Source organism: Balearica regulorum, chromosome 4, assembly GCF_011004875.1.
Source record: "Balearica regulorum gibbericeps isolate bBalReg1 chromosome 4, bBalReg1.pri, whole genome shotgun sequence".
In the NCBI taxonomy this organism is placed as follows: domain Eukaryota; kingdom Metazoa; phylum Chordata; class Aves; order Gruiformes; family Gruidae; genus Balearica; species Balearica regulorum.
In genome coordinates this window covers 67,697,301-67,964,668 of record NC_046187.1, presented here as the reverse complement: position 1 = coordinate 67,964,668, position 267,368 = coordinate 67,697,301, and the positions used below count along the sequence as shown (strand labels likewise).

General features: G+C 39.9%; 6 protein-coding genes across 18 annotated transcripts; 4 read left to right on the top strand and 2 right to left on the bottom strand.

The window, feature by feature from the left end:
• Positions 1 to 11,041: 11,041 nt before the first annotated feature.
• On the bottom strand, positions 11,042 to 30,229 carry ZBTB49 (zinc finger and BTB domain containing 49). Of its 5 annotated transcripts, none has more exons than XM_075752493.1 (8): positions 30,141 to 30,229; positions 28,491 to 28,664; positions 25,333 to 26,435; positions 19,318 to 19,364; positions 15,476 to 15,549; positions 14,632 to 14,714; positions 14,389 to 14,550; positions 11,042 to 12,394 (listed from the first exon to the last, which is right to left on the bottom strand). In XM_075752493.1, exons 2-8 carry the CDS (start codon positions 28,640 to 28,642, stop codon positions 11,727 to 11,729), a joined length of 2,289 nt encoding a protein of 762 aa, XP_075608608.1. In that variant the 5' UTR covers positions 28,643 to 28,664; positions 30,141 to 30,229; the 3' UTR covers positions 11,042 to 11,726. The 5 variants fall into 5 exon arrangements, with proteins under 5 accessions (XP_075608608.1, XP_075608610.1, XP_075608607.1 ...); XM_075752495.1 differs by having other exon boundaries at positions 28,491 to 28,603; positions 30,141 to 30,213; XM_075752492.1 differs by lacking the exon at positions 30,141 to 30,229 and adding an exon at positions 29,583 to 29,710.
• A 57-nt stretch (positions 30,230 to 30,286) lies between these two features.
• LYAR (Ly1 antibody reactive) lies at positions 30,287 to 41,704 on the top strand. Of its 4 annotated transcripts, none has more exons than XM_075752501.1 (9): positions 30,287 to 30,379; positions 30,778 to 30,966; positions 31,899 to 32,013; positions 33,999 to 34,106; positions 35,517 to 35,600; positions 37,483 to 37,819; positions 38,097 to 38,201; positions 39,102 to 39,187; positions 41,435 to 41,704. In XM_075752501.1, exons 2-9 carry the CDS (start codon positions 30,845 to 30,847, stop codon positions 41,615 to 41,617), a joined length of 1,140 nt encoding a protein of 379 aa, XP_075608616.1. In that variant the 5' UTR covers positions 30,287 to 30,379; positions 30,778 to 30,844; the 3' UTR covers positions 41,618 to 41,704. The 4 variants fall into 4 exon arrangements, with proteins under 4 accessions (XP_075608616.1, XP_075608618.1, XP_075608615.1 ...); XM_075752503.1 differs by lacking the exon at positions 41,435 to 41,704 and adding an exon at positions 39,558 to 40,786; XM_075752500.1 differs by lacking the exon at positions 30,287 to 30,379 and adding an exon at positions 30,442 to 30,582 and having other exon boundaries at positions 41,435 to 41,703.
• Positions 41,705 to 50,233: 8,529 nt separating this feature from the next.
• On the top strand, positions 50,234 to 58,375 carry TMEM128 (transmembrane protein 128). 2 transcript variants are annotated; one of them, XM_075752488.1, is made up of 5 exons: positions 50,234 to 50,393; positions 51,648 to 51,789; positions 53,737 to 53,898; positions 55,055 to 55,163; positions 56,719 to 58,375. In XM_075752488.1, exons 1-4 carry the CDS (start codon positions 50,273 to 50,275, stop codon positions 55,152 to 55,154), a joined length of 525 nt encoding a protein of 174 aa, XP_075608603.1. In that variant the 5' UTR covers positions 50,234 to 50,272; the 3' UTR covers positions 55,155 to 55,163; positions 56,719 to 58,375. The 2 variants fall into 2 exon arrangements, with proteins under 2 accessions (XP_075608603.1, XP_075608605.1); XM_075752490.1 differs by lacking the exon at positions 55,055 to 55,163 and having other exon boundaries at positions 56,719 to 56,862.
• A 2,598-nt stretch (positions 58,376 to 60,973) lies between these two features.
• OTOP1 (otopetrin 1) lies at positions 60,974 to 77,076 on the top strand. The gene is made up of 6 exons (XM_075750752.1): positions 60,974 to 61,259; positions 67,098 to 67,234; positions 69,713 to 69,771; positions 71,357 to 71,487; positions 75,437 to 76,389; positions 76,777 to 77,076. Exons 1-6 carry the CDS (start codon positions 60,974 to 60,976, stop codon positions 76,945 to 76,947), a joined length of 1,737 nt encoding a protein of 578 aa, XP_075606867.1. The 3' UTR covers positions 76,948 to 77,076.
• Positions 77,077 to 90,437: 13,361 nt separating this feature from the next.
• On the top strand, positions 90,438 to 92,547 carry DRD5 (dopamine receptor D5). Its single transcript, XM_075750750.1, has one exon. The coding sequence runs from the start codon at positions 90,496 to 90,498 to the stop codon at positions 91,951 to 91,953; it is 1,458 nt and encodes a 485-aa protein (XP_075606865.1). The 5' UTR covers positions 90,438 to 90,495; the 3' UTR covers positions 91,954 to 92,547.
• A 35,216-nt stretch (positions 92,548 to 127,763) lies between these two features.
• SLC2A9 (solute carrier family 2 member 9) lies at positions 127,764 to 258,358 on the bottom strand. 5 transcript variants are annotated; one of them, XM_075752484.1, is made up of 14 exons: positions 258,206 to 258,358; positions 243,286 to 243,386; positions 238,613 to 238,698; positions 232,640 to 232,738; positions 223,298 to 223,458; positions 216,958 to 217,082; positions 215,482 to 215,627; positions 197,591 to 197,723; positions 188,481 to 188,668; positions 182,452 to 182,562; positions 171,352 to 171,453; positions 169,513 to 169,588; positions 150,119 to 150,246; positions 127,764 to 129,848 (listed from the first exon to the last, which is right to left on the bottom strand). In XM_075752484.1, exons 3-14 carry the CDS (start codon positions 238,673 to 238,675, stop codon positions 129,591 to 129,593), a joined length of 1,590 nt encoding a protein of 529 aa, XP_075608599.1. In that variant the 5' UTR covers positions 238,676 to 238,698; positions 243,286 to 243,386; positions 258,206 to 258,358; the 3' UTR covers positions 127,764 to 129,590. The 5 variants fall into 5 exon arrangements, with proteins under 5 accessions (XP_075608599.1, XP_075608598.1, XP_075608602.1 ...); XM_075752483.1 differs by lacking the exon at positions 258,206 to 258,358 and having other exon boundaries at positions 243,286 to 243,416; XM_075752487.1 differs by lacking the exons at positions 238,613 to 238,698; positions 243,286 to 243,386; positions 258,206 to 258,358 and adding an exon at positions 236,528 to 236,778.
• Between the last annotated feature and the right edge of the window lie 9,010 nt (positions 258,359 to 267,368).

The window sequence follows — 267,368 nt, the reverse complement described above, 5'->3', positions numbered from 1 at the left end:
CCCAACTGCCTAACTGCATTTTGCCCAGCTGAACTGGATCCAACTGGCTCTTAACGAAAAAAGAATTTGCAGATAGCCCTAAGATTATAAAGGAACAGCTCACCGGACACAGGGAGGAGCAGATGGATATTTTTGTCATTTCCCAGTAGTCTGTTCTTGTTTTCATCTGTCTCCAATTATCATACATAGTTGTCGACTACTAGAAAGTCAAAAAGGAGCGCTGCATAAGGAAATGTTTGGCAAAGACAAGTATCTATCGCTTTTACTAAAGGAGGACATCAGCCGTTCAAGAGCTATCCGGTCTGTTCTGCCAGCCTAGTCCTACTGTGCAGCTATGGATATTATAAAATATTCTAGAAGCAGCAGCAGCAGGGACTGGTTGCCTTCTCCCCACTGCAGGGGAATAACTTTTAATCTGTATAGACATTTTTTCTTAAACTGGATCACATTGAGCTTCACGAAGTCTAAGTGTCTAGTATTTGCTTTTGGGGAAAAGTTGTGATCTTAATTTGTAGAGGCTTTTAATTATTTTCTTACTCAATACATTTTCCTAGAAGATCAGCATATTAATTCTTGGAATTTCAGAGAAAATTTAAGCCTGTTCAAAACATGATTTTTACTCTGGCTACAACTATGTCAGTTTGGGACATGATTTTTTTAAAAAACAGTATCATCATGCCCACAGAACACCATAGTGCAATGGCAGTTCCATTTGTATAAAGACATCTCATCCTGATCAAGGTCATTCTTCCTCTCATCTGGGAAAAATTACACTTGTGTCAAGCATAAATAATGATATTGACTATAAATGGATAGCAAATATGGTTCACGTGTTCCTTCAATGGTCTAACCAACCCAACATACGTTGTATACATAAACTGTAAAGAATGCCGATGTCCAGCTCTGCTGGAAACGGAAGGTCAACTTTTGAAGACATTTTTACGTATGTCTATAGGTACCTGAGTATAGGTAGGTACAGGAGGGTTTCTTTTTGAGACACCTAAGTGCTGTTACAAATCTAACAAAGAGCCTGAATATCCTTAATATCCTCGTCCAATGTACATAGCTCATTGAGATTACTTAAAGAAAGACTAGTTACCAAGATACTACTAGTACCAAAATATTAAAAATATTTGGAAAGTAATTGTTTTCTACAAAATAATCCATTCAAATTGGTTTACAATGTTTTTTGGGAATAGTATTTTAACAGATCTCTATTACAAAACTGCCTGTTAGTAAAGCAATTGATAGTCTGTTCTGGTAGAGCTGAGTACTTAAAATACTTCTGATAAACAAGCGTAGTACTTGTGGTTATCAGCTGCTGTGCACTCAGGAAACATGAAAGCAATATGCTGTCAAAGAGTAACTAACACGTGAATAAACACATTTACATTTAGTTAAAATTCACTTGGAAAAATACTGCTGAACTGAGCTGAAAATGCTACAGCAGTAAAATGCCTGTTGAAGCAAGAGGAAGGTGCACCTCCTGTTTCAGCTTAGGCAATCTGCTGTTTTTCTGGCAGTGACACAGGTAGTTACAACATGGCAATACCAGTTACAGTGGTAACAGCCCTTGCTACAAATGGTAAAGCAATGAAATGTAGTTGAGTAGTAAAGCTAAAGTACTGGAAAAAATTGTACAATTTGACTCATAACACTTTATAGATACCTTTATTGCTGCCAGACCTGTAAGAAGGTTTGAAATCAATCGTAGTGTTTGATCTGCATATATTACTAACCTGTACAGCCAAAATCACAAAGCCAAATATTGCAGCTCCGTATCAAGACATCCTTGGAAATTACATATAAGGACCAAAATCCATACTTACCACTTCAATATTAGATTTTAGGGTTTGTACATTTTTTAAAGAGACTATTTGCTTACTCTTAAAGGAACCACTTTCAGATTCTTTTGTCTTGATTTTTGACCTGTTTTCCTCCTGTGTTGAGGAGAGTACAGCCAAGCAAGTTCAATATTGCAATTTCCAAATTCTTCAGTTGTTCTGAACACAGACAACTTCTCACTGTTTATACTTTGCCTGGTTTCTCTGATCCCTACCCTTTCCATTTGAATACATGCAGCTGTGCAATAGTTTGAGATCCTTGCCAGAAGGAGAAGCCAAGACATTTGTTCTGCAGGGAGAATTAGAGGAGAATAACTTCCTAAGTTAGTAGGTGAGTCGGCAGGTGGGCACCATACAATCAAAGAATGGCAAAAGGTGGTTGGTTACGAGTAAGTTCAAAATAGAGTAATGTTAAAACAACTTAGTGTGCTGAGCATCCTTTCAGGTTAAGCAAAAGAAGTAATTACAGGTTTCTTTAGAAAATAGTATCAGGAAATGATGAGGTCCCCAGAGCCCGCAGACCTCTGCCATGGGGTCAGAGCATTTCCCAAGGGACCGCTGCATGAGGCTGACTGTGTAACAATCTGCAGCGAGAGGAATGGTTGTAAGGATTAAGGCATAGGGTAGGAGCACACGTTCAAAAGCACACAGTGATAAAGCACATTATAAAACTAACAATACTTATATATCCATATATATATCCAATATCCACAAGACTGAAGCACAGACGTATTCTGGCTGTGGTTGGCAGTGCTGTCATCTCCAGCTCTGTTCGGAAGGGATGCCTAGGGTAAGAAATTATTCCCTTACACCTTGTTAAAGATGTAGATAGCAAACCAGTTAACACGTTATCGCTTCCTAACGTAAAGGAATGAGGTTTATCAGTATTGATACAGCCGCAGCCCGATTACCTGGGACGTGCGATGAGCGGGTCTCTAGGCCGAGTATGAGAGTGCGGAGGAGCCGCAGCCCGAGCGCCGGGCGGGCCCGTCCCTCCCCGTTGTATCTCGGGCTTCCACTGCCACCCGCTGGACAGACGGGTGAGCACCGCCGAGCGCTCCGAGTCCCACCTGCGGGTGACTGGCCCGCCGGATTGCTGGGAGAAAGTAAATTGCTTAACCTAAATTCACGGAGGAGTAAGGGAGAGATAAAGAACCTGTTACTTGATACCAACCACACATTCAAAAGTCATGTGGGTAGATCCTAAAGCATCATGAACGTGACTTCTAACAGCTACAGATACTTTGAAATGCTTTTTTGTCTTCTGATTTCTAAGCACTTACAATATGGCAGGCTTTTCTTGCAATACCAAGGGCTAACCCCGTTTAATGGTAGGTTTTACCTAATCACATCTTCAGAGGGAAGAACTACTGAGCGCAGCAAATAGCACAAATCTTTTAATTAAGCTGCTGAATAGTGTTGATATTAATGGTGGTTAACAAAGCTTCCTTGTTAAAAACCAAAACTTTCAGAAGTGGTAACTCTTCGATGATTCCAGCCAGGTCACTAACCAAGACAAATGATATATGCAGGACAGTCAGAGCGCTCAAGATGCTCATCCATATTGCAGTCCACAAATGAGAACACTCCTTCTCAGAAATACGTTACACAGTATCATTTTATGTCCTAGACTTTGATGATTATTTAGTATTTTGTCACACTAGGGCTCTTCTAAGCACTTAAAAAAATACAAAGGGATGTGACATTAAAGGAGTTAAGAAAGAAAAACAGAAGTTCCAGATGCAAACACAAAGCGGAAGTGTGTCGCTTATAAATACTGTTTGTATAACACTTGCATTAGGACTTCAGTCAAAAGCATCCTTTAGGGTTATCACTTCTAAGCTTTGGAAAAATCAAAACTACCTTGGTCTTAGGTATTTAAAAGGTACATTTAATTTGGAAAGAGAAAGTTCTTTCCAGCTGGGCGCAATCAGGATTCCCGTTTTCCCTGTGTGCCAATGTAGTTGGATCCAGAGCTCAACAACTTGTATTCCTGACAAATATTCAAATTACCAGAAAAGTCACTTACTAGCCATCGGGAGAAGAACAACATATATTTTTCTGCCTATTTGGGTTGTTACTGAATGATTCCAAAGGCCTTCCAGGCACCTAGCAAAGATCCTTGGTGCCCTAAGGGCCCAGCAGGCATCCTTCTGCCAAAGAGATGAGAAAAGCAGAAAAGTTTTTAAGATCAAAACCTTTTTTGGTCAATGTCCTTTTTCTGGTAGCTCTGAAACTCATGATGACAAGACAAATCATTTACCAGGCTCCATGATTATGTTTTCCATTTCAGGCTGTAAAATAACTGGTCTGAAGCAAACATGGCGTAATCTAATCTACTTTACCGTAACAGCAGCTGAACTAAGCTTTGACAGTGATTTTCTTTTTGTGTGCTCAATTCCTAAAGCTGAAGTTTGAGCTTGAGAGGGTGCAGACTACAATGAGTGAAACCAAAGGCAACATTCGTATGAATCTTAATGAAGTGAAATTCTCAAGCTTCAGGCAACTTCAAGTCTTCTGCAAGTCAGACAGAAGATCTGCATTACATGAGAACTTGATGTAACATTATGATACTTTCACAAATACAAAAGGTTGTATTTTCCAGTACCTGATTCCCCTGTGACCCAGCTTTTAAAATCACGATTATGAAAGGTTTTGGGAAGTGAAGAGAGTGTATGGAAAACCAGTGCAAATTGTTTGCTTAACAGCATTTGCTTTTAGAGCACGTCCAGAAGTGTTAAAAATATGCTTCAGATGACAGGAGTGATTCATGACTAGACAGCTGCTGAGAGAGACATCACCAACAGGAGAGAGAGAGAGTTGACATGCAAATTACTTGGAGAAAAAGAAATTAAATACCTTTTCTTCTGAGCTTTAGAATTTAGGAATAATTTTAATGACTTTTAAACTGAAACGAAGTAGTTGTGTCTCCTGAAGCTGTCAGAACTTCAGTGCCCCTCAGACCTGTTTCACAGGCTGCAGTCATTACTCAGCTGATGTGATGACTATCTGCCGTCGCTTTCTGGGTAGGAAAAGGCAATATTCTTTTGTCCTTTTGGTGTTTTGCAGGATTAAGAGACTGACTGCTGAATTTCCTGTCAAGGCATAACTCCATACATAATATAGTTCTTACATAGGTGTCAATCTTTAGACAAAACTTTTAATAAAGTTGGTTGGAAGTAAGTCCCAGCTCAACAAGTAGAAGGGATACTCTCCCTATTCTGGATCCATGGAACAAATTCAGGAAGTGATTGACTGAAAGCCAAATCTGAAAGTAATGACTTGAGTCATTTAACACTTGAGTTTGAACTCTGATGTTCTAGTGACCTCTGGCACTCCCAACTAAAAAAAATACTAAGGCTGAAGTGCTCACCTCTGGTCTCTACCTACAGTCCCACTGCTTTCCCCTGTCCCCTTAGCACAGATCTGGCACAGAACAGCCCTCAGCCTGTGGACACAGGACTTTACTGTAACAGCCTACCTCTAAACAGCAATCTTCATTGATTTTCTGCTTTGATATTGCTAATTTCATATACTCTTACAGTGGTATGATGTTCGCTGGAAGCCCAAGCTTAAATTTGGGTGTTTGTCAAAACTAGTCAGCCTTAATCTTGGCCTTTCCCTGACTCCACATATACGTGCCTCCCGGATGATTTAATGCTTATGGTAGTTCTGTATAGTTTTCCCCTGAAATACTGTGCCTTACTTTTTGTGCATGGCAAGTGACAATGCGGAGGGCCTTTATTCTGAAGTGGAAGTAAAAGACAGTAAAATCAGCTAGAACTCTCTGTACCTAAATTTACAAATTTTCATCCACTTCTAAAATAAGCATGTCATACATTCATATATTCACATTGAAAAAGCTAAGCTGATTTTAGAAAACCAGTATGATTAAATCATAGACAAATTTGTGTCGACCACCCCCTTTTTAGAAGGGGCTTTTTCAGCTTTCTTTGTTTCACCAGAATACAGATTATCTATTTGAAATACACAAACTGAATGGACTTCCCATTGAGGTTAGTGTATTCTAGCATTGTAATAAAGGTTATGAAAAGATGTCCGAGCACCAGCTGGCCTTCCTTTGATCCTCTCCATTCTTGTGATGATACATTTTCACACTTAAGATGATTCCCTTCTACCTCAAAGGCTGAGAGCTGCTTTGGTCCTTACAAATATTAACTGCAATCACAATGACCTATCTTTCTGGTTCCAGTCATCTGTTTAATATAGAGTGGAAGGTCAGAACTACACTAAAAGGGCCTGAAAGGCTTTATTTCAGTATACTGTCCCCTGCAGAGCTTCACAAAAAGCTGGCAGACTTGTAGTTCATGCATGCACGCTCCTCAGCACTGCATTGTGTGGTTGTATTAATGGGCTTTTGTAACCTTCCAGGAAAAATTCCCTCACCGAGAGAACAAAACTGTTGTCAGATCTGAACACACATGTGAATATCAACTAAAAAAAAAAATTATATTTAAACAGTAGGGGTACTGTCTTTAGAAGAAACAACGTCTGAGTCACTAGCTTGTGTCTTCACTAGGCTGTGTTTTAAAGGTAATTTTTTTCTATTTGCTAAGATGGAGATTTAATAACAGAGATGGAAACCAACTGTTTAGAGAAAGCAAATTCAATAATAGATGTCAGTAAGGATTAATGAATAAGGCTATGGACCAGAAAGCACAAGCCTGTGTGTATCGATACAAAGAAATCTATTTGCAGCACAGTGGAGCACAGGTCACTTTGAAGCCATTAGCATACTGAATTACAAAATAGCTGCATCTAAGGCCTTCAGTTGTCATTAGAACACATTTCCCAAGCTATCCCGCTTTTCTCCTTCAAATCTGCCTATAAAGCTCACGTTCGCTTGCTTTCTATTAAGTCTGCTGTTCAAGCAGGGCCATCTACATTTCCTGCCATGTTTGTTTTACGTATCACTTCTCAAACAAGCTCTTTAGCAAGAAAGCTAAATATCCAACATCCCAGCACCCATTCCAAAACGCGGAGATATTTGTAGTTTTACCATTATGCAGGACTCTGTTTACCTATATGCATCTACATTTTTCCTCACTGAGCATGAATATGTTAACCTCTGGTCTGGATTATGAGGGGTGGGTAAGTGGCATGAAGTGAGCAGCAAACATTCAATGCAGCTGTCCACGTATGAATGGAGCAACCCACAGTGGGGAAGACAATGAAAGGAAAGAAAAAAGTGGATTCCAGAAGCAAATGGCCTATGGGGCCAGTTCCACTTGCTTCACACCGATTTTGTCTTAAATCTGGCTTGCTCTTGTATATGCTACTTAGATGTTTCGGGAAGACTTCATGTGTAGCAATTACTTCCCTATAAAATTATCAACAGGAGTTTAAGCCTATTTGGACTTGCTGAAGACGCCATGGAAACAAAGCACAAGCGTTCTCTTCTAAAGCCCATTCTCTGAATTCAGGAAGCTGCAAAACATCTAGTAGTCCAGGTTTAAAAAGAGTATAAGAGAATGCAGGTAAATTCTCAGACCACAAAACCACTACACGTGCTCAATGGCAACAGGTAATAAACAAGTGGCAAGTCCTTCCTAGTGAAGTTCTCCTTCCTTAAACAACTTATTTTCAGTTCTAACTAAACTAGATTGTACGTCTCAAGCAGATTTTTTTTTTTTTTGGAGGGGGAGTTATTGAACTTAGACTTAATCATACTATGTATCATTTTCCTATGTACACATGGAAAACATACCCACATAAAAATGGCAGGTTAAATTTTGTTTAATACACTTAAATCATCCAAAAACCAGTGATGCCTTCAAAAGTTTAAACACTACTATAATTTATTTTTTTTTACATTGTGCAGGAATCAAATGACAGAGATATCTCTGCACTGAACAAACCCAAACTAAGCTGTGAGCAGTTACCTGCATCTTCCAGAAACAAAAGTGATTCAAGTTTGCAAGATGAAACGAACAGCAGCTCTGACTTGCAGGACAGCCATTCTAATAAATAACAATTAGCAATCTTTCGATTTTACAATGCCAGGTTGGTTAAGATTATTTTTTTTAAATAGCATGCTATTTACATTGATTATAATAGCACTTCAGCAGTACCTGCTACTAGCCAACTGACTGATGCTTATTCATACCCCTCAGCACGCTGGCTATGGATATTTATGAGCAATAGCTATGGCTGGGTGTCTGCTGCTTGTGAAATACTATTGGCTCCACAATTATGTCACGGTTTCCACCTGTTCTTCAAAGTCACAGAGGCGCTGCTGTTTTCCAACTGTGCCAGCTTTATGGCAGCACTAGGACTGTCAGACCATATTTGCTTCGGCAGGGGGTCGGACTAGATGATCCCCAGAAGTCCCTTCCAACCCCTACCGTCCTGTGATTCTGTGATTCTGCTATTCCCACTCAAACATCCTCTTCACCATGGACCTATGGGTTGGCATAGGAAATTCTTAGGCTACAGAAAAAGATCGTCTTTCAAGGTAATTTTCTACAGAGGTCCCACTGAGAAAAACACTAGACGATACTAGATTTTGTGACATACTACATTTGATTTTGGAAACACAAAAGCAAAATACATCTTCTGGCAGACAGCGATATTCTCGCTGCAAGGTGGCTGCAGGGATGGGGCTTCTTAATCCAAAACTTCTTACTCCATACCTAAAAATTCATTCTCTTCCATCTGACTCCCATCTGACTCATCTTTTGAACTTTCTCTCTTGCTCAGCTTTTCCTTCAAGCCAGGTAGAAATAAGAGCTCTGCAACAGTGCTGCAACTCTTGCTTTTTCTGGTTCTGCTGCGCAAACTCAGATGGACTGCTTTCTCCTACCAGTGTTTTCTCTACTTCCTTCTCAAAGATGACACGTTGCAACATGGTGTTTTATCAAACTCCCCAAACTGCAAACAGTGCTCACAATCCGGTAGCAGGTTTGAGAACCTTCATGTTTTTGGTGTGAAACACTCTCACAGAAAGAAATACTGCCAAGCAAGAAAAATTATCCTTTGTGCAACATGGCTGCCCTCTCGGCACAAAGCACTAGATACCTAACAATCTAACTGATACGCTTACAAACATCTCAAGATGCCATTTTTACTTCTAGGCAGTCTTCAGCAATAAAACAAAGTGTACGGACCTCCAATACTCTGTTAGAAAAGCTCAAAGGTTGCAACATGGTCTGTTTTAAACCTATCCTGTACTGACTCCACCAAAATACAAGAGAAAGCAAAACCATAGCAGAACCAGAGGCAACTAAAAAGTTAGGAGGTTCACAAATGGTAGATTTGTCCTTTACAAGCAATGGAATCCTCGTGGGAACAGAACCAAATTTCTATTTTGTCTTGGAATAAGTAAAACTAAAGCTAGTTTCTGACAAGGGGAAAGCTACAGAGCTGGTGACTGGCAAGACGCCCACATTTTGCCTCAGGCACTAGCGCAAGGAAAGCAGAGCAAGAGCGAGCATGAGCACACAGGGTCGGGACAGAACTGCGACACATGGATTGTTGAATAGCACGTGGATGAGTTCCACAAAGATCTGCAGTGTTCTCTAGCAAATAATGTAAAAGAAAACAAATAAGAGAAGAGCTAAGGGTTCAAATATACAAAGTGTTCCCTGCTTAATTCTATGTGGGACTGTGTTCTCCTAGCCTACACGCAATTTTTAAAATCAGGAACTGCAAAAGATTCTTTGTTGTGACTTCACTGGCTGGAAAAATATAGATGTTATAGAGTTTCCTAGTATATGTGCACTACAAGGAAAGAAAGGTGAAAAACAATCCCAATTTGCTCTCCAGTTCATCTGGATTTTTCTTTTTTTTAACTGGTCTGTTAACGTAGTGAAAAAAAGTTTTTCATAACATTAAATGACGGTTGAGAGAATTTCTATCTGTGAAGACTCACATACCCAGTATAATGTTCTGCCCCTTTTGTTTTAAGGAGTGCTGTGCTCTGGCCAGCAATATTATCTTTCTCATTTCAACTCAGGTTGAAAGCAGTTAAAAACAGGGAGGTACGGGGCCCAAGTAAAGGAACAGAAGCCACAAATTGCAATGCATGGTATTAACACAGTAAGAAACTGAACAGCTAGTTTGAAATTCCTGGGGGGGGGGGGGGGGGGGGGGAAGAGTGATGAGTGCTTTAAAAATATGAAAAAATACCGTATTTTCCAGGCTTTGAACTTCCACAGAATGCAAGTAGTGGGCTATTAAGTCACCTGTGGTCTACATGCCTGTTCTAGCAAAACTAATTCTTGTCCTACCAATAACTAGCCAATTATAATAGATTTGAATTTTTGTGCTTTAGTGGGATACAAGTGACAATGTATTTTCTAATACTAGGAAAATGTGACATTACATATAAATTACTAGACAGTTCCTGCTATTGGTGTTACACAAACACGATTTTTTTCTGCAGAGGAACTGCAGTGTTATTAAAATAGTGGTGACACCAGATCTTGTTAGCTGTTGCAAAACACTGAAATCTACTTCTCAGCCTACAAACTGCTGCTTTTCACAATCAAAATTTTTATATAACCAGATTTTGGGGGGGGGTTATGTGATTTTGTAGTCTCAAATAAATGTTGGACTATTTTTCACGCAAGTGCAACTCTGAAGCCTTGTAGTCTTATATAATACTAGAGCTACCACCACTCACAGCTGTCTTGTTAGTGGTGAACATTCAGACTCCTTATAGGAAATAAGAAGTACTGATTTCAAATGGACTTTGCAGCCTATGAATGAACTTCAGAAAAAAGGCTAGCACAAGGATATTTCCATTTCAGAAACTACAGTATCTAAGGCATGTTTTAGCGTACAGCTTGACAACACACTGTTAAAGCTTTTTGATGGGTTGGAAAGTTAGGCCAGTAAAACTCATGTGACTGTAGTGAGCAGTTTGAAATGCAGCAACAGATCTATACTGAAAATTAATACAACCATTCGAAGCACCAAAGCAGAAAAAGGCCTCTAAGCAAAGTTTCTATCCTGTAAGAGTCTATTCATTCCATTAATTAACCAATGTTTTACACTAATTCACTGAAATGTGAAACAATCTACTGGTGTAGTGATTGCATAGTTTTGGTTTTACAGTGCAGCTCTTCTTGCGGTGGTATCCCCAAGACACCATCACTGTAAAGATACCTGGAATAGATGGAATTGTGTTCTTGAAAATCTTTCATAAAAAGATGAAACACATTGAGCAATTAAGGTACAATGTAAACCAACTTCCCTTTATTCACGTTTCCTGATCTTGGTCTTTGTTGTACAAATAATCTGCTGTGCAAAATAGTTTATAAAATACTAAAAAAAGCTTTTATTGTAAAAAAATAAAATTCTAGATATACAGTTACTTTGCACTATCACAAATATTGTCCAGTATTTAACATTTAAATTTAATATCACAATACTCAAGTCATGTAAACTGATGATCCTACTGGTAAGAAAGCCACTACTGAAACTCAGGTTCACTAGAAATTTGTTAAATATTGTCCTCTTTTCATATCTACACCCTTACACAACTCTGATGACCCATACTTGAACTGCACCCATATCATGAAATTAGACATTGGGCCATCCTTTCCTCCATTATCAGGTAAAAAATACCAAGTTAAATGGTAAATTTAGTAAATGGTAAATTTTAGTAAATCCTGGCAACACATAAGCTACACAGTGTAGTCACAGAACAACAAAAGTCCTTGAAACTAAATTTGAACTTTGCTGAGCAGCAGTGTAAAGGCAGCCTACACTGGGTTCTGGGCATGCATATCTTTATTTCTACCAGTATCCAAGCTAGTTGGCTTAAAACCTAGCTCTGATCTCGCTATGCTGCAGTGCAATCGCAATCACTTTAGCATGAAATGCCTCTAAGAAGTTTTGATACAGTCACCTGAGCCCTCATTGTTCCAATTCGCTTTCATTCTGCAAGGTCTTCATGGCTAAACCCCAGAGGGTCATGCTGGAGAAGAACGGTCCTTCATTATTCTTGTATGCAGCAGATGATGTTCGACTGCCTAGCGGATCATTGCAATGACTGTCCAAGCTAACCATAGAGGAACGAATCATGGGAATGTTATCAGACTGTAAGGGTTCTTCTGCAGAAGATACATCTACATCTGCATAAGCATATGGTGGTGGAGTTTGCTGTGTCTGAGCTTTTGGGAGTTTAGCAGAATCGACATTCAGTTTCTGTTGGTTTGCTGAGTCATGGTGTTGAATCATTGATCGCAGCTTACAGTAAGAATCCGCAGAACTATCAAATTCAGTTGAATTTGAAGCTGGACGAATGGGAAATTTAACGGACACTGGTAATAATGTAACGGACATTTCTTGGCCAAAAGAGTCAGAACTCTGAGATTTGTCAAGGTCAGAAGTTTCAATCCCTTGAGTAAATTCATCTAGCGTATTTGGACCTTCATCAGTGGCTTTACAATGCATTTTCTTGTGCCGCCGTAGAACAGCAGAGCGAGTGAAGCATTTGTTACAAGTTTCACAGGTATAGGGCTTTTCTCCAGTGTGAGTCCTCACATGTCTACGCAGGTCACCAGAGCCTGCAAAACATTTCCCTACAAGACAGAAGTAATAGGTTAAGATTTTGTTCTTAACACAAGTGCATAAACATGTTTTAATTAGAGAAAATATCAAGTGATAAGGTATGGTATGTCTCAATCATGGTACTTGGTTTATCTAGAACAGGTTCATATGAGTTCCATCTACTTTTACGAATCAATGACTCATTTCTTCTTCTTGATCTTCTAACTTGTGTTTCCCAGTGCTTTAGTTTTTGTCTCCAGAGACGGGAATATCCATTAGTATTTGAAAGCTGTGAGTGCTCTCAGTTTATATCAATCTTTGTGGAGGAAAAAAATTTAAAATAATCAATTTAATTTGTCTGTCTGGAAAAACAGTATGCTGATAAGCTTCTAAAAATATTCTTCGAGTGAGAACTGCATCATAGAAAGTAATGGTTTGTTCATTACCACGGTACTATTCTTGAAGTGCTGACAAAGTTAGCTTTTTGTTAACTTTGAGCTAACGTAATGCATCAGTCCATTTTTTTATATTCTAGCCAGAGAATGTGTATTTTTTATTGCTGCAAATATTAGAATACAATAAAATATTCATCTGTTTGCCTATTTTCAGAACCACAGGCTGAAATAAGCTCAATTACCATACTGCAAAGAAAAATGTGTCTGAGGCTGAACCAAGGCAAAGTGTAGAAGAACAAGTAGAACAAGACAGCATTAATTTCCAGCATTGCTACATGATTCAGACACCTCACATTCTTTAGGACAGTAGAAATAAGCTGGTACCTATTTGTGATTTTTCTCTCATTTTACCTAGGTTAAAGATTATTTTATTTTGTGTGGACAGATACCAAATAAAGAATTGTATTATCTGAAAGGCAAGTAAAATTCCAGTCTCAATTTTCAGCATCATACTTTTCATTCTACTGCCTAGATTTCTCTTCAGAAAAGCCATTAAACAGTAAGATTACAAATTACTGGAATAATACATGTCATTTTTTGCACAATGTGAATGATTTCTTAATGCTTGATCAGATCCTCTTTGCACAGTTTTCACTTTCTCAGTACAAGATGACCCGGCTAAAATGAAAAATAATCAAAAGGCCACTACAAGACAAGATGAAAATAAGCCTGTTTTAATGACAGCAACACAACTACTTGTTCATACTTTCATATCTTGCATGTCTGTATTTCCTCCCTCTGATGCAAGACCTCCTAATAACATTAGCTTTTCTTGTGCCTCAAGACATTGTAAATAAAAACATACTGCAGTTGGGCATTATCATATGAGCTACCCTCCTCCAAAGCTGATTCCTCAGAACATGAATGAAATTATACCAAATTAGCACTTAAAGGCAGAAAAGTAAGCAGTATGCAGGATGCTACATGACATATGAGATAAGGATAGACAATGCAATTTCTGAGAACTATGTTGTACAAGGATGAATCATTGATCAAAGAGCCATTTTCACACCACCTGGAAGTATGATCTATCTAGCAGATTTTGAAAATGGGTGTTCTCTGCTATGAAGCATCGATCAAGTTTTGATTTTATTACAGAGGTTGAAGCAAAGTAGCAAAAGATTGTTATTATCGAACTCTATGGTTGAATGCAGTTAAATCCGAATAGTATTCAATTGGAAAAGAAGGAGAAAAAAAAAAGATTCCATCAACAGCCAAGTGATGCCAAACCTACCGTTGCATCAGAAAGGACTATACTGAAAATAAATCAAATTTTGAAGCAGCTAGTATCTGTACTACTCTAGCAAGCATGTATGCATGCAATGTTGGTTCCTCTTATTTCCTTTCCCTATTCTTCAACTGAAATTCACTTCTGAACTTACAACAGCTAAAGAAGTTTAATACACCAAATGAAAGACTATGAAGTGTGCAAGACAAGATTTTGTGAAAAACTTTCACAACATGGTATTTCAATTTAAAATCATTTTGGTTAATTCTTATTCTGCTGACGTAGGAACTTCTACTTATTTAAAAAGCAAAGCCACAACTAAGCTATGCACAGTAAATCTTACCACATGCTGAACAGCTGTATGGTCTCTCTCCAGTATGTCTAATTCTGTGCTTTACTAATTTTCGTTGCATGTTGAATGACTTCCCACATTCATCACAGGTGAATACTTTATCTGCTGTATGGGTCTTTTTGTGCTCCTTTAAATTACTGAAGTTACTAAATCCTAGAAAAATATGAGAGACACTGAGATTAAAATGACACATCGCATTTCAATCAAAAAACCTCAGAACTGGTTCTTACATACCTCTGCCACAGATATCACACAGATGAGGCTTTTCTCCAGAATGAATAATAATATGACGCTGAACATCACCAGAAGCAGCAAATCTGTGACAGAATACGGAAACCCCATTACTGCCTTTATAAACCTTTTATATGCCTAAACTGAGTATTATGTGGAAATCAGCTATAATGAATGCCTGATGTTATGAACAAAGATTAAAATCTAAACCACAGATAAATGGATGCATTTAAGAAAAACATTTCAAAGCTGGCAATGTCCAACTAAATTTATGCTAGAAAATAAAAAAAACCCACACAGCAACTTTTCACCACTAATGTTACTAATTTATTCTGCATTTAACTTAAACTTAAGTACAAATGCTACTCCAAAATTAGTGCATTTTCTGCCACCTGTTAGCAGAAGGCAGAAATATTCAATGCTTTTCTTAAATTCATCAAGTTTTCCATACTTCATAATTTTCATAAAATGTAACAAAAATTATCAGACCAAATAATGAAAAAAAATGTGAGGGAAAGGTACAAAACCGCACGATTTATTGTGACTCACACTGTTCAAAATACACACAACAGTGTATCCTTAACTAAAGATACCAAACCACAAAAAATTAAGACCACAGACTATATATGTGGTGACATGTTTATCTTATTATTGAGATTTGCAACAAGACACTTGCAAACATTTATGTATTTTAATCCCATCAGTACACATTTAAACCCAATGTCTTTTAAACAACATTAAGCAGCATGCTGCCTTAGCTCTTGGCCCTTAGTTTATCATGAAGATTAAAGACAATATGAACAAGTTTCATCATGTTAACTCTACTCAGATGAGCAATTCTACTCACCTTTTCCCACAGATTTCACAAATGTATGGTTTTTCACCAGAATGTCGACGTAAATGTGTCTGGAGATTACCTGCCTGAGGGACAGTAATTTAAACATTTAAAATCAGCTAGCTTGTTGTTGTGTACAGATAAAAAGACAATGGTGGGAACTATGAGACTGGCTTTTTATTCCTAATTCTAAGGCAGTGAAGTCTACAAAGCATGTATGAACTCAAGCATTCTTATCTAGTAAAGACAGACTGCCATGTACTTCAAGACCAAATTGCTTATATATGCAATTATACATTGTCAGGAACAGAGGGGAAAAAAAAAGCCTGGAATCAAATGCTAAGGAAAAAGAAAGACCTATAGTTGAAAACAGATTCAATTATAAATGCAAATTACACTTGCTAGATTGCAACGAAGAAGAAAACTTACTAGTAATATGGTTCATGTTAGCTCATTTTCCCTGTCCTACCAATAAAATATTGTTACATCAGGATGTCTGAATTCACCTACCAGGAGGTTAAAAAGAAAAGAATACGGTAAACATTTTTCAATCTCTAGAATACTCAGAGCCTAGTGCTCCCAACCTATAAATATTTACTCATATCAAAAGAAAACAGAACAGGAAGTACAGAAATGAACACATGTGATTACTGGTAACTAATTTTTATTACTTATCTTTCCTCTCCCAATCCTGTCAAAATCATGCTAGTCTAGCAGGCAAACCAGATAATGACCAGACAAAACCAGCTTACTCATTCCAACTTTTTTTTAATAATTTTTTAAAGCCACTGGTGCTCCTGAGTGGCTAATCTACTGAGAGTCCAGTTGTCAAAGCACAAGATAAAGCTAGGCTGGATAGAAGAGCTGCAGATGTTCCATAAATTGTGCATAATTCCACAGTCAGTTTTTAACCTTTCTGTTCTCTTTGATGGATAACTGCCTGGTTTTACCAAAGTACACTAAAGGAACATTAAGTCCTTTCAGTTGGAAATTGGGGATGCAAAGATTATCATGTCCTCCTTAGTCACAGTAAAACAACAAAAATAAGAGCCGTCAGTAATTTCTTCTGACTCTTTTAGATAATAAATTACCTGTGATGATCAATCACTGTAATCAGAGCTTACAATATACCAGAACTAAAGTATTGCAGACACACAAACAGACAGAGGACAATACTAAATGGATCATCATTTGAACCCTGAGAGAGCTTTCTTTAACCCCTGTAAAGATTTTCAGACAACAGCATGACTGAAACACTGTTCTCTCAGGCCAGTAATACTGAAATACATTCAGAGATAAGCATTAGGCACCTATTTCTGAGGAAGACGACTAAACTGACTTCTCCATGGAGCAATTTATGCTTTGCAAACACAAGGGATTTTATGCAGAGGTACATTTGAGAGAAACATGCAAAAGACAGAATCTTTTCCTCTATCCACATCACAAACCAAACCATATTATAGGCATTTTAAAGCTATTCTGGATAAAGACAGAGGGTGAATTTGAAGTGTAACAATTATTCTGAAATAGTGTGATTACATGCATTTTTAGCCAGAATAAAACATTTTACAAAGAGTAGCAAGTAGATCCATTTCTTTATTACAAGTCTATGACATTTCCTTCTAATGAGGGCAAAAGGTTGTTATTAACTGTGCTGAGAAAAAAAAAAAAAGGTAAAAAAAATCAGTGACTTGTATTCTTCCTAAGCTTTTCAGGTGGTACACAACCTTGGTTAAGGCATAGCATGCCATCCCAATGAAAAAGCGTAAGAGGACTTTTGCTAGCAATTCAGTGAAAGAAAAAAAAATGCTCAGAAGAATCCTCTTACTGATACTGGTTGATACCACTCCTCACAAATTTGGAGACTCGAGAGATGTGTTACACTTAGTTGTTTTGTAACTGGCATGCTTTCAAAATGAACTAATGCATATGGTCCTCCAAAAGAAAGTCCGCAGAGGAGGTAGTCAGGTGTAAACATGATATCCTGGATCACCAGGCAGAGGACGACCACACTGCAACAGGCTGTGTACTAGCAGTAAGGGAAGATGCAGGTTTGGAAGTATAAAAGAAGCCTTTTTCTTCAAAAATCAAAGACATTTATGGTTATTTGTTCCAGACTACGAGTTCCTGTGCCAATTTTTTCTACTTTCTTCATTTTCTGTTTCACATTCCAACACACATAACATCAGTTACATTCAGCAGGAGCAGATATTCTACCAGGCACAACTACTGCACTGTCTCAGAAGTGCAGAACATGAAGGCTTAAATAAGAAAAGCGTTAACTATGGCTGTGCCTGGAGACTGACAAGATCAAGAACAAGATCAGAGATGGTCTAAGCAAAAAGTAGATAGTAATTATCTTTGCATCTGACTTTCTGGTAGGTGGAGTCTTACTTATTTGCACAATTCAAAACCAAGTACCTCAGAAGTATGCAAGTTCCCTTTCATGACCAAAGGACTGCAACACACAAGCTGAATGCTATTGCTCATATTCTGGATGTGTTGGTATTGTCCATCTACCTTCAGGCACATGAGGTAATGGGGAGAGAAGCTGTTAAAGAGTGTTTAATTAAAAAGCAGAATTTTCCAGCTTTGTTGGGGGTTTTGTTAGTTTGTTTTTATTAAAGAGGAGCAATGCATGTTGCATGAGGAGTCTGTCATGCCTGTCATACACTCCGAGCGTGTGAAGCTTTATCCCGCTTCCCCCACAGTAATGATACAGAATACCACTCTATTTGCCAAAAGTACTTTCAATGGAATTTGGAAATATCTGCCTTTTTCTTTTAATAATCAGAAGTTTGGCCATCAAAATGAATGGAAATGCACTTTCTTTGCCTAATAAGCAGGCCCAGATTTGCTCAAATAGCTTGATGAAACTGTATTGTTCACTGGATGTAGTGTTATATTTAGTAACTGAGTGGAGAATGCAACTAAATCAGATTCATGGGTCAAAGAAGTCTCACTGGTAGACTACAAAACTGGAGCAAGAGAAGCTCAAGCACTGGTGGGTGGGTAGACAAAACACACATAATTCTAATCCTGAAACCATAACAAAGACCAAAGTTATTCAATGATAATTATTATTTAATCTTAGTACAAAATTATGCACCTATTGTCTCTTGTACTTAGGTGCACACATTCCAACCAAGACAACAGAAAAGAAATAGACATTTTGGAAACATGAGACAACTAGGCACCACATTTGTAGAAATACAAATGAATTGTTGTACCCAGAACAGTAAGCAAGCACTAGAATGCAAATTAAGACAGTTAAAGCTTAGGTCTTGTGAGTATGGAATTTCACAAGAGTGTTGGGTTTTTTTTAAAATCATATCTGAGTTTGGTCACTTCTGACAGCCCGTGCTGTTTTTCTTCATAGAAGGAAACTGACTCCAAAAAATCTGCTTAATAATTTACGCCATTTAGGAAGATGAAACTGGATTGTGAATACAACATTATATAAACTGCTAACCCGTATTTTTCTCAGACACTGTAAGAATGCTATTCACAACATATCCCTAAGCATAAAGCAAAAGCACAATCTGAGAATGAATGTTCTCTGTATTTCAGATACAGTTGTGGCTCTGTACAGTTAAACATTCATTTGAACATAAAATACATAACACATCTACTGAGAGCAGACAGAATCAAAGGTACAAAACATATCAAAGAAATCTAAACCATTTAACATGTTATTTTCAAATAAGATATTTTAATATTTTATCTGTAAAGTCAAGTGTGTCTTTGAACAAAAATATCTAATCTATAGACTTAAAACCAAGTTTATTTTTAGAATCAACACATAGATGCATTTGATTTTCAAGTGTAAGTACCATAATATAAAATATTCCCACCTGTGAGAAGTGTTTCCCACAAATGTTACATTCAAAAGGTTTCTCACCTAAAAGGAGAAGAAACAGAACATAGAACTTCTAATAGTTGCAATAAAATACGTTTTAAATTGGTATGCTTCCTTTTAAAACATGTAATGTAAGAGTAAAAATATCCCCAAAAGGACACTTACCTATATATAAAGGGTGAATTCAAGAGGGAAGTACAGCATTTACCATTAAGCTTGTAAGACAGACTTGCTCAGAAACAGAATTTATCTTTCAAAACAAGTAGGTAGAAGAGTTTGAATATGAATGGGAGTGTTTTGTAATTTTTTTAAAAATACTTTTTTTCCAAATGACAGGGGTACTATACCTCCAGGAAGAACAGAATAGATGACAAGGTCCTACAACAACAGCAGCAGCTTTGGGAAATGTACCAGTTTTTCCACTTGAACACACAAAGGCCCACTCTTAAAAAGAATAAGGAATGCAGAGAAGCTAATTTGGAAGGACTGTGTTTTTTCTGTTCAATGTGTACCATACATCTCTGATCAGCATGTAGCTATTCACTTCCAGCAAATAAATATTTGCCTTCAAGTTCTCATCCTATATAAGAGTATCTGATAATTAACCCAAGCATTTTGCTCCAACATTCTGAATTTATAAATATAAAACTGGTATTCCTGAATCTCCAAACACTTATGAGCAGCTTTAGTAAAAAACAAGTGCAGCCCACTGTAGCTTTTCAAAATAACTTGACTCTCAACCTAGAATGTGACTGCACAATACTTCAATTCTCTGTCAATTTGAGACAAATATCTTTTTTAATCACTTTTTCTTCTCCACAGTTTTTCATAAAGGTACTTTTTTTTCCCTGCTTGCTTCTTGGTTACATAGTTTTCACACTGTTAATAAAAATCTCTGTGCATCTTCTAGAAATTTAAAAACAATAATAATGCTCAAATACCATTGAATTCAATGACAGTCAGGCTTCTAATCATATTTTCATGAGTCTAACTGTACATTAAAAGGACATATATAATCTGGCCCATGGACACAGGGAAGCAAAATTAGTGTAAATCCTTGTGATTTTGAATGCAGATATTTCCAGAAAGAAAAAGACATCTTACACTGTGTTTCATCTGGGTGCTGATTCAAAATCTGCCTAAAGATTTTTATTTAGTTCTTTAATTGGAATTTTCCGGATTTTACAGAACACCTCTTGGCTATTTATAGCCATCTCTTCCAGCAAGTAGTCTCTATATCAGTATTCTTCCTCCATCTCTGGAACTGTTATGAGCAACATCTACAATATCCAGGTGTAGAGGTTCCATTTCCCTTTCCTGCTGCCAAATACAGGTGATGTTCTTTCAGCATATTTCAGGATCAAGGACTAAATGCAATTCTCTTAGATTTTAAAGCACAGAGTAAATATACACAGTTATGTGGCTTCACAGACAGCAATCTTGCAGTTAGTCTGACAACTTAAGGCTATATCTAATTTTTCTACTTAATGAAGAATGGAAATCTTACATCAGATTCAATAAAGCTTTTATTCAATTAAAGATAAAGAGAAACCAATAACTCAACTATAAAGAACACTGAGGCTTGATTTCATTATGGCTCTAAATTTGCAAAACACTAAAAATTCTGGTACTGACAACAGAAATATAAATGAAACCAACAGGGAGCCAGATCTATGGCAACTTGGAAGGCTTCTGACAACCGAAAAAACATCAAGGTAATTTGAAATGGAGGATAAAAAACACTAGTAGCGATTTCTGCAGAAATTACCTACAGAAAAAAAGTTACTGTTGACAGAAAGACTATTATCTGAACAGAAATCCACCCTGAAATAACTAGCAGGGGAGAGAGGGAACTGGAGGCTCAAATTTCTCAAAACTATTGTTGTAGGCTGCATGCAGCCTCATTATAACTGTGCTGATGTACAGAGAGTTGCATTTTTTCCCCCCATGATAAAGATAAAACAAAAATGTTTTGTTAGAAAAGAAATACAAAATTATTTTTTTGGAGAACAACTCTGCACCTGCATAAAACTCCAAATCACTGGGCATATCACGTAGCTTATTCCAAGAATGAATTCTGAACAGAAATATTAAATTACTCAGTGTTGTAGCATCCCTCAGCAAAGTGGGGCTAATTGCCTCCTAGAGCGTATTAGTAAGAGCACAGCTAGCAAGCTGAAGATGATTCTTCTCTACCTATCACTAGTGAGACCCTATCTGGAACCTTAAGAAAAGAATGCAAACAGGAGATCTTACTGCTGTCTACATGCAGTGGGAAGACAGATGCAACCAGGTTGTTCTTGAAGGTACACAGTGATAGGACAAGAGGTAACAGACACAAGCTAGATCATGAGAAATTCTGATTAGAAATAAGAAAAGAATCTTTTACCCCATGAGGGTGGTCAAACACTGGAACTGGTTGCCTGGAGAGGTCGTGGAATCTCTGTCCTTGGAGATACCCAAAATTTGACTACACAAGGTCATGAGTAAAACAATCTAATCTAATGTGACCTGCCTTGAGCAGAGGCTTGGATTAGATTTCCTTCACAGGTCCATTCTAATCTAAATTATTCTATATTTCTATTACTGTCATTAAATTCCAAACCAAAAACCTTATCCAAGAACACTAATTTTCTCAAAGACCAGAGCTGGATCAACAGCAATAGAGAAAATTTGGGGAAAAGCAGTAACTTAACTACAATTAAGACAATGCTTAAACAAACATCCAGGGGACTTTTTACTTTTGAACCCTTGGACAGGCTGGTGTTTTCTGTTGCATCCTTCTTGTTCAACACTCTGCAAGAAGAGATGAAGATAAAGTATATAGTAATGGGATCAAAGCAGTGATGTGTCAGCTCCAGAGGAGAAAGGCATGAAAGCAGAAGTGGTGTTCCTGAAGAGATCACAAAGGTGAAGAGCAAGACCCACTAAGGCATGGAATGTTGGCAACAAGCTCAGAATAAAAAGATTGAGGATCAACATTGTATTACATGAGGGTGTAACTTTGCTCCTGTTGTTTTCCATCCTGCCAAGAGTTCTTTCCACTGGGTTGGGTTTTCAGGTTTTTTTGAGATGTTTCCTGAAAATGTTTTAAAAAAACAAAACACTGGATGTTCCTGGATAGGTAAGTACTGTATAAGAGAGATACATTTGCATCCTTTTTTTTTTTTTTTCCCCCAGACAGGTCAATCTAACAAAAAACAAATTGTAACATTCAGTCAAGTCAAAAATCAATCTTCAAATCAATGCAATAAGCTCTATTTAGAGATTCCTTTAAATATCCACTAGCAATACAATTAAAACAGATAGATAGCCCAATACAATGACTGGCGTTGAACACAGTATGCCTGTCCTTCACATAAACAACATCATTGTAACCATGTTAATCTGTAAATTTTTTAGCAGTTCCTAGTATTCAGGGACAGAGCATTTCACTTGTGCCTCTTCTCAACAAGCAGGGCACCACAGCACTTATGTTGAAGAGTTGTCATTTGTGGGTTAAAAACTGGTTTGCCATTGTGAAAGGTCCATTTTAGTAACTTGCTTCCTCCATTTCTTCAGCACTGTAATACTTAAATGCTTGCTAACCCTTTTGCTCAGCTCTAAAAAAATCAATGTTTTTAAATAAAATTTATTAGCTAGCAATTTGCTATGCTTTCTGAAGTGGCAAATGAATGGAAATGGCTTTTAGCACACACTTACATTACTTAACTACCAGTATACCTAATATTAATGATACAATGTGCCCTGTACCTTCAGCTACAGATCCTTCCTATCCACTGCAATTTCCAAGTACTCTTTTTGCACTAGTTGTATATGTAAATCCAAATTAGCATGACCCAAAAATAACAGGCAAAACCAGGCATATCTAGTCATATTCTTGCCTCAGTTTGTCCATCCTTCTTTGATGTGCTTATTATTTGTTAAACTTATGCTCTTAAACTTTCTCAGTTTAGCACATCTGTAGAAAAATGTTAATGCCACGATAAGTAGCATTCAAGTCTGGATTTTTTTAAAAACTATTGGAAGAACACAGTGTATGAAAAGCAGCATGGAATTCCTGAATCCAGCCTATACTCAGACTAGTAGAGAAGGACAGCAACAACTAAACCAAGTCTAGGATCACTTCAGGCAGTGCTGTGGAATGTGGAGCAACATCTACCAGAGCTTAAGCGGAACGGAAACGTGTAAATACACAGACCTCAAATAAGAACAAAGAAATGAATTGCAACATACATAAATAACCTTGCAAAACTACTCTCTTCCCATTTCCTATGCTTGTAAGCATTTGCTGGCTATGCTGTGTCTAAAGAAAAAAAATATTTGTAAAACACTTGTATCAGGGGCTATAGTCTCTTCTATAAATCTTAGTACCTAGTACACTCCCCTGACCTTTAAGTTACAATACATTAGAAGAGGTAAACTAAACTTTGAACCTCAGGTTTTAAATGGTTTAGCAGACTCAGAAACATATAGTAATTGACTCTATCACTCAGGCAACACGCTCTTAAAAAAACAAGTCGTTTTCAGGGCGCCAGAATTCACAAAATCCAGATTCCTTCCAATGATTAAGATGCCTAAGGGCAAATTCTATCAGGTTTCTCATAATTGGGCTCTCTCTTTGACATAGATTCTCTAGCACAAACACACATTACTGACTTCAGAGTCTCTCCCTCAGCTGAGACTTCTCTAGGTGCTCTATCTTCTATCTGATCACCTATTTTCCCAAAATTTCCAAGATACTAAAATATACCTGATGATGTCAGCTCAAATCAGATAATAGATGCAAAAAAATACAAGGCAAAGAAAAGATCTAAGTAAGAGACATACGCAACTCTTTCACAGGAGACCAAATTTTAAAAACCCCAGTATTAACAATGTGAACATACAAAAGTAGTACCAATTGAAAACTTCCGGAAGCTATTGCAAAATGTTTGTATTTTCAGGTTCTGGTAAGACTTTTTTAATAATAACGTGGAAAAATAAGTTCTTAATACTAAGGATCAATTAAAAAAAAATTAATGTCTGCTAAGAGGTATTCATATTTACTGTCAAAGTACTGATATACGTATGTTCATTTGCAAAGTGATGTTTATTTGACAAGATTAAGAGACGCACTTGTATATTTAATACAGGGAAAAAGAACGGCAAAAAATATTCAACAGCTTAATCAGGAATAATGCCATCTCAAGGACTTGTAATCAATTGTATTACTTGACTAGCTAAGGTAATTCTTAAAAACCCTTTTAAAAAAACATATCTAAAGTTGTAGAAATATAATAGAACATGCTGGTTAAATTGAACAGACAAATTATCTAATTAAAAGTTAGATAGAGCCTTGTTTTTCACTAGAATAAAAAGATACTTCGATATAAATCTATGCTAGGTTTAAAAATAATATTACCTGAGAGTTTTTAAAACAAAGTAATTCAAAATTGTCATTCACTCTGCCTCTACTTGTCTGCAAGAGCATTGCTCTCTAGGCAAACGCAATGAGAGTTGTTCACACTAGGGAAAAAGCATAAATTAATTATGGAGCATATTTCTACAGGTTAAAAAGAAATTACCACATAGCCCTTATCACTTGTATCTTACAACAAATACATGTTCAGAGAGAACTGAGGTCATCTAGAACATTTGTGGTATCATCGTCTATCCATTTACACTTTTGATTGTTATCTGACAGACTTCTGGGCCATCTGACAAACTGACTAGAAATGCCTTTTCTAAATGCAAGATAAAATTTTCATTGAAATATCACACAATGTTCCCTGAAAAAGAACCCTAAAAAAATATAAAGAAGAAATCTTTAATACATCTAAAACTCTTGGCTAAACTCAGTTTTAAGCATCTTTATTCCTGTATGATTATTAATTAAAAAAAAACCCAAAACAAAAAACCCACAACCTTTTGAAAGTAGATCCTTAACCAGCATCTCTCAAGAGATACCACAAGACATTCTCTTTAATTGAAATATTTCGTTTGCAGACCAAGTTATTGATAACTGTACCTGTATGAGACCTTTTATGGAGCTCCAAATTGCTTGGATGTTTGAAAGCCTTCCCACATAATTCACACGTATATTGCCTCTGCGACTGAAGAGTCTGTGATTGCCCCTCTTGTTCCAAAGGGCCCTGAGATCTTTCAATTTCAACAGTTTGTTCAAAATTCTCAGAATTCACTAAATCTTCAGCTTCTTTTTCTTCAGTAACTCTAACATTTGTCATGTCCATGGTACTTTCATTTACAGATTCAATTACTGCCGTTATTCTACTGTCATCTCTTTTAGGCTCAGGCGGCTGCTCTGCAGATTTCTGCGATCTTAGAAAATTTAACTTTTTGAGGTGTATTGCCTTTTTCAGCCGCATCTGTTTGGTGGGCTGCATAAGCATGCTTTCTGCATCTTGGTCTGGAGCAGCTTCATTCAAGGATTGAACCAGAAAGTTTGATGGTAAATGATCAGAGGTTTCCAGAATACACTCAGAGTGATTGACAGTACAAGAATTATTCTCTGTGTTTATTTCTGTAGACGCGTTGTAAGAAAAGGATTGTTCTGCTCCTCTCTCATGATTAGAGCAAGCATTTTGCTTATAGAACTGTTTACTGTAAAAGTTGCGTAGTTTGTAATAGTAATTTGGTTGTTTAAATGGAAGTTCTGTGCAGTTGCCATCTAAGGAGTCCTGTGGTTGTTTCTGTACATCACCTGAGGATGCATGAAGATTGACAGACTGCGATGCAGGAGAATGGTGGTCAGCCAAGACTTTATTACTTTGTGTGTCAGATGAGCATTCATGCAACAGGTTTGTCCCATAACTGTCATTGGCACAGCTAGTATCTGCAGTGATAGTATTCTGCAGCGAAAATACACTATTACAAGGCATGCTGGCTGTTTGCTCTACAGCTGTAGAAGATTTTAAAAAGGTGTGGCAAATGTTCAGCACATTTTGCACTTGGAGACACTGTGCAATATCCAACATAGCTTGTACGTTGTCCTGGCTAAGATCCAGGTGAGAGGTGTACATGAAGTCCAAGATCTGGCCTATCCCACCTACATTTTTAATGTCCAAGTGAAAGACATCATTCTTCTGGCCTGAAGAATTCTGGAAAAGGGTCCTGATAAAATAAGGCAAATATTCAAACACAAACAATTCACACATATAAAAAAAATACACGTACATCTCAAACAGACCTCCTGGTATGAAACAACAATTTACGCTATATGGTCTTATTTAGAATGCTGTGGTTCTGCAGATGAATGTCTCAAAACTGCACAATTAGTTGTCTTATATATTAGTCCTACACTAGTACATTTAAAGTACAAATCAAAGCAAACAATTCTTTATAGAACTTTAATTTTCTGTTTTTTAATCACACCCTTTACTTGTAGTTTCCTATCAAATGTTTTTACGTATCAGGCGCAGTGGTGTATTTATGGACTATTTGCAAAAGTTGGTTCACTCAGAATGGTGTTTCTCCTTCCATCATAGCAAATAAAACAGGACATGAGAAATTTTCTGGTAAAAAGGAGAAGATAGACCTCAAAGTCAGCTAAATTGTTCTCCTCTGGCAACTGAGCTTGTCCATGAAACTTATTAAAGTTCTCATTATTTCTTTCTCCGCAAGTAGATGAGCGGATTGTAATAGCAAACAAGAGGACGGCATTATTTTCAATCTATTCTCTTATATCCAAAAAAAGGTATTTTTTGTACTGGTACTGAATGAGAACCAAGTAAAAGAATAACGAAGAGTGCAGGTAGATGAGCTAAAACAGCAGTCCAACCAATACCCACAGAGTTGTCATTGAATCCTTACAGTGTCTGAATTCACAAGACTTCTTACTATTTGATGTAAAGTATTCTTAGCATTAGAGCTGTAGCTCTTCACATGCGTAACCAGTCCTAGATCAAGTGGGTTCATGCTCTGCCTCAGTCAGGAACTTCACACCTTTCCATTCAAACCCTAGTCTCTAAGCTGATACTCTCACAGTAAACCACGATGTATAAGCAAGGTCAGGTCACTCCTATGTAGCTATTTTCTTACACTAGGAAATGTCCTGAACTTGATGATTCCTCTCTGGGGGTTAATTCTCAAATTAGGTTTTGTTTAAAGGTGGGCAAAATATCAATGAGCTCTGAATCTTAAGCAAATGAGAGTCTAGGCTTAAACTTTAGAAATGCAGAGTTCTAGATGCATCCCCATACTTAAGTTGTCCTATCCTCACACTTCCATGCTACTCTGAAGTCGGTGCCCACATTCAAATTCTTTCACAAATCCAGCCCATACTATCTAAATTAAAACCAGAACTATAATGAACAGATCTGAGTTGAGAGTCTAAATTAGTCACGTATATCCTATTGAATTTTAGTGAACACTTAGTTCAGTTCTTTAAACTTTAAAAATGCAGTCTTTGAGCATAATTTCACTTCATCATTGCGATTCCACCACTAGAAGAGAAAAAGGAAAAAGAACCTTTCATCTGTTTTTGCTAGTCATAACATTAAAAAAAATTTTCTTACATAAGAATTGGTAGTCAAGCTTTAGAGATGTTTCAAGAACCGAGACCTAAAAACTGCCAGATCTAACAGCTTACTCCTAACTAACATAAAAAACTAAGTTGGAAGATCCAGCATCCCCCAAAATTTGGAGGATCAATGAGGGCTCTACAGAGGAGAAAGATACCAGTGATGTGGCTTCATGGGCCACCTGCATACTTTAAAACACAGATGTTGCCTCTCTTAGAATCTGTTCTAAATAGAGATCCAATAATAACCTAAATACTCAAATTTCATTTTTATCTGGCTCTGGTTATGTATTGTGCTATGCTCCTTGCAAACAGTTATCTTTTCATACTGAAACACTGAATGCAGGTTCATGCCAGAATCCGTTATATGAGGCACTGTAAGCAAGTAAGGATCAAGAAAATGCCAAACACACACAGTGTAGTAGTTAAATACGTATATCTAGAAAATAAATCAGGATTGCCACAGTTTTTAATTAGATTAAATACTTGACACAGATTTATCTCTGGACAAACAATTTAACTTTTCCCCTTATACTCCAACAGTTACTTAGTCTGCAACTACCAGGAAAAAAATACCCTTCTCAGAGAAAACCTCAACCAACAGTATTCAGTTCACTTTTTTAAAAGAAGAATTTTCTATCACATACCTGAAATATTGACTGAAAGCTGCTAATACATTTTTGTGTGCTTTGAAGCAGACACCTTTTACCACCAGCATGCAGTCACAGAGAAGACCCTGAATGCGCTGTTCATGTAGCTGCTGGAGAAGATGACAACTATGGCTAGCAACAGTGTCCATGCTAGAAAATCACTTAAATTACCTACAATGAAATAAAATGCTAAGATGAATTTTAAATATTAAATTGCAAAATGAATTTAGAATACAAAAAACATTTTTACAATTTGTTTTAGCTCCCAAAGCTCACCTGCAATGTGAGCTCTAATGATATTTTTCTGAATAAAGATGAGATGCAGTATTGCTCACCAGTAGAAATACAGCAATATACAAAGGAAATATTGATTTTAATGAAGTTTTGCTTACAACAAACAGCTGCCTCAAGAATGTGCTAATGGCGCTGCCAATAAACTGAACTCCACAACCACAAAAAAAAAAAAGCAATTTAGACAACTTTGACAAGAATTAAATTCTACGGCAAAAACATATCACATCTACAAAATCTATAGGGTTTGTAGAAGAAAACCTGTTTCTTCACCCTCTAAACTGACAAGGGAGAACAGCGTAGTAGCATTACTTATGTCATATTTGTTGCTGTTGTAGCTAAGCACATTTCCCATGTGGATCTGATTAGACAGGCAGCATGGTATTTTTTTTTATTTAATACAATGTAAAGTCTCTTTTAAAAAAATCACTTCCTTGAACAGGCTGAAGGGAAGACAAGTAACATTTCCACATAATACATTTACATTCAATTCTACACTTCCTTTTTTTTTTTTTTTTGGAAGATGTAACTCCTCCCCTGTGCACTCGTAAACATGAAAGAAAAATTCCAACTATTAGGACAATTAGAACTCGTAGTCTTCTAACTAAAGAATGAAGCAGAAAAACCACCTTGGGTTAAACATGAGAAGAAAGCAGTTTGCCCCCATTCTCAATTCTCACGAGTGCTAAAGATTCCACGTTTTAATTTACTGTTACTCTGTGATTTACTCCTCCTGTTGTATTAACGTGGGTTATTACATCGCACTTTTTTTTCCCTATTTATTACGATGTTTTTTACCAGGCTTTAAAATGAAGAAACCGCATCTCTTTGCCAGACACGCTGAGCTGCTCCCGACCAAGAGGAACCCCAGCAGCACAGTCGCTATTTACAAATAAACTGCCACTCCAAGTTCCCCATAGCCTTGCACAGTCGCTATTTACAAATAAACTGCCACTCCAAGTTCCCCTCAGCCTTGCACAGTCGCTATTTACAAATAAACTGCCACTCCAAGTTCCCCTCAGCCTTGCCCAGGCGAAGCCCCGGCTCGAGGCGCAGCACGGAGAAGGGTGATGGAGGAAGGGTCGGGCCCCAGAAGACAAGGCCGGGCACCAAGGGGAGGGCGGGCTCTGTACCGAGAACCGGCGACAAGGCGGCACCGCGGGCAGGCACGGAGGCGGAGCAGGGCGGGCGGGGGGCCGGTAGCGGGGTCCAAGCAGCCGCTGCCGCAGGGGAACGGGGCTGAGGGCGGCCCGAGCGCCAACCACCGCGGCGGGAGGAGGCGGCCGCCACACAGCCTTCACCGGGGAGAACGCGGCGCGAAGGGCAGGAGCCGGCCCTGCTCAGCCCAGCGCTTACCGGCTCCGGCCACCTCCCAGCTCCATCCCCGCGCGGCCACCCGGCGGCAGCCCCGGCCCCACCACCGACCTCAACCCGCCACTTCCGCTGCCGCTCCTTCCGCTTCCTGTGCGCGGCGGGAACTCGGGGCGAGGCGGAGGCCGCGCAGCCGCAGAGCGGCAGTGCCAAGAGGGGCGGAGGGGGCAGAGCGGCGGCCGCACGTGCCGCGCGGGGCGGCGGTTGAGGTGCGGGGGGAGCGGGTAGCGGTGTGGGGAGCGGGGGCGGCGGGCGGGTAAGCCGGCCTTCCCGCCCCGTGTGGCCGGGCCTCCCCTCAGGCGGCTCCCGCACAGCGGCGCCGCTTGTCTGGACCCGGCGGAGACCGGTCTGCAGCGGGGAGCGGGACGGAAGGGCGCGGGGGGGGGAAGAAACGTGAACCGCCGCCTGCGAAGCGTGTCGGCATGAGGTGGGGGCGTAGGGGGGTTACTGCTTTCAGGTATCAGGAGAAAGGAGTTTTTCCTTCGGAACTTTTGCACACGCAAAATCAAACTGCTTAGACTTTCTGTGGGTGGCTGATGCACGGTTGCGCTTCTATTCGGCCACCCAAGTGCTTTTTTCAAGCTGTAAATGTAAACGTAAGATCTTCTCCTTGTATTTCTAGGGCTGTGCTTGTGTGGGGAGGGAAAAAATCGTCCCCGTTTCATAGAAGCTACTGACCACTCGCCAAAATGGTGGTTTTCACATGCAATGCCTGTGGAGAGTCTGTGAAGAAAGCGCAAGTTGAAAAACATGTGAACGTCTGCAGAAACTGTCAGTGCCTTTCTTGCATGGATTGTGGCAAGGATTTCTGGTAGGTGAAGGATGAGAAATAGCCTTGCTTACTCTGCAGGGGTTGTCACAAATACAGGATTTTCCTATACTATATTAGAATTAAATTTGCCAAATTCTAATAATTCATATATGTATTTAAAAAGTACACGCTTTTAGATAATTTAAAGCATAATCATCCAACTTGGAACAGCGGGGACAGCTAAACCACACAGTGAACAGAGTTGCAATTTTTTCTTTTACAGTTTTAAGTGACAGTGCTTTCAGCTTTTGATCATCAACAACTGTTACTTATTTTGCTCCTGTGGAGAGAGTGAGATTGGCAATAATATCAAAAATTCTGAATTTGGTTGTCATTCCTCAGCACTCAGAGGAAAGCAGTGCTGCTATCTGCTTTTGAAATAGAAATATATGAATTTGCATAAGAAAATAAGATTGTCCTAAAATAATGATTATATTTCTCAGTATTTAACTGATAAAAGATTAAGATCTATATTATTCATTCCTTTTTGGGGGCACTTCCACATTGGTCAGAACTACACTACCACATTAGTATATCTATATTTAGGAAATAGGTTTTTGCAAGCATTTTTTTACCTGGTTTTCTAATTTTAAAAGTGTGAGTGTTAAAACACAGATAATAGCTGTGCATACTTTACATGTACAAATATGCATAAGTTATAGAGTCATTAATAAAAGCAGCAGTATACAGAAGACTGATTTTGCAAGTCAGAAAAATTCACTGAAGGCTGTAGCATGACACAAATGTCAGCAGTCTTGCAAGCATGTACTTTAAGCAAGTTGAACTTTACTCATATGAGCATTGACAGTATTAAGGTTTAAATGACAGATGCTATCATCTACTACTTCAGTTTGTTGATTACATAAGTCTTGCATGCTTCGGAAGTCTGAAACACTTCAGTGAACTAAAGTTAAAAATCTCCTGTGTTCAAGGGGTGACGATTATAAGGAACATGTGAAGTGTGTAAGTGAAGACCAGAAGTACGGTGGAAAAGATTTTGAAGCCAAAACTAACAAAGGAGATGCTAAACAACAGGAGTGGATTCAGGTAAAGTTTGTACTATATGCAGATATGATAAATAACATTTTTTTATAATTGTTAAAGACACGAGAGAGGCTAACAAACCAGAGTTCTGTTTTTCCCAATATCCACAGCTTTCTTTTGGCAATTCCTTGGTAGGTCTATTACTTATCCTGGTAAGAAATTGGTTTGAATCTATCTCTTACTAGTTTGATTTACCATTCCCTAATTCTTGCATACAAAGAGGCATTGATCATTGTCTACCCTCTTCATGCTATGTACGCTTTTGTAGACCTCTGTCAGGCATCCCTCCTCATCTCATCATCTCTGTTCCAGGCTGAAAAGTCCTATCCTGCTCAGTTGTTCTTACATATGTAAATTATATCCGTGGTCCTCTGAAGTCTTCCCGGTTCTACTGTATCTTAGTAAAATGAGGTTACAGGAACTACATACACTGTTCAAGATATGGGTGAACCATAGATTTAGTCTGTGTCATAATGATGTTTTCTGTGTCCTTCTTTATTCCTTTCTTACTGATTTTTGTCAGTTGATCTTTTTTTTTTTTTTTTTTTGAATGCTGCTGATCATTGTGCTGGCATTTTCATGGAATTGGTTATTTTAACCCCAAGATCTTGTGTCTAAGCTCCAGTGGTCAACTTTAGGCCTGCCATTTTAGATGTGAAGTTAGGATTGTTTTTCCTATGCATGCTGCTTTACATGAATTTGTGTTGAAATTAATTCACCTTTTTATTACCTAGTCACTCATTCTCTTAAGGTCTTTCTGGAATTATTCACAGTCCTCATGCTGAATAACTTCATATCATCAGGAAAATTTTCCTGCCCTCTTTTTAGATATTTTGTAAATATGTTGAACAGCAGAAACTCCAGCATGAATGGAAATGTCCACTGCCCTTCAGGTAGTTAGTTATCCTATGAAAAAACCTACCCTCTTACATCTGTTAGTTTCCTTTAAAGGTTTTAGGAAGGAACTCTCAAACATGTTTTTAAATCCTCATTAGATATAATTAGTTAGATCACCTTTATTCATGGATTTGTTGATTTCTATCCCGTATAGAACACGATCTAACAAAGTACTAAGCTATGTGGACACTCAAGGAATATGAACAATACTATTGAAGTCAACAGATTACTGCCATTGTTGAGATTGAATGTTGTTTGGTACGTTGTTCAAAGGCAGTATGATGTGAATCCTCTTGCTTATGAAAATTATTAGCCTTCCTCAATAGTAAGTACTTTCTACAGAGAAAGGTGAGGGATTATTACAGAGTGTCCTTTTCTGGTAGTCTTAACATCCTCAAAATCTTTCAGTAAAAAGATTTTCAGAAGTACAGGAAGGCTTCCCGGTGTCTAGTGGTGACATCTTTAAATAATGGGCAGCTCAGAGCCTTTTTGTCCCATGAGCAGCAGTGCTGTTCAAGTAACTGCCATAAGACCCTGTCTAACCTCCTCTGCTGTCTCATGCTGGCACCTGTAGCATAGAAATATTCCGGAGCTGTCTTAGAGGGATTAACTGTTGATGAAGCTCACTCTGCTGCCAAAAGAAATGCGTGTCAAATTGGCCTCAAAGTTACCCAGATTTTTCACATCTCTAGGAGTTTACAAAAACTAATCAGTTGACAATTGCTTTTCTTAATGTAGGTCTTTTTCACACTGCAAGAAGCTCCCATGTGATACAGTTACTTTACTTTTAAATATTTTTATTACAGGTTGTAACTTGAACATCAGAAAGCATTGGTGAGCAGTCCTGCTTGCTTCTGCTTAGTATCTAGGTATAAATATTTGTATAGATAACTTTTACACATCTTCTGATCTATGATAAAACAAAAGGTGAGTGTTCTTCCCATGGGTATTGAACAGTTCTTTCGAGCAGGCTATACAGTCTGTGGGTACTGGGTGATTTCTGTCCAATGTGTTTATAACTTGCATACCTTGCATGTATCATTTTATCATTATGCTTCTTTACTGATTTAATTCTGTTTTTCTTCATTCAGAAAATTCATGAAGTAATGAAGAAGCCAAACATAAGCCCTAAAGTGCGGAACATCCTGGAGCAAATGCGTGTCTTTGATAATATTCCAAGGAAAAAAGTAAAGTTTCAGGTATGTTTTAATAGAGATTTGTAGTAATCCATGCAGTGAGCTTTAAAATAGACCTTCTTAGCGAGTGCCACTCTCTTTTAACAAAGATGGGACAAATTGCTTATTTGGGCATTGGTAAATAGATGGTGTAATAGCTGAACTTAAAATAGGCAATGTTTGTAAAATTTATCTCCTTGCTTAAAAGTGCTATTTTAATTAGGTATTAAGCCAGAGACTCACCTTTCAAGCTTAATCTCCATGTGTAGGCTTGTTCTTTTTTTAATACCTGTCTTTTTCTCTATTTGCAATTTCTGTTGAATGTCCAAATTCTTAGACATACTTTTAAAGGATTCTTATTTCTGTGGCTTGGTTTTTTCCTGGTAAAGGCAAGGTACTGTTTTGAGAGTTTTCCTGTTGCTCAGTATTCTGACAGAATCTCCCACACTGCATGCTTCGCTAAACTTTGCATCACAGACAAAGCAAATTCCAAATGTTTCATGTGGTATCAGTGAAGAATTACTGGCAAGCTGGGCTTTTTTTTTTTTTTTTTGCTCCCCTGTGTTCTGTGCCTCAGATTGTGAGGCTGAGAGATCATGATTGCTTCCAAAGCATTCAAATAGAACCTAATAGAGCTGCGGTGAAATTGGTGCTAGTGAGCTGAAGGTTACAACATTTTTCGAAATTAATGTTCTAAACAGGAAAAGTGATACTGTCAAGAAGCCTGTTTCTTTTTGGCAAGATGTTTTGCACTGGAAGATCAAAAGGTTGTGCAGTTCATTGTTCCAACTTAGTAATGTAACTTTCCTGGGATTTCCATTGCAATGCAAAAATTTTTACATTAGGTTTTACTTAGAATTCCATGTTCCTGAAAGTTGATCTGTTGCTGATAGATGCAAGTAGAAATTTACTGCTTTGTTTTAATTTTCAGCAGGAACTCCTGCAATAGCCCCAACAACTTTCAAATGTTTGCATTGAGTTACTTGCTTAAATTTTACTTTTCTGTAATAATCTAAGGTGTCTATTTAGGAGCATGACCATCTGTCCAGTACACGAATAAATAAATAAATAAGATTGGATCCTTAATGTTTTAACTCATGGAAACAGTCAGAAGGTTTGGTAGGACATTAACATAACCAGCTGTATTCAAAAGGTGGATGGATTATCCCTTCTATATACTTACTTCTTCTGGGTTACAGTTGGTGAGGCAATTGAGAGGAATGGTACATCCTCATAGCAGTATGCAGGCATTATGTGAAACAATTTAGCATGGAGGTTTAAGAGATTCATAGAAAGTAAACATCTAACCAGATCTTAATCAGAAGAAATTATTAGATTCCTAAATGAAAAATAAAACCAAGAACCAAATACATGGTAATCAAGAAAAAAAACAGATGCACCTTTTCAGTTATTGTTGTTTATTTTCCTGCACAGAACTGGATGAAGAACAGTTTAAGAATTACTGACAGCACTTTGCAAGACCAGGTGTGGGATATTTTCTCTGAAGCAACCAGAAACGTAAGTTCAGTACAACATCATACAACAGGAACACAGTGAAATGCTTTGAAAACCTTTCAAAGGGGGAAAACCCTCCCTTTGTAGATGTTAGCAGAAATATCGTCTCCCATTGTTACAGTGGATTATCTTATAATGTAACATTCCTAGGCTAAATTGCTCATTTGTGGAATATTCTGTTGCTAAAGTAGTGATTAAAAATTTGGACACAGTGGCATGATTGTGACATGATAATCAGACTAACTTTATTCTATACTATTAGGACATAAGGAAAGGGAAAAACACTATCTTTGCTTCCAGTCTTTTACCACACACTAAGAAGGAATAAAACAGCATCTTTTCAGAACTTTAATGGCTTCAAATTAATGTTTATTGGGGTGTGAAATTAACAGCACCTATTTTACCTATTTTATTAGCAGAGAGATGAGATCCTCCAGTTTGTGGTGCAAATTCCTCCCATTTCTGTGTCTAAATCGTGGACTCCCACTGACCTTTTTTCTCAGTGCCTAATTCGCTATTTCAGTACTAGCGTAACATGTTTTGGTAGGGTGTTGTTTTGATTGTTTGTTTACATCTATTGCTGCTACTAGAAAGCTGTTACAGAAGCTTACTTCTCTGTTGATGTAAAGATCGCTCTCCCTCTCCTCCCAGCTTCTTTTGAGGAAGAGCACAGGCATAGCTTTGACATCAATCCCTTGTTGATCGTGCTTCATTTTCCTGATTTGATGATTCCAGTTAAATCTATTTGTAGTTTTTCTGAAGCATCCAAATATAAGAGCCAGGAAGGAAGGAAATATTTTTTTTTTAAATTATATGAACATAACATAAACTTTGGGCACTGAATTTCAAGTACATTGTCTTGCTGGGATGTTAATTCTGAGTTGGTACAACTTCACTAAAGCCATAAGCAGTTCCCTCTTGATTTAAACTGATTTTTTTTTAAAAAAAAAATCTTGAATATGAACAACTATTTTATTTAAACCCAAGTCAACAATTTACATTTTCCATAAAATATAGCATTAAAGTAAAATATATAACACAGCTTTCTTGCTCAGATTGTTTCAAGGCACCTTTAAGAGTTCTTAAAAACATCTCAAGATATTCTCTGTAATACATAACTTGAAGTGTACATACTCAAAGAAAGTTCTTAAGTGGAATTCAAATTGAATTGAAATTACTCTTTACAAAAGCATGTTGGTATTAAGTTGCTTGTATAAACATGTATTCTCTTTCTAAATAGCCACATTAACATTTCAGTAATTATATTTCACTTGTACTTATTAAAGTTTAATTTAAAGATAAAAATGTTCATTAATATATTCTTCTAAAAAAATAAATTATAAGCCCAGGAACATTAAAAGGAAACCAAATATACAATATATATAAAGTACAATTAAAACAGCCAGCACTGCCTTTGTTGACATCATGCAATACTAGTTTCTTGTCCCAGACATATCCCAAGACAGGGAACTGGGTGGCAAAGCTAAGATTATTATTCAAGGGATGTATATTTGGGAATAGGTTCTGTATCTTTCTGTAATATGCTGTATTTTTGTCTGTGTAAATCAAAGAGTTGTCTCTCCCTTAACTTAATTACATTTAGCAAATATGTTAAAAATACATAGAAGATTATTTCAAATGGAAATTATATATGTTCTAAGATGACATTTCTTCTGTCATGTTCAGGTAATTAGCATTTAGGCTGTAAAATTAAAAGAAGAATCAGTCACATTATTTAGTGCTATTTCTCGGGTGGCTGGTGTCCCCACAGGTAAGCAATTTAATTGAATTCAGGATATTAGTGTTCTTGAATGACCTAGTAGAGAGAAGTTACAGTGTCAAAAAAGTCATATAAAAATTGTAATAATCTGTTTTTCAACAAAAGATTTCAAGTGAAAAAGAACAAGACAAACCACAACAGAAAGAAGAGCAGCAGTCAGCAGACACTGGTGAAAAAACAATGGCAGAAGAAAATGGGATTACAAATGATAAAACTGAGAGGAAAAAGAATAAGAGAGAACGAAAAGAAGAGAGACAAAAGAACAAAAAGAAGGAGAAAAAAGACTTGAAATTAGAAAACCCGTCAGAAGTAAAAAAGAGTAAAAAGTCCAAAAAAGGAAAGGAGAGCTTGGAGAAGGAATTTGAAATAAATGGAAGTGGCCATGAGAGTGACATAGAAGAAGAAACAAATGTAAAGAAACGCAAACATAAACATGCAGAAGGTATCCATCCTACACCTTATATTCTTGTTTGTTTTCAAGATGCTTTTTCCTCAGTGCCTTAAAGCTCAATAATTACTTTTAGTAGAATTTTTAAAGTAGTAGTTTACATATACAGATTACATTAATTTTAACACTGTGGTTGCACAGTCCTTTTAAAAAATCTGAACCTCGTAGCCAATACAAACTCGTGTTAGAAGAACAGAAACTTTAAGTCACGTCAGAACTTTTCTTCTAGTTTTAAAACTTTTTGTATATGTTTATCCAATTCCATCTCTAGAGGAACCTCATATCACAACAAAGAGAATGAAAACTGAAAACATTTCAGAAGACATGGAGACAGAAAACACTAATGGCAATGAAGAAAATGTGGGAACAGATAAAGGTATTCTTAAAGGGGGAGTTTAGGTAGTTACAAAAATATTCTGAAAAAGACCTAGTGCAGAATATAAATACAGTGCCTTTTGCAGCAAGCCATGAAATAAATTGTGCCTCAGTATATATATGTATATTCAGTATACGGTACCTGTTGCAGAGCCTGTGCTACACTTAACACCTGATGCTGAATTACTGCTCTCATCTGTTGGTTCTGCTGAGCTGGCAACCTTTGGCTACACTTGCTTTTGCTGGGCAGGGAGGAATTTGGCATATTTGTTTCTCCGCAGCAGGTCTCTTCCCTGCTGCCATGCACATGAGCCAACAGAGAGGACAACAGCTCTCTTGCATCACTTTGTATCTCTTATCTCCCAAGTTTTGCTCGGTGAATCGTCAATGGGACTTTAGCTGTGTTTGACCTTGGTTTATGCTTAGATAAACCTACTTATGCCTATCACCCAGCACACTATTACTGTCAGGGAATGTCTGTATTTAACATACAGATTGTTTATTTGGAAACTACATGTTAATGACCTCTGCAGTGGGTACTGTGTGAAATTCACTACCTGTGCTCTAAAGGTGAGGAGACAGGAGCGTCCCAACTATTCCTGTATTATGTAAGAGTTGCTGCTTAATAGCTGAAGCTCAGAACTTAAGTAAAAGCAATCCTGACCCTAGCTGTTCAAGTAGTACGTGTGTTCTTCACCTCTATCTTACTGTAATCTTAAGAAACACCCTACCCGACTTTATGCTTAAGACACCCTCCTGTTGTAGGGTGAGTAAGATAACAATGAACTGTGGTGGTAGCTGAACTGTTTCCAAAATTAGGAAACTGAAGACTGGTTCCTACTAAGATGACGACCTGGAAATACCTGATTTCACTAATGATGTACACCTAATTATTTCCTAGGTAAATTCAACTGGAAGGGAACCATCAAAGCTGTTCTGAAACAGGCTCCAGACAATGAAATTTCCATTAAAAAACTAAGAAAAAAGGTACTGTATAACATAGTTTTTAAATCTCCTTTGTTCTTGTGAATTTCTTTCTGTAATGCTTAAGTTCATAAAATCCTGTCCCACACCAGCAAAAAAATTTGACAAAGCAAATTTTGCTTTGACTTTGCTTGCTTTTTTGATCAATTATCCAAGTAATTGATATTTAACAGACTGTCAGTAGACGGAATATCAACTGAAGGACATGTTCTTTATTGCTTACTGGACTAGAGGAGACATTGAGTGCTAATTCTGAAAAGGAATAAAAGCATAATAAATTCCATGCTACTTTTAATATATTAACATGAATGTAGTATTGCTTACAGTGGAATTATCGTCACTAACTCAAAACTGTTGCTCTGTCTTTGTGCAGGTTATAGCTCAGTATTACGCAGTAGCTGGTGAACATCACAAATCAGAAGAGGATATTCTAGTCATATTTAATAAGAAGGTCAATAACAATCCCAAGTTTAAAGTTTTAAAGGACAAAGTTAAACTCCTGAAATAAGAGTTTGCATATTTTTCATAACCTTTGCATTTTAATCTTGCAGTTAAATTCTTCTCTCAGCTGTACAAATACCACGTATTGGTCTCAATTTAAATTGTGTGTGTGAGAGCAGAATTTAAAGACTGGTTCCTCCTCTTTTTCTAGATTTATCACAGAACATTTTCAGATATTTTATTTTTCGATTTTATGGAAAATGTATATTTTTGGTACAAGTATTAAGAGGCATTGAAAATAATTGTTGCCTACTATATTAAAATTCTACCAGTAATGGCTATAATTTATAGGCATGAATGTTTATCAGGACCTGGGTTGTGCAGATTTTTGTAGAAACTATTCTAAGAGCAAATAAGATTTTCATATTCAGAAACCCACCATGGAATAAATGTTTTGTTACGCTGAAATTCAAAATGGTATGACAGATATCCCCTTTACGCACTGTAGCTAGTATATGCATATATAACCTGTTAATTTTAATAACCTGTTAATTTTGTGTCATAAAATGCATAATTAAAGCGTCTGTCAAATTTGTGTATGTAATATTGCACATTGGGTGAAAAAAAATCTAATGACTTAGTTACCTGTATATGCATAGCTACTCAATGTTTTAATTAGTGATGCAATTGACTTCAATGTAAGTGGTCACATGGACTAGAAATTGACTGATGAAATAAATTTCTTTAAAACACCACCTTAAATATAAAAAAATCTTGCCACTTTATGATTATGTAATAAATTCACAAATTATACAAAATTTGAAGAGGCTGTTATATCGCAGTCACCGAAACAATTTAGGCAGGCCAGAAATCTTACATGTAACGTAAGAGACAGAGTGGCCTGCAGAAAGTTACTAAAAGTTTATCGGGTTTTAATCAAATGCAAAATACTTCCAGAGGGGGAGTTTCCTACCATGAAGTCATCTGTTAAAAACAGAAGTAGAAAGCCAGTGAAAATGTCTTGCAATAGGTGGTATGGTGGTGTGGAAATTGCATAGTGCTTGAAAGCACATACACTTTTACAAAACTCCATAATGAAAATACGTGAATTTATAGAAATACTGAATATATTAAAAGTATAAATACGAAAAGATTAACTGATACACTGGGTCCAGTTTTTCTGAGTACTTATTTGTTTTGTTTATTATAAAAGTTGAAATAAAAATGCCTAATAAATTAAAGATCTCTTCAAAAAGTGTTTGTTGTTAATTCATGAGAATGGCTTTGGAGATAAACAGAATAAAATTTATTTACAGACATGGAGAAACTTCGAGAAGTTGTTCGAACACATTTAAGAAACTTAGACTTCTTTTTTGTTTGTTTTTAATTTAGGAAAGGACATACAAAATAGTAAGTCCTTGTAAATGAAACAAATTAATACAGTGCTGTTAATCTTTTCACCGTATGTATTTTACAACAAATGTTGTTACATTAAGATCCTAAATAGTTTTGTTACAGTAATTGTTACAGGTTTTAAGAATTATTTTTGTTTAGAATTCATTCCAAATTATGCCATTCTCCTACACTTTTCATTTTCCATTGCTGTTGACTACAACATGTGTGAACGTATAGAAACTACGTTTGCTGAACTTTTGCTGATGATATCCTAAGTTCTTGCAATGACAGCAGCAGTTACGGATGCAGTCAGCAGCTGTTGCAGTTGTGGTGGTTAATTCTGTACTGTGCCTCCATCATTTCCTCCCTACCCTCAAATGAGGATCTAACCTCTCTTTCTGTCCTGTGCTTCAGAACACCCGTCCCATGTCCACAAGCCAGGATTGTCCTCCTGCTGCCTGCCCCGTGGCAGCATACCTCGTAGCTCCGCTCAGTCTGTGCCCAGGGTGGCAGGAGCGCGTTCTGCCCCGAGCTGTGCAGTTGCACCGCTGGCCATGCGACTTGCCAACCTGCATTACCCACACATTTTTTCATTAAAGGCCTACTATTTTCTCAACATGCTTATGAACTCATGAGCTGCATCTTTTTTCCTTTTTCAAACTGGTAACAGCAGTTTGGATTGTTTATGCTACACATTTAAAAATAAATACTCACAGCCAATTCGTACTTTGGAGTGTTTTGAGTTACCTTTCACGGCTTGGGAGAATGACAGTTCCTGCTTGTGAAAACAATCAGCATTTTCTAATCTGCAGATGAAAAAGCTGATCTATGTTATATGGAAACAAGAGTCTAAAAGAACCTTTGAAGTTATACAACGGTTCTTTTTATTCGGTCTAATAGATAATTAGATACTTCATTCATGTCATTGTCAGGTTCTGGTGTCTGATGCTCGGGGTTTACTTCAGTGATCACTACAGGCTTCTCTGAAGCAAAGCAACAGACTACATGTGTAGAAACACCTCACGTCAGTTTAAAGCTGAAAATAAGGAATAGCAAATCAACAGCATGCAGATGAGCTGTCTGGGTAGGATTTGACCTTGGTATTTTCATGCAGTAACTGTTGTGATTCTCAATGGTTCAAAGGCCTAACTTGCCCCATGCGTAGCTGTGGTTGTGCATAGGGCCTACGTGGGGTAGGAAACGTGACTTTTGCATCTTGTTCTTCCCCTCTCTTTTTCCTAATGATTTGGCAGACGTGGAGCAAATTAATGCCTCTTCACTGATGGTCACTAGCAGGACTATTGCGAGTAAATCCTATTACAATTACAGTAGTATTACCTAATTATACATCATTATAGTAGTATTACCTTTTCTTAGTCTGTTGGCAGAAGGAAGGAGCGGAGGGAGCAATATATTTTGTAGGTATATTTTCTTTTTGAATGTTCCTGGAAGTACCGTAGTATGGTAGATGAGGCTATGCCTCTAATTATAGATTACTTCAAATGCTGTCGAAGTCTCTGCATAGTCGCTTTATTGACATGCAGCTCTCCAGTAAAAAAAAAACAACCACAACTCTGCTTTTTCATTAGACAATTAATAGAGAACTCAAATTGGCTTTTCCACTTATAACAGATTTAAGCTTTAATTTACTGCTTGCAACAAATGATGTCTCAATTAGATTGAAGTTATCCGGTTCTTTAAAGCTACCAATTTAGTGGTAATCATTTCCGAGGGAGACATAATCCCTTGCAGACCGTTCAGAATATTTCACGAAGACAGAAAAACAGTAAGACCTATCTAATTTCTATTCAGTGATTAATCAGCATATTTACCAGTACTTTTTAAAATCCCAGGGACCTGTTGCAATGAAGTTCTGTACCTTGGATGCTCTTTTGGTTTTAAGTGCAGGGGAGGGAGGGTGTACAACCTTAAGATTTAACAAATGCAAGAGGGCAACAGTATCAACTTTCCAGATTGCATTCAGAGAGCATTTAATGTGTAAAAATTAATATCCAGACAGTATAACAAAACAGCAAGGCACAACCCACAGTGGTAATACATGCCGAGCACCTGCTTGCAGTTTAATTAATATGTTCATTAAGCATTATTATCTGATCCCAGCTTCTAGGTCAGATGACTTTGAATGAACAGCTCTTAAGTCCTCATTTGAGTGATTTTGGGGTCTGTCACCTTCAAGCACAAATGACAGGACTAAGATCCACCCATGCATGCATGTATTTGAAGAAGGCAGGTCTAGCTCACAGTAATTGCAGTCGTCCTGGATGTTGTGCATATGCTGATGACTGCCATCCCTCCCTAAACTGACTACTGCAAGCCGTTGCCATCGATGCCAAGTTTGATGCCCATGGAAATTTAGCTGACATGATCCATAACTGACGTTTTAAATACATTTGACAACAGGCACATGATGAAACAGAAAGTTCGTCATCTTTGATCTGGGTTCTCAGCAGCAAAGTCAATTGATTAGGGTTATCCATGGGCTAGAAAGCTGTGGGTGAATTTATCAAGCACGCTACTGACCTCCTGTTCAAAAATATATATAGTACAGAATATTTAAAAGAATGTCATGACAGTATTAAATAGCCCTTTAACATTTTATCTGACAGAACAGCTGCAGTCTTGGACTTTCTTTTAACAGCATGCCAGTGTATGGGGTTTGCGTTGCCAGAGAGGACTTTATATACTGAACCACTGAGTTCATTTCTTGTAGTATTTGGTCATGACACCATCAAAACCACATCCGAGTAATGAGTTCAGTTGTGTATGTGGGGAGATTCAGCAAAATCTGCCACACATTGCAGTCCTATCATTAAAAAAACCCCACACAAACCCAACAGCAAACCAGAGACCACTGAGCTGTTGCAGACCCTCGAAATCGAAATTGCTGGCTTACATTTCCACTTTCTACTCTGATATCTTTCCAGCTCTAACAGATCCTATCTTTTGGTACACGAATTGCTGTGCAGTTCAGATAATATTAGTATTATGCAGCTCATTAAAATAAGACTTAAGCATTAAGTGTTTGAACATCAAACAAACAAACAAAAAAACCCCAACCCTGAAGGCCAACAGCACCTCTTCAAATTCTTTAGACGAGGTATTTTTAGAGCATCCTCACCTTTTTCACTATTTTTTTTCCCTGTGCTTTCAAGACAAGGGGGCATTGCTTAATGTTGATTCTGCAGGGTGGCAGAATCATGTGGCTGATGGACATGCACCTTTTGTTGTGTTTTTCTCACTTGCAGTCAACAACAGTAATATTCAGAAAGGGACTTTATTATCTTGTAGCTGCCACTCTAGATTCTGAGGAAAAGAAAGGGAACCCTTCCAAACTTTTGCCAAGGCACGAAAAGCTGCTGTAAAATCACGTAACTTTAAGAGAAACATAGCACAAGTGTCAATTCTATTTTGTGCATTTCCTAGTCTATTTGCATAAATTTATACCATTAAAGCTAGCATTGTAATATAGTTTGTACAGACAGATCTCAGTAAATGAGAATGTAAATGAGTTCTGGTTTTACTAGCAAGACCTAGGTATTTAAGTGTTATAGTATGAAAAAAATCATACTATTCAATATTTACTTTGTAACTACATATTTTACACTTGATCTGTTTCAAAGTGAGATGTGAAAACAGACAAAATTAAGGTTATCAATTTACAGTTTTCCGGTATTCACTCAGTAATGTAACCACAGGAAACTTCTTTGTTGTAGCATGGGTCAGGGTACCGAAAAATTAGTACCCTGATATATACAGGAGAATGCTTGTATAAAGCACTTAGCATTTAATACAGATTGACAAAATCATGCAGAATTTTTTTTTACTTTCTTTTCCATAAATTATATGTTTATCAGTCATTGCTAATGTCAACAGTCACAGTAAGTTGATGAGAAATCATTAGATAATAGTAATAGCATTACAAAATGTTCCAGAATGTGTTTGGTTTGTTGATTTTTCTAAACAGCATAACGGATCTCCATAATAAAAGATGCCTTATCACTAAAATTTTCCTTTCTAAAATAACATCTTGGCAATTGAGTGTCTTGGTGATGGGGGGGGAGGAAATAGTATTGTAAATTATAAAATTGTTTAAAGCTAGTGGCTTTTTGGTAAGTCCAGCACAAACATTTAAGCAGGGAGTTTAATCACTGCAAGAAAAACCTTCAAAGGATGACTACTTATTTGTTGTGCTCAGCCCTTCACTGTACTGGTGCATTAGAGTAGTTCATTCTTCTTTCTCCCAGTGAAAACCGATCCTCCCACCTGGTGCCATAATCCGATTCCATCAGTACAATGTAGTCAGACCCCAACATGAGTAGTAGCTTATACCTGATGACCACAGGATACAGAGACCCAACACATGATTTCATTCGGAAACTTTTAAAGCTGTAACACTCACCCTTATTAAGGAAATAAGAGAGCAAATATTAAAGTTTTTGTGCGAGATAAGCAAAAAAAAAGGCATATTGTTCTGTACATTGAGCTGTATTCACAGGTTACAAGATATCTCAGTCAATATATTCAACATCTATCCCCTTCTTCTCCCAATTTAGCCTTTAAGAAAAAACAAGAATAAGTCATCTAAGTTTCTTTTCTGCTCTGTCAGCCAAGACAAGCAGTATATTATGTTTCCCATTAGTACTTTTACAGGAAGTGTTACTTTATATTGGATTCTAAATTTCACTTGGACTAGAGGAAGTTTCAGTAGTAACTTTTCTTTGCACTTGCTGAGATACAATTCCTTTTGCATCTGTAACCTGCTGCTTTTCTTTGCGCTTGTTGAGATAGAATTTTGCACCTGAATCCTTAGGCTTTTACAGCAGTCAAATCACTTGCAGTGGGGATACTAGACCACCTCCAAAGCAATAGTTAATATGCTACCACAGCCTAAAAAAAATGCTAACCTCCGTCAATACAGAAATAAAGTGTCATGCCTAAAAACAGTAATACTCCTGTAGAGCAAATATTTGATAAATAATAAACTTGAATGCCCATTCCCACAATTGACAGTCTTTCCTGTGTGAATTAGATCTGTGATCTTCATTATTGAAAAAAACACAAAACAAACAAAAAAAATTTAGGATGTTCCTAAATGCCCTAGGTATGAAATTCTTGTCATATTGTTACAGATGCATGGTTGCGCAGATTTTTTCCTCAGTGAGGAAATTGGTTTCAGTAATTCCCAAGTGTTCCCTTTCCCACCCTCCCACATCTGGCCATTTATTTTTGCCTCTCCGCCACCCTCTGCATTTTTGCAGGCTTTTAAAAACAGATCAAATCCTCAAACTGGGAGGTATTATATACCACTACTGGGGATTCAGTAGTCAAGAACAATTATAGCTGGAGTATTGCTGCCAAGTGCTTTGTATCATTAAACTGTAGTCTTAGGAAAACATTTGGAGAGCCATTGTACTCCCTAAGAAAGTACGCATAGTTAAGTGAAACTAAACTCAAGAAATTATTTAGAAGAGAGAGTAGGAAGATTTACTTAGCAACTTCTAGGAGAACAGTTTATCCAGATTTATTTCATGGGCTTTGTTTACACGTTTGAAGATCCAGGCTGGAATGAACAGTCTTCTCATTTTATATTCTTAATCACAATTATAGCAAAAAGCAAGAGTCAAATATTGAAGCTGCCTAACATTTTTAATCAGGACAATTGAGCGTGTTGAAATGGTCTTCCAGCAAATAGATCCTTCAGATTAATGTTCTGGACCAGCTACTTTTTTGTAATCTGCAGACAAGTTTCAAGGTGAAGAATAACATACCTAGATAAATCAGATGATGTTATATGGTGTGTTTTCTGTTCTCTTAGATGCCCTCTTCACCTTTTTAACTGCCTTTATCTTTTCTGCTTTCTTTTCCTTCATGAAGTTCAAATGCTTGCATGCTTATATATATAGTGCATTCTTGGTATCAAACAGACTATTATATGTATTGTTTCCTTCCTAAAGGGTCAATTGAGGGCTGCACTGTAATTTAATACTTGCATGAGAATTCAATTTGAGTTCAATAGTTTGTATATGTACCACATTCAGAGTCGATTGAGTTTTAACCTTTAGTTGTTTTTTAGATTTGCATTGTTATTCACACCAAGTACTTCTAAGTCCTTTGCTGATTTTTTCCCATTGTATTGAATTTGAACTAATTAAAAGAATGCTAGATGAAAGCAAGAGAACTGTAGTACTATTCAAAGGCTTTTTTCTTACCTGGATGAGTTAGACAATGTATTTACTTTTTCATCCAGTGTAAGAGAGGATATGCAATGCTTTACTCCAAGAACAATGTTCAGAAAGGACTGAGAATCTCTACCCAACCAATCCTTTTACTCCTGATAGTGGAAGATAATGAGCAGATTACTACTCACTTTATTATTACTTAGTTCATGAGCAGAAAGCAGAGAGTATATTGAACAATCATTCCTCAAAATGAAGAACATGCCTACACTGTATGCAACCTACTTCAGCTAAAAATGAACATATGGAGAGAAGAGCTTAGATAAGAAATGAAGAAAATTCCAATCAGGTCTTTTGTGAACAGATAACATTTGGGCTAATTTAGCTATTGACTTCTTTAATGGGGAAAACCTTACAAATATTTGCTAGAATACTAGAAAACTAATTTAACTTTCTAAAAGTGAGAATTTAACTTGGAAGCCTAATTCTAAAATTTATATGTACCCAGTCAAGGTACATAAAAAGCTACCACTTGTGTGTGTCATTAAGAGTTACCTGTAAATCAACATAAATCCAACTAGTCAGTAAATAGCACATACTCAGCAAGCAACAAGAAAATGAATTTCAAAATATCCAACTAGATTACAAAATTCATCTTTCACTTACAACTGCAAAACCTGAATATTTAAAAACATTCAAATAACTTACAAAGCATTCTTTCCAATTTAAAAGAAAAGAATGCAAAGTTCTTGAAATCAGTTTCAGAAAATGCAGAAACGTTACGCGAGAGACCAGGAATACAATTAACAAAAAAATTGCTGCAAACTCTACCTTTTGTACATTTCCTTCACAGAATCTTCAAATTCACAAATCCCTTACACAGTCTGTTAACTAAATTTATCTGATCAAGTACCACATTTTAAAATACTTCCTAACATTTCTGCAGGGATTCTTAAACTTTAACTTGCAAGAATTAATTATCCATAATAGGGCCGTTGTTTAGATGCTTTGTTAATGATGTTGTTCATTTTGTAACAGTCTCAGCTGAGCTCCTGATCACTATCTACTCTTTAACAGATTAATAATTTCTGAATCAGAGAAGAAAAGATCACAGAAAACATCTCAGCTCTACAAACACTGAACATGAGCGGTCTAGGTTAAGGTCAATAGTGAGTCAGGGAAGGGAAGCTCTTATTTCAGCTCTTTGCACAATACCTACTCTGTAGGTAAACAGGAGTCTTCAGTTCAACAACATTAACAGATCTTAACCTTTTCAAGCATACATATTTATTTAATTGTTACATTTAAATCAAAGATATTTCCTATGAATAGCTTTTGCAAAGAAAGTACATGAAGATTTTCTTTGTTTCTTATTTGAATCACTAGCATGAAAGTGAAGGCTGAGGTAATCATTTCACTCAAAGGAAATAAAACAAAGAAACCTCTATTTCATTGCTCAGAGGCTCCCATGAGCTATTAACTTCAAAATATTCAACCGATCTAAATATAAAATAATCACTGTAGTCACTAAGGACTATGATGTGGTTGGCCTTTATGTGAGACATGTTCCAAGGCTGGGAAAAACAATTCTACTCACTATGGCATGGCTCACGTGAAGTTCAGATGTAAATGAAAGCCTGGCTTTCTGCAGAGAAAAAAAAAATTAAAAATTGTTCCATTCTTGTATCTTCTAGGTTGAATTTATTCAAAATTCAATGCTGAGTAATAAAAAATAATCAGAATCCTTGCCACCCTTGTCCCTGTGACCTCACTCATCTATAAAACAGATGACAGGATATTTAGGAAAATATAGTCATTTTTTTCCTGATAAATATATACACTAAATTATTTTTTTCAATCTACCTTATAATAATCTGAGCTTTATTGACTATTTCTACATTTACTCACACTGTAAAGAAAAACTATCCATAACAGGTGGCATATTGGACAGGTACTTCCATTCTGTAGATAGTGGGATTTTTGCCTTAGCTTTACGCCACGTGATTTTGTCTGAGAAAGCACAGAATTTGTAAGTACCACACATATAATCTAATTAGCTTAATAAATAATATTAGAAACAAATTTCAATTTTAAAAGCCATGTTATTCAATGAACATACCCCAAAAGATACAATGCATATTTTCACAGCATTCTTATAAAACAGGAAAAATTAGACCAGCCCTAAGATTACAATTTAGTAGTTTTGAGTCTGTCCATGTGAATTAACAAGGAGGCAATACTAATCTACTAAGTATCAAGATTTTGTTTGCAGAAACATGCACATGACTTCATACCTAATTGTGCAGAATTCTGCTACAGAGCTGAAACAATCTATTTTACCATTTAATTAGTTTATTTAACTTCTATCTAGTTTGTCTTGTAAATGTAGTTATTATTTTCAATTGCAGTATCCAGTGTTGCAGGATTCCTATGGAAAGCCCTCCAAGCTTTGTTCTTTGACTCCTGCCCTACCTAAACCACTCTGCCACAAAAATTTAAATTTTCCTAACCTCTGTCCTTGAGAGCATCTGTTTTGCAAAATGCAATGATAAAAATATTTCTATGCTGCCCCGTTTCCCCCCCATTTTTCTTTATTACTTTGACAAAACAAGCATCACATCTGCACTTGTATTTGCATCACTGTTCACTGTTTTGAAGCGGAGTAGTGCGATTTATGATACCGTTGATTTATAACTTATTACCGGGCTATTACCGGGGTCATCATCACTTGCTATAGCCGGGCCCGGGCTCGGGCTCGGGCTGCGCCCAGCGCCCTCCCGCCCTGACACCGCCGTGGGGAACGGCCGCTCAGATTTGTTTTCCGACTGGCCATGGACTATGGCAAGACTGTGTGGCCAAGGTGCGTGGCAAGGGTACCCCCAGTTCCAGCAGCGGTGACCTTAAGAAGACCATGCCGGCTGACCCCCTGCCTGCCTGCCTGCCGCCTCCCTCTGTCTGCCCCCACACACGGGGCCACCGCCCCTCACGCCCAACGGCCGTAACGGCCGCCGCGCTTCCCGCCCCCGCCCTGGCGTCACTGCCGGAGCGGCCCAAGATGGAGGCCGGTGCCAGCGGCGGGGAGTCGCTCCCGAGGCTCAGGCGCCCTTTGCGAGGAGGGGCAGAGCCCCGCGACCCGCTGCTGCCGCAGCCGCCTTTCGGGGGCGGCGGGACGGCCGGTGGGTGGTGCACGGGACGCGGGCTTGGGACGCGGAGACCCCGCCGGGAGGGGAGCGGAGCGGAGCGGAGCCAGGCTCTGCTAGGCCGGCGGTGTGACAGAAATGCCCGGGCGGGGAGCGGTGACAAGCAGCGCCTGCCGCAACGCTGCCCCCGCGGCGGGAGCCGGGGAAGGGGACGGACCCTGCTCACGGCAGGAGTGAGGGGCTCCGCGGGTGAACGGGCGCGTTGCCTTGCCGCTGGGATACTGCTTGCTTGCAGCCAGCACATCGTCCCTCAGGTGTGTGGATGGGAAAAGGGAGACGTGAGCTGTGTAAAAGGCTTGCAACTGCGATTTCTTGACGGGGCGAAAGTGCTCCGGACCCAAGCACTAGTAGACGAGGAAGAATCTGAGAAATAAAAAGTAAAAATGCCTGTAAACTCCCGCAGAGGTGTTGGTATGCTCAGCTGGTGATAACGCATGTGGAGGAGCCAGCATATGTTACGCTGCTGGAGGCACACAGGCCAACAATAACTTCTAGTGATAAAAGTATAAAATATCAAAGGCACCCTTGACACTTTTTTTTTAATAGTGTGTATAACTATTGAGTGTGTTACTTGGCTACTGTCATGCATAAAAATACACTTTCACATCTGCTCGCTCTGTTGCCTTGTTTTCTCTAAAACAATATATGGTGATGAGGGAAAAAACAAAAGATACTCCTCTGCATAATGATAGTTTTAGTTTACCTGCTGAAGGCATGCAGTGTGAGTCAAGCTAGCTCCTGAAACAGGTTGAAAATCTCTTGTGACTGCAGTTGAGTACAAGAAAATTATTTATGCCTGAAATTGGTTTGCAAATACTGAAATTAACAAAAAAGGATACAACTAAATTAGTAATCACAAATACCAACCTGACTTTCTATATACTAGATTAATAAAAATGCTTTAATAACACCAGGAGGTTTATAATTGGTTAAATAACCCTTTCATAATCTAGTCAGATGCTAATTTCCTAAAAGGGTACACAAACACCATATGTGCTGATTGTTACTGCTTTATCTTTTTTATCAAAGTTTACCTTGCTTAGTCTGTTTTATTTCAGGAAATGCGGAGAGCTTTTTAGAATACTTCTGTAATACAAAGTGTATTGCACTAAGTATAATAATCTCCAAAGATAAACGAATTAAAAGGATAAAGCATCATGTTTTACGTAACTATAATCATACTCCATTTAATGACTGTCTTTAGTGCTATAATTATGTTCTTATTTGCAGAAGAGTCTTCAGCTGTAGAAAAGAAGAGGAAGCCTCTTGCCAGACTGAATATTCATTCTGCATTCTGGATTTTGGCATCAATTGCTGTGACATACTACTTTGATTTTTTTAAAACTGTTAAAGAAACTATTCAAGCAGATAGGTAAGGTACCTTTTCTTACAAAGAGAGTTGTGTTTTCATCTTACAGTCATATTCAGTTTGTTACATCTGAACACTGTGTTTTAAGTCTTGGATAAACAAGATCTACAATAGGAATAGAGAGAGCTGGTGCATTCAGCCTGGAGAAGAGAAGGCTCAGCGGGATCTTCTCAAGCTATATAAATACCTGAAGGGACAGTGCAGAGAGGACAGAGCCAGGCTCTTTTCTGTGGCACCCAGTGACAGGACCAGAAGCAATGGACACAAACTGATACACAGGAGGTTCCGTCTGAACATCAGGAAACAGTTTTTCACTGTGAGGGTCACCAAGCACCAGCACAGTTTGCTTAGAGAGGTCGTGGAATCTCCATCCTTGGAGATACTCAAAAGCCATCTGGACATGGTCCTGGGCAACCAGCTCTAGGTGACCCTGCTTGAGCAGGGGGGTTGAACCAGATGACCACCTAAGTCATTATTAAACTAATTTTTGAGTAAATACAATGCTTAAAATTCTGCTATAATTATATTTTTTTCTTTAGACTCTACTGAGCCATCTGTGTACACGCAAAATTTGTTGTAATAGCAGGATGTTTTAATACTGTACCTCTGAGTTTACACTTAAGTATAAGAAATCGCTGTCTGTTTTGTTGAAAGTGTTGGGGTTTTGCTTTTAATTTAATCAAAAAAGGTGAAATTAATCTCTAAATGTCAAAATGAAGTTCATTTCTCTAGAAGTTCTCCAGACTTCTTTGAGTAGACCAGTGAAAGATTAGTGAAATAATTTCTATGAAATTATTGCTATTGTATTTCTTTTCTATTAAATTATTTTCAGTGGGATTGATGGATGTTAAAAATTTTTAGATAGCTTCACCTGGAAGTGCTTTTAAAACTCATTGTCATTATTGTATTAGTACATGAAAGCTGAACAGGGCTTCACTCTGTGCTGTGAGGTTCTCTGGAGCTGCTTTTCCAGGCTGGTCTAGATAACACCCTACATCCAGTTGGCTGTGGATACAAACTAGTGACTCCAGGACGTGATCAAAGTCTTGGGTGGCCCCATCTGCTCCCTGCAGGACCCTGTCTTCCTGTGTTGCTTATTTAGGTAGACTATGGCAACTGCCCTCTTAATGCAGATTTCTCAATTGGTAGCACTGAGGTACCAAAATAGCATACGATATTTGCTATACCATACCAGAGCAAATGTTACCCGAGTAGGAAGATCCTTGATTACCCTTTGTCATTTAGTAATCTAAATATGGTAGTAAGAATTCACTTTTTAAAATTTTTATTTGCTAAATACATACTCAGATAAGTATAAGATTTTATCAAAGTGTACTTCCTCCCAAGTTGCCTTTCCCATCTTACTCTTGAAGTATGTCCTCAGAGAGGCTCAAAAGTGCTTCTTCCTAAATAATCACATACCCTGTGTCGTCTTGATTCCGAGTTTGAAATCTTGGATCTCTCTATGGTTTTCTTCAGCTGCTGTAAAGAAAAATCGTCATGCTTCTTGTCTGTTAAATTTGAGAGCTGATAAACTTGAAACCTTATTAAAGCTTTCTGCAACATTTCTGTTGCACAAAAATTGGTGTAATTTATAGTGAGAAGCACAGTTGCAGTGGAGCTTATTTTATTTCATTACTGACCAAGTATTTTTGGTGTGGTAGTATAGTATACCACTGACAAGGTTTGTTGCATTGCATTTTCAAAATATTTGAAAGAAAAATAAATGACAGGAATATTGCACTGCAAAATTAAACTCAATTAGTTATGTATATTAGACAGCTTTAGAAGGACAAAAGTGTTTTGTAAAAGTAATTTAAGAAAAACCCAACAGGATCCCTAGGCCAATCTGTATACTTAGCAGATATTGTCTGTTCTGTCTCTAGACTAGAATGAAGATTAATGTGCAAACTGCAGTATGACTCTGCTTAACATGCTTTCTCCCCATAGTTGGTGGTTCACCTCTGGCAGTTGTTTATTGGCTGCATGTTTATCTGTTGCCTTTTACTGCATACTATATCTTGAGTGGTATTGTGGAATTGAGGACTACGATGCACAGTATCCAGCACTGATACCTATCACAACAGCTACCTTTATTGCAGCAGCAATTTGGTAAGTTCAAACACTGCGTACAAACTTCTGCTAAACCTGTGCAAGTCTAACCGTGTTAATAGACTCATTTTATAAAAAGTGTAATTTCTCTAATTCTACAAAGTGTTTTGGTGACAATACCAGTTCTATGTAGCATAATTTTTTCCACTTTCATCTACAAAGCAAGAGTTGCAACTGTCAAAGCTGTCTTGTAGATATACTGGATCTTTTCTGTCTTGAAAATTTATAGGAAAACTGAAGTCCTTAGCTTTGTTAGTGTAAATTGCTCACCTCTGACAACCATTTGTGAGGTTTACAAATTAAGAAAAAGGTGTAATCTCTAGCTGATAAAAAATTAGGCCTGACCATTTTCTAATACAGAGTTCTTCATTATCAAACAATCTGCTAATAGCAAACTTATACTGAAATTTATACTTCTGTTATATGAGCTTTAAGAGTTTTTATCTTGTCAGAGAATGGTACTTGTAGTAAGAGCTACTTTCTTTATGAGATTATAGGAGTCAGAATTAAGCAAATGTGCATGTGAATGAAAAATTATATACATGTGTGCCAGTATATTTATTTGCTGTCTTCATGAAAGCTGGTTCTCTCTTTAGGTGTGGTATCTGAATAACATCAGTTGGTATTTGTTGCAATGCTGGGAAACAAAGGAAGCCAGAAGAAGATAAAGGTTCCCTATAGTTTAGAATTGATCAAATCGTGTAATTCAGTTGTAAAATAAGTTGGTTTTCCCCCTTTCTCTTCAGTTAACTCAAATCTGCTTGGCTGGAAGCACAAATTAAGGCTTTTCTCAGTTGCCATGTATGCTCATGGAAAAATCAAGAGTAGTTAATTTTCAGGTGCTTCATATACAGAGATTCTGAAAGTAAACGGTATCTGTACCCTGGATGGGACTGAGCAGACTTGCTAAGTGTAAAATCTGCAGCAGCTACTGAAGTTCTATGATAAGTTGTCAGTAAATAAGCAGTAAACTAAACTACCAGTTTAATAAGTAGGTTCTGGGGTCTTTTTGTTTTGTTTTCTTTCAAGTTGTAAAGAAGTATTTTTCCAGGTTGAGTAATTTAAATCTCATATTGTGCCATATTTTCTTTGTGTGGCTGGTATTTCCATAATATGACAACTGAACTTAGAAAAAACTTCCTGCTTTCATTCCCAGTTTCAACATTGCCTTGTGGCCTGTTTGGTCGTTTATGACACCTCTGTTGCTCTTCATTCAGTTTATGGGTGTTGTGATGCTTGTGTCACTCCTGGGATAAGTCCTTCAGGTAAATAATTTAATTATTTAAGCACATAAAAACACTTATCTTGTTGCATGAACTGCTTTATTAGACATTTAAGGACTGTAAAACATTTAAGGATTCCTTCTCTATGTGTACACTTTTAGAATACTGGCATTTTGTGGCATATAGAGTAACCAGAGAACATACAAGTCTCCTAAAGGAAAGCATATCCTTTTTTTTCTTCTCTCTGATTCCATTCTAGATAGTGAAAAGAAGTGATTAGTGAGAATGGATGGTTTTGGCGCATATAGGCCAAATACCTGCAGCTTTTACTCAGACTGGGAAAACTTAGCGAAGTTGCTTGACCTTATAGTAAAGGAGAGAAACTATTTACATCTGTATGCAACTTTTTTTTTTTTTAATTGAAAGGCTTTGTTTTATCTTGGTCTGTAAGTATGCTGTTTTCATTTTCTGTGATGAACAGTCCAGATCAACCTGCTATCTGGAAAACTACCAGATATCAGAAGCTCTTTTTCTTCCTAAAAAAACCCCAAACTTTCAAAGGCAAAACTAGGTATTTTGTTGACTTGAAAAAATCATTCTCAATAACTGCCACATTGGAAAGGGGTTCTGGCATCTTTTGTTAGGATATACTATTCAATTGAATCCTGTGAAACTGAAAAAAGCTTCAGGAAGACATCAAAAACTGCTCAGTAAATAGGGTAAGGGATGTCCCCTGTATCACAGGTGTCTACATCATCCAGTGAAGTGACTCCTTCAGCAGGTCTTGTTTACTGTACTTCTCAAGGGAATGTGGGGAGGCCTGTTTGGTTTTGCTTGCCATCAGAAATCCCTTCCAGTGAGGAAGTCCCCCAGCATTTTTAGGAGTGCAGCAAGAAGAATGAGACAGTGCTGGATTTTGAGTGTAGCCTCTTGTAGCGCCAGAGTTGTAGGCAAAAAATATTCAGTGGCTGGCACAGTGAAACACAGCTTTTGTTTGAATAAATGAACTGAAACTAGTGTTGCATTTTTCCCTATTTTCTAGATATCAAGAAACCTGAGTTTTTTTAAGGAGGTAATTAACTTAGGTCATACTCTGACAACACCTATAGACTTCTGAAATATACAATACTTACTTCAGAACCTCTTTACTGTACTATGGGAGCTTCAGTCACACTGGTTAATGCAGACTTCTTCAAAACAAGTTTGTTCGTTCTGTCATTAGCTATGTTCTGTCTGAGCACTGGAAGGACGTGGGGAAAGGATGCATTTCAGTGTGTTAGAGCTGGTCGTGTTAACAGACTAAAACAACCATTCTGCATTAATTTGTACTTAGGAAGTAAGAAGTACAAGTGAATTACAGGTATCTTGAACAGCGGAACCTTATGAAAACAGCCAAGTAAATTTTGATATACAGAATTTATTAATTCTGTAGTAGGCAAAATAATTATTGGCCTAATAATTAGGACCAGATTATTATTTGGTGATGCAAACCCATTAACTAATCAATATTGAATTAGTACAAAATACAGCTTGTGCAGCATATACAACCTTACAGCATCCTTGTTAAAGTTACATTTTTTTTTTCCTTTTCTTTCAGCGTCATGTGAAGGACTCAACTGTTATCCTGCAAAGTGGATGTCACTTTTGTTACATTCCAGTACTTTTATTATTTCTAATACTCTTTGTTTGCTCTGATACTGTAATTCTTAGACTATCTGATTTATAAATGAAATGGACATAACCATAGGTCAGCCAGTGGCTGGGAAAAAGCAACTGATTAGTGAATAATTGAAAGATAGATAGGGTTTACATTTCTTAGTAGCATAAAGCATTTCATCACTGCTTTGTAAAGCTTTTTTTCTTCTTTCAATATTAAGCAGGTGGCTAATAAGTCAGTTATATAGTCCTAAATCTCATTTGGGGACTCCAGAGGTCACCTAATCCAACTTACTACTCAAAGCAGGTTGTTTAGTTTGAAAGTAATTGATACTTAATTCAGGTGTTGTGGGGTTTTAATACTATATTCTTCCCATTTGAATTGACAGCTAAAGTATTGTTACATGGAATCTGTGTTTATACTTGTAAACTTACTCATAGATGACACAGGAGACATTTGTTGATCTATTCTACTTCTTGTGTAATGCGTGTTATAACGTAGGAAATATTTTATGACCTAATCTCTTGACTTCAGATCTGCTAGTGTTTGAAAAAAGATATGGATCGGGGTAAGGGCCTAGAAAGCTGATTGAGTTTACATCATTGTTAATTTGGCAGTGCCATCAGTGAAATAAATAGATTCTACTTGTGCTGACACAGTTTGTTCACAGCCAAAGATGGATGATGAAGGTGTGAATAACCAGCAGTATAAGGAACCGTATTAACACTACACAAGAAATAAAGAGCACAAAGTAAAGTCTTTTGTTGTATGCACTATTTTTCAGTATGTGGGATGTGTTTCTTCTGTAAATTAACTTTTCATTCTTAGCAGTACCTATTAATGAAGACACCATTTTTCTTCCTCTGAAATAAAAGAGCTCATATTAACTTAAATGCCATTAGTCATACACAGTTAGGAAAACAAAATAACACTGTTCACCTTGGCTGACATACTTCAGTATCTGGAAACCTGGGCACTATCCAGTTGCCAGACAGTTTTATATAGATCATTGTGTTAAATACTTTCACACCCACACCTTTTAGTAGGAAAATGTAGAAGCTGGGTATTGAAACTTGTTAAAATTTACTCTGTGTGACTGTTGCTTGAAGTCTGAGCTGTTAGAGAAGACTGTTCTTCATTCTGACTTTCAAAGTCACACCATTGCTGAATACAAAATACACACAGTTTAGTAATGAAAAAAATAGACATTGTCTTTAGCTGCTTCTGTTTCATTAAGGAAAAAAGTTGCTCTTGCTATGCAATACAAAGCATCAGTCAAACCAAAATAAAATACATTTAGCACTACTGTTAAGTAGCTTGTAGATTAACTGCTTGATTTGTTTAAATGTAATATTTAAGTTTTCCAAAACCAATTGTACTTCCCATCTTTAAAGGGCAAGTTTCTTCCAGTCTTTAACAAATTTTAACATTTTTACATCTGCATACACAGGTACATTTGAGTAACTTTGTTTATGATGATATTTCAAATGCACTGTTGCTCAGGGATGGTAACTATCACTGTATTTTTGTCAACTATATAAGTACTCTAAGTGTTTTAAGTTGCTTTGTACTCTGGAATTAAAATTACTATTTGGTACATAGTTTTTGAGATTTATTCTTCTGGACATCTTAATAAACTTTGTATAAAAGTGATCAATTATTGGTCAGTACTTACTATTTAACAGTCTTAGGGACTGTCAGCCCATTTTTTTGCCTAGATAATAGATGTTCATGTAGATTTTAAATATTGCATTTGCTTTGGAGTATGTTTGTCTTTCATGACCTCTCCGCTGGGTTTACTGAAGGTGTAATACTGCTCTGTATGCCTTCGGAGAGCAATTTGCCCTCTGACTGCTTTGATGTCTTTTTCAGAAAATCCCATGCAGATACACTCACTGTCCAAAAGTCCTGCAAAGTCTTTCAGTAACAGTTATGAGTATCCAATGCAATACTCATTCAGTTACATGCTCAAAAGGAAGTAGTGGCGAATCTGGTAAGGATTTAAAACAACGTTTGCTGTAATTAGCAACCTGACAAAATGCTGCTGCCACTTCCAGTTCTGTGAACTCCTTGGTTTTGTTACTTGCCTGCCACCAAATAAAGAACTTAGGGCAAGAGATTAGAAAGAGGTATCTTAATAGTTTTCTGAAAACAACTGGAAACAATTATCAGACGGTCAAAATCCCTACCTCTACCAAAGCTTGAATATATTAGCTGGCAACAGACCACCAGAGGTATTTTCTGTATCCATTTACAGTAATTTCACATCAGGAGAATGTGTACCAGCTTTTCTTCACAGGTGACAAGGGATCCTCTGTAATAATCTTTAAATAAAGTAGTCCAGACAGTGAAGATCATTTATCACAGTTACCCATAGAAACTCTGTAAAATGAAAGCATCTTCCTTAGTTATTCTTTAAGGGTTATGTTACATAAGGTAACAGTAGGACTTGGCATTTCCATAGGCTTCAGATAGCGATGGATGTAGCTCTGAGCCAGAGGTGGTTGAAGCTGTTATGGACTGGACAGGAACATAGGGCTAGCTTTCAGTTAACTGCACTTTTCAAAAGGAAAATTTGTAGGTGGCTTCAAATATCTGTTTCTTGAGAAGAGGACGAAATTAATAAAGGACATGAGCTACTACTTCCTTATGCTTACCTAAAGAGAGGATTGTACAGAATTCACTCATTCCCCCCTTCTGCTGCTTTGGTCTCCTTCCCTGTTCTTTAAGAGGAATGTGAACTGCAGAAACTTACATGTAAGTTCAGAAATGTCCTTCAGTGCATAAAGAAAAACCCCTCTTTGCTCATTTCTGGCTTCTGAAGTGAGAAAGCTTAAAATCGCTGTAAGTTTTGCCAGTGGAAGCAGAGTAAAATAGATGTCATCTTTTAATTTCTCCCATTTTGTTTTTTTAATGCAATTGAATTAGTGACTTAATTTCATGTGAGACATAGGTCACTCGCTGTAAAAAACAATGCTTTGGATATTCAATATGCCACCAACAGATAGAGGGTAAAAATGTAAGACCTGCCTGGCCAGAACAAGGACCAGTCTATCTTGGTAATTGGCCTCCGAGCTATGGCTAGGTACCTGAATACCTAGAATTAAGAGAATTTGTATTTTACGCAAACAAAATACCATTTAAAATATGTAGTGTTTTACACTAAATTCCTCTCAGCCCCTATAGGCAACCAACTGGTGCTCCAAAACTTGATGTTTGAACACATTAATATTTCATCACCATAGGTCACTGTTACAACTAAGCAGTTTAAATAAAAAAGGTCAATACTTTTATATATTAAAAATAAAAATTTTATTTTATGTATAAAAATTGCTAAAATTAATAAGTGGACTAAATCCTGCAGAAGCCTTTGCTACTTTGAGCTCAGGAGTTACTACTCCAGCTAGCAATTCACTCCAATACTGCTGTCAGAATGGGCCTTACTAAAAATGTAAAGTGCAGCCTTTGAAAGAAGAGGGGTTATTTACTACCAGAGGAAGTGCCAGTTGCCAAAAAAGAAGGTGGACGTGGGGCCTGGAGCATGGAACCACGGCGGGTGATCCCAACCCCGCAGCGGTGCGAAGGAGCTGCGTCCCCAGCTGCTGGCTCCCGGGCAGGCTCCAGCGGCCCGTCGCCGCTGCCTCCGAGCAGCCCCCGCACGCTGGCTGTCCCTCGGCTGTCCAGCCAGCCGTTAACGGCCAGGGGTGTTCCGTTCACCGCTCCCTCTCTTCCCCGACTCCCTGTCTAGGGAACGCGTAAGGCCGCACACGCCTCTGGCAGCACAGACGGGCGGCCGCGGCTCCCAGCCGGGCAGGGAGCCCTCCGCAAAGAGACGTGACCACCCGCCGGCTGATCTTCCGCCGATTCCTTTCTCCCCTACCCCTAATCTCCACCCCAGCTCTTGGCTGAGTCTAAGGCAAGACCCCCCCCTGCCCCGCCAAACCTCAGCAGCCTTCCCCCCGCCCCGAGGCAGCCTACCTTCCCCTTGGGGAGCCCGGGGCTCCCACCCCTCCGCAGCCCGGGACCCCCCGGAGGCCCCCGCCCGGCGGGCAGCGGCTGCGGGCAGGCACGGCGAGGACCGGCGGCCCCGCTCCGCCCCCGGCCGCCGATGGGGGGACGGGCCAGCCGACGGCCTCGGGGCTCCCCGGGGGCAGCGGGGCCGCCTGCTTGCAGCACCTGGCCGGCGGCGGGGGAGATGGAGAAAGCCGCCGGTTCCCCCGCCGTGGGCGGCAGCTACCCGCAGAAAAACGCCGAGATCCTCAGCAGCCAGTACGGCATCAACCTCTTCCTGGCCGGGCTGCTGCTCACCTTCGCCTGGGCTGTGCATGCCGTGGGCATCAGCAAGAGCCACCTGCTCTCCTATCTCATCACGCTGATGCTCATCCAGCTGCTGTGGATGCTGTGGTACCTCTGCAGGAGCTGCACGCAGAGGAGGCTGATCCGGGACAAGGACACGCACGCCGGGGCCCGCTGGCTGAAGTGTAAGTACTGGCCGGTGGCACACAGGGTGGTACCGCGCACGGGATGTCCGTGCCATCGCCTGTTTCTGCTACCGCTTTGTTACCCTCTCCATCCCTACCAGGAGGCATCTGGTATTCAGGATTAACGCGCATGCAGTGCGCTCTAAAGTCAATATATGCATAAGCTGAACATACTAGGAGATTGTATGGGAAAGCTGTTTGCTAAATGTCCTCACTTTCCAACCTGCCATTTACAGTGCTGAAAGCTCCGGTGCCTTTTTTCCCTTACCAGGCTAGTTTGGTGACACTTGAAAAATAACATATAGCTAATGGAGAAGGCGATTTTGTTGGTGTCATGCAAATGTCTTGGAGGAATTATGACCTTTTCCAGACAATATAATGCAACTTGCTTTAGGCTGGTACCAGTCAGAAAGGTCCTCAAGTGCTCTCTATACCCATTTATATATGATGCCTTAGAAACATCTGGAGTTAGACAGAAGATGACAAAATCCCTGGCCAGATTGGTTTGTAGATTTGTACATAAAACATCTAAGCAAGGAAGCTAGAGCTGGCATTAGCTTGTAGGAAAAATACACAAGTTTGCAAGGGTAGTGGTGGGATGTGATGGCCCTTATCTGCCAAGTCGGGTGTGTATTGGAGTAAGGATATAAAGGTTTATGGAGGGGGGGTGGTTGGGGGAGCACGTCACAGAGTCAGAGGGACAGGAATGCTGTGTTTCTGGGTCCCAAGAAAAAGAAACAACCCACATCAGCACTATGTAGAGTAATAGGCAAGCCCAGTTTTACTGATCTTTTTTCCAGTCTCGGCACTGTAAATCACAGGTTGGAAAGTGAGTCTGTTAAATGCAGTGCTATGAGACAGCTTTTCCATAAAATATTTCCTACCTCCTAGCAATGAGACAACAGTTATTTATCACAGCAGCTAATGAAATGCCTAAATGAAAATCCCAAGAACATCTAAACCATGATTATTCTGAAAAGAAAGCTTTACTTTTCAAAAAGTGGATGTGTAGTTTGTTCTCAACCTCAGTGTTTGTGTGTCTTTTATTTTCTTTGCAACTGTTAACAATTGTGCTGTATGAATTGCTCAGGGAAAATCTTTTTTATTAATGTCTAATATCTTACAGCTGTGGTCTGTAGACTCTTTCCTGAAGTGTATGGAGTTCATGTACCAACTCTTGAATTGTTGATTATTTACTGTTTTCCAAACCAATATTCAGGTCTCGGGCATTTTTCAGTTATTAGCTTATGTGGCTTACAACCTCCTGAAATTCATTAATGGAAGGCTTAATTTGATCCTATTTTGGACCAAGCTATGCTTTTGTTACTCCGAGAGTAGCTTTCCCCTCCTAAATATGGAATAAGTACTGCTTAACATGGGTAAGTACAGCAGGACCCCCTGCCCTTTTTCTTTTGGCACAGTGTTCACAGTATTTCGTTTGTCCTACAGGATATAAGGAGTCACAGAAACTTGGAAATAAGATACTGGAACGAACTACTGGGTTACCTTATCCATTTCTTTTACCAGTACAGGATGGCTCTTTGTACTTGCTTCTCAAGTGGTGCGGCTTCCACGGCTTCTCTTGGATGTCTAGGCTGCAATTCAACAAATTCGCCCTTAGGGAAAGACCTACACTTTCCTATTCTTAGGAGTTTCTTGTAGTTACAACAAGCCTGTACAACTCCTTTATATTCTGTTGGTAAAAGAAAACTTATTTGAGCTAAGGAAAAACTCAGATGGCAATTCCTCTGCCAAGATCCCCCTTGCCCTCCTCTGCATCAATGGTTTTGTCATAGAAATCTTTTATCTGAAAGACTAAAAGTCCAAAAAGGAGGAGGGGAGGGAGGACAAATTTTCATCAAGTCTTTCCTCAGAAAGCTCTCTGCAATTTTTTTACTAGCTCTATCAGCTGCTTTTGAAGAATATCTCCTTGCTCTCATTGTGAGAGCAAATGTCCTTGGATTAAGCAGTATAAAATGAGTATATTTTCATGATTCCCTTCAAACTGTGAATATAATTTTAGTAAAAGTGGTGGTAGCTGTTTACTTAGAGCATTTTGCTATGACAAATGTTGAAAAAGAATGACTTAAAAACCTGCCCTGAGTCCTTGTACATGGTTAGCAATACTAGAAGGATGGATGGTCAGTTTACAAGAATTGCTCACAGGAAGGTTTCCTTGAGCCTTTTCACACCAAAATATCAACTGTGTGAACCCTAGGGCACAGTTGTCTTCTCACTTTTGTGGTAGACCAAGAACCCCTCCTAGTCTGAATGTGGGAAAAATTTCAGGGAGAGCTTTGTCTTTAGTAAGGTGCAGTGATCCTGACCCAAAGAATCACAGGGAAGCTTGGGAAGTCCTTTCCTTGACTTATCCCAACTGTTATTCCCCTGAGGACACTCTCCTGGTAGCAAAAGCTCTCTGACCATTACTTGGAAGTTCAGCCAAGTGAGTCAGAGAACTCAAAATGAAAATCAATTGGCTTCACGAATGGCTTTATTTTAGCACGTTCTCCAGCAGCACAGCTTCTGTTTAAAGAATTGACAGCTAGTCAACTTACAAAGCTCTTGCCAGACTTCAACTTGTATCTTTTTACTACTTGCATTAAATTGTCTATTATTTGAACAATATTTTAAGTTTAGAGTAGCATTTTCGCAACTGTATCGTTATGGTTTTTTTTCTTCTTGATGGTTAATAGAAATAATTAAGCCAGCACCTAGCAATACTGAAAATCCTATTCTCAACCCCCTAAGATATACAGGTTTCAATGAACATTTGAAAAAAAATCCCATTTTTGTTAATAATGCAGTGCTCAATTGCAATAATTTCATGTTTCTTTAACTTTCAAATAGAAATTGCGTAACAGTGGAATTATCTTCCTTCTTCATAATTACTGATGGATATTTAGTATTATATCTAGTATTTAGTATTAGTACATAACACTGAAGTTGTCATCAGGAAAAGTTAACATGGAAACCATTAGCATACCATATGTATGGTCATTATAGTTGTGCTTTGATTTTTGCCTAAGCGAATTAGTACAATCATTCTTTTTTGAAGTCTCTTGAATATGCATGTTGGACACTTTCTGTATGCTTACAGTGTGGTCACCTCAGTGATTGACAGAAATATCTAGATATCATTTGAATAAATGCAATAATTGAACATTAAAAGAAATGAGTCATATAAAGTCTTCTAATCCCTGGAGGACAATGGCAAAGCTATTGATTTCAGTGGGAACAGATTGAAGACCACCTAATCTCTGATGAAGGTAAAGGAAATGTGAAGAGAGATACTAAGGCATAAACCAAAATACTCAATGTGAAAGAAACTTCATGGGTTTTTTGGGTGGGGTTGTTTTGAGTTTTGCTTTTTTTTTTTTTTTAATGTTAATTCCCCCCCCCAATGGTCTGCTGGACATTGATGTAAAACTATAAAACTATACAACTGAAATACTGACCTTGTGAAATGGAAGCAAGACAGAGTGGAACTACAGTACAGGTCATCCCTGTAAAGACAAGATGCACGTATGGTGCAGGAGACAGATCACTAATCTAAGATGTGCTTGCTTTTCATTTTTGTGAATTTAAACCTGAGGCCCTTGCCTTGCTTTGCCTTCCCTCTTCCCATTTCTTCTAGTTAACAAGTCCCTTGAGATCCTATTCTGCTGAGCCACTCTCATGAGTGATGGAAGCAAGGATGCAGAACTTTTACATTATAAAATGCATTTTCCATCCATTTTGCTCTGACATTACCACTTCACTAAAGCAGTTCCTCAGGGCTTGATCCTTCACCATGAATTTATTGGGAAATTACCTTACTGGTGTTACAACTGCGGAATGAAATGCCTTTTGAAAATACTCTGTAAAGTCAACATATGCAGACTATGTAATGTCTATGTATATGTAGAGTAGTTGTGGAAGATTTTTATAATCTTTTTGCTTCAAAAGGTAGCATTTTCCTTCCAACTGAAACAATTATAATACATGTTAAGTCCCTAAGATCGACATCCTTCAGACAAAGAGTGGAACAGGCCGAGTTTCCTGCATACTTTCTAAATAAACCATGAATCACAGAATCAATTATAGAATAATTTAGGTAGGAAGGGACCTCTGGAGGTCATCTAGTCCAACACCTTGCACGGAGCAGGTCCAATTACCTTAAGGAAAGTTATTTCAGAAGAATTAACAATTCTAATTTATTTTAGAATAATTTAAATTCTTTAAATAAGGAAGGAAACATATAATTTGATCTCAAGAGTAGCCTAGAATTTTGCATTTTGCGATGCCATTTACTTTTATACATAATGAAAATGGCACATCTGTTTAAATGTGGGCTCCAGTCTTGTTACATGTGTTAGAAATAATACAAATGAGCTGACATAAGAAGCATAAATAAAAAAAGTGTAAGGGGTTATACACATGTATGAAATGCAGAGCTGAGGGTTTAGATTTTGAAATACGGAAGCAAAAGTTTCTAACTCTTGGAAGAAATTACACTCCATTAGTAATCTGACATTGTTTTTATCATAGAGATATTGTAGAACAGAAACATAAAATCCTACTGGAATTCATACCCTTATGGTTAAAAAAAAATAAATCTGAAGTCCATTTTTGTTTAATTTTAAAGGATGGATGAAATAATAAACAAAAATACATTGTATTTTTATCATTAATACTTATTTTTTATCAATGCAACTTTAATAATAAATGTATTGTTAATTAAATCGTTAAAGTAGTGTTACATTTTATTAACACAAGTGGAACAGGTGGTGCTTATAAGGAAATTAGGTTGTGTTCTCTTATAAAAGATAAATATTCATCAAAGTCAGCACTAGTGATGTTATTTACTATGTGAGGAATTACAAAAAAAGATTAAGATACTGATGCCAATCTACATCTTAAGGTCCAGTTAAGGTCCATGGATAGATTTTTATCTAGTCTTAATTCAAATAAGCCCAAATTAAATCCAGTGGGAGCTTGTTTGAATAAAACCTTAGGGAGAAAAAAACCCCAAGCAAATGGAGACTTTAGAGTTTGGTTCAGTAATTTTATTGCCAGTTGTGTTTTGTCATACAGGTACAAACCCAATAATTAATAACATACGTTGTGTTACCATATAGCTTTCCAGAATAAGTTTGTAACAAACATTTACACTGCTGAAAGAAAAAAACCAACATATTAAACAAGGGAAAACATGTATTTTCAAAATTCTTCAGGATATGAAATACATCGTTAGAGAAACATGTTAGAGTTTTGTGTGTGTGTGAAAATAATAGATACTGAAATGAAATCTTTGATTCCTTTCTAGGAGAACAAACCATACAGCTCATTGTAGTTTTGGTCTCTTGAGTTAAAGCGTAACCTCCTGAACCATGGGGAAGGCATACCAAGTGATTGTGTTACTTCCCACTGTCGAGCTCTTGGGCCAGGAGACTGTAACATGATTGTTCATCTCCCTGGAATTGTATAGTTTGCTGTGTGGCTGTATAGAGCATTAATTCATGCACTGTATGGCTGCTTCAGTGCTACCGTTACTTGAGAGGCTTACCTTGCAAGGAGCTGGGAGCCATCTGCAAGGTGCCGAGTGTCTCCACGACCTGGCCATTGCTGGCCTGGCTCCTCTGCACCGACCGTGCAAGGCATGTATGGTGATGTTCCTTTATAATATATTGGGCAGAGGCTTTCACAAATTAGAGGGACTTACTTCATTGAGTCAATTATCTTCATGAACGTCGATCAACTTTTATTTCCCTAAACAGATTTTAGCATATCGATACAGCTTGTCTCCAGACACTATAACTGTACATTGACATTTTCTAATGTCTTTTTCATTTGTAGGTGGGATTACATTATTTGCAGTGATTACTTTAATTCTGGACTCTTTTAAAATTGGATATTATATTGATTTTTCAAACTGTTTATCACCAACTGAAGGCATTTTTCCTGTTACACATGCCATGCACACCATCTTACAGGTAAAAGTCACTGGTTGTACTTTTATATCAGTATTTCTTACCAAAAATACCTTTTATCTTATCATCATCAGTGAATTTTACACTATTGTGAGGCTTTGGATCTATATTACATGGTGATATTCCATAGCTGATTGTTTATCACATGAATTCCTCTGAGCCCCTGTCAGCAGATTTGTAGGAAAGGAGGAAAGAAAAAGCCCCTCAGCTAAGATACTCAGTTATAGCCAGGTCATTTAATGCACTTTCTAACATGATTAGCTCATTCAGAAAGAAAAGAAAGAATTTCCTAGCAGTTGTAGTTGCATGTAAATGAGCATTGGAACAACCTGCATTTTTCTGCTTTCTGTAACAGAAAAAGCATTGAAATTTAAGCAGTAACTCTGACCTCTTCTATCTTTTTCTCTGAGGGTGAAATTCTGGTTTGGTTGAAGTAATCTTAATTTCACATTCTTGTAATAATTCTTGTAATAATTCTTGTAATTTCACATTCTTGTAATTTCACATTCTCTTTGTGTCTCAAAACTTCTTTGCTTTGCCTCTGAAAAACAAACCAAAGGAATTAAGCCTTTTCCCCCCCCGATCTGCATGTAGCATTCTTCATTGCATCCAGTGACCCTGAGCTGACAAGATTTCCAGCTACCGTGGAAGAAATGGTGTATAACGCTGAACAAAGGGAAGAAGAATTCTAATTTAAATTTTACATCACCCATTGTTGTGAATTTATCATCTACTTAGCTTAAAATAATGACATCTAGAATGTTAGGCTGAGCAATCAAAGAAAAAGTTAAAAAGTAATTTACCAGGTACCTCTTACCTAAGACAAATCTTGTCATGTCCTTGAAACACAGGAGGAAATTACAGCAGACAGCATTCCTAATTATGTGTCATCTAAAAACCTAAGGATTTGTTTTCTACAGAACGTGTGTCAGATTCTGTTGTATTTTACTAATGAGGCATCCTGATATGTGCCATTAAATTAATAAATATGTACATATTGCACCTGTGCAAGCAATGAACTAACACATACCTGCCCTTCCAAGACAGGCTGTGCATCACATTCTTTCGCGGGCAAAGTCTCTTTGAGGCAATGAGTAGTCTGTGAGCAAAAATTGGATTTTATGCTATTTCTTTACCTTACTGACTTTTCTCTTCCTATTTCCCCCCCGCTTTCTTGACTCTAATGTCTGAACAGATCTTAAAAACTTTTTTTTTTTTTTATATTTTGAAGAATGCTTTTACATCTGCTGCTAAATTTTACTGCATATTTCTCAGAATGGGAAATTGAACAAGGCATTAGATGAGACTAAGGTGCTAATTTCAATTTGTTTGATTTCAGTTGAAACCTCCATGATGTAGTATCTGCATCTGGGGTTTTACAGTGGTCACACCTCCTTTTGATAAATGCTTCATTAGAGGGATGAATGAACATGTTATTGCTGGGTGGTGTAGGCAGCCCACGGAGAACTGCTTTTTCCTGGCTTTTTCAAAAATCAGATACTGAATGTGTCTGAGAACACGAGCTGTGGTGTAGGGTGCCTACATTAATGGGCACAGTGGTAAAATGGACTTTCAGTTACTGTAATTGCTGAAGAAGAACCTAAAGTTCTTTGCACTTTTCAGACCACTTCTGAACACCAAACCAGGCAGGTTTCTAAGAGAAACCTTTGGGACCATTTCTCTCCTGTCAAGTCCAGTATCCTAGGAGCTATTCTGAGTAAACAGGACTCCCAGTTTCACCCTAACATCCCTGAGGAGTATTGGTATTGTTCTCCTTGCACTTGTCAGCACTTGGAACTGGGTTTGTATCAGCAATAATCTTTGTCCTGAGGTCTCCGTTATCCTCCCATAAACAGACATTCCCACTTTTTATGCTGCTTTTCCCTTTACTTGCTAGCGCAGTACTGTTATCTCTCTCTCTCATTCTCCAGCTGAGCTTTCTTCACTATCTTGGAGTGCAACTGCCTGTTCTTAATGCGGTTGTCTCTCAGACTGATAGCACAACCTACAACCTTTTCTCTTGCTTTCTGGGTGTCTGTTTTATTATCAAGACTGGCATCCTTTCATTTATCTCTCTCCCTCCATAGAATTTCATGTATTTAATAAATTATTCAAACTTAGCATCACCACGGCCTGCAGCAATTGTACTGCTGTCCACAGCTGGTAGCTTTATTTCCTTTGAAATAAAAGCCTTTCCAGATACAGACGCAAGATATGTTTTGGTGAATCATACTGAGACTTCCCACTGTTAAGCCACTGACTTTGCATATAAGAAATCTCATGTTCTTCATGCCAGAGAGGTACTGGGTGAACATCAGAGGAAATCATAAGTTATTTCACATGTGTGGAGATGGAGCTACCTCAGTTTAAATCATCGGAGGATTTAATCATCAGTGTTTCGGTCTACAGATGCACTTTCCTTTTTGAGTGTCATCCATGCTCGCTAGTGTAATGACATCTCTCTGTATTCCTTTCATTTAGGTCTACTTTCTTTGGTGTCATGCAAAGGATATTATCCAGTCTTTCAAAACGCTTGAAAGGTAAAGTGGATCAAATCCTCATCTGGAATGCTAATAGGTGTAGGTCTGCAGAGTGCCTTAATACCTACAGTTTTCCTGTGTGAGAGACACTGAAAAATTAGATATTTTGGTTCTCCTTTTAATTCTGTTTAACTCTATTCATCCAAATGAGACGGTACTTGTTAGTCTGAATTGTTGGGTTTTTTTTTTTAATTTACACTGTGCTTATATTTTCTAATATACAATAGTCACAGAATAAGTATATTTTCATCATGAGAGAGGGAAATGGGCAGTGTATGATACCACAGTGTCACTTGCTTTTTTTTCCAAGGAAGGAAGCATCATGTATGTTTTCTTTATTTAGCTACTGAAAGAGAATCTGCATCAGCAGGCTGCAGTCAGTGCAATGTATCTGAGGTATTTTGTATTGATTTTTATGAAAGCACCTTTTGGAACTAGATGCAGATGTGCAAATTCACTGGGAAATACAACCTCCCCAGTGGTATCCCATATACCCAAATCAGTAAGGGTTGTGCACATTTCTGACACCAGAACTTGGTTCTCGCAGTGTAACTGATGTGTCCTCGGAACAGCTGAATACATACATTTCTTATAGAACTGAGGACTAGTCTTTGAGGCAGCAGAGCCAGTTCCGATGTATTTTTGGTTTTGTGAGAAGGTGGATTATTGTAGATTGCTCTATCTGGACATAGAACGTAAATAAACAAATGTGCTTACTTTTAAAATACTCATCTCCAATTGTCAATGAGCTGGCCTGTTTCTGTAGGAAGTAAAAGAAATTTACTCAGAAATGTCATTTATGGAGAAGGTTCTTCTTTTGTTTTGCTCTCTTGGGTAAGTGTTCAAGCCTCGTGCCAATGAGGAGAGTGATCGCATAAGGCTTCCAATGTCAGCGGGTGAAATCATAAGTAAAATTATAAAAATCCCTAACTGCAAGTCTATCAGTGGGAACAGCGCAGTAATAAAGAACTGTTTCTTCGTGAAGGAACACTACCAGCCTCAGGTGTAGGAGGAAAATGCCTGGCTTGTCAAAAAAAAGGAGTCTCAAAAACACTGGGAGACCTACCCTCACTGTACCAGTAGTCTGAATGGGATAAAGCCCTCTCTTGGCTTCAGCTCTCTCCAGAAGACAATAATGCATGGACTAGAAGTTAGAGAAGGCAGTGGTATCTCTGCAAAGAAAGACCAGCCACAGTGAGTACTAAGGAGCACCGCAGAAGGCTGTGAAATACAGCTTGCAAAACAATTAATGCTGTTCAGACTGTTCAATCACTGTCATTAACATGAAGCTTGTCCAGCCCAAAGAATAACAATCATCACATAAGGAAGCATAACAAGTAACAACAGCATGCCATTAATGGTTTAATACATTAAGCCATTGTGACTCTATAAAATTTTGGAAGTCTAACATTCATTGTGCTCCACTGAGGAACATCTTTAGAGAGATTGGTTATGATTTTATTTTCCCTGCGCTGACAACTAAATAGTGCCACATAGCATGTCTACAGAAAGCTAATTCATTTTATTTAACATGTATGGAGGTATACTCTGTGCAGATTCCTTCAATAATTACCTTATTTTGTAGGTTTGGGGTTATCCATTCCGTGTTTACAAATTTACTCCTGTGGACAAATGGAGTGTTAACAGAGTCAAAACATCAACTGAATGAACATAAGGAAAGACTAATCACGCTCGGTTTTGGGAACATAACAATAGGTAAGCGAAAGGGTTGGTACATTTTGGAATTTCTGCTCTAACACGTTCTCATACAAAATACTGTGTCACTGTAGGATGGAGCTGGGTCATTCGTGACTATGTCAGCATAGTCATTCCCGGGCAAATGGTAATGAGCTGATACATAATCAGTTCAGATCATAACTAAAATCTTGTATGATCATTATCATAGATGTGATTCAGGCCGTAGTTTTCTGTTTACTCATCTCCCCTTTGGATGAGGTCCAGAAGAAAAATAAATTCCAGAAGTTCCAAACAAGCAGATCTAAGAAAACATTTTATTTGAGGAATAACATCACTGAGGAACCTCTTTATTAGTAAATCATAGAAGTAAATTGAACATAGCAGTGTTAAAACCAGAGTTTACTATTTTATAAGTTATTCATAGCAAAACAAGTGTGCATAATCCCACAGATCCTTCCCAGGAGAGTGGTTACACGTGGCGTGTAGTCCTATGGGATTCAGTGGAATGGCTCAGAGGGACAGGGGTTATCCATTAGTGCTGCTTTACAAGACAAGGATTTTGCTCTGGGTGGTTCTTTTTTTGTAACGAACCATTTTCTCCATTGGTAAGATGATGCAAGTCATAGTCAACAAACATTGAGTATAACTGCTGGGGATGCCTTCCGCTTTCAAACACCACTGAAGCGTAGGAAAATTAGGAGTGCATGACTTTAAAGAGAAAACAAAAGTTCTCAGCAGCTATAAAGAATTTTCTTCCTGTGAAAATTTATTGGCACAGCTGATAAATTTCGTGTTCACAAGGGAAAAGACAGACAGCTTTTGAAGAGGAAAATGTATGTTTTCCCACCCAGTGAATTCGATAGTGTCCGTATCCTAAAACATCCTGATTTTGCATCTACAAAGTCAAAGACTGAACTAATTTCTTTTTTGCCTACTCATAGTCTGTATAAATTAAAAAAATTTAGGCATTTTAAATAATTTCTGCCCAAGTTCACATAGAGCCTGGAGAAGAGAAGACTGAGAGGGGATCTCATCAATACTTACAAATATCTAAAGAGTGGGAGTGTCAAGAGGAAGGGGCCAGACTCTTTTCAGTGGTGCCCAGTGACGGGACAAGGGCAACAGGCACAAACTGGAGCACGGGAAGTTCCATCTGAACATGAGGAAAAACTTCTTCAGTGTGAGGGTGACCGAGCACTGGCACAGGCTGCCCAGGGAGGTCGTGGAGTCTTCTCTGGAGATACTCAATACTCACCTGGACGTGATCCTCTGTGACGTGCTCTAGGTGATCCTGCTTTAGTGGGGGGGCTGGACTAGGTGATCTCCAGAGGTCCCTTCCAACCCCTACCAATGTGTGAATCTGTGAATAAGTGAAAACTTAATTTTAAAATCTGTAAAACAGTATTTTCAATGTAACTGTGTCTGAAATTATGCCCACAATTTTACATCTGCAAGTGTTACCCTTTAGATCATAGAATCATAGAATCATAGAATGGTTTGGTTGGAAGGGACCTTAAAGATCATCTAGTTCCAACCCCCCTGCTGAGGGCAGGGACACCCTCCACTAGACCACGTTGCCCAAAGCCCCATCTAACCTGGCCTTGAACACTTCCAGGGATGGGGCATCCACAGCTTCTCTGGGCAACCTCTTCCAGTACCTCACCACTGTAACAGTAAAAAATTTATTTCTAACATCTAATCTAAATCGACCCTCCTTCAGCTTAAACCCATTACCCCTTGTCCTGTCACTACACTCCCTGATAAACAGTCCCTCACCATCTTTCCTGTAGGCCCCTTCAGATACTGCTAAGCCGCAATTAGATCTCCCCAGAGCTGCCTTTTCTCCAGGCTGAACAACCCCAACTCTCTCAGCCTGTCCTCACAGGAGAGGTGCTCCAGCCCTCCGATCAGCGTTGTGGCCCTCCTCTGGACTCGCTCCAACAGCTCCATGTCTGTCTTGTACTGGGGCCCCCAGAGCTGGATGCAGTACTCCAGGTGGGGTCTCACCAGAGCGGAGTAGAGGGGCAGGATCACCTCCCTCGACCTGCTGATGTATCTATGGAAACTATCTAGTTTCCAATAATAATAATTAGGTAGCTGAATTGATAGTTCAGAGATTTTGTAATCATGGAGCATTAGTAGAGAGCAGGCAAATCACAAGTTAGTCGCTCTTCTTGATATTTCCCTTTGTTAAATAGAAGCAGTTTCCTTGTATTATTTCCTATTATTCTGCTGCCAGAATTGTTACACAATTATGAATGGTCAGAAACAGCATCTGAAACAAGGGAGGGTGAAGTAGTGATCCACAAGACAAGTTTGGCATTAACATACAATCCACCGCAAAAGCAATTTTTTTTTCATCTCTTACCAGTGTGTGCTTGAGGTAAAACAATACCAACTTTCTCCTCTTCTAAAATTATGGAAGACAAAAGAAAAACTTCCAGGTGAAAACTAAGATCCGCATCTAAAATGTGCTCTTCAGCATGTATATTTATGTATTTATAAATAAACACATTGTGAAAATAAGGATTTTTTTTCTGCCACTGTGAAAGTTTCTGGTTTCTAAAATTACTTTCATAGGTTATAAATACACTTTAAATATATTTATTTTACAAATACGAACAGTTGTTCATTAAGATGCCTTAGGGGTTTGAAATGCAGATAATTGCACAGTAGAGAGATAATGTTTTCATAGGTTCCTCTCAAAAGGAGAAAATTGATTTTTAATTATTTTTTTTTTAACCTTAAAACTTCTTGTGGTTTAAGTCCCACACAGCCGCTCACTCGCTCCCCCGCGCGGTGAGATGGGGGAGAGAATTGGAAAAGTAAAAGAAAACTAGTGGGTTGAAATAAGAACAGTTTAATTAAAATAAAATAAAATAAAATAAAATAAAATAAAATAAAATAAAATAAAATAAAATAAAATAAAATAAAATAAAATAAAATAAAATAAACCAACATCAGCAAATTGTAATGAAAAGGAAAATAACAAAAAGAGAGAGAAATAAAACCTAAGGAAGACAAGTGATGCAAATGAAAAACAATTGCTCACCACCAACTGACCAATGCCCAGTTTATCCCCGAGCAGCGGCCCCCCAGGCAGCTTTCTCCCTAGTTTATATACTGAGTATGATGACATATGGTATGGAATATCCCTGTGGTCAGTTTGGGTCAGCTGTCCTCGCTGTGCTCTCCCAGCTTCTTGGGCACCCCCAGCCTCTCCACTGGCAGAGCAATATGGGAAGCTGAAAGGTCCTTGATTTAGTGTAGGCACTACAACTACCTAGCAACAACTGAACATCAGTGTGTTAGCAACTTTATTCTCATCCTAAATCCCAAACACAGCACTGTACCAGCTACTAGGAAGAAAATTAACTCTATCCCAGGTGAAACCAGGGCAAAACTATACTGGGACATTGAGTGAAAATATCTGCAGTTTACTTCATCTCTTTCCTAGACATAAACAACTTTTTAATAAAGTAGTTTTGGTATTAGAAACCATGTTAGTGTAAATAAGTAATAAAAATGAGAGCAGAACTGAGTCCTTTCCTTGGTAAGCTTGTTCTTGATCTGATATCTACAGATCCCTGGGTTTCTATAAAAGCCTTCTATGCTGAAGGGCTGAGGACTGAAAGCCCTTGGGATCTGGATTTTTGTGTTATAAAAAAGTTTTTTTACCAAGACTGTGTTGAAGTTTGGTGCACTTTGGTGCAGCATTCGTTCATGATGTGATTATTGCTCAGCGGCTGAGTAGTTAAGTCAGAGATCATACTTCAGTGCATGTGCAAAAGCTTTGTTAGATTAATGATTTCAATGACGACATTTTCTTATGTGGCTAACTGGGTGGCGTGATGTGTTGTTTGACTGAAATCTTACCTGTTATGTTCTATTATTTTATTTATGTTTTATTTATTCACTTTAAACAAGAAAACCTTATAATGCACATTAATCTCTCCCTCTCCTTTAGTTTTAGATGATCATGCACCTCAATGCAATTGCACAACAACAACTCTCTGTTCAATATTTTCTCAAGGAATATATTACCTATACCCCTTTAATATAGAGTACCACATCCTAGCATCCACGATGCTCTATGTCCTGTGGAAGAACATTGGCCGCAAAGTTGAACACCATCAGCAACACAAAACTCCATTCAAATTCCACGGCATAACTGTCGGAATGATTTTTGGACTAATCGTGTTAACTAGCACAATAGCCATAGTTGTTGTGTATTTAATTCAGATTGGAAGTTCAAAAATCAAAAGCGAGTTAGCACTTACTATGTTTTACTTGCATGCTATCTTTGTATTGGCTCTCATGTGTACAGCTGGAATTGTTGCCCTTCTAATCTACAGACTAGAAGATAGATCGTTGGATAATTCAAAAAATCCTGCTCGAAAACTTGATGCAGAGCTGCTGGTGGGCACAGCCGCAGGGTCCTGGCTCCTCTCCTGGGGCTCGATCCTCGCCATTATCTGTGCCCAAGCTCATCCCAAATACACGTGGTATAACCTGCCCTACTCTGTCCTGGTTATTATTGAGAAATATATTCAGAACCTCTTTATCATTGAATCCATACACCGGGAGCAGGAAAAGGTGAATGACGATATTAAAACTCTTCGAATAGTGACTATATCTCGGGGGAGCACTTTATCACTTACCCCCTCGTACAAAGAGATTTACAATGGCGGAGCCGCTCGTGACCATGGGGAGGTACCCTGCCTGTTTAAGGGCAGTGTCTGTGGGAGAGAAAATGATGGTGGTGGTGGTGGTGATGCCAAAGAAGAAACGAGTCAGGATAAGAGTTCGGTCATGCATTCAGCCTCAGATTTCTCATTTTACGGTAGAAACTCAGTTACTAACAACAAGAGGAGAATTCTGAAGAACATCGCTGCATTTTTATTCCTATGCAATCTTTCGGTAAGACATTTTGAACATAATTCACAAGTTAATACCCAAAAGCTTCCCAACCTTTCAAGCCAGATAAGTATATTAAAATTACATGGTTCTATAGTTTGTAGCAAGTAAATTTTACTTCTTCTGGAAGAATAAGTGAATGTGCCTTTGGGGAACAAAGTTTATTTAAACATGGAATCTGGGAGCCTAGACTTGTTTTAGTCACAGTACAAAAACTGTAGCAGCAGCAGAAGCTGAAACCCTCTTCCATCAGTGTGCCCCAGTACCAACAGGGAGGGGTTTCTCAGAGATTTCTGAAACCAAACTGCAGTTCGATGGGGTCACAGTCATTAAGGGCTAGTCACTCGTATCGCTGGTGATTAATATTGGCCTTGCGTTCTTTCCTTGCAGCTTTGGATACCACCGGCATTCGGGTGCCGCCCGGAATATGACAATGGACTAGAAGAAATAGTTTTTGGCTTTGAACCCTGGATAATTGTTGTGAACCTTGCGATGCCTTTTTCCATTTTCTATCGGATGCATTCAGCTGCCTCACTCTTTGAGGTCAATTGTAAAACATAGATCATATATGGTCCCTCGGTGAACAATTGATTGAATAATTAATTAAATAAATAACATTTGAATGGGTGGATGAATGAATGAGTGAGCATAGCAAGAGCTGCTCAATAAATAGAAGATTTTTTTTTTTTTAAAGAAGGGACCATAGCTAATAGCATGTAATTTTTTTAATTATTTTTTCTTCCACATATTTCGTGATATATGTGATGTTATTGTATAGGTACACTTTTCAGAATCATATTAGTGTTAATATGATTAACACTACATAGTAAAGTTAAATAGATCTCATTAATCTTTGTTTTAGTCATCTGGAATTTGTCCTCTATATAATTTGTATTGCTTTGTTTTCATTCATTGTGGTTTGTGAAAGGAGTTAAAAAAAAACAACTGTATGACTTAGGAGGGAAAATCTGAGGAACAGCTAAACTGAGTGATGGTACTGAATCACAGAGATACTATGAAAACTCCAACTCTTAATTCCTAGCTATGTTTTTATAGTAAAACCTGAAAACATTAGCTGTGAGATTGGGATGTAGGAATTATTTTAAACTTCCTGAATACCGGTAAAAAAATCAATATATAATTATTATTTTCTTAAGTATATAGCAAAAATCCAGGTAAATAACATGTATGGTTAGGTATCATGCTCTATGCAATTTCTTCTGATAAAATATATTTCTATTGATGCATCCTCTTGTCTTGTATTTACTATAGACATAACTGGGAAAGTTAATCCTTTTACTTAATTCTTTATTCACACATCCTTGAAATATTTTAAGAGAGAAAACTAGTCTTATAGCTTATATTTAGGTGTATACGTTCCATTGCCAGAATGGTATATATTCCCTGTATAATTTTTCTATGAGCTGCTAATTTATTTGTATGTCAGTCTCCTGGTTGGAAGATAATAATATGTGTTCATACAGGGATGCCGTAAAGCATAGGTGATGCCTCTAGAAATCCAGAGAGCCCTTGGCTGAGGGTTTTACAAGCGTGGTTTACAAGCTCTTAGAACATAATCTCAAATCCTTAGGATATTTAGTTGCCTGAATTCTTACAGAAAGCAGTGAAAAGCTGGATGCCTGAATATTCTCAGAATCTGCACCTGTAAGATTGGAAGACTGGAGCAATGACCAGAATACTAAAAGGGAACAACAGATCAATTACTGGATAAGCCTCACTAATGATCTAGTCCTAAGCCTGGTGGATCAGAGGCTGCGAAATTTCTGCCCCTAGCTCCTAAGAGGACAGTTATACTTTTAACCACAGTTGCCACCACCATCTGCCTGGAAGCAGTCATATTTCTGCATGGGAAAGGTCTGCTTCTGAGACAGAAGATCTCAGCTGTCTGGTCTGCTCTCACACCTCCGAACAAAATGTTTGGCTTTGCACCACTAGATGGCAAACGCAGACCATTCGATAAATTACCCGATTACTTGTAGGAGTTGCTTCCCATCATCATCAATCTTCAGTTCTATTTTGCGGAACACACAGCCATTACCTGCTTTACCTGTTGCAAAACTCAGATCAGGTGAAGCAACTTTCATCTGAAGTACCAGGTGAAGTCTGAGTTAGATGAACCATCAGCGAGGCTGAGCGTAACGCCTGTGCTCCTGAAAGCAATTACGGTTGTTCAATTTTAAATGTTTTTTAAAAGAGTCACAATCTGATCACGTTGCTGTAATCTCTGCCTCTCTCTAGAGCTGCTTGTCATGCTCTGCTATCACATCTCTATTAATTCTTACATTCATTCTAGGCACTAATATTTTCTATCTTTCTCCTTGAACACAGTAGCTTGATCTCACCTACTTCCATGCAAACACCAGCTTTAACCACTTGGTTGTCTCTCAGGCTGGTTCCATTTTAAGTAGAGTGAAGAGGGCCATCCAGCTAATCAAATAAAGCTTTAATCTTCCTTCCAAATCAATTCTTGGACCAATTCTACAGCTAATTCTGGTATCAGAAAAAATTAATTTCACTAGGTAAGCCCACAAATTCCACTTCATCTTTTAAGTCCTCATAAAGATGGCTAGAGGAAACCTGTTTCTTCTTCCTCTGCTTCTGTGGGGTAGGTCCCATGTCATTCTTCAGCTGGAACTGGTGCTGTTTAGCTGATTCCCAGTATGTGTGTTCAACCAACGCAGAGCTTGCTAATCCCTAGGGCCAAGAAGGGGCCATATGCTCTACTACAAACATGTAGCAAACATTTGGAAGATTCAAAAATAAATAACATCCTTATTTAGTTATATTTCATCTGCAATTACTTAGCGTTTTCTGGCTTTTAACATCGCTATTGAAATAATTTCATTTGTCCACAATATTAAATTGATTTTGAGTGCTGAAATTGAGCTTTATTCAGAAAAGTGAATTAAGGCAGCACTCTGGCAGTGAGTAAATGCTTTGAACATGCTAATGGGCAAATTCTACTCTGAGCTGCACTGATGAAACCCTGCTGACTTAAATGGTTCTGTTTCAGGACCAGAGACTTGATTTTGGCCTGAGAAGCTTAAGAGGTTTTCACGGCAGGACTTTTCTCAAAAAAATATTGTTTCATCCAAATGCAGAATATTTTATGGAAGCAGGTCTTAGTTTAACTACTGTTGAAGCAATGGTGAGTCATGAAGTTCTGAATACTTTAGACACATAGAGTTTTAAGAAACGTAGATTTTTGGACCAGGCACAATAATCAGATTGTTTAACATAGTGTGATCTCTAACTCTCTGATCAATGCTAAACCTGGGCTTTTTTAAATGGCTGCTTTCAAACGTCTCGTTTGTTTTTCTCTAGCATATATCGACGATACTAATTTATCACAGGGTTTAAAATATAAGAAAAAGCACGAAGTTACCCTATTTCTGCCTACCTATCTGGTCAAGCATGTGACAGGAGGCAGGAGAGCTGGCTTACCCAGGAGAGAGGTCTAACAGCTGCTGTTGTGTTCCTGAGTTATGTCTAGGGGACAGCTTGTCTGCTTTGAGATTGCCAGGGAATGTCTTTGAGAGCAATTTAATACTACTTTAAAAGACTTTTTTTTTTTTTAAAAATAATTTCTTTAGTGAAGTCCAAAATGCACTTGATATGTAAAGGATTCTGAATTTTTGCTGCATAATCTTAATCAGAAAGCTATTCTCTGATGTTCATCACATCCTTCTGCTAGACCTTTCCACTCCCTCCCTTCCTCCCTAGATAATTTTGTTTATTCAATAATAAATTCTTGGGTAGCATTTAAACCCATATATGTAAAGGCATAAAGGCTGCTAATGTGCAAAAAGATTCCTACAATCCTTAAGCATTTGCCTGAAGAGTCAAACTTGCATGACCATAGATTTTTTCAAAGTATTTTTTAATGTCAGTGATGCTAAGTCTAAGATGGAAGAAGGTGGAGGTGTCATGGTCAAGTCTTTCTAAAATAACAGAATTCCTTTACTAGTATTTCTAAATAATTTGAATTTACTCTTTTAATTACTTAATTGAATTTACTCTTTTAATTACTTTAAAAAAATTTCAATGACTTTTTTGGAAATATTCTTGTGTTGTATGACCCATTTGTGGTCCATAGCCTTTGAGTGGACTGTAGCAGTGCAGAGGAGTAGACGGCTCCAGAGAACAGCAGAGAGGGATATTACTCAAGAAATGCAAATACATGTTTCTTTTCACTGGCTAGAAAATTTAAGATCCTTATGAGGATAATTAGTTCATTTAAAAAAAAAAAAAAGCTGACTGTCTCTTCCATTGAGCAGCATGCAATAAATCCTTCAAGATCTACTCAGCTCTTTCCTAAGTAGGGGCACAAACTATATCCTGCTTGTGTTATTCTGCCTTTTCCTGCAAAAGCTCTGAACAAAGCAGGATTTGGTTAAAAATAAAACTAAAGATATAGTAGTTTTGTTAAGTTGTAGGCTTTGTTATTTGCTGGAGTTGTTTCTAGCTGAAAATGAAGTGCAAATTTCAATCATAATAATGTGACCCGGCTAGTTTATTTGTCAATTTGATGGCAATGTTATGTGTAGCCAAGATGAATCTTAATTTAATTTATTACTTAACAAGATTAAGATATGCTTAGAAATTACATTTTCAAGAATAAAGAGAAAAAGGCTTTTTAAAAGGATAATTTTTCAGACCTTTCACTAAGCAGAGGTTTCTGGACACTAGCAGACCATGGATTTACAAACTGTGCTTTCATTTTTTGCAGTTAACACCACTTCTTCACTTGTGTGCAAGTAGGCCTGTGATGGCCCTGTTGAAGTTTTAGCAAGGCAGGTCAGAAAGCAGCTTGGCAAAACCAATGAATGCTATTTGAATGTTATTTATTCTCTATGCAACCTGACAGTACGCAAAACACAGGTTGAATGGAGATATGAGTATCCATGCGTAGTGATGTACAAATACCCTTAAATGATTCATTTCTGGATCCTGAAAAATGAGCTTGTGGACACCACTGGCCATATTTTATATGAAGTATTATCAAAATCAAATGTGCACCCATTAAATTGCACCTAAAATCCATGAAATAAAAAGGATACCCAAACTTCAAGATTTTAATACAAACATGCATTTTTAAAATTTTTCCTACCTCACTCTGTCTGATTAGAGATGATGTATGTACAGCTGGCTCATTGGATCACTTATTCCCTGGGAACACTTGTCCTCAAGGATATGGCCTCATTCTGTGCATGCATGAATAAAATGAGATCTGTGTTTAAACAGAATTGAAGCAGCTGCAGTTGTTAACAGGAACCTTAAAAAACAGAGTCGGCTCTATTAGCTTTAAAGAATGAATTTGGTCTTGAAGTCGATGATAATGGGAAATTTCACATGAATGTCAATAGTTAATGGTCAGAGTCCTTTTTTTTTTATTATTATTTAGAGGTGTGTTATGTCCCATAATACTCATTTGGCTGAGATTTAAAGCAAAACTTGCAGTTTTCTGTGGCACATGTCCTGCCTTCCTCTGCTACTGTACTTCACCTAAGAACAGAGTGAGTTTCATTCCTATAAATATGTCCTTTGGTAACACATTTTTGAATTCTTGCTAGAAGCAAGTGGATCACAACTCTGGCCTAAGAATACGTTATCAAAGAAAGATAGATGCAGTAGGTGGAAGTTTTTCTGAAAGAACAGGGATGGCAGGAAACCCAGTTGCCATCTCCTTCACTTCCAGCAAACACAATTTATTGTCTTTATGCAACATTTTCCATCAAAACTTGCACAAGCAGTGGGTACTTCTTGTTTATTTTCCAATAAATCTTTGCTTGAATGTCACTGCAACATACCTGGAATTAAAAGCCAGTTTGTGAAAAGCACACATAGATCCATTAATTCCAGGGAACCACATCAGCATTTTAATCGAAGTGTAATGAAGAACAGGTCCCGACCACAAAGCCAGGATTATCAAGGATACCATAACTTCTTTATTCTAATTTCTTCTGCAATCAAATATTTACTAGGCTTAACTGAAGATCAGAATGCTTTTTAAAAAAAGCACAGAAACAATTCATAATATGTCTAGGGCTAAATCTACACTTGGTGTTTGGTTCAGACTTGAGTCCATCATCTGAATTTAGTAATTTTGCCTCTAACAGGCAATGACCTTTGTAGGAAGGCAGCTATTAACAGCTAGGAAGTAGTAAGCAACAACTTCGTAATGTCTTAATGGTAGCTGGTTACAAGAGCCCTCTTCCTTGTCCCTCTCGTTGCTCTTCTCCTAGGTATGAGGAGCACTCGTGCAGTGCTCCCCAGGTGGGATTTTCCACCACTGCCTGCTTGAATCAAATAGGTTCATTACCAAGAAATACTTTAATAAGATGTACCACTAGCCAAACACACTTTTGGAAACGTTCTTGAGTCCTTTTCCAAGCATCAGAGTATCTTTCTTCTCTCCAAACCTTTAATTTTCTTTTCTTTGCTCATCATTTTGGAAAACATTTCCAGTGCAATAAGAACCAAAACTTCACTGTATCAAGAGGGATGACTGTGCCTGCATCTGACAACAGCTCTGCATGTAGGTATGGCGCCAACACTGAACCTGCGAGATGTGGCCACCAAGTACAGGTGAGACCTGACAGAGGCAAGCCAGTCTGCACACCGTTAAGTGGGGACCTGATGCTGCGACAACATAAATTAGTGGGGCATAATTAATAGATTAAACAACCCAAGGAAGGAAACTACTTCTGCATTATTCTGTCCAAGCAGAAATGAATGTTAAACTTTTATGCAACTATAATTCTCATGATTATCTTTTATGTTTGAATAGAGCTACATCTAAAATAAAATGGCCTGTCCCTCCTCAGGCCATAGATCTCTATCAACAGTACTAAAAGGAAATGCATTAGCTAGTCATTTTTAACTAGAAAGGCCATGGCAGCAACAATAACTGGTTGCAAATTATTCCAAAATTAAAATTGAGATCCAGAGCTGGGTATCATTACTGCAGGTAATTAGTGCAATCAGTATAGCCTACGTGCAACAAACAATTCACAAATATCAGATAATTTGATCTGCAATATTTTCTCTGATGAAAGCAGCTTGACAATATTTCAATTGACAGTTTCTGTCCTTGGCTTTGTTTTCTGCTCTGACATTCAAGGGCCTGCTGCTCCCTACGGCAACTCCTTTTGTCTCAGATCAATACGCATTTTATGTTTCATGAAAACTGGCCTGTATACAGTTACCTCTGGTGAATCCCCAAGGCAAAAATAGCCTTTTAACATATCTTGAAAGTTAGTATATATACGAGTCTTCCGATTGACCAACCCTGCCAAAATAATATACAGAAAATCTCACCGGGTAGAGTTACTGGTTTACCAACTCAGGGATCACTGGCACAAACTGTTGGCTCCCAGTATCACGGCCACTGCTTAGGTCTCACTGCGACTTTTGCCAGAAGCCTTCCCTGAGAGGGGTGCAGAGCCGTGCCATTCCTCAAATGAACCCCAGACTGACCACTTCACCGGGAATGATCTGATCCCGGGCCTGCCCCATACAATGCTGTCAAGGTCCTACCTCCTCCCTTTTCAACGGCAGTTTTTGTTCCAAGGCTGCACACTGCACCAACCCACTGTGGCTATGACTTTTTGCTGAATTCGGGGTATTTGCCTTGATTTATTGGAACATATGCTTTTTGATCTGTATGCTCCCTCCTTTGATTTGCAGTGTGTCAGCCAGAAGAATGGGGATCATAAAGGGGGGGCTTGATGCTCTCTTCACTTGAAAAAGTGCCTATTTCTTCTTTGACCCTCCTTATGTATGTTGGAGGAGAAACCAAGAGGATGATAAATCTAGACACAATGTAGGATGAAATGCTGCTGCTCAGCATGCAGAAGGCTACTCACAATTCAGAATAAATAGCTATTGCTGTCTCAGGTGGACAGAAGAATCCACTTTAGTTTTCCTTTGTCAGCTCCAGTACAACTCTTGTGTCAGCAGACTGATGTCTTTCATCAGCTGTTCCTCTGTGTTCTGTAATAGTACTAATAATCCTAAGGATTATTGCAATAGGTATTTAATAAAGAACTTTCCAATCCCTATTGCTGATATTCTGCTACGGAGATGAATGAGACCTGTTGATTCTAAAGGAGCATTTTATTTTAAGTCTTACTGAAGGCAAAAAAAAAAGGCAGAACTAAGTAAAAGCAGTAATTTACCGCTGTTTATCTCAAAGTGACAAACTTGCTCATTCTTACCACTAGTGTTTAAAAATTTGAAACTGGAATTCTTCCCCCAAATAAATCCTGAACTACAAAATCTAGCCCTGGTCCTATACCACTCTTAAAAATACAGATCAAAACCCCTATCAGCTCTAACTGTTGACACACTTGTAAAATTACCTTGCATTGTAGTTCTCTGTTTAGCATTTGCCAGAGGCTATCCTGGGAGGATACAGCTGTCCCACAGTGCCAGCGAAGCAGCCGAGGTTCGGAGGTCCCGCTTCCCAACCCCATTCCCTTCTACCCAGCTGCTGCCTTTCGGGAGGAGGGGGGCCCAACAGTGAGTTACTGTCCGACCCCGTGAGACTTCATCCGTGTTCCTCAAGAGGCCAAGACCCAGCCACTGACTTCTGTCCTCTGAGTCCCCTTTTTCTATCAGACTTTTAAAAGTCTTCACAGTAGCGTCTGTTTTCATTACGGAAATTACTGTTTGTTTGATTCCATGAAGGATTTGGTTTTCCTATTCGTTTTGTGGAAGACAATCTCACACTAAGTTAATGGACAGAGTAAAATCCTAAGATAAATTATGTATTGCAAGTGTTCCAATAAAAATTATTAACTAAAAAAGCCTGTAATTTACACATTCAATATAAAATTCATAGGTCTTGTTAATATACAGTGGGTTAGAGGAATGGAGAAATCAGAACACTGAAAAGAAATTTGTTTTCAAATTACTCCATAGGGCAAATTGTTATACTATTTAAGCCAGAGACAAAATTACAGCGGCTTCTTGGGGAATTAAGCCTACCTGGTTTTTATTTGCAGCTTGGTAGTATTGTTGACAAAAGACAAAACAAAAATATTAGAAAATTGCAATCACTTTTTTCATCTTGATAATTTTCTCAGGACAGATGTTCACCTGGGATATATCCATGCATACCCACAGAATATGAATAAGATATCCAAATCGTACCAGTGTGTAAATCAGGGGTTTTCTCTTTTTTTTTATCTTGCTTCAAATGTCACTGATCTTTAGTAGTTTTTCATCATGTAAGCTCTTGCTATATTAAACATAATAATACTAATTTTTGGGATATAGTTATGAATATCCAAAAATACAAGATAATATTTTATAAGATAGAAGCCACTGAGGTAGATGAACTAAGACAGTCCACAAGGAAATCATATTTAGAAAAATCCTTTGCTTTTTCTCTTGGCAGCATTCATCTTTCATCTTTTACCATTGGTTTAAATGAAGTCAGGCTCAATATGAATAACCACAAAAAAAAAAAAAAAAAAAAAAGGAAAATCTGTGGCCAGAGAGTGATCAACGGCTGACGTAGGAACCATATCACACTCATTGCAGAGAAAAAAAGCAACAGAGATAGTGGGAGAAGCGTTCATTCTGTTACATATGGTTAATTAACACTATCCATCACAGTCCCAAGTCAAAAAAACTTAAATCGGTTTTAAGGCCAGCAGGGATAACTGTAACCATCTAAAATTACTTTTCCCACATCGCAGACTACAGAATGCTGTTTGGTACGGTCTGAGTGAAGACAGAGCTGGGGGGTGAGCTGAGGCACAGTCTCTAAGAAATGCATTCAGCCTTGGCTTTCAGACCACAAATGATGGCAAACCTATTATGACCCAAAATCGATTGCATCAGCCATTAATCACCCTCACTGTTAAAAACGTGCACCTTACCTCTACCCTGATTTCTCACAGATTCAGTTTCTACCCACTGCAGTTTTTGTAACTTTACCTGAAAGATTAAAAGTCATCTATTACCAGAAAACTTTTCCCTCCGTAAGACATTGCCAGCTGTTTCTAACCCTCCCGGTGCCCTCTGCTCAGCTAAGGAAGTTTCCCAGACATAATTCCTGTAATCTTTTTCTGATCATTTTCCAATTGCTCATATTTATTTTTATTTGAAACACGAACAGCAGAACCCAACCTAGTCTGCAAGGATTTTTCTGTGCTGAATAAGTTGATGACACCAGTTCTCTCCCTTCCTTCCTCAATATTTTCACGTGGCTATATATACACCTGTGCCTTTGTCCATCCCTGTGCAGTAAAGCATTTCAGCTTCAGTGAGTAAAACTGGTGGACCTTAGGCGTATGTTCAACTGTGCTCCTAAATATAGCTCCACTTGAGCATACTTCTACAGACTTACAGCCTCCTCCACCTCTACCGCTACCTCTTCTTGCCTGTCTTAGAGCTTTACTGTAATGGGAGGTTTTTGATGGGATGCTTTTATAGCCTAAACCTCAGCAGTACAGCTGTGCCTATATATTTTAACTTCCTTTTGGCATTAATTACTTTTTTATCTCTTGACATCGAGTATCTCTTAGATGAGAGAATGTGTGAATTTTTGAGTGTCGTCTATTTTTAAATAAATATCATTCAGCAGAACAGTGGACCTGTGTATTTTGAAATGGAAATAGATTATGTGGCAATGAAGGGAAAGAGCTAGTAAAACATACATTTCTAAAATCAGGAACTGCAAAGATTTTTTTTCTCTCAGAACCACTGCAATAAGAGTTAAATTCCATTACTTCCAATCTGCCAGCTGTGAGAGAGAAGTGCAATTTTAACAGGTGAATAAAAAAAAGAAAAATGAGACAAAGCTCTGAAGGAAAAGCACAAAAGCCATTACAAAGATGATTTCAGGATTTAAAAAACCCACCCCAAATCACTCAGCAAGTGACAGCTGTGGTTTTAATGGAGTATTCTTAAAATGAGATTTATATGCAAACTGCCTACAGAAAGTAAAAAAAAAAAAAAAAAAAAAGGATGCTAATAACTTACACACGTTAAAGGTTTTATCCCGGGCTCACAAAATGTTGATGGCAATGGATGGAATATTACAACACACCATAAACATCTCCGTTACACAATTGCTACTCTGGTCTGGTTCTGCTATGAATGATTTGGTACAAGTGCTGCAGCAAAGCAGCTGTCCTGGTGCCCGCTCCTGCTCCACCTCTTCCCAACTCACTGGAGTCTATTAGGGTGTCTTGTATGCCACCCCATCACAAACCAGTATTTTTTTCTACTACCATTGAAAATATTCCTGATCTCCTAATGCATTCTTGTGACTTGAAAGAAAGTTTTGAGTGTGCATGAAAAATGTTGGATCAACATTGAAGACTGTATCACCAGTGCACCTGTAGGTCCAGGAGTGTCTTTGGCTGATGAAACTTCCTCCAGCTCAATGATTGATCTTTTTCCATAGGTGTCTCTGGTGAGCAACTTCAGTTCACATCAGCTGAAATTCAAGAACGTGCTAAAGATGAAATAGGTGGGAGAGGATATTATATCCTCCAAATTCTGAGTTATGCAGGAGCCAGACAGCCAAATGCAACACTTGACTGATAAACAAGACTTTGGAAATTCCTCTCTACGTTGTGTCCGCCTATTGCAGACAGTAGTGCAGAAAGCATAGTAAAATTTACTTCTTTAGATGTCTGACAAGTGAGCTCTGACAATTTTTGTTTCAATGGGTTAAGGCGTCTTTCCTGGCTTCTTGCACCTCTCTCTGCCTGACTCCACCAGGCACAGCAGAGCTGGCAGGAGATAACATACGCCCGCACCTCCACTGCTCCCAGCCGCAGCCCAATGTCTTCACTTCTAGCGCTGGTGCTGATTTGTACCGAGCCACCAGTGTGTGCGTAGTGCTGCTGAGTTTGAGCAGGCTGTGTTATTATCGGGCTACTATCATTATTAGAGCAGACAGAAACCTACACATATGTTTAAGTCGCTGATGCATAATGACTGCACGCATATAAATACATACATGCATATAGATACCATGTTAAGTATATAATTTGTGCTGATGGACTTGCATGTATATGCACACACCTCTACACTGGTGAAGCAGTGAATCAGATCATGTTTTTTTTTACATAAAATATCCACATTTCTGAACCGGCAGCTTCAATAGGCACATGTACTTGTGGTATGTGTGCAATTCGGTCCTTCGTTTATACAAATTGTAGGAGGCATTGCTTAGGAAAGCAGAGTTTGTGCAACAACACATTGCCTCAGCATCACAGCTTTAGTCATGCTGTTTAGAATTCAGTGGTGACAAAAGCTAAATTCTCCTTCCAATATTAAATATAACTCTGCTTAGATGTGGAAAAGTAGTGCCAATTTCTTAAGCGAGAGCTAAAGTGAAGATCCAGTTTTTTCTTGTGACAATTTTAGAAAATTGCCTAAAAGGTTGCAGAGTTTTGGTTGGTTGGGGTTTTTTTGGTTGTTTTTTTTTTTGTTTGTTTGGTTTTTTACCTCTATTCAGTAATTCTAAGACTTAATCTTCCTTCATGTCATTACAGATCCAGCAAGGTATAGTGAGCCTTGTCCATCCCCATCTGCCTGAAGAAGCAGCTGGAAGGCTCCCGAAGAGTGGCTTTCTCAGCCCTTTTAGTGCCAAAACATTCTGTTGAATCACGAACAGGCTTGATCTCTGACCATGGTTTTAAAAAAGAATTAGGTTTGGAGAAACTAAACTCGTAGCATTTTGAATAAAAAAAAAAAAATCACTAACGCATGTTCTCTGAAACACAGGCATGACACGAGTGCCTGGCGAGTCCAGCAGCACAGCATTCTCACCTGCACTGCTTAGGGTCAGACCTCACTTTTCTAGCTGCGCTGGAGCCCTACCGAGAGGAATGATTCATCCCATGTAAGAGCTGAAAAGACAGAGACTCGGATTTCGTTTGCCGGGTTTCTTGCCTGAAATACATCTCAGTCGTCCAGCAAAACCTGTCGGAACAATTACCGATCCCTATGGAAGAAACGTAGCCCGTCCCGCTCCCCCCCCCACCCCCGGCAACTTTCAGCCCCGCTCGCTCCCAGCTGTGGCCGTGCCCGTCTCCGACAGCCCCGCTTCCCCCGGGGAGTGCGGCGGCGGGGGGGGGGGGGGGGCATGTCCCCGTTCCCTGCGGTGGGACCGCGCTTTTCCCTCCAGCCGCGCAAAACCACCGCGCAAAGCCGGTGACGGCTGCAAAAAACTGGGAGGTTGACTCGGTTTCGGGAGGGAGGAAAAGAACGCCGCAGGTCGGCCGCCCCCGCCGCGCCGTCCCGTCCCGACCCCCGCAATCCCCGCTGCCCGGTGGCCCGGACGGGGCGTCCGTGGCGGCGGAGCATGCTCAGAGGGCGGCGGGGGCGGTAGGGCCGGCCCGGGGAGCGGGCAGCGGGGAGCCGGCAGCGGGGGCGTCGCTTCGCCGCGCTCGGAGCCCCAGCGGGCGCGGGGCGGGCGGAGCCGCCAGCCCGGGCGGGAGCCACCTGGAGCCGCGGGGGCGCTGAGCCGCGCAGCCCGGAGCGGGCACCTCGAGGAGCGGGCGCGGAGCGGGTACCCCGAGCAGGGTGCGCGCTGAGCCGCGGAGCGGTGAGCCCGAGGAGGAGAGGAGCGGGCTGAGCGGCGAAGCGGAGGCTCCGAGCAAGGCGGGGGGGTGGGGTGGGTGGGGGTGTGTGTGAAGCGCGCTGAGCTGCGGAGCGGGGAGCACAAGCGGGGGGGACGCGGAGCGGGTACCCCAACCGGGGGCTGCGGGACAGAGACCCCGAGCAGGGGAACGCGCCGAACTGCGGAGCGCGGCCCTCAAACGGGAGCCGCGGGGCGCGGAGCAGAGACCCCAAAGCAGGGGGACGAGCGCTGAGCCGCCGAGCGGGAACCCCAGCGCGGGGCCCCGGGGCAGAGACCCCAGGCGGGGGGACGCGCTGAGCTGCGGGGCGGGGACCCCGAGCGGGGGCCGAGGAGCGCGGGTCGGGGCGGGGGGCAGCCGGCAGGGGTGGCGGCGGGGCGGGGGGGCAGCGGCCCCATGGGGCCGGGCGGCGGGGCGGCGCTGGCTGCTCGGCGCGTCCCGGCCGCCGCCCCCCCGCCGCCGGCGGGAGCCGCCAGCCATGCTGCGGGGCGGCCGGAGCCCGCTGCTGCCGGAGGTGGGGACCCCCGGCGGGACGCGGGGGCCGGCGGGCGCCCCCGGGGCGGCGCGGGTGGCGGCGGGCAGCCTGCTGGCTCTGCTCATTCTCTGGACGCTCTTTGGGAACGTGCTGGTGTGCGCGGCCATCGTCCGCTACCGACACCTGAGGAGCAAGGTCACCAACATCTTCATCGTGTCCCTGGCTGTCTCGGACCTGCTGGTGGCTCTGCTAGTCATGCCCTGGAAGGCAGTGGCTGAGGTGGCCGGGTACTGGCCCTTTGGGGCTTTCTGCAATGTCTGGGTGGCCTTCGACATCATGTGCTCCACGGCCTCCATCCTGAACCTGTGTGTGATAAGTGTGGACAGATACTGGGCTATATCCAGCCCTTTCCGCTATGAGAGGAAGATGACCCAACGGTTGGCTCTGGTGATGATCAGCGTGGCGTGGGCTTTGTCTGTGCTCATCTCCTTCATCCCTGTCCAGCTCAACTGGCACAAAGGTGGGGATGTTGTTGCTGCTGGTGATATTGGAGATGGATTTGGCACTGGCTGGGCAGCAGCGGGTGCTGTCACCACCTGGGCAGAAGACATGGGCACCACGTGGGTGGCATTGGCAGCAGTGAGACCCTCTGATGGGACCTCTGGCAGCAACGATACCCTCGTTGGACCATCAGAGAGTTGTGACTCCAGCCTCAACAGGACTTACGCCATTTCCTCCTCCTTGATCAGTTTTTATATCCCGGTGGCTATCATGATAGTTACCTACACTCGAATCTACCGCATTGCCCAGGTGCAGATTCGTCGGATCTCTTCCTTGGAGAGGGCAGCTGAGCATGCGCAGAGCTGCCGGAGCAGCCACATTGACTGCCACCATCACACAAGCCTCAAGTCCTCCATCAGGAAAGAGACCAAGGTGTTGAAGACCCTCTCCGTCATAATGGGTGTCTTTGTCTGCTGCTGGTTGCCGTTCTTCATCTTGAACTGCATGGTTCCCTTCTGCGAGAGCCCACCCAGTGACCCCCACGCTGGCCTTCCCTGCGTCAGTGAGACCACCTTTAATATCTTCGTTTGGTTTGGTTGGGCCAACTCCTCTCTCAACCCCATCATCTATGCCTTCAATGCTGACTTTAGAAAGGTCTTCTCCAACCTCCTGGGATGTGGTCAGTTTTGCTCTAGCACTCCAGTGGAGACTGTTAATATAAGCAACGAGCTTATCTCTTACAACCAGGACACCCTTTTCCATAAGGAGATAGTGACTGCTTATGTTAACATGATCCCAAATGTGGTTGACTGTGAGGAAAATCGCGAGGACCCTTTTGATAGGATGTCCCAGATCTCCCCTGACCACGAGATTGCCACTGACTCTGTCTGTGAGCTGGACTGTGAGGGGGAGATTTCACTAGGAAAGATAACACCTTTCACTCCAAATGGTTTACATTAAATTGCATCCTGCCCTGGTCAGTTCTTCTTGGGTGATAGAACAAAATATTAGCACTGAGTGGAAAAAGCTGCTTGGTTTTATGCTATAGTTTGGTCAGTCACTTCATGCTAAACTCACTTCTACGTGTAGCACTTTGCAGGATGTAGACAGCGTCATACAGGGAGCTGGCAGCACAAACTGAATTCAGCACTTCCCCAGGCTGGGAGAGGACCAGGCAGTCGTGTTGATTAGCTGTGGTGAGGTATTGTGGTATAATTACAGTCAGTTCATGTTTATAACGTGTTTGCAAATGAAAGGTGCCATTGTCAGTGCTAAGTATTACAACTTCTAAAATCAGGGACAGATGTGGCTGGCATAGACATTAAATAGAAAAAAATTCTAGGCTGTTTGTTTGTTCAGATCTTATGTTTCTTTTTCTCCGTTGTTTTTTGTTTGGTTGGTTGGGGTTTTTTGTTGAGGTTTTTTTTTTTTGAAGATAGAAATAGTGAGGTGGTGATTTGGATGATTATTTAAATGCGTGTTTCTGCCAAAACAGTTCATGTGAAATCCATGTTTTCCTAGGCGGCGTTGTTGCCTATGATATCCTTGCCATGTTCCCAGATGAATAAATAAAAGTTACGTTGATCAAGGGGTTATTATCTTTCATTTATCACCCTGAAAGGTTTACAACAAGTATTCAAACTTTAACATTTCTGTTTGAATGGTTAGAATGACTAACAGCTAAACCCTATTATTTTAAAAGCAAAATAGTCTGTATAGAAAATACAAGTTTTGAATAAAAGCAAGGCTCATAGGAATGATTGACTTAGATGAACTCTTTTATATGGCTCTACTTACAGCTAGATTCATGCCTGTTTTTCTTTGGTATTGTAACTGACGCTATCCCTCTCTGCAGCTAAGAATATATATATACAAGCTATACATATATATATACACACATACCTACAAGCTATTAAAACTTTCCACTTAATTCTATACTTGAACTTACTTTTTAAAGATATTATTAATGAGAAGAGTTTGGTGATAGAATTAGGAGGTGGATGTATCTAAACCCAGTAATTATATTTTTAAATTATGTTAATAATCAGCATTTCCCAGTGTAGACATTAGAGAATTTATTCAAACCAAGAGAAGAAAAAAATGCTATTGATGCATTTTTTTAGTTATTTACTTATTAACCGGAATTTAAATATACTTTAAGTCCTTTGACTCTATAAAAGCAGTCTTTAAAAATTGTAGAAGAGTGTTTTAAGCTCTGTTTCTGTTGAAACGTTTACATCAAATGGAATATTTTATTTAGAAATGTGTAAGCTTTCAATTCAGAAATCAAAAGTGATCTTATTTCGAAGGCAAATGATCAAAGGTAGTAAAAGCAATACCAATATTTATTTCAAGTTTTGGTGCACAAAATGAACAACATTTGAATTCAATTTCCCTTTAAAAATACCTGTGCCATGAGCTGAGCAGATTTAAATCGAATTGTAGGTGCGGATTCAGTAGCACTCCCCCCTCATGGCCCTGACCTGGGGTCTCCCCCTTCCTGCCCAGCCAGGAACAGAAGACCCCAATATGCTGTATGGGGGGGGAAAGTAGGATCTGCACTAGGCAGCATGGTTCAGGGGGAGTCGTCTAAGCAGATGCTGGGTTTTGTGAATGTAACGCACTTAGGATTGAGCCTCTCTGGAAGTCAAGCCCCTAATACTGGTTTGGGGATTGTCTTACCTCCCCGGGGGATATGGGGTGGAAGAAGCGCAGGAGGTATGTGATTGAAATCCCATTGTGGTTGCTTCTGCTGCAGTCCAGTTTTGTCTGCAAGCAACGTTTTGTGTGTGTAGTCTTTGATATTCATTCGTTATATAGTCATTTTGGATTATCTTTTCAACTGCTTGTCACCGAAGATTGACATCTACCTGAGCGTTTTCTTTGCTGTTGATATGAAATCTCAGTGTAATATCCCTTTACAGCTGTCCTCAGAAAAGGTTTTGTGACTGTGGCTTAGGGAAGCTTGGAAAACAGAAATCTCACGCTCAGAACCAGGATCAACCTACTAATGGCTTGACATCGAGGGTGAGTACGTTTCTCCACTAAAGCAATCATATGTTGCCTGGGGTTAACCGTAGTTCTGTCTCTCCTGGTTAGATAAACTTGCCCAGAATAAAATCATTTTCCCAAATCAAAATGAAGGAAACTGCTTCTGGTGGTGCAGTGATGAATTATCCCAACTAGAATTTAGAGTATTATATTTTCCAGTTACTACTCAAGTTTTGAGGCTAGTACAGCATGTTAAACTTGATAGATCTGTGCAAAAATCCTATGATAGCCAGATGCAAGAGGTGCAAGCACCTGGAGCTGATTCCAGCTCCCAGGGCAACGCCTATATTTTATCCAATTTTGTCCATATTACGTCAGAAGCAGGCCAGGGAAGTGGGGCAGGGAAAACATGATCTCTTCCTGAGCACCTGCGTGCCAACAGGCTGCGCAGCCTGACACTGCGTGTTGCACCCTGCGCCAGCAGCAGTACAGAGCAGAACGACAGTTTCAGTGGTAACAGTGAAGAGAGTGTCCCCCCACCTCCCCAAATAGCTTTTCCTCTTCATAATAACCCTTGTGCTGGTGGTGTGACAGTTCCCTCGGATCCAGTTCCCTGCAGGTGAGGTGGAGGGGTAGGTGTGTACAAAAAGATGCTAGAGCATCCCCCTGGCAGGTGCCTTTCTCCTTGTTGAGGCCTGGGTTTCTGGAGCAGGTGAGTGGGCTAACTCTGGGACACAGGAAGATGACATCTCCATCAGTGGGTTTATGTAACAGCTTTGCACAGAATGTTAGAAACAGGCTTAGATCTGAAGGAAGGCAAATTTTAGCCTGCTCCCAGAATTTGGGAGCATATTAGGACAGTACAGAAAACTAGCCAAATTGCCACTTTCCATTACTAATTTTTAGTTTATGACTTCAGCTGGTAAATGATTTCTGATAGTGGCTCTACGGTGTAATCTCTCTCCTTGGAATACGTACCTGTCAGGGAGCTTCATCCTTTGGAGCCCAGGAGCATCAGAAAGGGAAGATTTCTGCTTGGAAAGACAGAGTGAAGGTACAGTTTTGCTAGAAGCACAGATTGACCTTAAGGATCTGAAAGAAAACCTTTTTCTTGACTTGAAACAGGGACAAGTTTTTGGTAGTGTATTAAAAATTAGTACGATAAACTTTTTAAAGAAATGTGTATCTTGCCTTGAACTGTAAAAAGGAGCAGTGTTTTAACAAAAACGTCCCCAAAAAGGCTTTTTAAAAACTGGTTTCTCTCAGATGAAACTGCTGCCCTACTTTTTTAATGGTTTCCCTCTTAAGGATGAATGCGTCTGCCTAGCCATAGAGCAGAGTTCCTTGGAAGTGCAAGTAGATTTTGAAAATCCTCATATCCTTGTGGTGTCACTCAGGAACTCATCTGTGCCAATGGTTTTGTGCCTCCCATCACCATATTTTCTTCCGTGAAAGTCACCTTACTCCTGTCATGCATTTTACTCCCTAATTAAGCCTGATCACTTATTGCTAACTCAGTTTCGTTGTTTTTTCTTTTCTTTTTTATCCTTTGTACTTTCATGATTTGAATGTACAGTGCCGTTTGGCTTTCAGTCATCGTTACTTAATCTAGTCCTGAGTGATGGCTGACCTTCAAGGTCCCAGATTATTTTCAGTTTCTATTTTGTGTTACTGTTTAGAAATCTTACCTTGTAATACGTGTCAGTGTTAAATCACCTCTCAGCCAGCCAGATCTTCTGTTACGGCTTAATTCTGTTAGTCCTGGGTAACTCCATTCCAAAGGAGGGTCGCTATATCAGCAGCCTGTATGTTTTCTGTCTAACTAATGACAGAGGAGCTCATTTTAATGAAAGAACAGAACACGTGAAGGTGGCTTAGTTCATTTTTAAGAAGCTGGGACATGAGGACATAAAAGTACAGCGTTTTGTGTAAAATGCTGCAAACACCACGAGGACTCTTTCACTATTCAACCCCCCCAAGAGCTTTTATCAGCACTGGCTTTAACAAGGAGTGGTGGGTTGTATAGTGTTGGGGTTTTTTTCCCAAGCTAAAGAAATGTAGATGACTCTCTCTGAGGTGAACAGAAACAAAACACTTTTCAAAGGGAGAAAAATTACTGCAATATTTTGTAGTAAGTTTGGTACTTTATCCCTTTGCTTTCATTGTGTTTTTTACTTTTGCCAGCCACATCTGATGTGTCTCTGCAGGGAGGCTCCCTACTGAGAACTGCTGTATTTTTGTAACATATAACAGAAAAAGGCTTCAAAATGACGAAGACTTCTTGTAGAAATAACACTAAGCACAATCTTACACCATTTAGGAGTCAATCATGTATAAACTCAGCATTCAAGAGACTGACAAGACTGGAGGCAGTGTTCAGAACATGCATCGGACTGGAGGTTTGAGGGGTCACAAGTCCTTCAGCGGCTTGTATGTGCCAAAATTGCCACTCTTAACAAGGAGGGCATTTTTGTCACTGTCACACAGAAGGCAGAGTATACACCTATGTCGGTGCTAATAATTATGCAGAGATTTTTCTTTCCTCTGAGGCCGTCTTCCCTACTGTTTAATTGGATTCATCAGATCTTTAAAATTACTCAGTGCCTATTAAAATCAGTAGAAGACCTCAGTGATGGATGTGGCTTGGGTCACAGAGCAATGAAATTATTTCTCCTGGCTTCTTATGAATATTACTACTGGTATTCTCTGCTAGTAGCTGATGACATGTTAAAGTTAGCGTGCTGAACAAAATACTTCACCAGATGATATGCAGAAATAATTCTTTGATTCAGATTTATTTATTTGTTTTCAAACTTTGGAAGACTTTTCAAACTTTCCAGGAACTTCACAAAGTCCACTTTGATCATATCTCAGATCAGCAACAACTGGTTGCATTTTTAGTGCCCTGGTAACTATATAGTGCACTATGCTTTTATGATCAGGATTATGCCTCTGTAAGTTTAAGGTGATGTTTTCAGAGGAAATTACCATTATTACTGGCGCACCAAAGATGTGCCTCTTTCTTCAGGCTTTTTCTTTATTGTAGCAGTGGTAAGATTGCAATGAGCAATAATAGGATTAGGGGTGTAAAGAGTGGAAATACAAATAATGTCATCTGAAGCACATGATGGATTGTTTCTTTCAGGAAGCCTGCTGGCTCTCCCAGGATGGTTTAATAGAAAATTTACAAGATTATTTTCTCTTGTTATATGTTTAAATCCATTCTCAGTTGTGACTGGAGATAACGTTCAATAAGATTTGTAGTGGACAGGTAGCTCTTTAAGGAGGCTAAACATTTTTATGTACTTAATCATTTATATCACAGTCACATTTGTGAGATTTGCAAAATACAATGCAGTAATCATAAAAAAATTAAAAATTCCAGCCCATGAAAAAAAATTACTCCTACGATTTATTCCCCATTGTTAACAACAAATACTTGTTCGTATCTTGTGCTGCACTCTCACTGCTACCAGAAGAAGCTGGATTGCTTTGAACCTGCTACTAATAATCTGCTGATTCATGTTAGGAGGAAGGTCTGAAAAATAAGGAAAGAAATGGCAGCAACCTGTACAGATAGGTTCAGCTCACATGAAATTGGTCTAGTGTCAGCCAGCCCGTGCAGGGGACTGCACGGCAGCGAGCCATTCCTGCGATGCACAAGCACCTCAACCTCGACCACAAACACTGACTCCCTAGACCTCGGCTGTGTGGTAGACCCCTTGCTCCCAAGGTGGATGCTCAAAATCTGCATGTAATGCTTAGGAAATCTAAGCTCTTTAACAAGTGCTCTGACTTTTGTTTACTACGTATAAGAGAAACCACACTTTTCTTTTCCGAGGTTATGCTCTGAAAAAAGTGGTTGCAAATGGCATCTGGTTGGGGTAGCCTCTCCAGTTTAGCTGTTGCCTGGCTAGTGCTTGAACGGATGTGGCTACGATAGCTGCTGGGGTTTCAATACCTGAACTGCACGTATATCTGCAGAAGAAATCCTAAATTCATGTAGTTTTTCCAGAGCCCCTGAGGAGCACTGCAAAACACAGCCTGGTGGTTGCAGAGCAGAGATGAGCCTTGACTGCAGCCTGAGCCTGGTTGCTTCCAGGAACATTGGAGAAGTCTAGTCCACAGCTCACCTGCTGCAGTTTTGAAAATGTCCCGTGAGTAAAATATTAACAAGGAAGTTTGACGTGCCCTCTTTTACCCTTTGACCTCATTTTTCCAATCTGAAAGGTTTTTAGTAAGATTAAAAATCTACATTTCTAGCCTTTGGCCTTGACCTTTTGCTTTCTCTTCTAACTTCTCTGCTAACTAATTAGTCTCCTTCAGTGAACACAAGCTCCTGGCATGGAGTTAGCTGCTTGGGTACCTCATCGTCACCAAATCTGGAACTACCACAAGCTACACTTAAATTACATTATGTTTCCAGCCCAAAGGGAATCTTTTAGATCTTTTTTTTGGTTTTTTTCCAAGCGACATTTCCCTCCCCAACACAAGATTATTCACTGGAAACATAATTTAGAGGACAAGCGTAAATAGACTTTTTTTAAAGCTCATGGGGATTTTGCTTGATTGTACAAGATGAGAATAGATAGGTATTAGGCATAGCGATAAACAGAGTTTTTTCTACAAGAGGTTTAATTTTTGGCTTTTTATAGAAATAAAAGCTGGGTGTTTTTGTTGTGAGGAGTATTTGCATTTGATTTTATACACTTAGATGCATACATATGTTCTTTTATATACACACACAAAAATACATTTCATCATATTTACAGGGTAATTAAATATATTTATCTCTCTCTAAATACAAATGTGCAAATTGATCCAGAAGGAAGCAAGTCAGATGTTAAAATTTTACTATTATTCTTTCATCACAACAATCAAATACAAGTACAGTCTTCCCAGATGTTCAAAAGGCGTTTTGGCTGTTTAGAGTAGAGAATCTTGGAAAGTCCAAACTTAAAATATGCAGTGAGAGAGAGCGTACAAAATTCTTTCAACTATTTTATATTCAAAGCATTTTTATAATGATTTGCTAATTGATCTTTATCTATAAGCATTTTGAGACAGACAGCAAGAAGAGATGATTTAGATGTACCTCGGGTGTCTCTCAATGACGGACTTTAAACAATGCTTTTGTCTTTCTGATTTGTTGAAACAAAGGTGCAAACTTCTAGACAGCGTGCAAAGAGTTTCTGCTTCATCAGAAGATAAGATTAAAAAGTATTGCATAACCTTTCAAAACATCCAATTTAGGTAACACAGTGTCCGAATTTTAAATGGCGTCTTAGGTAGAAGTATTTTCTGTATTTAACAGCTACTTTGATAATTCAAGTAATGCCCTTCTCTTAAAAACAGTATTTGCAAATGGTCAGGGTTTCATAGGTCAAATGGGATAGAGAAGGGCAATTTCAAGGACCAGCTCAGCAGCACTGAACAAAGTAGATTGAATGTCCTGGCAATAGCAGAGCCATGTCTGAGGACAGGGAAGGAAATAGTTGGGTAGGAGGCAAGGAGAGAATTTTAAGGAGGAATGAGAGAAAAAAGTTAAGGGTCCAGGAAGCCGGAAATTTGTTGGTGGTTGAAGAAGACAAGGGTCAGGAGGAGTCAATACAGTCCCAGGTGGCTGAGGCACAGGTGATAGCAGAGGTCAGTAGGTTTCGGAGCGGGTGGGTGAAAAGGGACAGGAAGGGGTCAGGATGGGGTCTGGGCAATGAGCATCCCTAAGGGCTCATGAGGCTCTGGGAAGCCATACAGAGATGGGTGAGATTTCCACGGGGAAGCCAACAGGAGGGCTGAGAGTGGACAACTCACCCATCCATTCCCTTCCCAGGATCTGTGCAATCCCCTCCTACCGCTTCTGAGTAACTTCAGTATTGCCACTTCGTTTTATCATTAAACAGGTACAACTCAAGTGTCAGTCTACTGTGCAGCAGATGAAAAGCTGTCATATGTATTCCATTACGTTAAAGCTTGGAAAATAACTTCCACAGCAACACCTGGCATCATCCTGCAAGGAATATTTAGTCAAGGAGTGCAGAGCAAAGGGGGCTTTGAGATCATTGTCCCACTGTGCTGTATAGTGCTGGTTTTGCTGTGCAATGGTAGGGCATTTTAGGTTTGTCCTAGTCCTGGATTGCTAGAAGCAAGTCTGTCTTCCAGACTGAAGGTCCCTAGTCCGATTTGAAATCTCTGGCAGAATGGCCCTCAGTGTGTCAGACTATGATTTCTTTAATCATAAGTGTAAAATACTGCTGCATCCATTCATGTACAGGGGCTATTAAAACACCCTGGAGCAGGGGTTCGCAGCACTGGGACCAATGGATGCAAAATGAGGACCATCCTATGTGATGTGCCCCCCCCCCCAGCTCGGGCTGGCCAGAGAACGGCTTGTGCTACATCTGTGCCTCTTTGAATGTTCAGGCAGCCTCGAGGAGGCTAAAAGATGCCCTTTGCTTCATGTTTCTGGGCTGAGAGCTCTATTTTGTGGCTCAAAGAGACACAGCCGACTTTCAGTTGCTATTTTAAAAGATGGTATGCTTCAGTGCCTTGTGTATAAAAGCAAATGCGATGAGTTCAGTGATGGCAGCAATACAAACTTCATAACTTTAATCTACTAGGACAGATCATTCAGTGGTGAAGATGATTTAAAAGAGATGACTTTGCCATTCTAAAATTGTCTTTTTTGTTGTCTTGCCTCTCCTCTCCTTAATTTCTTAGCGTATTAGCTGAAGCACTAGAGAAAGTTACTTGGTACAGGAGGAGAAGTTATTTTCTATTTGGGTAGATATAGTAAATTGTGCTAAAAGTGTCTGATATTTTCCTTAGGGAGCTGCTAATCAATAGCTGGAGAAAACCTACTTTCCAGGTTTTATCTACCCAAGATATCAACTTTCTTCTTTCCAGGTTCCCTTCTTTCCAAGATGACTACTTCTTTTTGGGAACCCTGCTTTTCTGCCCCTCCTCTGCTTTCCAGGACCCCAAGCACCACACCGTCTAAGTGCAGAAGCACATTGCGTGATCAGCCTCCTAATTGGTGACTGTCGCACACCTCTTTATTACTGGAGGATTCAGGATGTGCCACTTTAGTTCAGTCCAGTTTTTATCAAAATGTACCTTTCTATATTGGTTGGAGTAGGGGGCTTCTGCATGAGAGTTCAAAAGTTTGATTTCAGATACTGAAATCATCGTACCCCTGCTCCTCCATACCAGTTACCTGCAGCCTGTTAATGTTCACAATTTAAGTTCGTTCTTTCACCTATAACAGCTAGAAAGGATTTTATGCTAGAAATTGTCCTCTACAAACTCTCTTTTTCCCTGTGAAGGAACTCCAGATTCAAAGGAGACTCATTTCTGCATGTCTCGTTCTGTATTCAAGTCAGTGGCTTTCAGGTCACGTGAAAATACCTCTTTGGCTCTGTTTATTCTTCCTAGTTGGCAAGCAGTGATGATCTCAGGTCAGACTGGAATTGGGCTTCTAGCTTACCTGCAACTGACCTGTGACTGAAGTGAGGATGGACCATTCAAGGTCCATCAGGGTGGTGTTTTGATTACAGTTTTGTCCAGTACTGGAGCCAGACTATCTCCCTCTGAGAATGTGCTCTCCTCTGAGAAAAGAGATGCACATTTTCCTAAGTCCTTGGAGGTCTCATTTATTGCTTGTGTCAGGTTATGAAGTTCCTGCTACTCTCAGCTATTCAGGTATATCTCTGACTGTTGGAGGTGGTAGGATCTGCACCAGCCTTCGTTGCCAGCACATTGAACTGACATTGTTCTGTTGAGGCTTTGAACAGTAGGAGTGTGATCTTCTCGTGTTCCTCCTTGTTGCCTTCTCTACAGGATGAGCTACAACCTATGACCAGTTCCCATCTTTATGAGTTAGAATATCCATACACAAGAAGTGAATACAGGAAAGGAGAAGGATGAAACACAAGAAGAAGTGAATAGCTACACAAAGACTTACAGTTTATGGTACCAGCATCCCCTGCAAGGCTGGCTCTTCATGTACTAGCTACACCTGTATATCTCCCTCCTCCAGCAAGGACAGATTTGGAGGCAGTTCATGCCCAGGCTCACACTGACAGCATTTCTCGGTCTAATTTTCCTATACCAGCAGGCAGAGCTCAGAAGGTCTGGTCCTGGTGTAAATAATGTGCTTTGAAAGCTTAGCCTGCATATGGTTCCCACCTATTCAAAGGCCCAGTCCAGATCAAAAGTCCTTGATAAAATTAGTTGGCTGGTATTCCCATCCCATAGCTTCCACTCATTTTGGATTTTCCAAACCTGAGAGCTAAAAGGAAGTAGGAAATGCTTTTCTACCCTCTTGGGTTTTGTGCTGTGTAGCCCATGTTGTGCCACACCACTGGCTTAATGTGCTCCCCACTGGTAAGCCTCTGAATTTGATGAGAAGGAAAGATGAGTTGTCCATCCTGACAAACCTACACTTAAAAAGTTAAAGGAAAAAAACCCAACAAAAAACTTTCTAGCCTTAGCAAGCAGTAATTGGATTGCTTTCTGGCTTCATTTCAGCCTCAGTTGCTTCCTCCCACTCCTGCCCCTCAACAATTCTTTGATACAGCAGCAGAAAATACCTAGAAGGTGGATTGTATGAAGTGTCTCTGTATTTGGCTTTTGGTTGGAATCTAGACCTGGTTAGTAATTATAGGATTGATGAAGTCCATTGAGCAACCTATGCAAGATAAACTGTTGTGCACTCACAGCACGATGTTCTTCCCATAGGAAGAAGTGGAGGCAGAACATTGAAAAGGGTCTTAAACGTCTCTTGTCAAACTTTTAATAAGCCCTAAATAATGTGAGTATGGCAAAGTGTTAGATTTAACTTCTTCCACAGTTAAGAAAGTTTATGTCTTATTTACCAGTCTGGTATTGAAGTTATTTGAAAACTTGGAAAAGTTTTGAAAAGTTAATGAAAGTTATTTGCTCCTCTTTCCTGGAGCAGGGAGGGATGTTGCTGATCATCTAGTTCCAACCCCCCTGCCATGGGCAGGGACACCCTCCACTAGACCAGGTTGCCCAAAGCCCCATCCAACCTGGCCTTGAACACTTCCAGGGAGGGGGCATCCGCAGCTTCTCTGGGCAACCTGCTCCAGTGCCTCACCAAGATGAAAGGAACTGTCACACCTGGTAAGATGTGTGCGCAGTTTGTCTAACCCTTTCAAATATTGCAGCTCAAAATGAAGGCATTTCCTTTTCTGTAGCTGCTCCTTATTACATTATGCTTAAAATACTGGTGTCTGAGGCATGATGTTTTATACTCAGTCCTTGATTTTTGTTGTTATTGACTATTATAAATCCTGAGAAAGCTATAATATCTTATATTTAACTGAAACAATAAACAGTCGACCTTCTGGGAACAAAAGCCCTTCTTCAGGTCTGCAGTATTTTGCCTCTGTATCTGATGAAGCAAAGTGTGTGTGCTTGAAAGTCTCTTTGTTTTTCCTAGAGGCTAATAAAAGATATTACTACCTGCAACAAATAGCAATGTCCTACCTTGATGAGCGTTGATCCCTCTATATTTTTAACTAACTTTAGATACTACTGAAGATCATGTAAATATCCAACCTGCTCTTAGAAGTTCACTACAGTTTCACTTTCGACTCTGAGGATGTCAAACAGTGTTTGAAAAATCGGTTCCTGTGATCATCTTTTGATTTGCTTCCTCTTTGTTTCCTCTAATGCCTCCTTATTTCTTGTGTCACGTGGCAAAAAGAATAAGAATTCCTAGTCTAGTTTATTTGTGAGCTTATATACTTTTAAGGTAAATGGTTCCAAAATTTTCGGTTACACTTTACAGGGGAGTTGTTTATGACAACTCCCTGGTCCTTTTCTCTTTCCCCATGCCACTGGGGGACAGTTTTCTCTCTGCTTCTATATTACTGTTCTGGTGCAAAACCTCAGCCTGACTACAGTTCTGCCTTTCTAGTTTATGTGAAGTATCCTGTAACCACTCTAGGCCTGATTCAGAACTGAATTATGGCACTTTTACACCATCTTAATGCATTGTCTCAGTTAGAGCACGGGTATAAATTTGCAATAGATTGGTAGGAATCATTGATAACAAAGCAGCAGAAAGAAAAGCAACCCCCCCCCCCCCCAAAAAAAAAAAAAAGCGTGTTTCAGAGAAAGAGTAACTCAAAGTGTAAAGAGAAGAGAAAGATGTAACTCAAAGAGACATTTGACAGAGAATTGTCTTTTTCTTCCATTTATTTTCAATCTTACAGAAAAGTTTTGAGAGTAACTATCTTGCCCTATGCAGATCTGGGAAAACATTTAAGTTATTTTTTAAATTATACATCTAAGGAGTGGCAGGCTTGATAAAAGAAAATGACTCCAGTTTTACTTAACATTCCCATACATCATTAACCATTTGAGTCAGCGCTGTGCAGATAACATGGCATTAAAAAAATCTTCTTCAGCCAGCGTTCTTTCCTTGCCTAGAGGATTATAGCTATTTTCATATGCAGGGTTTAGTAGGAAAAAAGAAACATTAGGTTGAGGAAGCAAATCAAATGCTTTTAAGTGACAGAACATGCTGTAGACAGTGTCATATGGGAGCCCCAGCCCTGCATTTGTGGGTGTGTGAGTGGCAGTAACGGCAGGAGCCGTATGTGTGTGGCAGGAGCGAAGGAGTGGGGCTGCATGCAAAGGCCAACTGTTGTTTTCCTTCCTGCAATTAAAATGCAGAAGCCTATTTATTTCAGTGTTAAAATTCGGAGGTAATTACAATAACAAAAGAATAAGTGCAGCATCCTGCACTAGTAGGAGTAACTGAGTAGTTTTGTAACTGAGTGGGTTTGTCATTTTTATATCTTAGGACAAATTCAGTTCTGAAGCTGGTGATGTATAACGACAGTGGACTTGTCATGCGTCAACAACTTTTGAGGTGCAGCTGACAGTCTAAGATCTGATGAGTCTAGAAGTTCACTAAGCTTGATTTTCCCCCTTCCCAACCTAAAACATAATAACTCAGACTCCAAACAAGAAATTGAAGTGTGTGGATTCAAGTCAAAATATTTCACTGAGATGCATTTAAAGTAATTTGTATTTCTCCAATTGATTGCCAAATTGTTAGGAAATTCTATCAGCAATATTTTATTTCCCCTAGCTCTTTTCCTCCCCCACAAAAAATGTAAGTTAAAGACAAGGCTGCTAGGTGCAGTTTAAGAGAAGTATCATTACATTCTTTGTAGAAAGCAAACAAACCCACATCCATATTAAAACTCTGCAACCTGTGCTATGTACACAATACTAACTGACATCAAATTTAGTATTGTGTTCATAAGATTTTCAGTGGCCAGCTCACCCTGCTACATTAAATCTGCCTTTGAAGATGCAGAGGGAATTTCGATAAATATAACAAAAATATGATCAGCTTCTGGCTATGAATTCTGTATGTAATGAAGCTATTTAAAGCCAGAGCTGCACATCTCAGCTGAAAATCAGCTCTTCTGTACTGGCTCTGGCTGGGATGGAGTTAATTTTCTTCCTAGCAGCCCCTATGGTCCTGTGTTTTAGGTTTGTGACCAGAACAATACTGATAGCACACTAATGTTTTAGCTTTTGAGGGAGAGTGTCTGCACAGCATGAAGACCTTCTCTGCTTCTCATTGCACCTCCCCACTGAATCGACTGGGTGTGTACAAGAGGTTGGGAGGGGATGCAACCAGGCAGATGACCTGAACTAACCAAAGAGATATTCCAAGCTGTATAATGTCATGTTCAGCAATAAAACAGAGAGGACCAAGGTTAGGTAGGTTAGTCATCTTTCGGTCAGGAACTGGCTGGACATTGGTCTGCACAGGGGAGGTGGTGAGTGATTGCCTTTGCATCACTTGTTTTGTTTTTTCTTCCTTCCATCCTTTGCTTATTAAACTATTTTTATCTTGACCCGTGAGTTTTCTTACTGTTACTCTTCCTTTTGTCTTTCCCCATGCCACTGGGGGACAGTTTTCTCTCTGCTTCTATATTACTGTGTGACCTGTTAGTGTGAAATCATCCCAGTGTCTCATCCACTTCACTGTAAGGTCACCAAAAGCAACACCACGTTCATGGACCTTCTTATTTCATTGCGGTGGCCAGTGTAACCTTTGTACTGTGGATGCTTTTAAATTCAAGAGAGGAATTACCCTGGCAGAGGAAAATATTGAATTCTTCCTTGCAAAACTGAGAAAAAGTTACAATAGCAATTACAGCATATGTTTTCTGACAGACACAGTCTGTTGTAAATGAAAGAAAAAAGCCGAAAGAAAATCCATTAGGGCTGGACTGGAGCTGCAGTTGCAGCTGGGCAGGATGGTCTCAAGCCCAGGGAGCTCTGTGATATTGGTGGGGCTTGGAGGACCCCCCTGCCCCAACCCCCAGGCACAGGAGCAGGGCACAGAGGCTCTTGCCATGAGCTGTTGGGACTTGTTCCCTGCCAGTTCTTTGTGGACAATAATGCTCCCCACCACTTTCCTGCTTATACCACAGCGTATCTAACATTAGCCCAGTGGGCTGTCGTACCTGGAAACTTGCCTTTAAAAGAGGGGAAAAATGAGAAGGTGAAGAGCTGATGGCTGCCTGGAACTTTCTGTAGGTGGAAGATGAAGGTAGACTGATTTGAAGAATTTGCTGTTTGCATGGATGACCTGATGAAATTAAATTTTTTGAATGTGCCCCAAATTTATGGGTGATTATTATGTCTCTAGTGATGCAGACATTTGTCTATTACCTTCAATCATGCATTGAGAGATACTTATGCCAGTGGAATTATCATTACTGTTATAAAAAGAAATGTTTTCTCTTTTTCTTCCAACAACTTGACTCACTACTCTATTAAGCTACATTTGTTCTTACTTAGAAGCTGTTTTTCAGATATCCATTTTCAATCCAAACCAAAAGTTCTTTTCACAATTTTCTTTCCAATTCAGCCAAAAATAACACAAGCCAACAAAAGCAGATAAATTTCCAGGTAATGTTTGTCTTTCTATTTTTACTAATCCCCTGATGATACCCTTGTTGTTCCCCTGCCTGTTGGTCACTCTGTAGCCATCACTGTGGATGAGTTTACAGAACAGTAGATGAGGTAAAGCACAAGTGTCCTAGTCTAGTACCAGGGGCAGAGGTGACCTGGTGTGAGCAGGGTCGGCCATCCTGTGCTCTCACACAGCTCCACCGGGAAGTGCAAGCAGGGGGGTGGACTGCACACACCTTATGTATATCTAGTAAATCCCACCCCAGTTCTCAATAAAGCACTAAGCAGCAGCATCCAAGATAGAAAAAATCATTAATTTTTTCATTCATGTCAATTTTTTCAAGATTCTACAGGAAAAAAATGGTCATGTTCCATGGCAGGAACTTCTGAAAAATGGAAGTGATTGCAGGATGTCATCCTAAAATTGAGATTTGCAAATACTCTCGAACATTGGTCATTTTACATGAATGCCATCACGCTTGGTCCTGTGGCTTCAGGCACAGCTGCTGTTTGAGACAGCAAAGGACTCTCTGTGGCTTGGGGGATCAGTATGATTCTTCTTCCCTAATGTATCTTCAATGTAAACTAGTGATGCACCATGGACAGTGAGGTGGGCAAAGCAGGGCGAGGGGCGAGAAGGAGGAGTGGGAGAGGGGCAGAACATGGCCCTCAGCTGAAGGACTCGCCATTGGATTGGCATTGAGGGGGGGCTCACTTGCAGGCAAGGAAGAATATGGAGGAAGAAAGGGGAGTATCGGGAGAGGATGTTTACGCACTGGAGGTAAGATGCTAAGAAAGAAACTAATCAAGTGAGTAATGGAAAATTAGTATCATTTTCCTTTGAAGAGATTAAAGTAAACTCTCCCTCTGTGCAATTGGCAAGGAAATATGTTAATAGTTATCACAGCTATGTGGGAAAGGGAGGTGAAGTAGAAAGCTACAAAGACTAGTGATGAAATTTGATTTCTTTTTTTCTCCTCCTGGCTTCCCCTAGACTAGAAGGTGATTTTTCTGTCTCATGATTGTCAAGTTTGAGTCATGATCTGAACCGCAGAGCCAGCAGCACAGCAATTCCTATTTAGGGCTAGAAAGACAGTTTTTCCTTTAATTTAGAGAGATAAAGATCACAATGACACCTGGGACATGTCCCCAGAAGCCTAAGCAATGTTGTAGAAAGACTTAGCTGCTTTGTCTAAATTTGTTCTGGGAAGCTAGAGTTTGGACATCACATCCCAGACAAAAATAAAGCAATAAATCCCAGTCTGTTGCTTGCTGTGCTTTAACCACCAGGCTACTGTATGTCAGGTGAGCAATAAAGAAAGTAATGAGCTCAGAAGAGCTCTTTGAAACCGTCCCCACAGATCTCAGTCTCTGGACCCCAAGGCTTGACAGCTCATCCATCCATCTCACAGCCCTGAGTTGAGGCCCAAGCTCCACTCCAAGACCTGGTGTTTGGCAACCTCTCTAGACAGCTCTCTACAGTGTGCTGGGGGTTTTGGGGTAACCCTTTTGAGGAGTCCTCACACAATATGGAAGCTGGACATCTGCCTATGCCTTTGTACTCCAGCCTGGAGGACAGGCTGTGCCCCCTCACCTGTGAGCACTGAGGTCCTTCAGTGGCCTTAGACCACAGCAGCTCGGATGTGGCTCTCCTGCCTGGGTGCTCATTTCTAGCTAGTCAGGATAGTTTATACTCAGGTGCTGGCCATTAGGACAATCTTTTCATTGAAGACACATTTAGAAAGAATATTGGCTATATGATGTAAAGTTTTTGAGTTGTGTTTGGGATTTTTGATCCTCGGAATGAAGCAAATCATGGATGAGAGGTGTGGGATATGCTGCTGAGGTGCAGTCTAGCATTGTTTGGAAAGGGCACAGAAGGTGAAAAGACCCTCCTGCCTTTATGCTCCCGACTGCCCTCAGGCAAATCTCCCATGTTTTCTTGCAGGCCGGGACGGGCACTTGCTAGTGTCCCTGCAGTTGCAGACTGCTCTACCAAGGCTGGGAAGAACATAGGTCCATGAAATACCTTACCAGCTCCATAGCAGACAATCATCTGGGAACACGTACCCCATATGCTCTGGGAGAGTAACAGGCCTCCTTTCTCCACCCTGTTTGGCAAAAGACCGCTTGGCTGTATACAACTGCATGAATTCCCAGCTCAGGGCTGTGGTAGAAGCTAAAAGGAGAGCTCACTAGATTTCTGTTTGTGCATGTTTTGTTGGTCTTCCCTATATCACAGAGGTTCGATGGTATTTGGGAAAAAAATACATCTGTGTATCTAGTTGTCATCATGCCATTCATTCATTTGCTCTGGAGCTGTTCTCATTCATGCAAAACTTTCATTGGCTTGAATGAAGCTCGCTGCAAATTCTCTGGTCATGGGCTCTTATTCACTGCTATGGCTCCAGCAGGAAGGGAAGTCCCTCAGCTTGAGTTTTCTAGGTTGGACAGCCATCCTTAATCTGCAGTGAGCCTTCCTGAGATGGTTCCTCTCATTTAAAATAAAATAAAAATACACTAGTTCAAAACATCTTCACCTCATCAGCATGAAGCATGAACTACTGCAATAGCAGTGCATTACTAATGACCTTTGGGGAAGAAATTTTTTTTTTTTAAGCTACTCACTTTAAAAGACACGATGGTTCTTTGAAAGCTGCTGACGTATTTGAAACATTAGTAATGGTCCTATTGGAAGATAGATTAGCAAATGAAGATGAAAATGCCCAGAAAGCAAGTAAGCTATATTTGTTATATAATTATAGTTACAGCTTTTTACCTGCATGCTGTTAGCTCCTTTTAAGATATTACAGATAACATCCCTAAATTCTTCCACATCTTGTTCTTTTGGGCTTCTTGTGGTACAGACAGTGCATACCTGCTGTATGCAGCTGAGCTGAATGCTGCTGTGTTGCATTTCTGTTCTAAAGCTGCGGTTGCTTCTGCCCAAAATGTGGCTGCGTTTTTTACTACACCCCTGCCTCAAACAGTGTAAACTGCCTGACCTTTCTAGAAAAGCTGATTTTTCTTTACAAAGGTCTTGAAATTAAACTGGCAAACGTGCTGAGAAGTGTGATGAGTCCATGTCATGACTTTCAGAAATATATGAATGTAATAATTTCATTAAGGGCTTGAGCATATACTGAATCTGACAAGCTGTGGAAAAGTTTACCATCACAAGGCGGTATCTTTAGCTGGTGATAGGTTACTTAGAAATCTGTTTCCTCTGATCACCTTCTCCAGGACTTTAATTGGTTACTCTGCGTTGTTCTCGGCAAGGTGGGTGCCTATCTGAGAGACGAATCATCTCCTTTTGCTTTTAGGCTTTTGATTTATGCCCCATTGGAGATTCTCTGGAGAATGGCAACAGCTTTATTCCTGCAACCTGAATTGTGCACTTGTGAAATCCCCAGGGAACTTCTTTAATAATATTGTAGTTGCTTTAGTGTTTTCATGTATAAGCCCTCTAAGAGTCTTCCAGATTCCTCCTGGAGCTCTGTGGGGTTTTGTATTTTTATTTTTTTTTTTTAGTTATATCCACCCATCTTTTATTCCAGTTAAGAACAAAATGCTCATCAGGATTTTTAGATTTATGTCAGAATGATTTCTCTCCTTTTCTTCTGGGAAAGCAAATGCCTTGTCAGTATTCTCTGTTTTACTCTCCATTGCATATCTAACTGGCCTGACCTGTGCTTTGGAGCTCCTGAGCTAAGCAGATCTGAAGTTCAGAGTCTGGTGAAGAGTTCTTTCCACTCATGCTTGTCAAACTGAAACTCATTTTTGGAGTGCTGAACTTGGGAACCTTGGCATTTTCTTTCTCTCTTGGATTTTTGCTAGTTTAAAATGAGTCACCTCCTGCCACTTGATGATCACAAAGAATTAAGGCTGCTGTTTTATTTTAGGAAGCTCTACTACAGTATGAAAAACATGGTGAGCCAAAGGATGGCTCTTGTCATACTACAAGTGCAGCACTGTGCTTGGATGAATGGGTTTGCCCTGTGGCTGATCGCTGGGGCATTGGCTGTTACTTCAGAAGGTACATGGAAGTGTCTTTTTTTTCTCCTACTCCTTTTTTTTTCCCTCTGGTTTGGGTTAGAAGTGACCTTAAAGACCATCTAGCTCCAACCCCCCTGCCCTGGGCAGGGACACCCTCCACAAGACCAGGTTGCCCAAAGCCCCATCCAACCTGGCCTTGAACACTTCCAGGGAGGGGGCATCCACAGCTTCTCTGGGCAACCTGTTCCAGTGCCTCACCACCCTCACAGTGAAGAATTTCTTCCTAATATCTAATCTAAATCTACCCTCTTTCAGTTTAAAGCCATTACCCTTTACAACTCCTCTCGTTTATTCCCCATGCTACATGCATTTGCATAGAGGCATTTAAGTTGGGCCCCCGATAAAGCTGACTTACTGGCTGGAGTGGCTGGAATTCCTTTGTGCTGCACTTCAGGTGCTCTCCTGCTGACCTGTGATCCTTCTCCAGGCTCTAGGCATCTGTTGCTGGCACTGGGATCAAACTGGTAGGAGTGGGATGGACTGAGATTCCCCTACCCTGGCAACTTTAGCTTATAAAGCCCTCTTCACCAACTTCCCAAGAGTATGACCGAAGATGCTCTTCCCTTTCTCTGACAGATGGACCCCATCAGCCCCCTGTAGACCAGGTTTCTCAAAGGAAGTCCCATGGTCTAAGTAGCCAAACTCCTGGCTGTGGCATCAGACCTGTAACCATTTGTTGACTTGCCAGTTTCGACTGGCCCTTTCAAACCCCTTCCCTTTGACCGGGAGGACTGATGAAAAAACTACCTGCGCTCCAGAGTCCCTCACTGGCACTCCCAGGGCTCTGTAACCCTTCTTGATGCTCCTCAGACTGTTCCCGGCTGTTATCGCTGGTGCCCACCTGAAGCAACAGCAGCAGATAGTAGTCACTGGCCTGTACGAGCCTTGGTAGTGTCTCACTGACATCCCTGACCCGAGTCCCTGGTAAGCAGCACACCTCTCTAGAGAGTGCATCAGGTCAGCAAACGGGTGCCTCGGTGCCTCTCAGAAGAGACTCGCGTACTACTGTCACCCGTCGCCTTTCTCAGTTGCTCTGGTTGTTATATGGGGAGCAGGTCAGGCTGCCTTACTGCTACTGCTTTCGTCTTTCATCTGAAGATGACTACTGTCTGGGGTTTTTTTATGTTTTGTTACTAGCTCTAATAATAAAGAAAAAAATTAAATAAGCAAAGTTCTGCTGGTATTGTTTTCCTAATGTTAAAAAAAAAAAAAAAAGTTTTAATTAGGTTCTGCTTCTCTGAGAAACTACTAGATAAGCAGCCAAACAGTTTCAGTTAGAGAAAAATTGCTTGGGGATTAAGTTAGGTGACAAACATCCTGCTGGTACAGCTGTCCCAGACCTCCTGCATGACCTTCTGCGTGATCTCTCTGGCTGCAGTGTGCACTATATTCGGGGAACAGGAGGAAGCTTCACAAGTGAGATCTTTTCTTCCTCTAGCACTTCCAGGAGTGTCTAAGAAAAGTAATTTTATTGTCAATAAGATTTGCCTCATACAGTAATCTGTGTAGCCAGTGGAAATCTTTTAGGGGCTAGCAAATAGGAAAGTACTGACAAGCATGAACCTGGAAACTTTTTTTCTGTTTTCCTACTCCATATTAGAAAACCATAACCAGAAAGTTTTGCATAACATTTTACTGAGAGATAGTGATGTTACACACAAGCACTGTCTCCAAAAAGTGGGGAAGTTGGAGCTATTACAAAAATGCATGAAATCATGACAGTGCTCTGCAGTAAGAAATAACAGAGAAATGAGAAACTGCTCATCAGGAGCAGTCCTTGGCTTGTCCCAACTCCCAGACTCTACCTGGGAAGTTTCTGGGAGACTGCCAGTCGGCATGGGCCAAAACTGAGCCAGGGACCTCTATTGTGATTTAACGCTATAGACAACTGAAGGTCAGAGTGCCCAGGCACACTTCCCTTTGATTTACAGGCTCAGACTTAACCACCAGAGATCATAAGGAATGTTACCAGTTTTTGGACCATCTGGTCTCACCAAGACTGGGTGCCATTCCTCTGTGCACCTCTGTTGCCACCTCTGGTCCCCCGACCCATGTGGGATTTGCAGGGGGACCATCTCCAAAAGCGGCCCACGGCCGTTTGCCCCAGGATGTGTGCATGGGGGCGGTGCAGCCAGGAGGATTCCCCGCCATGGACCGGGAGCACAGGCAGTGGTGGCAGAGGGAGCAGCTCTAGTCGCTCCAGTGGTCCCACCAGCAGCTACCCTGTGAAACCGTATGGAGGAGCAGCCAGTTTGCTGCGATGTACAGCAGGAGGTTTCCACTAGAGACTAGGCAGCTGGTATGAACACCACCTATCAGAATTTCAATTGAAACACAGATTCTGGCTCTGCAATAAGGGTGCACTCAAGTTATACATGACTTGCGTGCAGAGCTTCATGAATATCAGGCTTTGGACAAGATCCTAATAAATACTGACTTATTTAAGAACAAATTTGGTGGCTAAAAACTTTACCAACAAGAGGGACAAGTTGATGGTGTCCTCTGGAGTTTAAATATAACCTGCTACTCTGCTGGAGTGAAAAGAGAGATAAACTGTAAGGGAAACATTTATCTCCTGTGCTGGTACAACTGACTTATATCCTCTTTGGAGTGATCTGAAAGGTAGTTTCCAATACAGGATAAATTTTGCTTTGGCTTATTACTTTAATAGCGGTCTTGGGCCAAACTGCAGCATTCACCATCTTTTGCACAGCTTTTGTTCTGAAGCTTGTGAGAAATGTGCTAACGTTGAATTTAATCCTGAAGGACAGGAGAGTGACTCCAGAAATTACTTGTGCCACATTATGCAGTAATAGGGTGTACTTTGGGAGTTGAATTCAAGCCTTTGTAAGTAAGAAATTGTGGAACTTAATGCACATTGATTACATGCTATGAACTGATAGAAAAATAAGTTTTTCTCTGGCAGTTGTACAATTAAATCGGTTCCAGATACCTGGCTGTTACATTGGAAGTAGCTTGGAAATAGAGTGATGTCAGTTTACTCCAGATGGTTCAGAGCCTGTGTGTACATTTATCCTGTGTGTACATTTATGCATTCCTCAATTTTTAAAAAGGCTCTAGCTCTGAAATACTTGAACGCTGGCTTTCCAGGAACATGGGACCAGCATTCAGGACCAGGGTCCCAGAGTTTGGTGTGGTGCTGTGTGGATGTAAATAGGGGTCAGGATTTAGGTTGACTTACTCCTAGGAACACCAGTAAAACAAGTAGCCTTTGTCACTCCTGTCCTCCCAGATAAACTATTTAGAAATAGTGCACCCAGTGCTCTGCAGCTGGAGCCCAAGACACGATCAATGGCTGAAAGCACTTGCAAGTTAAGAAAGTTTTGCAAAGACTAAATTAATCTTCTGCAACAAAATGTCATCTTTTGTTCTGGGTTTATAATCTTAAAATAGATTAAAGATACTTGATTTTTTTTGAACTTTGAAGAGATTATTAGAAAAAACTTAAAAGTAAATTTCTGTGGAAATAGAAGAGGGAAGGAAAAGGGACTGAGCAAACACAGGTTTATAAGGCCTGATCCCACAGATTTCAATTCTATTAGCTAGACACGCCCACATATTCTAACCTCCTGCACTCAAATATTTTACTTATTTTATTCTTAATTATTGATCAGTGCTCACTGAAAAATCACAGTAATAGTAGAAAATGGATTTTGCTAGCTGTGAAAACAATACTGATTATTCCATTGCCAAAATGTTTTAAAAGCACATTTAGATAAATGTCAGAAGTAGAAGGAATGATTTTTTTCTAAAAAAGCACAAAAGCTGTGCTCTGAATAGTCTGATCATCTGTGCTTGTAATGGCAATAATTACCATTACACTTTAGTGTCTGCCTTTGACAGAATCTACAGAGACTGATTAAGACTCAACAGAAAGATCCAGGAAGAAAAAAATTGGAGTCTAGGTAAAGTCTATACTTATTTGAAGAAAACAGCACATGGAAACATAATTTATATTAATATCATCTTTTCTGACTGGAAGGATCTGCAAACATGGTACAAATTAAGTGATTTTTTTTCAGAACAGAAGACATGCTATTTGCACATTACCATCAGAAGAAACCATATATGCAGATTGATTGTATGCTATGATTAGCAGTGATAACATTTACACAGCATCTCTTGCCATGAAACAAGTAGTAATTAAAGAAAATTGCAACGGGGGAAAATTAAGTAATGGACTTATTTTCTTCATCATAGCCTTTTACACTGTTAGCTATGCTTGAAAATAAAACTTTGGTCAGCTGCATTTCATAGAATCATAGAATGGTTTGGGTTGGAAGGGACCTCAAAGATCATCTAGTTCCAACCCCCCTGCTATTTCAATACAAATACCTTGAAAGGAGCCTCACCTCTTCAGTTGTATGCTTACCTACACTTACTACACAATGAGTACTGAATTGTAAGGCAGAATTTAAAAAAAAAAAAAAAGGCTCACTTTTGCCTAGTGGGGCTCATCTTCCTGGCTGCCCTATAGTCAAGTGAGGGAAGGAGACCCCAAGACACAGTTTGGGCAGCAGGCAGGCAGCCTCAGGACTGAAAGCAGCCTCTGTGGATGTCTCTCAGTGCCTTGGCAAGCCTCTAAGTCTTTTCCTCCTATGAACATCCTTTATCTTTTGGAGAGTTTCAGTATTTCATATCTCATCTTAACATAAAATTTACATTTCTTCTTAGGAGTGTAAAGGACCAGGATTTTATCACCATTATAATGACATAAACCCAGGGCTAATATATGCAGAGTTACATAGGCACAATAGCGGTCAGAGTCTCACCAGACTTTAGAGGATTATTTTTATTTTAGGAAAATACTATTTTTTTCAGCTTGTTGATCGAAAATTTAATTATGCAACTGTGGAAACAAAGCCCTGCATCCAACCCTGGTTACAGCTGGGGCAATACCTTTGGTGGGAAGCAATATAACACTATCATTCACTTACCATCATGGTATCCAGGTATTATTTATTTTTTCAGTCTTCCTGCAAAATGCACACATTTCTTAGCTAAGCAGCCTCATATTCCTGGCACAAAGTGATTAAAAGTGTGACTTCAGCAATCCTGGTATCTCTGATAAAACAGGCAATGTCAAGATAGACAGGGAAAGAATAATTTAGATAACTCATAGGTTCATTTCTCTCCCTGTATGTCATATCTTTCTGTTTAAAATTAATTTGTGTAACCTGTAAAATAGGAAGGTGATCATTAGATTACTGAGCAGTCGGACAGGAATTTGACTGAGGCAGATTTGGTCTCTGCATGAACCTTGTTGCAAAAAGCTGGCACTTAAGTTCAATTTCTTAAGATGAGCTCAAACCATAACATTTTAAAATTATTTTGAACAATTTTGAAACTAGTCTTTATTTTTCTTATACTGGCAGAAGAAAGCATTAGACTATGGCAAGACTATGGGGATAAATCAGGTAGTCCTGGAAGAGTACCGTGTTTGACGAGCAAGAGATGATGGCAGCTACCCAGGGTTCCTGCAGCTGCTGTGGAGAACACGTCTGGTGTGCGATGTGGTTGGCTGTAGGATGAGCCAGGTAGGATAGTCCCACAGGAGATGCTGCCTGGTTGGCTTCATCATATCGGTGTGAGCTCCTGAACCAGCACAGCCTTGCTGCCAGCACGGTGACGTGACCCAAGGATGGGAGTTAAGTTTTAACTGCCCAGGAGTGATACACGGCCCATGAAGTGTGGATTGGCCACACCTGCACTGCAAAATGCCTTTTATAACAGTAATAACGGAAAGAGGTGACAGTATGGAAAGAGAAGGCCCCTTCCATCCCCAGGGTCACTGGTACTGAAGTGAGTTCTGGCTCTGAATGTCATTAACAATTGAGCATGTAATAATATACCTTCAGCAGCAGTTCCTAGAGCCTGAGAGCAGATTATGGTGGGATTTACCTGGCTAAAAGCAGGTTAGGGATGTTAGAGGCGTTCTCTCTCCCTGGTTGTGTATCCTGGTGAGGTGCTATGCTCCTAGTTAAGAGTGGGGGCAGAACCGCGCGTAGTCCTTTCTGCCTCAAGCCACTACTGCCACAGAGCAAACTGTCTTGCATTTGGTTTTATCCCACTGCTCAGAAGCACTCTGATTTGCTTTGGCCGTGATAGGGACGGCCAACTTCCCTTGCCTCCTCTCAGCCTCGTCTGACAATCTTTGTAAGGGAAAGAGCCATCAGGTTCCCCTGTGCCTCCAAACACCCTCTCTGATGGCAGAAAAAGACCTTGAGAAGATAACGAGCAGAGATGAGAGCAGGTCCTCAGGAGTCCCACTGCTCTGCTCTCGGAGGAGGAGGAGGAGCAGGCTCTGCAGATGGTTCCCCGAGTTTTCCCATCCTCCCCACAGGCACATTTCACCATTTCCCATCGCGGCAGCTCTTGTGCCAGCGTAACTGCACTGCTTGTTGTGTGGTGTTAGCCAGCGCCGCGGTGACGCCTGAGATGCTGAGAGAGGGCATAGGCCATAGCTTGCCCCTGATATATACGTTATAACTGTTACTAAGTTGATGTAAGCGTGCTGTCGAAATGTGATCTTTAAAACAGACTTTACAGGGTGTTTCTCTTCAAAAAGATAGCTATTTAAAGTAAAGCACTGTGTAAATACTGGAAGCAGATAGTCAGCTATTCCAAGTTGATTACCTCTGCTGAGGACTAATATTCTGCAACTGTGCGGAGTACATTTATTGTGGAGCAGATGTTGGGATTTGGAATATGTATTGAAGAGACTCCATTCTCTGTTTATTTTCAGCATGGTATTCATTGCTTGAGTCTATATTATCGTGACTCATTTGGGAAGATTAAACTTGTGCCTACCAAGCTCCTAGCGCACAGCAAGGTGCCTTGAAAGTCCTCCATGGTTGATGGTAGAGTTTGCTCCTTCATTTAACCCCACTGCCTTAATGAGGAGTGCCTTTACAGCACCCACTGGTCCCATCCAGATGACACAGACTGGAGTTTCCTACTCCAGAATATCAACACAAATCGCTGCTGTCACTAAAGTTGAGCCAAGAGAATAAAATTATTCAGCAGCTTTTTTTTTTTTTTTTTTTTTTCCTTTAAAACACAGTGTAGTTGAGTGTCGTGGCATTTCTATGTTGTAAGGTTCAGATGTAATTACTAGAGACTTTCCAGATCGATATGTTCAGCATTTTAAATTTTAGATGCTAATTAAAACGTTTTTCCTATTCCCATTGATTTCCTTTTTTTGGTCTTTTTCCATCACAGTCAAGAGAACACTGCTAAACCCTGTCACTGTGGATGACGTACGGACGAGAGCAGCTAGCCACGTTTGAAGCAGCGCTAACTACAAGTGATACAATCCGTATGGCTGTGGCTACCTTTTCCTCTGCTGCACTGTAAAACAATTTCAGGGTAAAATAACTTCTGAGCAAGTAAAAAAATGATCATCACTACAGCCTGCTCCCACTGGAGACAGAAATATATGGATTAACTGAAGAGAGGCTTTTCTGGGGGAAGTCACTCAAAAATTCAACAATTATCTCTTGTATCCTGTCAGTTCAGAAAATTGCACTGAAAGGCATTGATTATAGTGTGGAAAAAGAGAAAAGGATGAAAGATTAAAGGAGCTGAAACACAGATTGATCCACATGGAGAAAGAAACATCTGTGTCTGACGTGTGGCTTGCGAGTTGCTGTTTGCAGCTCTCTCCTGGCCAGGGCCGTGAGGATTCGGGGGCACTTCAAGGAGTAAGAGACATTGTCTTTACATTCCTGCTCTCTACGCGGTTTCTGGCTGTTTGTGGTCTCTTTGTGATACTGTTGGCTTTATCCTGACTTGCACCATATTGCCAATGATTTAACTCCAGAATTTTGAACCTGTGAGCCCCAGAAGGGTGTTGCACAAGGCCGTGGGAGATCCATGGCAGCCACCTAGTGCCTCGTCAGAGAGGGATTCATCGCATTGAAAGCACCTTTATATAATTCATTTCTTAGCACAACCCAGAGAGGAACCTTGCTCAGCTCCCACAGCCATCGACTCCACTTTCATGCTATCCTCACTGCTATAAAAAAAATTAAAATTGCAACTGAACCCCTTTGAACTAGTTCTTGTTGCATCCAGCAAGAGCATAGCTTACGCCCTCCCTTTCTGCAGCAGCCTCTTACGTATATGAGTTTTCTCAGTGTAATGTGGTTGGGGGTTTTTTTTTTATTATTCTGAGCACTGGTTCTTTCATTCTTTCCTCAGAGGTCAGCATCACAAAACTTAGGTATTGGGTTCATTCTGTGTCAGCGCAGCTTTGTTTTGTGACTTGCCAGACTGAACTGCACCTTGTTGTGAACCCTGAGTAGTGGCTCAAACACACGTGGTGAGCTTGACGTCTGACTGAAAATGTGTAAATCACAATTATCTGCAAAAGCCTGCGGGACTGCAGTCCCAGAAAACACCATGCCAATGATGCACAAGCTGACAGAGAGCAGAAAATGATGTAATACAGAGTATGAGGAGAGGGCTGGAACTGTGTGAAGGTGCTGTGGAAATCGTGCTTAAAAGAAGATGCTGAAATTAAGGAAAAGGACATTCTGAATGGGTTGGTGTCGTTTTGAAATGAATTCAACAGGTAGGCTGAATAATGTGATTTTCCCACCATATCCTTAGTTGTTCCCCTGAAAACATCTGTCAGGAGCAGGGATTTCGATGTGATCAGGCAGGCTTGTGAGCACCTGCTGAGCCAGTTCAGACATGGAGAACAGTTCCAGTTTGTGTAAAAAAAAAAGGAGATTTTGCTTTGGAGGACTAAATTACAAATCGTTTTACTTACCTGAGCCATCTGACGCAGAGCCTTTAGTCACCACAGTGACAGAACTGCGTTTGAGCTACCAAATAAAAGTGAGGTCTAACCAAACTGATGCATGATCGCAGTGTCACTGTCAATGGACTGCCACACCTGGAAATAAGCAAACTTTTGACCATTACACTTCCCCCCCAAGCAGTGATTTTTCCTTGAGCTAGAAATGCTTGTGGGTGTTTATGCCATGTGTTAAGTCTAATGTGTTGAGGATACACCTTAGGTCAGAGGGTGAGCTGGCTGAGCCTGGCTGGTCAGAGCCTGGCATTTAGCTGCTATTTCTGCTTCTCACATCCCCTTCACAGTTTGGTTTTTGTCTGAGAAGTTGTTAGAAACGTAAGCAAAATGCAGCGAGGTAGAGCGATGGGGCTCCTTCTCCTGACGTGCGGTAGGAGCTTCGCAGCCCCCAAAGCTGTTGTGCAGGTGGGAGGTGAGCCGGCTCCTTCCAGGACAGAGGCAGCTGGAGGAAGAGGGACGCTTCGAGCCTCAACGCCTTCGTGGACCTTTATTTGTTCTTGTGCTGCTTTGTCCTTGTTCTTTTATAGCCCCCAGGTAAATCCAGCTGAGAAAAATACAGACTTTGAAAGGGGTTGTGATGATGTTATTTGATGAGGTATTAAATAAATAAAATTCAAGGTTATATTTTGGCTTTATAATGCAAGAGAATCTGATCACCCAGAGGTCTGCAGCTTAGAGAGAGGCAAGGACTGGAGTTCTTTTGCTATGAAAAATCTCTGTATGAAGACACAATCAAAAAATACAGAATGAAGCAACTCTTGAAATTTATAAATATGAAGCACAAAAGGTCATAGAGCACATTAAGCATTTATCACGTATTTTCTCAGTAAGCTGTAAGGTTTTGTCCTTTAAGTAACTGTTAAAGGAGTAAACCAAGCACTCCTGCCAGGCAGAGGACTGGATCTCAGACTGCCGCCAGCAGTGGTCCAGCCCAACCAGTTGTCCGGAGGTCAGATCGCATGCAGGTTGTGTTGTGTATGTAGGTCAGATGAAATGTTACAGATAAACGCCCAGGGCAAATTCATTCATTGTACTAATTCCTACAGAGCAGCTTCTCAAAGTACAAAGCAAATTGTAGAGATGGTTTTAATTTCGCTCTTTTTAGGTGGCAGCAGTAGTATTCTGGTTAGCATCATAATAAATCTATAGGACCACAGAGGTGGGGGATTGGCAATATCTGCTGTACTGCCGTTTGAGGAACAAGGACCCAGTCCTGCAAATTTTTCACCTTCTGACTAGCCCTCATTTATGGTGGTAATCAATCGCTTTCACACTGCCGCAAGCATTTATGTGAATATTCAATGCTGTGTAAAAGTTTTGAGTGAATTCCTGACTGTGATGGAAGGGAAGGGTAAAATGCCCATTAGCCGCCTTCAGGATAATGCCCACTGTTACCTACTTCAGATCCCATCTACACTATTTAATGGTAAAACCTCTCCAGGAACTATGGCCTGGAACTCCAGAGCTGTATCAGTTTTATACTTGGATATTTTGTCATTTTTGTTTTGATCATGAAGTAGGAGCAACCTAAAAGACATTACCATGTGGGGCCAGAAAGATGTTTCTACTGTTGTTCTGGTGGAACTGTTCATGGTAGAATTAATCAAAAGTGGCCATCAAATAGGTGCCCATGATCTAACAGAGTGCACAGAAGTATTGTCAACATCCTTCATTTGAAACGTCTTTGCCTTCAAAGTCATATTTTTGAAGTAATCTTGAGTAGCTTAATGACAGTGAAAGCATGTATGATGTGTTACAATTTTCTGTCACTTCTAAATTTAAAAAAAAAAAAAAAAAAAGAAAAAGCCTTATAGCTGTGAGCGATTTTGCATTCCAGAGTGATCATCTCTTCAGCACCACCTACATCCTGCGTGCCAACAGCACCCACTGCATTTGGACTCCATTTCTTCAACCCGTTAGTTTGGACCACAAGACTGACCCCGTTTAGCAATATAGTTTGAGAATATCGAAAACCCCCTACTTATTAGGCTTTTTAAATTTTAAATAATCAAAGCCAGCTGTCCTAGTTCATAGAAAATACACAAGCTTGCCAGACATGCTGATTCTCCTCCTACTATTGCTGAACTGTTACCATTTTTTCCTGTCTTACTAACATTCGTTTCTAATGCTTATTAACCAAGGCTGTGAGCAATCAGAAGAGACTGAAACTTGTACTGTGTAACAGCTTTGCAAAATGGAGTTAATAAAATGTAGCAAAGCTCTTAAAAGAGCAAAGAAAGCTCAGCATACAATTTCCCAATGATTATCGCTTGGCATAATGTTCCAATTTTCATCTGAAAAGCTCCCTTGTATGGAGAAAATTTAGGGTTGGGGTTTTTTTTTGGAAACAATTGTGAGACTTAGAGTCTGATTTATTTATTGATTGGGCAATGGTGGGATTTCCCAACTTCTATTGTATTCTGGGACAGCTCACAGTGCTCATTGCAACCTGTAAAAATTATGACAACGTGTCTGAGCAATGATCCACGGACAGCTGTCTTGTCTCCATAAATTATCCATACATCTCAAAAGAAGGTGAAAGAATGATCTAATGGCCACTTACAGGCTACTCGGCTACTCAGCTCCTCAGAGAAATTTCTTATCTCCTATTAGCTGTAGCTTTTCCTTTTTTTATTTCTCTTGCCTAATTTAAGTTTGAATGATATTGTAAATTTAAATAGCTGATCCTATAAACATTCATTAATTCTAATTTGTGCCAATGAATTCTACAGCTTTAGTTAAGCATTTTAAATTTTTTCTATTAGTTTTAAATTTATTTTTAATTGCTCACTGAATAAGTCCTGAGTCATGTACTATAAAAACAAGCCACCCATCTGTCTTGCATCCTGTTTTCCTCAGCCATTTTTCTTAACTTTTTAAACTCTCATTTTCCATTAGAAAACTTCAAATTATTATCACCTGCCTCCTCTTATGCCCCTTTTAAGAGAGAGGGACCAGACTTGTAATATTTCATTTTTCTTGCGGTGTTCTTTGCTATCCCTTTGACCCTTTGTTGGCTTTTTTTTTTTCTTTGATTACTGTTGCAAAGTGAGCAGCGCTTTCACCGTTAGCTCAGAGTGATACCTGAGATGCCTTCCCACATGTTTTATAGCAATTAAATGAACAATGTCTAAGCCACTTGAATGATTTCTTAGACATGGATTTCATCTGTTGGCAGATGCTCAGCCACAAACTCCGAGTGTCTTCCACCTTCCTTGTGGTTGCAGCGTTCATGCCCTATCTAAAGTCTATAAAAAATGTTTATGAAGCCATAAACCTGTCTGCAGCAGGGCCACAGGTTGCACGGTGTCATCCTTCATCCCGCAGAGACCTGACCCCCCCCTTTCTGCATCTTAATACTCTTTCACTTCTGAGTTGATGAAAATGTCGTTTCTAATGGCATGCTGGCGCACCTCATCCTGGCGCGTGCCGGCACGAGAGGCAAAGCACAGCCTGTGGCGGGGAAGGTGGGGATGGAGGAGGGAAAGGAAGGGAGGGGTGCCAATGAGGCCTCTCTACCAAAAGGGTGAGAGCTTCCAATGTACAAAATGCATCTGAGTTTCACTAGATACTGGAAGAGTATATTTGGCCTAGTCCAGCCTGGATCTAATACATCCTGCTTCTTGAGGGACTTCAATACAACTATGTCCTCTAGGTGGATGAAAAGGGTTTTAAAGTTTCCCTTTGATGCCTCAAAAGAAAACCCCAAAGTTACCATTCAGCATAACTTTTCTATTCATAAATATTGAAGCCTATTTGAAAAAAGGAAATTGGTTCTCTTACTATATGTTGGCAATTATTTTAGCATCAATGTCCAGAACTGGAGCTATCCTGAGAGGGATTTCCCCCAGCTTTGCGTCAAGGTGATTCCTGTGCTGTGCAACAAGCACATGAAAAGCTCTTGTTGACTATTAGTTATGCAGATGATCAGTCTATCACAGCTCAGCGAGTGTATCGATTAGGAGGATAAGGCTTCAGCCAGTCAGTGATAGAATATAAATTGTCTAAACTTGGGTTATTGCAGTGTTGTGTTAAAGCAATATATAATTTCTTATATTAGCTATTTATCTCGCTTATTTCCTTAACAAAACATATTTCCATAGAGTTTAGAAAAACTAAATTATTTTTCCTTTGAAGAAAGTAAATTATATAATACTATCTATATATAATGTTATATATTTTCATATAATACACACATAAATATAAATTTTATATATATAAAAATTTAATCAAATTTTATATACATATATATTAGCATAGTGGTCTCCACCTAGCAGTTTAGAAAAGTGCAAAAAGAAAAATTTAAGGCTGGTGAAAAGGAGACAGCCTTGCTAGACAGCTTTTCCAAACCTAAGATCATGCAAACTTTAGCTAAATTTGTTAATGCAAGCATCTGAGCATCATCAGAGTCTAGTTCACAACTTGACATAATATCCAAATGGCCCAGTTTCTTTTATGTATGAGAATTAAAGCAGCTGAACTTTTTCCATGGGACAATATAAAAGTCTATTTTTATATATATATATAAAATCTGTAGAGTGTAATTCAAAAGGATGAAACCATATGAAATTTGGATTTAAGTGATTAACTCTTGAACTCATCTTTGAAAATGTCAGCCTCTAAAGAAAATTCTATTTATCATTTTCATAATCTTTGGCATGTTTGCTTTTCCTAAGTAACTATTGCTTTCCTATTTTCAAATCTGAACTGTAAAAATATTTATATAATTGGGTGGAACAAGTCAGAAACAAAAGGTGGAACAAATGTAAAGAGGTGAGCATTGCATTTAGCTTGACTGATTTTTTTTAACTGAGAGAAAGGAGAAAATGAAACAAAAATCAGTGTCTCTTGGTGGTGGCTTTCATAGCAGCAGACAGATTATTTCCCACCCTTACAAGATCATGCTCTTAATGTATTGTTTCAGGGGTCTGACAGAAGTTGTATTTTGCTTTTTACCTTTTGGGAATTATATCAAGACAACCAGCAACTCCAGCAGTCTCATGCTTGGTACTCTTCTTTGGCGTATGGCCCATACTACTGGTGCTTCCACTTAAATAAAAAACCCCAACAAACCACCAACCAACTCCCCGCCCCCAAACTCAGAAGAAAAGCATCAGATGAGTGCTTTTGCAGCATCTGAATAATTATATTTTTTTCCCAGACTGAGAAAGCAAGCCATCGGTTTACTATCCAAAGAAGATAAAAGTGGGCAGGGTTTCCTAAGCTTAGAACTTCTTTATGTATACCGTGGGTACATTTGTATGGTTGAAGACACTGGAGGAGACTTCTGTTGACACCATTAATCACTGGATAAAGTCTCCTGAAAGCTTTTCTGCTATGCTTTTTAAAAATCAAAATCTGAGGTTTAAACGAATTTGACTGGAGCACAGCCTTAGCAGAAACATCTCAAGAAGGAGCTTGACCGTCCACTGCCTGCATTTCTCTTAAGTCACAGCAAAAGCGAGGTTGATGCAGCTTAGTTTGCAAGGAAGAGGGTTGTAGTGACCCAGGTTATGCATGATTGCTTATTGAGCTGTGATAACCTGATTAGGAGTCCAAGCACCAAGCTTTTGCCATGAACTTCACTTTTTCACAGGGGTCATTCCCAAATAATATCACTTGCAGAGAGAATCAAGTACGGATCCAACCCTGATTTTTTAACCAGGGTTAAAAGGCTTCATAGTTTGTTTCTATACAGTTCAGGTTTTTAGATTGTATCTGAACTTTATACTCTGGAGTCAGGCTGAAAGAAAAAAAACTGCAGGCATCTCCTAAGAATGCTTTACTCAGATTTGTTTTTCCTGCTGTGTGAGGTGATGGGAGCTCTAATAGTTTTATGTTAACTTCTGTATGAAGAAGCACATAAAAATAGTCAAAGGGAAGAAAGCAAATTTCAAAGAGTTGGTTTTGGTGTTTCTTTTTTTCATTTTACTTTGAAGATGAAAATTGTCCCATATGGCTGAACTACTCACATCTTCTCCCACTAGAAAGCAGTTCCTTGTGGAGTGAAAATTGGCTTCAGAACCTGAAGTATGAAATTCAATTTTTTATACATATTTCAGATCTCGGGTTTTGCATATCTGTGTTGCAGAAATAGTCATTTGACTGAATTTCTCATCAGAAAGTAGTTTTAGCAACTCAAAGTCATCCATTGCAAATGATGAGTTTCTGCAAAAAAGCCTCACCAGACTCAACAATTCTTACACACAGTTATTACTACTACTAGCCAGTTTTAATCATTTACCTCCCACTAATGTCTGTATTTTTATTTCTAAAGCCCAGTATAAACATATGAAAGAATGAAATGTGGAATCTGATTTGAGAAGTGAAGTGTAAATAATGCTCAAAAAAATATACAGTTTCAGAGATTATTTTCTTCCCCATAACTCTCAACCACCCAAGTGTAGAGTCCAAAATGACTCGGGTCACCCAGACGTGGGACTGCACAGTCTTGTTCCGGGACATACAAAACCCCAGGAATCGTGCAATGAAACTTGTACAGCTGTATACTCAGATCTACCCAGAACAAAACCTACATCACTTTAGTTTAATTCCAAAGTTTTATTTTGCAATCATTGTGCACAGACATAGTTGACCACACACACATAACCCACTTGTGGTACTTGTACAAACACCATCTCACAGTACCTCATCCCAACGCCACAGACACGAAAAGTGAACATGGCACCACACAACACGCACTGACAAACACATGAGCTGTAGACAATTCGATACATTCAACAAGAAAACCAAATGACAAATTGCTGATATTTTCCACTTTGTCCTCTCATTGCTGGAGAAGCTATAGCAGCATTATAGCAGAAAAAACCATTATGGAACAACTTGAAGAACACCACAAAACTCTCGTAAGGGTCAGAGATGAGAAAGTTAATGCAGTACCGGCAGATCTGAGTTTCCTCAGACACTTCCACAATCCAAGGCAGAAGAGATTGCCACCACCTTCCCTGGCCAGTGAGAAACGCACCTGCACACGTGCATGTCTGGAGACTAGAACTGCTTTTAACCCGTACCATGGGCTGGAGCAAACTACTGCCCTGACACGCAACCGCTGCCCCATGGTGCACTCAGAGTGTAGCAGCTCCCTTTGCAGCTGCACAGAAAGTGTGTATCTGGAGTGTGCCGATCTCGGGTAGGGCAAGAGATGGGCAAATGGGGTTGCAGAAGAGGAAAACACAACCCCCTGTTGTTAAACCTCTACAAGCCCCTGAGCTGCGACAGGAAATTCTATCGAACCATCTCTTTAACAACACATTCGGAGCTGGGCTCCAAATGCAACTGTAAGATGATTCTATCTTGTTGCAGAAGTCCAATACAACCGCTGTATCAGGCCAACAGGATATTTTATGGAGGATATCCAATGGCAACATTATCAACATGTAATGCCTGTAATGGACATTAATGAAAAGCACTAAGTGCTAAATTCTCCTAATTCTAATAATAATACTTTCCAATCCTGCCACCTTGACTCAGATCACATCATGCCCTGTAAGTAGCCCTAACTGCAATGCAAGGTAATTCTCAGTCTGAATGACAGGATCTGAACTTGCTGGTCTTGCCCTGTAGGCAGAAGAGGAAGAATTTCCTCCTTAAATTGTCCGGAGGGGTGGCATTCAAGCTAATTTTTTTTACACAGCCGTTCACTTAGCAAGCCTCATGTAACACATGGAATAGGCAACTAAAGCCACTGAAAGATGACACGTTCATTTGCTATATATATCATTTTGCAAGTGGTTATTAGAAGACATCTTTCTTCAGTTTTCTCTATAGTATTTGATTAGCTTCTGTGTATGGTTATCAGTTGGTACAATCCTGATTCACTCTGTTTCTTAACAGTAGCACCAATATCATAAATCTGATTTTTCATTCTTCATTCTCTTATATATATTTTCCATTTTCTTACTTGTTGTTGTACCTCTGTCCCAGTAAAATAGCATAAATCCTGGCATAAAGGCTCAGATCAATTTTTCTTCCATTGCCCAGTAGTGAAATTGCCCTATTAGTTCAGCTTACAATGTGTGCAGTAAATATGCCACACATAAATAAATCACAGTATAAAACCATATACATAATTTAGTAGTAATAGCTGAACATTAGGATCTCTGACTTTGATTTACAGTATAATTAACAGTGTAAAACAAAACAATAAACAGCTTATCACTTGGGGAAATTTGAAAAAAAAAAAGGTATTGGAAAGCAATTCTCCATTCTGTGTACATATATAAGAATATATATATTCATATATTTCTATATTTGGAATATATTCATATCTATATACATGATTTTTTTTTCAAAATACCTCCAAATTTATGAACTTCTGGATTAATAAATACAACTTGTGGAAGCAGCTGGCTCTACCTAAATGCTTCACTTGCTTCTTGTGCTTTACTCCTGAGAGCAGCTCTAAGACTTACTGACTTTTCATATAAACCACTTATTTAATTTAAAAGTGCTTATTACCCCCTCAGCATCCAGGTACCTAGAAGGATCAAGAAAAACTATTATTAAAATTACAGACTGGAAAGATGATGTTTATAAAAAAAAATCCCATGTGGAAGGGAGTGGACCACCTAACCCCCAACAGCCTGCTGAGTCTATTACAAAATTAAGCAGACTCTGAGGACAGTCCTATGAAGCATTAAATAGCTTAGAAACTTATTAATGTGAACTAGGTCTGGAGCTTCAGAACCTAATGCCCAAATGCAACTTAGTGTTTAAATAAGAAATAGGGACCCAAATTCCTTTGGAGATTTGAGTGTTAAGAAATGACATTTATTGGGTCTCAGAGAAATTTTGGCTCCTAAGACTTTAAACGGAACTTGAAAGAAAAGCAAAGCAAACAACCAAAAAACCCAACCCTTGGAAAACTTGATGTTCGATTTTTTTAAAATGCTACACCCTACAAGTACCATCAGAGTTCTCACTTCACCATGAGGTTTAGTTTTCATATTAAAGCTTGGATAGCTATTCTTAAAAAATAAATTTAAATATACATATATCTCCACAGAAATGCAGTGCCAGCAAACCCAAAAACTACAGGCAACTCTGGTACTAGTCGATCAGGATTTGCAAGAGAGACAAGGAAACTCATCAGGACCTGGAGCTCCGCATTTTATGAGAAGCTGGGAGATGTTGAGACGAAGCAACTGAAAGCCAAATAGCTGGAAAAGGAATGGGAGATCGGGGGAGTGTCACGAGTCTTCTTTCAAGTCTTCAATTCTCACCTGCAACTTTAATGACGTATTGGGAAACATGGAGAAATGCAAGCCGGTACCTTCTCAGGGTCGCTTGCATCGATTCTTAGCAGATCCCTGCTGAGATCTCTTCCCTTGTCCCTGCCTCCTCCTCCCCGGCGACTGCACGCACCCCTCCCCGTGAGCACGTGGGGGTGCTCAGCCAGCCGCTGCTCACAAGCCCCGCTCCCCACCACCACTTTGCTTCTCCCAGTCTACATTCCGCACCTCACCCCAGCACCTATTTCATAGGTGCCTGAGAAAACTCCGGCTCTTATTTATTTAATCAGCTGCCGCTACTCCCGCCTCTCATTTCCTCAGCCATCTCCCTGGCTGCTAACGAATTCACCCGTACTCACTTAAAACATATTCAAGGGGGAAGCAGTTCATGCTGTCACATAAAAACAAAATACAAGTTGTGCATTGCTATAAACATACTGAATGAAAAGAGCATGTTTTTCCCCGTCCCACGAAAGAGCGGTCTGGGTTTACACAATCCCTTTTTTGGTTTCGCCGTTGTCCACCGCTGACGTGAAGTTTGATTCTTGTTCTGCACTCGATTTCCTCTCCCCCGGGTAGTGGTTCATGTCTTGCATTTCTAAAGATACTTTATTCCTTTTGGCAAATGCCTCGCTGATCTCTTTCAATGTCTTATTTTTTGTTTCAGGCAGGACAAAAAACAGGTAGGTAGCTCCCGCAAAGCAGATGGCAGCGAACACTAGGAAGCAGTAGGTCTGTAAACCACCCTGCAAATAGAAAACAAAGGAGACAGGTCATTACAAAAGGGACAAAAGTCATAAGAAAAGCAACATCAGGAATGGTTTGAAAGAAAAAATAATGGGTGGTATGGAGCAATTTTTAACCAAGTTCAGTAAGTGCTGGCATTCATTGCAAGTCAGAGTGCTTACAAGTTCATAAAGATGCATGAATCGTTAGTTTTTCTAACGCTGCCTGTGGCCCTTGGATAGAAAAGCAGGTTCCTGGCAGAGGCGTGCAGATCTGCAATCTGGGCGACGCTGGGAGACACCAGAGTGAGCTCAGGCACGGCGGGTGCGAGGAGAGCAGGTGGCAGCAGGGCTCCTGCTACGAGCGCACCTCAACCGAGCCTCGCGCTGCCGCCGTATTGCTGGAAACGGGGCAGACGTTTCTCCGGCTTGTTCCGCGTACTGCCTCGCAATTGCTAGGTACAAAAAAAAAAATGAGGTATGCTTTTGCAATGCTGTGCACCTGTACACAACACGCACGCAACCTGCCATAGCCAGGGGCGTCTGCATCGCAGTAGTTACAAGCTTCGAAGTTTGCAAAATAAACAAGGAAAAAAGCCAAAATGAGAGACATTTGTATCATTTCTAAGGTTATAGGAGCTTACAGCAGGGGAAAAAAAAATCCCTAAAATATGCACTACTTTCATGCTAGAGACTAGTGTAAGAATTAACTGAAAATCAGGCCATGTTTGAATGTTTTGGATTTACTTCACTGCAAAAAAAAAAGAGTATAGACACAAAGAAGTTAATTTATAAACATTATAAAGGCTTGAACCAACTAGCAGGAGTTGCACTTGACTGAAACATAAGTATTTCTCACCTGGTGATTATTAGATCATTTAGTAGCTTTCAGTTAGATTTCAATAGTACAGTTTTGAAAAACATTTGATAATTCCAATATTGCCAGCTGGGCTTTGTGGAACTAGGAAGAGATTTGGTATCATGGATCCAGTGAAACCTTTGAGGAAACTCCCCTTCCTCCTCTATTGATTTACCACACTCTGTGTCCCTAAAACAAATGTCCAATGAACACACACTTTTGACTTTATGAAGCTAAGTTACACCAAAAGTGGTATCTCCAGTTCCAAAAATAAGGTGACCTTTCCGTGGTGCCTTGCGTGAGGTCGTGAGCAGTGAACGCGAGGAGAGCCGACCCCTCGCACATCACCCCACGTGTTGCAAGGCAGAGGTTACACCAGGGAAAATCACTCAGGAAGGAGGAAGCAGACCTGGCTTCCTATATAAACATATTTACAATTGCCATTAAATGTATTTATCTGAAACAATTAAGACAGTGCTAGACAATGATGTAACCCTGACTCCACATTTTTCTAACACACCCATCCTGCACTGCGGGCTGGTTAAGCTCCCTGCTTTGGGGTTCAAGGTCTATACAATCCCTAGGACTATTTTTATGTTTCGCTTGCTCAATATACATCATATCTGGTGTGGAAGAAGAACATGAATTTGTGTGTGGAACAAGAAAGAAAAAAAGAAAAAAAAACCCTTTTCTGCAGCTGCTTTTCAATTCTATGGCCGACTGCCAGCCTGCCTAGTCACAATGTTTTCCATGGATAATGCATTACCTAGTTCAGCCGTTCAACTCCTGTGTGTAACAGGAAAAGCTGGGAAGTGCATCCTCTGAAACACTGACTATGGACTCTTGAGATCATCAGTGCTTGTTTTTTTTTTTTAAATCCTAGAACCATGAACTCCCGAGCAACCTGACAATCACAAGCCAAAGAGCACAGGTGATGGGGGGCAGGGGGAATATTCCAGCATGGGAACACATACGACTTTCAAGCTTAAACAGAGGCAGAAGCAAATGGATTTAGTAGACAGGAAAAAATAACTTCACAGTGCCTCATAAATCATCCTGTCATGTTAAGAATTCAAATTTTGCATCTGGATCTTTTGCATTTGAAATTGTTGTTCAGCTGAATGGCAGAGCTCCAATCTGGAATCATGTTTTTCCCTTTTTTAAAATCTTCATTGAACTAAATCTTCCCTGTGATGAAAACAAACCGTTAATGCCTAGTATGAATAAGCCTGGCAATCACATGCCACAAGTTATCTGCATCTCTTGGTGGTGCAGCCACACCTTTGTCCCATCTTTCTAATTCCTGTTTATTTCTTTGCTGTCCATGATCTAAATTAGCGTTTATTATCTTCTTTGATTCATGTCTCCTTAAAGATTTTCTAATTGAACTGAACACTCTCATGAGTGCTTTTATTTGCAATTATATTACATAATGTATTTACATTTATTGGTAGTAAGCTTGGTCTCCTTAATTACTGCGGATCTCTTTAGAAGCAGCCCCCAAAGGACCTCCAACTGAAGTTTCACGGACAACACGCTAAAAATTAAATTTTGTTATAAATCCAACAAATGGGATTGTGGGAAGAGACCAAGACTTTGCACTCCTTGTGTTCAGCAGGATTAGCACAATGGAGCCCTAATGCCCGGACAGGAACACTGCAGGGTGAACACAAAATGCCCTTTTCTCACCAGCTAGTCTTCAGTCATAATATTTCCTCAGAGTTGGTTACTATTTTACACACACAGGTAAGACAAACACTCATAATCATATGCCTTTTGTAACTCATTCAGAGTTCAACTCATATCACCCAAACTTGCATTTGGCACAGAAGAACGTCACGTGGGAATTAAATTACTTGTTATAAGCATGAAACCTTCTACCTACATACCACAGTGATAAAGGATGTAGGACAGAAGTACAGGATAAAGTGGAAGGAAAATGTTAAATCCCAAATCCTAACTCAAGAGAAATCCTTAGTGGGACATGGGTGGGATGCAGCTCAGCCTAGATGTTTCATTCATTTCTATCAGTTTCTGATGTATTCTGACTCGTCTGGTATTGGAGGAAAGATCTGAGGGCTGGAACAATTAATAGACTGGCCACAGCATATCTGACGTGCCTCTCAAGGCATCCTGAAGGTAGGATAATGTGCACGGAAAAGAGTGAGTGCTGACTTACTGAATGATCGCTACTACAGAAAAGGTACTGAGAGATCTGACTGGAAAATGGATCTGTATCTTTGTTCCATGAAATGACTATACTTTCTCTTATTTATATTATATTATATTATATTATATTATATTATATTATATTATATTATATTATATTATATTATGTTATGTTATGTTATGTTATGTTATATTATATATTATTTATATTGTGCCCATGAAGCCTCTATCTCTCCTTTACTCTTTGACATCTGTAATCTCCAAATCCATAGTTTCTCTTTGTTGTTTTACTCCTTCCAGTTTGCTAGAGACAAGACATCTATAGACACTGCGCAGCTGCCGCTCTAGAACTAAAACCCCAGAGTTTTGCTTATCTTGGGCTGGGGTGGGAGTAAAAAACTGAGGAAGAACTTCAATTAGAGTCTTTGGTGGCAAAGCACAGATACTCTGCAACTCTGTATTTGGCCCAACAGACATGGTCTCAGGATCCTTTGCTGACATGTGCATTCACAGTGATATGAGAATAATGACTATGTGTATGATAAAATTTGAAAAGGGAAGTATTTTTCTACACTTCGTGATATTATTTCACTAACTACATGGGATAGAAGCCTCAGTGTTCAAAAACTGAATACTTGTATCCACCTGAAGAGTAGTTTGACTCTTAAAAAATATCAATAAAAAATATCATATCCAAACAGCTGGAAGGGAGGGTTAAAAGAGGAAAGGAAGGGCAGGGGAAGAAGTAAAAGCAAGCCAATTCTGAATGGAAATTCTAACTAAATGCAGAATAAATTCAATGAAAGTACGTGGTTTCTGTTACTTCTCAGCTTTCCCACGTAAGGACGAGGTACTTACACTCAGCTCCTAGCAGCAGCAGCTCTGGCCAGGCAGGAGGCAGGAGCCAGCCCCTGGAATCGTGCCGAGGACACGAGCCCCAGAGAGCCTGCGCAGTGGGCGACTGCACACCCTGCCTGTCCCACCCGTACCCCCCCACCACATCCACCCAGGCAGGTCTCTTCGGACCTCAGCACATACTGCTCAGGTTCAGAACAAGCTGTCGCCTTCACCAAGGTGCTCCTCCTCCTCCTCCAACCCCAGACAGGCTTGCCAGAGCTAGGAACACATTTCTTTAGCAGTACTTGAAGCTAGGCTTTTATGCACAAGGTTAGAAACCAAAAGATTAGCAGGAAGACAGAACAAAACACAACAATAGTCCACACTTCAGAGCTAACATTTCCTCAGCACACCCTCCTGCACGGACATCTAAGTTTCAGAGTTGCCCAAAATTCCAGGTGGTTTCCTGAATGACAATGGCACTCTCTCGATAGGCTCACAGATATTTGTTCAGAGTCAAGGTCAGATACACACAAGAAGGTCCTTGAAAGGCCAGGCCTTCCACGGGTTATTGAAGGTCACCTAGGCTCCCAGGTGCGGGCAAGGGAAGAGCAGACATGCTTAGTGATGCAATCTCCTGAGGAAAGCACCTTGGATACCTACAGCCTGTTCCTCGTTAGTCAGCAGGCTAATAAAGCCTCTCCAAAGCCGGATTTACACTGGATTTTTCAAGGCTGGTGAGGACTATTGCTATACAGGATATTTAAAAGTTAAGCATAAACTTTTAAACTCATCACCTTCTATTTTCATACCAGCTTTTTAAGGAGGCTATGTAAAACACAGCCAGCTGAATCTTGAACTGCTCATTTTTACGTTCTCTTCATTTTTCTGCAGCTGATCAAGACTCTGTATTTGTCAAAAAAAAAGAAAAACCAGGAAACGATTTCACCTAAGACACACATGCAATTACCACAAAAAAGAATCAAAGACGAAGGACTCGAGCAATTCCCCCAAATCACATCCCAGGCGTGGCAGGCAATCAAACCTGACTTTGATGATGAGATGTAGCTGCATAAGCAAGGTATATGAATAAGTAGGTGCAGCCCAGCCATATTTTTCTTAAGCAAAGACGTTAATGAACATATTTCCAGCTTGGGTAGGGCTGCTATACACATTAGGCAGAATGTACAGGCATTTCTTCCACCTCCCTTTAAATAAAATGGTAAAGAATACTTAATTTTTACCATTATGAACAGACTTAAAGTGCCCAGAATGAATGAGAAAAAGAGCTCATTTTTTCAGGCTGAAAAGTAAACTAAAATAAATAAAAAACCTGGCATTGAAATGATCAGATTTCTGGTTTTGATTTAAAAAAAAAATAAAATTAACACTTTGCCACTTCTAAAGTCTGCTAACTGAGAACTGTCTTCCTGCTAATAGCTTACATGCTGTGAACATCGCAGTTTGGAAAAAATAGAAAAGTATTTGAGTAGAACATCATCGTGTGCTATTTAACAATGGCTGCTTACTGACTTAACTCATTCTGTAGCAAAGGTTAAAATCTAAGCAGAACTGTGATACTGAGAACAGGAAAGCAGACATTCTAGGGCAGATACAGCAAAATAAATGAACAAATTCTGAATCAGATTTAGCAAGCTCAAGAAATTCATATTTTTTAAAAAGTACTTTCAGCTCTTCCCAGCAAATGCCAAAATGTGATTCTAAATTCTCAACTTGCAATGTCACAGCCCGTTTGGCACTGGCAATGGGTGCTTGGATTTGGAAGTTGTCATGAAGATTAGAGTCATGAGATGGGGTCAAACTGGATTTTGAAGTGATGGGGTCAAATGATAATGGTTAGATGTCTTACTAAAATGATCAGCAGCAAAACAGTTATTCATGTAGACATCTGACTTTACTTACTTTGCTTTAAATTAATATAACCTACTGAAACAAATGGATAAGAGAGTTTGCGTTCTTTATCCCTTGTCCTCCTTCCATTTCAGATATAATTTAAGGCTCTGCTGAAGGTGCAAGACAATGAAGAAGGACAGAGCACTAAAATATAATGTATGAAATATATTTCCTAAGTAAAAAATAGAGATATTTCCAGACATGAAGTGCAATTTCAACCCCAACCTCACACATTCCCTACCTCCTCATGAAAAAGTTAACAGATCCTTGTGTTTTATACTTGAAGTGGGTTGCTTCTAATTAAGAGCATTTTTTTTTTTCATATTTAACCTTCTTATAGCCTACATTTCATTTTATCATCTTTGAGGGGAACTTTAGCCATTTCCCTTGATACAGGTGCACTGTAGTTACTTTGAACATCAGATGTGCTTGCAAAAGCTTAAAATAGCTTGACTGAGGAAATCCACATATAGGCTTCTGTGCTTATCTTTGTTACTGAAATTCTTATACTGCATAACAGAAAAAGTCAGCGAGTATTAGTACACAGTAAGGAAATAATAAGGAAAACCAAAAGACAATCTTGCTGGGCAAATGAATCTCGATGCATGAGAAGGAAAACCTCAAGTGTAAAAATAAGGAAGAAACAGAGCAGAAGTGCAGGAGAGCCTCCAGCAACACGTATAATGACTGTGAAGTATTATTTCACAGGCAGAAATAAATTAGTTTCTGAAAGGGGGAAGATAAACACACATATAAGGTCTTTGCACCATACTAGTAGGCATTCTGAACTAAGGCTACGAGTCTTGTAGGACCTGTATCCCATGTTATACCGAGCTCCATCTGGATCACAGATCTAAGCAGCTTATTTTTCAAGACACTTTAAATAGCCTAAAAATAAAAGAAAATCAAAGTTTACTCATTTTCTAGCTAATGACAATTTGTACTCTACTTCTTTCAGATGCCTTCTACCCTTATATAAGTTAAAAGCTTATATGAAGACACGTGAAAATTCAAACAGTACTGTCTCCGAGTTCCTCACTTAAAAACCCAGTTAGTAAAAGTACTCATTATTTGGGGGACATGATGTTCCACCCAGCTTTTTGTTCTCCTTTCCTGTCATCTCAGCATCTGCCTCTGCCTCTCAGCATCAGCATCTGCCAAGCAAAGCACCAACCCTGACCTCCTACGCCAGGGCACAAGAATTAGACTTCCACCCAACAGCTCAGAAACTGGGCACAAGCCGACGATGACAGTCTGCCATGAGCTGCACATCTACAGCTGTGTCCTCATTTTATGGCCCTTATGCAGAAAGGGTAGGCAAACGTCAGCACTCCACGGCAAGGATTTCTTCACTTTTGAAAAGGTGTTTCCCAGCCACAACTACAGAGGATGTAGGCAGCTCTTCACAACAAATATTTAAAAGTGATTTTTGTCACACATTTTCTATTTACTATATAATCTCCTTCATATCCTTCTTTGTTCATGCTCTTACACTGTTCATTGTTTTAATTTTCTGAAAACAAAGATATTAAAAGGACTTTTTCGTTATTTTAAAGTTTTCCTAATATTTTTGCTACGGCTCAGAATACGCTATCACCTTGTTGGCTGAACCTTCCTGTGAACACACATGCCATTATGTAGGGGTGCAACAGGACAGACCCAAAACTTTCCATCAATTTCTCAGATATTATTGAAGCCTGCCCCAAATCTAGTGACTTGTTTCTCTATCATAAGCAGCACATCATTTTCCATTGCTGGTGAACCGGACAGGAATTACAGAGGTCATTTCTGTCGGTCGCTTGGTTCCCCAGCCTGAAGAGCCAGGCACCTATCTGTAACTTAAGCTTTTTACGCAAGTCTTCACCAAGGTCTGAGTATTCATCTCTGCAACCTATAGCACAATACATATCCGCTTTATCAACATGCCATGATTTCCAACTACAGAGAAACAATGCAAAAAAATAGATAATGGAGGATAGATAAAACTATTACGACTAAAAATTAAGCTTTTTTTTATAATTGGACAAAACATTCAAACTGCACAGTGACATTTATTAGTCCCTGCAAAAAGGAGATATTCTATGCTATTGCTCTGCCAGAGAGCTCCCAAACATCTTGAAGTTTATTACTATTATTGCGTCAGTCTTGCTGCAAAATGCTGCAAGAGAATGATGCCTTTGTATCCCATTTTGGGAAAACACAAGTCTCTCCCGTGGCAGAAGTAAAAGGGGAAAAATCCCTGCAGTCCTCAGGGACTGTATGTAGGCCTGGCAAGATGAAAAAGAGGTTCCTCCCCTTTCTAAATGAACATAATTTAAGTCCTTTCTTTTTCCTAGGAAACCATAGCAGCAATTCAGTTCTTTATCATTTCGATAAGGAGCTACATCATTTTCTAGTACAACCATGCCGAGAGATTTGATGACCTCCATCGATCCCTTCCCCAACATTTCTAATGATTTTGAAACTCTCTTTCTTCGCTGTAGACGTGTAATCCCACGGTACCAAAGGTAAAAGCCAAACCCCAGCTGAGAGTAAAATCAGCTTTCCGCTTAGTGGACCCGTAATCCTACCTGGGTACTCCTCTGCGATCCCTGGTTATTGGAAACATCTGTATTAGGAGGAAAGCCCAAAGATGAATTGTTCTGGACAATTACTGATGGGATAGAGAGGGAACCAGAGGAGCAGTAACGATGCAGCTGGTCTCTGCAGGGCAGAAAGGTGGAAAAGGAGGGATCTGGGCTGTCAGTTTTGGTTGCTGAGTTGCAGCAACCAGGCAGATATATTCCCCCAGCTAAAGCACGCTTAACAGGCTGAAGGCCACTCGAATGAGGATGGCACGGGGGCTAGCCAAGACGGGTACAAAATGGAGGCAAGCATAAGCTCGGCCAGCTGCTATCGCCATAACCCAGGGAGAGGGGGGATGCGTGTGGGGCAACCAGGTGAGCAGCAGGCAAAGGTAACACTAGAGAAGTTTACAGAACCAAGTACAAAATCCCAAGAATATTCACAGTGGATAAAAATCACTAATTTCCTTATTTTCTCTCTGGCTTACATCTCCTTCCAGTGTGTTCCTGGGAAAGGAAAGCATGTTATTCTACAATGTAGTTTAGTATATCCGTGCTAAGATTCCAATTTCAATAAAATACACAGCAATTTAAGTACTTCTTGGATACACACTGAATATACAGTGTGACTTCTGACACCAGAAAAAGACCCTGCACAGTCTTCTAGAAAGAGAAATTATTATGCCTGAAAACTTCTGGAGAAATCTGCTATGTTGCCCTGCAGTATAACACTAATTTACCATGTAGTCTTTGAAGTGCCTCATAACAATCTAATGGAACAAACTGAAATATGAAGTAAGAATGCACCAGCATGTAAAGAAAATAACATGTCATGAAAGTAATTGCTAATTATTAATGCTTAGTGAGTCTTTGTATTTGCATAATACATTATCAAAAAATAAACAGCATCTTGATCTATATCACATATAATTTAAGGTCCTGCTACACCATTGGATTACAGAAGTCTGTCCCTGCAAACTTACTGAAGAGTAACAGCTTAACACTTGCCTATTCTATTGCAGCAGAGGTTTTCAAGCCTTTTAGATTATGGTTTTCTGCTGTTGTAGTTTGTTGTCCCCTCTACCTGCTTCAGCTCATTGCATGTACCGCCCCACACAGATACACTCTAACGTCTGATTTACCAAGTGTCCCTGTTCTCCACACTCCAGTGCCTCCTCAGCATACCAATTTCTACCAGCTACCACTCACACTAAAATAGATTTTTGAACTGCAAGCTCCAGCAAAGTCAAGCAAGGCCTCAGATTTTCTTTCCAGCAACATAAAATAAAACATAAAATCTAGGGAGGTGATGCCAAATAATATTGACAAGTGACAATTTCAAGTCTGGCTGTATCAATAAGGGTGTGCCTGTATTCATTTGTGTATGTACACATTTACAAGACATGGGCTTTGTTCATTTGAGTGCTTTGGAACTAGTTTCTGTTTATACATGTGCCTGTAGAAAGAGAAAGCAGGAGGCTTATGGACACACAAGCATATTTGTTTTATATGTTATTTAGCCATTCATTATTCTTCTGTTTAAGAAGTTCTTCGTTAAATCAAGGACTGGAATAAATACCCTGTGGGATGATGAACTCCTTATGGTTCGCAAGTAACTTACAGAAAGTCCACTGCTTGAAATACATTCACAGGAACTCTTCAGCCATCAATTAAAAATATATCAAAACCTCCAGTCTGTTGTGTTCAACAGAAGATTAAATAAAAATTTGCAAGAAAGAAAGAAAGTAAAGTACCTGATGGCTGAATGGTGAAGTCAGTTAAATTTAAAACAGAAATAGATGTGATTTAGAATTCATCACTGAATACCCTATTGAGAAGTATGAAATCCATGGGAAACCTTCAGTGGTAACCGAGTACTGCACGTGTGAGACACACTCTAGTGCAATTAGAAAATACTAATGCAGAAGTAAGTAAGTGATATTTGACAGCTTGTACCTTAAACCAGACAAGAATATATAGGTTCCTCTGGTCATATTTGGTTGGGTTTTTCTGGTAATGAGTCACTACTGCCAAAGGGAAAATTATCTGTTTCCTCTCATTATCCATAAAAGAAGGAATATATGAAATAGTAATAAGCTTACAGAAGGATGACTAATGTAACCTTGAAGGCCTTCAGGTTAGAGATTCCTCAAATTTCTGTGGATGCTTGATTCTTGCCCAAGTTGTTCTGAAATTCACAAGGTTTTCTCTGATGTGTCAGAGAAGTTTAACACTTTCTGATCCTTTTGAACTAAAGAAAATAAGTGATCTGTCCTCCCTCCTCAGCTGTTCACAGTTAGACTTTCCTTTCTCAAATATTTTCTCCAGATGGAATATTTTTAGGTTTGCCTTTTTTTCACTCCAAGTTCATTGCAATTTTTGCCATTTCTTCCCTTAATTTTTCTGCATTTTTCAAGATTATTTAGCCCAAAGCATATTCCTACTATGCCATCACCATTTCCAAGAAGAAGAGTAATTGCAGTTGTCTCCTACTTTTTTTGGAGCTTGGATTCTCTTGCCACCACAACCTGCAGCAGTCCTTGCAGTGACATTGAGGTATCACAGTAACAACAACACAAAAAAGCTGAAGGGAGCCTTAAAGGAGCCACATGCTGTGTGTACTCTTAATGAGAGACATTTTCGGCTCTGAAGGCTTCAAAATGTCAATAAACTCATAGAAAACCCGGAGCACATAGGCCAGTCACTCCATTCCCATTACTAAGGCAGCCTCAGTTCTTTGTCGACAAACATCTGTCTGCCCGTCTTTCATAGATCTCCAGCAACAGACAAGCTACAGTTTCTCCACACATCATTGCACAGTTACACTGTTCTCACGATTAAAAGGTTTCCTAACATCCTTCTTGATGCAGTTATCTGAAAATATAACATGCATTCTCTCTGCTTCATCATCCTTCTTGCTGGTGAAATCACTGAACCAAACAGACCTGGAACCAAGATAAATAGAGAATGGGGAAGCAACTGCAAGTGGGTCTGGCATGCTTGGAAACTTTCTAAACTAACTTGGGTATGAAAGCACATCCCTGCTAGAGCTGTAGCTGAACTAACTCCTTTGCGATGCTCAGTTACTGCAGAGGACCTTGTGCTGGACCTCATTAAATGCGAACTTCACATTTACTGCAGCAATCAATAAAATAATCAATTCATTCCAACAGAATTTGATAAAAAGGTTTTATTATGCTTCATGAGGGTTGCAGAAGTCTGAACAGCGAGGCTCCACTCATATCTGACAAGCAGCAAAGGCCACGTGGGACGGGGCCACGTGCAGCTGAGGAGCTGGAACCTCTGACTGCCATCACTGTTCAGCGCTGACCAAATGGGCAGGCTGCTGGACATGGTGGAGACAGCAATAAAATAGCATCCTCTTTTTAAAAACACATGCTACGGTCTCTTAAGTGCTTTATTCTTTCTGTATAACCACAACTAAAAGGAGCATCACACCACCACTGCCATCACCTGACTTTTTGAATGTGTGGTCTCATTGAGTACTTTGTGCTCAGTCTTGCAGATTAAAGCACCGTATCAGCATCTGGCAGCTCTGCCCTTGATTACGTTAGTAAGATTCCCAAGGACATACCACTGGACCAGTAAGCACTACTACCTGTGAAGCTGGGTTCAAGTGCCCTGTTGAAAGTGAAACACACAGTTTCCAGATAAGCAGGGATGCAGATCTAAGTTTCTCACATTTCAAGACTCTTCTGAGAAGAGGTTTAGGTGCAAATGCAACCCTAGTCTGGTTTGGGGTGTGGATAAGTAGGGAGAGATAAAGTATCGTTACCGGAGAGTGAACAGTGCTAATATAAAAAGGGAACTACAGGCACTAATACTGTTCCTAATATATCCATATTTAGTAATCAAGCAGCTCTGTGCAGGAAAATAGCTTTGCATATTTTCCAGACTAACACCCTTCCCACTGACAGTGATGAGGATGCCCTTAACTGACTTTGACCTTAAAGAATACTTATTCACATATCTACCGTACATTCACACTTTTATAGTGTGGAGTCACTTTCCAGGAAAGAAAGTTAAAATTTGATATCTGACACGCTCTATATGTTGGAACAACAGTCAGCAAACTTACGCCACATAATCTACTAAGCTGGGAAAAACAAAAGCCACATAATGACTGCTGTAATTAGTCTAATTTTAAAAAGCCTACCAGTGCAAGTCTAGATTAAAAACGCACATTGCTAGGAAGAAAGCACACAGAACACAAAAAAGAGACCTTCAAAATTCTCCTTTATGCTGCCTACAAACAGGTACGCTTTTGCTCCCCATGGAAAAGGCTTGCTTCTTTTTTTAAATCTCTTTGTGAATTCTAGTCAAAGACTAATTGATGTCATGTATTAAGCTTCTTAGCAACCTGGAGGGTTTATAAAATACCTACAGCGTAATTATTGAAAAGAATGCTTCAGTATAACCACGCAGATGAACATATTACACATAATGAAATACCTGAAATTAGGAATTACTCACTAAAACTTACATATTCACCAAAACAACAACAACAAAATTAAAAATACATATGTTCTTCCTCCCTCTGGAAGTTTCATTGGCTAAAATAAATTATGGAAGGAAGCACTAATTATTCTGCTAGTGCTATCTATTCTAGTCAGTGGATTTAACCTCAAAATCTGACATATTCACGTTTGTTATCCTGAGCTGTGATTAAGTTATTTATTGCTGTTAATAAGGTTAGAACAGAGACAAAACCAAGGTGTTTAAAGAGGAAACCCCAGTGACGAGGAAGATGTTCCTGTAAAGCACATCTCGGTGATGGTGGGATGCCTGCTCCCCTAGTTGAGGACAGTGCTAGTTTTACCCCTAGCATGAAAAGATTTTCACAATGGCTTACTCCTACAGGAAATAAGGGTAGCATCATCGATACTTGTGCTCTCATCAAAACAGCATTAGTATTTTTCTTAAGAAGAAACTAAAGAAACTGGCTACCTCACACTGATTTCTGCGGACCTTTAGTATCACTGATCCATAATGCATAAGGTGAGAAGCATCCCAGCTGCACGTGCCCATCGGTGTTTCGGGAAGAACCATTTGTCTCCTGCCTGCTTATCCTGAAACACAGGAGACCCTGAAGGCAAACTTCTCTACTTTGCTATTACAAATATTTTGCACTCTCACAAGTGCACAAAGTTCACAAAATTCACATCACACAGGAACTTAAAATGGTCCTATTTGGTTTTGCCTTTCTTCTATACATCTAACTGTACAATCCCCCTTTTCTCTCAAGATGAACAGATACCGTCAGCCCCATATGCTCTTCCTGATTTTCTAAATGTAGTTTCACAGAGGGAGAGCAGAACAGATGTACCTGTTAACATCCAGAAAGCATCCATTTATTAAGACAGGATGAAACATTTGTCATAATTTACCCTATAAAATACATTGATTAGCGGCAGGAAGTCTCAGTGTCTTTTCCAGATTTTTTAGTGAGTTTTATTTCAACTCAGGCTTGATAGTGAATAATATGCAATTTTTAAAACTGAGATTAAAACTATTCTCAGAAATCGCCAAACTCTGGTTGCATTTTACTACCATCAGTTTTGATTGCTGACTCCTCTGAATTTAAAAGCTAGTCAACATACAAGTATCAAATCTTGGTGGTTTTTAAGACACAACTGGACAAGGTCCTAAGCAGCTTGGTCTGATCTCACAGCTGACCCTCTCTGAGGAAGAGGCTGGACCAGAGATCTCTGGGGTCCCTTCCAGCTAGAACGATTCTGTAATTACATCCAGAACTGCCCAACACTTCCACTCCAAAAACTTTGTTAGTTTTTTATATCTGCTCACTTGAGACATAAAAAATTATCCCCATTCCCAAGGGATGACATGAATAAATGATGGAATGATTTGCTGTGGATGACTACAGAAGCTCATTCTCAATACACTTTCTCCACACAAAAAAAAAAAAACTAAGTACTCACAGGTTTGTGTACCGAGCATAAACTCTTTTCAGGTATGAGCAAATAGTTGGAGTCTGTTTTATGATACCCAGCTTGCTCCAGATGTTACGGCTAGCTAAGCATTTACTCAGAAGGAAACCACAAAGAGAATCTGTGTCTTACAGTCCCAGAAGCTAAATCTTTAGGGAACAGAAGTTACACTAGGAGCACATGCAGAAGATGACCAATCCTCTGAGCTTGCCATGCCACATTCATATGTTGAGATACTCTGTCGATATCATAAAGCAATGAGAAGACATTTGCAACAATGCATATTATTTTAAAATGAGTATGTGAATTTTATCAGTAGGGACAAGACCTAGCACTTTTTCTCAAGACGACAGACAACAAACTGTCTATGAGGGAATTTCAAAACACATTCATGCTACCACTGCAAGCTCAACCGTGACATAACTTGTGTGCCACGTGAGGATTACTGGCCCGAGTGATCTGTACGCAAGATGTCCATGATGGAAATGCTTATTTTAGATCTCAAGAAACTATATTATTTGGACCTCTGGGGAGAATTGCTAGCCTTAGGAAGACTTCGTTTCGTCTCCTTTTCATTTTCGGAAATAATTTCATATATTAAAAAGAGATGTATTTTCAAAGGCTGATTTGTTATGAACACATCAAAAAGAACAGTGGTGCTTTCATAGGCCTTCTGAGCGACAAAGTGCTTAGAAACATTTTTCAGAGGATGTTAGTCACAAAAGGAATAATGGATGATGTAACACTGCGCATTAAAGCTGGAATATAGGGCTGAAGTAAGAATCAATATTATTTATCACGATTGTGAGACAAGCCTTGCTGCTTCCCTGAATTATCTATAGCAACTGATTCATCACAAAGAGCAAACAAGGGAGAAAAATTTGGTGTTTGAGGGAGTTTAGCTGAGTTGGGTCTTCACTCAGCCAGCTATTAAACGCTTTCTCTGAGATGCTGACACTGAAATTTCTGTTGAAATTTCAGCAACACAGCTGAAAATCAGGTAAATTTTGTAATTTGGATTAGGAACTTAGAGGAATATATCTTTAAAAATTTTGGCCAGTGTGGTGTCTAGTGCAGCAATTTCATTTACATGGTAGAACACACTGCACAACTGCACATCTCCTTTCCCTTTCCCTTCTCCTTTCCCTTCCTAAATTTGAGTCATTTATGTAAACTTTTTTATAAAAAAAAGATTTTATAAATCTTTTAGGAAAGTTAAAAAAATTAGACATGCATAAAGAAAAACGCTATTATTTTCACCTTTACATATTGAAACAATGAAAAATGTAACGAATGACAGACATGAATTGAACAACCAATACTGGATATTTTAGGTTCAGATCTTTCAAAGGCATATGGATGCACATCGGTAGCTTTATGAATGCAAGCCACCTTTAAATCAAATGCTGGCATTATGTGTTTGCATAAGTCTCTAAGAACAAGGACACAACGTACCTATTTAGATATGACGATATATTCAATAAGCTTTTCATCAGTTCACACAGGTTTTGAACCTTTCTAAATGGCTATTTTGGTTAGCTAACAAAAATTTGACATTCAAATCCAATTACAATGCGTTAAAAGTATAAAGTATAGTACATAATGTAAAGGCAAAATTAAGTGTTAAAGTTGTAAATATTTCAGATAAATAATTTTAATTCCTTCAGGCCTGCACAGGCATTACTATAACTTCAGGCATTCTTCCCCAAGTGGCCAAATTACTTTTTTACTATTACATGGTTGATTCAATGAACGTCGTCACATCCTGTGACTCCCTTCTGAAGACAAGCTCCCTATGCTACCGCTCACATGCTGTGAAGCAGGAGGTGGTCTATGGACCGCTACGATCTTCTGACCTTCAAATGCCATGCAAAAACATGAGATATGCAAGTCAGAGGAGAGGGCAGAGGGCTGAAGTGCTTTCTTTCTTACTCCAAATACTCACTGATGGATATTTTGCAGGAAGGAAAATTTGGACATTTGGCATCCAAATAACTGAGCATTATGACCCAGTTCTAGCACCTGTAGGAGCACCGAAATGCTTTGAAAGCAGGGGGTCACCATGTCTTTATGAACCGTTTCAGCATCTCTGGTCTACTGGCTTATCAAACCTGGCTTCGTCTCTTCACCACTCATTGTTCAGAAAAGCCTCCTGCCTTCATTCTCAAGTGACAGCAATGGGAAAGAGATGCTGTTGAGTGTCACTCAAGGTGACAGGTTCAACATTTCACAACGTCAAGCTCTATGTTAAACACAAGCCTGAAATGCCTTCAGACCTAAATCCAGATCTTTTATAATTCCTCTGTATGTTCTAAGATCCCATGCAATAAGGCTTGTGCAACTGAGAGTCCAGTGGAGGGCTACAAGGATGATGAGGGGACTGGAGCATCTCTCGTATGAGGAAAGGCTGAGAGAGCTGGGTCTGTTTAGCCTGCAGAAGGGAAGACTGAAAGGGGATCTTATTAATGCTTATAAATATCTAAAGGGGGGATGTCTAGAGGAAGGGGCCAGACTCTTCTCAGTGGCGCCCAGTGACAGGACAAGGGGCAGTGGGCACAAACTGGAACACAGGAAGTTCCATCTCAACATGAGGAAAAGATTTTTTACTCTGAGGGTGACCGAGCACTAGGACAGGCTGCCCAGAGAGGTTGTGGAGATATTCAAAACCCGCCTGTATGTGATCCTGTGCAACCTGCTCTAGGTGATCCTGCTTTAGCAGGGGGGTTGGACTAGATGATCTCCAGAGGTCCCTTCCAATCTCTTCTGTGATTCTGTGATTAACGTATTTTGCACTAAAAAAAGATTTTTAAAAAGGCATATTTTTGACACCTACTAACAGACGCCTCCTAATAATCACATAGTATCAAATGTACTTGTGAATTCAATATAGTATCGGTTGTCATTTTAACCTCAGTTCTGATCCTTTGCACAAACAAATTTCTCAAACAGGCAGTGATGAGGGCTGGAACAGTAGCCACTTTTAAAATTTTTTGTAATTTTTCAAAAATTGATTTGTATGCTAGCTTCTCAGTCTCATCCACACATTTTAATGTATGACTCAATCCAGTGTTTTATTCTATTACATGTATCTACAGATGGTTGAGGGGAGAAAATCTAGGCATTCAAACTAGTTAATTGGTGACATTTAGAGAACTAACTACTGCTTGATTTTTTTAATAACTCTAAAGTTAACATATTTGTTTCCCAAACGTTTGGGATAATTTTATAGAAGCACGCCAACAATCAAAAAGGCGTCTGTTGTCTCTCAAGCAATCAGATTAGTATTTAAATACACAGAAGGGATTATGCACTCATTCTGTGAAGGCACTTTAAAGATTTTTTTTTCTGTTTTAGAATTCCAAAAATGAGCTAAAGAGAGGCTATTGCCTTTCTGTAAAGAAACAGGTGACTCACAAGCTGAATTTTGAGGATAAGGTTGACTGAAATAGGAAAAAAGTAAAAGTTAGGGAGTGTGGAGATGTCATAGTTTGATCTTGTGAAAAAGCTTTAAAAATCAAAGTCTGAGTAACACTGCTTTCATCTTTAGGTGTAAACTCTAAGCTCTTTCTCTTTATTACTTTTTAAAGAAGAGAAAACCAAAAATCTTGCAAGGTGGAAATAGAATTTACCTTCATTAGAACTAAACTGCTAATTTTGGAATCACACAATGGGAAATTTTTATGACACAAAATGATAAATTCCCCAAGGCTACAGCAAACTTTATAAGGATGCATACTAAATCACTCAAAAAGTTTTAATATGCATATGAAAAGTTAGAGGATGTAGTTTGCCTTTTTATTTGAACTTACTAAGGGTCTTTTCAAACAGTTCCCACCAGGTGATCTGTCAGGTGGGATTAGCAGGACAAGAAGGGAGAGCCCTGAGTTGCATGAATTCAGATCCAACTGACAGCCAGAGCTCAGGTAACTCCTCGGTTTTGTGCAGGAGGCAGAACCCGCAATTTTGGAGAAACATGATTACTCCTTAAACGTCTCTGGATAATTTAAAAACATAAATAAAAGTACTCTGATTATACACCCTTGGATTTGAAACTTCATTCCCCGCCACCTGCCTGGCCACCACGGAGGCAGGCGGTGGGACTGCTAGTGCCTGGCCAGCCGGGGTGGAAGTCAATCCCCAATGCTGCTTAAATAGTCAGTCCCTGTTGAGCTCGTGCCTGCCTCCTGGACCATACTGGTGATGATGACTAAGGTCAGGTTTTCAAGAACACAAGGGAATTGAGGGAATTGTCTAATTCTTTCTTCGCTGCATTTGGCAGGTGTTCTAACAACCTCAGTGGGAAAAGACTTATGTCTCCACCTGCTTTTGAAAATCGCACCTTAAATGACTAAGTTGGCAAGTCCTTACTCTGCACCATGAAACTGGTGAAAAACACTCATTGACTTCAGTAAGCATCAAAACAAGCTCTTAAGACTTACAGCTCTGAGCAGTCTAACTGAAGTTAATGTCAGTATGAGCACTGAGTATGGGAGGATGACAGCCTTTATACTCATGTTGACTTTTGAAGGTGATCCAAGTAATCAAAATGACTTGAGACTTTTTCCTTTTATAAGAAATATTAAATTGTCAGACTTAGATCAAGGGTCAGACTTTATAAGGCTTTCAAGTTCTCCCATAAACTATCTCATACAAGTAATTTCAAACTGTACTACTTAGTAAAAGCAGTTTTACTTGTCAAATGAAAATGAATATATAGTCTTATACAGTATTGCATATGATAAAGTATCATATAACTTTCAGTTGTAAGAAGGGACAAACAGCAGTAACACCTCCTTGCCTGTAATTCAATTCTCTTACTCAGAGATGATTTAAAGGGTAATCCAAAATCTCTCTCTTGGTTGTGAGGATGTGCAAGTAGCCTGGAGGGCTTGCTCCCCTCCATGCCCTTCCCCTGCCCCTGGTATTTTCCTCTGTGCATTTAAAAAACAATTAGGACTTCTTTATTTTGTGCTGTAGTTGTGGGCTTCACTCTCAAACTGTTATCAGTGGAGCAGGATGGCTCTTTAAAGAGTTTGGACATGGCTGGCCAGGGGACTGATCAGCTGTCCTCTGGCTCCTGAGATAGAGAATCAGCTCCTGTGCAAGCTCCAGAGACTGTGGACGGTCCTTGGGAGAGGTTCATGGTCAGGAAAAGGACCTCAGTGTGGTTTTGAACGAGAAGCTGCTCGAAGCCTCCTTTGCCAGACAACAACACATCAACTATGCTGATGCGTTCTTAGGAATCAGAGGGGAAAAATGCTGTTCTATGTTGAACTTTGAATTTTTTTTCATTTATTTTTAAATTTTAATTTTTTTTAGAAAATAAACATAGACTGTTAAAACACAAACATCAGTTGTCAGACAGCTCTTCATGAAACTGGCCTCTGTCCTCCATGTGACTAGTTCAGCCAAGGAAATAAAGCAATCCATTAAAAGCGAAACTTAAGGGAACCTGGGACAGGAACAAATTCATCCACGCAGCAACTAGGCTGCAGCAAGAAGGAACCAGCTAATGAAGATAAAACCCTGACAGAAGAGATTGAAAAAAAAGAGAGCCATGAAGCCAAGCTTAGGGGCAGGGGAGGAGAGGATCTATTTCCCAATGAGACTAATAAGGATTCTCAGAGCCTAGGGCAAACCAGAAGACAGGTAGCCTAAAGGCTGAAGAAAAAGGCAGTGACAACCACCATCAGTGACAGTGAACTCTTGACATGGCCATCAGACTGCATTGCTAAAGCACTCCTGTGGGGAATTTGCCATACAGGGTTGTCCACTGTTACAGTAATTTTTCTTCTGCAGGACAATTCAAACACAGTGACATGTGGGTAGCACAACTCAACTGTATCAAAAACACGCTGGGAATTTCATCCACTTCAATAAAAAGATATTTATTATTACCTGAAAATTACTATTCAAACATCATATGCTACACTATACCAGCTATATCATTATATACCAAATATCAAGGCTGCTGAGTACCTGAATGAAAGGGAAGAGCAGTCCAACTGCGAAGTTGGAGAGCCAGTTGACTGTCCCAGCTATCATGAACGCGGCTGGCCTCTGCGACTGCTGGAAAAACTCTCCAGTGAGGACAAACGGAATCCCACCTGAAACAAGTCCAACAAGTCAGTGGTTTTAGCAAAGTACCTCTGCCAACAGCTGTTTCACTTACAGAGATGAGCATGCTCTGCGCCGCACACCTCAGTGACTAGCACTGCTCTCCAGCTCTCTGCTCAGGTGTGGGTAGGGGCTTCCGAGCCAGTAACATGTCATTTGTCAAAATCGTACTTCGGAGAAGTGACACTTCCCTCTTTCACACCACCACATCTCCTGTTTTACATCCTTTCAGTGATGGCAAGCAGGTAAGAGAGCAGTAACTCTACACAACAGCTTCTAGAGTACCATGTGACGAGCCATTTAATAAAAATAAGAATGATTGTTTCTACTAAAATGCTCGAAATTCTGAAAATTCAGAAATACTCCAAAATACTTTTAGACCTTAACAGTTGGAAAGATGGCTCCAAAGAGATTAAACAGTATTTTTTTATAATTATTACCCACTTTACTTCAGCAATAAAAAAGGCAAAACATTTGCTTCTCTATGAGCATACTTTTCATTGATGCTTATTTAATACATTCCCTTACTAGCTATACTGCTGGCACTGCTGGCAAGGTCTATTTCTCCCATCAGCCAAGGACTCTGACCTCCATAATACCAAGCTCAGTTAATACCACATTTGTCACTCGTGTTTCCTTCTACTTAGGCAGTGGACTATTTTGTACAGCACTGGCATATTGCTGGCCTGACAATAACCCCCAGGGAACAGCTGTCTAGTAGCGGAAAGTCTCAATTTATGATCTTTGGCTTCCTTCATCCCAATGGCATATTTCAATAGAAATATTCAAATTTTTATAGAATAAAACATGGATCGTATTTGCTGATTGGCTACATATTTCAGTTAATGTTGCACATTAGACATGCATTTACTTGCAGAATTATTTCACCACACTTTGGAGAACTGTAAACCTAGTAACATCAAATCAGGTCTTCAGTATTCTGGTGCTACCAATTTCTGCCTCTAGGTCCTCATGTCTGCCTGTACTGTCTGCCTCACCACTTAGCTTTGTAGGTGAGATCCGTGTACACACATACTATGTGAGTATTTTCTCTGGTTTAAGCATTTTAACAAGTTAGTGTGAATAATCAATAGCATACTAATGGACACGCTTCCTCTCAAAACATCTATAACAATCCTCACACAATATATATATAAAAATTAAGATAAAAACGTCACCAAAGACTTATCCATCCGCTGGATCTTACTGCATGTTTTTACTTGATCTCTGTGTTTATCTTTTGCACTGCCCTTACTCTTGGATAGTTGTGAATACATCTGTAAGTGCTTTATAGCGACACGTTGTCATGTAGCCTCTTGTGCTCAATACCACATTTAAACACCAGAAACTATCCTATGAGTAGTATAAGATAGGAACTTGTAAACACGTAGCCGGACATGCAGATGACACACAGTATCAGATAATTCTCCATTCCAGATGCAGAGACCATGAATATGTGCATAAAAGAAAGGCAACATGATGCACCAAACGGCTATATATATGTTAGTACACATTACTCTCCATCATCAGCTAATGTGACTTTCTGTGAGAATGTATCTACAATGGTAGCAAAGGCTTCAAGCTGAACTTTCTGTCCCAAAGACTGCCAGTATAAATTACACCAAAAGACATACAGAGCAAATAAATGTATTTACTCCTACTTTATACATAGGAAACTGAGATACGGAGACTTTAGGCCATCCAAGTCGTAGTTTAGTGTCCTTCTAAAAGCCATACGTAGTGTCTGAATTCTGTAGCTAAAAAAGTGACCTCTCCCAGTAGCACTTTGAACATGTAGAATAAGCAGTTGAACAGGCACAATTTATCGAAATGCAAACAACATGTGGTCTATCAATCCTTGGTGGCTTCCACTGCCTGTTCTAGCATACACTTGGGATTTGGGTTCAAATCCTATGATATGGCAGGCAAAACAGCAATCACATCTGATCTGTCACCATCTGTTTTAGGTCTCAAATGCCACATGAGCCAGTGGTTTGCCAGAGCACTTGCCTCTTGGAGAATGGAACTGAAGGACTGGAAACACAGAAATCATGTAAGATGATTTATTTATCATCATTTATTCTGTCATGCCTTTGCTGTAGGACAATCTACAGAGGTGTTGCTGTTCTTGTCAGTATAATAAAAAATGCTGTTCGACACCCATTTCAGAAAATACACATTGTACAAGAGAGGAAAAAGCCAGAGGCAAAAAGAAGACAAAAAAAGTACAAAAGGGCAGAAACATATCAGAAAGCATAAATGTTATGGAAATAAAAATGCATGGGCACTATCTTGGAAAAAGGTTCCTTGCAATTCAAATGTAATTTCTAGATACATATTAATCACCACTAGAACTTATTATTAGTCACACTTGCCATAAAAGCTCTTCAATCTAATTTGAAAAATAATCAATTAATCTACTCATGGTAAAAATAGTATTTTGCACAGTCTAAAAAAAAAGATATTAGCAGCTGCTCAGAGTTCTTTCAAATGTTCTGTAGAGGAATGGGAAGGTGGCACAGACAGACCTCCAGACTTCCTCATGGCATAGACAAGCATCTTGATAGCATCACAAAGCAGAGAAAGTCAGTTTCTGTAGAGGGATAACTTAAGATAAATTATATTGAAGAACCAAGGAGCCTGAAAAGAGAAACCGAATGATGCCAGGTCATTGCTGTATAGTGCTATGTGCCTGGAAAACCAGAGCCTTGACCTTACTAAGATGCAGAGCAGAGGATGCAAATGCCTGCGAAGAGCTACACCACTGTGAAGAACACGCTCCACAACTGAGTGAAGTGAAAAAGAAATTAAGGCAACCTGAAGGAAAAATGTAAAGGCTCAAGACACAAACAGTGACAACACCTAAGATCAGCTGAATTGATAGCTCCACGAGTCCATCCTCAGCCATTTCACGATGTCAGAGATGTGTTCAAGGACCTCTCTTCTCCTGGAACTTGTCTTTATCTGAGAAAGAAATTTGGGTGCAGGAAGCTGTAGTATGCTTTGACTAGGTCAGTTTGGATCCGGGCTGCAGTGTGCCACTGCTCAGTCTGTGGATGCAGGCTTGGTCCTCCCTCACTCTGTCTTTACAAAATTCCAGGACTTTACAAATTTACTTTTTGAGTAGTTGAGTCATGACAACAATATGGCATGTCACCAACCATTCCTTACAGAGTGAATCTTATTGCAAGGTTCTCTACATAATCACTACGCTAGAAATACACATACTTGGAAACCGCAGCCAGAGTCATCCAACCAAACCACTGTATTTTTTGAAACAGTCCTTTTGTCATGGGTTTTGTAACTTTAATATGTGTTTGAACGTGGGTGAAATAGAACATCAGTTACTTTTTTTGTGAAACTTTCTCATAAGGGACGAACCTGGCATTAGCATTTCCCATGGAAGGCTTTCCACACAATTTTCAGTGAAACAGCTTTATTTTAGCTCTGATCATAAAGCCAAAAATGTATATTAGAATTTCCTGTAGGAGTTTTTCAGCAAGGTAGCTTCTGAACATGAATTTAAAGAGGTAATGCACTGACCACAATAATTATAGTGGTTCATTTCTAATACGTCGTTCCTTTCAGCATTGCAGTGAACATAATGGAAGAAGCTCTTAACAGTCTTTCTTTAATGGCACTAGAGTATACCTGTTAGCATGCTGCATCTACTGGAAACTGCAAATTTCTGACTGCAGGACTTGTATATCAATGGGCTGGTTTAATGAAACTAGATTAAGCCCACATGACACAATTAGAAATGCAACAATACTTCTATATCTGTGTATTGTATTCATTTTCCTCCGTAATTAGTCCAGTTACACTTAGAATCAATGTCATTTGCTGGTAAACATCCAGAATCTCAACCCAATAGTCCTTTACATGTACACAAATAATATTCTTGCTAGACACGCTACAGATTTTCAAATATATAGTTAAATTTGCCCAAGTATCAACATGTTTTCTTACGAAAAATTAAGTACGCATATTTACTGTTTTGTTCTGTAGGCAGTTACAAATAAACACTGCTTAGCAGATGTTACTCAATTCAGTGCAAAAATCTGCATATAAAAACCATGAAGAAAGAAAAAAAATACTGAGATCCTCACTCTGGTTTTATCCAGTACCTAACTGGGAGTTGAAGTCATGGCTATATGTATGATTTATGAAATGAAACTGTTAAAAGAATAAATGCCTAATACAAATCAGGGAGATTTATTACATTGGTAAATCGCCTCTAAAGGCGATGGAAACTTTGCATCCTGAGGACAAAGAGAGAGGAAGGAACTCAGTCCCTGAGCCAGCAGCTCATCTTTCAATATACACTCAAGACAAAACTCCGGGTGTTCAGGCCGTGGCTCCACGGCCAGCCATGGGGTTTCCAGCCCCACCAGGAGGGACCATCCATGGCCACGCAGCCTAGTGGCCTCCTGCATGACTCAGCACTTCAAATTCTGCCCATACAGGAGGGCAGAGTCTGGAAATCCTGAGAGCCCTGATTAGGGCAAGAGCTCCCAGACTTTCCAACTCCATGTTTTGAGAGGAGGAGTCTTCAAAGTTAGATATTTTGAGAAAATAGGCAATTACTTTGCAACAATGTTCTGTTTTGCGAAAAAAATGTCTGTGCAGCTCTAGACAAGATCAAGCAAAACAGCTTTTGACTGCAAAGCCAGGCATGTAGAGAAGACCAATAAATCCTGATAGGGTTGGGAGATAAAGTACTATCTCAATGAAAGGCTTTGGTATTTGCAATTCAAGGAGCAAAAGACAACTCTAGAGAGCAGCTGTGGGAGAGGAGCAATGGAAGCAAGACAAAGATCCCGGAAGAAAACTGCTGGAAAAACAACCCAGTATTCTTCAGTGAGAAAGCAAAAGGCTGTTAGTTTCTACCCACACCTTAGCTATAAAAACCAAACAAATAAAAAACTCGAACAAATGAACTAAAAGCCAAAAAAATCCCCACCAAACTCACGGGAAAATATACTGGCAGGAATACTGCCAGCAAGGGATGCAATGCAACTACTGAGTTTCTTCCATCTCTATGGGTCTATACAGATAGTATAAGAATTTTGCAAAATACGTATCTCAGTCTTTAAAGAGGTGTTCTGTAACTTGTCAGGTTATTTTAACTTGTACGTTGTATTTGACAGAAGAATACCCCACCGAAACCCAGCATTACATAGCCAGTTGTGACAGCGGCATTGCCCAGCTAGTCCTGCTGAGAGAATTGGGAGCAGGAGGTGTGATAGGGGTGCACCAAGTCACAACTTCTTGCTACAGACTCTGCTATCTGTCTCCAGCTCTTCGCCGGAGAACTGTTGATCTCAGCTACCGCAGAATTAAGCAAAACAGGCACTTCGCTTGTATAAGACAGTATAGCTCATTAACCACATTAATTTGCACCATTTGAAGAGCATGGTCTTTTCTGCCATAGATGAAAGCCCACTTGAATAATGAACATTTAAAGCTTAGTCAGTCTATGGCAAACCAAAAGTGCAAACCTTTTTATTAGAAAACATAAATAATATAAAACCTGACAAAAGCCAATAATATAATAATTAATACCTGTAGTTATTAACAGTCTAGTTTTTAATACAATATTTTGTGGAAAGAGCTTTTGCATTGATTAACTGGTGTGTTGGTTTTGCGTGGCAAGGTTTTGGTAGCGGGGGGGCTACAGGGGTGGCTTCTGTGAGAAGCTGCTAGAAGCTTCCCCTGTGTCTGATAGAGCCAATGCCAGCCGGCTCCAAGACGGACCCGCTGCTGGCCAAGGCCAAGCCAATCAGCGCCTCTGTGATAACATATTTAAGAAAGAGAAAAACAGTTAGAGAGTGCTTTTGCAGCCAGAGAGAGGAGTGAGAAGATGTAAGAAACTCTGCAGACACCAAGGTCAGTGCAGAAGGAGGGGCAGGAGGTGCTCCAGGCGCCGGAGCAAGATTCCCCTGCAGCCCGTGGTGAAGACCATGGTGAAGCAGGCTGTCCCCCTGCAGCCCATGGAGGGAGGATGAGGGGGTGTAGCGATTCCACCTGCAGCCCGTGGAGGACCCCACGCCGGAGCAGGTGGAGACACCTGAAGGAGGCTGTGACCCCGTGGGAAGCCCGTGCTGGAGCAAGCTCCTGGCAGGACCTGTGGATCCGTGGAGAGAGGAGCCCACGCCAGAGCAGGTTTGCTGACAGGACTTGTGACCCCGTGGGGGACCCACGCTGGAGCAGTTTGCTCCTGAAGGTCTGCACCCCGTGGAGGAGACTCACGTTGGAGAAGGCCGTGAAGGACTGTCTCCCGTGAGGGGGACCCCACGCTGGAGCGGGGGAACGATGAGTCCTCCCCCTGAGGATGAAGAAGCGGCAGAAACACCGTGTGATGAACTGACCGTAACCCCCACTCCCCGTCCCCCTGTGCCGCTGGGGGGGGCGGAGGTTGAAGCCGGGAGTGAAGTTGAGCCCGGGAAGATGGGAGGGGTGGGGGGAGGTGTTTTAAGATTTGGTTTTATTTCTCATTCCTCTACTCTGTTTTGCTTAGTAATAAATAAGATGAATTCCCTCTCTAAGTTCGGTCTGTTTTGCTCGTGATGATAATTAGAGAATGATCTCTCCCTGTCCTTATCTGGACCTGTAAGTTTTTTTTTCATTGTACCTTTTCTCCCCTGTCTAATGAAAGAGGGGAGTGATAGAGCAGCTCTGGTGGGCACCTGGCCCTCAGCCAGGGTCAACCCACCACCACTGGCCTTTGGTTTAGCATCTATAAAACCTGTTACTCTAACAGCATATAGAAAGCCACTTCTGGAGGTATTTTTAACTTTGTTGGTGCAAGGTAACCCATGTCTTTCAGGGGAAATAAATAAACTAAGCAATGGTGCAGATCAAAAATATTGATATATTCTGTTGTAACATCATTAGTTTAAATGTTAATCCTTGGTTCTCACTAAAATGGTTGACATACAACAAGAAGGCTATTAGCTAATGAGGAAACCACACAATATTCTTTCTACATCCATTTAGGTAACTATTTCTAAAGCAGATATTCCATGTAATTTTGTAATGCAAAAGACGTAAGAATACCCTTATCTGAACCATCTGATAATTTCTTTTCCAGTGAAATTCTCCCCCTCTTGAATAATAATTAGTGCATTTTCCTATAATTTTTAGTTCTATAAGGCAGTGCTCTCAAGCAGAATTTTATGAGCATTTACTGACTGAATCATTTTTCTCTGAAAAGTTGTTTAATGAAGGCAAAATACTTACTATGTAACTGATGAACCCAACTAATTTCAGTACTTTTAAGATAACATTCTTTACACAAGTTATAATAATTTATTTTAAATACAGCTGTTTCCTAGAAGCCTGAGTAATATCTTCAATTTTTAATAGCTTTTCCTTTTTTGCCTTTTTTATTGTAATAGAAACCAGCAGTCCAGACATAGGCCATTCTGCCAACTGCTGTACAAGTCCAATATATCTTTTTTTTCTGCTTTGGTAACACTTCAAATCTGTGACTTTTTTTTCGTTATTGTTATTTTTTTGTGTTGGCTTTTTTTTTTTTTGTAAAAACATCAACATTAAATTTCTACTGTGGTATTTAGCAATATTTCTTTTTGCTTCACCATTATAATTCTGAGTAACTACTAAAAAATAAAATACAATTAAAAATACACTCAACTTTTTAAACTACATGTAAGTAGTCTTTTAAACATTTGTGCTATATTTTCAGGCTCACTTTATCATATCAGAACCCTAATTATAGCCTGACTTTCTGTTCTGCTATATGAACATGAAAAAAAAAATTCTTTACTGAGCTATGACTAAAAGTCTTTCTGATATAATTAATTTTATAATTATGCTCAGTAATAATGATGATCAGACACTGATTAACTTCACTTCTGTTAATATTACATTATTAAAAACAATGATCTCAATGACAAGATCAACGATGAGGGAGTTTTTACTTTAATGAAAGCACAGAAGTGTCCCTTACATTCTCATTCACTATACGGATGGCAGTAACATGGAAATACCTGAATTAAAGACTTACAACTGTGATCAGTCCTAGGTAAGTGAACTATTCATACAGTCACATCACTATGACAGGACTTAAAACAGAAAAAAACCCCAACTCCCATCTAGCCTAGGCTTATTACTTCTACAATAAACTACTGAATAAAGTCATCAGACATGATTTCCCTGGCAGGAATTCACGTTGACAGCCTATTAGCACAAAATGCTGCTGGTTGTGAACCTATGCAAGCTAAAACAGTCTTGAAAACTCAGTATGGCATGTCAGGCTTTCCTCATGAAATATTTTAACAAACAAATTAATCATAGTAGCAGTGCACAATTATGTCATTGTATAGCTGCATTCGTCCTGAAGGACCCCAAGAGTAAAAGTGGTGGAAGAAATTTTTAGAGAGGCTGGGAGAGAAGAGTGCCTCCCTCTCCTCCTCCGCCTCCTGTTTAAGATGGGTAACAAACCACATCTTCACTGTTTATGATTTCTGGAAACTGCTGGAAGTCTTTAGGATTTGGGGACTCAAATGGCAGTGATTAAAGAATTTGGCTGCTGCTCCAGGATGGTAGACAGGGCATGGAAAGCAGCAGATGTAGAACTAAGGAATGTAGGACAATAAAAATATTTTATTTTCCTTACTGTGGCCGATAACCAAAACAGAATGGAAATTAAGGAGAGAGCCAGAAGGCGCCCTTTGACTGGAAGTACCAGCTTGAAGACAGTTACAGTCGTGCTGCGAGGAAAGATATAAACCTTCTTTCTGATGAAATTCAGAAAGAAGTTGCCAAAGCCATAACTAAGTGCTCCCAAAAAAGTGAAGTTTCTGCAGCAGGACAGGTAACGGGGAGATTCAAGGGAAACAACTGCTTACTTGGTCAAACTGACACCATCAAACTACCCTTGTTCATGCAATTGTCCTTCTGACCTATTTTTCCTCCTGAAAGTTTCTTACTGCTGTTTATTTAGCTTTCCATGTAGTAGGCTGGCTATCAACAACCAGTCTAGACCCTAGAGCAACTTTCATTGCAACATAAAACTAGTAAACATTTGCATTTAAATGCTAGCCATGGAGCTTACCCAAAAATAGATGAGATGAACTTAGAACTCTTCTTTGCTGTGCATTGTGCCTGGGCACAAGGAAAATAAAATATTTTTATTGTCTTACATTCATTAGTTCTACATCTACTGTTCTATATATTCATTAGTTTGCACTTTTCTAAGTATAAATATTTTATACTAATTCACAGGAGAAACACTATATTTTTTTACGAGGCTTTCTATATCCAGTCCCCATTAATCTGAATAATGTGCCTAAGTCACTTGGACAGCTTTTGAATAAATCAATTTTTCATGGTTACATGAAGCTCTATAACACATGGGTGCGCTTTTCTAGCAGTAAATTTCTTAAGTGTCACAGTTGTGAGCCATCAGCAAGTAATTAACGATCATTCCGGAAAACATGCTAGTTCAGGTAAGAGGAGTGCTCTCAAGTGTCAAAGCATTCACGTTTTGAAAGCTTCAATTAAGATAATTTGTAAAAGCTATTGTTAGAGAGATAAAGTTCATAAGTTTTCCTGCTGCTAAGAACTCCATGTGTCATCTCCAGCAATTCCTTTATCCAACAGATACAATTACTTTTAAAATACTAAGGGTTCATTTTTCTTTAGAACTTCCACTAATTATAAAGAATTGAAATCACTTCTGTAGCAAAACAGTTAAAAGCTACACATTTACTCTATGCTGCTCTTTAAAGAGAGAAGTATTCAAACAAAACATAAACCAGGTATTAACCCCAAAATATATGTTGAATGACACTGTATTCAATATATTCAAGGGCCATGTTATCTTCCCCCCCCCCCCCAAATTCAGTAAGGATGTGGCCAGATTGAAAGCAATTCTAGTTTTATTTCTTAACAGCCCAAAATCTGTTTGTTCACTGAGAGGCAACCAAAAGATAAATTCTCATGTGAAGCTCTTAAACCTCCCATCCTTTCATCTCCTTGACTTAGCAGAAGCAGTTGAAAATACTCCTGCCCCCAGCTGCAAGCAGGAGCTTTTTCTTTGCTAGAGAAAACCAGAGGAGGAAAGGTAAATCAGACCTCCTGCTGCTGTGCTTCACAGCCCCCGGATATTGAGGCAATGGCATTATTACGGCAGGCCGTGATGGGTGACAGCTGGGAGGCTAAAATGCCAACCCTAAGGCTGCTTGTGTTGGGTGGGTGGTCATCTGCAGCCATGGAGTGGCACAACGGGGCACAGATCCCTCAGCAAATCTTCAGCTGAGACTGGTATGTACTGCGTAGTAATTACGTATCTCCAGGTTATTATGAGTTCCTGAACTGAACTGTAACTCATGTTTGGAATTTTTAACTGCTTTTAGTGCAGCATATTTTAAATCTACTGTCATGCCCGCAAAAGCTTTACTAGCATCAACAAACCAAAGCTTTTCTTAAATACTCAGGAAAGCTAAATGTTATTTCTGCACAAGTATCTGACTTACCTGATGCAGGAACTCTTTGACATTATCAAGGGATGCTTACCTGCCTGAAAGACTGTAAAAGCTTCTAGTTTACAGAATAAGAGACACTTTGAAAATTAACCTAAACTTTAAAATCTACCACTTTTCAATTAAATATAGAACAACATGGCTTTATTGGTTTCTTTTTAACATGATACACTTTTCTAGTACAAAGAGAAGTTTTTTCCCACTCAAGCAAGCTCCAAATTCTTTCTCAAAGTGTACTAAAAGTAAGTGTACTAAAAAAATGCCTCTGTGGGAGGCCACAAGCATTAGAAATTCTTACATCCCACTCTAAGTGAAGAAGCTAACACAACATCACACAAAGCCTCTGTAAATGCCTATTTCAGGCAATATACAGATGCTGCCTTTCATTTCAGTACTTTTATGTCTATGTGTGCTCTCACACCTTTGTTTGTGTTTCACATCCAAGAGAAGTTTTTTTTTTTTCTTCCCTGATGGCATTTCAGATTGAACAAACCTCATGACTTTCAAAGTGACCCTTTTATCACAACCACTCTACTGTCAATGCAGCTGCACGTTGGCATTCAGAGTAAGAGCACAGGCTGATTTAAACTTTAAATATCAAAATATCTTTGATACACCTCCGGGCACAGCAATGATTTCCTTCGAGTTTTCTTCTGTTTAGTTCATAATGTCAATTTAACACATGCTGAATATACCATTATCATGCTTCTACTGTGTCTGTAGTCCACTGTGCTAGAAAAGACTTCACTCACACTTCATAAACCATGACAAGTATTAAAAAACTCAATTATAAGACAAAACTCTCAAAAAAGAGACAAAAACTGAAACATTTTTTTGAGGTGATCTGGTTTGTTAATATTTCTCAGTTGTATCGGAAAATGCGATCGCTATAAAAAGCAACAGTCAAAAAATGAAGATCTCACTACCACAAAATTACTATTTTTTTGAATTCCAGTAGAGGGTGAATTGTATCGATTTCCCTTTTCTGTGATGAGAGTGTGACTGGAATCATACCACTGATCTGATTTTATCATCCTTAGGCATACTGAATAGGAACTTATTTTAAAAGTAGGAATTGAAGCAAAATCACACTGATTCACATTTGATGGTATTCACACAAAATTCAACCTTACACAAACTCCACTAAAGTCAGCAGGACTTCTGAAGGGAAGGGCCACTCATCCACAAAAATACCTACAGGATTTAGGACCAGAATAACTAATTCTGAGACATTACACGGCACGAGACAGCACAGTCTGATGCCCTGGAGCCACTGTGTAAGGATTAACCAGAGACTCCTGATTTCTTCTCCTCACTGTAGCACCACTGATTTAAAAATAGCAGCTATTGATGGAAATTAAATCATGGGCTACATGCTCTATGCAATGACCAGCTAGAAAATCCTCTCTGAGAACAGGCTCATCTTTGTAGACATGTGGGCTTTTTGACAAACGGAAAAAAAAGAAAGACTTTATACACAGGATCAGGCATTTCACTTACAGATAAAGGAAGAGCATGGGACTTGGAGATAAAGGAAGCCAGGATCAGATTGGATCATCTGGTTCAAATCCAATCCTCAGCTGTTTCCAGCAGTATTTCATACAGTCCTTTCAGAAATTTATAAAACTCCTGTTTAGTTTCTCCTTTTGCTGTGTCCATTGAGCAGCTGATACAGAACTCACCTCCTCTCCTGGCTAGGAGTTCTCTTCCAATTTCTGTTCTAAATTGATTCATGGCTAGCTAGCACCTAGGTTGGGGTTTTTGACGTGATCTTCTGCAGCAACATTTACCTTCAGCTTATTCTCTCTTCTCAGTATTATTCTCCCTTCTGCCCATGCATTTAGAAACAGAAATCCTATTCTCAGTCTTTTTTGTTAGACACTATAAAGTTATTTTGTATCTTTTCATATAAAAAAATCTATCTTCTTCACCTTCACAGCAGCCCTTCTTTGCAGCCTTCCTGGCAAACTGCTGCATGAGCAGTTTTGTGCTCTAACATTCAGCTCTAAGACTTCATCTCAAAAATGACGACATGACACATGACAACGCAATGAGCATTTTTCACATTACAATACAAAGAGACAATGCATGACAATATGATGCATTAGGTCTCTAAGAAAATATTTAAAAGAATGTGCGTATACAGCGTTAATATAAAACAATCTTTCAAATGACTTAGATACAATATAAACAGTTATGGAGAAGTTTTCCATGTGACACTTACAGATACCATTCTTATATTCTCCCTTAGCTAACTGGCATTTTCAGACATCTTTAAATCCTCACCCTGGTCCTGAGTTTCTAAGCTGCTGCTTCTCTCCAACTGCCTGCAGTTACACATGGCCTATTACTAGGAACGGGTAAATGGTGAAAGATGAAGTGAGATTTCAAACAAATCACTAAGCTCAAACTTGGAAGTGCACCCAAAATAACACAAATTTCCTGCACAAAGATAGTTTGCATTATGATAATCAAGCAATGGATATAAAAGCAATTCCTCAGATTTCTGGAACTCCCCCTAGTATTACTGCTTGTTGTAATAAAAGCTGATTTTTTTCCTTCCAGAGGACTCCAAAGAACTCCTGGGGAATGCTCCCTGGAAGAGGGAATGTCACACATGCCTGCCTGGGCACATGTGTGGCTGACCTCCCTCACAGCTACAGTGGTCCAAGGAAGGGCAACACACTTGTGCTACACAAACACTTTTTACAGGTCTTACTGCCACAACAGGGTCTTGGGTTATTTCTTCTTATTCCCACTAGTAACATAACTCCAGTGCTCCAGTTCACCGTGTTTCCAGAGCCGCCAGATATGCAAAGGTTTGATTCAAAAGAGACAATTACTTTTTCAATTTCTGAAAGAAGGTGATGAAGGAATACTTCAAAGCCAGATATATTATTAAAACAGTCCACGTCCTCCCAGTCTTTCATTTAGTTAAAGACAGGCATCATACCTAACCTCCTCCACCATGGCTTCCTTTCCTGTCTCTGCAGCATTGCCTCCTCCATTATCAAAACTGGATAGAAGGATGTTACACTCAAACAGAATATTCTTCTAAGGAAGAAATATTAATAAATATCTTCATACAAAGATAATGCATGGAAATGCTTTATGCCAAATTTCCAAATTTCTCAGGGTCTCACTGTATCTTTGTCATGCTTATTTCTATTGGGAAGGTTATCTAGAAGTCCACGCCAACATTACTGTCATCCCCCATTAATCTGTTGATTGGATTTCTTCGCCACATGTTCCACCATCTGGGGCGAATCTCTTGACACATGGCAGAAGAGCCATTCTCTGGTTCAGAGAATGAACATTTAATTGTTTTATACGAACTGGAACAGCATCAAAACCAAGACTGAAAGACCCTCATCCCAGAATGCATGTCAGCCTCCCCGGCAGGTGGGGTCACATCCCTGCAGGCAAATAAGGGAACTGTCCCTGGATTGGACATAGTCTGGGTCTGTTGGTTTGGTTGTTGTTGGTTTTTGTTTGTTGTGTTTTTAAAGGATTTGGCTGGTAGATAAAAGGGGTCAATCTCCAGTAACTTAATAAAACTATATCTCCAATGACCCAATGCACACACGTGCATATAGATATTTTTCAATTCACCCAGCAAAATCAGAAGTCACTTGTTTGCACAGCAACTGTTGCAAAGGCACAATGGATGAACTGCGAATTCAAGTAAACAGATAAAAAAAACCCAGAGCCTACACTTTTTCTGTTTAAGTCAGATTTTAGTGTGTTTTTCCTGACAGAGATACAGATTCTGCAGGCACAGTTCAACATGCTTCACTGTCCATGAAGAGGCAGCCACACAGGTTTAATTGAGAAAATCGGTATAACTGCTTTTAGCTTTTCCTTTTTCATTAAATACTATATAAAACTATATAAAAAAAAGGTTAAAGAAGGAAGACATTTCCCATGCACCTAAACCCATCTATCCCTACCCCAATTTCCAAGGAGCTGCACGTGTTTTACCCATTCCAAATCAATACATTTGCTCATGACACCTAACCGAAACAGCACAAATGCTTTGTGGAGATACTGAAAATGTTCTCTTACTTTTTTTTTCCCCTGTATTGATTTTGTTTTTCTTCCTTGTCTCATTAGGAGCCAGAACCAATACCCTCTGTCCTTTCTATTTACTTTTTGCTGGATGACAGTTCTTCAGTTGAAACATATGCTATGTTTATTTCAGGTCCAATGTGTGACCAAGAAAAACATTTCAATGAAGCTTCTGCCTTTTTCTTGAAGTAAAATGATTTACTAACATGTTCCCATAATCAAAAGCAATATTGGAAATCAGTATGCAACCAAATACCTTCAAATACCTTGCGCCAAATGGGCGCAATTGCAATATACAAATGTCTATAAAGCAATAAGCAATTTTTGAAGGGTATTTTCCTTTCAGATCATAGATTGACTGTCTTGAACATATGGGTCCCTTTAATTTTTAGTAAATTCATGAAAGCTTTCTGCTATTGGTCTTTTGATAGAAATGATGAAGTACCAAATCACACGTGTGTGTTAACGTACCTGTTGTTAGTGTTACTGTTTCAGTCCCTAGCAATATGCCTGAAAACATCTGCAAGCTGAAGAGTTGAGTTCAGAAAAATGAAACAAGTGAAAAATCCCTAGTTTATAGTAACAGCTGATCCTAGCTGTAAAGGAGCAGATGGGACTCATCCATATGCTATCAGAAAGTGGGAGACCACACAACATCTAAGCTAACAAGAAAGTATCAGATGTTCTAACAAGAGAGAAAATAATGTATTTTCAAAAGGCAATTTTTTGCTCTAGAAACTTATACCAGTATTTTTATAAGCTCAATTCCTCAAGTTATTTACTGTTTTCAGATGGGATAATTCTTCTAAGTACCAATAGCTCAATGAACGTAAACAGAATTAATCCTAGATGAAGATCTGTATCTGCAGAATCATTACAAACCATGTGGGATTTACTCTGAAGAATGCTGAAATGCTGTACGTAACTACAGAAGGAATTAAATAACATACTAAGTGTTAGTAATGCCATGACAATAGTACCTTTTTTAGCCAATACAAATGACACTCAGCCTTCTATAAAAGGCTAAAACCATTAAAAATCTGCAACCTAATAATAAGGAGTATGCATTAATTTTTGTGGGGAAAAACTCTTTTACTGACCAGAAAGGTGGGAAAGTTATTCCTAAACTTCAGCCTTATCTTGTTGAAGTACCACATCGCTGCAAATAAATACTGCTTCAATACTACCACACTGCTTCAATACTAGATAATGAAGTGTGAAATTTTCCTGCTTAAAGGGGTGTCATAAACTATCACTGAGAAGAAAGCAATAGCCATTCAGTCTGGAAAAATCTGAGGTTATAAGGTAAAAGTCTACAAGACCACAAGAAACTTGAAGAGGGAGGAAGAGGATCAATTGTTCTGCTTCTTCCAATGCAAGACCTAAAGGGCATCACACAAAGCAAAACAAAGGATGTCTTCATACACGAGAGGTGGTAGACATGTAGATTTCTTTGCTAAAGGATGCTAAAATTTTGCACAGTTTCAGACAGACAATGAACAGATTCATGTAAGACTAGGAAAATCTTGGAAACTATGTCTCAGGAAGACTCTAAGCTGAAAAAAATGCGTACTGGTTCTGGAAAAGTGTCTCACCTGCTTGCCCTGTTTGTACTTTTCTCTAGACCCTCTATAACAGCCACTGCATTGGAGATGTGTTAAAAAATGTGTTCCTTCCTACTTACCTCCTCTTGCTAAAACTCTAACATTAGTAGGAAAGGAAAGATAAGGTTAATTTCCAGTAGTGACTTTCCCATTAAAAGAAATTAAGTTTTTGTGTACTGTGACACTCCACTGGCATTGCATGCTTCCCTGAGAAAAAACTTATTCCTTAGCATGTGTATGATATATATACATATGTATATGCCGTATCTATCACGTATAGGGTATCTTAGTATATGCTCTCTTCTCATTCATCCATCTTAAAAAAGGGCTAATAATGGAAGTTGCTCTCATATTCTGAAAGAGAACTGCTCCCAGATAAGAGGTAACCCCATTGAAGTCAGCTAAAATATTACTGTTGATTTACAGAGGAACCAGAATATGACTCTCTGCAACTTCTTCTCAACGACTGAAGTGTCAATTAACAAAATTTTCATAAAAAGCAAAGCAATGTTCAATGCTACTGAGATATTCCCACTATTGTCAGGTATTACAAATGTTTGAACATACACAGGAAAGGTGAAGCAGCCAACTAGGTAGCTACTGGCACAGTATAAATGTTCTTTGGCTTTAAAAGCAATGAGCACAATGAAAAACACAAAAGAAGATTTAATTTTAAAGAATTCCTGTAGAAAGCAAGTAAGTAATATAAAAAGAAAGCCTGTGTGTTTTGCATAATCTGCAGACACTGCTCCAAAGGGAGTGCACAGTGCAATGGAAAATCCTGAATAGCATCGGTAAAAGAAAAGAAGCTAAGTAAGAAAACCAGAATCCATTCTGAAGAATGGTTAGTTGAAGGAGAAATGTGGAGGGTTAATCTTAATATGCTGAAAATACATATTGATCTGCAAGTTCTAAAAATTGGTGGAACATGTCTGTAATATGGAAAAAAATTACAATGTGTTTCAACAGGTTTTTAGAAAAAGAACAAGGGTGGATGTTGCAAGCAGCTGCACTTACTTAAATAGTCTGAGCTACTTAAAACACTGAAAGGGAAATTTTCAAGAAGTTTCAAGTCAACATTTGACTTTCCTTAGGTATTCAAAATGCAAGAGCAGTTCTATTCCACCGAATTCTTCTTTTAAAAAAAAAAAATCTCAGTCTAAGAAGCATATGTCTGCAAGACTAGGGACTTAGCTGAACCTGAGATTTGTCCTTACAGAAGGACAAAGGAATTGCAAGATTGTTTGCACTGTTTGCCTTGAAGAAGAGCTGGAGCTTAGGAGGGAGAACAGTCTTCACAGGCCACCTACAGTGCAACATTAGCTGCATTAATGACCCCAATCAAGCCTGTTTGTCTCCTGCCTTCTTCTAGTCAGCTACCATATGCAAAGGAATAAGCACAGAGATTAGTGACAAACTATTTTCCTAGAAGCAAGGGGAAAAGAAATATTTTGCTCTCTCCCCCTTTTCCTCTAAAACAGCATATTTTTTCCTCAGCTTTTCCAAACGAGGATCCACAGCATTACAGCCATGTTCCATTAGTCACATGAAACATCAGCAACTCTTTCTTTCCCCAAATAAACCACAATCAATTAATTAGATCACTTCAGTGGTGAAGATGTATAAACAGTTGATTAATGTTTAATGTCAAACTCTTTATAAAGAAAAAGAGGCAATAAATGGTGCGTGAATAAACCTGAGAACTCAGGGGAACAGAAGTCTTGCTTTCAGGTTTACAGAACACCTGTGAAAAAACTCCTAAAAAGCAGCTGATTTTTCCCACTTTTGTGCAGAACAGTTTCTAAGAGAATCTTTGAAAATTTAAGCAGTGTTTTGACATCTTATTCTGTAGGTGTATTGAAATTGGATTAAATTCCTCTTTATCTATCTGCAAATAATTTTTGTTAACATTTCATTATTTGATAACTGCAGGATCCAATTCTGATCAAGCATCTGAAGGCTAGAGCAACACTGTTTAGAGAAATATTATGCTCAAGTAGTATTTGCATATGATGCATATCTATTAAAATGCATTTTCCAAAGACATGATGCAATTGGAATCACAGGATAAATTAGGTTGGAAGGGACTTCTGGAGTTGAGTCTCTGGTCAAAGCAGGGCCAGTTGTTCATGAACTTGTCCAGCTGAGTTTTGAATAACTCCAAGGATGAAGATTTAAAGACCTTTTTGAGCAATGTCTTCCAGTGCTTAACCACTCTCAATGTATATTTTTTTTATTTCTGTCCAGTCAGAACTGCCCTTGCTGAGGCTTGACTGTTGCTCTTGTCCTTTTGTTCTACACTTCTGAGAAAGGTCTGGCTTTATTACTTTTTTACACCTTAAACATGTTCTTTGTTAAAGCAAGTAAAATACAAAAATTACAACCTGGGAATATTGGATTTTTCTACAGAGTTGTATCCATCTCTAAGTAATCAAAACTGGGGTGGGGAAATAGACCTGATAAACTCATTACAACCTACAAAACCAGTTTCCTGAGGGCATCAGATATCAAATGTATGCAGTCAGTAAAGAACTGCCAGACAAGAAGCACCTCCACCATCAGGACATCTACCTTTTCTATCATCTTCCTAAAGAGAATATGTATAAACCCTCTTGCACAGCACTTCTCTATCTTCGGAAAGGAAGAGAATAAAAGAACCACACACAGCTGTCCCCCTCCTCCACCAGTTTCCAATTTGCATCCTACTGGCATTAAACTGCTCACACAAGCATTGATAAATAAAACACTCAGCTTCCAGTCAGAGTGGTTTTTTATAGATTTACAAAATCATAGCAAACCTACAATAATAGCCAGCATTTTAATTTGTTACTGATTGCAATTTAGGCACTAGTTCTCAATTATGCTGACAGCTAAGTGGGAATGTGTGTGTATATGGGTTTTTATCGAGAATATTGCTATCACTTTGTGTTGCTATCACCTTTCACTGTCTTAGATCCCTTATGGTCATCAGATATGGGTAAAGTGAAGTCCCCTACAAGCAATTTGTTAACATAATGCCAGTGCAAAAATACCTGTGCTTTGGTGTACAAAGAAACATGAAAAAACATAGACGTACCTGGTCCAATGCAGAACGATGCAATGATTGCAAGGATGCAAAATATACTGAGGTAAGGAAGCCAATACACGGTTTTCTGGGTAGATAAAAGACCATTGTACATGGTAAGTACATTGTACGTAGCAATAGTTAAATAATAATACGATAATAGTGTTTTCTTTAGATAACCACAGTATATCTGTAGATCTTTATTAGATGATCTGTATCAAAAGTCTCGATCTCTGTGGAATCCCTTTAGAAACACTACACAGGCTCTTGCACCACAGAAGACACAAGTCTGAAAGGTTACAACTTCTTAAGCTAAAGGTCAAGCCATCCTGGAAAAGAGCTTTTCTTTCCATTGAACAGATTTGGCACCTCCATTCTCCTCAGGTATTTCAGCCATGTTTAAAAAGAGCTCCCCAGTTAAAGCCTGGGCTTAAGTCTAGACACAACAGGCTGCCTTTCAGTAGGACAGCTGTATCTGAACCTTAGCAAAGCATGTGAAAGCCACACTCCAGGGATTTTAGCCATAATCTGATTTTGCAGACAAGGAGGACCATGTGTGCAAACAACTGGTACAGGGAAAAGAGAACAAACTATAAATGGTTCTTTAATGGAATTGTAAATGGAATCATATTGGCGTTCTCGTCTGAACTCAGATCCAAGGTCTCTAAAGGCAGTGAAAGAGAGAAGGTGCAAAAACAGAGTAGACACAAATTCCCCCAAGATCAAGCCTGTTGGTACGCCAGGTCCTTTGTTCAAAGCAATACCTAATCTCTCATACTTAACAGATTGAGACACTTCTGAAAGGAAGGAAAACTGGAAGGCACTGAAACTTCAGAGATTTACAATAGCTGAAGGTCCTCACGGATCAGACTTGGTTTTATAATACTTGGAAGAGAATTTTTTACTTTTTACTTGCAGTAACATTTCTTTTCTGGAGAACTGTCTTATAGTTGTCATGACAGGTACGTGAAGTAAAGCTTTATTGTGCTGTGCATCCAAGTAAGTCAAATAAAACTTTGCAACGGTGTGGCATACACCTGCTAGTCAAACTGACTTACTGACTCAACCAAGAAACAAGATTTGAAAGTCAAATTAATGGCAAGACACAGGAATCAACAACAGCAGAAAAACAACTTCATGAAAGACTACCCAAAACCATGACATTGAAGACTGTCAGTTTTACTTCTCAAAAGCCCTCGGGAACAGCAAGAAACTTCATCATTATGAAAATGGAAGCTAAATAAGGAAAAATGACTCAGGGTCAGAATTTAGATTGGTTTAATAATCCTCCTCTGACCATCTGAAATAGCTGGGGAACTATTGCTAATAACATCTGAGAACTTAAGTGCTGATGTTCTGCAAAGGCTAAGTCTTTGCATTTTCAATAAAAGTATCAGAAATGTAACTTCAAAGAAACAGCAAACATGGCAATTTTTCACTACTGGAACAAAACATCCAAACCTAAGAATAAGAATGACATATAAAGTATGAAAGAAATCTCAAAAAGACTGCATTACAAACAAAGATAAAAACACGGAATATGGGTAAACTATTTACCCAACTATGGGTAAAATTGTCTTCATAATAATTTGTGATATGCATGAATCTTTGAGTTAAGGAGACTGAATGTGACAAAGCCCCTGTGGCTTTTTAATGCAAAAACTGCTATGGCTAACCATAGTACACCAAAATCAACAGGTTCACAAAGAAACAAGAGACCTTGAAATCCGTATGTCAAACTGATTAAAAGGACTGGCTTACGTAGAAATGCCGAGACAAATAGGTATTGAGCACCTGATGTTTAAAATAGGCAAAAGAGAGAGTAAAAATATGTAGTGGCTGTAGTGTTACCTGTAGAGTCAGAGAGACGGTAAGTACTGCGAAGAAGACAACCATCAACCCAAAACCCCCGATGAGAAGAGGTCTGCGTCCGAGCCGTTCAATTACTAAGCCCTGGAAAACAAAAAGTGGCACTTGACTTTCTTGATAAAGCACTGATGAACCCAGACTATATAATATGTTCTCCTAGTAAATATGAACACCAAAAATAAAACCATGAGAGTTGATTTTGTACTATTTATCAGCTACAATGTGTTTGCAATTGTGTTCACAATTATGCTTACATAATTCAACCTCTTTGAAAAAACAAGTCAGCATAGCATCCTTATTTAATACAGCTGAAAAAATGGGAAACCACCAAAACCAGTACTTGTTAATAATTTGATGCCTGGATTTCCTCCTACAGAACAAATATGACCGAGTTGATAAGAAAAATGTGCAGCTAGTAAATTTAACTTCAATACTGTTAGCGTGGTAGATTTCAAAGTTACTACTACATTAAACTTCTTCCATAACAACAGTGAAAAAAGGACTGTGCATTAGCTATATATAAATAATAACTACACAACGTTTCAATTTTTTTTCTTATTTATTAATTTCTAGGGGAGAAATAACTCTACATTGCTTGAATTGCTTACAAATTTACACCAAATTCCTACAATAATGTTCTTAAAATATGTAATTTTTAAATGTCAAAAAGTTCAAACATTTTGACTATTTCTTAATTTCAACATCTCTCCGAATTTAAGCTTAAGAGGCTTAAAATTTAAGCTTAACAACTTTTTAGCATAGATTAAATAATTTATTAATCTAAAATTTATTTTTCTTTTTTTGTCCAAACTCAGAAAAAAAATTTAGTCATGATCTAGGATAGTTAATGTAATTGGAATAGCCAGATAAAACAAATCCACCCATCAGAAAACTTCGCTCAGAAAAGGGATGGTACCACTGATACTTGTGCACTCATGCACATTTTGAATTTATGTTTAACACCTGCAGATAAACCAACTTCATTAAAAGCAATCACAAAATCTGAATAAAATGAAGAGATTCTTGAAACGCTGTAACACGGAACTGTCTTTTCTTTGCTAGTCTGACTTATAAAAATAGGCTAATATATATATTAGGTCATAACATCTTACTGTAACTGCTAATTACAATTGGCTTTCTAATGAGAAGGTTAAAATAATTTCCTGAAGCCTGGAATGTATGACTCCAAACAACTGGAAGCCGGAATCACACAACTATTTGCCACATCGTTATTTACCGCAGACTGAAATCTCCCTTTCACACAAAAGATAAAATGAGCAACTAAAATGAAATCTGGAGCAATACCCGTAATTCGGGGAGACAATGCACACTGTTCCACCGTAAGCATCTAGAAGAAATGTGTTAAAGGAAAGTACAGAGTCACCCAGGGAAGAAACACCTTGTGTGGCGAGCACTTCTCCCACAGCATCAGGTTCACCAGCAGATTTTAGGACAGGCTTCAAAACGTGCCAACCCTGCACCCTGCCGCGCTGGACTTCCACACTGGAGACGCGCACCGTGACGCTGCAGAACACGAAAAGCAGCTCTGGGGCAAGCTTTAGCATTCTTTATTTCTTTAAATGAGGAAATATACTCATTTTGACAGTTTCCACAGCTTCCATAAGAGAATTTATTTCAGAGCCATGTTTAAAATAGACCTGCACTAATGTTATTAACATTTCACAGTGTGCTCACAGGGTCCAAATGTTCCCAAACTGCAACTGCTGCACTGCCAAAACCTCTACAAGATGCCAAGTATTTTCCACTATGATTAATGAATCCATCTTGCAAACACATGTGGTCACACATACACTTAAACAAGAGACATTTTTATGGCTATGAGGGATGAAATGTTACCTGATGGCTCCGTAAGAAGAAGGAGACTTCTGCAATAGGTGCCGCACATATAATTTGACATTCCAGGGAATTTCCCTTATTTTTTTCTGTTCTGGATTGGTAATCATGATTAAACAATCTTGGTGTTACACAGCTGGTGGGGTTTGTATTAAAACGGGGTAAGGGATGACTGTTTCTCTTCGAGGGAAAAAGGTTCCTAGATGGTACAGAGCTAAGCAGTGGAAAAAAAGTGCTAGATGGTTTCTGGTTGTACAGCTCAAAGACAAGCAAACCCTAGCAAGGGAGGACAGTTTGGACTAAATCCTCCGAAAAGATGAGTGTATGCACTTGTGCCTATTTGCATCGAGAATAAGTAGTCTGGACATATTTGGGCAAATCTAGGTGGATTGGTGAGGAACTCCCAGTTTTAACTGAGAGCAGCCAAGCACAGATACAGTTACAGCAGATTTGCAAGCTCCATATCCTTTTTACAGAGAAGAATAATAGCTTCTAAGACTTTTTTTTTTTTTTTTTTTAAATTCAGAGACCATTCAGGAAGAAACAAAGCAAATCCATGTGCAGTCATTCTTTTCCCTGAGCTGATGCCAAGTTTCCCAAGCATTCATCATTGCTATTTATTTAATATAGTAGCAATGAGGAACTTCAGTACTTCAGCTTCTGGGCACTCCTTGCACTCCTTGCATTTCTTGTGATTTATGGAATGGACCAACTTTGTTCACTGATAAAAATAAGCAGCAGGACAATAAGATATACCAGAATTGCTGGGAATCGTATAATTATTTCCAAAGTTGATATGAAGTTAAAAGTACACTGACAACACTAATAAATCTGGGAAATACAGACTCGGAAGGCTTCTCAATTAGATTAACTTGCACAGTTATGGGAAGAGAAATGCCTACTTCTATTTTCAAGCTAAGGACACCTCTAATGTGTTCAAATGTGTGACCTACCTCTTTATCACCACTTCCAACCCAAAAAACCACATCTGCTTATGGCACAGATTCAAACGAGGCACACCAGTCTCTGCTGAAACAGGACACTACACAGAATCAAGTGCATGAAAAGCCAGGCGCAACAATCAAAGCCATGCTCCCTACCTGGTTATAAACTACAAAGCTGTGATCTCGTGAAAGGCAGCACGCGTGTTTGGAAAGACGTGGGTCTGTGGCTTTGCCGGTCAGGAGGCAACGAAGAAGCATCCCTGGGCCCATCGGCAGATCAAAGTTGTTCACAACTGGGAGCCAGTCCGCAAAGAAAAGCCTCTCAGGAGGCAACATCTTTCATCAAGGACAAAAAGGTTTTTTGAATTGTTTAAGATGCTTCAACAGCCAGTCCATCAAGCTGTTTAGGTGTACAGTATTTCTAACTAAAATTTGAGTTATTTTTGAGGATTTCTTAAGAAAACCTATGACAATACATCAGTACCTCAAATTTCTCTGTGGAATTGTTTGTTTCCCTTTTCTTGATGGAAAAAAAAAGCTCAGATAAACTGTGAAGTTTCAGCAAATACTTGAAAAGAAAGGTGTAACATGTCTTCTGTAACAGCAAGTTTCCCTGGTGAAAAAAATGCTGGTTTTGAGGTTATAAACAGATAAAACCTTCATTTTTAGTTATGATTACACAAATCCGAAACTTGTTAACTTGCAAAACCCACTAAGATGCTTATGACTCATAAGAAGTGGAAGATGATTCACCAATTTTCAAGTCTTTATAGTTCTGAATGCTCCACTGCTATGTGCTGGTAACTGTTACCTACTGAAGACCTGTAACAAGTCAAAATATACTATATGGTAAAGTAAATGAAATAGCAAGAAATTCAGTATATGCTCAAGTACAGTCAAAAAAAGAATCTTATAACTGTTTTCTGTGATAGCACACTGAGCTATTGACCAAATTGTGTAGGCTGATACTTGTTTATGTATGATCATAAACCTGCATTTGTAGAAGCCTATGCCCAGCCATGGTAATCAACACAGCTGAAATTACTGAAAATGTGTAAAAAAATATTGCAACCAAAATTCTCTCAACACAAACGTTTGGTGATAATAAGGCAACTGATATGCAAACTAAGTTAACAGTTCACACAACTTACTTTTGTCTGGCAGGAAACACTTGTGAATAAAGTTAAAAAAGCAAATGTCAATGTTTTTACTTGAGTCAGCTGCAGATACTGGGGCTGACATAATGAAAGTAGAGCGCATTAAAAAAAGATCAGACAAGCTTCTCTGGGTAAAATGAATGCGTGAGTGAGTTCCACAGCCCAAATGGGAGGTCACTGAATACTATTCCCTAGTTATTTCCCAGCCCTAAATCATACTAAGAAAACCTGATTAGATTTTCTTGATTTCTCAGCTCTGTAAAGAAGTTTGATCTATATGCTAACGTCAAGAGTAGCCACACTTTTTTTTTCCTCATGTATTTTGGATATAAGTCTGAGTAAGACTGCATCTAGATTCAGACTTCATGTGACAAGCTAACTCTGTGTTATTTCCATTTTAAATAGCAGGATTAAAATGGATAATCACATTTATATCACTGTCAGGTCTATTTATGACACAATGTGTAGTATCTTGCATCCAGGAAAAGGAGAGGACCAGAAGACTGAAGGTTATAAATTGGTTTTTTTATTCATATTTTTATGTATATCCATTTGTCTACTGTATGAATGATACAGTTGTAAAATATCGGGTTATTTTATTTAAGTACCTAGACTGGAATTTAGAGGCCTAGCACCAAGTCTGACCACATAAGAACAAGTCTTAAATAAATCTGTGCCTACCCCAGCTCTCACATCAGTTTGCCAGTGCTGTGTTAATGCCATGACAGGATAAGATCCTACGCATCTTCTGTAGGTACCAGGCTAGGGATTACTATCAGCAAAGGGTGGAATCTATTGCTAAATTTCTAAGCTCAGTCTGAACTATCCTTAATCAGCTTCACTTGGCAGTGAGATTTTCCATTCACTGAAGAGGGTCTCCATACTGAACGCCTGTCGGACCAGCATGACCAAAACACAGCCCATGCAGGGATTCGCTGTAGATGGCCACCTTTGCCCCAGCAGTGCCCGGGAACAGCCCTCAGGGCAGCACAAAACACCCCCGTTACTTTATTCCTATCGTGTCCCTTCAGTAAATTGTAGATATTTTTGAAACAAAGCTCCTTCTGTTGATGACTTATTTGTTAAAAGCACTAAGTTTTGTCTTGTGTCAAGTTCATGTTAACAAAAGCTAGACCAGATCTTGACCTTGATCTATGACAGATCACCATGGCTGGTGCTCTATTTTCTAATGATGGTATCTGAGTGCCCTGATTCAGATAATCTTGAATAGATTAGGGGAAAAATTATTCACAACCCTTTTTTGTTTTAAATACTTGAAAGCAAGAGATATGTCTTTAAAACTTTCAATTTCTGAATATATCCTGCTGAAGGATTTGTACTAGACAAATACAGTCTCTAAGCCACTCTGCCTTGGGTCTTAGGAGTGGTCCTGAAAGGTAGACCTTCGTAAGGAGACTTTTTCTCCTGTAAGGCACTACATCGTTACTTCAACACATGTAATCTTTGTCTATTCAAAAGCTCAAGTGTTATAAAACGATTAAGAAGAAATAATGTCTTTGTCTAAAAGCAATCCCACTGACCACTTGTGGCTTAAGTTGGCATGCATTAACACACTCACACTCTGCGAATCAGAGAATCTGCAGTGAAAATGTGCCCACATGTACTCCAGCCATCGACAAATACCATGTCCTGGGAAGATGCTCACTCAAGACCTCTTTTCTACTGCTGATTCTTTCTGATCACATTTTGCCCAATACAGCGACATAAATCTGAGTATTTTTCCACTCACAAATTTGCTCCATAAAGATTGCACACATTTACATTTGAGATCTGAAATGAGGATGAATTTGTGACTAAGGAGTAATTAGTGACTCCCTGCATCTAAAAGAATTCAGTCTCTTATATTCCGAATGAATCACTGAGTATTTTTTTGGATTTCTCTTATTAGACATACTTAGCAGTGCTTTTGTAGGACTGAGCAAAGCATATGTAAATCATATAAAAATTCATGCAATTGGAATTTTCTATCGGCAAAACAAATTAGCGTGGTAGACAATTTTGGAAGCCAACAGTTTGCTCACGTAGGCAACTATTTATGGCTTCTTAAAATTATAGATGATGAGTTACATAAATATTTCTCTTGGATAAAATTAACTGTCTTCAGTGCCAATAACTTTTCCCCTCAAATCAATATGCAGTAGCGTATTGACTAAAGACTATTTTTTTCACCTCATGATTTATTAGTTAAAATGAGGCTTTTGTAACAATGATTAATCAAAATCCCAGGAATCTTGTGAGCTGATGGGAATATCTGAGAGTACTGGATCTGGGCAGACAAAGCACCCATCTTCTGTTACACAGGGAGAAGGAAGAGAGGGTCTTCCTTTCATCCCCTAAAAACCTTAGGATGAATTATTAACCAATCAAATAGTTTGACAGCAGCTAGAGGAGACTAAGGGATAAAAACAGTCAAACCAGATTTTCTCAATGCAGATCAGTGTGATTTCTTTCACTGTTGGAGAGGAAGCTGAGTTGATAGAAAGAAAATGAAAAACACGATAGATTCTGACTCCAGTAAGCCTTTTGACACAATTCCACATGACATTTTGTATTTGTGCATATGATCTTTCCCTGCAGTACTGGGTGCCTTTCCTTGCTGAATTTCATCTTACTGATTTCAGGCCACAGGTCCAATTTCTTATGATCTTCCATAGTTCTTGCAAACACTTTTGAGTTTCTCCCTTTGGAGAGTTTGAATGACATAGTTGATTATAAAAGGATCTTTGTTACCTTTCCCATATTATTAATGGATATTCTTATGATTAATTGACCCAGGACAAACCACCACAGAATCCCACTTGGTATTTTTTTGTATGACAGTGAAGTGCTGATAGCTACTCTCTAAGAATAGCTTTGCAGTTAGCTGAGCATCCACACTGTTATCATTTCCTCCAGTCCACGCCTACTGTATTTTATATTCTCTAATCTCAACATGATGGACTTTTTCATACAATATGCATGAAAAACCATGGAATTCACTGCTTTAGGATGCCGTAGGTTCTAAAAACATACGAAAGTTGAAAAATAACTCGACAAATTCAAAGAAAAAATTCTATCCAGGCTATTAAAGGCCAAGATATTACCTTACAATTCTGGTACTCCTTCAGCAACGGCTTGTCAGGGTGAGGGAAGCAAAAGGGGAAAATGTTTGCAAATGTTCGCCCCATTCTTGCACTCTACTTACAGCCTACTGGGGAGTATGGGTAGGTGAAGATTGATTCTGACCTAGTGTGAACAATGTCACATGGGACTGCATTAAAAATCTTACTAAAAAATCAGATTACAGTAAAACTTCCTGAGAACTCTCAAGCTGAAAGTATTTGTCACCCCACTTTTTCCATGTGCTACGACTGGCTGTCACTGGAACATATTTCTTCCTGTTCTGTCTCCAGTGGAGCCACAGAGTTTCCATAGAGATATCTTGCACTACCCTTTGGATACCATGACAGAAATGTGTTAGGGATAAGGATACTTACTGAAGTGTGTGGAGTACCCTTGTTTTAAGATGTGCCGTGCCCTAAGCAGGGAATCCCTTCTTGTATGTTAAGAGCCATTAACATTAAAAGAAACACAGAACAAGTCTAAGAGCCCTCTCTCATGACATCCCAAAGCAGAATACCATCATCTCACCTAAGAAAGCTGGCTTCCTTGACTTCTGTGTGATACTGCAAAGGATTTCCTGCATTCTTTTGTGGTCTGCTACTGAATTATATTTTACTCATTCCAGGCTTTGCACAGCTTGTCTCTGTCACAGGCTTTGGAAGGCACATGAGTAACACCTTGATGCATCACCTTATGGGAAATGCTTAAGGCATAATCTTCTCAATATAGTCATAGCTAGTCTCCCTCTGTGAACATTATAAGAAGACCAAATGTGGTGCCACAGATGGTAAGATTGGATGTGGGATGCTTAATCTGAATAACATTCCCTTTTGTTCTATGCTGGTTTCATGAAGGGGGGGCGGGGAGGAATCTTTTCACGTGTTTACTTCTGTCTCCCTTTCCATTCAGCCTGTTGCCTTGTCAAAGAAAGGCAATGGCAAATTGTTCTTTCTGTCCACCAAGAGTAAGACAACAACTAAAATCTCAATTACTAAAAATTAAAAAAACCCACAGTAACCAATCTTATTAAAGATTAACTAAGTTTGTGAAGTTCCTTTACTGTAGAATTTAAATAACAGACTTCTAATAAATACATATTTGCCAGGGAATTACTTAGGTATATTCCACCCTGCTTCAAAGCATGGCATCAGGTTAGATAACTTACTGCTGTGACATGTCTAGGAGTAGGAAATGTATTCAGTATTTCATTCCAAAGGATACCAAACTTCTTCAGAAGCAAACTGAAATTAATGGGCTCTCTCATTAAAAATTAGCTTGTCTAGCCAGTCCTCTAAACTGAATCAGTGTTCAGTACAATGGGTGGAGAAGTCTACAATTAACTGAAAAAAATACAGGAAGTTTCTATCATTCCCCAGAGAGAAGCCAGGCCACCAAGTACACAATGCTGCAACACAAGTATTTCATGACGTAAACTAGGAAACGATGGTGTAAGCAGGAGTTGCAGCCAAACTATATAAATGACAGGAAAATGATGATGCACGTGCTTCAATTTTCAATGTCTTGTTTACGAGGCTTTTGCTCGAGAAGAGGAGGGATGGAGCTGTAGGCAAAGCATGCTACTAGCAGGGATATCAAGTGATCTGAGGCAGCACAGGGCTGTCAGAAGGACGGGATGTTGTTTGCCATTCCTGAAGGACCACATCAACATTATTACTATTATGCCGCCGCTCCCCGCAGACACGTTCAAGGGAGACTTTCAAATTTTTCCACAGTTTGAATGATATTTTATCTCCTAAATATTATTTTGCTTCTCTGTGAAATATATCTATTTAAATCTTTTACTTTAGCATTCACATTAGGCTCATCAATGGATGAACCTCAAGTATTCTTACTGAGTCAGTCTCATGACCACCTAACATATGCATAATGATTGGAGATGGTACATGATTTCATCATGGACCTCTCCAATAGCTATTTCTTTTACAAGAAGGAAAATTCTACTTCTGTTACTGACAGAAGTATCTACTGAAATCCTGGAATTTATTGTTAGTAAAATCTGGTTTCTACTAGCAAGCACAATATATAAAAAATACCAGGAAAATTAAGTTCTCCCTTCCCTTGCCTTCTCCTGCTTCTTCCCTTCTTCCCTCTGAATAGTACCTAAGACACATGCTTAAAGGAAGTTACTTGTAGAAATGAGAAGCTGCAAAAACTTTGATTGAAAAACCAAAGTCACCTTGTTGTTCCTTTAAACAGCAACAATAAAACATTTATGAAGATTAATGAAATAAAATTAAGGCTACAAAGCAGCATTTCTCTTGAACTGAAAGAGCAAATTTGAAGGGAGCAGAGTTATCAGTATATCAGCATTTCCAGAGGCACCGCAAGTAGCTTAGACAGAAAAAGTATTAAAAACACTCCTCTTGGGCATAAAAGTTACCACACATACCAGGATCCTAAGCAGACACATCCGCCTTATTATGTATGAACAATGTGCTCTGAATAAGCCCCACAAACTGATAGCACAGAAGGAACTGAAAGATGACGGACCCTATTTATAGGATGGCTTTAATATCACGGAATCATCTCCATGTAATTTTCATCCGTTTCCACAAAAAAGAGGTGTATTCTTCACTTAAATCACTGGCAGAATTATCATTATTATTTTTATATATATCTTAAACAAAGAAGCATTTCTACAGTACCACAAAAAAGAAATTGTAAGAAGTAGGGATTTCCATACTTCATTATTTCCACCTATTAAAAAGAATGTCCCTTTAATTACAGAAAAGAAATAAGATGGTTTACCCAAAAATAGATTTGTAGAAATTTACAAAGATCAGAAGAAGATCTCTGTGACCTTTAAGAGTCCTTATGTCCTAGACTATAAGAAAATATACTTGATAGCTGAATTTAGCTTAACATTTTATAGTTCATAAGCAGTTGCTCTGCCACTGGAAAGGATTTTTTTGCCAAAACCATTCTTTTGACATGTAAAAATGCTTGTCTAGTGTGTCCAGTATTGTGCAAATACAGTTGGTATAGAATATATGAAGATAAGGAAAAAATCTAACAAAGAAAGAAGGAGGTATTTACTTGTTTGCAACTTTCCATGCCAAAGACCTCTCCCATTGTTTCTTATTTACTGCAGTGCAAACAGACATGTATTTCCTTTAGCAATTAATGGCATATCCATCTACTAAAACTTACAGGTTTAGTTTGCTTGTGTATTTTTTTTTTCCTAGAGAATTTTTTCCATTTTGAAATAGGAAAGAAAAAAATATGCATGGATAATTTTTTCTATAATATCTTCTTCTACGTTCAGTGCATAGCAAAGGTATATGACCTACTCAGGAGCTCACGTATTATGAGAGGATGCCCGCTTGCCCTCAGTGAATGAGATAGGAGAATTGAACAGAACATGGGACAACCTTGTTCTAGTGTGCTGGCTTGCTTTTCCAACAAGCTGGGTTACAAACATTTACTCCCATATTTTTAAATGGCTGAAGAATTTTCCTCATAGTTCATAAGCTGCTATAGAAAACATGTCATCAAAACATGCCCAGGAAGACACATGGCTGTTTCTGTGATCCATACTGAACACGCCTAGCTGTACTATGCCTGAGCCTTCCCCAGCAACACCACCCGCTTCCCAGCAGGCACACAAGAAGACTCTGAGATGTGAACAAACTGCTACCAGGTAAAGTCATTCTACAAGGTGAAATCATTTATGAGTTATCACTTAATATACTTCAGGCCTTGCCGTTCCTGCCTTCTTCACTTACACAAACCACCTCAGGATCTATCAACTTTCTATGCTCCTTTTATGCAACTAGAACTAGAGAGCATCTTAAAAAAAAAAGAATCCCAAGCCACAAAACTGGTCTTAGGATTAAACCTAGAAATATTTTCAATTGCTTTATCAACCATTACACTTAATCCTCAACTACTATTCTTTTTATATTTTAACCTGTATATGGAAATAAAATCAGTGATTTAAATATCAAGTGCATGTTAATGGATTTTTTTATAACCATACTTACAGAAAAAACAGCAGCCACAGTCTCAACAGCACCAGTACTTAGAGTAACATACGGGATTGTTTCATGACTGATCCCAGCTTCACTGAAGATGTTGTTTGTGTAGTACCAGATCTGTATCAGAAAGAAGAAAATGAGTTATTAATCATTACGGCTTGAACTACAATATATTGGTATTCACTTCAAGCATCTGATCCGCCAGAGACCAGGCTTGTTAAAACCCTGAGCACTCCCGAATGACCGAGGGCTGGGCAGGACAACAAATGAAGGGAAGGTGCAAATTTCAGGTAGATTAGTCACAACACGGCCCTACGTCTGCCTGCAGACCTAGGGAGAATTACAAGCAGCTTTAACTCAATTTAGCTTGATTCACTTCAGGAGTAAATCAAAGAAACTCACTTTAAGCTTGAACAGGAGGGTACAAATAGGTTTTGTGTGGCTGAGCCACACTGCTTAAAAAGCAGGTTTGGGTGGCTTTATGGAATACTTCAGTGGCACAGAACAACAGAGGAGAGAACAGGAAAGAGATGCTGAGAGGGACTGCAGAAACTGCTCCTTTTTGGACAAAAGGTGTGAGATTTATTTCACTTCAGCCTCACTACAGCATGGACAACTGCAGTCAAGCCATCACCCCCATCTCTATTATCCACAGAAAGAAAAGATACCTTTTAGAGTGAAAGTTGCTTGGTGAAAAGTAAAAAGCTGCTTTTAGTATGAAACGAATCACAGGCTAGAAGGAGCTGTCACTACTGGACAGAAACAGAGGGAGCACAGGGTTACCAGCTTAGAGGAAGTCATTCATGTTTGCTCTGTAAAACCATATCCTGTGGTGACAATATCCAGACAGAGAATATATAGTGGTAATACTCTAAAATAAATAACAAGTCTGGTATCAGAGCCCCATTCACATCACAAATAAAGTCTGAAAACCATATATTATTTATGTTGGACTCAAGATGACAGCAAAGAACTAGCCAAAGATTTTGGCTGCCAAAAGCATGCAACAAGGAGAGACTGCCTTGGAGACAGAAAAGATAAGTGATTTACTAGAAAAGATGAAAAACAATTGAAACAACTGACTATCAGAAGAAAATAAAGTTGATCACCTGTGACAACAAAACTGCTAGCCAGAGATAATGATGACACTAAACATGAAAGTAGCAGTGATATTTTTCCCACATGCTCTCCACGTGACAAGCCCTTACAGGGCAAGCACAGATAAAGAAAAGAAGAAAAGGCTTGTCTGATGAATAGAAGTGTTTTGATCGCATGAGGAAAACCTTGCTGCCTGCCAGCATATTATGCACATGCTACATCTGTTCATCAAGCTTTGTTTAAAAAAAAAACACCTAAAAAAATTCAAGTAATTCTAAATTCCCAACTAGTCCTTCAGCAAAACTCTTGTCCCAGACCAAAGAGGAAAATTCAACTCATCTTTGTTAAAACAAAAGTAAAATAAAATACCAAGAACTAACAAGTCACCTGTATCACCTTCGAGAAAAAGAGAAGCTGACTGAAGACTTTTAGGCCTACTGCTGGCACACCAGCTCTCACCGGAACAGATGCAGTGACAATAACTGATAGCAGCAAACTTCTCTGTATGAAGAAATCTGCCTTCATGCAGCGTGCACTGGTGTTAACTGCACATTTCACTGCCCTGCTGATACAGAGCACAGACTGAAGAAAAAGCAAGGATCAGCTCCTAACTCCCTCTGAAATGTTTATGCCCGGGTTTTGGGACCCAGAATTCTGACAACCTATTCACCTCCCATACCCCTGTGCAGTATATAAGGAAAACAAGGTAACACAAAACCATGATAAAAGTAATTTTTTTCTCCATATTACGTTACAAGACTGAAAAAGAAGAAGGAAGCCAAACAGTCACTTAATCAGACATGTCCTGAATGCAATTTGTCAAAATGTAACAATTAGAACATAAGTTGTTTTGCAAGTGGTTTTTCAGAAGAGCTTTTCAGAAAGTTTTTCAGAGGACCGACCATTGATGGCAAGAGAGGTAGTAACACAGCTAGATTAAACTGGCGGAGCAAAGACGAGGTGACGTTCACTGACTCTCTGTCAGCAGCACAAAAATAGATTAGGGTAAAAATTAACATGCTGTACACATTTCAAAACAATAAAAGTGAATGTTTTTCAGTCTGTGTATCGTTAAACAGGGAAATACATTGCTCTGCTGAGACAAACTTACTAGGCTAATGATGACTGCTCTACTTTCACTTAAGTTATTTTTCTAACATGGTTTTTGTTAGCTAATGATTTCACTAGCTAACAAATTAACTAATGATTGGGTTAAAAGTTTTGGAATGAAAGAGCTGTGGAAAATGGGGCAGAAGGTCCAAAAACCCATAAACAACTGCTACTGAGTCCAAACCAACACAGGGACATCTGACTTCCGAGATCCACGGTGGGTTGCTGTTGCTTCAGGGCTGGAGTGAAACTTTGCCACTTTGGTCAGTTAAACAGCTGCCATGAGGACCAGCTGTATCTTTGCAGTCCGCTTTCTGTGAGTTTGGAGGTAACATTTCAGCATTCTTGTCTGTAGATGACAGCTGCATGCAAGTTGCTTTCTTTGCTTATCATTAGGTTTTACTTCTATACGCTCTTACCTTAAAGTGGCATGTTATACGTTTCCAGTGGTGTTCCCAAAGTTTCTCACACCACTGACCTCTCTAGCATTGACTCAGTTTTCCAGTCCTTTTATTTTTTATCCAGATCCTTACATACATTTCTTCCCAAGAAATTCAAGTCTTCAACAGGAAAAGAAAGCAACAAAAAAAACCCCAAACAAACAAACAAAAAAAAGATGGGCAACAACACAGACATACACTGCATTGCACATTGCTCACTCATCCCTTCCTACACTACGTGATGCCAGGTCTTCTCCATAGCAAATGTGAAAAGTCCACTATGGTAGATCTTTTGCATACTGAAAACATGCATTGTTGGATGAATTTCTTGCCATTTGAAATACAGCCCCGCACCATAAGGCCCACAGAAGCCTAGGGATCCCACTTTGGGAATGACTTTCTTAAAGCAATATGCAGTACAGTATATTTCTTGATATGAAAAAGGATAAAGTTCAGCACTGAGAACCTCACTGTAGTTTTGTGTCTTCTTTAGAACTGAGACACAATGGTGGAAGAAAAATTTATTATGGATGATATCTATCATGCATGAATTTTATCAGATGAAAAGAGGCTAATACAGATTCATTTATTTATGTCAATTTAGGTCAGACTGTCTGCTTTATAATTGAATACATTAATGAGATCAGGGCTTCACCATGATATCTGTTCCATGTGCAAACCAACAGATGTACTGTTTTTAAGCAAAACAAATTTTTATTGTAAAGTAAAAGCCTTAAAAGGAAGCAAGTGTTCTCAGATACCAGCAGGATGATTACAGAAATCTGCCAGTTGGTAATTTCCCCAGAGAGTGACCTGAGACTCTCTCCTGAAAGAAGTCCAACTTTCCCATATGCCCTGCCCAGATGGCAATTGTGGAAAAGACCAGACTGACTAACAAGGCACTACAGACAAAGCAAATGATGGGAGCTATGAGTCAGAAGGAAGCGTTTGCGGCCAGTTAAACCTCGCTGATGCTGGCTCATACGCAGCAGGTTAGCTCAAATGCAGCCATGCAAACCAAGACCCAGCAGTATCTACCACACCTGTAGCTGCCCTCTAATCTCTGAGCTTCAGGTGACTTGAGCAAGATCAGCCAGGAAAGACATGCAGAAGAGAAGGAATTGAAACCAGGTCTCTTAATCATAAAACCATAGAATGGTTTGGGTTGGAAGGGACCTCAAAGATCATCTAGTTCCAACCCCCCCTGCCATGGGCAGGGACACCCTCCACTAGACCAGGTTGCCCAAAGCCCCATCCAACCTGGCCTTGAACACTTCCAGGGATGGGGCAGCCACAGCTTCTCTGGGCAACCTGTTCCAGTGCCTCACTGCTCTCATCATAAAAAATTTCTTCCTTATATCTTATCTAAGTCTAATTAACTGGTCCAACTATTTCTCTTTACCTCTCTGAGCATTTGCTTGCTTTTCCTGGAAGAATTATTTAAAAAATAAATTTCAGAATGCAAATTTTGTGTGAATTTTTTTTTCATGTTTAGTAGCATTATATGGGAGGAGAAACAAATTAATAATTAAAAAAAAAGGTAAAGCTTCAAACAGGAAACTTGATAGACAGGTTTCTTGACAAAAACAGTTTTTCTGAGGCATATTTTCACAAAGTGGCCTCATAAGGACACTTTAAAACAACTCTCGTGTTCATTTTGAACTAGACATGTCTCACCATTCCCTCACACCCCCACGCAAGCAATGAGAGTACGGCTTTGTTCTGGCACGGAAAACTGGACAATTTCTGTCATCTATTAAATATCCTCAAAGCCTCAAAACTTTTCTCTTTCTCCTGAAAATTTAGCTGTGGCATTCTTTTTTCTTTTTTTTTTTAGGCTATATGCTTCATTATTTTAACAGTCTGTTTCTTACTATAAATGTCATTTTATTTCACTTCTGCATTGATAAATCTTAGAAAGACTGGATGACAAGATAATTCCACTTCTTTTCTTTAAAAAAGTATCCACAACGAGGAACAAAATAGCCTGTCATTAGCACCAAAATCCTACAATTAGAAGAAAACACCACCTATACAAATGTTTTTATAGTTCACAGCACAAAAAAAATCTTCTAGCTCCCTCCTAGTATTTCGTTAAAAACTTTTAGATACCAGAGTTCTAATTCCATTAATCTTTCAAACAGTCTTGGACAAATTACTTTGTATTAGGAGTTTTAAAGCTATAGAGATACCTGAGAGAAGCCTGAACTAGCTGTCTTTGGTATCAGAAGCATTTACACTGATTATCACTGATTAGCCCTGGGGAAAGAAAACTAGCTGAAGTATGCTGTAATGCACAAAGCCACAGTGAGAGCTCCTTTCAGCAGCGATGATACTGCCTTTCATATGTACATATATGTATATATATATAAGCATTTAACTGAGGCTTTGAACTATGACGAAAACCCCTTTTGCTTTGATGTGCTTCATGAGGACATTCGTGTTGTGCAATGTAAAGCATCTAACCCAGATGTCACAAGCTACAGCAAGGAAAGTTCTGGCTGTTTATAGAGAAAATGCTTTTCACGGTGTAAGAGGTGAAAACACCTGGCACAGGTTGCCCAGGGAGGTTGTGGACTCTTCAGCCTTGGAGATATTTAAAACTCAACTGCACAAAACCCTCAGTAGCCTGAGTCAATCCTGAAGTCAGTCCTGATTTGGGCAAGGGGGTTGGACCAGATGACCTCCAAAGATCCCTTCCAATTTAAATTGTCCTGTGACCCTCTCCCAGCTGATGCAATAGGCTCAGACAGATGGAAAAGGAGACTTTGATATCCATTAGCCTCAGACACATTAATGGTCAACAGGACTTTTCGCTATTGACTGTTTTGTGTCTTTCTTCCTCTTTTGCTCCACTTTCCAAGAAAGGCATATTGAAGCACAGCTTATTCTTCAAATGGTATGAAGCAACAACAAAAATCAAACACCCAGTGCAACCTCTTAAAATCACTTACAGGAACTTTTTCTGACTTCTATAAGTACAGAACTGAATTAATCCAAGCAGAAATGGCTGCTGAAAAGACCAAGTTTACCTAACATGAACTAATATGGGGCATATCAGACCAGATCTTAACTGACCAGAAACAGAATCTGAGCATCAGAAGCAGAAGGTGCACACTCTTTGCTGATCTGTGCTACCTTTTCATGTACTCCTTCACTGTTAACACAACATGGCTTTCCCCCCCTTTTTTTAAAAAAAAAAAACCAAACCCCAAACGATACAGCTGTCTGTGGACCTTCCCACATGCTGGTGTAACAAAATCATTATTAATAAGAAACATCCCAAAATAGGAAGTCATAGAGGTTGCTGAATGGTATAGCAGAAATCTCGTATTAAAAAGAAAGGAGCACCCCAGAAGATGCCATGGCCTGAAGAAGGACACTTACAGCATTTAGCCCACAGAGCTGGTAGCAGCCCATGGTGACGACGACAGTAATGACCTGCCATCGCACAGCACGGGTTCTCAGGAGCTGAAGTATCGACACTAACTTGGTGTTTCTTTGGACTCGAGACTCTGCCAAAACTTCTTCTACTTCATGAGACACGTCGCTTTTCCCAAGGAAGGTCTGAAATGCTACAAAGAGAGGACACGTACTTTAGGCCAGACTTGTTTCATAGAAATGGAAACGTGTGACACAGACAGGAGACATATATGGGCTACAACTTCATTATTCTTCTGCCAACAGTATCATTCAGCTCTAGGTATGATCTGGCTTATCCCTGCAATTGATCTCAGAAACTGCAACAAGAATATAAATTATCTGGCATCCCGCTAGATCTCTCCTGATATTATTTCATGTATAACATAGCCTAACATCCAGTGCACAGTCAAAATCCTGTGTAATCTGAAAAAAGGGTTTAACAGCAAAACATTATTTGACTTGGCTACTTTTGCAGCCTAACAATATAGCAGACTTCATTGCTGGAGATAGATTGGATAGATGAGTAATAACATGTAAAAACGTACAAAAGTCTGGTAAACCAAAAGGCAAACATTTGAAAGGAATAGCTATTACTCTTCACATTACCTCTTGTTTTCACTAGCATATAGACAAGAATTCACTTTGTCGAGATGATTAATATTAGAAACAATTACCAAGAGCAGTTCAAGACTTTCTACTTATCAGCACTGGAGACACAGGAGTGAATTCACCTGGCAAATGTAAGCAACCAACCTCGTCTCCCCAGAAAAACATACCATTTAGTATTATATTATTGCACATCAATGACTTACTGAGCTATCTTTCCACTGTGAATAATAAAAGGTGTCATCTCACATCTCCTCCACGGGATTCTACAAACAGGTATCTCCTGATGGAGGTGGTGTATCTCCACCAACCTTGTTTTACAGATACCGTATATGCTGATGACACTTTCAAGTGCCAAACAAACACTTTCAAGTGCCTTGTTGCAACAAGGCTTTGCAACCCAGTAGGATGCTAACTCTAAAAACAACCCTTTACACAGCAAGTCACTTAAAATTGTTATTTTTTATTAAGTAAATAAGTTGATTTAGTTCTCCTAAGACCAAATCAATTTTTCTCTTATCCACAGCTTTGCATAGTACTGTCTATAAATAAATGACTTTCACATTTTTCAGTACGTATATATGCTTTTGGATCATAGAAAGGACTTGGATAGGTAAGAAAGCCAGAGATATTGACTAGGCATGATTAAAACCTCTAGACTCCATTTAGGTTTTGAAGTTATAAAAATTAACTTTACCCAGTAGGTGAAAAGGCCCAGTAGTGGCAATTCAATGTTGTGAGGGATAGGTCACACAAACGGCCTTCCCGGAGCATCCTTCTCCATCCCTTTGGCTCACTAACTTGAGCTCTGGGTCAAGGTTTTCAGATGCAGTTAGCACTTCTACTGCATTTTAATGGGCTCTACGGGACTCTGCTTAACAGGAAGGATGATTTTTTAAGGGATGAACACTGATCACCTCTGGGTGTTGAGTCAGTTCATAACATTCATTTATTCTGATATCCAGTTTCTCTCACTGGAGAGGAGAGGTCAGAATTTTTAAATCCTTCAGAAACAGTGTGAGATTTATCTTTTCACCTAGGCCTTACAATCAGAAACGAGTTAACAAATTTCGACCTCAAACCCCAGAATTTAAGCTGCTGAATTTTGTCCTTGTGCCACTGCCCACTGACATGACATGCTAAGCGCCTGCTAAAATCAGTGTGGTGTATTTAAAGGCTACGATAAGAAATGTAAAATTAGAACAATGTGTGCCTATGGTATGTTACAGGCAATGTCGCAATGTCTCACGCTTATATTACACTTTCCTCAGTATAATTAGAGCACTGTTAAAGAAAAATTCAGATAAAGATGAGAACAACTAGACATATATCACCACATTCTTCTTTGAAGAGATTCTCTCAGATTTTTAAGCATCTGGTTTATCAGTGTGAATTAGGTCAGTACACAATTTTCTTTATTTTTCCTGTCCTTAGAATCCTCAGCATTCCTGTAGGGCACACAAGTCAAAAATATAGGTGCAGTCAAGTAAAAAGAAAGCAATCTGTCTTTTCTGCACAAGGGAGCTTGCTATATTTCTAGAGGGACCAGGAAATAAAAAACTGCAATTACCACAATTACTGAGTACAAGGCAAGAAAAATATCGACACCTGCTTTCTTTTTCTTCCCTCCCTGGTATTAGGGCCAGAGATGAAATGCCACTAGGAAACTCTGACAGATACTTAAAATTACCAACAAGTCAAGAAACACTAAGAAAATGTTATGCTATACATGCATAGTTTTGAGTAGACAATATTCAGTCTTCTTGGAAAAACACATTTTCCTGCTACTCAACACATCTTTAATTTTCTTCCATTAACAGTTTTTCAGTACAGTAAGAATCACAATTTTCTATATAATTAATATGGAAATAAATTCTGCATTAGCAGGGAGATCGGAAAACTCAAAGGTCTTTCAATGTATGATGTTCAATGCTATTCATTTTACATTTTAAACCCCTGCATTACTGGCACTGAGAAGCACAGCAGCCATTCCTCTCCCCGCTGCAATGACTCATTTCCCTCTGTGACTGGCTGCTTCTCTCTATAGGCAAAGTCTTATTTTCATGACACGCTTAAAATCATCTAAGGAGTTACAGTTCTAGCAACTTTTGTACCTTTTCCAGATTTCTTTTTAATTCCCTTGTATCAGAAGGTCCTAGATGCTCGCCTTTCAAAAGCTGGTACACTGTCTTTATAAATAGCAAAAGAAGTGGACAGTTCCAGTCAAGGGGAAAGGAGATAGGATACCCTTCCATTTACACCACCTCAGCTAAGTGACGGTGGAACATCTGAAAGCGGTTCAAAAGGCTAAACGAAATCAGGTTGGTACCATCTTTAATGAAGGAAGGACTAATGAATCAGGACTTTAACTGAAGGCGGGCACTCAAGAACTCAACTACATGAGGATTTACTAATTCTTTTTCTACTGTAGTACTTCGATGACTGTGCAAAGAAACCAGCTGTTATTGTAAAGGCTGAATTAGCATGTAAACTTTGAGAAGACATTTAAAAGGATCAAAACGCTATTGCGTGGTTTACACAATAGAGCCAGCCCCAGGCAAGAGGGGGTAGAAAAGAGAAGTGGTCACAGGTAGTAGTTTGGGCAAAAGGGCTTATGCCTTTAAAAACTAAAAAAAATATGAAGCTGTGTGAGTATTATTGTCATCTGTTTCCCACAGACACGTTCACTTTCACTGCACTAATGAGTAAGTATATTAAACCCAGTGTCTTCAACACAAAGCTTTGTCTAAGCTCTGCTTAAGCAGCAGCATCTTTGGTCGCTGTGGGAGACAGAACACTGGGCTGTATGGATGCAGTCGGGCATCTCCTATTAATGCTGGCTGCTGTTCTGAGTAGTCGTAGACATATGGGGTGCCTCACTGTTTGCCTCAACGCTTGCAAAAGTTCACCCAACTTCAACGCTATTGAATCAGATATGTAGTAATTTCCCCTGTAGTAACTTCATGTCAACACAAAAATATTTGGTAAAATGAAAAAAAGTTGTTTTCATATACCACTGATTTTTATTAGCATTGAATAGCCAGAAGAATAATATAGAAGTACCTTGCTAGCAGAGATTTAAATAGCTATTTAAAAGTAGCAACATATTAACTACTATAATAGTTATATTATATATAACTATTATAATAGTTATATATATAACTATTATAACTATAATAGTTATAATACTAAGAATAAATCTCAAATTTGCTATTACAATTCAGTAAATATAACTGCAAGCAAAAGGCTTTAGGCTTTTCCCATGTGTCACCTCCTCCTCCCCCTAAGTAAAGGAATACACAGATCTTCTGTGAGTTATCATCCTGTTTGGGATTACATCTTTACGTGTTCTTACATCTGATTTCACAGACCAAAATAGGCCTGTTCAGGCTCACTAGCCTGATGTACAGCTAAACTAGCCAAGATGTACAGGTACAACAACATATCCACATGACACCCTAAAATAACACAAGAACCGGTGAACCGAGTTGTACCAAAGGCCCAGTGAATCAAGTATCCTTTGTAAAAGGCAGAAGGTTTAAGAAAAGCTTAAAACCGAAACAGACACACCACGATCGCTCCAGCTTTTGGCAATCAGCAACCATCTGAGATGGAGCCTCTACCATAAGCCAGGAAGTGGTGTAGCCATGGCTGTCTCTTCCTTTCCAATAAGCATAGCTTATAATGCTGAGAGACATACAAAAAGCACAGATAAGCAAAAATAAATCATATATGTCCTTGTTGTCAGTCATAACAACTTCATTTAAATCACTGGATTTGCAGCAATTTGTTCCTGCCTTAACTTTGGTTTTAATCTCCCCTGTCCATGTGGGCCCCATGAGGGGCTTTGTAAAAAATTAGCTATCTGCTTTTTAAAATCAGGAATGGCCTTGTTCTTTTATCACATCAAAAGGTATCAACTCTAATCCATCTTTCTAAGAATTTAAATCTACACTTCTTGTTATACCTAGTGTAATGCTTCTTTCATAACCATGGCAGTTTCAATGTGTGACTGAACATACTAGATGAACAGATTTTGTACCTCACCAACGCATGTTTCTGTGGCATTGTATCTAAGTTATTTGACCTGTAAGACATAACAATATTCTTGTTCTCTGGCAAGCTGGGCTGCCACCTGAATTCCAGTACTGATTCACATGACATGCTACTGTAGCTGCATTGAAAATTCAGGTTTCCTCCTTGTAACAGCATTGTTCAAGAGAGACACATCCACTCTCCAACTGACAGTGTTTATAACCAATGTAGTCAGTCGTAAAACGGTTCTGTTTTATTCCACTACTGCTACTACTGTTTTTATTTATCTTGCATCATGGCCACAGTCACAGATCAGGGGTCTGCCTGCCATGCAACTAATAGGCAACTAATGTCAAATTCCTGTCTTACCGTCCTAGAGCTTGGACGGTAAACTACCTGATGTAACTACAGCAGCAGGTTTTTCTTTTTCTTTCTGTTTCTGTCCCTGTTACTCTTCACTCCCACTGCTCTCTAGCAATTGAATAACAATCTCCTTCCAAAGTCCTTCTCCTCAATCACTTGAACACCCATTTCTCCTCTGCTGTCTGGAGAGCATTATGAAGAATCACACCAGTTAAATGCCAGGCATTCTTCTCCTTTTTTTTCTTACCAAGAAAGAACGTTAGTTATGGGACCTGGAAGGAGAGCTGGGATGGTTCTTCCCTCTCCCATTACCAGACTTTTAGCTTTTGAGCACAGCAGGTTTACGGATTGTGCTGTTGGTCCAGTCCATCATTCTCCCCCCCACAACACATAAATCAGTTCTCCCACATTCAGCAGCGGGACAGGAATATGGGCAATAGTTCATCTCCTGTTGGTCTCAGGGAGCCAGATACAGGATGGTGACCTCCAGGAGGACAAGCAGAGCTTGGCTGCTAGCATTGCTTTTGGCAGCCACGGTGTCCGAACAGCTGATCAGCCAGACATTGGCTCAGCCACCCACAGCGGGCACCGTCTGCACTCCTAGGAGGGGAAAGCAGGGAACCGGGTAGATCCCTGTTAGTGGAGCTCTGGAAACATCACCCATCTGAGGCCTCACAACTGCTCTGCTCATGGAGTAGCCTCTCTTGTGGTGGTGTGCTTTACAGGCGTACATGACGCCTGTCTGCTCTAATCTCACCCCTTCTCTTTTTTTTATCACTTACACAACATATTTTGGGCCTTCTCCTTTCAGTCTCTTATTTGTCACCTAAAGCCATCATACTCTTTTACACCTTTGCCAAAAAAGAAAATGAGGCCACTTGTATTTCCATAGTTATAGTCTGGTTATCTCCTGAGGACAGAAGAAAAGGAGGGGATGAAAGCAGGAGCAGAATTTTGCAGAAACTCAATGACCTACATTATCCCACTGGATTTTTATTGCTCTAAAACAATTAGGAAGATTAATGTTGCCATCTCCATTTTAGAAGCTTTGACATATATACACATTTTAGAGTATTTTATAAAGACTAATGTAGTCATCTGCCTTAAATACAGCAGACCTTTTACAAATAACAGTTTTATATTTCTCCAACAAGATATAATCCACAGTGAAATGTATATTTGCATGAATAGCCTTGATCTGTTAGGGGAAGGAAAAAGGATTTAGTCAGGAGAATGATGTGCAGATTTCTGATATTAATATGCAGAATTAAACCTAAGAGGGAAATAGCTGAAAAGCATTACTGAAGTCATTATTAAAATGGAGAATACTGCATTGTCATTATATGGCTTACAAGCAGTAGGGTTTTTTTAATAACCTACAACCTCCTCTGGTCTCCCTAATATTCAGGCTTTTCCTCCTCCATTTCTCCAGATAATACTAACATCCAGATATTTTTTCTTGATCATTGATTCACAGTTATTCACTCTCCTATTTTGTGAATTCCCCCCACTCGCTTTCATTACTCCACTGCAATACTCCAGATACCTGAGACTTGGCTCGTGCCTAATCTGGATTTCTCCAAGTGCCCTGGAGTAAGGAGGAGGGCGCCAAACCCCACGCTGGGCTAATGTCACAGGTGCCTTCTGCCCCGTCCTTGCATGAATCAACTCAACTCCTTCCCCACTTACCCCCATGCTGAACAGAGATACTCTCACTTGCAAATCTACATTAGGAGAGGGGGGATTACAAAGGAAGAGCAATGGTAAGAAAATGGCTTGTGTTCCTAACATGCTTCATCATAAAGCATGTAGATACTTTATAGCACAGAAGTATAACATGATATGATCTATGTTGCCTTACAGGTGGATTTTATAGATTACAAACTCTGAAATGATGTTTAAGAATCATCCTTACCTGTCTTGCAGCTGATATCTTACAGGCTACCTTGCCCATGCAACAAGGTGGCCAATTCTGGAAGCATGGCTGCTTGATAGGCAAGGAATGGGAAGGAAATTCAGAGGGGACTTATACACCTCACTGCCCTATGGTCCTCTGCAAATCTCTGTCTAGAAACATCAGTCCCTAGGTGTTTTGAAAGCTGTGTAGACTACACTCAAAATGAGTTACCTTCTGTACTACAACGTATCGCAGTATTAAATTTTTAGTTTAGAATTAATTGGGTCCAAAAGATTCTATTGATAAGCAGTTACTTTGAAAAGTTTTTAATATCAGCCTCCTCTTTTTTCCTCAGAGTGCCTAAATTTATAGTCTTTAAGGTGGCTCATGAAAGTCATTTTCTCATAAATCAGCAAGCCAGTTGCTAAAGGTCATTTCCCTTCAGCTACCAACTACCAAATCCACCTCCAATGCATCTAGATTAGCTTTCAAATCATTTTCAGAACATGGATACTGAAAACATCCTAGACTGCAGTTGACCCATTACCAGCAACAGAAAATGGTGTGAATTTCAAGACAGGTGGTGTTATTTTACTGCTATTTTTCTACAATTTTTAAACTCTACCTATAAGAGGCCCAGCTTCGCTGTCAGTGCTGAGGTTTCCAGGTACTGTGCTGTATTTCCAATAGATCCCTGTAACAAGTGTGACATTATGCAATGGCTTTGCAGATACGGACTCTTTGCCAGCCACAGCTCCGGAAATACATTTACAATTTTATCAGGTAGACATGAGCCAGTTTAAACTTGGCATTTAAAGGCGTTTCTTCCCAGCCCAGCCGTGGTGCTGCAGAAGTTAGTACCCACCAGCCAGCCCCAAGCCGCTCATCACTGTGTCCCTCTGGGAGCTCTGACCACAGCTGGCAGGTGAGCCCTTGCCTTCGTGGTCCCTGGAAAAGCTGTTCTCTGCCTCACCAAATCTCCCCTGAGTCTGTAAAGCTAAAGAACTCTCCTGAAAGCCTTGTTGCTTTTGATCTCTTCTTTTTTCTTTTTTTCCTTCTTTTTTCTTTTTTTCCTTCTTTTTTTTAAACACTCTACTGTATCTTTAAATGTTTGAGGCTTGAACATTTACAAAATTCTTCATTCGACACCAAACTGAGACAACATGGGAGTCTCTTCATTAGCATGCCATTTCTATTTCAGAGTGCGCATCAGAACAAAAAAGCCCAGTTTTTCATTTCATCATAGTAGAAGAAACAAGATAGAGTGAGTTGTATTAATTTCATGCTAAAAGATTATTAAATTTAAGTTTCAGGCGCTAGCTGATCTACACTTTGCAGGCAATACTGCAAGCGACTGAAAATGTTAAGAGTTATAGTCTAATGAAGTTTTTGGGAATAATTTTCAAAGCTCAGTTATGTTCTGCAAACATCTTGGTATTATAATCAGGCTCCTTCCCTCTTTGTACACTCCTATTTTTAATGCATCCCTATAATAAAGAAAAAACATTTTTCAATATTCCCTCAATCATAACATGATGATATATTGAACTCACAACTAACCATAGTAATTTTAGTGGGGCAGAGTATACAGCAGCTGTGATCACACAAAAATTTTTTTTTAAACATAGAACCTAAAGGACAAAATATTCTGGTCTGTGTTTGTGAAACTGAAGCAAGCACTGAAAATTTTCAGTTAAATACGTGTATGAGGTTTTTATTAGATCTGCAAAGGTCAGTGAGTTACAGAAACACATGGTCAAACACAGTGGCTACTGAACAAAACCCAGCCACAGAATCAGTGTTTTTGTTAACCAAACTGCAAAGACTGTAGATTAAGAAAGAGTCATGAAGGCTGAAATCAACTTTCACTCCTGAATGAACCCTGCATATAGTGGCTGACACACAACAGCAAGATGATTTGGTTAGGTTTGTGTCACCATGCATAAAGCTATACAGGTTAGTTTGTTGGAGAATTTAATTTATTTTAAAAAAAATCACAGCAACAGTTATTTTTACACATACACAGAGACACAAAAAAAAGATGAGGGGAAAAAAATTGCAAAGAGAATCTGTCCTACTGGAATATTCTGCTTTTACTGTGATATCTGAATTACTTTCCAGCCTGCATCCCTACAATAAGCATCTTTTGTTGCAACAAAGAAACACATCATACCTTTTTCTGCCTTGCTCGTGTTATGTTTTTCAAGTAGGAGGTAACGAGGACTTTCAGGAAGAAAAGGCAAAATCATGACTTGTATCAATGAAGGAACAATGATGGCTCCAAATAAGTAAGGCCACCGAGATTCCTGCAAATGGATGCAAACATAAGTCAGTAATACTCTCCCATAGTGATACTAGGAAGAAAAATAGCTTTGATAGGAAATGCTGTAGCTTTTCATCGTTCAACATATTGCGTCAGTGAGCAGAGTGATGTCTTCTGCCTGAGCTTAGCAAGCAGTTTGAACACTTCCCTCTCAGATCTCCTTACTCAAGGGCCAAGGAAGACAGAATTCAAACCATCAACTGACTGGGCATGGAAAGAGATGCAAGGAAGCTGGAAAACAGCGATATATAACATGTTTTTCCTTTCTGTCAGCATCAACAACTACACATGTAAAAATGTATACATGTACGTACACATGTATACTCAAATATACATTCTACAAGTCATCCTCACTCATAGTAGTATCCCTCATTAGCTTTAAGAAACAGTACAACACTATTTTAATATAGTTACATATACCTGCACGTTGTCTCTTCGTCTAATCTATCTTAAAAAAACCTAAAATTTTATATATATATATATTTGGCTTAGTCCTCTAATTGTCATAGTATGGGTAAAATCCTGAAAACACTTCAGCTAATCTGCTGTTTAGCAGTTTTGTGGTTCTCGGTGTAATGCAGGTAGTGACCGTTCAGCATTTCACAGCTGCTGGGAATGAAATAAGCTGGGCTGAGGTCTCACCACAAGTCTCTCTTACTTGGAAAAACGCAACATTGCCTTACAGGTACAACTAACACACAGTTGGGCAGTTTTCATTTCCATTCAGAAAAGAAGACATATACAGCTCAACGCGATTAGAGTGAAAGACAGCTACATAACTTAACAAAAACCAAGATATCTGGCTAACCTGACTGAGGTTATCTTTATGAATGTTTTCTCTTGCAACCATTGACTCCACGTCTTAGGCTGACTTCCATGCTAATTTAAGTATAAAAAATGGGTTTCACCTATCTTCCTGCCCAAAATCACAGAATCACAGAATATCTCAAGTTGGAAGGGACCCATAAGTATCATCAAGCCCAACTCTCTGCTCCCCACAGGGCTACCTAAAATTAAACCTAAGAACATCCTCCAGATGCTCTGTGAACTCTGTCAGGCTTGGTGCCATGACCACTTCCCTGAGGAGCCTGTGCAATGACCAACTACTCTCTCAGTGATTCACAGGACCTTAAAGACATCCTTTGTTTCTATGGTAGTGTCACTAAGAATAATACATTATTTCCCACTCTCAATTAGCTAACCTAGCTCAGATGTTCAAATGAAACACTGACAGCCCTGTTCCCAAGTCCATGAAACAGAAAGTACTTTTTCTATTGCTTTGCAAATGATCTGCTGGAAGGACATGAAACACCAGAGCCATCTGCAGCATCCCCACCAACACAAAGAACCTCTCCATGGCAAGTTCCCTACAGAAGCCAGGCAGTTTTGACTCACCAGAGCCCCACCGCTGTGCAAAGAGCACAAGGTGCTGCACCATCCAACACTATTTAGGTGAATCTACTCAACTGTTAGCAGATTTCAGATACAACTCGACTTCTCTGATAATTTTCTTTGAAATCAACTGAAACAAAGTTAGTAACATCCTCAAACACATTCATTATTTAAAACCAGCTACAGAGGGCGACCTGAGCAAAGCTCTTTCAGGAAAAGGCTGGGAAAGGCAGTGGAGAGCTCATCTAGCTCTCTGGGCTTACTCTCAAGACAGGACGCTGAAGGAGAAAGGTGCCAGCAGTATTATTTTCTCCTGCAAAATGGCCCTCGATCTGTCTGTGTTCTTTACATGCCTTCTGTTCCAATTGAATGTCAAGGTGAAATTTTTCAGTTGTTTTCTCCAAGTTCAGCATTCATCTATTTAATCCAATGCTTTCTAATTTGAGACTTGGTTCTTAATTGAAAAGCCTGCTAAGACTTCAGTGGGCCTACTGTTCAGGCATCATGTCTAGCACATTTTCAAAAACTTGCCTAGATCAAAAGCAGATTGCGCTGTATCCTGGCTGATTGAGCTTCGAGAGGCACCGGGGATTTGGATCCCGTCCCTCCATCAGAATGAATCCATCCATTCAGATCCCACAATTCCCCAAACAGAGCAAGATAAATTTTATTCCAATACAATTTTTCACAGTTAAATCAAAGTTCAAAAGCACCCAAACTACCTTCTGTTTATAGTTTTTATTTTAGCTTGTCCCACTTCAGCAATGCAACTACTAAAACACAACTTACTGCACGGTACAAGATGCAATCCAAGCCTTGAACCTGAACTGGGGCCTGAGATAACTTAAGAACACAGAATATGCAGGGTATATTTCCTAACAAAACTTTTCACCTGCCCTTTAAGTGACACGTTTGGGGTTTTTCTAAATCTCCCAGATGTGAAAACAACTTGAGAAAGGGATTTTTTCAAACCATTTAAAGCTCAAGGTTATCTGTCTTCCTTAGAGCCTCCATTGCCATGAGGACTTCAAGATCCTATTTCTTCATTCTGAATTTTATTATTTTTTAAATACAGTTGAGTGGTAACTTTACCTAATACAAGAGAACCAAGAGTGGTTAACAATCTGTTTATAAACAAATGAGACTCAGTCTTATTTTAAAAATTAAAATAAGACTTTAAGATCAGTTAACGAATCACATTTAAAAATAGGTACCTGTTTGTAAAGAATAACTTAAGAAAACAGGCAGTACAACTGATCAGTTTTAGTCTATGTCCGCCTGGACTCAGACATTTCTTTCATACAAAGTTATTAAAAACATTCATGGTTTTATTTAATCTTTATCATTATTTCCTGTAATATAAATACACTTGCTATGTACCATATTAAAATGTTTATAGGGTATTAGAACTTTTTACAATACTTCTAGATAAAAATCTTACTCTTGATCAGCACATCATATTTTCTGCAGGTTTTTTCACAATGCCAAGGACACTTTTTAAAGGGGAAAAAAAGTCTTTCCTGTATATTGTTGTTGTTAACATTCTGCCAACCTATGGAGATTTACATGGAAAAAGCTTTCATCCCTTTTAAAGTCTCCCATAGTGTATGGTATTTCATTTGGTCGCATTTCTCTCAACTCTTCTCAAAATGTTAGTCTGAAAAAGCTATGAATGAGACTGAACTTCTGAACCTTCCCTTCGCAATAAAAAAAAGACCCTGGCAGTATAATAAAAAGCCCTCTATTTTCATCACATAAGACACTGAGCTTCCTTCATTTCTTCTATGAAATATTTCTGTTTTACTTTTTACTATGCTAACTTTTAAAACTTTAAAGTAAAACAATCATAAACATGCTCCCACTTGCCATGGCTGGCATGAGTTGATCATTAAGTCACTGAAGTCAATAGAAACTTCTCCATCCGTTTCAAAAGTTTTTCAGATGATGCCTATTCAATGCTATAGAACATGCATTCTACTTGCTTTTCTCTTAATTTACATTATGCACGTTCAAATTCTTCATCCCACTACAGAAAAAAAATAGGAGGACTAAAATGAGTTTAAAAGGTCCATGCATTTGTTGGTCTGAAAATATAAAATACAAATTGCTGAAAATCAAGCTGAATTAGACCCTACAAAGCAAATTAAAAGCAGGGAAAAGAGGGGTTCCCTAACCTTCCTAAGAAGGAACAGGACAAGATACAAACTCGGACAACGCTCAGAAGCAATAAAGGCAGAAGACAGCGTAGGCATGACTTAGAAGACACATTAACATTTCACCTCAGTTGTCATTAGTGAGGAGAAGCACACAGGCACTACTGAGATAAATGAAAATAACCACATCCCATTTTATCTCATGAAAAAAACTTAAAAGAGCATTAAATATTTTAATTACAGGGGACCTGACTCATCACCTGCTCAGAATCGGTACAAATAACCTGTCAAGGTGGTAAGATTTAATTTTAAACTGTCACATTATGGATATCTGCTTAGGCTGGAGCACGAAAAACCCAGCTTTGATCTATTTGCAAGAGACAGCTAAATAGTAGAGCAAGTTTGACAACCACAGACTCATTCAACAGTTGATATAATAAAGTGCAAAGCTGCAAAGTACAAGGTGGTGGTGGGGAAGGAAATGGATAAAGCACGGCATGGATTTATCAACTGCACATTAGATAAGATTAAATTATACTGGAATACAAAATGTAAAGCAAATGTTACTATGCCAGAGATTCATCAGCTAAAGTGCAGAAAATGGAACTTACTGTAACAATTAGAAGGTGGAAAAGAAACTGGTATGGAGAATGTCAACAGGCACTGCTGACAGCTGAACATATGAATTTCTACGACCTATTTAAGCACTGGTTACATTTAAAATTTTCCCTAATTAGGAAGATTTTGATAAAATTTGAAGACACTTTCAACACAGACAAGGCTAAGAATATGCACACATATATATAAAAATTTTAAAAGGAGGAACTGCATCATTGACAAGGTCATGCAACAGAAGTGGGAAGAAATGCTGTACTGCCCTGTATGTGGGCATTCATTTTTTGAAAAATCCAGTGAGGCCAATTAAGTATCCCAGTACAAGATGTATGACAGGATAAAAAACACTGAGTAAGGAAATACGCGATTGCCACAGGCTTTACACTCTAATTAATTTAATTTATTTAAAAAGCATAATCTGGACGTGCATCCCACTCCCCATTCCCGACTGAGTATCGACCACTACACCACAGTCAGGTTCCTTGTTTACACTCTGCCCCGAGAGCTGCTTTTCTCTGCTGTGGAGACCCCCACATCCCAGTGAGCATCCCTGATCCCAACTGCCCCAGGGCACGCTTCCCACATCCCTCTCTCCTGTCCATTCTAGAACCACGGGGAAATTATGGCACCCCAAACGCAAGCCCCAAACATCTCCTCCTGCGCAGCAGCCTGCACGTGGGGTAGCACAGGGCCCAGAGGACTCCAAACCTGCTTTGTATCCCAGCGTAACAGCCACGCCGCCTCACGGAGCTACTGAGGGCTCATTTAGCTTTACTGCTTGACGCTGACAGGAGACCGTTATCAAAATAAATACTCACTCTCTCTTTTTCTCATGCAGTGCACAGGATGAACTGTGATCCCTCAGTGAGCAGGTCTGCTTACCAGTCACTATTCCAAACTCCTTTAAATACTAATTCTGGAATTAATTCCTTGGGTGGGGTGCGGTTATGATGGGTTCACTACAGCACTGAACACTACAAACAGCAATGATTTTTTTGTATAATACCTTTCTCATGTAAAATGACATATTTTACTCATTTTATATGTGGGGAGCAAACAGACAAAAGCCTCTTGCATCCAATGCAAGATACTCAAAACATCCAGGAACTAGTGATTTGGCAGTCTCTTCTTTTTCATGTTCCTGTAAGAAGCAGGAACACATTTAAAATTTTAGTTTAGCAAAATATAATCACACACGCAGGAACAAAAAGAATTATACCTAGTTTAATCTTGCCTCACCTCCTGCTGCAGCCCCAGCGGTCACATTTGCCAGTCCCACAGGGATATCTAAGGTACCCTAGGGCATCAAAATGCTTATGTTCAAGTAACCGAATCTCATCCTCTTCAATAGAGAGAGGGTACGAAAACTTCCTATCATATCAGAAATATTCTGTTTGCTGCACCAAAAAAATCACATCCTTGCTCAGAACAGACTTAGTGGACTTACTTGCGTGTGCAACACTGAGAAGCCTGCACAAGTCCAACATTTCTCTGTTAATCTATTACTGTGCCACATAAAACACTCCTAAAGGTAAAGGACAACTTCACTGGCCTGGAGCCAAGGATTGAAAGAGCATTGAGATGGAACCAATTTCTTAGCATTAGAATTGTCTTTTCTTCCTTGAGTCAAGTGTATGGCACAGAGGTGATGATCAGGAGGCAGCTGAGAAATGAGGACGTCTTCTGTACCTCCAGCTTGAGACCAGATACTCACATAACGTGCAGGACAGCCACCTTCCCCTCGCCTTCCCTGTGCCACCCCAAACACCGCTCTACAACCTCCTCTGGCTGCAGAGGAGGGCACTGACCTCCCCCCCTAACAATTGCATCCCTGCCGGATACAGTTTTCTCCTTGCATGACCATTCCTGTAACCCACTTCTGTCAAAATAGGTTTGAATAGTAGAGTTACGAATTCCTTACCTTCCTGTTTAAAACACAGGCAACCCAGATAGTATGAGTTTTTCACCTCTGTTCTGCACCTACATGGATATTTATTTTTCTATGTCACTACTACAGATATAGCTCTGACAACAAGATTACTCAAGTCTCAGTGTCTTCCCAGATATTAAACAGTACAGAAAGTTACCAGACACAAGGCTGTACAATCCTAAGCTAAAATTCACAGAAGTCAGCGGGAGATTTTTGTTACTGAGTAAACCACCTTTGGATCAGGACTCAAAACAGCCTTGAAAGTTGGTGTCCAAATCCCATGACCTTCTGTTCATTAAATTGCATGTTAGATCATGTTGTACATACTGAGAGGGAGAATTAAAATGTCTGTTACAAGTTCCCAAGACACTTTTTCATCCACCTTTTTATCGGAGTAACAGCTAGCTTTTTAACTGAACACTCAAATGGCATAATTTCTCTTCACAGCTTATTAATTTCTGAGAAAAGCAATGGGAAACGGCAAACTTTCAAAGGGGATTATTATCAGCAGCCAGCATATATACTTGAGCTTCTTTAGAAAGAAATATTGGAGGCACATTGAAGCTACACAAAATTTCAGACAAACTTCCTTTCAGCAATGCATGTAGACTCAGGTTAACTTCCATAAATAACACAAAATAGTAAATTAAAATAATAATAAATTAATATAATTGAAGAGGATAAGATTCAGTTGCTTGAACATAAGCATATGGTGTCATTTCAATGCCCTAGGGTACCTTAGATGTCCCTGTGGGACTGGGAGAGGTGACACACACAACTCCAGAGAGCTACATCCTCCTGGGGCTGTGACAGGAGGTGAAGCAAAATGCTTCAGGGCACCTAGAAATTACATTAGATGCAATTCTTTTTTTGTGTGATTATATTTTGCCGAACTAAAGTTATAAAGGTTAGACTAAGGTTACCAAAGTTAAGGAAAAAACCCCCCAACAAAGCACATTTGTTGTTTTTAAAACAACTGAAACAACTGAATATTTAATCTTGATACTTTTTTAACAGACGTCTGTTTTAGATTTTAAAAAATCTCATTTTAATTTTATATTTACTTGAAGTTAAAAAAATCCTTCAAAATTCTAATCACAAATACACCTCCTGATTTTTCTTTCTGCCAATGGTTTTAAAAGCAAACTAAGAAACACGAGTCTAGAAAATACACCCTACTACTCAATACAATGACTGCATGCTACCCTATGATGCTTGACCAATTTACCACAGCATTAATATCCAATTTGTAAAGGACAAATTTACATATTAGGAAATTAATTTGCAGTAATGGGTGATTTTACAAAGGACAATGGAAATTAAAACTGAAATGTTAATCATCCAGAACCTTCAAAAAGGTTTAAAAGGTGGTTATCTCCCCAGTGAGTGAAGCACACTGGGAAGGAAGTCATAGGTCAAATCATTTTAGATTTATTGCTTAGTAACAGATTTGTAAATATTATCAGATACTCAAGCACTAAGGAAACATCTAAAAGGTTTACTTGCTCATAAACTTCTGAAGCAGAGTCCAACTAACCCAGGGTAAGATGAGGTTCGTAGACAGATACTGTCTGTTACTAGGTCAACTACAGTAAAGTGAAAAAGTCAACTTTTTTAAGTCTGACAAAGCAAAAAATCAAACCTTATATGTATAAACAATATAAACAATGGCGCTAAGTTTAGTTACATGTATTAACTGCATTTCAGTGGATCAAGAGAAAGCAGTATGACACATTACAAGCAACTGCTTTCAACTTCCATGGTACTTTGAAGTCTTTACTTCAGACCTGTTGAAGGACTTCTTTCCATGAAAGGTTGTCTACTGCTTTTCCAACTGACCTAATGAAACACAGTACTGCTACATAGAAACCTTATCTTCTCAAGGTGGGCACTGTTTCAACTGTCTATGAGTCTATATCTGTCCATCACTCCTCACTGATGATCAGCTGTCATCCAAACATTAGATGCTCTGCCATTAAGTCTGTATTCAGCAGTTAAGTCTAAAAATAAATAAATAAATATATATCCAAAGTTCTCTTTCTTGTATAACCACACCTCTACTTCTATATTCAGACAAATCCTCTCCAGAAGGATGCTCCCCTTCACAAATGCAAAATTTCAACATTTGAATATTACATATGGCCAATCAGCCATATGTTGTTCCTAAAACTTCAGGAATTGAAGTCTCACAGCACAACTTTAATGGACTGAAACTCATTTGCAAGTATGAAGACTCACAGCTGTTTTCCCATGCATTACTTAATGAGTTCTGTACAGAAAAGGGATGAATAAATACTTTTGTGTCTGTCCGGGGGAACCAATAAAATGTTGATTTATAATCTCCAGTAAATACACGATCTCAGCTGGTTCACCGTAGATATAAACAGAATACCTCATTTAATGTCTCCATTGCAAATATATCAACACCCACCACATCCCACCAACAGGGCTGGTGTAACAGAGCAGACCTTCTCTTCCCCTGGGTACTACGGAACTATAAATACGCAACAACCCAGAGGGTCCAGGCAGCGATCCTGTACCCTTGCCAGCACCACCGAGGCCGTGCATCTCTGGCGGCTGCACAGCAGCTTCCCTTGGCTGCATCAACTATGGGGTGAGGTGACCTCCAAGCCTGCAACTCACAGCTTGTAATTCAGTGCAAGTGCGTTGATAAATGACATGGAAATTGCTTCAGCAATAAGAAAGTCTGCCTTATGTGTTACTGTGAAGAGATGAAGGAAATTTCCCATCGCTAAATAAAAAAGGAACCCAGTGCATACTTTAAAAAGGATTGCCATCTTCAAAATCACTACCTAAAGCAATTCTTAAATGGCATGCGTGCTACCGGTTTGGATGAAGTGCAGGCAGATTTCCATCCAGATACACATAATCCAGGCTCAGAAAGGCATACAAACACCTGCTGAAATCAGTGATTATCTGAATAAATGCTGAAAGGTTTTCTTGTTCTCAGTTTCTGTGTTTTTTCTTTTTGTTGCAGTTGTTGGCAGTGGTTTTTTTTTTAAAAAAAGATGGTATTTAGAAGTTCCTTTCTTTGTAAGGGTGTTTTTCTGAGCTATTCTAAGCAGATACCATGCCATTATGGATTTGAGAAGCCATTTACAAGCACCAATGTATCTCCTGTATCCTTAGCAGAAGTTTTAAAATACTCTTCTGGGAAGCCTCTAGCCTTTAAATCAGTTTTCCATTTTACTACAAGAATATGTATCAGCTCAGCAGTCCAGAGGAATGTCTGGGACCAGGGTAAATTTTGCAAGTCTGTCTCAATAGCAGAGTGTTTACAGAAGTACTTGAAGCCACCTTCTCATACTCTTGCTCCAACTTAGGAGACTCTTGATCATAAAAAAAAAATAAAAAATTTGGGACCAGAACTGATGAGCAAAATTCCTAGTTTATTTTTCACATGTCCTACAGTAATTTTTGCTCTTAAGATCTTACTAAGAACTATCAATTTATATAATACAATAGGCTCCACAAAGCAGCATGTTTCTAAGGATATAAACTGTCCCACTGAAATTAATGGGACTACTCACGTATTTGGGCATATGTTTTCGTTAAAGTCTTTGAGGTCAGGTTTAAGAGCCTTAGGAAATCACTCTTCAAAAGTTCAACATGAATACACTGAGATCTTTGCATTGTAAACTGTTATATACAATTCTGTGTACAGTTAGTACTTCACAGAATCACAAAATGTTTGAGGTTGGAAAGGACCTCTGGAGGTCATCTGGTCCAACCCCCCTGCTCAAGCAGGGTCACCTAGTGCTGACTGCCCAGGACTGTGCCCAGATGGTTTTTGACTATCTCCAAGGATGGAGATTCCATGACCTCCCTTGGCAACCTGTGCCAGTGCTCAGTCACCCTCACAGTAAAAAAGTGTTTCCTGATGTTCAGACAGAACCTCCTGTGTATCAGTTTGTGCCCATTGCCTCTGGTCCTGTCACTGGACACCACAGAAAAGAGCCTGGCTCCCTCCTCTCTGCACCCTCCCTTCAGGTATTTATATAGCTTGAGAAGATCCCCCTGAGCCTTCTCTTCTCCAGGCTGAACAGTCCCAGTTCTCTCAGCCTTTCCTCAGTGATCCAGTCCCTTCACCATCTTAGCAGTCCCCCTCTGGACTCTCTCCAGTCTGTCCATGTCTCCCTTGTACTGGGGAGTACAGAACTGGATACAGTACTCCACATGAGGCCTCACCAGTGCTGAGCAGAGGGGAAGGATTATGTCTCTGCTGGCAGTACTTCTAATACAGCCCAGGATCCTTTTCTTTGCCACAAGGGCACATTGCTGGGTCATGTTCAACGTGGTGTCCACCAAGACCCCAGGTCCTTTTCTGCCAAGCTGCTTTCCAGCTAAGTGGCCCCCACTGTATACTGGTGCATGGGGTTGTTCGTCCTCAGGCGCAGGACTCTGCACTTCTCATTGATGTACTGCATGAAGGTCCTGTCTGCATTTTTCCAGCCTGTCGAGGTCCCTCTGCATGGCAGCATGGCTCTCTGGCATAACAGCTACATCTCCTAATTTGGTCTCCTCTGAACACTTGCTGCAGGTGCACTCTGCACCACCATCCAGGTCATTAAGGAAGATACTGAGCAGGATGGGACCCAGTATTGACCCCTGGGGTACACCCCTAGTTACTTGCCTCCAACTAGACTTTGTTTCACTTTGTTATAGTTCTAGAATATAACTAGACAGAATGAAGATGTTACATTTTTCTATTCTACACAGCCAGATGTTTGAAATAATCACAAATAGGACACTTTGGGAATTACAGTTATTGTGGAAAATGCTAAACTAGTGGATACTTTTGTCCTACTCTAATGAATGATACAAACACCTTTTTTTATATATCGTGAACAGTGCGCATCCCTGAGACATAAGCTGCTTTCATTCCCAAGATGCTTCACACAGTGGCAAGAGTTCACCTGTGTAAGTTCTGCTCTGTCTCTTATTGCCACAAGAGCTCTCCGTTCTATATTCTGAAATAAATTCTCACTCATATCTTGAAAGATAAATATCTTCAACTATAGTCACTATCATGGCTCAAGCGGAAGATAAACGTATAGAACAAAAGAACTCAGAGAAAAATATGAGGAAACCGGTTGATACATACTTTGTGTTATCATGCTAATGTCTAAGATTCGTTTCAAGAGCATCTCCAACAGACTATTTTGTCATTGACGTCCACCTGCAGGCCGCAGGTCCCCAGAGCAATTCTGAACTGCTTTCTTCTCTCATCTATAAATTTACTGACAGTTTTTAAGGAATCCTTGAATATGAGTCAAGAGTCTTTGGAAGAAGGATCAGTTAAAAAAAGAAAAACAAGGAAAAAACACACTAAAAATGAAGCTTTGACAAGTAAAAGCAAAGCTTAGTTTTCAGAACAGCCTTCAACTGCACAGGCTGTACTACCACCTATTCCATCAGTGTCTATTTTAGTGCAAGTGAAGGAGTACTTTTAAAAGTACTTGGTAAAATGAAAAATTCCTATATAAACTTTCCTAAACACACAACTATCTATCACTTCAAATATGTCATTTCTAAGAGGTCTCGTAAAGAAAATTAGAGTTTGACATGGCATCTACAGAAGTTCTTAGAAAAAAAATAAATCACAACTATTCCTTGGTAAGGTCCACTTGTATAAAGACAAACTAACTTGAAAGGGACTCATCACAGAGATCTTTCCTTACTAGACTTATAGTACAGTGCCTATGAAGTTCATTAGTCCTTTCCTGAATTTTGCTGTAGAAATTGATATTTCTATCAACAAGTGAATTTCTTTGCTAAAATAATCAGTTGTGGAGCAAGGACAGTTTGGCCAGTATCACCATATGTCACAGACTTACTTATTTCTAGTTAACTCCTTTTTAAGAAGGACATAATCTCCAGCCAGATATGCAATAAAGCTACTCAAATTCCTCAAAACAAACAAACAAACAAAAAGAATGTAAAACTGTAATTCGTGTTGTTATATTGCTCGATTACACTCTTTTTAAAGCAGGATGACCAAAACTACCTGCTAAGCTTGACAACTGTATTTCCCAACACTGCAAGATTTAAGAGATGGACACGTCAGGAATTTTACAGTTTTTCTGTTTGCTTTGCCTTTTTTTTTTTTTTCTGTGAACACCTACAGAAGCAATAGGGATTATTCAGAAATTGCGCCAATAAGTCTTAGGATGCAAGCAAAGCAAGGCTTTTCAGGACAGCATACTATCCACTATGAAACAGTGCAACCTAGTTAGACAAGCTTGTGGGTGCATGACTCAGAAACACTTGAAGTGTATAAAATTGGGTTCTTGAAGTAAACAAAATCTCTATTTCCCTTGGCCTACCTATGGCAAACAGCTGTTCTGGACAGAGGAGCAGCCGGAGCCAGCCAGCCACTGGGAGCAACTCCAGGGGAAACCACTACAGGTTGGCAAAGCCTTACTCACCATGGGAAATGGGGCTCAAAGCAGAAGTCTGAGGAAAAGATGGCAACAGGCAACAATTCCAGTTTTATCTGTCCTGAATACATATATACACACTGTGAAACATTTTTTTCCTCCCCTTTCTCACATCTCTACACAGATGAAATAGATACTGAGGCTCAACATACAGAAAAAAATTATGAATACAGTAACAACAGCAAATGTATTCATAAACTAAATCCTCTAGCACTTAAGGAAAGACTAAAGCCTACCTTCACTAAATGAGCTGAAGCAATAGAAGAGACAGCCTGGTGGTCTACACCACTTAAAAGATGTTACAATCCTAAGGAAACCTTTGGAGTGGGACATACATAGGCTTACATGCAGAAGAACTAGATGAGCTAGTTTCAGATAGATACCTGAGGATACATGGAATATGCCAGAATCAGGCCAGACAATATTCCCCCGAGACGGTAACTGCAAATTTGAACTTTCAAAACTGAAGTTGACAATGCACTGGCCCTTGCTTTGCAGGGAGCAATCTGTCAGAAAAATGGGCTGTGTGATTTAATTGCACAATCACAGAAACGGAGAGAATGGAAACACCTGAAAGGCAGAGTTTGAAGAAGTGACAGGTCTGAAACACTTTCTCCTATCTTAAATATCTGTTTTCTCCTTCAGTCAGATATATGGAAAACTGCACATTATACAACCAAAAATGTCCCAAATTAAATAATCTTGTAGCCAGTAGCAATAACTCAATGCCCACAAGACGGCAGATAACATGACTGCACTCCTGTGGGCCAGCACCGAGTTGTCATCTACAGTTGCCATGGCTTCCTGAAGAATTAAGGGCTCTGGCTTACAGAAGACTAAAACAAGATGCTAGCACATGAAAATGAGCACACTACTCTCAGCAGCCAGGGTGGAGGACAGAAGCAGGTCACCAGCACGTAAAGTTGTTGTGCTCTGTAGTCTGATCACCAGCCAGCTTTACCATTGTGTACCTTCCCAAACCTCAACGGAGACATTGTAGATGTGGTTTCCCATCTGGGAACCCATCAGGTTGTGAACTACTAGAATCAGAATCTTGAATAAAAAGCATTGCTGGGATTTGTTGGATGGGAAGGAATAAAAAGAGAGGAAAGAAAGAAAGAAGACCAAATCACAGCAGCAGAGGACCATTGTCACAATTGCAACTTTCCTCCTTCAGATAATCACGCTTGGTAAGCATTGCACACTAAAGGAACACCTTCAGATTCAGTACTCTAAAATTTGTACCTTTGGAGACAAATAGAATAAAAGCCTATATATTCAGAATCCAAAAGAATGCCTGTATTTAAGTTTTACAATTATTATTAGATTTTTTTTTTTAATCTGCTCTTTTATACTACAATTTTAAAACTTGATGTAGTAGTGTTCGGCAAGTTCATGTCAATATGGCATGACACAGAAAAAAGAAGTAAATTAATTTCTGCAATATTTCAGCCAAAACATTGCCAGGCAAACCAGGAAATAAGGAAGTATTTCATATAATTCTATTTTTAAAAGTATCATTTCATCTGGGTTATCTATATAATCTTGTTATCCTGGGTTCAAATTTAAAACTAGAATTATTACAGAGAAAGGCAGTTAGGATGAGAAAGAGATTAAAGAGCTTGTTTCACTAGAAGTGATGAAGTCTAAGCTGAAACACAAAGATCACATGTGACAGAGGGAGGAGAAAGGAAGCACATTGCAGCAGGTGAGGTGAAAAAAAAAAAAGGAGAGAAAGATATTAAGGGATAAATAACAGTTGACAGGAATAAGTTGAAATAGGAATTGGAAACAGCCAACCAGCCTTAAGACGGTGACACAGCCAAAGCTGACCATTGCCCCCAGCACCGAACCTGGGGCTGCCCACATGCCTCCAGCTTCACCTGGGCTGGTCTTCATAAATAAACAATTGCTAAAAAATCACTTTAGGGCTGCTTAACCTACTTGACACAAAAAGCAGTAAGGGCTTTCTGAAATGCCTCAAGTAATACTCAGTGCTTCGGAGCTATTTTTATCACACTTTCATGTTTAAAGGAACACTGTTGCATTTGATAACGGAGGAAGTTATCAATTAGACTGTTAATAAAGGTTTGTAAAGCTATGCCCCACAGTCTATGTAAGCATTTTCCTTTTCTGTGGAGAAGCTTCTACAGAACCACTGAAGGCAACAACCTCATGTAATCCAGATAAATGCATCAAGCTCCAATTTAAAAGTTAAATTTTCTGCTCAGGCTATTCCAGCGGTGAGTCTGTTCCAAACATCACTCTGTCGATTTTTAAGCATGCAATTATTCACAGAACACTTATAAAAAGTTATTCTCATAGCAATATTGTCCTTGAGATTAAGCCACTCTATTCCTTCTGCAGTGCTGCTTCCTTGTGTTAACGTGGTGCGGTCAGTTCCTCTTCCTTCCCTCTATCTGCCCAAGCAATGTTGCTGTCATCTCCTCATACAAGACAGGTCCTCGGCCAGGCCTGCAGCCCTCCACATGTCCATTCCTGTTCCAAACAGTCTCTTCCAGCAAGATGCCCAACTCTGTCCCCCCCTTTCTTCAAAACCGTGACTTCTTAGATACTATGGTTAATAACCTCTTAGATATTTGCTTAAGTTACAAGTAACAGATACATGAAAGAGCTCAGGAGAAAATTGTTATGAAACCATGACAGAACACAAGTATTTATAACTAGTATTATTTACAACCAATTCTGATAGAAACAAGCAACCAACCACCAGAGCAACAAAAAAATACTCCTATGAGGTTTCATGTCACAATGATTAAGCAGCTGGACATTGTTAGAAAGACTTAACAAAGGGGCTTTTCCATGTGCTAGTGCAAGCAGCTGTCAGAACGGTGATCGCTGGCAACAAGCTCCTACTGATCACAACTTTCCCATCTATTTTCTTTAAACAATTCATGAATTTTACAAAAGTAGAATTATACCACAGATTGGCATATTGCAGAATGGCTTAAGTATAATGCAAATGACCTCAGGCTTCTGAGAAAAGCAAGAGTTTGCTTTACGGTTACAGCTGAAATCCATAAGACACCACGAATGCAAATATGGTGGCTGTGGATCTGTAACACTGGCTTCACTTCAAACACAACAAAGATTTCTCCAACAGAAGAAAAGGGAGAAAAAAAATTAAATAATATGGGAACGATTTCATAAGAAGCTTTTACATCACCAGTGAACAGAAGTCATGACATCAGAGAGAAGCCTACAACCAGAAAAGAGCCTGTAAAAGTCTTGGACCTACTTCTGAATATGAACAAAGTGAAAGAAATTTGAGCAAGATGTTTGCCAGGGAGGGGAGAGGGGAAAGTGTTGCAAGGACTAAAGAACTCAGGAGTTTGCTGATGTTTGCTGTCTCCCAGCTTCAGCAGAAGTGAACTCATCACGCATGCCCTCTGCAGGAAAGGCCTCTGGCAACGACTGCTCTTCCTGGTGCAAAACTCCGTCTGACTTCAGTGGGAACCACACGAAGCTAGGGAAGAAAACCCTGGCTTGACTGAAACCAACAGAAATTTTGATAAAACCTTCAAAGAAGGGTAAGACTGCACTAGGGAATCATACTTCAAACAGCCTGAGGTTTCCCCTCAGTGCTAAATTTTGTTAATATATTAAAAGGAACATACACTCATATACTCAACTGGAAAATTCAAGTCGGCTCCAATAACTTTACTGGAAATATGCTAATTTACACCAGCCAAAACTTTGCTCCTTTTACATGCTGATGTCACCCAACTTGAAAAGAACTAATTCTACAGATAAAGTATATTTCTTCTTACATAAATTAATGGCTATCTTTAATGGTGTAATATTAATTAACTGCATAATAAAGCAGGTTGTAGAAGCAGAATCGCAATCTCCACAATTTGGGAACGGAAAGGAGGGAAGGTGAGAAGAGAAATAAAAAGAGCAAGAGTGAGCTGAAACCAAGGAATAAGTATTTCCTATTCAAAATATCCCAGAGACCTAACAGGGAAATAAGAATTTTCACGATACCTCACCTTCTAAAGTGCATGCATGTTAAAAAAAAAATCAAAAAAAAATCTACTACATAAGAGCTGACATATATTCTAAGCAGTCAGATCAGACTCTTAGCATTTAATACACTCATCTGTAACAGACTAGCTTTCAAAGCAAGACAAGGGACATATGTAGAACCCACACAATGATGGTCAGTGAAAGCCATTTTAAGCTTTTTCCTAAAATCTGTCACTTTGGCGAGGGGGGAGTAAGCTGTCCTTCAATAAAGGGTAAGTTGAATCAAACCATTTGCCTTCAGGAGAGCTGAACAGGATAAGGGAGCCCAAGGATAAAGGGACAGAATAGGAGAACCGGTCAGGCAAAAATAAAAGTGTCAGAGAGGATGGTATCATGTGTTTACAAAGGAGCTGAATTTGGATGGACATGGGAGGACAAGCTCTGCTCACTTTTCAACTGTTTACTACTTTTGCTGGCTGTCAGAAGGGATTCTTAGTCCAGGTTTCATTGAGAGAGGATTGCTTCAGACATTTCCTCCACACCGCTTTGAAGATTCGTCTCTGGATTAAAAGTATTTCCAAGTGCCAGCCTGAATAAACCTCGACTTCATTTATTCAGAGTAATGACGACATCCAGTGGCCAACAAGTTAATCTCAGCCTACGACAGCAACATAACCTCTTATATCAGAATAGATAATCTCTTTACATAATATACAGAGTTTATATATACTCTGCTATTCCACCTCCTAGTCTAAAATTAGGAATGCATTACAAGGAACATTATAATCATTGAGCAAGAGTTCTCCTATTCAGGTCCTCACATGAACTCTAACCAAGCCTTTTTCAGTTCTATCTCACATTGAAAAATTATAAATGAAATATGCAAAAACTCTTAAGCACTTCCATGGTACTCAAAGAAACTCAAAACCAGCAAAAATAAATGTACATCAAGAAAGGCCATTGGGATGGGAAAACCTGCTTATGCACACGCACAAACCGCTCAAGCTGTTCAAACTGCTTGCCACCTCTACCAAACTCGGTCACACGTACGCGCTTTTAAAAGACGTGGAAGAAACCGCTTTTCAAAGTGCTTCAACCCAACAGAATTTCTGTTTTCTACTTTTGCAAGGAATTCAGTCAAAATATTAAAATACAACATATGCTTGTATTCTTTCATAGAAAGATCTGCTAAATACTTACCTGCCCAAATATTTCTGGCAGCCCCAAAACCTGACCAGTGAAAACACCAATACAGATGAAAATCGCTGTGACCTGACCCAATGAACCACGTATTTCCTTAGGAGATATTTCACTCAAATACATCGGAAGGGCACTCAAAGAAATGCCTGCAAAGGAAGGAAAAAACCATATATTAAGTCAAATCGCCTTTTCATTATGCCAGATATGAAACAAATGTCTATTGAAAAGAGTCTGAGTGCTAACCGCTCACAAGACTGGCATAAAAACATGCAAAGAACAGAATTACAGCTATCGACAGATAATATGATGTATCTTCTCTGCATGTCTAATTACTCTTGCATGATTTAATAACCATGGGATTGATTATCTGTTACAGATCTACAGTGATGTGCGTAGGCTGCTATTTGATGAGAATCACCAGAATGGATTTTATGTTTTAAATTTGCTCATCCCAAAGCAAGCAAAGTCACATTAGCAGTGGTGCAGGTAAGGAGAAAAACCCCAATGCATCAGGCAGAGAGAGCAGACACTGTCAGATGAAATATTTTTACTGTGAACGGTACTAGCAGATGTCCCTCTCAATAAAGGCTTACAGCTGCAATGAACTCTTAATAGCAGGCATAAAGTAAAGGTGAGAATGATGCTTAAAGCCAAGAGAAAACAAATGCATGACCCTGGTCAATGATAATATTTATATAGCTCCAGAAGTTTGATCATTTGGTGGTAATCTGAGACAAAAATTAGCAGCCAGCACCAAAATTACCCATGAACTTCATGTTGCAAGCGACGGACACATCCACTTTGAAACAACAATAGTTTGTGCTTACTAACAACCCAGCCAAAGCTTGCCAGAAAGTGGGCTTAGTGACGCAAAAGACAAAGCGCTTTCCATTGTCTAGTCATGTAATTACACTGAGACTGTAAAACCATCTTAATTCATCAAGTCTGTCTCCACACTAGGTAAATATTTCTCACCATGTAGCAATTTGTGAAGTGGCTGAGAACCTCGTTGCTAGCTGCAAAACTATTCTGGCGCAGCAGTGCCTCCAGGATCTACTTTTTAAATCAGGAAGACCATTGATGCTAGGAGCAAATGATGATGTACCAAATCTTCCACTTAACCCTACCGGTATTAGCATGGCCTCCACAACTTCTGAACACAAAGTAGCAAGGAGCAACAGACTACACCCTCCCAGCCGAAGGATTTTCATAGCATAAAGACAGATACGTCCGGCTGCGGCTGGAGGAGGAAAGGAGGAACAACCACCAGGGTGGACAGCAGCAGCTAGCATCCACTCCAGTGTCTTCTCCAAACATCAGATCCTCCAAACCTTAGTCTGCTGTTTGACCCAGTGAAATCAGTGCAGTCAGTCCCTGAAATGCCTCTTTAATGTAAAGAAAAATCTAAATGGGGGACAGGAGAAAGATTATACATGGCACAAGCATTTCAGGTATGTACAGCTTATAAAAGCTTACCTGCATCAACACCCATTATAATGCGGCCCAGTATGAGCATTTCAAATGACCCTGCCAACAAGGAGAGGGACATCAACAACGCAGCTGTCACTGCAAACACATTATTGAGCAGCAACGTACATTTCCTAAAAGGAAAAGATATTTTATGTAGGTACCAGCATCACAACAGTTCAATTTAGGCATATTCAAAGCACACTAGGCTACTATTCTTAAATATCCATAAATAAAACCAAATAGTACCTAACAAGCCCTGCCTCTCTGATGTTGTGTAGAGTTCCAAAATACTATACCCAAATGGATACGGTTCCAGATCTATACCACAGCTTTAAAATAAAACATATCGTAGCTAAGTAAAGAGCTGTACTTCAAATGCACAGCAATTAGCCATCCTACACATCCTAAGAACTCAAGTGCCATGCCTGAGACTCTGTGTGTGAGTATAAACAAGCATACCCTGGGTAAATGTATGTATGTAGGAACCAAAGAAGAGACTTCATATAGCAATAAGCTGATATAACTACAGGCAGGCACTTTTATGCTACAGACAGTTTTTGCTGTTTTGAGAACTTCCCAACTCTGACATATTTATGTCATTATAATTAATCCTTATACACATTATACTAAAAACATACATTGAGGAAAAATACTTCCTACTTGTAGAGTTAGAAAAAACATTTGGGCTCACATGAGTGATAAAAAACAGCTTTTTTCCAAAACCTGTTGAAATTAACAAGAATATAGATTTACATCTTTTTTTTTTTTTCAATTTTTAAATTATTTCATTCTATAACAGTTAAATAAAACATAGAAAAATATTTTTTTCAAAGAAAAGAAATATTCTTTATGGAAAATTATTACTTTGTTAAAAAATATAAACAAAGTCACAAAAATATGTTTTAAAATTTTCAAAAAAATCTCAATTTCTCATTTGCACTACACCAACAGCTGTTACTTCTTATAGTTTTCATCTTTCAGAACCTTCTGCTCAAATTTGAGGGACTCATTAATTCAAAAGTAACTTGTAAGTCTCATAACTTCCACAGAGGGAAATACTTTACAAAAGAAATGATATGTAGAATTTCATGGGCCTTTGACAGTCAGTTCCAAACACTGACATCCAAGGTCTCATTTCCTGAACGCATGGAGGAAGAATGGTTAAAGACAGATCAATAGCTCTGCTGCAATGATTCTCTATTGAAAGACGAAGTAGAAAACCCACACAGAACTCAGAGAATCACTGCTACCTTATACACATCGCTCTACAAATACGGATTTAAGTAGCTTTTTGCTAAATTACAGCCTGCAGGTGAATGACTGGAGAAGCCATTATCATCAGGTTCAGCCTTGTGAGCAACTGAAAAATTCCTTACGATTCCCAGGCAGAGTCCCAGGGATATCTGCTGGAGATGTGGTGGCCTCTCTATAGCACATCACAACTGAGACAGCTGCTTTGCATTGCTTATGATCTAACATAAGACAAACCACTGTAATTTTCACAATTATGTGCAAGACAATGATCGTACCCTACACGTTTTCCATCTGTGAGTCACCATCCTTAGCTATACACAGTAATGCAATGGAGCTTGGTATTTACCAGGTTTTGCAGTCACATAATTAAGCACCTCTGGCTCTAGAGGTACAACTCAATAGTGAAGCCTCCAATCCCACTCACAACAAGATATGAAGGAAACAACTGATTTGAAAACAAATTTATCTGGAGATAAACATCACTGATGATATAAATCATGAGGAATCCATTAATTTTGACAGTAAATGACACAGGCTGAGAATACACCAATTTCATTAAAAAAAATGAAGTGGTATTAAATTTGTAAGTATTCTCAATGGATTTTCAATCTCTATATATTGTAATTTCCATGCAAAAGAGGAGGATTACCAGAAAGGCTGTCTACCCTTTTCTTTTCTGAAGCAGGTAACAAACCCACCCAGCAGTCCTTATTCTTCTCAAGTTCAACACAAAGGTACCAGCTGGAAATCTTTCACCCATTGAACAAGTCATTCAACTTCTTACAACAGAGCAATACATTTTTGAGAGGAAATATTTTTAATACTTCTATTTCTAATTACTTTTGCTACTTTCTAGTGATTTTTGAACATCGAATAACATGGTTTGAAGATCAAAAAATGAGATACAGCTCATTTAAAGTATATGTTTATAGAACATAGCTGTCAAGAGTGATGGTTTTATCATTTGAAACAGATTTTTCAAATGGATATAATTTGAGAGGGCTGAAGGGATATAAATAATGCCAAAAATGGAAACAAAATGCCTATTCAGGTCAAACAAGTGCTATACATTCATCTGAAGATATTACTTTCTTCTTCTTTAATTTAAATAAAACCTACAAAATATGTATCTTTTCAGAAAAAGTTGGTCAGCAAACCCTTATGCCATGCAGTAAAGAACAGAAAAGCACAGCCTAACTTACCAAGATAAAAACAAAGGATTTTGTCTTTGCCAGATGGACAACAAAACAAAAACAAGAAAGTAACACACTGTTTAGAGTGTTACTACATAAAGCATGTAAATTTTTGGTAATGAAAACACTGGGCTGAGTGTCTGGCAAAGTTTTGGAAGCAAAGGGGCTGCAGGGGTGGCTTCTGTGGGGAGATGGAATGAGGTAGTAACAAGGTAATTGAAGGAGAAGGTACTCCATGACTACTCCATGACTCCTGAGCAGGTACATCCCCAGAGGGACTGTGGCCCATGGAGGACCCACGCTGGAGCACAGAAGAGTGAGAAGCAAGGAGTGGCAGGGAGAAGCTGCTAGACATTGACACCGACCCCCTGTACTGCCCTTTCTCTCACTGAAGGGATTGAGTGTGACCTGCTGTGGTACCAAGGGGGAGGAGAGGAGGTTGGAGTGATGGTCAGCCAGGGAAAGTGAGAGGAAAGGTGCCCTAATGTTGGTCTTGTTTCCCTATACCTGATCCGTAATTAAATATTTATGCTAACTGGTAATAAATTTAGTTAAATTCCCCAAGCCGAGTCTGTTTTGCTCATGACAGTAATTGGTAAGTGTTTTCCCTTTCTTTAGTTTGACCCATGAGTTTTCTCACTCCTGTTCCTCCTCTTTCTCCCCATCCCACTTGGGGGGTGGGGAGTGACGAGTAGCTGGGTGGGTGTTTGGCTGCCAGCTGGGGCCAACTCATCACAAACAGTAGGAACAACTTCTCATCATAGCTCCTAGAAAAAAATACAGCAAAACCCTCCAAACTGCCCATACTGTGTCACTTTAGATCCATTCAGGTCATGTTATATTCAAATTTGCTACAAGCATTAAAAAGCCACACTTTCCTGGTCACATAGAGCAAAACGATATTACCTTAGAAACAAGGCATAGCAAAAAGAAACAAGTCAAAAATCCCCAACAAACCACTGCTTCTATAGCTTTAATATAAGTGATATAAAGATATCACACTTCTTAAAGCACCGTAGCAGACATTTTCCCTTGGGAAAGTCCAACCAATCTTGTCAGATAACTGTGCTCACCACACTTACAAAGTGTAAGCATGCAAACTGCAAAACGAAGCCATCACAAGACAGACACTGATCTCTTGGTCAGCCTAATTATTTCTCTCACATCCCAAAACACAAACCAATCGAGTAACTGTCCAAATGGTACATGAAACCTGCTGAAGTATATACATCATACCTAGTTCTCACATATAGCACATTTCAGTTTTCGGTCTTGCTGAAGGTCATAGAGCACACCAATATCTCTGTTTTTGTAACGGGGTACACAGAGGAATAGACAGCAAAGTGGACTCAACCTAAAGCTAATGTGCAAACCAGTGCCAGATCTGGGAAAGGGAAACTCGACTCAGGTTCCAGTCCAGAGCCCCACATGGTTGTGCTGTAGCTACTGCACTCCACGGCTGCAGTAACTTTAATTAAGGATTTGAATTAATAAACTTTTTGTCTGAAACTCGCAACTAGAAAAATGACAGAATTAAAGTTTCCTCAAAAAAATGTATTGTCTCAAAATTCAGTAATAAGAAAGAAGCTCCACATGGGAGCAAATATGACACTTATAGAAAAAGTATGTTAAGGAAACTAGGTGTTTAAATAACAAGCTGCAAAGCCAGTAACAGGTTGAATACTGGACCACCATTTCAACTATACTAGATGACTTCAGAATAAAAGAAGTGGTAGCATTACTAAGAAAATTCAGATAAATTCCTTTAATTGCTCCATACTCAAAGCAGTTCACTATGCCTGAGGGAAGGCCTTGTCCCCCTCCTGCCAATGCCTCCCTAGCAGTGGCCTAAGCAATCCATGGGGCATATCGCTCTGGTGTTCAGGATACACAACAGCAGCTGCTCTTTGGTAGAAGAGGAGAATTTAAATTATGAAGTGTCAAAGCCACACTTGAACGCAGGGCTTCTGCTTATGCAGACGAAGATGCTCTCTGAAAAAATTGCTCTACATCTCTTTTGAAGTAAATATGGCCTAGGAATCTGGTAATTTGGAAATTATGTTATTAACCTTACAGCAATATGATTCAAGATGCTCTTTTTAAAGTCATACATTATTTCTGACTAATGCTTTTGGGGCCCCTTAGTTCATTATACCATGTCAATGTAAATGGAGCTCAGCTTCATCATACATACAACCTTCCAACCTACACTTAACAATTTAACAGCGAAGTATTTTATTGTTCTGTCAACATTTCATAATGTGCTCCTCAATTACCATACTGATATGTCAGTCTGGTTTCCTAGACCAGACAAACACTCTGCAGTGTGAACAGTAAACTCAAGAACCACGCTTTGATGAGCAGCCTTTATCCAGCGTCCCTGAGAGACGCAATCCCTTCCCTGCTCTTATCAAGTACTCATACACCATAAGAGAGCTGTTTTCATGGTTTAACAGGGATAAACATAATAGGGCAGAGTCTGCAAGATTTAAATCTCTGCCCTGGAAATAAGATCTGCTCCCATCGAAGTGGTATTCATATGACTCAGACCAGCCACCACTTTAACAAACCTGCACGCAAAGCTGTTCCACTCTTCACCAAAAGTTCAAGCCTTCTATGAACCCATTTTTTACTTCACTTTTTAATCAAGTAAAGAAGACTCAGTGACAATTCTGGTAATTAATCAGTCTGAGTCAGGCATAGTTTCATACATTTAAGAAGTGTGTAAAAGCAAAATTAATGATTTGGCAGAAGAAATTGCAAACCTTCAAAAAATAATGTGACTATGAAAAATATTTAAGAATTGAAAATCAAATGGTGAAAGGACAGAATAAATTATGAAGAATGGATAATAGATTTGCAGAGCAGAGAATACTGACGCTGTAAGCATGAAATGGAAGAACCTGAAAACATACTCTTTTAGGTGAAAAATGGGATGTAGAAGAGTTGGGAAAATGACAAACAGGCCTAGAAGAGTACAATCTAAAGTGTTGGAAATAGTCAAAATGCAGAACAGGAAAGTAAGAACAGTGGAGGTGGATGCTTACATTTAAGCGTCCATGAAGACCTTTTTCCAGTGGCTTAACTAAGCAAAAATTACCAAAAAATATAGAATTTACAATTAAAGAAAAGCCAAACAAGCTGTTAAGATGAATGCTACTACAGCTTTTTTTTTTTCATGTCCTTCTAAATTTGTAATTTACCTATATTACTTTTAAAATTATCTTTGGAAGACTGTATGAAACAAGAATTGGACATAAATACCTAGTTAATACCTGAAGCAAAAATACAAACACACACCAGCACAAACATTCCTAAAATACTCCTATTCCCCATGGTCAAGACTTGGTCAAACACTGCATTGCATAGAGCTGGGAAGGCATCCCGAAGCTTGGGAAAGACCAAACACAAGCTTCACGCCAGTTTAGTTCTTCAAACTGTATTTTAATTTGACACAAGGAAGAAAAAAAAAAAAACCAGCAAATTTTTATTACTGTATGACAACAAATGTTGTTGAGAAGCAAATGAGATGTGTTGATAGCTTTATTTGTGTACAGTAAGATACTCAACAGACTCGTGAAACAAGAAATTGCCAATCCTTTGTGAAATCTTTCCTATTTTATGGTATTTTCCTGTTGCACTCTTGACAATTCAACCTCCTTGACATCTCAACTCACTGCGCATTCAGAGCAAATGGCTTCTGTGACTCAGATGATGCACAGTAAGGCCAGGGACAAAGGCACTAATTTTACTCTTGGACATTCAGAACTCTTAGAAAAGAGCTTTCATAATTTGAAGATGTTTAAATTTGCATTCTGATGAAGAGGGGGAAATAAAGCCTTCTAGAGAGACCAAGTGAGAAACTGCTTTAGAAACTAGAAGTTTTCCAATACACTTACCGTCCAAAGAACTTCACAATTGGTGTAACAATAATGGCACCCACAAGGCCACCAATGGCAAAAATAGAGACAGTTATAGACCAGAGGAGAGTCAGTGTGCTTTCATCCACTGAGAAGCCGTATCTTCTTTGCCAAGTTTCATTGTAAAACTTCTTGATGTACTGAAAGAAAATACATAACGATACATATAAAAATCACTCTCTAAGAACACAACTGACAGAAACAGAGTAAAAAAAAAAAAAACAAGCAGTAGTTTGCTTGTAGGAATCACTCTTGCTCTTCTATGTCCCTCCTCCAAAAAATGGGGCCTCATTTATAGATGCAACTGCAATACAGACTAATTGAACCAGTCAAAGCATACATATGTTTAACTACGTGCAAGTCATAAACAAGGTGGGGAAAAAACCACAAGTAGACATGACTGTAGAACAGGCTTATAAAAGAGAAATTCCTACAAAGTGAGAGTGTTACCATTTAGATTGTCAGTACAACATTAACAACAGTTTGTTTTAGCCTTACTGTGTACAATTATATAAATATTTCAGCCAAACTGGGGCTAAGGGCACAGACACAGAACCACAGAATGGTTGAGGCTGGAAAGACTTCTGGAGGCCTTTTTGTTCAACCCCCCCCGCTCAAGCAGGGCCCAGTTATCCAAGACTGTGCCTGGAGGCTTTTGAATATCTCTAAGCAGGGAGACTCCACAAAAATCACTCCACAAGTGTGCGGTCCTGCACCTAGGAAGGAATAACCCCAGGCACCAGTACAGGTTAGGGGTTGACCTGCTGGGAAGCAGCACTGCAGAGAAGGACCTGTGAGACCTGGTGGACAAGAAGTTATCCATGAGCCAGCAGTGTGCCCTCATGGCCAAGAAGGCCAATGGTATCCTGGGGTGCATTAAAAGCACGGCCAGCAGGTCGAGGGAGGTTATCCTCCCCCTCTACTCTGCCCTGGTGAGGCCACATCTGGAGTTCTGTGTCCAGTTCTGGGCTCCCCAGTTCAAGAAAGACAGGGAACTACTGGAGAGAGTCCAGCAGAGGGCTACAAAGATGACAAAGGGACTGGAGCATCTCTTGTATGAGGAAACTGAGTCTCTTTAGCCTGCAGAAGAGAAGACTGAGAGGGGATCTTATTAATGCTTATAAATATCTCAAGGGCAGATGTCAAGAGGATGAGTCCAGACTCTTTTCAATGATGCTCAGTGACAGGACAAGGGGCAACAGGCACAAACTGGAACACAGGAAGTTCCATTTGAACGTGAGGAAAAACCTCTTCACTCTGAGGGTGACCAAGCACTGGCACAGGCTGCCCAGGGAGGTTGTGGAGTCTCCTTCTCTGGAGATATCCACCTGGACGTGATCCTGTGCAACCTGCCCTAGGTGATCCTGCTTTAGCAGGGGGGTTGGACTAGATGATCTCCAGAGGTTCCTTCCAACCCCTACCATTCTGTGATTCTGTGATACTCGTGCTTGGCAAGGTACTGCATGTCAGCTGAGCTCTGCTCACTGCTTAGGTACATACTCTTAACCTCAGGCAGGTACATACTCTTAACCTCAGGCAGATGACATATCCCATCTGAGTGTAATAGGGTTTTGGACAAGCCAAGGAAAACTGCACTGCCTAGCTTGTGCCATGACTTGTAAAAAAAGACCATGCACAAATGCTTAAATGTTAACTACCGTTAGTCAATGATCATTAATCAGAGTCTTATGTTAAGAGCAAATGGTTTTGTTTTGGTTTTTTTGTGGATCTATAGTGCCAATAACTTGGAACAAAGGAAGGAAAGGACGGAAAGGAGGCTCCAGTAACAGGTAGAGGCAAAAATGTCTTGAAGAAATTGGTGAACCGGCAGAAGTGCAAAGGCAACAAGAGGAACAAGAGGAAGGGAGCTGCAACCAATTCCTGCCAGATGGCAACATGACTGACATCAAGAGAAGAGTTTGGATTGTCTTACAGGACACAGCACCAAAAGCCATATGTTGATAGGTTTGGGGTTGTGTAGGGGACTTCACATGTAACTTAGGAAATTCCTTGGAAAATTTTTAAAGATGCTTTAAAAGTTATAGAAGTAGCAATTCTTTTGGCAAAACCCTACACTGTGCTCACCATGAAACACTTATCATTGCTATTTTGTATTTCAGTCCTAGAACACAGATCTCACATTCGCTCAAAATTAAGTGCCTTTCACTAGTCTATTTTTTCCAAAGGGCCAGTATTGTAAAACTGAGTGACTCTACAAATTCTTTAGCACAACACTAGAAAAAAAAAAAAAAGACTGAATTGAAAACAATTAGCAGTCATGGATTGAGGGAAGAAATCATTGTATTTATGACACTACCGCATCTGGCAGCCATACAAAATCAAGGACCTACTAAGCCAAGCAATGAAAAATAACATTTTTCTCCCGAAGAATTTACAGCCAAGACAAGTAACTGTTAGAGAAGGGAGGCAAGAGCTGACAGCTGTTGGTTTGATACTGATAGGGGAAAAAAAGCCCACAGTATCAGTCAAAAAGAGCTAGTTGTCTGAGACTGTTAAAATTTAGAATCCCAAATAACTTTTGTAAGTATATATAGTTTATATATATAGTATATATATATATTTTGTTAGTATATAGCTTCTCCCCTTCAAATTTACAGAAGCTGCTTTTTGGAACAAAGTTCAGGCTGCTAAACAAGGTAAGCAATTTCTTTTCAGTAATGAAAGATGTATTGAACAGGAAATAAGACACCTAAGATCCTGATACGAATCTATCTGCCAGACAGGCTGGTTCTCTTGAGGAATGAAAACCTGAGACCTATCTTCTAATTCTTCAGCTATCCTGAGACCTACACTTTTCTCCCATGGCAGCTTAATTTCCTTAACAGCTGTCTATAAGGGCCCTTCCAGCGTACTTTTTCAAAGTCCAAGTGCCTCCTGAATCTCTGGAGAACTCCGACAGATGTCTGAGTCACAGTTCTCCTTTGCAAAAGCCCTGCCAGCTCTTCTCCAAATTCTCACTTTTCTACTACAATTTCTGTTAGATTGTCAGGTACAAATAACTACTAATTCTTAGCATGTATGTGCCAAGTTTTCCCCCTAAAAACTTCTTTTTCTTTAACGTCACATTAAGCCTCTCAATCTTTCTGCTACTGAGGCTATTTAAAAAGAAATTGAACTGTGATACAAAGCCTGTATTTTGAGATATTTTTTCAGTCTTGAACAAATGTTAAGGTATTTTGGCAACATGACACAAAATTATCACTAATTTTATATTCCATATCTTTATTGACATTTCAGCTTCTCCAACATATCCCCTATAAAAAAGGTTCCAGCTTCAGACCTCCCCCAACTTTCCCAATCCAAAACATTAATTCCAATTTCTTGCTCTGTCCTTGTATTTTCTGAAGACACTTTTTCAGCTTCATTTATCGGCCTTATATTCCCAAACCCTCTGTCTGGATGGTTTTTGTGGCTGCTGAAAGTACCTAAACTCCAGGACCAGGTCGCTTTTTTAGCCTCCAATGTGCCAGAGTTTATATTCTCTGTCTGCTTTGCTTATGTGAGCACAACTGCAGGTTCTTGAAGGATGCTTTCTAACAACTTCCTTTCCCTGATGTTTAAATAAACCAAAGTTTTTTTACCTTTCTAAAATGTAAAGATGTCATAGCTCCAGTATGACATTTTTACATAGTCTGTATCACCTGCAGAGACATCATCTATTTACTTTCTTTTTAGTCAAGCTTCCTCATTTTTATGCTGTTCCCATTTCGAAATCAAGCAAAGCTCTGATGCCACCATGGTGTCTGACGCTCTGGTGAGGATAAAGTACCGGGCGCTCACAACTGCAGAAGGGCACAGCACGCTTGTGCAATGCTCTCACCTGTTCTGTGCTACCGCTCCCCAACAAACCCTACGCTATCGCAAAGTTTAATCTTGGCACTTTTCCCCAGTTTCTTCTCAGATTTCCTCCAGCACGTCATAGGTACTAAATTATCCTGGGGCAGGACTCAGCAGTATAAGCCTGTGTTGGTTTTGCGTGGCAAGGTTTTGGTAGCGGGGGGGACTACAGGGGTGGCTTCTGTGAGAAGCTGCTAGAAGCTTCCCCTGTGTCTGACAGAGCCAATGCCAGCCGGCTCCAAGACGGACCCGCCGCTGGCCAAGGCCAAGCCAATCAGCGCCTCTGTGATAACATATTTAAGAAAGAGAAAAACAGTTAGAGAGTGCTTTTGCAGCCAGAGAGAGGAGTGAGAAGATGTAAAAAACTCTGCAGACACCAAGGTCAGTGCAGAAGGAGGAGCAGGAGGTGCTCCAGGCGCCGGAGCAAGATTCCCCTGCAGCCTGTGGTGAAGACCATGGTGAAGCAGGCTGTCCCCCTGCAGCCCATGGAGGGAGGATGAGGGGGTGTAGCGATTCCACCTGCAGCCCGTGGAGGACCCCACGCCGGAGCAGGTGGAGACACCTGAAGGAGGCTGTGGCCCCGTGGGAAGCCCACGCTGGAGCAAGCTCCTGGCAGGACCTGTGGATCCGTGGAGAGAGGAGCCCACGCCAGAGCAGGTTTGCTGACAGGACTTGTGACCCCGTGGGGGACCCACGCTGGAGCAGTTTGCTCCCGAAGGTCTGCACCCCGTGGAGGAGACTCACGTTGGAGAAGGCCGTGAAGGACTGTCTCCCGTGAGGGGGACCCCACGCTGGAGCGGGGGAACAATGAGTCCTCCCCCTGAGGATGAAGAAGCAGCAGAAACACCGCGTGATGAACTGACCGTAACCCCCACTCCCCGTCCCCCTGTGCCGCTGAGGGGGGCGGAGGTTGAAGCCAGGAGTGAAGTTGAGCCCAGGAAGATGGGAGGGGTGGGGGGAGGTGTTTTTAAGATTTGGTTTTATTTCTCATTCCTCTACTCTGTTTTGCTTAGTAATAAATAAGATGAATTCCCTCTCTAAGTTCGGTCTGTTTTGCTCGTGATGATAATTAGAGAATGAACTCTCCCTGTCCTTATCTCGACCCGTAAGTTTTTTTTCATTGTACCTTTTCTCCCCTGTCTAATGAAAGAGGGGAGTGATAGAGCGGCTCTGGTGGGCACCTGGCCCTCAGCCAGGGTCAACCCACCACAAAGCCTAACACCACCATCTTCCCTGTTCAAACTAGGAATTTCAAACTCTAGGTATTCTAGCCTTGGACACATGGACTATTTGATCTGAGGACTTTATTTGGTTCAAACACCATCTCTCCACTTGCAAAGTACATAAGAAAGGTGGAGGGAGAACGTACCCCTTACTGTCTTCCTTCTATCAAGTTTATAGTAGGCCTCCTGTGCCCTGAATTAAAAGGAGAACAGGGATATTTCTCTTGTTCTATCTTACATGTTTCTATACAAACAGACAGAAAAAAACCCCACAAAAAAGAAAAAAAAGTCAATTTAGTGCTCGGTCCATTTAGAAGAATCTCACAGTAAACTTCCAAATGAATCTGCCACTAAATCAAGTAATACATCTTATCTCTTTAACACCAATACTCAGATTATATTTAGATTCAGATATCTTCTTGTTTATTTGAAGTTCATTTCTGATAGTTATGAATACTAAGAGAAAACATTTTTAGAACACTATTAGCATTTCTTGCTAATGATAATGGCTAAAAATAGTATGCAAATTATTCTCCCCTTGTGTTATCATTAATTTTCTCAGCATAGCTTTGTTATTTATAAAGAGACATCAAATAACTGCAAATATTCAAGAAAAGAAAGTACAAACTACAACACTCAATAGTAACAGGTAAATGTGCTGGCACGTACATCACCTGTGCCTGGACTCCCATTGCCAATAAATGGGAAGCTAATAACACATACAGGTTTGGAGGAGCTGCATATGAAACAAACAAAAAGATCTGGTCCAGCAAATCGACTAGATTTGAATCCATTGAATTCTGTGGAAAGGCTTCTTTGGGATTTTAATCAGTTGTCTGAACAACACTAATGGCATAAACCTGTACACAAAAATTTTAGGCCCTAACCAAAGCCTAGAAGGAATGGTAGCTGACTGATATCAGTATCTCGTGTTCTACTGCCTCAGTTCATTAAGGTAGTAGTGCTAGGGTGGGAAATACAAGTGGAATATAAGGGATGTATTTTTTTAAATATATAAATATAAGGGATATAATTTAAATATAAGGGAAATATTTCCCTTGTCTCTTTAACTGTAAATAACTTGCATCAAGGGAACAGATGTGCTGGTCTTTAGAGAAGAAAAATGACCCTACCCATAGTTAGAGGGTCGCTCGCACACAGTGACAACACAGCCAGCCACACAGCTTTGCAATAGTCTCACGTTCCCCGTATCAGCTCTACCAGACACGCAGAGCTGCAGCCGCCCGCAGGACGGGGCCAAGAGCTGCACGGCAGTAAGTAGCAGAGACTTCGCTTCCCGCACAGGGCACAAGGCACATCACTGTTCTACAGACCTTGCCCACAACCGGCCCATGGAACGAATTGTAGAAATTCAGCTCAGAACAAGACAGCTTCAATTTGTATTCAATTAAAGCATTTGTCTTCCTACTGCCAAAGGCTCCCGTATGTTTTTAATAAATTCTGGTGACTCTTTGAACAAGCCCATGGAGACTTCTAATTCTGGGTTTCTCGTGTGGTCAGGCGCTGTGCGCAGGGGGAAGCACGCTTGCCAGGGGCCACTGCTCTTTCCCACAGAAAAGCAGCGGACAGAATGGGAAGCGATCTCTGCTCTGAGCAGAGCTGGTGCAGTTTATTCCTCCCCTGCACAAAAAGGAAGTTGGACTGACTCTACCTTATGAGATGAAGTGTGGCAAAGTTCACCAGGGAGAACTGCAGGGGTATTCCCCTGCGGTTTGATGAGCTGGCACAACTTGCAGCACAGAAGGAAATGTGCACAAGAATTGACAAACAGTTCTTCAATGCTTCAGTCTTAAATTAACTTCCGCCCCCCTCCAGCTCAGTCATCGTGCTGATGTTCCAGGATCCTGGAAACATCCCATGTTTTAGTCAACAGTCATTATCAAGTATTTTTTCAATACCTCTCAAAGCATCATACAGTCTTTCTCTAAGGTTGAATGACTTTAAGCATCAAAAGGAATTGTACTGACGTAAATAGGGGCAGAAGATATCCAACATCCTCCAGAGAGATGCTCATACAACGCAGGCTGCAAGCTGCACATCACCAGAACAAGTTATTTGTCCTACCAAGTTTATAAATGAAACTCAGCTTACAACTTTAAGGAATTACTGCACTCCCAATATAACCTCTTACAAGATCACTATTTATCTACAGCTACAAGCTGCTGCTCCCTTTTGGTTTTCCTCAGTCACCTCACACCAGTATTGCCAAAGGGTCACCTTCCAGCAGACTGATTTGGTGACATACAGGGGAAAAACAGATGGGGCAAAGGTTCCTCTTCTTGTCCTGCAAGAAGCACAGCTTTGGTCTGGCTGGCTCCCCACCATGGCTACAAGCAGAACCCAGACTCTGCCTTCAACATGGTCACTGCAGCTCCAGGGACAGGGACAGGAAGGTGGTTTGTCCTACGCAAATGGATGACACAGATTAATTCTGGGGCTAGAGAGAGGCTACACTGGTATTTTGTTCTTGAACTATATGGCTATGTATTCCTTGTCAGTAGGACTACTCCTTAGCCCTAGCTAATGTATGGCTTAACATGAATAAGAAGGACATGAAGTTCTCAAACAAACACTGCAACAGCATGCTGCAAAAAGGGCAGACTTCATGCATACCAGTCAATAGTACAACCAAAACCACCAGCAGCATGGTGCCCAGTTTCAGTCCAAAAGCAACAGTAAAGATTTCAAGCAAAAGTGGACAATCCTGGAAGTGCTACTAACCATGATGCCTGGAATTCAGCACTGGTCATGGTGCAGCCGGCACCTTCAACCTCCCCACCTGCATTCTGGTCACCGCATCTATCACATGGTTCAAACACAAGTCTGACTGTTGCCAAAGAGCGTGTCCTATCATTCTTTCCTTCTTTTACTCCTGCTGAAAGTGGCAGGAGAACTCTGATTAACAGGACAGCCCATTTTTTAAAACACTCTAAAAAGTTCAGAATCGGATCATTCTCACTGCTCTGTTGACAGTACCGAGGCAGTGCAGGAAGGATGTCTACCATCAGGACAATCAATACCATTGCTCACAGAATTTCAGCTCCCTGCTGATTTCTTCTAAGCCGTGTTTATCTTCTGATAACTGCAAGGTGAAGTGATGCCTAGGCATGTCATGCTAGAATAAATCCAATTTGTCCAACCCTGTGTTATCAGTACAAAAAGTACTAGGAACTTCAAGAAAATTCCAAGAAGTTATAAAGGGGGCAATTAAAACTTCCTACACAGTGAGTCTCTTCCTCATCCTTTGTGTCATCAATTTACCAATTAAAATGCACATATGAAACATAAATTTCATAAATTTAAAAAAAACTATTATTTCGTTATTTGCATAAGTATTGCATCCATCTTCAATGTGAGCAACCTGTTCAGGTTAAAACCTAGCCACATGTTTCAGTAAGAGATTTCCGTAAGAGAAGGAGCTTAGCTTTGGAAAGGAACTATTTTGAAATGGAATTTCCACAGTTAAGTTCCCAGAATTTACTAGTTACTTTTTCGAAATAGTGTTGCTTGCAACTCCACTGAATTGCTTACTGCTGTGCTTGACTGAATTAAGAGGAATTTCTAGATAGCCAGTGTAAAAACAAAATGTTCAGATTCCTGTAACAACTGATATTTTAATGAAATCGTCCCAATATTGTACACTGATTTCACAGTACTCTATTCATCAAATCTATTCTGCATGTTGCAGCCAACAGATGGTCAGCATAGCAGTTTTGAATTCAGAATGAAACAAGGCATCACCACGAAATGCAGAAGAGGCCCATTATTTAAGAGGAAGCCAGAGGCATTATTTATAGTATCAGTACTATGGGAATGAAATGTTGTGCAACCCTCCAGAACTGAACGATGTGAACAGAAGTTGCAGAACATGTGCACAGAGCCACCAAATACTCACTAGTTAGGAAGAGAGACTATTAAAAATACCTTATCACGCAAAAGCATGCAAGAAGATTTAGTATTAGTCTGGACTTGAGGAGAAACAAACCATGTGCACCCACTCACCTCAACAGCAGTGTTTAGTTTCCTGACAGCTACTGAATTTATGTGAAAACCTCATGAACAGCAGAAAGAAGCTTTCAGGCAAAGGAAAGTTACCATATGAGATTTAACCTCTTCTACTACATCAGGAGGATTATAAAAGCAGGATGTTGAGAAGCACACACAGGCTGGACAAGGCTGCCCTCTACTGATAGTAATTCCAGTTTTGTCAGTCACTTACCACTGCAGGAGCATTCACCACGGAGAGATTGTAACCATAGAGAAAAGACGACCCAAAAGCACCCGTTAAAGAGGCTACAATAAGACTCCCAGACCAATTCTGAAAAACAAAGAAAAGATGCAGCCACTGTTAGTATACTTTAAAATAACAAACCTCGAGTTTTAAACAATCTTTACACTATCTTGTATAGCTCCTGCAGGCAGATCTCCTTGCTTCAGAACAACGGCCTGAAACACTTCCCCTTGCTGCAATCCAAGGAAAAGTAAATTTGAAATGACAGGATCTCAGTTAACATTTACTGTTACATACTTCTCTCAACTTCACAGATTTTTTTGCTGCAAGCACCCCATCAGCCCCCATACCAAAAAGTAAAATGCTGGAGAAGCATATTTTCAGCCAAGGAAACTCCTGGCAACATACCGCTAACACAACGAAGCAAGGAGCAGCGTGTATTTGATGCAACAGGTCTGTGGGTAGACCTGACTTAGGTGAAAGCCTGTGAGACAGTGTGCCGCCCACTCCCATGCATATAAGGATTAGTGAAACTGTGATCAAACAAATTAAAATGATGCCTACAAACTAGGTTCTGTAACACACATGCAAGTCTCCAACACTAATTTGCTGTCCCACACACATATACATACACACCCCGGTGAAGGCACCATTTGTCCTTTTCCCTGTACCTCTCCCTTTTCAGCTCTCCTCCCTCCATCCCCATCGTCCTGTTTTTAGCCCACCTCTGCTAACAATTTCTTCTTCCACATCAGCTGTTGAATAAAAGGTAGGGGTGCTTAGATACTGGAGTTTCAGTTGGTTGATTTGAGAGATTTTGCATTTTTGAGTCCTTTCCACCTTCCCCAGTATTACTTTCTCCCCCTCAGTTCTCCTGCTGCACTACAGAGAGCAGCAGAAGTGACCACTGCCATTCCCAAGAGATGTTAAGTTAGTGTTTTCGTGGCTGGTTGGTTGTGAATGTTTTGTAGGTCATGGAAGACAACTCACCTCTCTTGACTTCTGCATACGTTACAGTGGATGACTTTGAAATGTGTTTTGAATTTTTTAATTAAATAACTGTGCTACAAATCTAGAATTTCAGGAACAACTCACTGTCATTTTATGTCCAGCCTCATCACTCATTGAAACCTCAATCCTTTCAAAGGGAGAAAGATCTGCTTAACGAGGCCTAATAAACTCAGCTTCAGTTTTATCATTTATAGCAGACACACCAGGTTAATGAGTCAATACATTCTGTCGACTGCACAAAGCTGCACGTCATTGGAAAATGAAGATTTGGAGCACGAACTAGATTTGTGTAGCTAGCACATGGCATAGCAGCAGTGATGACGGACTCGAAGGAGCTCCGCCAGCCTCACAGGCAGGGCAAGTGAAGGTACCATGGTTGTTAGCATGTGCCAGAGCTCATGTTCCACACTGTCGTCGTAGACTTGCTATAATCCATGAAGAAGGGATGAGATACTTGGGTGTCGGGGCAGGGACCGCAGCGTACAGCCCAGCAGGCGTGGGGTCTGCCACGCTCCGTAGCTGCCTCTCCTGAGGGCTCAAAACATGCCCTGTGGGGCAGCTGAGTGCTTTTAACTTCTTACACACAGCGTGGGAACTTTTTAAGAGATTACACAGTTCATTAACCAGCCTGTTTTCAGTCAGGTCAGAAGTGTACGGGCGGGGGGGGGGGGGGAAGCCTCATGTAAGAAATATATCCCGTCGAGTTCATTACATAAGCCAAATACAATTTCTTATTATTAGCCAGCTTCTTAAAATGAACCTGCCACACACGCAAAGCTTTGCACCATTACTTTGGCAGCAAAAACTAGAAATTTTGACACAAGGCTTTATTTAGCTTCTGGTGATAACACCTCATATTAGGTGTCCATTATTTCTCTACTATGCACAAGCATTCCTACACTTAGGAGGAATTGCTACTACTCTGAACTAATCACATTGAGGAGAATATTCCTGGAGGTCTACGAGGCTGCTCCCAAAGGGTTCACAAATGGTAAGTGCGAGTTCACAAGTGCTATGTGGTAATCTTGACGCAATACTGCTCAAGGGATCTCCTCCAACAATGCTAGACCCATCAGAAAAATCCTGCAAACAAAATTATTCGGATCCTACAGACTAGTGTATATTAAAAACTCCAGTGAATGCTTAAATCTTTCAGCACAGGCGAATCATATGCACATGAGACTAAGTGAAAGATAATGCAGGACAAATCACAGAAGTGCTGCCAAGTTAGAAAACCCCACATCCACTTTATTTTCAAGTGTTGCAAACAGCTGGGTTTAGAGCCTACTTCAATACCAAGAATTTTTCAAGTATACAGCCTGCTCCAGAAAACCTCAAACTTACTTAATTCAGAGTCTTACAATTCTTGGAACACGAATTTCAACTTCTCCATGACCTGTCTTCTCACACACTATTTTAAATATTTGCTCAGGCTTCAGCAACACCAGATAAAAGATGAAAGCACAATGAAGCAAGAATGCAAAAAAAAAACCAAATCAAACTGTTGCTCAGAAAAATATTAACCCTGTGGCAACACTAACAACAGAAAAGGAAAAAAACCCCAATGTGTTTTACAGTGACCAGGAAACAAGAAGGCAACCACGCCTCCCTCCTCGGTGTTTCTTCGCGCCATCCGTGTGCTCATGTGTCCCTGCCGTCAGCGCAAGGGCAGGTAGGTGGGACCGTCCCCACGGCAGTAAGTGTTCCGTCAGGAAAGCTGCACGTCAGTTCATGGCAAAGACCTCCAGGTACCCGAGAATAGCTTACTTGTGCATTTTTTGGGTCTTATCGCAGATCCCAGTGCACCGTGCTCCGAAAGATGGTTTTCCCAACTCCCGTCCTTGTTCAGCACAGCATTTGTGTCAGCTTTAAACTGCCTTTTTTAAAAGCATGCCAATTTCAATTTCAGTTTTCACAACACAGTTTAGAATACTGTATTTTGATTAGTTATAATCCCTTTCTCAGATTAAACCACACCTGTAAGTGTACAGAAGGAAGTTTTAATACTCTTAAACTGGTACTTGCTAAGACTTTCTATTGATACTGGGAACCTGGATTCTGGAACACCTTACCCGGACACCCCGTTTTAGGAAGGCACCGAGTACCCAAGCGATCCCGCACGCAGAGAACGGCCGTGCCCCGTTAAGCACCGCCGCAAGCCGGGCGGCTGCCGACAGGTGCGCCCGCTGGCACGGCGGTCCCTCAGGTTGCTCTGCCCCCGGGGGCGGCGGAGGAAGAAGGGAAACCCGCAGTCCTCTCTCCCCGGGTTTGCCCTTGCCCTGAGGACTCGCCGATACGGGCGTTCTGCGGAAGGAGCGGTGAAGCACCGTGCGCCCTCGCCTTGTTCTGCTCCCACCGCCCGTCGCTTCCCCCGCGGGGGCGGCTGCTCTCCCCGTGCGGGCGCACCGCGGCTCCCGGCGCTGCCCTCCGCCCCGTCCTCTGGGACCCGGCTCGGCTCGGCGGCCGCGGTATTTTTAGCTCTGCCCCCGCGCCCGCCCGCCCGCCGCCAGCTTCTTCTGCACCGGTACCAACAACTTTCCGAGCGGGGACGGGCTCGGCGCCGCCGCTGTGCAACCTGAGCTGTGCCCCGCTCTCGGGGGAGCGGCGGGGAGTCAGTTACTCCGGCTCCCACAGCCGCCGCGCACCAACCTCGCTTTTCCTCCCTCCCCACCACGCTGGGAAAAGACCGGAATCGCCCCCTCTCCGGTTACTCGTCCCCGAGGCGCGGGCAGCGCGGGCCGGGCCCCCTCCCTACGCCGCCGGGCTCGCCCCCTCCCCGCCGATTACCCACCGCATAAACGGCGACGGTCATTTCCAAACCAAAATTACCCCCGGGGAGACGCCGCGCTGCCCCGCGCTACTTACGCTGGTGCCTGCGCGGCGGCGGCCGCCCCCCTCTCCCCGCGCCACCAGCCTGGCCGCCTCGGGCCCCGCCGCACGGTCCATGCCGCTACCGCACGTGCGCAGCGGCCGCGCATCTCCGGCGGGCAGCGCGCGGGGCGCAGCGGGGGCGCGGCCGCGGGAAGTGGCGGAGGCGGTGGCGGGCGCAGCAACGCGGGGCGGGGGGGGGGGGGGGGGCGCGCCTGGCGCTCGGGGGGCGGTGGCGGTGCCGCCGGCCCTGACCCCGTTCCGCAGCGCCGGCCACGGGAGGACGTGGCTCCCGCCGAGAGGGGGAGAGTCAGTGCCCGGCGCACGCCGCCCGGGGGGCTGCGGGCAGGGCTCAAGGGATGGAAGAGCCCGAGCTCATTTAGCTGCGTGCATGTACATAACTTAAGCAAATGTGCATGCCCGGCGCCGTGCGTGTGGTTTCCGGCAGGCAGGCCTCTTCCCTCAGCAGAGATTTACCCAGCAATGCAGCGAAATGTCGCGACCGGGTGTCCATCGCGGCCCGCCCCCCCCGCCGAGCGGCACAGGAGTGGGGGACCACGGCTTGCGGGGGGAGGGGGGCACGCCACGGGTGCCGTCTGGAAATCTGGGCTGCCTTTCTGTGAGCAAGCCGCTGGAGTGAGGAGGGGAAGAGTTTTCCCGTGTTGCCGAGGCTGGAAAGTGAAGGTACCGCAAGACTTGTAGCCAATTAAGATGTTTAACCACGCGGCGTATGGATGTTTCCACAGCCTTAGGAGGTTTAGATCTGACACGCCACACTACTGCTCTGTAACAGATGGTGATTAGACATGCTACCTGGGGAAGAGAAAAGCTTTCAGCTATTACTTTTGAAGGTACCTATTTGCAAACACGTGGATTTTGAACTGCTAAGAGTTAAACTACACCTTCTGGTTGGCAATGGATGAGTATTAAGTGCATCTGGGAACTATTCCCAGATGACTGCAGTTAACATTGGTGTAAATCTGTGCCGTTTCCACTTCTGACATGCTACGTACCTCACAACGAGCTTGGAGCTCTCAAAGACACAGAAAGTAATGCCGTAAAGCACTGCAGGTTTGAAAGCAGTTTATGATGCAGCAGCTTGGAAGTGTCTTTGGCTCAGATCAAGCTGAGCAGTGTTTGAATAGAAAGCCAGATGCTACTCATTAACATGTAAAATTGTCGTACATATTGAGAAACATCAGCATAGATAGATGATCCAGGCACCATTTCTAATCTCTTTGAATGGTCATAAGCAGTGAAAGAGTCAAATTAGGAGAATCAAGCCTCTAAACTACATGGACTGTATTTGAGATGACACCTGTGTTTTATTTAGTTTCATTTAAATACCACAGTGCACGTAGTGGAGTTCATACTCAAATACAAATAATGTGGCTGCATGTGATTAATATGTACCTAATTTCTCACCTTAACACACATTTTTTGACCTTTTAAAATCGCTGTTAGTAACTTAGAGAAGCTAAATATAAGCTACTCTCTACACCCCCTAAATTTTCATCCTGGCAGCTTCCCCTTGCTCAAATCTCCATGTTCCCATGGAAAGAAGTATCATTTTGCTCTTTTCTTACATGTCAGAGCAGAAGGGGGAAACATACACAGCTTTGTGGGTTCTTGTATAAGAAAGGTGTCAGAGACAAAATCAAAGCTTTTTTCCACAGAATACATCCTCCCAAAATTTCATTTTGAAGGCACAGAAATTCTCCTCCAAAATATTACTACTGTCCTCAGTGACACAGTCCCTCCCATAAAACGGATGCCTTAATCTATCCTAAAATCAAGGAATCTCAGAATGGTTTGCCTAAACAGCTTTTTTGGCTAGTTCAAAGCCAGACACACATATAAAGAGAAACATGGGACAAAATGAGAGGCCTGTGGTGCAGTCTCACAGTAAGCCCATTAGTAGTCCTGGTCCCAAAGGGAGAAAGAAAACAGCAGCAATCCTGTGTTTAGGACACTGACCCTGTGCCTGCAAGTATTCATATAGGTTCCAAATAGTTATTTTCTGCCTCCAGCCCGCAGATAGCAAACAAATGTGTTAACAGAAGATTTGGGGAAGTCACTCACCATTTTTTTCTTCACCACCTTATTTTCTTTCATCTCACCGTTGCTTTGCTGTTTGTTCTCCATTCTGTCACCTTGTTAGGTAATAGCTGAGGAAGAAAAGAGGGGAAGTTGTGGTATTGTTCAGCTGAGGCAGGTGAGGTTTTTTAATAAAATCATAAATCTGGCCCAGGGAGGAGTTGAAAAAGCCCATAAGAAGTTTAACTACTCCCTTCAAAAGTCAGATCCTCGCTCAGGAAGGTGTAGCAGCACCAAACTGAATGCAGTTAAAAGCAACCAAAACATACGTGCTAACTGTGTTTAAGTAGTCTACTCAGAGGATGGCGTGCTCTTTGGAGCAGTCACAGTAGTTCCTAGCACAACTAAACCGTGAAGGGGAAAAAAGCTACGGTGTCAGGCCCATCGGTGGACACACTGTCTCTATTGGAATAGGAGCAGATGACCCACTGCAACTACAAAAGGAGTTTAGATCGTCAGGTAGAACAACATTACTATGGCTGGATTGCAGCCAGGACATTTGGATTAATTGGTGGTGTGATTCTAATTATTATTAGACCTTATATTAGTTGGGGCATTGCCTGAACACATTTGCAAAGGAGGGGTCCATTTATTTACCACTCTGTCAAGAAAATTCTTGCCTAAACATCACCGTATGTGCTTTAATAATGTTAAAGGCCATTTTAAGCATCATTTATTAAGAAACTAAACTGATTTCTGAGGTTTCAGAGAGGATGGATTATCAGTTATTTACACTGCACTTCATTGTATGATCTTGGGCAGTCCGTCAGTCTGTTCAGTTCATTTGGAATATGGATTACTGGGTTCTTCTACCTCAACACCTTGAGATGACAGCACATTTCAAGATCTTTGCTTACTTGGTCATTGTGGTAATGGTAGATACAGTCTTGAACGCAAGTTGTCTTGTAGACAAGGTAGTGAGCTATGATACATGGGGAGTAACAGCCATGTTTAGTGAAACAGCACATTGGAGTAGAAATTGTGTTGAGGCCATCACACATACAAGAGGTTTTGTAAGAAGAAATCCTGTCTGATAGAAGTACCGCCACTGGCAGTACCGCCATTATATCAGATGGTTCCAAGAAATCGGGCAGAGCTTTTAAGTAAGAGAAGCCAGAGATGTAACAGCATCCTCTTAAGTGCTAAAGCCAGAAAATTACCTTCCCTCTTTACCTCCCGGTGCAGTCAATGCTAAAAACTTGCAAACAACTCCTTTCCCTCTGCTGCAAAGGGCCTTAGTCAATTCCTGCTAAATTGCTCTTCAAAAAGAGCTTTCAAGGTAAATGTATTTCACTTTGTAGGAGAGATGCTTAGTCTCCTCACCAGACAGTTCACCTGTCCCATGCCACATTTAACAAGCATACCAAAAATAATGTCAGACTTGCTCACTGCAACACCCACATGCTATCCAGTACTTCATATATAGATAATGTAGATAATTAAATTAATGAAGGTTCTGACAGAGCATGAACAAAGCATCATCAATCTGGAATTTAAGAGCTTATAAGACAAAGAGGGCGTAGCACTGAAACAGAAACAGCACAGGCTCAGTCAGAAACAGTCTGCTAAGCATCTAAAGAGACATAACTCAACCTCACAGCTAAGCCACTAGCAAGGATAACTTGTGTCTGCCTTCCCGCACTGCACTTTTTTTTTTTTTTAATATGGCTGTATCTTCCTCTTGTTCTTTGAGCAGTCTTTAAAACGCTTTTAAGATATGTCTGTTGTGTCTGGAAAGTTTAACTGCTAGCAGTGCACCATTGGCAGAAGTGTCCCTCCTATATTTCAGGTAACCCCAGTTTCACAACTTTTTAAACATATCCACTTGACTGTAGAAAAAGGAATGTTACCATAGCCAGGACATGCATCCAATGTGATGCAAAAAATGAGAAATCTGGACTGGGGAGGGTGTTTAAATCCTGCATGAATTTGTCAGTGTTACTGACTTGTGTGCAGGAAAGGGACATGATTACAGTAAGCAGAAACCTGATCTTCAGATTGCAGTGTTTGACAAAATCTAAAGAAACGATGTCCCCACTTAGGAGAACGAAAGTCTGAGATTCGCACTGCTGCTGCTGGTGGCCATTCACTGAAAAGTTCTGACAGATAGGGCAGAGAAGTGTATTCCTTCCCACTGAAGTTCATACGGCTAGTACCAGGTAAGTTGCTGAAGTTGTGGATCCAGAAATACTCATTCATTATTCATTCTTTATCACGGAAGATTAGATCTGTCTGCTCCCTAGTTTGTACAGTTAGTTAGGAGATGACCTCTGAATCAGGAAAGGCTCATTTATGTCAGGCCAGAGGGCATTACAAACAGAACTACAATTTGCTTACTTTCTTATCCAGCAGTTTATTTAGCAATGTATAGCTTGAGTTCCTTACTCGGACATGCAATCCAACTGACTCCCACAAACCATTAGCCTTGACAAGGATGGCCTAGCAGTTCACGGAGCAGGAGCATTATGAGCGGCACAGCAAACTGACTTGAGAGAGGTACAAATAAACCTACCGTAATCTAGGTTTGGTTTTGAACTTCTTTTGAACGTCCAGCATTCATTAACTGGCTGCAAGTCAGGAAAAACAAAAGCTATCGGAAAGCTGTCGTGTTCACAAAAAAGTGAACCAGTTTCAGATGAACCAGGGACCAGTTTCAGATGAACTCGGGTTTTAAATAGCCATATTCAATATGTTAGTTGACCACCTCACAAAAGCTGAGTTATAAGCGATATTTATTAAGAAAAAAACCCAAAATAAGAAAAGTATAAGACCTGGAATAGATTAATTATTATTGTTGTCCAGTCTGAGTGCAAAGCACTGTTTGGGCCAGTACCCAGTCGTGGCCCGTTTGCCATCTTCTTCAGGTGGCCTGGACTTACACCAAGCCAGCGGTCACTCCACCCAAGGCACAACACAAGCAAGCGATATAAAAAGGTTTGCTGATACAAATTCCTCATGATGGGCATACACAGCTTCCTTGTCTGTCTCCCAAGTGCAAAATATATTCTATAAAAAAATTATGTCTGTGTCAACATTCCACTACTATGCACAGGGAAAATGTGGAAGTCAGAAGAGCAGCTTCCAGCTGTCAAAATTCACTTTTAATTACAAACCAGCCTCTCGGGGATGGAAGGGGGCTGCTTTGCACTTCTCAGAGTAAACCTCTTTCAGGTGTAGCACAGAATATTTTGATTTCTTTTAAGAATGGGAAAAAGAAGCACTAAGAGAGATGACACTGCAATAGGGTGTGAATTGCAAAGCTTTGGAAAACACAATGTAAAAATAACCTGAATGGACTCAGTAAGTCCTATTGAGCTGTGGTAGATTGACATCTAATAATTTTTGCCTTTGGGAAGGCAAAATTGTCGAACCTGAGAATTTTGGTTCCTTATGCATTGTACTGGAAATAGGTAGATACTTCAGAAGATTTTTTATTATTATTATTTATTTTTTAATTCAACACTTAAAACTCTAATAAGAGGATGGAGGAGAAAAGTTTTGAGTGTCACTCCTATCCCATAGGTTCTGTGCTTTAAAGCTACTGCTGCTACTCAACTCACAGACAGAATGCTCTGGGGCTGACCACTCATGCCTGTCCATAAAGGAGGCATCCTTCCAAGGTAACAGACTTAAGCTGAGGACTTCCCTGTGCTTCCAGCTAGATGCTTCTGTCACTAGTCTATGACATGTACTTCAATGAATGTGCTCCTCTCCCTGGTACTGTAAATCACACATACACACTCACACAAAAGAAATCCACCAGCAATTAATGAAAAGATTGATTAATCAGAGCATTCAATATGAAGAACACATTTCAACTTTCTGTGTCCCCCAAATCAGGAAAAATGTATGTATTAGATCCTGAGAAGTGACATAACTATCTGGTTAAAATAGGTGTTCTGGAACTCCATTAAGAACTGGAAGAAGGGATTCTTTTCTTCTCAAGTAGTTTTGTTAAACTAGATCTATTCTGGTGCAAGTGAGACTGTACAAGTCAACGTTTCTTATACTGTTTCTGGAAAATGTCAAACAGTCCCAATATTAAAATACCATTGCTGGAATCAGGTGTGGTATGACTTTAATTTGGCACAGAGCATTCCTGCAGCTCTGAACCGTTTACCAAGAGTTAATCTCAAATACTGTAGATGCCCCAGGTTCCAGAAATACCTGTTCACTTAAGTAATCAGTTGACAGTGTTAAAAAAATGTGAATGTCTTTTTTAATCTATATCCGTAGTGTCAATCCTAAAGTGTCTTTACAAGATGATGAATCATTGTATCTGGATTTCAGTATTTCATACAAGTCACAATCTGATCTCTTACACTGTGAAGGGGAAAGATTGAATTTCTATTTCAAAATGAAGTGTAGTTTTGGTTTAGGTTTGGGGGTTTTTTAATGTAAATTGGGGGAAAAAAATAAAGCTATTTTCTATAGAAATCTATTAACCAGGAGAGGAAGACAGATTTCAGAGTAAATAACTGCTTATATAGAAGCTGAGTACTTGACTAGCACAGAAAATTATTTGTTTACAAATTTCACAAAATTGGTTTATACCCAGATAAATCTATTCCTCCCTCCCCGAGTCAAACCCTTGAGAACATTGCCAAATTTGAGAAGCTGCTCCGAATTATCACATCCAACTTCTAGGTGCTACTCACCACTTACCCAGAGTATTCTTCACTTCCAGTGATTTCTGAAGTTCAATGCAGTTCAGAAGCAACCCTCTTCAGGACTGCTACAGCTACAGCAGCTCTCTTCTCTGAAATAGGGACAGTTAAATCATTGAATTAAATTCAGAGCCACCTTTAACTCTTATATACCTTTTCAGAAGTAATAAATAATTAACAGTAAAAAGAAAGAATAGTATGACGCTTTAGTTGGAACTCATGCAATAAATCTTTCCTACCCAATAGAAAACCAGCTGCCTTGTATAGCTGCAATACCATACAAGAGGTCTTTGTTTCAGTCGCCACACAACATGAAAAAACTTTGCTTCCCACATTTGAATCAATAGACATTTGAAATGCGAGTGCCTAAGGCTAGGACTCACATTCATATACTCTCACCTGATTAGAAGTGACCACGTGGAGGAACACCCACAGCATTCCATGTGCTGTAAATGGCTTTTAGCAGTGATGTGTTGGGCCAGTACTCATGTGTGTGAGAGTGTGTGGTACTTGTCAGGAGCCACTCTTTTACAAGGTTTTGAAAGGCTGGGACAAGACAGACTGTACAGTGACAAACCCCACAGTATTTCATAAAAAGATTTACCTTGTCTGCTCTTCTGGCTTTATGCCATAGAGAGTAACTCCATATCAGTGTTAGTTAAATACTAAACAAAACAACTGACTTTGCTTTTGCTATCAGTTCCTTACATCCCAAAACTAAGCAGGGAAAACTCTTTGGTGTGAAAAGGTGCTTTCTGTTTTGGCTTTTCCCTGCTGGTACGTCGATTGCTTTCTTTGAAAATCCAATATATGTTAAATTAGGCTCATCAACATTTCCTCAAGGACCTTGATATCTAATTTATTTGGATTATCTATAAGCTTGCAGATGCTAAGCTGTCCAAAAATGCATTAGGTAGAGAGGCAGCTGTACAGACATGAGTTGGCTGAAACTGTAAATTCTGGCTGGGATTTGAAGTAACCTTGTTCTTTTAGGGAAGGTTCATGTGGTGCTTGGTTTGTATTTCAGGTTATGATTGTTCTGGCAGCTCCTACGGATCACTTTTGACCTTGTTACATAAGTCTTGGTGAAGTTCTCAGAAAATATTACCATCAAATGTACTTCAGCAAAACATAGGCATCCTTCTCTGGTTACTGATGCTAATCAATGAAAACACCACTTCTGAGGGACAGGAAAGAAGTTCTCTGTAAGATCCCCTAGAATATTTTATCTAAAATTGTCTTTAGACTTGGCACCCAATATCTTATAATTAACAGGGGGGAAAAAAAAAAACCAAACCCAAACCCTCTTGTACTTTAGCTCTCTGTAACACGGTGGTTATAAGGAAATGAGAGATTCTCTCTTCATTCTCAGTCCAGAGAATGAGGGAACAGACAGGTGAGGTTCAAAGAAATCTTGTATCTCAGATACAAGTGACAGATGATACCTTCCAGAACTATACACATTTAATTTACATTTTAAATAATCTACGTTTTAACTGAAATCTTCACAACTTTTAAATTAATCCAAAGTGATTAGGTTGCGACATCTAAACCCAAGATAAATTACTTCTTAGTAGCATCCATCAGTTGTGGAAAGGACTTGTTGCTCAGCATGTCCCATGATGAGCCTAAGGACAGGAAAATAAGCAGGACAAGGCTATAAACCTGGCACTGCTACATTATAAAACCAGTTATACAGGGTTATGTAAGCTTAGGGAAGACGTGGCTGTTCAAAAAGCATTAATTGAACAATTATTGAAGAGCAGCCCACTCTGTGCCAGAACTAATCCTTTCAGACTAAATAATGCTGTTTCTTTGATCAAAGTTTTCCCAAGTTTTAGATCCAAGTTTATAAATTTGGCCGGTATGAATCTGAGCAAGAATACAAAGAAACCATCTCAAGGGCAACTTACGCCGTCATGACCAAGAAATAGACAAACAACCCAAGAATTGCTGTGTTAAGATACCGCACGCAGGAAAGAAGCGAAGGGTTTTTTCATGGAAATTATAAACAGTACAGAAAAAATAGAATCTTTACCAGCAAGCCTAAGTTAAAAGCTGACCAACTGAATATTTGGACAGAAGTCTGTGAAATTTTAATTTCAGGTTCAAGATGAATTTTTTCATTGATAGGAAGTTAGAAACAGAAATGCTAGAGTAAATATGATAACCAGAGAGTATACAATGTGTGTAACTATACCTGTGAATGCTCATTCACACATGAAGATGTAGTTGGTTTCTATGCAGATAGGCCCCTTTGGAAATTCAGTTTCAAATTGGTAAGCCAAACTGATGCTTAGATTTTAGTTCTATAAAAATGCCCTGATCTGGCAAAGCAGTAGTATACAGTTTAGCTTTAAACCTAATTCCATTGGAAAATTAAGCATGTACATAAATACTTTGCTAGTCAAAGTGAGAACATCTAGCTTCTCACTTAGTCAAACCCCCAAAACTGGAATTCGGTGTCTTTCATGGCTGCACATCCTTGACGGAAATGTATCATGTTCCCGCACTGCTAAAACCATAGTTTTGAGAGAAAAGCCACAGCACTGACCATTTTTATTCAGTATTCTTTTCATCTCAAAAACCTCAAGGCTCCCAATATGTAGGGATCAGTACAAGCAGATCTAACAGATCTTTGAGGAGGAGGAGAACAGAAAAAGAATATTGAATATTTGAAAACAGATTTTACTGATGATTACATAACAGTGCCTTGGGTCAGCTACAGCAGTGTATTTCTCAGGTTTTTGCAAGAAAAAGTGGTTAATAATTACCCTTTGCTGTGTTGGCCATTAGTTTTGTTTTAACCATTTTCTCTCATTTACACATGCAAGTCTGATATGTCATCATTTAGGAAAAATCTTAAGAGCCATGAGTTTGGTGTTATTATTATGTTAAGGTTATTTCCAACATTACCTTCCATGTAAATTAACACTAGTTAAAACTTTGCCAAGTTATTTCCAGTGAAGTCAGCCTAGCATCCACCTGCCGTTTAGTAAATGTTGAATTAAATATTGACAAGTAAAAGCTTTTATGTTGTAAGGTTATGCCCTGAGTTAAGACCAGAGCTGCTCCTGAGTACAGGTTCATTCCAGGCAGAAAGAAAACACCCTCAGGGTAACTCTTGTTATAAAGAAGGATTATGCCCCAAAATGAAGCCACTTCTAGGGTGGGAATTTTGGACTCAGTCTTGAAGGAAGTACTCAGCATCTAAGTGGGTTTTGGTTGAACATCAGAGAATACTTTCAGAATTCCCAAGGCTGATGTTTGAGCAGCTTCTGTTGTCTTTATTAATGCTGTAAGCAAGGAAAACTTCTCGCCAGGGTACTAATGGCTTGAGCCTTCCTCCTCTCTTCGTGTAGTAGCAAAGCCTGCTTCCAGCAGGTAGAGATACCCTGACAGATGGATTCTTTACACATCTTTTCCTAAAGTTAAGAACTGGCAGCCAATTTTTAGAGAAATGTTTTTTCCTATCAGCAGTCCTATTATTTTACTACTCCTCTTGAAATCTTCAGAGGAGAACCAGTGATCTTTTTGAAAGATCACTTAAACTGCTAACACATCAGGCTGAAACACAAGGCCCTCCCAGGTGAAGCTCCGTGTTCTGACTCCCACAGGGATCATCCTCATTGATACAACGACTCCTTCTAGCCTTAGACAATACTCTTGACCTCTGTAGAGGGGGAAGTGAAACAAAATGCCTTTGCATGCATTGCATGCTCAGTCAGTCTCTAGCTTGCTCAAAACTGGAGTTGCAGGGCTCGAGCTCCAGCCCCCTGGGAGCAGCAAGCGCTGCTTGGGCCCGGAGTCTGCACATTCCTCACAATGCTGAATGTGCCTAAAAAGGATGCGGAGCAAGCCCAGAGTAGAAATATATACTCGTGTTGCTTTCTTGTGAAAATTGGTCCTGGAAATCAAGCTAGGAAAATAAACTTTGCCCTACCCAACCTGCCCAGTTATTTTAAATAGCTTCAATCCCAGCTTCGCTTCAAGCTGCCAAACCCTTTTAGCTTCTCAAGCTGTAGGTTTAGGTCTGATATCTCATTTTTCTTCATCTAGGGACTAAAAATAACAGAGAGAGATGTGTGTAACAAATCTTCTCCACAGTTTCATGAAACAAGCAAGCAGCAGCTCACCATTTATTCTCTTGAAGGCTAAGATAAATTACCAAAAATATTCCCCTCTAAAAGTAGGGAAAGATATTATGATATAAGAATTGGCTTTGAAGTGTCACTACCTTCATTTGTGTAAGTAAAGCTTCATATGTAAATATGGTACAATTCAGCGTGCTGTGAACATAGTTGTTTTTCTCCCACTTTGAGGAATTGGAGAATGGAAGAAAAAACCCAAAACTAGTGAGATAGATCCTTCTCCCTCTCCCAAACTTTAGCTGTGATTTCCAGGGGCATTTAAATGTCTGTTGTTGTAGCTTTTAAGATACTACAAAAAAAAGTTTCGTCACACCCACTAGGTTTCAATTACGTGAATGTAAAAATGCAAACCTCACATTTCCATGGGTTATGAAATACTGGAAAGGCTGAAGTGCCTGCTTTGCATTTCAAAAGCTATTGGGGTCAAAGTCTGTTAGTTATTACAATTTTCAGCAGATCTTGGTGTCAGGGCCCCAACCACATAGCCTGTCCTGGGCCCAGGGCCAGCTTGGAGGATGGATGCAGGCACCCAGCCATGAGGAGAGCGTCTCTGAGCTCCACCTTGGCTCAGGAGAGCACAGTGAGGGACGTTCTCAGCCATTGTCCTCAGTCCAGGTTAAACTGATCCAGACCTTTACCATGACCAGCAAGGCTTGACTTTGCAGCTCAGACTCAGACCTGCCTCATCACTGTGGACTTGCCTGCTGATCATGGGGTGCTGGGGTCATGGGTTTAGTATAGTAGCTTTATTAGTTGAAAGCCAGACTCTTTTGGCTGGTTAACACTAGTAACAGCAAAAGGAATCCTCCAGAAAAAAAAAAAAAGATAGTCTTTTCTTCAGTTGCCGTCAAATTGTAAAACAATTTTTCTGCAATAAACTTGTCAGTCTTTGCTCAAGATTCTAATACTTCTTAACCACTTAATTTTTTAGGTGGTCTAATCATTTATAGAAATGATTATGTAAGCAGAACAGCATATTCCAGTAAGACATTAGAAATGAAATTAATTTCACTGATTTCAAGTGAATAAGGTATCTTTGTTTACGGGGTAAAAGGGCATTGACAGAAATCCAATATTTTGGATCCAAACTTTTCCTATGAAGAGGAAGAATAACTTGAGACAGGTGAACTTACATTGCTCCTCTTCACACAAGGTTTAATACATTTAAAGCCCATTTCTACAAGCAGCCTGTCTCCTGCAGTGGGACTGAAGGTTGAGGATGACTTTTCCAGGAATAACCACTCACTTTTCAAATCTTCTACAACATCTTATGAAATAGCTTCATAAAACTTATTTCTTGTGCTCTCCCTGTGGTGCTGATTCTAATGTAATGGGCGGAACACAACTTTGTAATTAAAGGCAAGGGGTAAGAGTGGTCTACACAAGGACTGTTGAAGTGTTTCCCACTGCACTGTTGCAGGCACTGATTACGGATGTTGAAGAACATACCCTGAGCCTTCAGAGAAGGTCTCTAAACCTCATAGGAAGGTATTGTGCATTTGGTGAATGGCTCTTAGGAAGAGTGCTCTTCCAGAGAAGAGAGAGCCTGCCCTGTAACTGCACAAGCTTCCAAACAGATGTATGCACAGCTTCAGGTAGCGTAAAAGCACCAAGTTATAAGTCTGGATAACACCCCCTGATAGCCCATATCCTCTGTTTGGGTTGCTACTGACAGCTACTGTATAAGGTTTCTTTCCACCTTTTCCGCTTCACTCGTACTCAGGCATTTCCCGTGGTAGCAACCTTTTGGTCTGTTGAGTCTTAAGTACTGGCTTTTAAGCTCAGTGCAAGCTGACCTCTGCCCACCCTTGCTGCTGAAGGTTTGCAAGTTGAGCAAGCTACTGTAATAATTTCGTGGTGTGAGTTAGTATATGAAAGGAGGAACACTGATATGATTTAATGGTAAGATTGTCACTAGAATATCAGAAGAACCTAGGACATTTCACGAGACTCAAGTTTTATTGCCAACTATGCTAACAGGATATGATAGTGACTGAACTATATCCAAGTACATGACTCATGCCATACATTTAAAAAAATCCTGGAACAACACTATGTTGCTGTGTTCCACTTTGCTGTTGGTTCAAGGGGCATTATTTTCATGTTAAGACTTATGTTGTTAATTAATAAAACATTAACCTGAGAACAGAAACAGGAATCTATAGGTAGTACACACTAAGCCATCAGGAAGAATGTACAAAATCATGAGCTTATTCCCCAAGTGAGCATTGAAATAATTGGTAATTGCATAGCAGAGTTTTGGGTATAGATCCCCTTATCTCCTGTTTATGGTTGTAATGAAAATCAAGGTTTTAAGTGCTTTGTGTGACTCAGTGTGTGAAAGGCCATTCACTGTTCCAGACCAGCAGAGGATGCAAGAACATGCTATATAAGCATACAAGCAAGTTATGCAAGCGCTAAAACACGATGCTAAACTGGATATTGGTCATACTGCTGAATTTAGCTGCTTCTGCATAGAATTAACTCTGTCAAATGTTAGAGTAATGCACAATACCACCATTATTTGGATGTTGTATTGCTCAACCTATCATTGAGTTATTTTGAAAAGGAGGGAAGATGTGAGGAGAATGTTTGCGTGACAGCGTGCAACGGTGTGTGGTGACAGTCAAGTCTAAAGCTGTTTAGAGTCTACAGCTCTAAAGAGTTGTAGAAAGTCACTTTTTGTTTTAAGTGACATATAAAATTAATTGCTCATACATGTGTATTAATCAATGTAGAAAAACCTTAATACATATACAGTAATGGATTCACTTGATTTGGGAAGATCTTGAAACCTTTGTGGATAGGCCTAGGAAGCTGGCAGTTCAGTTCTCTGAGCTGGACAAAACAAGCAAAGCATTAAAATAAATCTTCATAAAAGAGTCCTTATGTTGCTACCGATCCAGACTGCAGCCAGCAGTACATTCTGTTATGGACCTATCTTCTCACAAAAGATGCAGAGGAGGACAGAAATGATGAATGCTACTGTATAAGACTAAGTATACTAAGGAGTCCTTAGCTTAGGAAGGAGATGTGCCCTTTCCCTCAAGTTGTCCTTTCCTTGCAGAACCTTTGCAAGTTACAGATAACCACACAAACAGTCTCACTTTAATAAAGCTAGCCAGCACTCTATTTGGTCCAGCCCTATAGTCATGTCTTATAATGGCTAGTAGTGGATATTCAAGGATGCAATAAGACACAAAGCAAGTATAGAAAAAGCCTTCCCCAATTCACCTATCCAGCTTCTGCTTATTGGTTTCTTAGGAACTTCCTAACTTACAGTGTGTGTTTGGATCCCCTTTCCATGCTCCTGTTTCACTTCTCCAAATTTTTTCTATTTTTTTGTTCCAACATCCTATGGCAATGAGTTCCACAGGATCAATATATGAGGTTGTCAATTTTAGCTTCTTTTCTGATGACTTCTTTGGAAGCTTCTTAATTCTTGTGTTGTGAGACTTATCAGACATACCTTTCCTAAGCTAAGTTGTGCTGGTTTATATGTACATTTGTGCATCAACTGTTTGGTGCCCTGGGCACACTCCTGTTGTGCCACATTAAGCAATTATGCCTCACAGGCTGTATCTAAATTAGCCACTAAAACAGTTCTCATTTCCCTAAACTTTACAAGACATCCACTTCACACATTCCAAGACTTCTCTGCCTCACAAGTCAGAACACATCTTGGTTGACCGCAGTTCAAACCAAAACACTATGGTTGCACCATAATCTCCCCAGTGTGTCCAAGGAATCTCCCCTCATCTACGGCTGTAACAGGCAGCCTCAGCCTCAGGTTTCTCCCCTACCAATAGTGGTTTGATGTGTTTATTTTAAAGAGGAATTGCTCTGCACAGGAAATGTCTGTTTTGATAAGATTCTCCACTTTGCCTGAGGTGCTGCAGTACTGTCAGGAAGTGGTGCAAGAGAGCAGAGGCAAAACCAAGCTGGAACCAAACCCTCAGGGTCAGAGAGAAGCAGGGCAGCACATCCATCGCTGCCTGCTGGGGAAGCCAGTAAAGGGGAGTTATCGACAAAACTGAGCACTACAGAAGCAGCCTGTTGCTGGTATAGTCCTATGATTTAAATACCCGCTATTAGAGCAAGAGCCTGAGAGTGAGAAGTGTGGAGCAGAGAAGTCAATCACATCCTGAGGAAGACCGGACTACTATCAGACTATTCTGAGTTACTAGTTTGCCTTTGGGATGATATATTTACTTAATTTCTTTTTCCTCATCGTTTCTCCATCCTTTCAAGCTTCCTGCAATAAAGTTCCTTGTGCAGTTGTTTACTTCCATTTCAGAATAGGTTTAATTAAAGTTCTCTCCCCTTCACTCCCATCTTATTTGATAATTGCTTATGCTGTTTCTACTTCAGTTGTGATACAGCAGATCTTTAGCATCTCTGAGGGAGGGCGGTCTGACAGCTCCTGGCCATCTATACCTAAAGACTTGCAACAGAAAATATTGAAGTTATGTAAAAATCTATAGATTCTTGTACTTGCCTGTTTCTTGTGGCTGAAGAATACAACCCATCAGAGTGTTAAATATCACAAGTGTCTGTCATGCCTGCTCCCTTTTCCTCCCCAGCCCAACGCAACTCCAAGAAGGCTGCCTGCACATTAGGCTTTGTGCACATCAGACGGGTAGGGTGTTCTCCTGACTCCCACAAACTGCTGCAATCCCGTCACTCTGAAGTCTCACTATGGCAGGGCACAGGGAAAATAGGCCTATTGACAAACTCATTAACCTTTTTCCTTGCATTTATTTTATAAAATAGTTTTGATTCTCAATTAGTGAGACTAGGTCTGGTCTACAAATAAGGGCTCAGCCAGGTAGGTAACTGTAGCAGCAGAAACAGACATGTCTTACAGGAAATTCTGAGAACTTTTAGCAATGTGCGCTTCAGGCCAGAAGGCCAACCGTATCCTGGGCTGCATCAAAAAAAAAGCGTGACCAGCAGGTCAAGGGAAGGGATTCTGCTCCCTCTACTCCACTCTCATGAGACCCAACCTGGGGTACTGCGTCCAGCTCTGGGGTCCTCAGCACAAGAAAGACATTGAGCTGTTGGATCGAGTCCAGAGGAGGGCCACAGAGGTGATCAGAGGGCTGGAGCACCTCTCCTATGAGGACAGGCTGAGAGAGTTGGGGTTGCTCAGCCTGGAGAAGAGAAGGCTCCAGGGAGACCTTACAGCACCCTTCCAGTACCTAAAGGGGGCCTACAGGAAAGCTGGAGAGGGACTGTTTACATGGACATGGAGTGATAGGACAAGGGGTAATGGCTTTAAACTGAAGGAGGGGAGATTTAGATTAGGTACAAGGAAGAAATTCTTCCCTGTGGTGGTGGTGAGGCACTGGAAGTGGTTGCCCAGAGAAGCTGTGGATGCCCCCTCCCTGGAAGTGTTCAAGGCCAGGTTGGATGGGGCTTTGGGCAACCTACTTTAGTGGAGGGTGTTCCTGCCCATGGCAGGGAGGTTGGAACTAGATGATCTTTAAGTCCCTTCCAATCCAAACCATTCTATGAAATATTCAGTAAAATACTTCTCTTATGCGCATTTTCTCTTCTTTTCCTCCACACCTCCCTGACAATTTCTGAACGTGGAACTCACAAGTCTGATATACAATATTAAGAGGTCTGCTCAATAGATGGTTAAGTCTAAAACTGCTTATTGATCTTCCATAACACATCATGCATCAATTAGTGAGATGAAGACAATATATTAATCCTGTCCCTGAAAGAATCTTCTGCAAGGTGTTTAAGCTTCAGAATAATCAATGTAAAAAGCATAATACGATGTTTTGAAGAAACACTGAGAGCAAACATCCAGCCTGTAGTTTAATAATTGATCATCATCAAGTGGTATGACATTAATAGAACCAAATACTGTTTTATCAGCTGCCCCAGAACAAGCTGATAATCTGAAAGCAAACATGATAATAATGCCACTGCAGTCAGTTATTCCAACCTTGTACTCAAGATCTTAGCAGACATAGAGAGAAGAGCCATCTCAGAAGAAGGAAACATCAAGAATTTGTCTAGAAATGATGATGGTTAGTACAGACTCTGTTTGCTTCTTCCCTAGCAGGGAACAGATCAATTCTCAAGCAGTTAATAACAGCTGGAAACTTGCCCGATATTGTTTCATTAGGCTGCAAAAGCATAACCCAGGGAAGCAGTGAAAAACTAACTTGTGTAATTACTATTGCAAAAGAGGCATGCAGCTTCTAGCCAGAATGTCAGAAACAGCTATCTAATGTGCCAGAATAACACAGACAAACTTTTAATGTAGCCACTGTTACACCCCTATGAATTCTTACTGTTTCAAAGGAAGCAAAATGATGATGTACCATACAGATATAAACTCTCTAACTATAGTACCTGCCATCATAACTGTATTGGGTAGGCACATAAGCCATACAATATAGATATATATGCTATTTTCATGGAATACCCTGAGTATTTGTAACTCCCTGAAATAGTTCAGTCCTGGTGTCAACGCTGGTTTGATACGCTCTCAACAATCCTCAAGGCAGCAAGGTAGCATAAATGCTATATTTTGCAGGTCTGAGAGACTTTGCACTTCTCTTGAAAGAGAAATTTGGATAATTTTGGTGATTTCTTCCATCCAGTCTCCTGTGGCTGTTCTTTTTTTTACTATGGTTTCCTGTTCCACCCCTTGCAGAATTTGGTCAAGGCACAAAATTCATTCCTGAAGCTCTTTAAGCTGCTGTCCCCATCTTGCCTTTCCTCGTATTTCTGCAAGACTAGAACATGATGTTAACCAAGGCTCAGCTCTGCCCCATGGCTCCCACATCCTTGTGGCTTGGTTTGTCACTTAATCATTTTGATTAATATTTGTTTCCCTCTAGGTGCAAAGCACTACAGCAGCATCCTGCTGTCTGCAATTATCCCAACCTCAATCTTGCTTGAAACCCTGGCTTTAACTCTTCAACTCCTTTCTCTGTGTATAAGTAATTTAGATCTAATTCCAGTTGGAATGAATATATAATGTGCTGCTCCTTATCTCTTTCTGAGGACATTACTTTATGCTCACACTTCACCCCAAAAACCAGAAGAGCAGATACTAGTGCCAAAGACTGTTTACCACACCAGACCCTACGTCATTCAGACCTCATTAAGTGACCTCTGTCCTGACCTATATTTGTTGATTAAAGCATAGTATCCTTTGCAGGATAGGATATACCAAGGACAAGATAATCTCTCAAATCAGAGATTAGATTGCAGCATATTTGCATGCACATCTTTGCTGTGAGTCGTGCCTGTACACACAGTTCCACAGAAGCCACAGCCCTCTCTGGCCAAATCAGGACTTGTTTGTGTTACACAATTCTCTGACTGACTGCAGATTTTCAAGACAGCATATTATGTATGAAGTTATTCCTCAGATCTATGCTTCTCTGTTGTGGTGGGCTGTATGTGAAAGTGAATATTGAGAAGGCTCTGACTGCATTTGGACACCGACCACCGAAATCTACCCTAATTCACAGTCACCTCTAAGCGGAAGTGATCTTAACTACTTGTATGAAATGTCGTTCTATCATCTAAGTTGCCAAGGAAATGCTTGGAGACCAAAGTGAGGGAGCTTGCAGATATGAGTAGTGAAAGGGATAATGTGACAGCTTCAAATAACTGCAGAGATTGAGAACAAGACCTCACAACTTTGTATGACATGTTGCTTAACTGCTTTTTTCCAAAACCCAAGGACGAAAGAATCTGGCCATGACTTTCTTTTAAGCTGCCCTCTTCTCTACAACATGTTCTTTCACGTTTGCAGTGATTGCCTTGAAATACTGACAGCTCAGCAGACAAAAACATTTAATTTTTTTGTAACTATAGTTGCTCCTCCTCGAGGTTACTGTTAAGTGTTTTTGCATGAAATGGATCCACTCAGTTTCTGTAGTGGTGTGGGATGACTCCAAACCCTTTGTCCAAATGTAAGAGTTGATACCACCCCCTTCAAAGTGTTCTGGCAATATGTATTCTGTGTTATGATCTCATTCTATCTGCTTCATTTGCTCAAGAGCTCTGATAAGTTTTTTTAATCCTTTTGAGAAACAGTTTGCAATCCAAAAAATTTGTACTGGAAGAGCTTCCTATTGTAGAACCTGAAGATCTTTTTCAGCGGGAAATCCAGGTTTCTTCCAATATTAATTATTTGTTCTTCATTTTAAACAAATTAAAAATGTATAGTTGTTGTGTGACCACAAGAACCCCTTGCCAATTTGTAAACTAAGAAGCAGTAATAAAGTGATGGAACAGTAATAAGCATTTCTTCCCCAAACTCTGGCGCAACTCTAAATCCTTCTGCAATTATAGCAAGCTGATTTGACAACTCCCTAGTTAAACAAATCTCTACTATTTTTCCTTCCACCCATTGTCTGTGATGTTTGTTCATAAAATTTCTTCCTAGTAAAAGTCTAGAATGAGTCAATAGCTTCATTGCCCCCTCCAATATAACACTAGGGTTAGGAATGAGGAACAACTTCTGGCGTCTCTCAGTAGGATTCTTCTGTTTCAGTGCAGTAGGGAAGAGAAAGAAAACCCCTTTCTCCATTACTTTTCCATTTTCTTCTCTCATTCATGGACTAATTTTGTCTGAAATGAAAGACTGAAATAGAGATAACTCTTCTGAAGCAGTCTGGATTATAGTCTAGCACCAGAAATGAGGTGTTCATTTCTATTTCTTATCTGCCGATAAGAAGGAGGACCGAAGCTTAATCTTCAGTGATTTACTGTACATTTTTAGAACCTATAATTTCATGCTTTGTTACTATACCATGTGAAACATACACCCATAAGGTACAGAGGGATAACCAGGTGGTTAGCTTCTGGCATTGGATGAGGGAGACCACTCCACGCTTCAGCACAGTGCTATTTGGGAGGTTTTGGTTTTGAAAATAAAAACACAAAAAAACAAACCACAACCACCCCAAACCACACAGATTACCAGAACTGAGAAGTATATTTTTCTGTCCTTTGGTTTTCTCTCTACAACCACCTTCTTTCTCCTCTTCTGCCCTTGCCCTCTCACCGCTGTGGCTGAGCAACACAGAGAAAATCTCATCCTCAGGCTGAGGACCAAAACTCTTCCTCAGTGTGAGGAGGAAAGGAAGGGATGAATGGGGTATATGACAATGGCAAGACTAGAACAGGGGCTTATAGGGAGAGAGCCACACTGTCTGGACTAGGAGCCCAGGAGGTGTCAGGTCTTGTTGCTTAAGAAGCAAGCATGGCTGCATGCAGAAGCTAGCAACAGCTGACTGTCCTGTTCCCTTCCAGTGGTACTGAGCGAGTCAGGCCAACCATTGCAGGTACCTGAGACTAATGGAAAGACTTGGATTTGATACACATTTTGACTCATCCTCATATCACAGTTAAATACATTCACTAGGATAGTCTACCAATACGAGAGGGAAGTACTTACTGCCAAACTACGGTTCACTGCCAGCCTAACTTCTAGATTTGCAGCCTTAAAGCTTTGAACCCTATGACTTAGTGCAAGTAGTTTTTTTAGCTTTTCCAAATAAAGTATTTGGGGGATTGAGCTTTTCTGTGGCACTCCAAAATACTGGAGACAACAGATGAGACTATTTCTGAACAAATACATGCAAACAAAGTTCAAAATAAACCGGTAAGCAAGCCTACAGCCTCCACCTCTGATTTTGTCAGTTATTGCCGCTGAGGACAGACGCCCCAAAAAGCACTTACAGAAGGATGGTATTTTATAGGCCTTGGAGGACTGTTCCTCTTAATAATCTTGAGGTGAAAATTTACTCCAAATCAATTAACACCAAAGGTTATTAAAAAGAGTTGGGTTTGTTTTTCTGATCTGCCTGACGGACTGCAGGCAGTCTGTGATTTCTGCTTGCCTTTCACACTGTGTGCCTTAAGGAAAGGGTGCTTTCTGTGATTTGCTTTCTTCTGTCTTAGGGCTCAGAAAGGTAATAGATAAGAGATACACGATCAGAACCTCAACTTAAGCCTTCAGTAATTTTCAGTGTTTTTCAGGAGAACAGCTTAAATGTACAACAAAACCTTTCCTCTATGAATTACCTCACCATAAGTAACTTTATAATACAGAATTAGGCTCCTTGTCTGAGTAAGGAATGTCTTTATTTTATTAATAAGGATATATGATGCAAAGATTTCCCAACCTTGCTTTCCTGTCTTCCAGTTAAGAAAATACCCTTCACAATTTAAAAAATTTGTTTAGACCTACACTAGACTCCGTAAGATCAAGTGGAGAAATTCCCATTAACGTACACAAATATTTGATCAGCCCTCTTGAATACAAACAAGCAAGGATACAAGAATCTCCATCTATCCATTGCAAGTTTCCACATACATTACAACATACTCTAAGAAAACACCATACCTACCCCTTTTTTTCTTTAGATCTTACCATTGTAAGATTATTTCCTTGTGTATTGGTTAGAATACTTATGCCAGACCCCAAGTTTACAACTCTGAATTTGTGCCAAGGAGCTGAAACTCCTCATGATTTTTTTTTCTTTTTTTATAATGAGCATTTTACTTTGCTTGAAGACAGAAGCAATTTGCAATAAAGCCACTTGCCAAGTTAGCATATGATTAATCTATACTTACAACAATTAAAGAAAGCATTAGAGAATTTGTTGCCTCCGAGGAACACCGTGGTTACAGAACAGTGCCTTCAGAAGATAAAAGCTGTGACATTGCATGCACAGACTCCTCTCAGAATCAGAAGATTTCCCTTCAAAACAAACCTTTTGTGAATCAGTAAACAGATGAGTGATTGCTGCGCATCCTCTGCTGTGCTGGCACACAAGAGATATGATGAGAAATTGAAGAACCTCTTCCTTCTCTCCCAGTCAGCAGAAAGGGCTCTGGACAGTGTAAGGAAAGACTGCCAACCTTGCTGTTTGCAAGTCGGATTTCAATCAGTGCACGGCTGATGGAGGTGGGGGAGGCATGCCTGCCGTCCCATCCCAATTGGCTAGAAACTGCTATGGTCTCACTCTGTCCCTCTTGAGTACGGTAACCAAATACATCATAAAACGTACCTCTCTGTTCACCAAGAAAACTCTTCCTCTGTCCACCACATTTGCTCCCCACGTTGGGGTGATAAATACTTAGCCTGAAGTTTCTCAGGAGGGAAGAAGCTGAGTGGTACCTAAGGAACTGTCAGCTGTCAGGTTAAGAAACGTACAGCAACAAAGCTAATCTGTTGGCTTAATGTTAAGTGTACTGGAATAAAGATGAAAGAACGGAGATCAGCATAGTAAGTCTTTAGACAAAGCATGCATTTATTTGCTTTGTTTCATTAGTTTTTCTGTCAGTCAATCTGTTTTACTGCAACAAAAGCCTTAAGAAGAAAATTACACCTCTCTAAGAAGGTCTTTGGGCTAAGAAACAAAAAAGAACAGTTTTCTGTATTAGACATTAAAATACTAACATGGAATTGATATTCATTGAAATATACAGTTCTGTAATTGCTATTTTTTTTGTTTGATCTTACCTTACAGAGAGTTCTGAGGAAGACATGAGCTCAGTATTTAAAGAATTAGCACATCTAATAAATCCTGCATTTTATAGCTTCAGTCACATAAATGCTAATAAATTAATCACATTTGAAGTTGACTCCAGAAGCTAGTTGGTTCTTACCGAATTCTTTTCAAATCAGTAGCTTTCCCTGCTTGAACTTTGCTGGAACTCAGCCTTGGGCTCACAACTATCACAGAGATCAGCAGCTTTCACATACTCAGCACTATCCAGCCAAAGTGATCACACACTGCTTGAATAGACACTGACAGAGAACACACTGTTGTATTTACATTAGTGCCTCACTTAAGGGTCTAAGTGTGCTTCCTCTAGCATCTGCCAGATCTTCTGGCTTGGATCCAGGAGACTGTAATAGCAATGCCAGTAACACTTATGGGTGATACACCCTTTTTCCCAAAGAGCCATTATCATTGATATTAAATATTTACACAGTAGTGACTACAAGACCCAGGATTTGCGTTCTACTTCACTATCTAGTAGATAAATAGTTTCTTGGTGGAGAGTTCACAGCGCTTTGGATGAAGGAAATAAGATGAGAACAACAAACAGAAGAAAGGACAAGTCTCAATTAGTCATGCAATACACTTGCATCTCATCCTGCTGGAACCTCCTGACCACCACAGTACAGGATTATTCTAAAACATCGATGAGGTTTTTCAGGAAGTACTGAACAGTTGTGCTAGTTTTCAAGGTTATACCTGAGCCATGAAGTGTTTGCTGAGGAGTTTGTTTCTAAGGACTATGCAAATGCTTTAAAGAACAGCATATACCATGGACAGTGAGTCACAGAGTGTGCCGCTGCATTTGTCTCTCATAATCACGTAATTCTTACTGCTTTGGAGACTTACAGTTCAGAAACCTGTTGTGAGGACAATGCCAGCAGCTGTTCTTTGTGGGAACAGACTAATGCCTACTGTCTGTTTTTCCCCTAAAAATCCAGGACATTTATGATTCCAGCAATGCCAGTACCCTCACCCATAACAGCCTAGGAAGTGGGAAACTTGGCTTCAGTCTCTTCTTCACCATAAGGAAGTTTAGTCCCATGCTTCTACTTCCTGCTTAGATCAGGTTCAAACTATTGGAGACACTTTACAAGGACAGGTTGGAGTAGCGCCTTTCAAAGTGGTACCCAGTGTCCAGCAATTAAGATGAGGTTCACCAAGAAAAAAAAGCATAGCTAAGGGAAAGCTTGAGGCTGTGGCATAAGCGGCGATGGCACTTCAGTACAGAGCCAGGTTCACAGCCTGGGATGCGCTCTTGCCAAACAGGCACAAGAAGGACTGTTGTTGATGTGGTCTTTTGCAGAGCAATATAGTTCTACTCCCTTCAGCCATTCAAGAGCAGCCAACGATCTATGACTTGGGGTGAGCAAGCCTTTGAAAATTGCTGGACTGAAGCGGACATTGAAACTACTCCTCCAGCTACACATCGGCGGCTGCCTCTTGTTGTCAGGTCTAGTCCTAGCTGCTGCATTAGGGCATGCAATAAGTACATCTGCTCAGGGAGCTTCTCAGCGTGCTCAGAGAGGATTCCTGCTTGAGACCATTTCTCTCTCTCTAGCCCAAACTGAGCACTAGGGCTACTGCAGAAGCAGCAGATGCCTAGAAAGTTAGTTACTGTGCTAAGGGCTATCAGCTTCACATCACTAAGTTTAAAATCAAAGCTGGCTGGGCTTTTATAAGGTCAGTTTTGAATGTTCCAATTCTGTCTAAATCCTGTGTTGAACTAAACCTAATATGCCATATAAACTCCCATATAATCCTGTTAATCTACTGTTACTAACCCATCGTTGTTCCAGCCTAGAGTCAGATTTAGAGGAGGTTAGAGTGGAGAGCTCTCTAAGCTGGCTCGGAGTCAAGAGGCAGCATTAGGCACATGGGTCCACATCAGCCCAGTGGCCGCAGAGCTGCACTCAGGGAAGGGCACAGCACAGAACCAGACCCCAAGACCTCACCTTTCACTCTGGGCTGGGCGTTTGTACCAGCTCACAGTGCTAGTGTGGGAGTCTCGGCACTATGCTCCTATAGTCACTGTAGAAGTAGCTTCAGGTAGGAAAAAAAATAGGCTGTGCGCAGGCTGCACTAAAATAAGACTTAAGGAATTTTCCTATGAGCTTGGATACATTAACAAGACAAGATACTGAGGATGTCGAGTTAGCAGGGTAAGTATGAAAGGCTGTTAACCCACATTGGCCAAGTGAAACTGAGCTCAGATATAGCCTGCAAGGACACAGGCCATAGTTGAAAACAATACACAAGTATTCAACCCAATTATTAATCTATGATCTCATGAGACAGTGTGCTGATTTTTATGATGTCTCCTGTACTAGAATGGCTTCTCTGTGGAGCTGCATGAGAACTTAATCCAGAGACTAAAACTTTGATGAAATAATAGAAGAAACCTGTTGAAATAATGGATGGAGTTTCATGTGCTTCAATGTTCACTCTAGTATATATGCAGTCCAGCCATATATCCTTATTTTCCACAGGGAATCTTTTTCTAGATCTATCTAACCTTATGCTGAACTAGAACAAGCCATGTTTAATCTTGGAGCCAAGCTTAATCTTAAAGGAGTACAATTTACAGAATTATGTGGATTAATTTATAGAAGGCTTTATGTGAGCACAGTATCAGGAAAGAAAACTCTGTATATATTTATAAAGTAATTCTACATTCATACACAGAAGTAGAAACCTTAGAAGATAAGTGAAAAAACAAACTTGGTTTCAGTGTATAATAATTATGTTTTGAACAATTGAAGACCTGGCCTTTTAGATGAACTTGGTTTCTTTTTTAAAATCTATGTTAACTATGCACAAATGCTTACTTGAATTTGTAAAAAGCACAAGCTATATTTATTGCTTCATAACACAACATTTATGTAACAGATACTTCTGTTCCTTTCGATTAGTATTTGCATTGATTGTTGCTTTATTCTACTTCTTAGGAAGATTATCTGCACCTAAACTAGAGTTTAGTCTTGCATGAGAACTTTCTGTACTAACACCCCTCTCTGATCCCACTAAATGCATGCTAATGTGAGAGGTAGCATTACTAGACTAGATTATGCTAATAAATATGCACCATTATGCATAATGTGATGAACTAAGATTTTGTGGAATAAAAACATGCCTTTGGGATTTTATGCTAAATGTTAAGTTTTATTGAGGAATAAATTGTGGTTAATTGCATGTCTCAAAGGATGGGACTTCTGGAGTTCTTATTGCTAATGCAAACAACCACAGTGTCAGTTATTCAGCAGTAGTAGCAACTAGAAAGTTATCCAAAGGAAAAGAACCTTCCTGGAAGTTGTACAAGTGCTGTAGGCAAGTCAAGGAATAAAAAACATTTCAGAGTTTTAAAGTCTGTTGTAAATAATATTTAACAAGAAAAAAGTTGCTTAGCAATGTTTCTTTTTTGACCTAAAAGCCATATCCTGAGCAATTTGGACAAATTAACAGATATGAAGGCAGACATACAAGTGGAAGAGAAACTTGGAATCTGATGTGAGCCAAGACAATTATAGTAGATATGTTTTAAAAAAATATGCACAGCTCATAAATTAAACCCTTACCTGACATACAAGACAAAAAAATACATAAGGAGGCATAAGTGATTCTAAGGAGACAGTATCAGTGAGCATGTATGAAGTCTGGTCATACAAGCTTTAAACAGATCACAACCTATGCCAGGATGATATATTAATATACAGTTGAAAAGGGAATAAAATAACCACCCATCTCCCCCTCCACACATACACTCTTCTCCTAACACGGTGGCTCAGCATGCCCCAATTCACCATCCCAGCTTGTAAGGAACTACATAAATATATGGAAAAAAACCCACCTATTTTGTTAGATATAGTCTTCTACTTACTACATCCTTAATTCGGGCTGAAATTTACTCTCTTACATGTTCTCCCAACAAGTCTTCAGTTTTTCCTCTTCAGCAGTGCCAACCCTCTTTTATACTACTTGTCCTAGGAGTGTTAGTCCATCCTTAATTCAGATAAACTGACCAATTAGGCAAAGCAGTCCAGCTGCATTCCCTCTGCTCAAGTGTTCCCGGAAGGGGAGGACCTCTTAATCCCACTTCGAGAGGAAGTTTTGCCCCTAGTGACTGTTGGGGAAAAATGGAACAATTTCCTTGAGCATTTCTCTATGGAGATTGCTCTTGAAAAAAATTTAAAATATAACATGAATTATATTCAATTTAAAGCAAAACCAACAGAAAAACTTGCTGTTTAGTCAATATTTTCAAAAGTTCTCTGATTTCAAACAAACCAAACAAAGCAAACTAGACAAACATTTAAAAAAATGGTTGGCGCTTTCTGTAGAAACAGGATAAGCTAATCCTGAATTCTTTCCTAATACTTACCTCTTATATTTTAGCATTAGCTTGTGGTAGGGATTTAGCTACTCTGAGATATGAATAGAGATCTTTAAACTCACACAACCTAGAGAAATTCCCAAATTAGATTCTCAAAGAAAAATTATAGCTCTGAGATCTTTTCAATAATTTGTTAGTTTAATTCTTTACTATTCTAAGAGATTTCTATATGAGTAAGCACTGGTGATTATAGGAGGAAGGCTAATGACATCCTGGGCTGTAAGTCAAGGGATGTGATAATGGATGATGACTTGGCATTTGCGATGCTGTCTCTGCAATAACCTGTCAAGCTCTGGGTCCCCTGGGACAAGAGAGAGATGTGCAGATGGGTGGGAGCTCAGCTGAGGGCTACGAAGCTGCTTGGGGGGGGGGTGTTGAAGTATTCACCATAGAAGCAGAGGCTGAGGGAGCTCCAGGCTTCATCAGTCTGAATAAAAGGACGCTTAGGGGTGAATTTAATTGCTGTCTTTCACTTCCTGAAGTAGGAGAAGGTGAGAGAGGACATAGCTAAATTCTACTCAGAGGCAATGATCATGAAGTGCAGAAAGGGAAATTCTGGTTTTATATATGAAAAGACAATGTTCACAATGGTTGGTGAAGCACTGGAAGAGGTACCTGGAGAAACGCTGGCCTCTGAGCAACCTGATTTAGCATTGAAAGTAGCCCCACACTTCTAGTCCAAGAAGCTGACCTAAGTGAAGTCCAGAGGTCCCTTCCAAACAAAATTAATTCACGATTTTATGACAAAAAAATTAAAAGACATAGCTTTGACAACATAAATTATACAAATTCCCTTAAGGAAATAAATTGTACTACCAAAAGTGCTTTCTAATTGGCAGACTTCAATTTATTTTAGGATTTTTCCTGCATATAAAGACCACAAAAGCAGTCAAACTGATAAAATCATTGAAGGCTGACAACTGTCTGCTGTCTACTGTAGTTCCAGTCTAAATCTCTAGCCAATGGTCAGCATGAGGAATATACAAATCCTAAAACTTTCTGATTAAGTCTAGAAATAAAATAAAGTCTTGAGGAAAAAAACATTAACAGAATATTTCAGGCTATTCGTCATTTTCCACTGGAGTTTGAACTGCTGGATTTTTAGCTAATACAAATGAAAAGCTCATTGCAATAGACACTTCCCACATTTACAAGAAATCATAGAATCATAGAACCATAGAATGGTTTGGGTTGGAAGGGACCTTAAAGATCATATAGTTCCAACCCCCCTGCTGCGGGCAGGGACACCCTTCACTAGACCACGTTGCCCAAAGCCTCATCCAACCTGGCCTTGAACACTTCCAGGGAGGGGGCATCTACAACCTCTCTGGGCAACCTGTTCCAGTGCCTCACCACACTCACAGGGAAGAATTTCTTTCTAATTGTGGTGGGTTGACCCTGGCTGAGGGCCAGGTGCCCACCAGAGCCGCTCTATCACTCCCCTCTTTCATTAGACAGGGGAGAAAAGGTACAATGAAAAAAAACTTACGGGTCGAGATAAGGACAGGGAGAGATCATTCTCTAATTATCATCACGAGCAAAACAGACCGAACTTAGAGAGGGAATTAATCTTATTTATTACTAAGCAAAACAGAGTAGAGGAATGAGAAATAAAACCAAAATCTTAAAACACCTCCCCCCACCCCTCCCATCTTCCCGGGCTCAACTTCACTCCCGGCTTCAACCTCTGCCCCCCTCAGCGGCACAGGGGGACGGGGAGTGGGGGTTACGGTCAGTTCATCACACGGTGTTTCTGCCGCTTCTTCATCCTCAGGGGGAGGACTCATCGTTCCCCCGCTCCAGCGTGGGGTCCCCCTCACGGGAGACAGTCCTTCACGACCTTCTCCAACGTGAGTCTCCTCCACGGGGTGCAGACCTTCAGGAGCAAACTGCTCCAGCGTGGGTCCCCCACAGGGTCACAAGTCCTGTCAGCAAACCTGCTCTGACATGGGCTCCTCTCTCCACGGATCCACAGGTCCTGCCAGGAGCTTGCTCCAGCACGGGCTTCCCACGGGGTCACAGTCTCCTTCAGGTGCCTCCACCTGCTCTGGCGTGGGGTCCTCCACGGGCTGCAGGTGGAATCGCTACACCCCCTCATCCTTCCTCCATGGGCTGCAGGGGGACAGCCTGCCTCACCATGGTCTTCACCACGGGCTGCAGGGGAATCTTGCTCCGGTGCCTGGAGCACCTCCTGCCCCTCCTTCTGCACTGACCTTGGTGTCTGCAGATGTTCTTACATCTTCTCACTCCTCTCTCTGGCTGCAAAAGCGCTCTCTAACTGTTTTTCTCTTTCTTAAATATGTTATCACAGAGGCGCTGATTGGCTTGGCCTTGGCCAGCGGCAGGTCTGTCTTGGAGCTGGCTGGCATTGGCTCTGTCAGACACAGGGGAAGCTTCTAGCAGCTTCTCACAGAAGCCACCCCTGTAGCCCCCCCGCTACCAAAACCTTGCCATGCAAACCCAACACACTAATATTGAATCTAAATCTGCCCTTTTTCAGTTTAAAGCCATTACCCATTGTCCTATCACTACATGCCCTTGTAAGCAGTCCCTCTCCAGCTTTCTTGTAGGCCCCCTTCAGGTACTGGAAGGCTGCTGTAAGGTCTCCCTGGAGCCTTCTCTTCTCCAGGCTGAACAACCCCAACTCTCTGAGCCTGTCTTCATAAAGATTCATTTGTTGTCTATCCCCAGATTTCATTCTTCCCCAAAATATTCACCTTATCATACTTTGGTTTTTTTATTTCTGTCATACATTATATGCCTAAAACAATTAGTGTCCCAGTCATACTTTTCTTTACATCTTGAAGTTTGCCAAGGGCAAGTGAAAATTTGAGAACTCTTTTTTAGCAGCTCCATAACCATTGGCAAGTTAGTAGTTTGAGGAGTTAGTTCCAAGCAACTCATAAAATCATCCTAGAAGTATTTGATACATTGATAGGTTTAAACTAGAAACCCATTTAAAATGTAGGAGTTGAATGATCAGGAATTATATCCCAAGTTGGTACTTAAATTACTTTGTACTTCATTTACTTATCTAAAACACAGAAGTATCTATTCATCAGGCAAACCTCAAAAATATAATTCCTTGTTGACAGACTTCAGCTTGATTAGGTTTGGGCAGAAGGGGACTGAAGATTAGAGTTAACAGCTCGTATAGATCTTAGTGTGTCTGAGATGTCTATGCCAAATTATAAATGTAACATGGATTCCATGACCTTAAGTAATGTTTTCATTTTGTAGCCTGGCTACACTACAGATAAAGCCAGTTATTGGTACAGTCTGTAAACATGGCCAGTGATAAGGGTTTAGAAATGGTCTGAATGTTGGAGCTGGATAGTAATTATGAATTGTTTTTATAGTAGAGATTATTTTGACTACATAGCTGATGAGCTGGAGCAGTTCACAGAAAGAAAGTCAACATCTGTTCCCACCCTAATATTAACCTATTTCTGGTTTATGCTCTTGTGATTATATAGCATGCTCAATTAGATAGTTACATGTCATTATCTCTTTCCTGCTATTTGTGGTTTTATTCTTCTCTCTTTCTAGTCCAGCTACACTGAACACTCCTTCCTTCCCTAGAGTTGGGCACCAACACATGACACATGCTGAGGAAGAGCCCTAAATCCAGTGGAGTTCTGACCTTTCTTACACAGTGTCACCCAGTTGTCCCTGACCCTGATGATCTTAACGCTATGTGCCAACCTAAATGTTTCTATGATTCTATGACAGGCAAGAAACTGAGGTGATGGCCCTCTTGGTCACCCAATGCCCTCTGCTTATGATGAGACTCCTGGCTCTCTAATCTCTCTTGTTTGGGTCTTAATTACCTGTCTCCCCTTTCCTTCTCTCTTTGGCCCTCTGGGACTCTTGTTCTGGCCATAGGCAGCTTGCTTCCCTTCAGAGGTTCAGTCCCTTCTATAGACATCCCCGATCTGTGATGGGAAGCAAATGCTCATTGCTACTCTATACTGCACA

Bases quoted from the DNA above. Each gene is read 5' to 3' on its own strand.
- ZBTB49 (XM_075752493.1), bottom strand. From the start codon at position 28,642: ATGGACACTGTTGCTAGCCATAGTTGTCATCTTCTCCAGCAGCTACAT. The intron at 15,550-19,317 runs GTGGGAATATTT...ACTGTCCCTCAG, and splicing joins GTGGGAAACACTTCTCACAG to GCAGGTAATCTCCAGACACA. The intron at 14,715-15,475 runs GTGAGTAGAATT...ATTCTGTCACAG, and splicing joins TGTGAAATCTGTGGGAAAAG to ATTTGCTGCTTCTGGTGATG.
- LYAR (XM_075752501.1), top strand. From the start codon at position 30,845: ATGGTGGTTTTCACATGCAATGCCTGTGGAGAGTCTGTGAAGAAAGCG. The intron at 30,967-31,898 runs GTAGGTGAAGGA...CCTGTGTTCAAG, and splicing joins GATTGTGGCAAGGATTTCTG to GGGTGACGATTATAAGGAAC. The intron at 38,202-39,101 runs GTATTCTTAAAG...ATTATTTCCTAG, and splicing joins AAATGTGGGAACAGATAAAG to GTAAATTCAACTGGAAGGGA.
- TMEM128 (XM_075752488.1), top strand. From the start codon at position 50,273: ATGGAGGCCGGTGCCAGCGGCGGGGAGTCGCTCCCGAGGCTCAGGCGC. The intron at 50,394-51,647 runs GTGGGTGGTGCA...TCTTATTTGCAG, and splicing joins CGGGGGCGGCGGGACGGCCG to AAGAGTCTTCAGCTGTAGAA. The intron at 53,899-55,054 runs GTAAGTTCAAAC...TTTCATTCCCAG, and splicing joins TTTATTGCAGCAGCAATTTG to TTTCAACATTGCCTTGTGGC.
- OTOP1 (XM_075750752.1), top strand. From the start codon at position 60,974: ATGGAGAAAGCCGCCGGTTCCCCCGCCGTGGGCGGCAGCTACCCGCAG. The intron at 67,235-69,712 runs GTAAAAGTCACT...CCTTTCATTTAG, and splicing joins CCATGCACACCATCTTACAG to GTCTACTTTCTTTGGTGTCA. The intron at 76,390-76,776 runs GTAAGACATTTT...CTTTCCTTGCAG, and splicing joins TATTCCTATGCAATCTTTCG to CTTTGGATACCACCGGCATT.
- DRD5 (XM_075750750.1), top strand. From the start codon at position 90,496: ATGCTGCGGGGCGGCCGGAGCCCGCTGCTGCCGGAGGTGGGGACCCCC.
- SLC2A9 (XM_075752487.1), bottom strand. From the start codon at position 236,608: ATGGACCGTGCGGCGGGGCCCGAGGCGGCCAGGCTGGTGGCGCGGGGA. The intron at 188,669-197,590 runs GTATGATGTGTT...CTCTCTTTGTAG, and splicing joins CACGAGCAAGGCAGAAAAAG to CATTTCAGACCTTCCTTGGG. The intron at 169,589-171,351 runs GTAACACTACAG...TTATCTACCCAG, and splicing joins CCGTCTCTCTGACTCTACAG to AAAACCGTGTATTGGCTTCC.